A 229,720-nucleotide genomic window follows, 5' to 3' on the forward strand; every position below is an offset into this window, starting at 1 on the left:
CTTGAAAATCCAGGTATCTATGTCTACGTAAGCATTTTTGCCCCATTAACTACATCTGTATATTTCAGCTACTGTGTTCAGAGAGTGTGTTCATTTGGTCATAAAAGGGTAGGAGTTCTGACTGGGAATTGACGTTTGATATGATGTTAAACAATGCAGAGACATTAGCACAGGGAGCACTGGAACTGCTTGGCTTTATGGAACAGAATTGTGTAGAAGTACAATACTGGTGTCTTCTAGAGCTGCAAAACCAGGGCAAAGCTACTGGACATGATCCTGTCTCCTGTTGACACTGGAATATTGTAAAAAGGGAGTATCCTGCAGAAGAACTCAAATATAAATATAGAGTGGGGACTGTGTGTACCTGATATATCAGAGAGATTTTTCAAGCACAGTTCATCCTTTCAATGCACAAAATACCCGTGGCTGGCAAGGTTGGAGGGACTTTGTTATTGAAGGTAGAATCCAGAAAAATAAAAGCTGTGCTCAAGCAGTTTTATACCATGTACTTAGCTTTGTAAATATGTTGCAAGTCTGGAACTCAGATCCCAGACAGGGCTGGCAGTTACAAAAGCCATCTCTTTAGCTTTAAAAGGAGTAGATTTGATATAGAATCATTAAACATGCAGTCGTTTTTCAGAGTACATCAACCTAATAGTAGATAGGACACCAGTTTTGGGGGGGACTGGCCCTGCTTTGCTTACTTAGCTAAAACTCCTACTCCTTTCCATGGGAGCTTTGACTCTGCAAGGGTGGCACGCCCACGTTGTACATCCTTTTATTGCATCTGGGGTCAAATAGGCAATGGTTTGAAAACCTTTTCTTTGTCTGAGCCTTGACTCTTTCTTCTTACCAATCATCAGCTAAGTTTATATTTTATAATCCACAGAAACTCACTCTTAATGGCTATACCATTAATAAAAATACTAGCCACTCTACAATAGTAAACAAGCCCTTCGTAGTATTCTACACTGATGAAGCTCACGTAAGAGATTTTTTAAAATTTTCATAGAACCTATACATTTTCACGAGGGCTCAAAAATTCTGTTTGACAAAGTGTGATAGAAGGAGCATTGCATAAAGGGATCTGAGGGTCATAGTGGATCACAAGCTAAATACGAATGAATAGTATAACGCTGTTGGGGGAAAAGCAAACATCATTCTGGGATCTATTAGCAGGAGTGTTGTAAGCAAGATACGAGAAGTAATTCTTCCACTCTACTCTGTGCTGATTAGGCCTCAACTGGAGTACTGTGTCCAATTCTGAGTATTTCAGGAAAGGTGTGGACAAATTGGAGAAAGTCCAGAGAAGAGCAACAAAAATAATTAAAGGTCTAGAAAATATGACCTATGAGGGAAGATTGAAAAAAATTGGGTTTGTTTACTCTGGAGAGGAGAAGGCTGAGAGGGGACATGATAACAGTTTTCAAGTACATAAAAGGTTTTCACAAGGAAGAAGGAGAAAAATTATTCTCCTTAACCTCTGAGGATAGGACAAGAAGCAATGGGCTTAAATTGCAGCCAGGGTAGTTTAGGTTGGACATTAGGAAAAAATTCCTAATTATGAGGGTGGTTAAGCACTGGAATAAATTGCCCAGGGAAGTTGTGGAATCTCCATCATGGAAGACTTTTAAGAGCAGGTTAAACAAACACCTGACAGGGATGGTCTAGATAATATTTAGTCCTGCCACAAGTGCAGGTGACTGGACTAGATGACCTCTCAAAGTCCTTTCCAGTCCTAAGATTCTATGATTCTACAGGGCTTAGCCCCTCATCACCTGCGAGGCTAGCAAATGCACACAATTAGTTACGCTTTGCACCTCGGGAGGTGAGCACCTGGGAATTGACTCCAGGCCTTAGGGGTGAAAGCTAGGCCATAATAAGTAGACTGAAGGAGTTGGGGAGTGAGACTATAGAGAAGATGGGGCTCTCTCTTGTCTACACAGCAAAGACATGCCAGACAACTTGGGCTTGGGCTGCTTCGCTGCTGTGTAGATTGCTGGGCTCAGGCTGGAGCCAGGGCTCTGGGACCCTCCCACCCCACTAGGCCCTAAAGCCTGGGCCCTGAGCCTGGAATTCTACACAGCAATGAAACAGCCCTGTAGTCTGAGCCCTGTGAGCCTGAGTCAGCTAGCACAGGCCAGCTGTGTGTTTTAAATTGTTGTGTAGACATACCCTCTGTCAGAGGGGAACTTAGAGCTAGGGTTTAATGGGAAGATAAATGGAGAAGCATATTGTAGGGCAGGGTAGGCTCCTATATGGGAAGTCCTGAGCCAGGGTTTACATGTGGAGAGGGAAGAAGTCAGTAGCCCAAAGAGGCAGAAGAATTATTCAGGTTCATTTAAACTTGTCTGTGGTACCCCAAAAGTGGTTTGAACGTTGTGACTAGTTGGAGGGCCGAGCCACAGAAGGCCTGAAGCCAGAAGCAGACAGCCAGCAGGAGGTACTAGAGCTGAAGATACCAGCAATGTTATGCCTGGATGCAAAGGGGACGTGCCAAGGGCGAGCGTGCCCCACCACACAAAATTGGAAATATAACTCTTTTTGTTCTGCAATAGTCAGAGGCGCTCATACAAAAGGTAGAACTGTAATGGGTAAGAGTACTTGACCTTTCAGCTTTTCAAATCTGGGATCAATCATGCCAAAAATATTTTGTGCTCCTCCCTCTAATTCTCAAAGGAAAATGTTTTCCCAATTCCCAAAACTCACAAAAAGATGACAATTGATCATGATTTACTTTCTATGCTTAGGATTAGAATAATGGGAAACAGGTAGTACAAGTGTTTTTTAAAGACCAAACAAACAAAAAGTACATTTTACAACTACCAAATACCATGGGCCAAATTCTGCTCTCACTATATCCTCTATAAATCTTATCAGGCTTGGGTTATCACTCATTTACACTTGCAAAATGCAGCCCTCCACATTTAGCAGCGCTAAAATGCTATCAAATAGAATCCTCAAACTTAGGTCTAGTGGTAACATGCCACACTCCCTTTGCACAGGTGTGAATGACCAGGCACTGTGTGCACCAGCGGTGAAGTGGGCTAACAGAGTTCTGGGATTGCATGGGATGCAAGACAACACAAGATTTGCCCATCATACTTTAGGGGAGATAAGACCCTAACAATGTAAGGCTGATGGAAATTCTGAAATGAATTAGGACACTCCTGTGAAATCCACTTAGTAGACCTTTTGAGATTACTGGGATTTAACTAATGGCATGTGTGGAAGTCAGACTTTTAAAAACAGCTTGCTGCACTTATTTCTGAATGATAAAAGATAAACTTTCCTGGACCTGCATAAATTAGGAACATTTGGGTTAATCTCCTCCAGTTGTCTGCATTCTGTACCTGTGCAGAACCCCAAAAAGGAAGCATTGCTATCAACTGGGTCCATATTTAAGATGATAAAACATGCCCCAAAAGATTAAGATCTCAAAGCACAGCTCAGAACATTCTAAATGGAGTATGTACACTAATTGACTTCTTCCTGGATTAAATAATAAAAAATGCAACACACTTGTTTGCAGAATATACTGACAACAACCATGGATCTCGAAAGGAAAAAATATAAGCAAACAAGACCAGAGTTTAATTGTTCAGTAGTCTACAAGTGAATGACTCATATCAGGCGGGGGTGAGGGGATAGGGACATTACTTTGTTTTCCCCGCTGCTGCTTTTGACAGGAAACTGATCATTTAAATCCCATAATGAGAACAAGCAGCATTACAGGAAAAAACAGATCATTGGTATAATCACATCTTCTGCTTTCAGTATTGTGACAATATTCTCCCTGGTATTTTCCAGCAATGGTTCATCAATCACACAGGCAGCTGTAACAGTGTGTAACCCTTCTACCCTTCAGAGTTGGCAGCAACAAGGGCCGGGTTCAGTATCTAGGGGGTCCGTTCGAATAACACAATGCAAAACCGGCTCGAGCCCCCACCCAGTGACCCGGGACAAATATAACCTTCCCCCCCCCCTTTCCCACCGGGCGCCTCTAAGAGGCAATACTTCCCCTCATGCAAGCACAGAGTCTGAGTGTAGCAAAAGCCTTTTAATAACAGAGAAACAATGTGGCATTATGTTGGGGAAACACCACCAACAGGATTCATGATACAAACCATGAGCAAAAACCCACCCCAAGCAAATTGGGCCATTCATTCACACCTGTACAAAGGGAGTGTGGCATGTTACCACTAGACCTAAGTTTGAGGATTCTATTTGATAGCATTTTAGCGCTGCTAAATGTGGAGGGCTGCATTTTGCAAGTGTAAATGAGTGATAACCCAAGCCTGATAAGATTTATAGAGGATTTAGTGAGAGCAGAATTTGGCCCATGGTATTTGGTAGTTGTATAATGTACTTTTTGTTTGTTTGGTCTTTAAAAAACACTTTCCCTTTGGTTCTTGAGTTCAGCAACCCAAAAGTCACCCAAAGTCCCAAAAGTCCAACAACCACGAAGTCCAGCAACCCAAAAGTCTCTGTCTCTGTCCTTGGTGAGTCCAGACTTCAAAAGTTCATCTGCAGAGTTTTAACCACCCCCCCCAGCCTGTGTAGAAATGGGGGAGGGGGGAATAAAGGGGCACCTTACGTGCTCCGACAGGCGACTGCCCCACCTCTCTATGGGTTTCTGCTGCAGCCTTCACTGCCAGCTGCTCCTCTCCAGTAGCCATCCTGCTAGCCACTCCACCAGCTGCTCCTCTCCAGTAGCTGTCCTGCAAGCTGCTCAGCAATATATCTTCAGGCCCCCTACTACTTAACACAGTACTCAGTGATTTCAGCTTATAATAGGGGAGCCCCAGCACTGATGCACCATTAGCCTAAAGTAAATTCAGCTCTGCAATTTGTAACCAGACTCCTAGTAGAATCAAAATTATCTCTGCTATTACACAGTGGAAAGAGAAGACGGTGCAGTTAGCACTTAGAGCCTTCAGAAGGGGCCTATAGCACTAGATACAAATGACTCTCTCCATTCACTGAGTTTTGGAACCCATGTCCCTTGCCTAGCAAGTGCTACATAGTTGATGGCAAGTCCCTCCATCATAACAAAATGCCAAGTACAGGTCCACTGTCCTTGATTCACATAATCAGGATAATAACACTTTATTCTTCCTGCCCCAGAAACTGAGGATCCCACAGCAGCCAAAGTGACCATCTAGGCAGGGTGGGTGTGCCTATGCAAATGAGATCAGCCCCTGAAGTTCTTTTCCACAACCCGCCACAACTTACCACTAGATGTCAGGGTAGAGCTCATCCTGACTCTGCTTACAAGTGCATTCCAAGAAAACTATTTTTACTATAAAAAGAAAGCAATAGCTAATTTTAGTGTTGCTCTTCGCACCATAACCATTCAAATTGCTTTTAGTACAAAGCCATCCATCACCGGATACAATGGGCCCGGTCCTTGCATCTGGCCAAGCTACATTGGACACAGAACCTGGTGGGACAGGTCAAACGTGACAAAGCCACCTGCTTACTTGCACTAGCTGGTCACAGATGTACGGCTCGCTGTGGTGGCTCTAAAGTAGCTGGAGAATCTCCTTTACCCAGGGAATCTCAAGCTGGCCACTTTGGCTAGCTTTCTGGCTACTTGGGCCAGATTCTTGGACTCCCATTATGCCTGTTTGTGCTGCTTCGGTGCCATTTGGCTCATTTACCATTTGACCCTTCCCCCTTTATTCTAGAAGGTTTAGCTCTCTTTCTCTCTCTCTCTCATGACACTATATCCAGAGAGGGCTGCTAAGGACTATTACAGCAGCAAAGGAACCCTCTGGCTGTGATTCTTTTCCCCTGGCCACATCATCTGTAATGGTGGGGTAGTGCAGGAGCTGGCATGCAGGATCCACACTTTAGAAGATCCCCCTGTGCTGGGATGGAGCTCCTCTAATTGGTTATGTGGCTGTAAGCCTGCTTTGCACCAGTGGTGAATGCAAAGTAGCCCACATTGTAACCTAGAATCTGGACTACTGGCTTCAATACATATTGTACCCCTGGTTCCGTTAAAGTCACTCGAAGTTTTGCTATGGAATAAAATGAGAGCAGGATTTGATCCATTAAATCATCTTTCCATCTAAGTAAGGAAAGTAGGTTTTATCCCACGTAGTAGAGTTTGGTTAATAAACTATATCAGCTAATCCAAACGCTGTATAATTCAAGATGGGTGGGATAGAGAAATGGGGAGAATGTGGCTGCATCTCACACATCAGCAAAGATTGAATAGTAGAGGGCTGAAAGGAGGCTTCAAAATTTAAAAAACCTACTTATTTTTACAAAAAAGACTATAGTACATTTTCTGGGACATTATAAAAAGTTAAAACAGAATTTATAAAAGTCAAAACGAACAAAGTTCATCTTGTTCTGTATTAAGCCTTGTTCTGGTCACTTATTCACAACATTCACAATACACAATGGGTTTCCTAGTCATTAGTGTGAATTATCTGGTTTCTGCAACATTGTCTATATCGGAATCTAAGTTAAAGCTGAACACAAGGTAAAGCTTTCACTAATATAATAATTATACTACAAAGTTCCTTGGCACTCAAATTTAGTAACCAGTTTTACCACCTGTAGATGACTGTTTACAGTACAAGAAATACTAATTCCAGCTAGCACTTTTTGATTGATTTAATGTTTTGAACTGTATCTTGGCTTTTGCTGTGTGATGTTTGGATGCCTTATGATAACATTTCATACACTACTTAGACAAAGAAATGAATTAAATAAAATTTACAGTGTTGACTTCCAACAGTGGGGGATGTTCCAAAGACCTTTTAAAAGCCAAAATAACTCAGGACTGAGAGGCACTGCAAAGCCTATACATTATGTAAACTTTTTCAAATCTATAGCTAAATCTGCCACAGGGTTCAGATTTGCCGGGACTTAATCCAAATAATGAGATTCAAAACTGAACCTAAGATTTTTTTCATACACTATTAGTTAAAGAATTACAGTCAGGTCATTGTAACGAAGCATGGGAAAGGTCCCAGTGGGATTAGGGAGATACCAAGAGTGGCTGGTGTGGTCAGTGGAAGCAGAAAGTAAATTGAAACAGTCAAGGAGTTATGATTAATCTAAGAAAGGAGCAGAGGCTATCCTCTGAGAACTCTGACTACTGGAAGGGCAAGGACCATATAAAGGTTAGCACTACAGCTGTACAAATGTCTCCAAAAAGGGCCTGTGAACATCTGAGACAGAACATTTGAATTCACTTCCATCTCTTAAATATTTACTTTTCGTGAAAATTTTCAAACAAACTTTAATGGAAACAACCAATTTTAAACAGTTATTAAAGCATATTAATTGAAAATGAATTTCAAACTGAGACTGGGTTTCAAACCTATTTCTAAGAGTTGTATTCATACTATTAGGTAGGATAAACAATACCTTATCTATGCAGCTGGTTAAAACTAGCCAACACATTTTGAATATCAAATGTGCACAGTAAGCTATTCACATATGGTCTGTAGATGATAATACACCAAAATTACGTGGTGAATTTCCATTAAAAAAAATTAAGCTTTTCATAAATAATTTGTGACTAGCTAAAAAGGCAAAATTCATCACATAAACTCTTTGATGTGAGTTATTTACTCCGCTTCGGTTAGCAAACTGACACTAAATAAAGGACAAAGAAGAAAAACAAAAACATCTCAGTGTTTATACCTGCCTGGAGGGCTGAGAATTCGTCAATGTAGTCCGAGCTACAAGGAACCATTTTATGTCCCAATTTTAAACAAATTGTAGCCTTTTAGCTGATGATCTCCCAGGCTTGAAATATCATCAGAAGTACAAAAAGCAAGAGATGAGTACAAGCAACATACTGTATGTCCAATCTTGGCTAAAAAATGCCAAGGAATTGTAACAGAAATCTGTTTCAAATGTAACAAAGGAACATTGGCTCTGTAGTCAATAGTATTCAATAATATAAACAGAGCTGTACAAAACAGAAATTTTGTTTCCCACACCTGGACTTTCATTTGGCAATTCAGATAGTTATATTAGATTCCAGACTCCTAAAGGTGAAATATTTATATTTTTGAGAGCTGGTCCTATGTTAAACACTGCATCAAATTCAACTTTTTACACAATAACTGAAAACGCATCAAGAAACGCTTGCCCTGGAAGAGAATAATCACACACTTACACCAAGGATCAAGAGTTAAGTAAGGGGCTGTATAAAATTATTTTGTTGAATGTGTTGTGTTGCATGACCAGAAAGGGTTAAGCCTCTTGAAGGATAAATGACTCAAATTCAACCCTTAAAAACATATGAGTAGATAATGTTTGCGTTTTTGTGTATTTACATATATATTGCTAGTGGTCAACAATGTAATCAAACAGTCCCTGTCTGTATTCTGTTAATTCAGAGATCAAAAGGACATCTTAACATTTAAATGAACTGTAAACATAGGATATTGCTGTATTCATCTCTCTTTGAAATATATAGCAAATCATCTACAAATGGTGGAAAAACAGGCAATTGCCTTATGTGGATCTGTGTGAATAATTACCAGCGATGCTTAGGAAATGAGTGTCTAATGTTCGCAGAGGGACTGAAACTGAATAAAAAATGGCTTGGGTCCTGATCCTGCCATCTCAGATCTGCTTGAGGATTCATGCAGGGGAAGCCTAAGCCACAAGGACTGAGATCCCAGTTCTGACTGGACCGCCCTGAATACAAACATAACCTATGGACTATCTCTGAAAGAACTCTTTGCATCTACAAAGCTCACCATCTATGCTGTGAATCTGAAGCTCAAGATTGTACTTATGTCTGTATGTATACTGATCTTTTAACTTATACTCTCTCTTTTCTTTTCTTTTTTAAATACATTTTAGTTTAGTTAATAAGAATTGCCTGTAAGCATGTATTGGGTAAGATCTGAAATATTCATTAACTGGGAGGTAATGTATCCGATCCTTTGGGATTGGTAGAATTTTTTAATATGATTAATATGATTTTCGGTAATCCTCATCATATTTGACTTGGATGTCTAGGTGGAGGCCTGAGACTGGGTTACTTTAAGGGAACTGTGTTGCTGACTTCTGAGTAACCAGTGAGGTATAATAGAAGCAGTTTTGTATTGGCTTGGTAAAGCTAAGTATTGGAATATCCACCAGCTCTGGGGATTGCCTGCCCCATTCTTTGCAGTTCATCCTGAGTGACCTCAGTTGGCTCTGACCGGGACTCTGGTCACACCACCCATTTAATAAATGATAGGAATGTTTTAAGTCTCAAGTGATAAAATGAACTGGAGTTTAGTGTTTCTTGTTTACTACATTAGATTTAAGGGCAATAAAAACTCTTTCAGAGATACCATTCGTCTGGAACATTTGGGTAAAGTAAGTACAAGTGACAATGGGACTTTTCATAGTATAGGATTTTTCTACTTACGTAGGAAAATAGAGAAGCTTTCATTTTCTAGCTTGTCATTATTAATAAGATAACTTGACACACAGGGGTGAAAGTGAGCCGGTACGGGCCGGTATGGCGTACCGGTAAGAAGCCGGTACCGGCCCGTATGCAGCCCACATTAATTTAATGTCATTGCCACTCCCTCTACCCCCGGGCCGCCGATGAGGGCGGGGGCAAAAGCGCAGCTGCTCTGGGGCCAGTGATTTAAAAGGGCCCGGGGCTCCCGGCTGCCGCCGCTGCTACTGCAGCAGTGGCCAGAGCCCAAGGCTATTTAAAATCGCTGCAGGAGCCCTGGGCGGCGGAGGCCAGGCAGCGTACATGGGCTGACTGAGGGAGGCTGACCCTCAGCCCCACCCTTTCCACCCGAGGCCCTGCCCTTTCCAGGGGCCGGAGCTGGCCCCCGTACCAGTAAGAATTTATTATTATTTTCACTCCTGATGACACAGAACAGATTTCAGGCCCAGCTGGATTTTTCTTGCATGCACATTGCAACTTGTCTCATGTGCTCAGAAATAAAACAGCCTGATTCTGATGTCACCTGCTTTACCCTAGTGTAACTCCCTTGATTTCAATGGAGCTGCTCCTGACTTATATTGGTGTAAGATCTAGGTCAGGGCCAAAGGGTTTGTAAATTTCCAACAGAAACATTACCTGACCCAAACTTCAGTCTTTATAAGATTTTACCTTTGAGACAACCTAGTATACTGAAAGTGTAGTGTATTTTATTATAAACATTATCTGTTCCAGGAATATTCTTTTAAAGAGATGATGATCATTTATCCAGATAAAAGAAATGTCTCTTTACATTACAAATATGAACAAGCCATACGCTACACTTGAGTCACACAGCGCTCCCATTGAAAACATTGAGGAGTTCTGCCACAGATCAAGGGTATATGGCTCTATATAATGCACGAAGTAAAACCAGATTCATTATTTAGGTAGCTGTTCTGTCACTTTCCATAAACTGGTGTTACTAAGGTCTAGCTTGCTGTTTTACATTTCAATTAACTAGCTGCCAAGTTGGACTTTCAAAAGCACCTAAATGGCTTAGGAGCACACGTACCCTTGAAATTCACCCATGTTACTACATGTCCTCAGTTATTTGCACCTCTGACATAAAAATACCTGCCAGATCATTCCTCCCAAGCAAAAACCCTTGGGTGGAAATCATGACAAGGCCTGCCTTACTGAGATCCCACCACATCATCCCACTGGAGGGTTGTAATTTTCACAAGGCCAGATGATGTGCATTCCACTCTCCCTCCATCCCATCCATTCCTCATCCTATTCCTACTCCAGACAGCACAAAGACTCCCTACCGCAGTGTAGAAAGGGAGGGAAAAATGATACCACAAAGATGGTCAAACTCCTGTTCTATGAGGAACTTGGAGAGGTCCCTGCATAGATCCCTTGTGCAAACCTAGGGAGCACAATTTGGCTCACCCACGTCACGAAAGGTGCACATATTGGAAGAAAGAATAGAAAATGGCACTGAGTATGCTTATATTCCCTATCTTGCAAAGTTGTGTTTAAAAACACATCACCTCTACCTGTTGTATAAATACTATTACAGGAATGTTTGCAATAAATAGAAATCACAATCCTCACTTCTTCCAAAAGATGCATGATTTTAGTGGAGCAATGCACAGAATAATTTACACAAAGCATATCATTCAGGTAAGCCTTTCTTCACTGGGCATATAGCCCTTCTGCACAGACATCAAGCCTTTCAATGAATCCTTTCCTGAAACTCCTTGCATCTTATCAACATGGTTACCAGACAATCTGGTAATACCAAAAATAGCTCCCCATGTTTCAACTGCCCTGCTTTTTAAAGTTAAGCTCACTCCTTAATTAACCAGAAAGGTATGATAGGTAGCGTCAGCTTCTTTAGACGCTGCTCCATTAGTGCACTTCATTGGCATTTTGAGACATGCTGTCTCCAGACGGCAAATGAAGCACGGTTGTCAGATGAGAGAGGATTCTAAAGCAGCCTTAGTATATTCCCAGTTAAAAGTGACATGCTCCTGTTGGGTAATTAGTTGCTCTGTGAAGTGAACACTAGCCTGACCAAGGATAAGCAGGCAGTGAAGAATCCAAACTTTTATCATGCACTGTATAGCTGCCAAATTATTCCTCATGTTTAGCAAATATCTGAGGCCCACAGAGCAAATATCAACCTATTGAGTGGCCTAATTCTATTTTAGCTCCTGAAACACAAACAAACATTAATTAAGTAAACCTTTGGAGATTTCTCTGGTGTAATAAAAATGATTTATTACAGTCAGGGCTTTTGGGCTATTTTTTCATTACTCTAGTAATAAAATCCAGTATACAGAATGGAAAAAAATTATGGTCAACAATCAAAATATCTACTATAATATTTGAAAGAAACTCCCTGAAGTTTAAATAGTCTAGACCAGCTACCACATGATGTATCAAGTGACACCAATACAGCCACCCTCAAATGTTACAAAAATCAGGAAGTCTTATTTTATCTTCCTCTGAGCCCAATCTGTTGCTACAGGTTTCATGGCTATCTTCCAAACCTGCTGAGATAACCCTGATGATGAAACAATGTGAGTCCACAGGAAGGTCATTTGTTGAGCAGTGAATTCCCCCTATCTTGATAACGGCTGTCAACTCTGGCTGCTATACTAAAACATTCTCAACTAGACAAATGGTTGAAAATGCTGGTGAAGAAACATGCTTGAGGTTCACATCTGCGAACAAGAAAACATTTACCTCAGCATGTGGGTGGCAAATGGAAAACAGTTATCCTGAACGCTTGTTAAAAATAGAACATAAGCTGGGTATCCTATATTTCAACCATGAGACCTTCGCCAACATAGATAGGAAAAAGCGAGCATAACCGGTGAATAATGAAAGGCAAAATGGAATATTCAAATAAAGCATTATATAGGTGATAAGATTTCGGCGGGAGGGATGACCAAAAAGAAAAACTGAGCAAAATATTAGAAAAAGAAAAGTAAAATGTGTGAGGAGATATTAGTTAGAATTGCTAGGATATATTCTGGCATTGCTTTCTATAGAACATCATGGGCATGAGCAGAGATAGAGCTTGCTGTACAGTCTATCACACACATTACGCAACAGGAGGAATAAAAAATGTTCAGGGACAGCATGGTACCTATTAACATTAATGCATACTTAAACTGTTTGCTCCTACATCTGAGGGAGTTCATTCAGGTCTGCAACAGGCATATATTTAATCTTCTGCTGATTGCTACTCAAGAAGTGGAAAGAGACCCAGTCATCTTTTAAAAAGGATTTAATTCTTCATTAGATTAGATTCTAAACTTTTAGGGGCAGAAACAGCCATTTCATTGTGTGTTGTACAGTGCCAAGCACATTGCTGTCCTGGTCCATGAATGGCCACTATAGTAATAATACAAACTTATTTTGTAACTACTTTCTACCCACACTGATAACCTGAATTTAAGAAGGATTTAATCTCTGTTCCAAAATTTTCCTTGAGCCTCATGTTGACAGTTTACCAGTATTGAAGATAGAATACTTCTCAGTCCAGACAAGTAGACTTGCACATGTATGAAGGTTTCCATACTTAGTTACTTTACTTACGCCAAGAGTTGCACATTCTGCAAGTGCTGTTCTGGGTGTTGTCTGATTATCCTTGCTAGGAATATGACATGCCAAGTCACACTGTAGACAAATCAAAAACAGTAGTCATCCACCTTGTAGTTTCAAAATCCACTGCTAAAAGAACATTTCAGCTTATCCAGTTTTCATGTCACCAAGCTTCTGGAGCTTTCTGATCTCATTTAAACAGCACTGCATTGTCTAGATTTTTACTTCTCTTTGCCTACAGTTTGATCTCTAGGTTTTTATTTCTTAACACCTTTTGGTTAGGCTACTGGTGTGCCGAGATCACTAGCTATCATGCTGACCAATATTGTCTCCTTGTAGTCCCCCATCAGTTTTTCTGTACATATCTGTTGTCTTCTGACTTGTACACTCCCTGGGGCAGACACTCTATTTGTTCTAAGAAAAGGAGTACTAGTGGCATCCGATGAAGTGAGCTGTATCTCACGAAAGCTTATGCTCAAATAAATTGGTTAGTCTCTAAAGTGCCACTAGTACTCCTTTTCTTTTTGCGAATACAGACTAACACGGCTGCTACTCTGAAATGTATTTGTTCTGGGTTTGTACAGCGCCTAGCACAATGGGGTCCTAGTCAATGACTAGGGTTCTTAGCCACTATGGTAACAGAAATTACTACTAATAATTTATTTTCTTTCTCAAGGTACGCTTTTGGGGGGGGAGGAGGAAGACAAGTGACTTGATTCTTACCCCCATTGAAGCCAATGAATCTACTCCTATTAACTTCAACGGGAGCAAGATCAGGCCCTCTTCTAGCTACAAAATCTTAGGGCTGGTCTGCTCTCGGATTTTACATTGATATAGCTATATCTTTCAGGGTGTGAAAAATTCACATACCTGAGAGACGTAGCTATACTGACCTAAACCTGGTGTAGACAGCACTAGGTTGATGGAAGAATTCTTCCGGCGACCTAGCTATCACCTCTTAGAGAGGTGGATTACTTGTGCTGATGGGACAACCCTTCCCATCAGCTTAGGTCTACACTGAAGCATTCCAGCAGCACAGCTGAGTTGTGCAGCTGTGCCATTGTAGTATTTTAAGTGTAGCTGAGCCCTTATCCACTATGCCAGTTGTTTTCAATCTTTTTTTCATTTGTGGACCCCTAAAAAAATTTCAAATGGAGGAGCACACAGTCTGCGGACCCCCAGGTTGAAAACCACTGCTCTATGTTCAGATAAAGCATATATGTGAAAAGATGCATATGTGCTTGAGACAGCGAGAGTGCCAGTGAGCTTTGGGACCTTCAGCTAACACCTTCCTTCCTGAAATGCTGAAAAAGATACCTAGCAATGTCAGGAAATAGGCCACATCCATCCCTGTGCCAGTCCTTTTAAGTCAATGTAGTTACACCAGTGTGAATTTGGCCAAGTATTTAAAAGGCCTTGAAGAGAAGTGTCTCCCAGGGAGCAGCTTTCTAATCAAACTTCCAGCATTTGTACTCTAATGATGGATATTTTTGTTTAAACATCTATTTCCTACCTCACTGAATTATTCTGAAATTTCTGACAGTATGTTACACTGCAGTGCCCTCCCCTCAGAGAGTGCTTTGTGGTTTAGAGGCCACCACAGCAATGAAGCCATGATGAATGCCAGTGGAAAATCACTAGCATAAGAAAACTGCCAAGTCTACACTTTGTTTAGCTATTTCCCACCAAATCTAAAGTTTCTATTACAAAACATGTTTATATCTTTGCCATTGAGAGGAGGGAGAACCCAGAGCAAAGTGCTGCACTCTACCCTTGTTAATTCAACCTTCCCAAAAACTGTTTCTAGCCACACAAATAGCAAGAGCAGGAAAGGTCTGAATTAAACTATTTCCCCACCTCACTGAGGGGTGAACATCAAAGACTAGGTGGGGGGCTATTTACCTGCTAACATCAAGCCCAGAAATGTAAGTTTCTGTCTAAATGATGAAAAGCTACTGTGTTGTGGGAACATAGGCCAAAATTTTCAAGTGTGAGTGCCTAAAGTTAGGCTCCTGAATTCATATTTGAATTCACTTTGCAAGAAGCTGGGAATGGGCGACAGATCACTTGATGATTTCCTGTTCTGTTCATTCCCCCTGGGGCACCCGGCATTGGCCACTGTCAGAAAACAGGATACTGGGCTAGATGGACCTTTGGGCTGACCCAGTTTGGCTGTTCTTATGTTCTTATATTTAGGTTCTCAAATACAAGGGCTGTAGTATAATGACAGGTTTCAGAGTAACAGCGTGTTAGTCTGTATTCGCAAAAAGAAAAGGAGGACTTGTGGCACCTTAGAGACTAACCAATTTATTTGAGCATAAGCTTTCGTGAGCTACAGCTCACTTCATCGGATGTGAAAAGTATAGAACATCTTTTTATACACACAAAGCATTATTTTCATGTGCTGTATATTTATACCTGCCTACTGTATTTTTCACTCCATGCATCTGATGAAGTGGGTTATAGCCCACAAAAGCTTATGCCCAAATAAATTTGTTAGTCTCTAAGGTGCCACAAGGACTCCTCTTTGTTTTTACAGTTAAAACATGATTCCTTCTACACCACAAGTCTGAAGTCTCCAAGATACTGTGGTGATGAGAATGGGACAGACAGAAAGAACAACCTATATGAGTATGTTGTAACATGATCCCAGAACAAAACATGTGTAGTGTAGCATAGTCCTAGATAGAGACAAGAAGTCACTTTTGAAAAAGTGTGTTCTGCTTTTCCTCACACTTTTTAAACAATGGGCCCCTTGTTTAGTCTCTCTTAGAAGTGGGACTTTCCTGTCCTTGCATTAACTGGAAAGAGCGCAGGATGTTCCAAGACCTGTCATTTTTTTAGAACTTTTTTTTCTCCCGGTGCTCAGTGGAGGCACATAACTCTTTTCTGCTGCATCTACAAACTGCTGTACTATAGATTTCAGAGTAACAGCCGTTTTAGTCTGTATTCGCAAAAAGAAAAGGAGTACTTGTGGCACCTTAGAGACTAATCAATTTATTTGAGCATAACCTTTCGTGAGCTACAGCTCACTTCATTGGATGCATACTGTGGAAACTGCAGAAGACATTATACTATAGATTTCATCTATGAAGGGAGTCCTGTGAGGTCACAGATTAATGCCTTGCACTTTACCCCTGCAGACTCAGCTACTGTCTCTACAATGCTTTGTTTCCTAGGACCTAGATCCTGACTCAATCACTGTCAAATGCATGCTGGTAACAGCCAACTTTAAGTGAATTTACCACTGCAGGCATGGGCTTCCTCCCAGAACTGCGATAGCCACACTATACATAAGCAAAGCCCACCTCCAATCCCTACTGCGTCTATGGTAGGTTATATAAAATGGTTATAACTCTACATCCATTCAACTCTAGCACTTAAGAAGTGGATGACTTAGCAGGCCCTCATACTTTACTGCTTGATGCAGCTACACAATTTTGCCTCTCCGGCTGCTGCTTCACTGAGCTGATTGTTGGCTTGTTTGTATCTTATGCCATGTTATAGGGACAATTACATCAGGGAGTAGGCTGAGAGCAGGCACGTGAATGACTATCATAGTGTGTTTATAATTTTTTTTTAATCCTTTAATCCCCATTCCAAAAAATCCTGAGCATTTCACTAAAAATGTCCAGTTTTTCCCTAAGTGTTAACAATGACATACAGTGGAAGCCATTAAACAATCAACATTCCCCAACCTGTTACCACAGTTACCTTCTACTCCTAGGCCTGGTCTACAGTACACGGTTAAATTGACATAATCTGCCTTGCGTCGACCTAGCTGTGGAAGTGTCTTCACATAAATTTGGCTCCAGATGACCAAAGTGCCTCTCTATGCTGATTTAGTAACAACGCCTTCCAGACCCGTGTGGAGTCATGGTTGATGTAGTTAGGTTGACGTAGCGTCAGTATAGACACTGTGTTGCTTCTGTCTACTGTTGCTGGCTTTCAGAGCCGTCCCGCAATGCCCCACACTGACAATACAATCGATACAAGCGCTCCTGGTGAGAACGCGCACCGCTGACACAAGGAGCCAAAAGTACATATACACAGGTGATTAAAAAACTGTGGTGGCTGTGGGCCAGTGTAAGTTAGGACATGATTTTGTAGGGTGGATGTAGTCCAAGTGTTGCAGGAAACTGGGATAACCATAGGCGCTCATCCTGTAAACTTTCTTACACACGTGCTTAACTTTACTATGCTGAGTAGCCCCTGAGGGAAGCAAACCACAGCACAGCCTTAGTTTTAAAAAGGTGCAGCAGTTCTGTCCTGAACAAACACAAGGGCAAAGCAGAGACAGTTTCTGCGATTCCCTTGGTCCCTTCACTCACTTTCTCCAGGCTGTTTCCCCATTCTATTAGGCAAACGTAACTAACTTTATCCTGACAGGGTTCAGAGGGGTAGCCGTGTTAGTCTGTATCAGGAAAAACAATGAGAGTCCTTGTGGCACATTAGAGACTAACAAATTTATTTGGGCATAAGCTTTTGTTGGCTAAAACCCACTTCATCAGATGCATGGAGTAAAAAATAGAGTAGGCAGGTATATATATATTACAGCACATGAAAAGATAACAGTTGCCTTATCACATCCTTTATTGGGTACTAAGCAGAAGCGCACCCTAGGAGTGGTGTTTGAGGTGGAGTGGCATCCCCCCATGGGAAATGGAGGGTAGTGTCTCATGAACCTCCCAGCCAGAGGTTAAAATAAGGTGAAAGGAGCAGGTGAGCTGCTTCCTCCAGCCGGGGGTGGGGGGGGGAGAGGAAGACCCTTAGGGGTTTAGCAGAGGAAAGGGGGGTCACCCTTAGGGGTTTAGCAGGGGGAAAGGAGAGGGAACTACCCTAGGAGTTTAGCAGGGGGAAAGGAGGGGGGCACCCTTAGGGGTTTAGCAGCCGGAGAGGAGGAGGATGCCCTTAGGGGTTTGGCAGGGGTAGAGGAGTGGGGCACTCTTAGGTGTTTAGCAGGGGAAGAGGAGGGGGCACCCTTAGGGGTTTAGCGGGGGGAGAGAAGGGGGCACCCTTAGGGGTTTAGCAGGGGGAGCGGAGGGGGCACCCTCAGGGGTTTAGCAGGGGAAGAGGAGGGGGCACCCTTAGGGGTTTAGCGGGGGGCACCCTCAGGGGTTTAGCAGGGGGAGAGAAGGGAGCACCCTTAGGGGTTTAGCAGGGGAAGAGGAGGGGGCACCCTTAGGGGTTTAGCGGGGGGAGAGCGCGCCTCTCCCCCACTCTCCGGGCCTTTCACCGCTGCTCCCTGCGGGGGCGGGGTTCTGGCTCTTCGGGGAACCAGGCGGCCCCGTGCCCGGCCTGCGGCGCTGTCCCCCAGCCCGCTCCCCCGCAGCCGGCTCCGGGCAGGGACCCGCCCCTCGGGCGGGGAGTGGGGGGAGCCGAGACGTCAGGCGGGCCGGGGCTTAGCCGGCGCTGCGGCTGAGGCGAAGGAGCAGAGCGTCCCTGCCGCGTGCGCTCCCGGTCGCCGCGCGCCCCAGCCCGCCCAGCATGTCCCAGACCGTGGCTCTGACCGGCCCCTCGCCCTGGGGCTTCCGGCTGGTGGGGGGCAAGGACTTCAGCACCCCGCTGACCATCTCCCGGGTAAGCCCGCCCGCGTGCCGCCCGCCGCGGCCAGGGCTGCAAGGCGCCCCCCTGCAGCAGCCAAGCGGGGCGCTTAGTTGCCCGGGCTCAGCGCTGGCGGGGGGGGGGCAGCAGGTCTCCGCGGGCAGCTGGGGCTCGTTTGTACAGTTGTCGAGATGCCCCGGTGCTCTCGCCTCCCGCCGAGCTGCGGGGTATTTTTTTTGGGGGGGGTGTTTGCAAAGGACGGGGGGGGGGGGAGCCGCAGCTCCGCAGGCTGGGAATTGGGCAGCGGAGCTCCGCCTGGAAACGCAGGAGCGGAGCAGCTTGCGGGGTGACTGGCAGAGACGGGGCTGCCGTGCTGGGTCCCCGCTGCACCGCACCGGGCGCGCGCCCTCGCCCCGCTGGGTCTGGCGGGGACTGACTGGTGCGGGGCTCGCGGCCACGGTGGCTGCAGCTGAAGCAGGTGGAAGGAGGCTGTGGGGAGTGGGCTGGGTGCGTAGCTGATCCCGCCGACTGGCGGTTTCATTCATTGGTGTTAGGGGCGGGGGGGGGGGGGTGTTGTTTTGCATTGGTAGCCAGACCTTTGCGCGCTGAGGGTTGTTCAGAAAGAAAAGGAGCTGGGTCGTCCAACACTTCCTTGGTGTAACTGTAACTCCACCGAAGTAGATGAAATTATACCCGCTGAGAAACTTTCTGGAGGCTTTGTCTGCCGCGGGATTTGGCAAAAATCAGTGCGATGCAGTTGGGCCTAAATTAAAATTGAGTTAATAGGCTGAAAAGTTGCGTACCCCAGCCTTATGATTTGGAGCTCCCATCCAGGAGAGAGGTCGGTTTTGAACATAGTTGATAAAAGCTTACTTTTCATGCTGCAAACTTACACATTTTCTTGCATTCCTGATAGTGCCTTTGTTTTGTTTTACAATGAACAAAAATCTGCATTTTTGTGAAAGGCAACCAAGTACAGTGACAGTCACCAGGATCTTCTCTGCATAAGGTGGCTGTGGTCATACAATGGTTTAAAGCTTAGATCAAAGTCTCTTAAAAAGTAGAGAGCGCCACCTCCTAAATTATTAATTCTTTGTTCACTCTCCGAGAAAGTAAAACAGTGCAGTATTTTCACCTGATAAGAGAACAATTGCAATGGCATTCCTTGTTCACCTGGAAGCACAAAGAAAGTGACATGTGACAGGATGGCTGGGTAAACTATTATGTTGGGCCAAATTTGGCCTTCAGTTTCACTTATAAAATCCCATTTTTCAAGTGGGGTTTCAGGGACATAAGTTAGGACAGAACTTGGCATTTTATGTCTTACAGGATTGCAAATATAATAAGGATTAACTTAACTCACAGTAATTTACCATGTCATTTAGTTATCAAAAAGTAGTGTTTTATTTTCTTGAATAACCCTTTTTGGGTTCAATTCATTTGGGATGAGCATTTATACAATATAATTTTAATAAATATGATTCAGAATATTTTTGCAGTGTAAGCAGTTTGAAGTTTGTTGCTCCTTTCACAGTAGCGTTGTAAACTTATTTTTCCTTTCTGTACTTAGTATTGCATAAATCTGTCCTCCTTGAATTGGTGCAGCTGGATATTAGCTATCTAATTTATTCTATTTTCCATTTTCCTATAGACAGATTCATTCTAGTTATTTAAATATATTGGTAAAAAAGACACTATATATTGCATCTTCCATGTAAAAATATAAAATATTATACCTGCCACTGGAAATATCAAGGCGCAGTTGGAGGAGAATAGAATTGTGGAAATAAACAAACATGTCTGAGTTTTCTATGGCATCTTCTAAATGGATATTTAAGATGAAGTCTTAAAATGCAATCTGGGTATATGTCAAAGAATAACTGTCCGATCACTGCATATTCTGTTCTAATATCTTAAAGGCTAAAACCTTGTTTTCCAAAGTTTTCATATTTGTGTCAAATGCATTAAAAGTAAAAATACATTGATGGTAATTAACATCTCTTCAGTTCTTCTCAGTAAATAACATGTATTTTCCAGTTATTCTGTCCAGTTTTTAGATGTAAAGAACCTTCCTGCCTATACAGTAGAGGGATTAGTCCTGGGGATAGGTCCAACCCTGCAGTTTTTGTTTAGGTAGCTACGACTGCAGTTAATGGGAGCTCTACTTAAGTAAAGACTGCAGGACTGGGTCCAACACCCAATCCTGTGTTGCATAGTAACTATTGCAGTGTCAGGTACTTGTGTATAATACCATAGGGGTATGTTTTGGGAGTTTTTGTTTAAATACTGCTGCTGGCTTGAAGCAACTTGTGCACATTTTAAAAAATCCTTAATAGGAATGTGTGCAGGTAAGTGATGTATGCTGGCCTGGATTAACAAGTGTGGTGCTTTGCTGAAGCATCTAAGTATCCTGTTCAGGGCTGTACCCTGCAAAGTGCAGAGTTCTCTCAACTACCCAAACTGAAATCAATGGCAGGTGGGATTGCTCAGAAGCTCTGAGGAGACATTCAGCACACCCACAGGATTGAGCACATACTTTTTGTGTTGGAGTTGAATAGTAAGTTTCAGGATATCAGTCAAGTGGTCATTTTACTTTTGGAATTAGTGAATAAATGCTCCACAGAATATTGATAGGCATTGCAAGGAGAAACAGCTGTTAGAAGATGCTTCCCCCCACATACAGAAATTGTTCACCAACTCTATACTTGCCAGTAGGAGTGACTGCACATAATGGAAGTGAGTAAATAGGATTTTAGGAAAGCTATATGTGATTATAGAAACAAACCATGTTTTTTAAAAAGAAAATGAGTTCTAGTGGCACCTTAGAAACCAACCAATTTATTTGAGCATAAGCTTTTGTGAGCTACAGCTCACTTCATCCATCCGATGGACGGATCATCGGATGGATGAATTGAGCTGTAGCTCACGAAAGCTCATGCTCAAATAAATTGGTTAGTTTCTAAGGTGCCACTAGAACTCCTTTTCTTTTTGCGAATACAGACTAACACGGCTGCTACTCTGAAACCTGTTTTTTAAACTACTCAGTTTGTAATCTTGAAGTTACACACGCTGAAAAGCTTTGCATGTTTGCTTTCATTTGGGGGTGTTTCTTATCACACATTACAGGGATCTTTTGGTTTTATTTATTCATTTTAAAATAAAAACAAAACGAAGGAAAAATGTAGCATGGTGAATAGCAACAGACAGTATTTGAGCAAAATATATCTGTTAAACAAACATATGCTAGATGTGCCCAGCGGGGAAGTAATTGGCCTGCAGGTGTCAGCACGTATTTCATTAATTTTAGGAAGTCTGTTAATTTTCTCCCCCATTTTTACAGAATTTATCACAATTAAATAACTACCCGTCTCTTAGAGATCATAAAATATTTCTCTTGTGAAGATTAAAATAACGAATGTAGGTCAGAAAGCCTGTTTTATTGTTACTTTGATGGAAATATTTTGTTTTACCATTATGTTAGAAAAACCATAGAGCCTGGCTTTGCAGCAGACAAGAAGCTTGCCAAATTCCTGATCTGATTCAGCAAATTTAGGGGCTAGAAACTTTTTACTTCAGTGAACAGAGACATTTTACTTTGGTCCTAAGAGGATGTAACATGCGATTAGCAATTGTATAGTATTGCATGTTATTCATTACACTTTATGTAGTAACTTTTAAAAACCAGTCAGACTTCAAGGGCTTGATCTTGCTGTGATTGAAATCAATGGCAAAACTTCAATTGACCTTGATGGTGTATTGGTTTCAGAGTAACAGCCGTGTTAGTCTGTATTCGCAAAAAGAAAAGGAGTACTTGTGGCACCTTAGAGACTAACCAATTTATTTGAGCATGAGCTTTCATGAGCTACAGCTCACTTCATCGGATGCATACCGTGGAAACTGCAGCAGACTTTATATATACACAGAGAATATGAAACAATACCTCCTCCCACCCCACTGTCCTGCTGGTAATAGCTTATCTAAAGTGTTCATCAGGTTGGGCCATTTCCAGCACAAATCCAGGTTTTCTCACCCTTCACCCCCCCACACAAATTCACTCTCCTGCTGGTGATAGCCCATCCAAAGTGACAACTCTTTACACAATGTGCATGATAATCAAGTTGGGCTATTTCCTGCACAAATCCAGGTTTTCTCACATCCCCCCCACCCCCATACACACACAAACTCACTCTCCTGCTGGTAATAGCTCATCCAAACTGACCACTCTCCAAGTTTAAATCCAAGTTAAACCAGAACATCGGGGGGGAGGGGTAGGAAAAAACAAGAGGAAATAGGCTACCTTGCATAATGACTTAGCCACTCCCAGTCTCTATTTAAGCCTAAATTAATAGTATCCAATTTGCAAATGAATTCCAATTCAGCAGTTTCTCGCTGGAGTCTGGATTTGAAGTTTTTTTGTTTTAAGATAGCGACCTTCATGTCTGTGTTTGCGTGACCAGAGAGATTGAAGTGTTCTCCGACTGGTTTATGAATGTTATAATTCTTGACATCTGATTTGTGTCCATTTATTCTTTTACGTAGAGACTGTCCAGTTTGACCAATGTACATGGCAGAGGGGCATTGCTGGCACATGATGGCATATATCACATTGGTGGATGTGCAGGTGAACGAGCCTCTGATAGTGTGGCTGATGTTATTAGGCCCTGTGATGGTGTCCCCTGAATAGATATGTGGGCACAATTGGCAACGGGCTTTGTTGCAAGGATAAGTTCCTGGGTTAGTGGTTCTGTTGTGTGGTATGTGGTTGTTGGTGAGTATTTGCTTCAGGTTGCGGGGCTGTCTGTAGGCAAGGACTGGCCTGTCTCCCAAGATTTGTGAGAGTGTTGGGTCATCCTTTAGGATAGGTTGTAGATCCTTAATAATGCGTTGGAGGGGTTTTAGTTGGGGGCTGAAGGTGACGGCTAGTGATGGTGTAGGCTCAGTCCCTAAGTACTCAAGCTTGCAAGGTGATGAGCAATGCACCCTCATAGCTAATGTGAGTCTAGGGTGCTCAGCACCTTGTGAGATTGGCCACTAAAATGTTAGCACTGAAAGAAGCATTATTGGCTTTGGGACTAATATCTGAAAATGGTAAAAATCAGGAAAGACACTTAGACACTTGGTAAAAACATCAGTGTTTAATTTTGGGGGTTGGACGAAAGGCTAAGCTTTGTAGCAGATTGCACTGTGATGCAGATGCTAAGTGTGAATTGCTGCACTCCTCTGGTAATACAGCTGTTATTGTTGTTAGTTGTTTTACGTAGATTAAAAGGACATTGTCAGGTCAAATTGAGTCCCACTTTTAAGGATTACTGAAAATAAGCTTTTACAAAACCATGGGCCAGTGAAAATGTTTTGTTGTTATTAATATTTATTTAAGTGGAAAGTTGTGATTTCTTTTCCCCAACCCAGATATTGTAACATTCTGCTAAGGCAAGATAATAGGAAATTAAGTATGAATTGACTGTGAAGAAAAATGAAACTACCTTATTTTCCTTGTCCCTCTGTTGATGCAAATACTAAAAAAACAGTATAAGTAGTGAAAACAAATCAGATTTCAAAAATTTTATTTTCAGTAATCTAAAGTGTTATCTGTAACAGAGATTAAATTTGTTTGTAAATATGGGGCCAAATATTGGGTGCCCTGATGCAGAGAACTCTTAGACTGACTTTGGGTCTGAAAATCCTCTGTGGCAAAATGCACAGGAAGGGACTGTAGGAAAGAAAATCTCCACAAGAATCCCCTTCTAGTGTTCCTTCCACATTGCCCCATCTTTTTTGGGTGTGTGTGTGTGTGTGTGTAGACAGAGATGACTGGAAAGGTAAAGCCAGCAATTTAATGCATGAAAACCATTAACTCAATAGGAGTCTCCAGGCTGCTAACTAGTTGGGCCAACTGAGCTTTGTCACTCCGTATTGCCAACTCTCACAATTTCTTTGCAAGTCCCATGACATTTGGTGTGTGTTTTGTTTTTTTTTTTAACCCCAGCTCATAGAGATGTGATTAGGCAAGAACCTAAACTTTCATTTAAAACAAACAGGTTTCTAACCTTCCTGATTACAGAAGAAGCTTGACACCATGACCTAAATGTTTTCTAAGAGCTCAGAAAGCAGGAAGCAAGTAAAAAGAACCTATTTGTCTCATGATTCTTTTTCAGGGGTATTGACTTGTGATGTTGACCACATACTTTGGACTGGCAATGCTGTTTTTATATGTGCCCTTTGATATCAATACACTTTCCATCGTGACCATTCGTTTGATCCACTTGCCACAACCTACTACCCAATCACCAAGGACCCCACTTATTCACCTTCCCTTTCAGGCTTCCAGTTAGTTCCATAGGTTTCTTATTGCTTTCTCATAGTGCTTCTAACAAGAGCCTTAAAATTCTCATCGCTTCTGTGTTCACTTGTTAGGATGGTTAAAGTTTTCAGTTGCAGACTGAAATTAGAGTCTCCAGTGTCTAAATACACGTTATGATGATGTAAGCACTTCAGACGGATATAGAAGTTAAAAAAAATTATGCAAAGAAATGGAAACCCCACATAAAATCCACTAGATTATCTTTGTCTGTTGAAAACCAGGTAGGTTTTTCACAACCGTGATCTCCCCTTGTGTGGATATAATGGGTATGAGCCAGGCCTTTAATAGGAGTTTATGTTCAGACAGAGGGAAGACTTCAACATTTGTTCTGCTCTTTTAAATCTGACTAAGATGTCTCTAATCGCTAAAGACTTGATAATTTAATCCAGATTTCTCCTACAGGATGAGACCCTCTGTTGTTTACAACACCCAAGTGTATCTGTGTCTGGTTTGTTTTATAAATCATTCAGCAAATAAGTATTTGGCTTTCTATGACTGCTAGACTACTAGGGAAAAGAATAATTTCCCTCTAGACTAGACAATTCACTAATTTTAATGGAATGCAAAAATACTGTTGCTGCTGTGAGAGCACACAGCAAGCAAATGTAAGGCAACATTTTACACTTAGTTACCTAGGTGAGACCCCTTTAAGATTGCAGTTTCTTTTTCAAAGTCCATCTTGCCAAACTGGGTTGAAGCAAACCAATGAAGACAGAACTTGGCCTTTATATTCCAGTTCCACTAAGGCAACATTTAAAAACATAAGTGGAAACAAATGAAAATACTTGTGTGAATAAAGACTGAAGAACTAGACCCTAAAATACCTGTATTTATAGCATGGCCGTGCAACATTTAAGGAGGAGACATTTTAACAGAGTACAAGTAGTTGAAGGTTATAAACCCCAAGGGAGGGAGAGGAGTTATTTAGGATATTATGGAGAAGAAGACTAAAGATGGGCCCTCAAGGAAAGCTGTGGAAATGACTTCACATCATGTATTTAAATCTATTCTGGATTTAGCACTAAAAACATTCAATAATATTGTAGTGAACAATCCTGCCCTGACAGGGAGGTGGATTGTATGACCTACTACGTCTGTTTTCTATCTTTAACTTCCATGGTAAATCATTACAGTTGCACAGATGCCGCTGAGAGTAGAGTTTTGCCCATTGTTTTCCAATAACTAGATTCATTTTGCTGGGGCATTTGAAGAAAGCTCATGTAATCAATAACCACATATATTTCTTAAAGTTTGTTTGTTTTTCCTGAAAATAGTTTTTCTATTTGATAAATAGAAAATTGTAGGTCCACAAATATAATTACATAGAGTGGCCTGATCCTTCACGTCAGCAGTAGCAGCGGTTACTCAGCACCTTGTAGAATTGGGCCCTGTACCAGCAGGGTTTTAGTGAGGATGGCGATGAGATCAGAGCTACACCTGTCATTATCTTCTGCCTAAAATCATTTGGAGCCTCAGCTATGGTACTGGTTACTAGATTGCTTTAGAGAGGCCAGAACTCTAGCCTGCATGTTCAATTAATGTTTGGGATAGTTTTTAAAATTTTACTCTTTATTTTTAATTTTTAAAAAATAATATTTTAAAAGGAGCTGTAGGAAGGACAGATTTTGGGGGAGGGAAGGGGGCACGTTCCTTTCTCCCGTACCCATCTAACAGCAAGAACTAATTCAGTTTATTTTTCCTCCTGTATGTTGTCTGTGAAGCTGAAATTGGCCAGGCTGAGTTTAGCAACTTCAAACATATGTTGTACTGAATTGTGCCCCCATGTTAGGTGCATCAGAATCATCACCATAATACCGGCACAATGCTGGGAATAGCATTTTTAGTGCAAGGCTGCTCTCTGAGCCATGCGAGGTGGCACATGGCCTATGGGCAAGTACAACTGAGAGCTTGGAGCTGAGGGAAGAACGTTGTGTACTGTCTCCCCCTTTGTGGAATTTACAGAGGCAACAGCTGTTTGAAGCTGGCCTCATGATTTGACAGGCATTGTGCTAGAAATGAGACTTAAGATTTAATTAGGTAAGGATCTGGTTACTGTCAACTTTGCTTTCTTGGCTAATTATTCCAAGAACTGCAGTTCAAACAAGTTGAACTTTATGGAAAATCAGTGTACTTCATCTTTTAGTTTTGATTGCTAGGGTACTTCCTCTTTTTCATCCGCTGTGGTTTAATAACAGAAACAGAACCCTTCATTCATCATCCTGCTTCCAGATTACTGAAAGTACTTAACAGACATAAAGCCTCCCAACGTTCTTAGGCATAATAATACACAAAGTTGTATAGAAGTTAAGAGGTTTGGTCCCACTGCAACTCAGTGGCAGAGCTGAGGTTATCTTATGTTTTTGTTTAGTACCTATCATGGTGGTATTTAAGAGCTGAATAACAGCCAGGAGTCATGGCTCTCTGATTTCCGGTCTAATCATGAGATACACACCCTGCCTGTAATTAAAATTACCATCTTATAAGTACAGTAGGCATATTTAAAATGCATTTGGATAATTTATGGCCCAACTGTCCTGTCCAACTCCTACTGAAGTCAAAGGTATGTTTCTACTGAGTTCAGTCAAAGATGCCCCAAGCCTTTATGTTTGGAGAAAATGTAGATTTACTCCAATAAACAAATTACTCATAATTGTCCTGGGTAGCTTAGTATATTAGTCCCTCTGTTGATTTCTGGGAGTGAACCAGAAAACACATTTTCGGTATTGGCCCATAATTACACAAAACAAATGAAAGTGTGAAAAAACATATTTACAATCTATTTTTGAATGATGTAGCACTTCCATGTTTGAATGTTGAGATCATGCATTCTTTAAAGAAAATTTAACAGCGTTAGGTTTTATTTTACATTCAGGAGAGTATTTGTTCCAGTAAAGGGTTGGGAGGTTGTAAAAGTAAAGGTTTCTGACAGAACAGTTATTTAAAAAAAAAAAAATTTCTGATCTGTATGGATTTTGCTGTAGGGCTTCCTGATAATCACTCTGGATATCATTACAATCCTGAGCCTTTTAAACACATTACTTACAATGTATATGCCATTCATTATTGTAATGTAGTCTAATAACCACTGCTGAGAGACCTAGGACCACCAAATATGTGTTTTCCCCTGAAGCCCTTCACGTTAAGCCATTGTTTAGTTCCTTGGTTTTGTTTCAAATTTCTGCAACTCTGTATTTGATTACGCTTGTTTAATGTAGCTGGTACTATTTAATCTATTGCTGCAATCAGTTTTTGATTAGAGCTTTCAAATAGATTGGATTAACTGCTAAATGTGCATTAGTCCTAAAACTCGTATTGCAAAGATTGTCTGCTAGCCTTTGCCAGGTATATATCTCCTGTATGACAGAACTAAGAGTTGGTAGCTGTTTCTTTTATTCAAAGTATACTTATATGTACTAGATTTATAAGAAGCTAAAATGTAACTGAGAGTAAGTTGAAAGGAGTACTTGTGGCACCTTAGAGACTAACAAATTTATTTGAGCATAAGCTTTCGTGAGCTACAGCTCACTTCATCGGATGCATACTGTGGAAACTGCAGAAGACATTATATACACAGAGACCATGAAACAATGCCTCCTCCCACCCCACTCTCCTGCTGGTAATAGCTTATCTAAAGTGGTCACTCTCCTTACAATGTGTATGATAATCAAGTTGGGCTATTTCCAGCACAAATCCAGGTTTTCTCACCCTCCGCCCCCCCCACCCCCCCACACACAAACTCACTCTCCTGCTGGTAGTAGCCCATCCAAAGTGACCACTCTCTTTACAATGTGTATGATAATCAAGGTGGACCATTTCCAGCACAAATCCAGGTTTTCTCACATCCCCCCCCCTTTTTTTTCCCCCAAAAACCACACACACAAACTCACTCTCCTGCTGGTAATAGCTTATCCAAAGTGACCACTCTCCCTACAATGTGCATGATAATCAAGGTGGGCCATTTCCAGCACAAATCCAGGTTTTCTCACCGCCCCCCTCCCCGCCCCAAAAACCTCACTCTCCTGCTGGTAACAGCTCATCCAAACTGACCACTCTCCTTACAATGTGTATGATAATCAAGGTGGGCCATTTCCAGCATAAATCCAAGTTTAACCAGAACGTCTGGGGGTGGGGGGGTAGGAAAAAACAAGGGGAAATAGGCTACCTGGCATAATGACTTAGCCACTCCCAGTCTCTATTTAAGCCTAAATTAATAATATCCAAATTTGCAACTGAATTCCAATTCAGCAGTTTCGCGCTGGAGTCTGGATTTGAAGTTTTTTTGTTTTAAGATAGTGACCTTCATGTCTGTAATTGCGTGACCAGAGAGATTGAAGTGTTCTCCGACTGATTTATGAATGTTATAATTCTTGACATCTGATTTGTGTCCATTTATTCTTTTACGTAGAGACTGTCCAGTTTGACCAATGTAAATGGCAGAGGGGCATTGCTGGCACATGACGGCATATATCACATTGGTGGATGTGCAGGTGAACGAGCCTCTGATAGTGTGGCTGATGTTATTAGGCCCTGTGATGGTGTCCCCTGAATAGATATGTGGGCACAGTTGGTAACGGGCTTTGTTGTAAGGATAGGTTCCTGGGTTAGTGGTTCTGTTGTGTGGTATGTGGTTGTTGGTGAGTATTTGCTTCAGGTTGGGGGGCTGTCTGTAGGCAAGGACTGGCCTGTCTCCCAAGATTTGTGAGAGTGTTGGGTCATCCTTCAGGATAGGTTGTACATCCTTAATAATGCATTGGAAGGGTTTTAGTTGGGGGCTGAAGGTGATGGCTAGTGGCGTTCTGTTATTTTCTTTGTTAGGCCTGTCCTGTAGTAAAAAAAAAAAAAGGGGGGGGGTGAGAAAACCTGGATTTGTGCTGGAAATGGCCCAACTTGATGATCACTTTAGATAAGCTATTACCAGCAGGAGAGTGGGGTGGGAGAAGGTATTGTTTCATGGTCTCTGTGTATATAATGTCTTCTGCAGTTTCCACAGTATGCATCCGATGAAGTGAGCTGTAGCTCACGAAAGCTTATGCTCAAATAAATTGGTTAGTCTCTAAGGTGCCACAAGTACTCCTTTTCTTTTTGCGAATACAGACTAACACGGCTGTTACTCTGAAACCTACAGTTGTAATGACACTTAAAAATCATTTAAACTAAAGGTAAGAGCTAGTGGAATTAGATTTAATATATTTTTATTGCTTCCTAAATGTTCTGCCTTCAGATTTTATTAAATAGCTATGAGAGGAAAATAAAAATCTCTTGCTATTCAGCCTTGGAGTTTGTTTAGAAGAAAATACTAAAGAGAGAGCCTAATGCTAATTACTCTAATCAAGCACACTGATAATCCAGGGTAGGAAACTAGGTGGAAGGAATGATTCATGTAGTTCCAGTCATACAAGGTCTGACCTTGGCTTGAGTTTAGCAAAATAAACCTAATCCACCCTAAAATACTGTAGGTCTTTGCCAGACTTGACAAAACAGAAAATGTTCTACACATTCAGGGGGATTTACAGCATTTTTAAAATTGTTAGTATAATGACAACATTAGCTTTAAAATAAAATTCGAACTATTGCTCTGTTAAGACAGGTGTTGAGAGTTCTTGTAAAATGACCTGTAGCCAAAAAGCTAGATACTTTGGAGCTATTTTTTATTAATCCAGTTTCTCCCTCTAACCAGTATCAAGATGGTTAAAATGACTTTCCCAATACTAAAAACAAGTACAATGATATTTTTCTCTGTGTCATGTAGAGCATGATAGGCCGCAGTCCTGGTCCCATTGCAGTCAGTACATTTGCAGGCTTATGCAAAGTGTTTTAGAATTTCATCTCCCAGTGTGCTGGCTGTTACGTTGCTGGTTGTGCAAAATTTCATACCGAGCCAAGGTTTGAGCACTGTGTTATTCAGTAGTGGTCCTTACACCCTCTTGAGAGAGAAATCTATCACTTTTGTGTGTATATACAAACAATATTTTTACTATTTATTTTTTGGTGGGGAACAATACCACTAGGGTATCTACTCTGCTCTCCAAGAGCATTGCTACCAATATAATATCAAAGCATCACAAAGGCCCTTTCAAAGTCCATGCCATTACTGATAATTTCTCATGGAATGCAGCAGTGTGAAGGAGCTATGCTGGCCTCATCTATGTTTCAAATTCATGTCGACCAGAACTTCAAAGTAATTTCACGAAAAAATATCTTGTGAAATAATTTAGTGACATTTGTGTGCAATCCACAGTAAGATTTCCAAACTTTAAAAATACAGTAAAATCAACCTACATCTAGCTCCAGAACAGAAGGATTCAAAAACATTTGTTATTCCAAATACTGAATGTTGCACAAGGACAGCTCCTCCACACCTGCAGTCAATTTAACTTTGCCTTCAGTGAGAGGGAGTCTAGGCATCACATGATCAGTTTTCCCACTAGGGAAGGTGTGGTGGGAGCTTGAAGGTAAATTGCAAATTTACCCATTCCTTAAACTTTCATAATCAATTGCAACATAAATGAATGAATAAATCATGATTTTGTGTGTTTCTGCATCTCCCTAACCTGTTCCTACTATTTGTTATTACTATCAAAAGGAGATTACATATACTTACCCCTCTGGTTGGGAAACCCAGTACTCTTAAGATAAAAAGCCATAAGCCGCTTCTGTTTGTCTCCTGTAAAGCACACAGGAGATTGCTCCAAAACTGACCTAAAGCCATACCACTTACATTCCAGGAAGTGACTGGTGGGATGGAGGTAGCCAGTCAGTGCTACGGGGGTAATACAGCTGCAATTCAGTCCTGCTGCGGAGGGTAATGAGCAGGAATGTCTCTGCTTGTTGTGGATTAGCAAAGGCAATTGATAAGGGGAAGCAAACTGTATCCGATACCTTTCAGGGTACCCTTGTTCGGAGCATTGTTGTGTCCAATTTTGAGGGGGCCATGTTTTAAAAAGTATTTAGTTGCCCAAAGATGCAGATAGGTGCCTTGTGAGAATTTCAGAAATGCCTATGTGCCTGTCTGCATATTTAGGGGCCCAAATACCTTTTAAAATGTGGCCCTTGGGTGAACTGTGTATTTCTTGAAGAAGGAGCTCTTAAGTCTGCATTTATACTTTAGTTTGTCACTTGCCTCCTATTGCTCAGTCACTGGCATTCTTAATTCTCCAACCTCATCAATTTATATAATATATAGGTTTGTGTAATTTATAGGGTTCAGTGGTTCTCAGCTTTTTCCATCTTTGACCAAGGTGAGCCTCAAAGATCTGGACTGGAATTCAAACTGCAAGAAAGCCTGGATCTAAGTTTTGATTTGGATCCATCTGTATTTTGAATGTAAAACTATTATCAAACATCTTGCAATCTCTCCATCCTGAATCTCTTAACCTATTTATTAATATGTCTTTGTTCTTACCAAATTTCTGTGTTGTGGGAAAGATGCAGGTGGATTGGAATGAAACATCTGTTGTTCTCTCCCGTGAACTATGCTAAAACAGAAAGCTTAATAAAATAAACAGGAAAATGCTAAAGGTGGTGGTGGTGGCGGTGACGGGTATTGAACTTCATTGGTTGATAGCTTAACTTTTGATTCTTCCGATTTAAAAATCTTGCTATACGAAATACTGCAGTGGTGGTACATGGCCTGCTGTCTGAGGATAGAGCAAGTTCATTTGTTCTCTCTGATAGCTGTGAATTTTGTCATGTTTTTGTTAGACCACATCTGACCAGCTTTCTAAGGCTTTGATCTGGGCCTTTTGATCATGCTTATGGAACAGTATGTTCCCCTAACTTGCCTATAACCAAGTCCCACTGGTAGAGAGCAAAAAACGCAGTGCTGGCTACAACAGAGCTGGGAAGACTGACTCTGTATCATTCACTGGCGGCCCATGGGAACTCTTCTGAAAAGGTAATATAGTCCCGGGCTACAATGGAGCTTCACTCCCAGGGAGCAGGGGGAACCACCTGGGACCATGGAGCAGTCCTAGAAGGAGAGAACATCTGCACAGATGGTCCAAGCCTATAGCAGAGCTCAGGGGATCCACAGAATTAGGGTTGCAAGCCCCCTGCTTGGGGGAAATATGCCTTGCTGTTTGTGAAAGAATTTGGAGGACATGCTTGAAGGGGGAACCTTGCAGAGTTTTCCTCCCCCTTGGCCCCATTGCCATGGGTATAGGTGGGGCACAATGGTACTCTCAGGTTTTGGCCCCCTCCAGTTGGTTCCTTAGTGTGCTGGGGAGTGTTGAGTTTGATCTCCTTGAGAGAAAATATAAACACTGTGTGTGTGTATTTATGTATGTTTCAAGTATAAACAGTGTCGCTTAGGAAATCAAGTTGCACATCTCCAAACGCCAACTAGCTCATTACAGTATAAGCAACAGTTGTAGGAGTGTTTTCTTTTACTGGCTTGATGTCAGACATGAGCACTTTTAAAGCATATGCAAACTCCAGTGGCCAGATAAGATAGCAACTGGTATTTTTGTTAAATCTCTTCCTTAAGATCTAATTATCCACTCATCTTTGTGTTGTCTCTTAACTAATGGAATAATGTAGCTTGGCCTAGCGACGCCACCCACAGCCAGGGTCAGACATTTGAAAGCAAACTCTCCACATGAGTCTCTAGGGAAGCAGACTTCACATCGTGAGGGAAATGTGTCAGTCTCTAGGGGAAAGAGCCGACCACTCCACACATCAGCAGCTGCAGGCAGCGTCACAAAGAGACTCATTGATGCTGCTGCTCTTGGAGGGAAGGAAGGTGGTGGGTGTGTGGCAATCCTGAGAGAGAGGATGGGGTGTGTGTGAAAATCCTCTTAAACCCAATGACAGCTCAGTCTTTAGCTGAGCAAATGTAACTTGTTCGTAATTATAACTGTACACCCCCTCTCCTGCCCCTCTCACACCCCACGTTAGCACCGCCTCTGGGTTTCTCAGCATTTCTTGTTTTATCCATGAACATCTTAGCTCTGGGTTACGGACTGGCTTTTTGGGGATCTTGTACAGCGCAAAACATGTTTAATAATTCATCACTCGAGCTCTTTCTCCCTTTTTCTGTCCTTGTGCTTGGTGCAAGAGCAAAGAAATCCTCGGCTCCTGGTTTTTTCAGCCCTTTAGGGGGGATGCCTGCTTCCTGGTATAAATTAGAGCTTCAGGGGTGCGCTCTCAATTGCCTGTGGTCTTCTACGGCCATCCAGCAGATGAGACCAGCTGGAGCATAGTGTGCTGTGGCTACAACTCCTGTCCTGGGTGCTGAGAGGAGGGAGGGGTATTGTAGAGGAAAGGGATGCTTACAGGGGCTGTTCTGTCCATAATTTTACTTCTAGTTTTGGGGGGCATTACAAATGACAGATGTTTCCAGTGTAGTTCATAAGGCAGACAACTGTGCTGTGTGATCACCTCAATAGTGAAACACATGGAAGTTCTTGTGTTTTCATAGCTTTATTTATTTATTTTTTAAATCTCCATACATTTGCACAGAAAACTTCCCCAGAGCACATTACTGGGCCAATGCAAAGTAATGATACTTTACATCCTTGTAGTACCTTCCAGCTGAAAATTCAGAAGTACTTTGCAAATTTTATTGATCTGACGCCAGGCATATATTAAAAAATTAGGTCAACCCAGCTGCATCGCTCAGGGTGTGAAAATCCACACCCTGAGTGACACAGTTAAGCCTTAAGCCTGGATCAAGCATGGCTGATCACATATCTGTACTATGAATCAAACTAATTTCAATGGGCTAGATAGGAATGGTGCCATATGGATTTATATTTGCTGAAAGGACTGTAAATGCATGGCAATGATAAATAGCAACATATCCAATTGGGGAGGGTATCTAATGGGGGTAGTGCAGAGATTTTGAGTCAGGGCCAAGGCCCTTTAACATCTTTGTTAATGGCCTTGCAGGGAGATGAATGGAATGTTAATGACAGGTTTCAGAGTAACAGCCGTGTTAGTCTGGATTCGCAAAAAGAAAAGGAGGACTTGTGGCACCTTAGAGACTAACACATTTATTTGAGCATGAGCTTTTGTGAGCTATAGCTCACTTCATCCGAATGATGAAAGCTCATGCTCAAATAAATGTGTTAGTCCCAAAGGTGCCACAAGTCCTCCTTTTCTTTTTGGAATGTTAATGACACTTTCAGTTGACACTAAATACTGGTTGATTGTAGTGTTGTTGCTGTGGTGTTGGTTCCAGGATATTAGAGAGACAAGGAGGGTGAGGTAATCTCTTTTTTACTGGATAAACTTCTGTTGGTGAAAGAGATAAGCTTTTGAGTTTTCACAGCTCTTCCTCAGGTCTCTCTGTACCTCTTCCAGACCGTTGCTAGGGCGGGGAGGTGGTGGTGTTTTTTCACACCTCTGAGCGACATAAATTTTGCCAACTTAAGTGATAGAGTAGACATGGCCTATGCTTGAAAGCGTGTCTCTCTCACCGGCAGAAGTTTGTCCAGTAAAAGAGATTACCTCACCCACCTTGTCTCACTAAATATTGGCTAATTTAAAGACCTCAACTCAAATTATTTAAAGATTTCTTTAAGACCATAGTGTTTACAGTGTATTTGGCCTGAAGTCACTGTAAATTCTTTACTGCTATGAATGGATACTGAGCTAAACATTAGCATCTGTGTACTAATGCTCTTTAGTCTGCTGGACAGCTTAACACTGAATGCTGTGCAAAAATTGTGTCTTCCTGTGATCTGTGAATTACATGCAAGTATTATATGACACATCCGACCTGAACTGTTTCCATGTGAAATGCATTCCTCTCACAAAATACATCATGGGTGTTGACCAGCTGAAGATGACAGGCTTCCTAAATCAAAGAATGTGAGTCACTGTTTTCAACTGGTTGTAAAAGACAGAGGGTCGATTCTGTTTTTGCTTATACAGCTATAAAACAGGTTTCAGAGTAGCAGCCGTGTTAGTCTGTATCTGCAAAAAGAAAAGGAGGACTTGTGGCACAGTCTCTGAGCTATAAAACAGGAGCAGTTGCACTGAAGTCTTTCAGTTTACACCAGTGTAAAGGAGAATCAGGCAGAGAAATTTTGAGTTTGTATCCGATGAAGTGAGCTGTAGCTCACGAAAGCTTATGCTCAGATAAATTGGTTAGTCTCTAAGGTGCCACAAGTACTCCTTTTCTTTTTGAGTTTCCCCAGTTTCTTCTAAATATCCAGATGTCAGAAGAGGGTGGTGACAACTGTCCAGGGGCTTTTGAGTAGGATCAGCTACAAAGAATTTTAAATTATATAAAATTAAAGGAGATATTCTTTCCACATATACTTTGGGACCAGCTGGAAATGCCGACTGTACACAAGTGATTATTGCACAGTATTTGCTCCCTCTCCTGCAATATGATCAGCTAGTACAGACCCTTGTGCCCCAATGCAATCCCGCTGACTTCACTGGGATACAAGGGTCTGTGCAAAACACAGCATACAGACAGCCCACAAACTGAAGAGTTTACAATATAGACAAAACGGGCACAGAATAGACAAGATGTCTTGGGAATCCCAGAGGGGGAATCCCATATTGACTCACTTCTTTTGGCCATCCTGGAAGAATTGAGTCTTTACTTAATAGTCTCCAGGGGAGGTATCCCAAAGTATATGCGAAAATGTTTGCTTCCTCAAATAGCTTGAAGTGATAACAGGTGGCTCTGATCAATAACAATTGCAGATGTTGATAGCGAGTGTCTTTATTTTTAACTGTTTCCATTGGAATTAAAAAAAAAAAATCTTCATGGAAACATGGAGATTATGGGGCAGATCACTAGCTGGTGTAAATTGTCATTGCTTCGCTGCAAACCGTTTATGCCATCTGAGGATCTGTCTGCATGGATCATGGATATTGTCTTAGGTTTTATAAAAGTTTGTGTTTACATAACCTTAACTATGGAACAGGGTTTTTTTGACACTTGTCCCTTGTAATAAAGATCTGTTTTCAACAGTGGTAATTTCCAGCATCCTTATTGTCACAAAGCCTCAATAGATTATTCACAGATCATTATTTTGTCTTAAAAAAACCCCATTCTATTCATTACATTCAGCAGCATGCACAAGTAAAGTTCCTTTGAAAATTATCCAGAGCTCTGGCTATAAAGTGACTTTAGAGTGATATAGAAGAAATTAATAAAATGGGCTGGCACAGATATTTTAAGTGTTTTTAATTCCCTAATATGTGCCTGCTCACTCTCAGACCCTGCTGGCATATACTTCATTCATGTCACATGTACTTTGGTTACTGATCAAAGCAGGCTCTAGGTCTAGCTGACTGGAGGCATGGATCAATCTGCCAAAAGCCCTGTGCCAAAAATCTCGTTTGATTTATGCCACTTTAACTCCACTGATTTTCAGAACATGCCCTTTAGTGAATTCAAGTCAGCCTGCAACACACAATTATTGAATAAATCACATAGCCATACCTGCAGAGAACTATTGACTAGAACCCTGGCCATGTTGCACTCAACACCCAGTTCTAACACTTGAATTAAAAGAGAACTGTAGTTGCTAATAATTAAATGGCAAATAAATAAATCATTAACATAGTTAAGGATGCCCGGGAATAGCTTTTGCCCTTCCAGAACATGGAGTTCAGCAGAAACCAAGGAATACAGAGTTAAGGCAAATGCCCAAGGTGGGTTTCAGACTTCAAAGTTGTAGGCCCAGTGAGGCATTAAGTGGCCCATTCATCTCAATGAGAAGTTCTCAGAGGAAAGAGAATACTCCATGTTGATGAATATAGCTTGAAACAATTGCTCTGAGATGGGTGAACTGCACCATTCATGTCAGTGGGTGCTCCCTTCCTGCCAGCAGTGCAGGAGAGTTTCTGATGTGTGTTAAGCATATTGGTTCTTAGCCCCTCACCCCAGTGTTTTTGGTCATTTGCTCTGAGCATGCCTGTTCTAAGCTCCACTTCCAGAGGGGCAGGGCTTCTCCAGATCCTAGTTCACATGGGGGTTAGGGAGAAAGGCTTGGATACCACAGAAAGGCAAGCCCTCACCCCAGAACTTGGCTTACATGAGGGGGAGTGAGAGGGGGGTCAGACTGTCAGATGGGCAGGGAACCCCAGATCCCAGCTCGCATAGGGTGGTAGAAAGAGGGGTGCCCATGTCCCTATTGTCCCCTAGTTCCCTGCTATTCAATCCATGTCCCCTTCCCAGTTCCCTTCACCTGAGACCCCCACCTCTCCCCTCCTCTACTACCCATCACCATTTGTCCCCTTCTCTTTGATGCAGCCCCAGACCCCTCTCACCCTTATTCCCCCTCACTCCCCCCTAAAAGGCCCTCCCTTTCCAGTAAAAGCATTTGCATATCTAATTAATTTTTTTTATTACATTCCCCCAAAATAACCTCCTTCTTATACCAATAAAATAAAAACCAGCAGGATCTTATTAAAGGGGAAAAGGCAAAATGCCACATTTATTGTGAATACAGAAAGAATCGTAGTAAGCAGTTAGTTATAGCTATAACATTCCATTCAATTTCATATTTATTCACATTCTCACACACACACACACACACACACGGGTTCTGCAAGGTTGTTATCATAGTTACCAACCTTAGAGTTGCTCATGCCAAGCCACTGGCCAGGTGGCCTGGACATGAGGAGGGAGCAGGGCCTTGTCAGATGCTCATCTGACACTCCTGGAAGTTGGTTTGCAGAATCAGACCCCAAAGTTCTCACTTTCTAGAGTCCATTTTTATAGGAATTTCTTCCTATGCCAGTCTATGGGAATTGCTTCATCATGCAGTTGCTGAATCAATCAGCAGATGACACATTCCTGACGGCTCCGTGCTGCCAGATGTTATCTTGTTCTTAGGTTCTCCCATTCTTGAGGCTGTTGGGTGGATTCCAGTCTGCCCTCCGGGGGTCCTCTGGTTATTTCCACTTGACGCCTTCTTCAGCCGATGGACACTGGATTCTTAGGCTGGCACCTCCCTGATAATTCAGTTATTATCCACACCAAGCATCCATCCACATACATCCTCTATCTCTATTTTAATCACAATTGTTAACAAAGTGAGATGAATACAACAAAAGGGCGGGGAGTCTCTGGGTGCTGTTTCTGTTGTTACAGAGTATTGCTTTGAGTCTCTCTCTGTGTGAGTAGTTGTTGTTACAAAGAATTGCTTTGAGAACAGACTCTGTCTTAGAATGTACTAACAGAATTAGCAGCTTGCAAGTTTCATACATAGAGGGAGAGAAACAGTACCAAAAACCAAAAAAACCTCTTAATTAGTAATACCCTGGAATTTAAACTATGGGGAATCAAACTCATTTGTGATTTTAATACAGAACTTCTTTAATATGATCTAGCATCCTCACATGCCCTTCCTCCCCCAACAGAGACAGATTTTACTGATATACCTCCCAACCCTTTTCAGATTTCTGCCCAAGGAGGATCAGGTTCAGAGACCTACTGTTTATCCCTTTGAGCTCTCCAGCTGGTGTGAAACTTCCAAGACTAACAATCCTATTAATTTCTCTCTCTCCATACTCAACTCAGGATAATCAATTTGGCATGAAAATCAGGCATGTGGGTCACCCTTATGACAAGCCAAACTGAAGAAGCAAAATATTTTTGAAGTAACCTTTTAATTTTGATTTCCCCAAAGAGCTGGTGGGTTCCATGTCTGTACTCATTTGGGGTAACTTTTGAGTGTTGGACACCCTGGTGCAATGAACTGAGCCCTGGTTTGATGTCTGTGTGACCAAAAATGAGTTGCCGGAATCTTTCAATTTATAAGAAAAGTTGTTTTGTTTCTCCTTAGAGTTATATCTTGGGAACCCCTTGTTCAAATGGCCCCAAATTTGGATCAATGTCAGAACCAGAGGGCACTGTTAAGTATACCAAATGTCAAGGCTAACCATGAGTAACCATGTAGATTTTAGAGCAGTTAGAGTCAAGCTTTAAATACAAACCTGATCTTAAGTACAGTAAGGTTGTTACCCTGCTATAAAAGATCCCTTATCCAATGAGTGTGGCAGCAACCAGACACAACTTCATATTTTCATGCCTATGAAGGTCCTGATCCTGCCCTAGAATTCTTCTGTAGGTCCCTGTACCCATGCAGAGTCCCACTGAAGCCAATGTGAGTCTGCCCTAGAACAGGGGTTCACAACCTTTTTATTTCTGAGGCCCCCCCAATATGCTATAAAAACTCCACAGACCACCTGTGCCACAATAATTGGCTTTCTGCATATAAAAGCCAGGGCCGGTGTTAGCAGGTAGCAAGCAAGGCAATTGCCTGGAGCCCCAGGGTCCTACATTGCTACATTGCTCAGGCTTTGGCTTCAGCCCTGGGTGGCAGGGTTCAGGGCACGAGCTTCAGACCCAAATGCTATGGCTTCGGATTTCTGCCCTGGGCCCCAGTGCGTCTAACGCTGGTCTTTTTGGCGGACCCCCTGAAACCTGCTCAAGGTTCCCCGAGTGGGCCCCGTACTCCAGGTTGAGAAACACTGCCCTAGAAGATTTAAATGCAGTTGAGGCCAAAGCCAGCACGTTAGAGGCCCCCATTAATGTCCACTTCTTGGTGGCGGGAATTTGGCTTAGAATGTCAGTGGGATCGTTTCACTGCTGTAAATCTGGAGAAGTTGGCCTGTAGGGCTTTAAAGGTAATTCAGCAACCAATACAAATGTTGGGCCTCACACGCAAAGGACCAATGTTTATATCCCAAACTAACGAGACCTTGAAAAGCATTTCCATGAATAGCGTAAAATAATTCCAATATGAAAAAGTTGCCAAAGTAATTTTAAACAAATTACAAACTAAAAATAGGAAACCACAAAGAACTCTGTTTATGAATGGCTTATTCTCCAAGTAAGCTCTGATTTAGTTTAGCTGAATGGAGGGGGAAAACCCTATTATAAATATAGATTTTACTTGTACATTATAGAAAATGGACACTTTCATTACAGTGGAGCCTAAAAATGAAGCAGGTGGAAAGCCCAGTGGTTTGTACAGAACAAAATAAGCCATCTGAAAACATTGAAAAGTAAATAAGAAATGCCAATTCATCATGGCAAATGCATCAAAGGTCCTAGTGCAGGTTTATTGTTCTGATTAGACATAAGAGGTTCTGAGCGCCGCATAAACCCATAGAGTTCATGCCCCACTGGTACTCTGTACCCATCATCATGAAGGGGGTATTCTGTGACAAGTGGCACGGTCAGTATATTTTAAACTGGATGCTCCCTGCCCTGTTCACTCAATATCTTTCCACATTATTCCTGCCAGGGGAATGAGATATGCCCGCAGAGGGCTCTGCGTGGTGCTGAGGCTGGATCAGAACATGAGTTCATATGATGCTCCTTGCCAATACAAAACGGGCCTCAAAATCAAAATGTCTACCTGAGCCTCTCTATTAGCCAGGTGATATTGCTATCGCCTGGTCCACCTCTCACCCCTTGTCTGTCTCACTACATCTGTCATATTTAAACTTAAATTGTGCTCTCTTTAAGGCAAGTATCATGTTTGTGCTTGTTTATTAGGGTCTCTAGTATGTCTCTAGAGGCTCAGAATAAATAACACTGTGCAATGTGCATGCCTAGTGGCACCCAGAAATCAACCAGAGCCTGAACTGGGTCCCAGGTGTTTGATACAATTGATATATGTGGTTTGTTAGCCAGTTTGTTCCTTGCATCCATCCAAACAATGCATATAAGGGAGATAGTACGGCGCTGAGTAGCGATTCTGCTTTTTGAGTCACATGTTGAATACAGCCTAGGAAATTTACTTTTTAGAGATGTAAATTGTGAGGATTTTTTTGTTTGTTTGTTTAAAAACATTTTCCCTTTAGAAACTCCCTGAAGTGACCAAGTCACAATATTGGAGAATTTCCCTTTCACTTTATTCTCAAACCAAACAGTCATGTCTGGAGGTTTCTTTATGTCGTTATTACTGTCATTCTATAGCACCACGCCTGTCACCTGTAATCCATATAAAAAAGCATAGTTCCATTTAAGAGTAAGATGCAACAGAGATCACGGGTTGTGTGTAATAGAAAAAAAATCAAAGCCAAAGAGTTTTCCATGAGAAAGTGAAGTTGCCAAGAGACACAGTTGTTAGAGGCTGTAATTCCATGACTAATTTGTAGTTTGTACTAGGATGGGGAGGTGGAATCTCTAGTCGATCCTAAATTAGACTTCCTTTTAATCCTAATCTGTCTGTCAGAGATGTGCCCCAGTAATTCTGCAAAATAATATGTTGAAGCAGTCACACATCTCTTGAGACACAGGATTATTCTAGTATAAATAAAGACTGACATTAAATGGTATCCAAAAAAATCACATTTAAAATGCAATGAGAGATGAATAAGTAAAATATCTAACAGACTGCACTTTCTCACTAGATAAACCATGCTGGTGGTTCTCATAGTAAGTGTGTGGAAGCATAAACAGATGCTATGAATGACTGAGGAGGAAATTCGAGGACAGACATTTAGCTATCAACAGTTTGCACAGACAAGACACGCATTTATTGGCAGCTGTACTGCCTACATATAACATAATTTTATTTTATCTTTGCAAAAATTAGAAACATGCTGGATCAGTTACAGGAAAAACACCCACTGCTTTGAATAACTATGGCTCACTCAGACCTGTAGTGTTCGGCCCTAAATCTGTACAATCCAACCACAACTGGTACCTGGACATGTCATTAGTTTCCCCAGAAAGGAATTCTAATCTTAGTGAGATTTTGGCATTAATACAAAAATAGTAGGGGAAAAGTGATGGAGATTTAGTAAGCATAATGTTATTTCATGCAAGACTGGAAAGACATAATTTGAGCAGCACTGGGGAAAGCTGATGTAGAATATCACACCTCTGAAGGAAGCTGTTAGCATGACTGGTATGATGCTTCTCTGTTTTTGCCAAAAAAAAAAAAAACCCAAAACAACCCACCACCTTTCATTTTTTCAGCACTCTTCAGAATTTGGTTCTCAAGCTCGTGATGGAGCCTGTGAATAGAGGCTGGGATTTTCAAAGGAGCCCAAGGGATTTTAGGTGCCCAGCTCCCTTTGGGTGAAGGGCTACATTGCAAACTTGCTTTTTTACATACAGTAATGTAAAGAGAACGTTATCAAGTGGTCATGGAAGTCAATGGGAATCTCTTAATTTACTTGAAAGAGCTTTGAATCAGACCCATATCTAGAACCATCCAGTGTGGCTGCAGAACTCAGTCTTCAGGGGAGAAAATAGGGCACCCCAAAATTGAGGCTACTTCTGAAAACATGCCCAAACTAGTAAATATCTTCATCCCAGACAAAGCACAATGGCCCTCTCAATAGAAAACTCTTCACTCACAGCTGCTTTGGTAACAGAAAGTTCACTACATTCCCTTCCCTTCCAAAGAACCAGTCCTCTTTCTTTAACTGTTACGTGTTCTCACACAAGGCATCCTTTTTAGTAGCACTTTTTTTCTTTCCTTGTGTAGATTAATCCTGGAAGTAAAGCAGCCATGGCTAACCTGTGCCCCGGAGATATTATTCTGGCAATTAATGGCGAGAGCACAGAAAACATGACTCATCTAGAAGCACAAAACAAGATCAAAGCAAGTATGGACCAGCTGATGCTATCTGTGAACAGGTGGGTGTCTGCACTTTTCCTTCAAACACTTTTACACCTCTTTGGTATTGACCCACTACATAGTTACTGTGTCCATAGCTGTAACTAAATGTCCCCTTCCTTGAGATGCTCTTCTGCAACCACGTGGCAGCCTTGAGCAGCATCATGTTTTCCTCTGAATCTCTGAGCTGTAGCCTCTTTCCTAGCTAGGGAGGACTGGAAGGCAGTTCGTGTTGGAGCAGATCTGATACGACATCTTAAAATAAAAATAAATAATCCCATCTGAGTGACCCTAAGGGCTTGTCTACATGGGGATGTGAAGTGAAAGTGAATCTACTGAAAGTGTGAAGTCAAGGTTCATAAATTGAAGGGCATTTCATTCAGGAGTAAAGCAGCCGTAGTACGAAGTTTGCTGTAATTGAATCCTCGTCCAAGGATTCCAGGGAGGATTAAGGGTTTGTCAAAGCACATTAACTGTTAGTGTGCATCAATCGGTCTACACGGACAGATAGTCTGAGGCAGGCTAGTGCCGGGTGAGTTCACACCCCAGTTTGTGGTGAACTAATTGGTCACATAGACAAACCCTTAATCCATCCTGGAATCCTTGGACGAGGATTAAATTACAGCAAATTATGGCCACTTTACTCCTGAATGAAACACCCTTTAATTTATGCATATTGACTTCACATGTTTTAGCTGATTCGCTTTAACTATCCTGAGGCCATGTCTACACTACAAAAGTACTCCGATTTGACAGAAGTCGATTTTTGGGAACAGATTGCATAAAGTTGAGTGCATGTGTCCACACTAAGCACATTAATTTGGCAGTGTGCATCCACAGTACCGTGGCAAGTGTCGACATTCTGAGCAGTGCACTGTGGGTAGCTAGCCCACAGTTCCCACAGTCTCCACTGCCCATTGGAATTTTGGGCTGAGCTCCCAATGCCTGATGGGGCCAAAAGTTTGTTGCAGGTGGTTATGGGTAAATGTCGTCAGTCAACCCTCCCTCCCTCCGTGAAAGCAACAACAGACAATCATTTCGCGCGCTTTTCCCTGGATTGCCTGAGCAGACGCCATAGCATGGCAAGCATGGAACCTGTTCAGCTCACCGCAGCAGTTATGACCATTGTAAACACCTTGCGCATTATCGTGCAGTTTATGCAGAACCAGCACCTGAAAAACCTGGTGAGGAGGCAACGGCAGCGCAGTGATGAGGACATGAACACAGATTTCTCTAAAACCGTGATCCCCAGCAATTTGGAGATCATGGTGTTACTGGGGCAGGCTCATACCGTGGAACATCGATTCTGGGCACGGGAAACAAGCACAGGGTGGTGGGACTGCATAGTGTTGCAGGTTTGGGATGATTCCCAGTGTTTGAAACTTTTGCATGCGTAAGGGCACTTTCATGGAATTTTGTTACTTGCTTTCCCCTGCCCTGAAGTGCAAGAATACCAAGATGAGAGCAGCCCTCACAGTTCACAAGCGAGTGGCGATAGCCCTGTGGAAGCTTGCAACGCCAGACAGCTACCGATCAGTCGGGAATCAATTTGGAGTGGGCAAATCTGCTGTGGGGGTTGCTGTGATGCAAGTAGCCAACGCAATCATTGAGCTGCTGCTATCAAAGGTAGTGACTCTGGGAAATGTGCAGGTCATAGTGGATGGCTTTGCTGCAATGGGATTCCCTAACTGTGGTGGGGCCATAGACGGAACTCATATCCCTATCTTGGGACCAGACCACCAGGGCAGCTAGTACATAAACCGCAAAGGGTACTTTTCAATGGTGCTGCAAGCACTGGTGGATCACAAGGGACGTTTCACCAACATCAACGTGGGATGGCCGGGAAAGGTTCGTGACTCTTCAGGAACTCTGGTCTGTTAAAACGGCTGCAGGAAGGGATTTACTTCCCAGACCAGAAAATAACTGTTGGGGATGTTGAAATGCCTATAAAAAGAAAAGGAAAATACAGTGGGGAGATTTATATACACAGAGAACATGAAACAATGGGTGTTACCATACACACTGTAACAAGAGTGATCAGGTAAGGTGAGCTATTACCAGCAGGAGAGCGGAGGGGAAAAAACCTTTTGTAGTGATACTCAAGGTGGGCCATTTCCAGCAGTTGACAAGAATGTGTGTGGAACAGTGTGTGTGTGGGGGGGAATAAACAAATATATGATATATGCCATCATGTACCAGCAGTGCCCCTCTGCCATGTACATTGGCCAAACCAGACAGTCTCTACGTAAAAGAATAAATGGACACAAATCAGACGTCAAGAATTATAACATTCAAAAACGAGTCGGAGAACCCTTCAATCTCTTTGCTCACTTGATTACAGACCTAAAAGTGGCAATTCTTCAACAAAAAAACTTCAAAAACAGACTCCAGTGTGAGACTGCTGAATTGGAGTTAATTGTATTCCATTTGCAAATGAACTTAGGCTTGAATAAAGACTGGGAGTGGATGTATCATTACACAAAGTAAAACTATTTCCCCATGTTTATTCCCCCCTCCATCCCCCACTGTTCTTCAGTTATTCTTGTCAACTGCTGGAAATGGCCCACCTTGATTATCACTACAAAAGGTTCCCACCCCCCACCCCCGCTCTTCTGCTGGTAATAGCTCATATTACCCGATCAGTTTTGTTACAGTAAAATGAAAAGGAGTACTCTGTGAGAGTGATGGGTCGTCCTTCAGGATAGGTTGTAGATCCTTGATGATGCGTTGGAGAGGTTTTAGTTGGGGGCTGAAGGTGACGGCTAGTGGTGTTCTGTTATTTTCTTTGTTGGACCTGTCCTGCAGTAGGTGACTTCTGGGTACTCTTCTGGCTCTGTCAATCTGTTTCTTCACTTCAGCAGGTGCGTATTGTAGTTGTAAGAATGCTTGACAGAGATCTTGTAGGCGTTTGTCTCTGTATGAGGGGTTGGAGCAAATGCGGTTGTATCATAGAGCTTGGCTGTAGACAATGGATTGTGTGGTATGGTCTGGATGAAAGCTGGAGGCATGTAGGTAGGAATAGCTGTCAGTAGATTTCTGGTATAGGGTGGTGGTTATGCAACGGGCTTTGTTGCAAGGATAGGTTCCTGGGTTAGTGGTTCTGTTGTGTGGTATGTAGTTGCTGGTGAGTATTTGCTTCAGGTTGGGGGGCTGTCTGTAGGCAACAAAGCCCTTTGCCAACTGTGCCCACATATCTATTCAGGGGACACCATCACAGGGCCTAATAACATCAGCCACACTATCAGAGGCTCGTTTACCTGCACATCTACCAATGTGATATATGCCATCATGTGCAAGCAATGCCCCTCTGCCATGTACATTGGTCAAACCAGACAGTCTCTACGTAAAAGAATAAATGGACACAAATCAGACATCAAGAATTATAACATTCATAAACCAGTCGGAGAACACTTCAGTGTCTCTGGTCACGCGATTACAGACATGAAAGTTGCGCTATTACGACAGAAAAACTTCAAAACCAGCTACAGCTCACTTCATCAGATGCATAAAGTGGAAAATGCAGTGAGACTGCTGAATTGGAATTCATTTGCAAATTGGATACAATTAACTTAGGCTTGAATAGAGACTGGGAGTGGCTAAGTCATTATGCAAGGTAACCAATTTCCCCTTGTTTTTTCCTACCCCCCCACTGTTCCTCAGACGTTCTTGTTAAACCCTGGATTTGTGCTGGAAATGGCCCACCTTGATTATCATACACATTGTAAGGAGAGTGATCACTTTAGATAAGCTATTACCAGCCGGAGAGTGGGGTGGGGGGGAGAGAAAACCTTTTGAAGTGATAAACACCCATTTTTTCATGGTCTGTGTGTATAAAACATCCTCACTGCATTTTCCACTTTATGCATCTGATGAAGTGAGCTGTAGCTCATGAAAACTTATGCTCAAATAAATTGATTAGTCTCTAAGATGCCACAAGTACTCCTTTTTCTTTTTGCGAATACAGACTAACATGGCTGCTACTCTGAAACCTATCTTGTTACAGTGTGTATGGTAACACCCATTGTTTCATGTTCTCTGTGTATATAAATCTCCCCACTGTATTTTCCACTGCATGCATCCGATGAAGTGAGCTGTAGCTCACAAAAGCTTATGTTCAAATAAATTTGTTAGTCTCTAAGGTGCCACAAGTACTCCTTTTCTTTTTGCCGATACAGACTAACACGACTGCTACTCTGAAAACTGTCTAAATGCCTATAGTTATCCTTGGGGACCCAGCCTACCCCTTAATGTCCTGGTTTATGAAGCCGTACACAGGCACCCTGGACAGTAGTAAGAAGCTGTTCAACTATAGGCTGAGCAAGTGCAGAATGGTGGTAGAGTGTGCATTAGGATGTTTCAAGGGTCGCTGGCGCAGTTTACTGACTCACTCAGACGTCAGCGAAACCAGTATTCCTATTGTTTCATATTCTCTGTGTATATATAAAGCCTGCTGCAGTCTCCACGATATGCATCTGAGGAAGTGAGCTGTAGCTCACGAAAGCTTATGCTCTAATAAATTGGTTAGTCTCTAAGGTGCCACAAGTCCTCCTTTTCTTTTTGCGAATACAGACTAACACGGCTGCTACTCTGAAACCAGTATTCCTATTGTTATTGCTGCTTGCTGTGTGCTCCACAATCTCTGTGAGAGTAAGGGGGAGACGTTTATGGCAGGGTGGGAGGTTGAGGCAAATCGCCTGACCGCTGAATACGCGCAGCCAGACCCCAGGGCAGTTAGAAGAATACAGCAGGAAGCGCTGCACATCAGAGAAGCTTTGAAAACCAGTTTCATGACTGGCCAGGGTACTGTGTGACACTTCTGTTTGTTTCCCCTTGATGAAAACCCGCCCCCTTGGTTGCCTATAAATTCCCTGTAAGCCACCTGCTCTCCCCCCTTTGATCACAGCTTGCTTGCAAAGGAAATAAAGTCACTATTGTTTAAAAAACATGTATTCTTTATTAATTGATTATAAAAATAGGGAGATAACTCACAAGGTAGCCCGGGTGGGGTGTGGGAGGAGGGTAGAAGGGAAGGAAAAGGCCACTTTAAAACTTGTTGAATGCCAGCGTTATGTTGCTTGGGCTGTCCACTAGGGTGGAGTGGTTGCACCCGGAGCCTCCCACCCTGCGTTCTTGGGCGTCTGGAGGCTATGGAACTTGGGGAGAAGGGAGGGTGGTTAAACAGGGGCTGCAGGGGCAGTCTGTGATCCTGCTGCCGTTCATGAACCTCCATCAGACGCTGGAGCATGTCCATTTGATCCCACAGTAGCCTCAGCGTTGCCTCATGCCTCCTCTGATCTTCCTGCCGCCACCTCTCCTCATGTTCGTCGGCCACTTTCCTGTGCTCTGCTGTTGTGTCCCTCCACACATTCTGCTGAGCTCTGTCAGTGCCGGACGACTGCATGAGCTCAGAGAACATTTCATCATGTGTGTGTTTTTTTTTCTCCGCCTTATCTGAGATAGCCTTTGGGACGGAGGAGGGAGACTTGAAACATTTGCAGCTGCTGGAGGAAAAAAAGGGAGTGAAGTATTTAAAAAGATACATTTTACAGAACAATGGCTGTACTCTTTCATGGTGAACAATGCTATTCACATTACATAGCACATGTGATTTTGGTACAAGGTTGCATTTTGCATCTTGTATTGAGTGCCTGCGGCTTTGGTGTTAGAGATCACACACGCAGTGCCGGGCAACATAATTCGGCTTGCAGGCAGCCATGGTAAGCCATAGTTTTTCGGCTTCTGCAACCTTCATAACAGCAGCGCCCTCCTCTCCCATACCAAGCAAAACACGTTGAGGTGGCCATTTAGTGCTGCGGTTTTCCTGTTAATGTGCAGCAGCAGAAACCAAACTAACCGGCCTCCCATCCAATTCTCTGGGATGATTGCTTTACCCCTCACCCCACCGCGTGGCCAACTGTGGGGAGGATTTCTTTTCAGCCACAGGCAAACAGCCCAGTAAGAACAGACACCTCTGAATGTTCCCTTAATTAAATTCCCCTATTTCAACCAGGTTACCATGAATGATGTCACTCTCCTGAGGATAACACAGAGAGATAAAGAACGGATGTTGCTTGAATGCCAGCAAACACTGGGACCATACGCTGCCAGGCTTTGTCATGCAGTGATACCAGATTATTTGCTACTAGCATAGCGTGGTAAAGTGTCCTATCACGGAGGACAGAATAAGGCTGCTCTCCCCAGACTACTCTGCAAAGGCTTTTAGAGTACCTCCAGGAGAGTTTCATGGAGATGTCCCTGGAGGAGTTCCGCTCCATCCCCAGACTTGTTAACAAACTTTTCCAGTCGCTGTATTGGCCATGAATGCATCCCAAATCCTCAGGGCTACTTAATCATTAAAAAATGCTTTTCTAATATGTATTATGTTTAAAAAGGTACACTCACCACAGGTCCCTTCTCCGGCTTCGTTGGGTTGGGAGGGTATTTGTCAGGGTGATAAAAAGATCCTGGCTGTCAGGGAGAACTCTGTGCTATGTGCTCTCCTCAAGCTCATCCTCCTCCTCCTCATCTTTCCCAGCCACAAAATCCTCGGGCATGGCGGAGGGTACCCCATCATTGGAGTCCACGGACGGGGTGGGGTAGTGGTGGCAGCCCCCCCATGAATTGCATGCAGCTTAACGTAGAAGCGGGATGTCTGGGGCTCTGTCCCAGAGCATCCGTTTGATTCTTTGGTTTTCTGGTGTGCTTGTCTGAGCTCCTTAAGTTTCACGTGGCACTGTGTTGCGTCCCTGCTGTAGCTTCTGTCCCTCATGGCCTCAGAGATTTTTTGAAATGTTTTGGCATTTCGTCTTTTGGAACGTAGTTCTGATAGCACTGATTCCTCTCCCCATACAGTGATCAGATCCACTACCTCCCGTTCGGTCCATGCTGGAGCTCTTTTTCGATTCTGGGACTGCAGGGCCACTTGTGCTGATGAGCTCTGCATGGTCACCTGTGCTGACGAGCTCACCTGGCCAAACAGGAAATGAGATTCAGAAGTTCCCCAGGGCTTTTTCTGTACACCTGGCCAGTGCATCCGAGTTCAGAGTGCTGTCCAGAGTGGTCACAATGGTGCACTGTGGGATAGCTCCCGGAGGCCAATACCTTCGAATTACATCCACACTAACCCTAATTTGAAATGGCGATGTCGATTTCAGCGCTAATCTCTTCCTTGGGGAGGAGTACAGAAATCGGTTTTAAGAGCCCTTTATGTCGAGAAAAATGGCTTCGTTGTGTGGACAGGTGCAGGGTTAATTCAATTTAATGCTGCTAAATCCGACAAACTCATAGTGTAGACCAGGTGGTCTAAGGACTGGTCTACACTAGAAAATTAGATCGACCCAGCTTCATTGCTGGGTAAGAAATCCACAACCCTGAGTGATGTAGTTAAGTTGACTTCACCCCGGGAGTAGATAGTGCTAGGTCAGAGGAAGAATTCTTCTGTTGACTGCTTCTCAGGGAGGTTGATTTCCTACATCAGTGGGAGAGCGCCCACTGTCTGTGTAGGTAGTGTCTACACTGCAGTGCTACAGCGGCACAGCTGTTCCACTGTAGCATTTCAAGTCTAGACAAGCCCGAAGCATTCCTTCCCCTCCCACCAAAAGCCTAAGCATGCTGCCTCTTCAACAAATCCTGCATCTGTTTGTCCAGGGAGCAGGACACTGGGACCAGGACTACATTTATACATTTTTATTATTTTTTAACCCTTCTTTCCTATTTGCATAGACTAATTTGTTCCATGATATCATGCAAAGTTGGTACATCTGCAAAAGACTGGTGACTGGTCTCAGAATGAAGAATGACACTGTAGTGTATCAATAAGTTTGTTTCTTAATCTGCTCCAGTGGTTTGTGTATCTGCTCCAGGTAAACAAATGCTTTTAAAATGACATTAGTAGAAAAGGTAGATATGGCAATATATATTTCAGGTCATTTGTATTTGAATTTGCATGAGCACACTGTAGGGCTTTTGGTAGACGCAGATTTACAGGTCTAAACGTCCAGGCCTGCTCCCACTGAAAAACTCCCATTGATTTCAATGGGAGCGCTCTTGGGACCGAAATCTGGGCGTGGAGAAGCACCACATACGTGGCACCTATTACCTTAATCTCTTTTGTCTTCGTGCCGTAGCACACTTTCCAAGCGTCTGCTGAGGGTTTAGACTTTTAGGAATGATTTAAAGCAAAACAAAAGTTCATGTAAATGGATTTTGTTTTTCTTTCCACCGGAATTCATTCCCTGGCCAAATGTTTCTAATTAAATCACAAATTACTGTAATTGTCCAGACAAAATGAGTGAGTTTTATGAGGCACATTAATGACTAATATGATCTGTGATAGATATAAGTACATTTTATAAGATTTTCCACTTCAAGTTAAAAAGGCATTTCCTTATGTAAAGAGCTACCATTCACTGTTTATACTTCCTTTTAAAAATTGTTTAGATTTCTGGACCTCGAAACCTGGTCTGAAATCTAAGTAACTAGTTATTGGTGTTTCACAAAGCCACAGCCTTATTTCTGTGTGTACAGTTTGGTCATTTATAAATCGCTATCATAAATAAAGTAGAACTCTCTTTTAACATTAATATTTGAGTAGTACCCAGAGACCCCGATCAAGTTTGGACCCCATTGTGCCAGGTCCTGGAGGAACAGAGCATATAGTCCCTGCTTCAGAGAGGTTAAGTGGTTTGTTTCACAGAAAGCTTCATCACAAGCAGCGTTTCATATAACAAGAGAGGCTCTATCAGGCCTGCTACATCTCTCTGCTTCCCACAGGGAGTGGCTTTAGTAAGAGTGGCCTGTCTCTTCACAAAGTGGGGCTGTAGCCACACTGGGAAACATGGATTTCTCCTTACTCCTCTCCACACAAGGTGGTAACACTTCTCTGCTCCTTCTCCCCCTCCTTCTCTGCTTTACCAGTTCCCCTTGGAACTACAATGTGTCAAGGGGCTACCTTCAAGGGGACTAACATAGCGGAACCTTGTTATGCTTGAGAAAGCTTCACTGCAGGTGACCCTTCACTGAAATGCATTTAAATGGAGCTCTCACTCCACTAAAATGGAATGTCGTCCTATGTGAATTCATGAAGAGCACAAACACCCTACTGATGTCAGTCAGAGTCTTTCCATTAAGTTTAATGGGAGGTGGATCAGACCATTGTTATGATCAGATTCCAGTGTATACAGAGTAACCTATATATTACATTTGAAGACATTGGGACGCTTTTAACACCCTGATCGAACTTTGCTCATTCCTTGGGATGAACAGTTTTTTGTCTAACACATTTTTAAAAATAATCCAAATAATATTTAAATGTTTCACGATATGGAGTAAATACAATGAGATTCATAGATATTAAGGTCAGAAGGGACTATTATGATCATCTAGTCTGACTTCCTGCACGACGCAGGCCACAGAATCTCACTCACCCACTCCTGCGAAAAACCTCTCTCCTATGTCTGAGCTATTGAAGTCCTCAAATCATGGTTTAAAGACTTCAAGGAGCAGAGAATCTTCCAGCAAGTGACCTGTGCCCCATGCTACAGAGGAAGGCGAAAGACCTCCAGGGCCTCTTCCAATCTGCCCGGGAGGAAAATTCCTTCCCGACCCGGCGATCAGCTAAACCCAACTATGAATAGAGACCTTGTCACCAGAACCATTTCAAATGAAGCATTTTCCTGTCCAGAAAGCCAAATTCAAAGTTAAGTTGATTTCTAACATCCAGCGTTGAAACTACACCAGCACCCACAAGCCTTGGCTCAAATAGTTTCAGAAGGGGCCTTATTGGAAGTCAGGCACAATCCCTGTCTACAATGGGAACAGAATCTTACCATATGCAGCTAAGTGAACAATCCATACTCCTGAACGATGTTAAGCGGACCCAGCCCCTGATGTAGAATTCTACCATTGACCTTACTGCTGCCTCTTGAAAAGATGGATTCTCTCCTCCGTGTAAGTAGTGTCTACTCTAAAGTGCTAGAGGTTTTTCGCAGGAGTGGGTGAGCATTTCAAGTGTAGACAAGCTCTAATGGCTGGTGGGGTTACATTATGGTTTTACTAAAACAAAAAAAATCAAGTATATTCAAACCTATGCTGAAGGCCATTAAAGGTAGGCATGTGGGGATGTTCCTTTCTAGAACAGCTTTCGCTCTCTGACAAGTTCATGGTGGTCAGGGAACATGTGCTAGAATCCTGCTAACAAGCATGTTTGCTTATGATTGGAGCTAGGATGTTTCTGTGCTGATTGTTGGCAGCCCATCCGTGAAAGTGGAGTTCAGCTTTCAGAAACACAGAGATCCAACTCTAACCATAGGACAAGCTGACAGAGAAGAAATCTGCCTGGCACCACTGTAACAATCTTTATTATACAGGGTCATTTCTCATGCAGAGGATCTTATAGTCAAGCTGCTTTATGGAAGCTCAGTCTATTTACATTATCAAAGAGATGACTTGATCATGGTCTGTAGGTTGCTATGTGGAAGATTTCTTATAGTAGTCAACTCTTTAGTTTAGTAGACAAAGGCATGACAAGATCCAATGGCCAGAAGCTGAAACCAGGCAAATTTAGACTAGAAATAAAGTGGACATGCATTTTTAACAGTCAGAGTAATTAACCTTTGCAACAACTTACCAAGAGATGTAGTAGATTCTATTGTTTGGGCTTAGATTTTTAAAGGTGTTTAGGTATTACTATGCTCAGCGTTGTAACATATAACTGATTTAGAAGTTTAAATCTCATTTTCAAAAGGGATTTAGGCACTTATGAGTCTTTTTAGAACTCAGTTCAACTCATAAGTGCCTAAATCTCTTTTGAAAATAAAATTTAGGTTCCTAAAGCAGCACCTGATAACGTGTGGCCAGTTATTCGGGAAGATAAAAGGACCGAGGCATCCATGCACAATTCCCATTGACTTCCACAAGAGTAATACTGATGTAACCGAGGACAGAGTTGGATCCAAAGTAACCATTTTCTATGTGCTTTAACTTAAACTGTATCCTGCAGTTGTTTCATACATGAATACGTAGTTCTTTATAAAGAAAATATACCCTTGAGGCTATTGTGCCAATGTAAGTTAATTAATGTAATATTTAAATAAGGCCTTTCTCCTGATAGGAAAAATTGAATAGTTTATTTTGTACAGTAAGGCAAGCAACTACAGTAACACTTCATTAGCTCTATTTTTAGCTTGGCCCAAACTGAGTGTTTGGTGACATGGCTGTTGGATTTCTCTGCTCAGTCCTGAATGATCTGTTGAGTTCCAGATAATCTTGCCCAATAGTTAGTCATTGCTGAAGTCTGATCCAGGGCTATGTCATCAGTGAAAATGAATCACCATTCAAGAGTTGCCTTTCTAAGAAAGAAGTGAGATCATTTGAATGAGGGAAGTACCTCTGGGGATAACAAGGATATATTTTTTTAATTGTCTAGTGTTACTATCCTCACAGTAGTGAAAATCTGCAAGTTTCCCATGCATTAGAAGTCATTTAGTTTGCATGGAGTCAGCTGACATTCACTTGCATCTGTGTATGAAAAACCAGAGGCTGTAGATTTGCATATGGGACACTGGTGCCCTGGCACTGTGCTTTCAGCTTCCTGGTCTGCATTAGGCATAGGCTGCATAGGTAGCTGGTTAGGTGCTAGTTTTTGTAGGGGCCTCTGGCCATGCCCCCTCAACTCTTCACCATTTGGGAGCTGCACTAGTAGGGCTGTGACTCTGGCCCCCACCACAGTATCAGTGGTAGAGGGCTGGCACACACCAATCTGGCCACCTCTGCAGAGGAGTTCTACCTCTCTGAAGGTGCTCCCACCGCTCCCCATTCCACACCACCACCAGCAATTGGGACTGAGAGCTGCCACCTCAACAGCTGTGGCTCACCAACTCCCAGTACGGTTTCTGGGAGGGAGTCTTCCCCTTTTAAGGGTTCCCTTTCGCTAATGAGACTCCAGCCCAGCCACCTCATGGCCAGAAAGCTGGTTGGGGATGTCTAGGGCTACATAATGCCTAACAGCACTGTCTCTGTCAACTGTAGGCCATTCCTGAGCCAAAACACTCATACTGTTACATACTTAATTTTCTCTCCCGCTTTGGGTTAAGAGAATAGACCTTTCCATAGCAGCCAGTGCAGTCAACTGACACACTTACATTAACTTCATGATTGGTAAACCATCAAGGGTTTGGGTATGGTCCAGACAAGTATCCAGAAGAACCTGAGTCTGTCCAATTGGTCTGGAGTTCTTCCAGGGTCAAGTTTTCCATGAGATTTGAGCCACTTCCATTTCTGATCAGGGCTGGAAGTACAAGAGGACAGCCTCTTTTGCAGTGTTTTTCATTGGCTTTGCACTGCACCAGCTGAGAATCTAGCCCTTTAAGGGTTTGCTTTGAACTTCTAAAAAGACACTGATATGCAGGGTGTTGACTTCTTCTTACTCTTGTGCAAGTAATACATGTATTTCTGAGACGCCGAATTCTTATGCAAAGTCCCTCCTCTCTGAGTGAGTATGTAAATGTTTTCAAAGTTGTGTCCTTGACATGTTTCACTTCTTTGTTTTCTTCTAGCTAAAAAGTAATTTGCAGGCCAGCAAAAATCTTTTTTTTTTTAATTTGCTTATTTTTTAGATCACAAATTAAAACAAAAGTGGGGGATGTGTGAGTGAAATATGTTTTAAGATAGCAGGGTTATTTATCTTTTTGGTGCTCTTTTGTATCTGCTGAGTGAGTACTTATGGAATTTGGTGCTGCAAATATTTTGCCAAATAAGGCACCACCCAAATCCAGCTCTGAACGTGTGACTAATCATCATGTAAAGAGAGTAGAGGACCTCTCAATGAACATCTTTCATCCTTTTGTTTCTTTTGGGGCTTTCCATCCAGTACCCTTTTCTCACTGAACTCTCGACATTATGCGCTATTCAGATATGTAACCAGATCGTTTTTGTTTCCAAATTGTGTTCATCAAATGCCCTTTGACTCCCACTGGAAAGGTCAGCAGGAAAATCAGAGACTGGATGAATAATTTAAAAAAAAAAGTCTGATCTTTTGAAAGAAAACAGATGAACAGCCCTGGACACACTGACACCAACACTAATGGCCTGTCTTTCAGAGGTGCTGATCAACCACATCCCTCATTGACTTTGGGAGTTGTGGGTTGCGCAGCCCATCTGTAAAACTGGGTCATATAAGGCACTCAGATACTGTGCCGGTACGCATAGTATAAAAACCCAGGGTGACTGAAAATGTATTCAGCACAGAGTGACTGCAGCATAGGAAATGAAAACTTTCCTGTGCTGCCCAGCCTATGCACCTGAACGGTATTTTGGAGGGAGCAACTCAAGCAGCAGGTCTTTCACCGTCATGTGAGATCTGTTGATAAGGGGCAGAGATGACTCCATGGACAGATTGCAAATAGTTCTCTGTGTAGTTGACGTAAGAGCAGTTTTGGTTATGATGGGTCAGATAGGTGGTAATTTATTTTTTTTTTTCTATTCCCTGATTGGATAACTGCATAAACACTCCCAGCACAAATACAAACACATGTGCAATTTTGAAATTCACAGGCATGAACATCCATGCCAGTTACACTGGAGCGTATGACCATTGGTGATGAGTGATCACAAAGGGAGTATGACAATAGCCAAGGTGAAATCATATAGGAATTTGAGTGAATATTCATGGAATCTTTTTTGCAACATCCACCCAGCTTGACTGTTCAGTAGAAGAGCAGCACGAAAAGTACCAGGAATTAAAATATGCAAATATGCTCATAGTCCGCTGGCTAAACCTCAAGAAGTCAAAGCAGAGTTTCTCTTCAGATTATTAAAAAATTCCTATTTTACAGTGTTTGTGCTACACCTAAAAATCTTCATAGCAAGTGCTAACATACAGTGCATACTGAATTATTTATACTGGATGATGAGTATGATAACTAACTTCATTACATTTTGGGTGGGTGCGCTGAATATCAGGCCACATTGTGAGGTGAGTTAATGTTAAAGGTGCCTTCCTACAGGGTGCCAAGCACCCTCAGTTGATTTTGGTAGGAGTGGAGAGTGTTCAGCAACGTGCAGACCCCACTCCAGGTGCCTAACTTTGGGGACCCAAGTTTGAAAGTACTGATTCTGGCTTGATTTCTGTAGTTTTGTAAAATGGTGTTGAGTTTGGACCTGATTGAGCATAGGTAAGAGGTGGTGGTTGTTGGTTATTTTAGTGCTGGGGGGGGAGAAAGGATCAGCTCTCACGTTGCACTCCCCCCATCAGTACCCACTCCAGAGAAGCTAATGATCCAACCAGCTGACCAAATTCGGTGATGAATCCTGCTCACATGCCACCTGAGGCTTGTTGCACTAAGAAGCAGTGCTGGGAGAAGCAGTGGCTAGAAGGTAGTGTTAGCTGAATGTCTAGACTGCTTATAGATTTCATAGCCGGAAGGCAGAGCACTAGGAATTTTGTTTTTCCAGATGACATCTGCTCTCTTTACAGTCGCCTAAGACTTGTGGCATCCTTTCAGTAGGACACAAGCTGGTGATACCAGTGGATACATAATTGCATCTCATTGCCCTCAATAGACACAACTGGGAAGCTCTTGATAAGTTTTTGCCCAGTCCCGCACGGGTCTGCAAGGAATGGGAGAGGGTGCAAAGCGATTCCTTTGGTACCTGCGCTATCCAATCCACAAGGACTATGTGTTGCTTTCCTTCCAGAGAGCATGAGATAATGCCCTAATTCCCCTGGGCTGGCCACGTGCATTGGGGAATGGATGTTTCAGCCTTTTCAATTATGCTTTTGAGCAGCGTTTCTCAACAACCAGTCTGTGGATCAGCGCTGGTCCCTTAGATCTCCCAGACGCAGTTGAGGAAGGCAGCAAGCCAGTCCCGGTATCGAAAAGGTTGAGAAACGCTGCTATAGAGGCTTTGTGGAGCCCCAGGAGCCACTGTTGCCTCAGGCACAGCAACTCCTGCAGCTCCAGCTGGAGCTGCCTGCCTCCGTACTGACTCCAGTGCAAGGCTGTATGGTATGTATTCAATCGCTGATCTGTCCTCTCTTAGAGGCTGCTTTCTATCTAACGGTGATGTGGGGACCTGATTCCGTTCCCACTGAAGTCAGTGGCAAACCTCTTACTGACTTCAGCAAGAGCAGGATTTTGCCTTGGGTGTGTGAGGCCGTTCAAGGACACCCATGCTGGGGCAAACAAAGTAATACAGTAGCCCATTTGTTCAGAAATGAAGCAGAGGAAAATATTCCTCAGCCCCTGAATGAAGCCAGCTTGTATAACTGATTCACATGTGGTTACTGATGTAATGTATGAGAAATTACCTAGGCATTCCTATGAAAGGGGGCAGACATTAGGGTCATGGTTAATGACTTTCAAATCCAAGGGCAAGAGTTCAAGTGGACTTAGTAGGCTACTAATGGCACATGTCTTCTGGTTTATGAGGGTGTAAATGAAGATTTAGCAGAACAATTTAGGATGACATCTTATAACTCAGCTGATATGCTTCTATGTCATCTTTTCCTCCTCCTGTTAAATTTGGAGCCAAGGTAGCGTAATATATGGCTCATTTATCATCCTGAGATTGCCAAAGGAGAGTAAAATGGTAGGTTTACGACAGCTGTTCAAAGAAGAGGTTATTTTTATTAATTAGGACTGCGCTCAGAGTTCTTTCTCGCAGAAACGCTCCATGGACATTTTGATATTTAATTCACTCCAGTGCGAAGGGCCAGCATGCGGCCTATGCACCATTTAAGTTCCACTTAAGGCAGGTTTGAGAGGCTTTGCTGGCTCTCTGCGTGAGATGAATTTTACCTCAAATGGACAGGCACTGTGTGCTCACAAAAGGTGGCCTGGTAATGGCTGTTCTGGAGAGTTTTGGGGGTCAATTTCCAGAACTTTGCATGGTCAATTTCCTTTTGCATTCTGACTTTTTCCAATACTATAAAAGTTTAATAAGGCTCCCTGGAGGGTAATGTCTTAGGTACAGTTGCTGGAAACCATGCAGTAATATTGCTGGGATATGGGAAATATTACTGTGTGTGATGGTCCCAAGTTTCCAGTAAATGTGCCACTGAAAAAAAGTGAATCACAGCTTCCCCTTTGGAACTTCTCAGGGTGTTCAAAAAAAAAAATATCCACAGCCTTCCTGGCTGTGCAAAGCCCAGAAGGCAACGTACCACTTTAGCTTGGGGAAGGAAGGGAGGAGGAAGTGAAACTCTCCAGCTCCACAGCAAGTTGAAGAGGTGCTCTGTAAAAGGCAAGTTGGGTGAATGAGCCCAAGAGTTCTGTAATTCCCAGATTCCAGGAACTTCCTTGTGAATCCCTGAAGCTCCAGGGCTGGATTAGCTACACTCAGGGCAGGTTTGGATCTGCGGGTAGCGATTGATCTATCGGGGATCAATTTATCGCATCTCATCTAGAGGCGATAAATCGATCCCCGAACACACTCCCCATCAACTCCAGAACTCCAGCTCGCGAGAGATGGAAGCGAAGTTGACGGGGAGCAACAGCGGTCAACTCGCCGCCGTCCTCACGGCCAGGTAAGTCGACCTAAGAGACGCCGACTTCAGCTACGATATTTGTGTAGCTGAAGTTGCGTATCTTAGCTCGACCCCCACCCAGTGTAGACCAGGCTCAGTGTGCCCTGGAAAACACAGGACTATGTGCTTTACGTGTGCATCTAAGTGCTTTGATAAGTAGGGGAGGACTTAAACCGGTGCATAACTTTAAGCAGATGGCTAGAGTTATGCACATGCTCAAGTGCTTTGCGGAACTGGACTTCATAAAATTAACTCACCCCAGGGAAGGAATCATCTAACTTCTGAGCAGCTCAGGACTCCTAGAGAATATTCCATAAATTTTCTCTCCTACCCACTCCTTTCAGTTCCCAACCGTGTTTATCTGGTTGTGTGACGTTTTAACTTTATTGCTGAGGCAGAGGGTAGTCCTATGTGGCTTTGTAGTCATTGAACCAACATTCTGTAGTTATCTAGGGAAAATTACCCCTTGGGATTATGAGCAGTAGCTGTAGCAGCTAGTGGTTTCAGTCCAGTTCCTAGAGGACCAGTGTCCATATCATGAAAGCCACACTCTCAGTTTACTTGTCGTCTAATCAGAGATGCAAAAGTCTTGATGAGCATGTACACTGAACTAATCCCTCACCCCTGTAAATGACCTTGGCTGGCCAGGGATGGGGCACAATGGTATGGTTGTGGTCACACCTGTTCTGTTGTTAAACAAAGGACTGCAGTGTCCAAGGCTGTCCTTTTCCCCAAATGTTAAGATTTCATTTGCAAGGGGAGGAATTAGAAATACGGTGAGATCCAGGAATTCCCATGACTTTAAAGCAATTCTGCAAATGAAGAGAACAAGACTTCCAGATTGTTACCAGGTGAAAAAGCTTTTGGTAAATATGTGACTGTATGCAAGCAATTTGTCAAAAATGACAGTGAGTCCACAAGACAAAAAATTAATAATGCAGGATAAAAGGGGACTACAGTTTCTTCTAGCTTTTTAATAATGTCTTGTCAATGGCTCTGTTCCCACAGAGCTATATATTAAAGGCATGGCAGAATGCAGGTAGAATTGTTTTCTGAGTATAGTTGTAGAAGACATTCAATTAAAGTAGAGCATTATTGATACAAGGTATTGACTTCTGCATACCTGACTTTAATTCCTTTCACCATAATACAGCACATCTGAAAACACTTTGCCGGCCCCTGAGCCATGAATTAAGTAGCCTACTAGAAACAGACAAGTCAGAGGCTTAATCTATCACCTACTACATTAGAAAAGTCTGATTTTTGTTATATATGGCAAGGGCGAATTGTGAATCAGTTCTGCTCTACAGCACCTCCTTACAGACATTGGGCCAAAGCCTGATTTCTGTCACGCTGGTGTAAATGCAGAGTAACTCTGTTGGTAAGTGTCACTGAGATCAGAATTTGGCCTGGTGCTGCCCCTTCTAGATAGATAGATGGTAGAAGTGCTAAAACCAAAATCATCTGCCGTTCAGGCCCAACCCTGATGCTGCTGAAATCAGAAATCCATTTTTCTTACGGCCCAGAAATGTTGATACGGAGGAAAAGTTTCAAGTTTGATTTTTTTTAAAGAAAGCTCCAGCTACAGATAGGATTTCATGTGTGAACCTGGGGACTAAATTCCAACCTTATCTTTCATGATACATCTAAAAAGAAACCTTGAACGGTTTTGGAAAATGTAATCCCCGTTTTCCTGGTACACACAACAGGATCTTTTTGTTTCTGAGTCAGGTGTGAGAACTGAGAAATCACAGTTTGGCAGCTAACGATGACTATATCCATTAGGCAGCTTAAGACAGAGAGAACATCCTAATGCTTATCACTTTATCTTTCAGAACTGAAATCACTTTATGAATCCTTCCTCTTTTACTTGCTGGATTTGTTGCAATCTTAGGGATTCTTCTTAAATTGCATTTGGCATTTGGTCTCCAAAGCAGATCAGAGCAGGAAGTTCATAACTCTCTGATTCCCATCTGAACAAATGTCAAACTAATTTAATGCAGGGGGGGAGAGAATTGAAATTACGAAGGTCCTTTCCCACCACCACACCCTCAACCAAAGTAGCTAGAGATTTTCATGTTCTGCCACCTCAAAATGAAATTGAAATGCTCAGAGTGGGAGCAGTAAACATGCAGCAGTAGATTATGGTAAAGATCAAGCTAGGAGTGTTAGGAATGCTAAGATTCCAGGGAGGATCAGCCACGCCTAGGACAAGGGATGCTGAACAGTAACACATTTCTAGGGACAGACTTGAGTTACAAGGGGGGTTCCTCTCCCCAGCGTCTAGTCACTATAATAGAGGTAGTTATATTAGAGCTATGAAAAATAACAAGTGTCCCTGTGTTGCAAAAACTAGACTCAGAGGCAGCAAACAATGTGGAAAAATAAAAGCATGGAGCTTTTGGGCATGTTTGAAGTCTGTTGAAGTCCATGGGAGTCTTTGCATTGACTTCACTGAGCTTTGGATCAGGCCCTTATTTTGCAGATGTTGATGTTCTAGAAAAAGACAGGAAGAATTCAAGTCAAAGAATCCTGGGATAAAACCATACATTTCTTGTTTTCTAAACTGAGATGCTTCAAATAATTAAATTAAATTCAGCTGTGGTGTGTGGCAAATGGGGGCAGAGTCCAGCGAAGGGATTCTTGGCTGCAGCAAATAAGCAACACATATTAGATTAAACAAACTTGTCACGTTTTCCAAAAATTATCTGCACATGGCTCCTGAGGTTAAACAGAAAGTTCTGTGTTGCATGAATAAAGCACATGATGAAGATGAGAGAGAGAGACAGGCAGGCAGGCAGGCACAGGCAGACACAGGCAACAGATTTCTTCAAGTTAAAATGACGGGGGCAAAATGAAATCTTTGGATCTTTCCCAAGGAAATTCCCTCAGAAAGAGCTAAGTTCAGAAACTTTTGCAGACCAGGTACTTGGCCCCATAGGCACCAACTCCATGAGTGCTCCGGAGTTGAAGCACCTAGAGAAAAAATTAGTGGGTGCTCAGCACCCACTAGCCACAGCTGTTTCGGGTGCCACTGATCAGCTGTTTGGCAGCTAAGGGGAGGCGCTTGGGGGAGGGTGGTGAGCAGCGGGCAGGTGGGAGGTCTTGATGGAGGGGTGGGAAGAGGCGGCGCAAAAGTGGGGCCTCGGGGAGGAGCGGTGCAGTGGCGGGAAGAGGTGGAACAAGAATGGGGCCTTGTGGGGAAGGAGCGGAGTGGGCTGGGGCCTCGAGGTGGAGCACCCGCGGGGAAAAATAAAATTGCCTTTGCTTGGCCCCCACTCCAGCTTTGTGCTCTGATGATCCCCAGCTGTGTAATGGCCCCTGAAGGAGGGGTGGTGTTCCCAGCCGGTGTAAGCTCTTGTCAAGCTCTCAGTGACCCCAGGACTGAGGGAATAGAAAGCTCTGAGAAACTGTCCCTATGACTTTGATGGGCCTCAGCTTGTCTAGCTGTTAGCACGTTTTGGTATTCTTGGAGGAAAGGTGCGATATAAGTGTAAAAGATTGCTGTTATGTTAGTTATTGACAAACTGCAGCACTCGCACAGTAATGCAGTTTTTTTTAATTGAAATAATGTTTTTCTAGCATTATGTGTTCACAATAGCTATATTGATCTGATCGTCTTATTAACGAATAGTCTACAATGCTCTGAACTACATGTTAGAAACAGCAACTGTAGGTTCCTTTGGATCGACAGGTTCAGCAGTGAGGAAGAATGGCCTTGTAGTTAAGCCATTAGCCTGGTATCAAGGTTCAGTTCCTAGTTTTGCCACAGACTTCCTCTGTGACGTTCGCAAATCACTGGATCTCCCCAAGCTTCAGTTCCCCATCTGCAAAATGGGGATGATAATATCCTACCTCAGGAGTGTTGAGAGGATAAATATTCGGGAGGCACTTAGACATGTCAGTGATTCAGGGGTGGGGCGTGTCATGTAAATACCTTAGTAGATACAATGTCCTTTTTTAAAAAAAAAAATGAATCACATAGGAGATCCTAGTGTTTAGTCTTGAGAAATTGAAATGGCATGAGAAGACCAGGGCCAAGATTTTCAAAAGCTGCTAAGTCCCACTTTCAAAAGTGACATAGTTACTTAGGCTCTTAAATGTCACTGAAAGTCAAAGGATTCCTTCCTTCCTCTCTTTTGAAAATGGCACTTCTGAAAATCCTGTCCCTGATCTTCTCGTGCCATTTCAGTTTCTGGGGTGCCTTTGAAAATTTTCAGCCCCCTTAAGAGGCCCTCTTTGGCTTCAGAAATGCCAGTGAAACATATGAATACATATGCTAGACCCTGCTGTAGAGAGACAAACAAAGGGCTTTTCCAACAAATGCAGCAGACACAGAAAGCAGGTCCGACGTGCTCAGTACATTGAACTGAACAGAAATGTGTCAGTGAGCTAATCCGTACAGTACATTGGGACACCTCCGTGGAAAAAGCATTCAGGCCCCTGGAAAATCTTTGAATGGTGACATTTGCCTGGTCCAGCACTCTCGCTTTGCATGGCTGAAGATACATTTGTGCACAGAAACTGCAGCATTAGGTCATTTTTATCAGGCACATGGTATGGAAAGGATCAAGAGTAACTTAGGCAGCAAATGGTACAAACCTCTTGCTGAGTGATGTAAACTCTGCTGTGCTTCAGAATAGCATTCGATTACCTCCCATGAAAACATTTCTTTATTAAACTTCTTTGTTTAATTTTCTTGTTTAATTCCCTGTTGCAGAGCTGAAGGCAAGACTTGGTCTCCTAATATTCTAGAAGATGGAAAAGCACAAGCTTACCGGATCAACATAGAGTCAGAGTCACAGGTATGGGAGCAATAATTAGCTATCTACTAGCCTGGTGAAAAACACTGATGCTCTCATGTCCCCAAAGAATGCCCCTTGCCATTTAATAGTAACATATTTTATTGTCAGCCAGCCTTCTATATAACATGTTTTTCTAACTTATTTCATATCTTCTTGTCTCCACTTTGTTTTCTGTTCTGTTGTATCATAGACTGTGGTGCATCTTTTCCTGCGTCAGTGTCTTTGTCCTCTTTTTCTTTCCTCTGTTTCCCTTTTTCTCTTTTGTATTTTGTCTCGTCTCCTTAATTTTCAGTCTCTTCTTCTTCTGCTCCAGAATTTGCCCCCCAGCACTACATTTCTCTAGTCTAACTTCCCATCAGTCTCCTTGTTCCCCTCCTGGTCTGCCCACCCACCCACACATCCAAGCACCCACATCCGCTTACACCAAGATACCTAATAGCTAGGGAACAAAACCCACAATTAAAGATCAGTGTGAAGGACCTACTATCTTGAGCAGTAGCAGTAGAGGCACTGGAGTTGTCTGCCTGCAGACTTAGGAAAACAACACTGTGTGGGTTCACATTAGGTTCCCATTTGGAAGGTTATCTTTGCTGCAACAAGGTAGACTGCTATGTTCTGCTGAAGCTGATGGCACACTCGCCCATGAACGTTTTCTACTTGCCATATTCATGCTGATTCATGCTGTTACTCTGTTAAGGTGATTGCTGCAACAATTTTGTTTTAGAAATTTCTTTAAGATATTTTACTTTTCTTCAACATTTATAAAGAATCCAGAGATCAGCACCATGTGTCCGTGCCACTGGCATATCTCTGGCAACACATTATCAGTACCAGCTGCAAGCATCTGATCATGAATTCTCCCTTAACTGTGCCTGGCCCCATATGAAATCCAGCCCAAGATGGATGTCAGAATTAAAAAGATGTGGGGAACAGTTATCATAAAAACATGAGAAACAGCAGACTTTTCTTCAGGGAAGATTGAGGAAGTGGCATTAAGATTGACAGCAGAAAGGTCAACAAATGGTGAACTCAGCTAACAAGAGACTCGAATAGAATTTTCAGAAAATGTTGGCTAGCTCTAAAGAAACAGTGTGTAGGTTTCTACCATGGAAGTTGTCTCACATTGACACCATTTATTCTATAGTTATTGAAGACACAAGGTGATCTATACGCTTTGGCTTTGTATTCTGTCTTTGCTGGCTTAATTAATCAATTAGGGCAATATATTCTGACCGATATTTTGGACAGACTTTGATGTGACCAAAACTTTGCATACAGTGTTAAATTAAGAACAAATGTTCTGCATTTTGACTGCCAGATACAACATTTCTGCGGTTTAAAGCAGATGGGATTTGATCTTCCTATTAATGTATATTACATATGGTACTTTTTAAAAAAGAAGACAAAGTTACATAAAATATAGTTAGTGGGGCTTTTAATCTATTATAGAACCGTGTTTTTCTGAACCAAAATGTACCCCAAATATGTCTAAACAAGAAATCTCTAAAGTAGAAAGTACATACACATTTACAGCAGAGTAACATGTAGAAATATCTGTTGAAGGCAGATGACTTCTCACTCTGACCCTCCCTTTCCAACATGTCCTTGGACTAAATTCTCCCCTTTTTCACGACAGTAGGCCATTTCTTATGCTTTAGCTGGCCCACAGAATTAATATCTGACTTTATCACCATAATCTCTGGACACGCTTAGTACCACTCAGGGATTCTGTGTAGTATCAGGGACTCATTGTGGTAGGGACTGTACAAATGTGTTGATGGACACTGTTCCTATCCCAAAGAGCCTACCATCTCAGAACTGCACTAACTTCTTATGTGCCAAGAAATGTAGGCATGCACTCACTCACTGTCAGGTGGGGCAGGCTATGTCTTTTCTCCTGTGTTTGTACAGTGCCTGGCAGAGTGGGGTTTTGGTCCATAACTGGGATTTCTAGGCACTACACTACCACTGATAATGATAGTAATTAGAACTGAGCCCTTAGAGGATGCAAGTGGTTGTCTTAATCTTCAAACTCCCTATGATGTACTGTTCTACTGCTAGCATGTCAGGAATGGCCATGGATACCTATGGACACTACAGCTGCAGGAGGCCCCCAGTTCCCGCCGGAGCTGGGGTTATATTGATTGCAGGAGTACTTTGATGTTCACTGGGGAAGGGGCCCGTGTGCCAGAAGGCTATCCCTGTGTAATGTTAAACCAAACCCTTTAGTGAAGGGTCTTTATTGAAGTGCAAAAAGAAAAGACCCATTGTAAAGTAATAGTTAGCTTCAAAATGAGTAACCTCATGTGCACCTTAGAAAAAGCAATCTGCCTTTAAACCCAAGAATAAATAGATCTTCATGCAAGCCAGCTCATGAATCACAAAAATAGGTTGAGGACTATTCTTGAAAAGATCTTGGGGGTTTGTGCTTTCCAGTAATGTGGAGCACATGTATTTCCTTCCTCCAAGGTTTTACTCTGTTAGCTTTTAGATACCTTGGAAGTCTTTGACTGTTCACTGTTTTAACGATTGCCAGACAAAGAAGAGTTTAAAGAATAAAATGAAAATTAAAAAGAAAAAAAAGGAATTTACTGTAAGGACTTTTTATCTACCACTGTGTTTATAATGCACCTGCCCCATGATGTTTAAACATAACCAAAATGATAAAAGCAGGCTGTCTGCCTGATTTCTCCCCTTTGCACAGTGACATGCAAAGAAGTGTGTGTTTGTTTATTATTATGCCAAGGTCACTTTGTTTAGAAGGCGGTAAGATTCAGCCTCATTCTAATCCCTTGCAGGAGGGAGTTCAAAAACGGTGGGCCAACCAATGAGACATCTCTCATGAGTCTCGCTCTTGTAGTTGATAATTTCATAGTTTCACAGTAGCTCCATTGGCAAGAAAGTTCCTGGTCACAAAGAGAGAGGGAGATGGTCCCTGATATAACCAGGACTCCTCGATTTGACAGCTTTGGGGACTTATCCCAGAACCTTTAATGTGATAGGTAGTCACTGGGAAACTAATGCTGTCAGAATTGTAGAACTCGGAATTTGAAATGGCTCACTGGATCAACTTGTCAATGAAGGACTGTTGCCTACAGTCTATTTGCTAGTCCTTTGTGTAGTCTGGTTGCAGTTATCTCAAGCCATCGAGCATTAATCCTGCAGCCTGATGGATATCATCATTAGGAACTTTTCCTAATATCCCACTAAAACATACCTTTGACAAATAATAATTAGTATTTACAAACACTGAGAACACAGATAAAACTAAAACCATGAGATTCAACACGCAACAAGAAACACCAGTAATACGTTCTGGGACTGGCATATATGATATCTGATATTGCAGATATCTTGGCAGCATTGTAAATATGACAGGTGGAACAGAAGAAGACATTAAAGCCGGAACAGCAAAAGTCAGACATCCCTTTGTAATTCTAAAGCTGATCTGGAGAACCAGAAATCTTGCCCTCCCAACTAAACTTTGAAATATTTAACACCATTGCTGAGTCAGTTTTTCTATATGGAGCTGAAACTTGAAGACTTTTTATGACCTTACTATCTAACCTGTTTTCATAAACAGCTGCCTTAGACAAATCCTCAATATCAGATGGCCAGAAAAAAATCAAAAAAGAACTGTGGGAGAGGACCAATCAGAAACCAGTAGGACAAGGAGTTACAGAATAAAAATGGAGATGGTTAGACATGCATGGAGGCAATACCAGAATAATATAACAAGACAAGTGTTGGAATGGAACCCATAGGATAACATGGAGATGCACAATAGAAGCAGAATTGAAAGCTATCAAAATGCCAGGGGAGCAAGCGAAGACTGCAGCAGGAGATGGGCAAAGATGGAATGCGGTGGTGAAGGTTCTATGTTCTTTATGGAATAGAGAGGCCTGAGAGAGAGAGTGTGTTTGCAAAGAAGGGTTCAAATTATAACCTCAGATCCCGATTTTAATGATGAGCCTATCTGGATCTGAATTGAGTGGCTGGCTCCATCTCTATGGCATACCAAGAAAAAACATCCTCAAACTTGGGGAAAGTTCAGCGCCAAATCCAAACCTCAGGCCCATATTATTTGTGTTGTGGTAACTCCCAGAAGGCCCCAACACCATTGTTGTCTTACAATCAAGACTGGATGCTTTTCAGGAAGATGTGCTGTGGTCAGACACAAGTTATTGGGCTCAGTACAGGGGTAACTGGTGAAATTTAATGGCCTGTTATATGCAGGAGGTCAGGTTCACTGGATAGTCCTTATTTTCCTTAAACTCTCATGAATCATGCTAGATAGTGTACAAATATATAGTAAAGAGATGGGACCGACCCTGAAGACGTAACAATCATGCAGTGCTTATGCTATTCAAATTCTAGTAGTATTGTTATTTGAAGTATTACTTTTCTATAGCTGAAAGAAGCCTTCACTATTTATTTATTTAAAACTTGAATCTCTGTTCTGCAGCGTCACTCTCTGTTCTATTCACCCCCTTTTTAATGTAACTGTACTTGTAACTGCTGTTTGACTCTCTAGCAGACAATGAAAGCAGGGAATGCCAGTGAGCTACCATGGAGGAAAGAGATTAGTTTCTGAAAATTCCACTGAGCTTAGTTTCTTTAGCATTGACTCTCTAGTCAAAATACAGCCATATGGTGCTAATAAAGGAATGGGATGTTTATTTTCTTGACCACTCACATGCTGCCAAAATTGACAGCTTAGTGGCATGATGAAGATTGGAAACTCATGTCTCAGACTGTGAGGTCAAACTCCCATTCTTACTAACTGACAGTAAGTTCAGATGGCTGGTCACTAGTATGACTGCAGCAAAAATTCATTTGGCAGTGGAACTGTGCATATAGCAGAAACTGGAAAGAGAATTAGGAGGCTAATGAAACACAGAGCCTTTCATATCCAGCTCAGTATGACATTGACCAAAAGTTATTGCCTTCTGACAACCCTTAGGTGCTCCTCAGGAAATAAGATAGTGAACTAGTTCCCAGTTGACAGAGGTCTGCATTCTAAAACCACCACTAGAACTGGTACTAGCTTATCTGATATCACTCATGTCAGGTTTATCAGAAAGGCTGAGGACTGAATGGATACTGAGGCTGAAGGAGGCACTTGTCCATAGAAATGGTGGCCATAACTTTCAGTCACCCTGCACTTTCGACATTGCAAAGTGCATGTAAAATACTACCACTCTGATTTGGTATGAATGACTATATAATCTATATGGCAAAGACCTGGTCTTTTATACATGGACAATGGGAGGAGGAGGGGGAGCCTGTGCTGTTCCTGTTCAGTGGATAAGCAGAAGCAATTAGATACCATGGTGATGGGCTGATTAGAAATGCCTGGATCAATACAAGACACAGGTTTCCATGACTATCTAACCAACATTGGGTTCACTAAAAATGTAGTAAAAACCAACCAACCAAACTTGGCATCAGTGGTTGACTCTTCAGCTCTTTCCTGGCTGTCAGCATTGGACTGGTCTTCATGAAACTGAGTGTATCTGAAGACCCACCTGTTTTATGAAGTGTTCATGTTGTAAGGCCCCTCTTCAGTCTGTGTTTGTCCGGTTTTGTATTGTATCAGCTCGTGCCTTGAAACTAAGCTCTTTGGGGCATGGACTCTGTTAGTAATTTAGCTCATTTCTACAGCTTTATGTACTTTTATCATCCTAGAGAAGTGATTAAAACAACCCTTGAATATGTCTCTGTCATTTATGATGGTATTGGGACAGGTCGCCATCTTTCAGTACAACCACTAGAAGGGAGGAAAGGCAGAAGAAAACTCCAGGATACTGCCTCTGTAGAGTTCCTCCCCCAAATCATTCCATCAGAATGACTGTCCTCACCCTCACAGAACAGATCTTGGCACCTGCTCACAATACCCCTGGGATCTTTGTGGACCTTGAGGGACCAGGTGGAAACCAGAGCCATCTGTGTGAAGGACCCATACCTCTGTGCTCCCAGTGCCTCCTTCCCCACCCTACTCCCTGATACCCTGGCTCCAGTGGATTGAGGGAGCCACACTTCAGCGAAGAGTGTCCAGGAGGGGCTCCTGACTCCTCCAGGATTTTTCCTGAAGACTCATAGTGTAACAGCTCCTCGGGCTGATGTGGAAGGGGCAAGGCTATAGTCCGCATTCCCACCTCACCTTTTTCTCTTTGGGGGTATATTCCACAGCCATGTTCTGCATTGTTCCTTGCACCCTCTCCCACCTGTTATGTACCTGCCCTGCACAGGGCCAGCCACAGTGAGTCCCTAAATGTATATTTCATGTTCATTTTATCTTCTTGGTGTGGGAGCATTGGATGGTAAAACTAAGAAGTGAGTTTCGAGCTTCTTCATTAGCCCTTTTTCCAGTTCTCTGATAGCACCAGGAATATCCTACTGCTCTAACCTGCCACATTGTAGAGTTTTTTCCCCTGCAGTACAGAACTTCGTTATTGAGAGCCCGAGGATGTTTGTGTTAAAATTAAATAGTAACTGTTCTGTGTGTGAACATGGGCTTTTGGCTTCTCAAGACAAAGGAGTCTGCTGTTCAGTGCTGGGCTAACAAAATTATGCCAGATTTTCAGTGTTAATTTGTACTGGAATGGATGATATTCACAAAGTAAACAGTTGTAACTGAGCTGTGATGGTTTAAAGTTGAATGGCAGATTTGGATAAGCATTATTAAATACCTACTAAACCATTTAGGAATTAGACTTCTAGATCACTCAGGAAAAGAGAGTTTAATTCTACTTGTGTTTCATTAGAGATGGCTGCTTAAAATATTACAGCAGCCATCTCTGATTCTCCTCCTCTTGCTACACTTGTTTCCTATGACTTCAAAGTTCTTTATGAAACTTTTTCTCTTATGCAAACTTTTTAAAATGTTTTTGCAATGGCAACGAGGCTCACTAGAAATGCCTGGATCAATAGATTAGTCTCCTATGTCAGTTATTTCCATGTGACGTCAGTGGAGTTTTGCCTGATGAAGACCTGATTGGGTTAGTCCCAGATTTGTTAGATGCGAAGGAAAATATGCATCTATGTAGATAACCTAATTGAAACCTGCAGCTGACTACATATTTGAGGCTTAGACATCTGATATCTATATCATGTGTGCTAATGCTTTGCAACCTGCTTTTACAGAGGGTAATAGAAATGCTGAATCAATGAGTCAGTTTATTTCACAAAGGAAAATCTTTTTCTTTAGTCAGCACTTTTCTGTTTCACATGATTAACATTCCTGGTTTTATTGATCATTTTGCTTCTGTAATGTGAAATGTCATGAGAGGTACTGTGCACAGAGCTATATCAAGTTATTCTTGTAGTTCTTCTGCAGTCTAATTGTATAGGCAGTGGATAACTGTACTATAAAATATTGGTGCAGTTTGAAAAATATTTGAATCTACATGCACAGTAGCTTCTATGAATTTTCAAAGGATTTGATCTGTCCAAAACTTTAGTCAATTTCTAACATTAGACTTTTTACCAGTAAGTTATCAAATAGGGTGTCCCTTTCCAACTTTAAAGGGCTAATCTTTTAAACCCAGTTTTCCAAGTTCATAGATCTTTTGGCAGCATGGGCCAAATTTATCCTTGATGTGACACTATATTAGCTTCAGTGAAGTAACATCAGGGATGAATTTTGACCTCATGGTATTAAATAGCAGCAGTAAACCCTATCTTTTTCCTTTTTCTAGAAATTAGCATTTATTATATAGGCAAACTTTTTAAAAATCAACCCAATCCTCCCAGTGTACTGGTTTACACTTGACTGTAGGCTTAATTTCTTCTGTCTAGAATGGCAGACAGAATTTCCTGACTTTGCTATATAGAAAAGGCAGGATTTGGATGGTGTCTGCTTAGAAAAAGTCTTCATTGCTACTGCAGGCTACCAAACAAAACAAACGTTTGATACATGAGAGCTCGAGGATAATTTAGTGCATTGTATGGCAAAAGGGGAAAAAATCTGTTTTGCACTTTGGGAAAAACAAAGGGTGAGATAATGCTCTGGCACAACATTAGATTCTCAATCACATTGGAACTCTCTAGCTTATTGTCTGAGGACTGCTTCAGTCATAGAAACACACAGAAGCCTTCAAGGCCACTGTGAATTGGAAGTATTTATGCAGCATTTCAAGTTCAGATATCACTATTTAGGACATTATGTTGCATGTCCAATTTATTGGGCAATGCGGTTATATACAAACTGGTGTAGATTTTCAAACTGGTGAAGGTTTTGTAACTGATAACAATGTTAATCAAGTTGAAAGCAAAGGAATTGTTAGAGTAACATTGTAATGTGGCAAACTGCCTTTGATGTGGCCATTAACCTAAAAGTACAAAAAGAGCCTAATGGGGGGAGGGGAGGGAAGCTTCTGAATGGTCTCTTTATTTAGGGCTTGTCTACACCTGCACTTTATAGCGCTGCAGCTTTCTCGCTCAGGGGTGTGAAACCAGTGTAGACTCGCCCTTAGTAAAGTGTTCAGACACTGTAGCTGGAAGCAAAGGCTACTGAAGTCAGTGGAAACATTCACATTGACTTCAGTGGGTTTTGGATCAGGCCCTATACTGTAAGCCTTTACTAGTATTTGAAAACCCAGTTCTACAATCCGTACTCATATGAGTAGCACCTTACTTCATGAGTAGTTCCATTGAAAACAATTGGCTCAATCAGCGGGGAAATTATTGCTCAATAGTAGTATGCAGGTAAGTTGACGTCAGTGGGAGTTCCATTTGAGGAGTGTGTGCAAGATACGGAGTCCTATTGCAATAACCAGTTTATATTGATTTGAGGTCCATATCACCCAGTTAGTTATTAGTTAACTGTTGAAAGACCTAAATATGTGAATTTCTCAATAATCCTCGTGCTTAAGAAAAAAGCACTTAAGAAATAAAGGGAAAAATTTGTAGTTAAAGCTTTTCAATCAGGTATTTTCCTCAGTCAGTTTCTGTAATCTGAATAGTTTATTTGCCAATTTTCTTTGTTCCCATCACAGGTGATTATAGGCTATATTAATGGTAAAAATGTGGGTCTACTGGAAAAAGGAAAATACCATTTGACAGATATATACTGTATATATCACAGTGACTCTGTCGAGTTTAAAATAACAGTGTATTTTAGTGTAATTACCGCAAAGTTTATTGGTAACAGATGAGAAAACTTTAGATTAGCAACCTAAATATTGTGTCTGGTGGGACATAGTATTTTTTTGTTTCAAATCCTTGTTCATTTTCAAAACTGCAAAGCACATTTGCAAATTTTACTTTCTATGTTTCATAGTGTTTCTGTTACTGTTCTTAAAACCTATGGGGCGGCATAATGATAGTTCCATTTCATTTTTCTTAGTCATTCATTTCAAATGTACTCTTCACTCTGTAGTTATTTGTTACAGTTCTAACATATCTCTCTGTGTTACCAAGCAACCAATATGTTAAGTAAATATTCTAAATGCAGTTCTATTTTCTGGTTCCTCCAAAGGGAAAATATTTGTGTGAAGTGTAATGAGCATCGTCAACTGCTTCTTGTGTAACGTTGAATCATCTGGAAGCCTTTGTTTGAACAGAAGCTTGCCTATTAATACAACAGAAGGTTAGCTTATTTGTCCAGACTCCCAGATGAGAAAAGTGATGACCTTCAGATGTATATGTGAAAGACAAAGCGCTTACAGAGATGATCACATATGAATAACAGTTCAGTGTAATCAGAAATGTTCTTATGTGGTCTCCCAACCTTCTTGCAAGAAACAGATTGGCACTGACTTCTGACACTAAGAGCAGAAATGAGTACTTGGAAGGGGGAAAACAACAGCTGTGCCCCAGTTGATAAGTTGGAAAGTGGATAAGGTGGGACCATTCTGCATGACTAAAATGTGAATAGTTATAGAAGTTCCTTGTCTGTCTTCTGGAAACATGTTCTCCTGCAATGATTGAGCTGGTTGTTTGCCATAGGTATTGCCAGGACTTGTAATTAACAGGAAGGCCTGAGATATTTATTTGACTAGAAGCCACCTTTTTTCTTCACTACTGAAAAATAACCTGTAGGCTGGTCAATTTCAAAATAGGAAACAATTTTCTCCATCATTTTCATGTGATTTTTTTTAATGTAATTTCTCATGTAATTTCCCCCACCTGTAGGATGAGGGAGGACTTCTATTCATCTATGCCCAGAGAAATTTAGTTTTAATCGAGGGATGTAAATATCGGTTTAAAAAGTTAACCCTTTCAACTATTAAAATTATATCATTTAACCATTAACTGAGGTCACTGTGGAGGACTGGCATGGGGCAGCAGGGGCTGGGGTCCCTCCAACCGCCTGGCTGTCAGGGTTAAGGGTTACGGTCTGATTAACGGTAAGCCTAATGCTTACTGGTTAATCATTTAACCGTTTACATCCCTATTTTAAGCATATGAGGATATCTCAACAATATGAGATTCTTGGCTTTAATACTTGTGCTCTCAAACCCTCTTCTCCACTAGTATGCAGAGGGAAGGGGAGAGGGTATAATACAATAATATTTCCTGGGAAGAAAGCAATTCCCTTTGACCAGTATTAGAGGAGAATTAAAATTAAAAAAACAAAAACAAAAAAACAACCCTGTGTCCACTAAATGGTCTGTAACTTCACCCTCCAAGTGTCAAATTGTTCATGAGTTAGGCTTTTTCTTTTGTTTTCATTTCACTAGCTGGAAATTGCTTTGCTTATTAAGCGATGGCAGAATTATTATGAGCGTGGTGGATACTGCTAAAAAGTTAAGTTTCAGAGTAGCAGCCATGTTAGTCTGTATTCGCAAAAAGAAAAGGAGTACTTGTGGCACCTTAGAGACTAACCAATTTATATGAGCATTGGTTAGTCTCTAAGGTGCCACAAGTACTCCTTTTCTTTTTGGTAAAAAATTAAACAGTGCAGGATAGATGGCAAAGGTTTAAAGATGAGTAAATTTGAAGTCATGGGATAATGATCACGGGCACTGTTCTTTACTTAATAAAATTATTTATTTTTTATCAAAGTACTGCCTAGGAGCTCCAGTCATGGACCAGAACCCCATTGCGCTAGGTGCTGTACAAATACAGAATGAAAAGACAGTCCCTCCCTTAGGGAGCCTACAGTAAGTATAAGACAAGAGACAACATATATATATATATACACACACAAAAACTGATGGGGGAGCACAAGGAAACTAGACCATATTGGTCAGATAGTGATCTTGGTATGCCAGTAGCATGAGGAAAACATTGTCAAGAACTTAAAACCTAGAGATCAAAATATAGACAATGAAAAGTCAAAATCAAGACAACACAATCCTGCTTAAAAGAGATCAGGAAGCTCTACCAGCTTGATGACATGAAAACTGGATATGCTGAAATGTTCTTTTAGCAATGGATTTAGAAAGTACAAGGGTGGATGGCTACTGTTTTTGTCCACAGTGTGACTTGGCATGTCATAGTCCTAGCAATAATAATCAGACAACACTCAGAACAGCACTTGCAGAATGTGCAACTCTTGGCGTAAGTAACTGAGTTTGGAAACCTGCACACAAACGTAAGTCTACTTGTCTGGATTGAGAAATCTTCTATCTTCAGTATACTGGAAAAGTGAGAACATGAGGCTCAATGAAAATTTTGGTACAGAAATTAAATCCTTTTTAAGGTTCAGATTATCAGTGTGGTTAGAAAATGCAATTATTCCTGTTCCTCAGTTGGTGTAAATCTACATAGCTCCATTGTGGTCATGGAGCCAGGTCAATTTACAGCAGCGAAGAATCTGGCTCCATACATTGGATCCTTCCAGTGGAAATTATCTTATTACCAAAGAAAATTGTTATTACCAAAGGCTATCAGGTATTTGGTTGTGTTTGAGTGACATATATTTTTGTATTTTGTATTCTATCACACTCTTTATAGTATATAGGAGGATTCTCCACCGTTGTTACCCAAGGTACTTCATTACAAAAGTGCTTGAAATTTAATTGGCTTTTATTTTCCAGTAAGGATTGTTTTGTTTTCTCTCACAGGTGAAAATTGACAGTTACCTCAGCTTTGGGAGTGAAGTAATGATACTCAGTATTTCTGTTACTATTATGTTACTTCCACTCTGAGTCTCAAGCATATATAATGCAATTGGTGCCTTTTATAATGTTTTTAATAAAAAGAAGAAAATGGTTTTCATTCTGTCTGAAAATTCCTTTGGCTCCTCGTAAATTTGAGTACCGTTTACATATTAAATTACCTGGGGCCTGGAGTTGTCTTAAAAATTTGAACACTAGAAGATATAGTAGCTACAGCCCAGTGTTAACACAGAGCTCATTGTTTAACCACAGCACAGTGGCTGTTCTTACATTAGGCTCCAAATGTTCTTTCACTGCAAACGCGAGAGAGATTTGTCTAAACAAAGAACCAAGAGCAGGGCAGGGAACGCATTTGAAGATGCTTGGTTTATTAGAAGTGATGCAAGACAAATGTTGGCAGCATGTCAAAAAAAGAAAAGAAAAGGAGTAAGTGTATTCTATATGTTCCACTTTAGCAGAAGGAAAAGAGAGTGTGTAATCCACATCTTTAACTAGTTAACTTGTTTGGTTAAAAGCGTTAATAAAACTGACACAGCGTTAGTACAAAAATCTCCCCTCCTTTGGCTGTTCGGTATACACATCCGTGTATTGTTGGCATTGAAAATCCTGACCCCAGCACTTAGGCTGGCAAGATAAGTGGAAACACATTTTAATCATTCTTGTCTTGCATGGGTAACGTATTCCATCGCCATGGATTTCTGAGAGACAGTTAGAGAGCCAGGTGGCTTAAAGGATAAAGCTGTGGCATCACAATTCAAGTCCATCTTGAGCTTTCAAGCGAAACAAGTTCTCTGGCCTCTACGAAGGGGCTGATTGTGTATGCTCCTCTTTGGATGAAGCAGGTGGGAGGTGCCAGAGCCTGGCCCCAGGATGGATTGAGCCTCTCAGGCCTGACCTTATGTACATTGAAGTAAATGGCAAAACCTCCTCTGATTTCAAAGGTGGAGATCAGGCCCCTGGTTACCAGCAGGCACTGACCTGCTCCACTGGAAAACTCACTTTATTTTGTGTTTGTAATTTTGACCTTTTTAATGAAATAATTGCTGAAATCCCATGATAGGGAGCCAGAACTCACCCACTGTGAAGAGTACATAAGATGATCCTTTCAGATAAGACTGAAAGGCACTGAAAATAGAGTAGAGACGGTCAAATTACAAGCTACCCTCCCAAATTACAAGCTACCCGCCTTGCTCTGGCCTGGGAGAAATAGCAGACTTCAGCTGAATTTTAGTGCTGCTGCTTTTACCTTCACAGAACACGCGCTCACCAGAGAGGAAAAGATATCAATAAAAATGTAACTGTGAGGAAGTGGAGAGATTATACGGCCAGATCCTTAACTTGTGTAAACTTGTGTAACTGCATTGAATCAATGTAATAATGTCAGTTTATACCAGCTTAGGGTCTGATCCCATCACTGGACAAAGGTGTAAAAATCAACGTGCATGTAAACAGTCTAGTGGCATGACATTCCTTTGGGGAGACCCAAGCAAGATCATGCATAGCTTCGCTTGGCTTCTGTATTCAGGTTATATCTTCTTTCCAAGCCCATCCTTCTGAAAACAAATTTTAAAACACAGAATTGTCTCTTATACAAACACGCACAGAGAACTTTATAGATTTAATATGTACAAATTGACAGTCACTGAGAAATGTCTGTAGTAACTGAGTCTATACCAGCCAAATACAGGGAAATCCCAGATCCCAAATCAAGCCTTCCATTGAGGTCTTTAACTCATTCTCTTTATACCCTTATTAGAAGCGGCGAACCTAGTTATTACATCTGGCTTTTTAGCTCAGGTGACAATGTTTTGTAGATGATGGGGGTTGAAATGTATGTTTGGATGTTTGTAGCCAAACCATTTCAGTTTGTATACTCGTAAATGAGGGCAGGGTATTTTTTATTGTTTTGGAAATTATATTATTAGAGGCCAGGGATTTGGGGCGGAGGGTTGGGGGAATGAGATACCGAGATGGAATAGTAGAGCAAGACACAGGAGTGCAGGGCTGTCTCAGCTCTTATAAAAGTCTAGAGCAACTCTTTGTTATGTCGAACCTTCTGGGTGGAACAGCTCTTTTTATGTAACCTGAAGATTTATGTACCCGGATTTTGTGCGCAAGCTCTGTGGGATCACCTGTCTTCTTGTCTGCTCTTTACTTTCTAGTGTTTGGATCAAATACAGGTTACTTTAATTTGGGGCATTTTTTCCTCCTGAATGATTGAGGAGAGGCAGTGAGATTTTAAACTCCTGGCTGTGTGGTGCTCAGGAGCATGTATATAATTTGAAACGTTTCTCGCATCTAAGTAATTTTCTTCTTCAGTTTTTGTTTCTCGTGGGGATTTTCACCCCCTCAACATAAGTAAACAAAACCATTTCCGTCTTTGGAGAGTTAAATTGCAGCAACTCTGAGTGGTTTGGGACTTCTATGTAAAGAGAAACTTTCAAACACAAATCCTACAGGCTGACAAGGCAATCTGCAAACAAAAATACAAAATGTGCTATTTTAAAAGTCTCATGAGTTTTGACCCCCCACAGTCAGACAGTGGGTTAATGGTGAGCCTGGAACAGAGCCCAAGGCGAGATTCCCCCACACACACTCTGTGCCCCTTATGTTGGATAAAGGGGCTCCATAAATGCCATTTTGAGCTGGACAGGATTCTCCCAGCTCAGGTATTATGAAAGGCAGCCACAAGTCTGCCTCCTATGGACCGGCTTGCAAACATAGGGGACATGCTGGGGGGAAAGGTTGGGAGGGGCGGGGCTGCTGCAGTCAATGCCGTTGAGATTCTGGACATTGTTGCAACCTGGGAAGGCTGCTGCAATTTATACAGCACGCCAGGGCTGTCTAAGTTACACCGGCATTCTCTCCAGCAGATATGGCCACTGTAGCTACCCCACACCCCCTGTGCCTGCAAAGTCTCTTCAAGACACAGCACAGAATCTCACCTCAGGTCTCCAGAGACCCAGGCCAGTGCTCCATCCACAGGACAAGGCTCCCTCTTTAAACAGTTCTTCTCTGCTTCAAGCATTTGACAGCTGTTTGTCTCATGTAGAATTCTGAAGCGAGAGCTATTAATTTGGGAGCAGAGTCTACAGCCCTTACTAATGTTTAGCACTGCCTGACTCTCCAAATAGTCTCCCACTGAAGTCAGTGAGACTTGCCCAGAGCGAGGTGCAACTCGGTGTAAGGGTGGCTGAATCCTGCACTTCCTAGTGTTGCCAAGTGTTGCCTAGTGTTGCTTTATTTTTCTCAGTGATACGGAGTGGAAAGCAAATGAAATAGCAACACCAAATTCTTTGTGAATAGGTCAGAGGGTTTAATTGAAGGCTGTGAAAGAGGCTCCAGGACTCTTCATGTAAGACCAGTTAGCATGAGTTGTCTGTACCTGTAACTTTAACCACACCTATTATGTATGTTTAGCCTTTTCTAAATAGTGCACTGAGTGCTTGGGAAAAATGCTAGATTTCCCACTTGGGGGACTGAAGCCTTCTATTATCAGGAGAAGAATTAAAGTCCAGGCAGCAGCAGAGCAGGCTTCCCCTTTGCTGCCCATATTATTCTTCACTTCACGGATGTGTTTACGCACTAGAGAACCAAGGAGCATCTTCACTCCCTAAAGAAAGAAAAATCCAAATAGAAATGGTCGAACTACCAAGACGTGTTTTCAACTTCACTGCTCAGTCCAGTGTTTTGATCATCTCCCAGTCCCTATCCTCCCTGGGTCATTTTGTATGTGTGTGTCTCCACTGTAAGCTCTTTAAGTGGGTACCTTGTCTTCATGTCTGTTTTTAAAGTGTCTGGTACAGTGTTGGCACTGCAGAAATGATCAACAATCATTACTAATAATGTTCCTCAGCCTCCCTAAGGGCAAGGAAGAAGGTTGGTCCCTGTGCTGTTCAAATGAGAAAGTGGCTACTCTGTACCTCCCCAGGGAGTCACTCAGATGTGGAGATGCTGTGAGTCAGGCAGGTATGCTAGGACGTGACTCTCTCCCAGCTCTCTGCTGGTTTTCACTGTGGCACATGGCTGTGAAGTACTGATCTCGTGGGAGGTCCCTTCCCCTTTTGGATTGGACTGCACTCCACACAGGTGCAGAGCCCTGGTCCCCGTGAGTGGGAGTAGTTAGGGTTTGTTCTAATATAATTAATGTGATCCTTTGGCTAGGATTGGGGGGGGGGGCGGGGGAGGTTAATTGCACAGTAATTGGATCATGTGAGGAAATGCACATTCTCCATTTTTTTAAAAAAATTGATGGTGATTAAAATAACTCATTTAGTAGCTGCAAATGCTTTGAAGAAAATATTTCTAATCCAATCAATAACAGAAGGTGAGGCTTGTAAAGGCTGCTGTTGTTTTGTATTCCAGAAGTGCATATGTTTACAGAGTGGATAATGTTAAAAAGCACTGGCAAGCTCTGGCTGCCCATGAAATGTTGGTGGTTATAGTCCCTAGTTTGTGGCTTTCAGACAACTACAACAGGCACATTTTATGGAGGACTTTTTAGCATCAATGTGTTAGAGAAAGGGTCTTGATAACACATTTATTGGCTGGAAATAGAATTTTATATTGGTAAAATCCACAGCTGATAGTAAGGTCACAAGGCTGGCCATTGGGTTGCCGTCAAAAATAATAATAAAAAAGAAAACCTTTACATGTTGTTTTTCTTGTGGCTGATGAGAGCTTTCTGGGATATTGCAGATTGTACCATGCAAACAGTCTTTTTAAAAACCGTTCATCGGTTCGGGAAAGTACTATCCAAGATAATAGAGATGTGACGCTGAAAGAACCTTTTAAAATACTTGGCATCCAGATAATGCATTTTTTCCCTTGCAGTTGTTATACAGCTAAATGAATGCTTTTTTGGATGTGCAGTGGAGTACTTAAGCACATAGCTCTGTGACTTTTCTTATTCCCACTTCTCATCTGGTTCCTATTAACAGCAGAGCTTTTTCAGGATGAATTCCACCAAACCTTATTAGAGGCGGATGCAAACCTATTACTTATGACAGGCTCCAAATGGGGTCACATTTCAGATGAATGTTTTCTGCTTCTTTGTTAACCAAAGGGAGTGTAGAAAGACCATCTGACTTTAAAATGTATAAACGGAAAGATTGGACAAACCCTTTTGGCGATTATCAGATGAATGTGAAAGTTGTATAGGCAGGTTAGATGTTTTCCTTCTTCTTAGGTGTTGGGTACGTTGTTTGAAATAGTTACTTCTCAGCAGAATACTTGAAATATTTTTTAAAAAACCAAACACTCAGTTCAGCCAACTGAATCAATCTTCTTTCTCTTTTATCTATTAATCTTCAACACTGAACTAAATTCCAGGGTTGTTTTTACAAGGACGGTTTAAAATTAGCCTGAAGTCAGCTTATTCACAAAGCTGACTCTTGAATCTCCACGGTCAACCCAAAGCTTATTCAGAAAGAAAAGTTTGACAGTCAAATGAAAATAATCTCAATTTTAATGTGTGTGGCTTTTTCAATATAATCCTAGGTTTACATTCTTGTCTCTACACAGTTCAGAGTGCAGCCCTTGAAATAAAGATCTTGCACAGCATCTCTTCAGAGTGCTTTGAAATGCTTCATCTGTTGGCCTGCTCATGGTTCTCTTAGCAACCTTTAAAAAAGGTTTTGCACTTGATCCATGCTCAGTGCTCCCATTGAGAGCTCTTCACGGAGATGGGAAATTGTGACTTTAGACACCTGAACAAAGGATGATCCATGCGTTACCCCAGGAGGAGCGCTGGGAGGCAGTGTGACTTAGTCATGCTTCTGAATCACAGTTCCTCCCCTGCATCCTTCTTTCTCCAGGGGTAGGGATAGTACTTTGCTGCTGGCCTATGCCACCAGCAAATTACAACACTCCTTGCACTGCCTCAGTGACACTGGCCAGTGAATTAGTGGGGCCTTGGCTCCACCCCTCCGTACTTACTCTCCACCATCTGTCCTGGGGGAGCTAGGCTGCAGCTTTGTGGCCAGCGTGAATCAAGAAGGAAGAGTGGTGCTTAGGAGGGGAGAGGGTTAGAGGGAAACATCACTTGCCTGTGGGGAATGAGGTGGTGGCATCAGTCCAGTTACTAATGGAGAGATGGTCACATCACACACATGACCGTGGCACTGATGTTCACTTTAAAATTGTACCAACACTACCAGGCTGTCCCATCTCTGTTGACAAATAATGGACTTCAGTCTCCAAACTAGCATCTTTTTTGAGCATTAAACTAACAAATACGAAGGGGTGTGTGGTGTTGGGAGGGGAAATTATTATCTAACAAGTCCCTGCCTCCTTTTTAGCTGTCCATGTGAGCTGCTCACAGAATTGCCCATAAAAGGACCCTGCGACAAAGTTTGGTTTTAGGTTTGGAAGGATGTGAAAATGAATTCTTTTTAATAAAGTTCTAGGGCCTGATTCTGATCTCACCACATAAAACAGAAGTCAGTGAAGTAACACCACTGTAAAACAAGTACTAAGTCAGAATGAGGCCTTCAGGGTTTGAGTTTGTCCTCTGGAGCAGGATAGAGTCCTGGCATATGAAGAGAGTACACCTTATATTTTAAAAACATTTTGGCCATGTCTGTCTTGTTCTGCTGGTTCCCCAGTTTCAGAGCCAAAGGTAGCGAGCTGTGCAATATCCTATAAGAGAAACTTGAGCCTATAGCTATCCTGTCTATAAATATTTTCATTGTTGGATGACAGGCACAATCAATTTGGATCTCAAAATACTGTCCAACCCTCTCTGGAATTTCTGTCTTGTTTGCCCTAAATCCTTCCTGCTAAATTTAAAACAATTCAGCCAGATTCCCTGATGCAGTGCGGCTGAATTGTGCCAGGCTGCTGGCAGACTGGCCCTAAAGATGGCATAGCTAACCTTGCGAGGATCACTCCGGTACAAGGAGGATACTCCGCTGGTCTCGAGTTGGCCTGAAGGCTCCAATACCATCATTCATCTGTGAACAATCTGCTACTGGGGTAGTGGGGTAGCCAGAACTCCCCCTACATTGCAGGGATCTCAGGCTGCAGCTTTGCCCCAGGGGGCAGTTAGCAGCCACTCTGAATTAGATGAGCACTCAGGCACTCTCGCTAGGGGAGACCAGCTCCCATACATGATCTCCAGGATTGTTTTTATTTCAATTGATTCATTTTGCTTTTCTCTATAGTGTATAGGGCAAAGTTGCTCTATGCCTTAGAACAAGTGTATGTGGCTACAATTAACTGCTTTGCAGTTATACATAAACCAAATCACTCGAAAACATAATGATGTATTACAAGGGTTTAATGGCTTTTCTGTTGTTGTGATTAGTTCAAAGGGAATGATAAACCCTAAACTACAGTGTTAATGCAAGGTCTCTGGGATAATTTTAGCAGCTTTGTACTTGTAACCTTTGTATATTTCATTTTCTCTAAAGCTAAAGTGCTTTGGCTCCTCACAGAAATGTGTTGGATGAGACCAGAATTAGTACAGATTCTGAAGCCAACGTAATTTTTTTTTAAGTTTGAGCTGATTGTTGTAGTTATTGTCCATAAATTAAGCAAGAACATGAGACAGGATTCAGCTTGTGCCTTTGATTAAAAATGTCTCCTTTTACAGATGGTACATGTGACATTCTTCCGCTCTGATTAGGCCTCAGTTGGAGTATTGTGTCCAGTTCTGGGCGCCACATTTCAGGAAGGATGTGGACAAACTGGAGTGAGTCCAGAGAAGATCGACAAAAATTATTAAAGATCTAGAAAACATGACCTATGAGGGAAGATTGAAAAAATTGGGATTGTTTAGTCTGGAAAAGAGAAGACTGAGAGGGGACATAACAGTTTTCAAGTATGTAAAAGGTTGTTACAAGGAGGAGGAAGAAAAATTGTTTTTCTTAACGTCTGAGGGTAGGACAAGAATCAATGGGCTTAAATTGCAGCAAGGGCAGTTTAGGTTGGACATTAGGAAAAATTCCTAACTGTCAGGGTGGTTAAGCACTGGAATAAATTGCCTAGGGAGGCTGTGGAATCTCCATCTGTCAAGGTTCCTCCCCCACTCTGAACTCTAGGGTACAGATGTGGGGACCTGCACGAAAAACCTCCTAAGCTTATCTTTACCAGCTTAGGTCAAAACTTCCCCAAGGTACAAAATATTCCACCCTTTGTCCTTGGATTGGCCGCTACCACCACCAAACTAATACTGGTTACTGGGGAAGAGCTGTTTGGACGCGTCCTTCCCCCCAAAATACTTCCCAAAACCTTGCACCCCACTTCCTAGACAAGGTTTGGTAAAAAGCCTCACCAATTTGCCTAGGTGACTACAGACCCAGACCCTTGGATCTGAGAACAATGAAAAAGCATTCAGTTTCTTACAAGAAGACTTTTAATAAAAATAGAAGTAAATAGAAATGAAGAAATCCCCCCTGTAAAATCAGGATGGTAGATATCTTACAGGGTAATTAGATTAAAAAACATAGAGAACCCCTCTAGGCAAAACCTTAAGTTACAAAAAAGATACACAGACAGAAATAGTTATTCTATTCAGCACAATTCTTTTCTCAGCCATTTAAAGAAATCATAATCTAACACATACCTAGCTAGATTACTTACTAAAAGTTCTAGGACTCCATTCCTGGTCTATCCCCGACAAAGACAGACACACAGACAGACACAGACCCTTTGTTTCTCTCCCTCCTCCCAGCTTTTGAAAGTATCTTGTCTCCTCATTGGTCATTTTGGTCAGGTGCCAGCGAGGTTACCTTTAGCTTCTTAACCCTTTACAGGTGAGAGGAGCTTTCCCCTGGCCAGGAGGGATTTCAAAGGGGTTTACCCTTCCCTTTATATTTATGACACGCCCCCCAAATCTCAGCTAGGGTGAAACACTGGCTGGGATTTCTTCCTGGAGCTCTAGGAAAACAGAGTTAATAAGACACATGCATCTCTAAATATACTACCAGGTACATAAAGACTAACAATATTTTCCACATCTCAAGGACTATTTTAACCAGTTGATTCTGGGAAACTTTCATGGGAGAGTGCATCAGCCACTTTGTTAGAAGCTCCTGAGATGTGTTGGATGTCGAAATCAAAATCTTGGAGAGCTAAACTCCACCGAAGAAGTTTTTTGTTAGTTTCCTTGACGGTGTGAAGCCACTTCAGTGCAGCATGGTCGGTTTGCAGGTGGAAACGCCGTCCCCAAACATATGGGCGTAGCTTTTCCAGAGCGTAGACAATGGCATAACATTCTTTTTCAGTGACTGACCAGTTGCTTTCCCTCTCAGACAGTTTTTTGCTGAGAAACACTACAGGGTGGAATTCTTGATCAGGTCCTTTCTGCATTAAAACTGCTCCCACACCACGCTCGGATGCTTCTGTGGTTACTAGGAACGGTGTGTCAAAGTCTGGGGCCCTTAGTACAGGGTCAGACATGAGTGTCGCTTTAAGCTTGTTAAAGGCCTTCTGACACTTTCCGGTCCACTGAACAGCATTTGGCTGTTTCTTTTTGGTTAGGTCTGTCAGTGGGGCGGCGATTTGACTGTAGTGCGGTTCAAATCGTCTGTAATAACCGGCCAAGCCTAAGAAGGATTGAACCTGTTTCTTTGACTTTGGGACAGGCCACTTTTGGATAGCATCCACTTTGGCCTGTAGGGGGCTGATAGTTCCTTGACCCACCTGGTGTCCAAGGTAAGTCACTCTGTTTAGGCCTATTTGACACTTCTTAGCCTTAACAGTTAGTCCTGCCTCCCTTATGCGCTCAAGGACTTTTTGTAGATGTTCCAGGTGGTCTGCCCAGGAATCCGAAAATATGGCCACATCGTCAAGGTAGGCGACTGCATATTCTCCTAATCCTGCTAGGAGACCATGTACAAGTCTTTGGAAAGTGGCGGGTGCATTTCGCAGCCCGAAAGGGAGTACATTAAATTCATACAGCCCGAGATGTGTGATGAAGGCTGACCTTTCCTTGGCAGATTCATCTAGCGGTACCTGCCAGTACCCCTTGGTTAAGTCCAAGGTAGAGATGAACTGGGCCCGTCCCAGTTTCTCTAATAGTTCATCAGTGCGTGGCATTGGATAGTTGTCTGGGTGAGTTACAGCATTTAGCTTACGGTAGTCCACGCAAAAACGTATTTCCCCATCTGGTTTGGGAACTAGAACCACTGGAGATGCCCATGCACTTTCAGAGGGGCGGATTACACCCATCTGTAACATATCCTGGATCTCCCGTTCTATAGCAGTTTTAGCTTGAGGAGACACCCGGTAAGGGTGGACCCTAATTGGGTGAGCATTACCTGTGTCAATGGAGTGGTATGCCTGTTCAGTCAGTCCTGGGGCGGCTGAGAACGTTGGCGCGTAGCTAGTGCACAGCTCCTGGATCTGCTGTCGCTGCATACGCCCAAGGGTCATGGAGAGGTTCACCTCTTCCACACCACCAGCACATTTCCCTTCGTAATAGACACCTTCAGGCCACTCAGCGTCGTCTCCTCCCTGGGCTGTAAACTGTGACAAACCTTTAATTCTCTGGAATAAAAGGGCTTTAGAGAATTAATATGATACACCTTAGGCTTTCGGTTGGAGGTGGGGAATGCTATGAGATAATTAACAGCTCCCAGGCGCTCCTGGACCACGAATGGCCCTTCCCACGATGCTTCCATTTTATGGGCCTGGAGCGCCTTTAAGACCATGACCTGGTCTCCTACTTTGAAGGAACGCTCTCTGGCATGTTTATCATACCAGGCTTTTTGCTCTTTTTGAGCATCCTGTAAGTTTTCTCTAGCAAGGGCTAAAGAGGTTCGGAGGGTGGTTTGTAGGTTGGTTACAAAGTCCAGAATGTTAGTTCCTGGAGAAGGTGTAAATCCCTCCCATTGCTGCTTCACCAACTGCAATGGCCCCTTAACCTCACGGCCATATACAAGTTCAAATGGGGAAAACCCTAAACTGGGATGTGGTACAGCTCTGTAGGCAAAGAGCAACTGCTGCAATACTAGGTCCCAATCATTGGAGTGCTCATTTACGAATTTACGTATCATGGCCCCCAAAGTTCCATTAAACTTCTCCACCATGCCATTTGTTTGATGATGGTAAGGAGTGGCAACCAAGTGATTTACCCCATGAGCTTCCCAAAGGTTTTTCATAGTTCCTGCCAGGAAATTAGTCCCTGCATCTGTGAGGATGTCGGAGGGCCAACCTACCCTGGCAAAAATGTCTGCTAGTGCCTGGCACACACTTTTAGCCCTGGTGTTGCTTAGAGCTACTGCTTCCGGCCATCGGGTGGCAAAATCCATGAAAGTCCGTATGTACTGCTTTCCTCTGGGTGTCTTTTTCGGAAAAGGACCCAGAATATCCACAGCTACTCGCTGAAATGGAACTTCAATGATGGGGAGTGGCTGGAGAGGGGCTTTGACCTGGTTTTGGGGTTTTCCCACTCTTTGGCACCCCTCACAAGACTGGACATAGGTAGAAACATCCTTGCCCATTCCCTCCCAGTGGAATGACCCCCCCAAACGGTCTTTGGTCCTGTTCACCCCAGCATGGCCACTAGGGTGATCATGGGCTAAGCTCAAGAGCTTGGCCCGGTATTTAGTTGGGACTACCAACTGTCTCTGAGGATGCCAGTCTTCCTGGTGTCCCCCAGAAAGAGTTTCCTTGTATAAAAGTCTTCTTTCTACGACAAACCTGGATCGATTAGAAGAGCTGAGAGGCGGTGGGTTGCTCCGTGCCGCCGTCCAAGCTCTCTGGAGGCTTTCATCTGCTTCCTGTTCGGTCTGGAACTGTTCCCTTGATGCTGGAGACATCAGTCCCTCATTGGATTGTGGACCTAGGCTTGGTCCCTCTGGAAGCGATATAGGGGATGGAGCTGTTTCTGTTGACTGTGAACCGCTCTCCGCTGGTGCACTATGTTGGGATTCAGGCTCCGGCTGAGCCTCTTGTGTAGGGTTATCGGCTGCTGCCAGTTCAGGTTTGGTGGGGCCCTCTGGTGTTGAGGTTGCAAGTACTGGATTCAGTGCTGACACAGGGTCTGGTGTTGGTTGTTTGGCTGGTTCCGGTTCTGGGACTGGTTCCGTCTGGGTCTCTAGGACTGGATCCACTACTGCTGTTGCAGACATTGGCCTGGGGTCCGGGTCCATCACCTCTGACCGGGTCCTGATAGAAGTTTCCGGAACAGAGCTAAGCCTCACGGCTTGTTTAGCCTGGCTGCGGGTGACCGTTCCCACTCTCTTGGCCCGCTTCACATGATTGGCCAAGTCTTCCCCCAACAGCATGGGGATGGGATAATCATCATAGACTGCAAAAGTCCACATTCCTGACCAGCCCTTGTACTGGACAGGCAACTTGGCTGTAGGCAAATTGAAAGAGTTGGACTTGAAGGGTTGAATCGTCACTTGGATCTCTGGGTTGATTAAATTGGGGTCCACTAAGGAAGCATGAATAGCTGACCCTTGTGCTCCGGTGTCCCTCCACGCGGTGACCTTCTTCCTGCCCACACTCACAGTTTCCCTCCACTCCAAGGGTATCTGGGAGGTATCTGGGCCTGTGGACCTCTGGTGTGATTCCGGTGCAATGAACTGTAATCTGTTGGGGTTCTTGGGGCAGTTGGCCTTTACATGCCCCAGCTCGTTACATTTAAAACATCGTCCAGCTGACGGGTCACTGGGGCGAGGAGGGTTGCTGGAGAACAGGGTGGCGGGACGATAAGGGGTCTGGAGGGTTCTTTGGGAGGTAGGTGGGGCCTTGGGCGGCCCCCGGTAATAGGGTGTGGTCTGGGGTGGTCCCTTCTGGTCTCCGCTCCAACTGCGACCAGTTTTCTTCTTCTCTGCCACCTCCACCCATCTGGCTCCAATCTCTCCTGCCTCGATTACAGTTTTGGGTTTCCCATCTAGGATGTATCTTTCTATTTCCTCAGGAACACCCTCTAAGAATTGTTCCATTTGCATTAGGAAGGGCAAATTTTCTGGAGATTCAACACTTGCTCCTGATATCCAGGCATCCCAATGTTTCACAATGTGGTAGGCATGTCGGGTAAATGACATATCTGGGTTCCACCTTAGGGCTCTGAACCTCCGACGGGACTGCTCGGGTGTTATCCCCATTCTGACTCTCGCCTTGGATTTAAACAGTTCATACTTGTTCATGTGTTCTTTAGGCATTTCAGCTGCCACCTCAGCTAAGGGTCCACTGGGCTGCGGCCTCAGCTCTACCATGTATTGGTCAGTAGAGATGTTGTACCCAAGGCAGGCCCTTTCGAAGTTTTCTAAGAAGGCCTCAGTATCATCACCTGCCTTGTAGGTGGGGAACTTTCTGGGATGGAAAGTTGTACCTGGAGAAGGATTGCTAGGGTTTGTTGGTATATTCTGCCGGGCCTTTATCCTCTCCACCTCCTCCACATGCTTCCTCTCTCTTTCCTTCTCCTCCTCCACATGCCTCCTCTTCTTCCTTCTCCTCCTTCTTCAGCCCCATGAGTTCTATCTGTCTTTCATGTTCCCTTTGTTTTTCCTCAGCCTGAAATTTGGCTAATTCCAGCTGTAGTCGAGCTGCAGATTTGGTCATTCTAACCTCTCTGTTTTTAACTAACTTTACACCCGAGGTTTAGAAATAAACAAACAAAACTTGGCTGTAAAATTTTGCTGTGCTGGAATAGAATACCTATTCTCTGATAGTGATTGTCAGCCTACAGAAAAAGACAATTCCCTTGTCTCTGCTCTGGGCCCAAATTAAAGCAAAAAACCTCCAACTACTTGGAAACCTGCTTACCCAGCCCAAAGAAAAAGCAAATGGGTAGAACACACACCCCCTATTTACTTTTAGGAAGAAAAGAAAAAAAAACTCTGGGTTGGAAGACTGAATTTCCCTGCAGGAGTTAAGTACCCTGCCTCCAGGCAAAGAAAACCTGCAATTCACAAAGATAATCCCCTTTTGTCTCTGCTTGGCCACAAAGCAGAGAAAAACAAGCTGCTTTCAGTTTCAGCTGCTTTCTGGACTTCCTTTCCAAAGGAAAAAAAAATTTTCCTTTTTAAAATCTGTATTTCTAGTTCAAAAAATCTCAACTGGATCTCAAAATGATTTCAGGTTAATCCCACCACTATGCCACCATGTCAAGGTTCCTCCCCCACTCTGAACTCTAGGGTACAGATGTGGGGACCTGCATGAAAAACCTCCTAAGCTTATCTTTACCAGCTTAGGTCAAAACTTCCCCAAGGTACAAAATATTCCACCCTTTGTCCTTGAACTGGCCGCTACCACCACCAAACTAATACTGGTTACTGGGGAAGAGCTGTTTGGATGTGTCCTTCCCCCCAAAATACTTCCCAAAATCTTGCACCCCACTTCCTGGACAAGGTTTGGTAAAAAGCCTCACCAATTTGCCTAGGTGACTACAGACCCAGACCCTTGGATCTTAAGAACAATGAACAATCCTCCCAACACTTGCACCCCCACTTTCCTGGGAAATGTTGGATAAAAAGCCTCACCAATTTGCATAGGTGACCACAGACCCAAACCCTTGGATCTGAGAACAATGAAAAAGCATTCAGTTTCTTACAAGAAGACTTTTAATAAAAATAGAAGTAAATAGAAATGAAGAAATCCCCCCTGTAAAATCAGGATGGTAGATATCTTACAGGGTAATTAGATTAAAAAACATAGAGAACCCCTCTAGGCAAAACCTTAAGTTACAAAAAAGATACACAGACAGAAATAGTTATTCTATTCAGCACAATTCTTTTCTCAGCCATTTAAAGAAATCATAATCTAACACATATCTAGCTAGATTACTTACTAAAAGTTCTAGGACTCCATTCCTGGTCTATCCCCGACAAAGACAGACACACAGACAGACACAGACCCTTTGTTTCTCTCCCTCCTCCCAGCTTTTGAAAGTATCTTGTCTCCTCATTGGTCATTTTGGTCAGGTGCCAGCAAGGTTACCTTTAGCTTCTTAACCCTTTACAGGTGAGAGGAGCTTTCCCCTGGCCAGGAGGGATTTCAAAGGGGTTTACCTTTCCCTTTATATTTATGACACCATCATTGGAGATTTTAAAGAGCAGGTTAGACAAACACCTGTCAGGAATGGTCTAGATAATTAGTCCTTCCATGAGTGCAGGGGACTGGACTAGATGACCTCTCGAGGTCCCTTCCAGTTCTATGATTTACTCTTGTCATCTTTTTGTGGAATACATGTGAACCCAGATATAAAAGGCCAAAGGAGAGACCTGCTAGTGAAGGGCTGCTCCCACCAGCTACAAACGCAAAAACATTTCCCCAAGGGATACCTTTGTAAAGTTACTCTAACACCAAATGACATTTTTCAACTAATGTTTTACACCTATCAAGCCTCATATCTTTATTCCAGTAAACATCTAGCTTAAACCTTAAGTGCCCAAGGTAATTAACTGAGCACTGCAAAATGGTAGTGTGTTTTTGACCACAGCAGATCTGAGGTACATCACTGAGTCTCAACCTGTGTGCCCTCTTCCACACAGGCAGCTCAATTTATGCCAGCTGCATTGCATGTGTAGAACTGAGTGAAGAAGCTGGGTCCTGTGATTTAGAAAAATAAACCTTGTAGGTAGATTTTCAAATGCACTAAAGGCAGTTAGGGGCCTAACACAATGGGAATTAGGTACCTGGTTGCCATGTGTTCCCTGAGCACAGGATTAAGGAGTTGCTGGGTTCTAAACCCAGAGCTGTCGGTTCTAAACCTTTGTGGCCATGTGGAATTCACTTAAACCAGCATTTTCATACTTGGGTGCCTTTGGTTGGTTCTTGAAAGTTGCAGCTGCTCAGAATTTTTCAAAATCACCACTTATTTAGGTACAACCTTTAGGCACACGAGTTGGAAATCTTTGGCCTTAACCTCTCTGCTTCAGTTAACTCACGTGTAAAATGGGGTTAATAACACTTACCTATCTCACAGGGTGTGAGTGTTTTGAATAACAAGGGATTAGTAGTTTTCTAATGTTCGTACTTCCAACCTTTATGAGCCTGAGCCAAAACCCAGTGAAGTAAATGAACTTTGGAGTTGGAACAGACCTTTAAGTTTAAGAGTTAAGTATACAACTGTATCTAAAAATTCTGCCTTATAATAGGGAATCCTGCCCAGTATTGAAGCTCTCTAGCTGAACAAAGACAGAAAGACAAATAATAGCATTTTGCAGAATCCCTTACAAAGAGAATAAAATAATAAAATCCTAATAAATCTGAGATCAACAGAATTTGAGGCAGCAAAGCTGGGAAGCATGCAGAAGGCAGTAAGCCGAATAAGAGTAGGAGGACTTGTGGCACCTTCGAGACTAACCAATTTATTTGAGCATAAGCTTTCGTGAGCTGTAGCTCACGAAAGCTTATGCTCAAATAAATTGGTTAGTCTCGAAGGTGCCACTTGTACTCCTTTTCTTTTTGCGAATACAGACTAACACGGCTGTTACTCTGAAACCAAATAAGAGTGTATGTATCTTGCCAAGCTAGGTATCAAAATTCAGAATGAGAGAGCCGTGTTTTATGTTTTTTGTTGACTGTACAAAAAGGCATTTACAAAATATGATAAACGTTGTCTTCCTTAGTGAGAGAGAGACTAATTTTCTAATTCTTTCCAAAATTCCTGGCTGATGGCATATTTTCCCTGTTAGGAGAACATTTATATTAGAAATGTTTAGCTGGATAGATATGCTCAGCTTCCGAGGCTTGTTTTACAAACTCATTTTAAAAAGTTGAGGATTGTTAAACTGCACATTCCTGATGCCTCTCCCCTGACATACAGTACCATAGGGTTTCATACTGCCACCCATAACCCTGGTCTAATATAGATGGACTATATATTTTTAAAAAATATTGGACACATAACCCTTCCTTAGTATACACCGAGGGCACAAAATAATTAAAACCACATTGTGCCACCTTTACTCACGTTGGGCCATATCCTCAGCTGTTAATGGAGCTACACTAATTTCCACCAGCTGTGGATCTGGCCCATTGAGTACTACTATTGATTTGAATGGGACTACTTCATGTATCAAGTTACAACTCAAGATGAATAGGTTGTTTAGAGTCTGGCCCTTAGTGAATTAATAATGGAGAAAAGCATTTGTGCGAGGGCAACAAACCTAAATGCAAAATCATAGCACCATATTGATGAGTATGGGGATCAAATTTCTGTGATGATGAAACTCAGTTTAGGCCTGGTCTACACTCAGAGGGATTTTTTTGTACCAGTGAAACTATGTTGGTTAGAAATGTCTCTCTCCCACTGCCCCATCATAGTTTTACCAGTCCCACCATTATTGTGAACACAGTTATACTTGTATAACTCATGCTTCTACCAGGATAGCATATTTCCCTTCCTGTACATTAATAGCTACACCAGTATAAGCACAGTTTTACTGATGTAACTGTGTCTACACTAGGGGGTTGTAGCACTTTTACTGATATCGTTTACTGATATAGTGGCCCAAGGGCTTGTCTACATGGCAGGTTAGTGCGTGGCAGGCCAGGCTGTGAATCTACAGTGCACCAGCTTGCTGTGCAGTAACACCCCATGTGGACCCTGCTACAATGCAATGCGTTTTAAGCCAGGATGTGAATCTACAGCGCACTGGCTAGCCAAGCACTAGCTTGCTGTGTAGACCCTGCTACAGTGCAGTGAAACTCCCAGAGGAGCAGTACGTTAACCTTCACTTCAGGATCACTGTAGCAGTGTCCACACAAGGCAAGTTACTGTGCAGCAAGGTGTGATGTGCTGTAGTCTGGCTTGCCAGGCACTAGCTTGCTTTGTAGACAAACCATTAGTTATAGTAAAGCTGGCATAGTGGTGTATAATTCTGTATTTCTATTGAAACCTCCATCCTACTTCTTTTTATCCTCTCCTGTGTGTCTCTGAGACTGGAGGAGACCAGGCATTTTCAAAAACATTTGATCCTTGGAACTTCACTGGCTGTGTCTTGGCATGAATGGAGTAATAGGTGAGAAACTGTAGCTAAAAGAATTGCACTGAGCTAGTGGGGAAAAAAAGATACACTAGTGAGTTGGACAGGATTCTAAAGTGACTTTCCAGGAATGGAAAGAAGTATAGAAAGAGCCTCCCGTGAAGGTGGATCTCACTTTTTGAAGCACTCATTGCTGACTCTTTGTTCAGATCAAACGCAGAGCAGGGGATAGTTTTACAAATGCAAACAACTTGTCATCTTTCAACTGCAGGAAATTTTCCCTTTTTCAAAAATGAGGAAATCCCCAATGCTGAGAATATCACTTTACTTCAATTGCAAAATTTCCATTTTAAGAAAATTGTTGGATTGTTTAGAGAGGCACTATGTGTTAAAGTATTCGGGCTGTCAGACAGGCAGGCCGAGAAATGCTCTGTATCAATGGCATTAGCTGTTGGACAGCCAAGCCGAAGTCTGGGTTTTTTCCCCCTTTGATGATCTGTCAGAACAGACTATTTAAGATGATGATGTCATGACAGCTTTTCAGTAGGCTTTGTGCTTTATTTTTCTAAACATGTTGATAAAGAAAGTTTGTGTCCTTTCAATTAAATTTTAATAACATGTCAATGTACTCTTTGTTCCAAATACCAGCTTGAACGTCTCTATTGTTTCCCTTGTATATATTGCAGATACCATTGTGATTAGAGCAATGTAGAAACTTACATATTTGTATTAAGAGTTTTTAAATGGATGCAGAATAAAGTAGTTTGTGTTTTAACATCAGTACAGAGAGCGTTAGTGCATTGTAGGACAAGAGAAAGATAGTTGTACGGAGAACTTGGTCTCTTTGATGTCCAGTACTGGTGGCTTTTTGGCTATTTTCCTGCTGCATCTTATTGCTTTTTGAGGTTCCATGGGACATGCTGCATATGAAAGAAGCCTTGCAAAACCAGATTCTGTTCCATCCTTTATAAAGAAAGGTCAGGAGTGAACTTGTTTAACTATAAATAGCTAATTATCCTCCCAAACAAAAACCTTCCATGTGTGCTGGACTCTGTAACCAGCATTCCGGAGCCAGCAGCTTTTTCCTTGTCCTTGCATTTAGTTACACTGGTTTGTTTGAACTAGCTACTTGAGATAAACAAGTATCTGTTTTTCTGTTGCCACCTTAAAGCCAGCAGTGTACACCTGTAAGAGCTTGTGGCACAAAGGATCACTGGTATAAACATGTTCTACCTCAGTCCTGAAAACTGTTACAAAATATAAAAGGTTTTCATATAAAGAGTTAAATTTGAGAAGCGTTCATGTTTCAAGAAAACCTGAACTCAGCAAATAAATCTGATTGTGAGGTGGGAGGCCCCATTTCTTTTCCAGAATTCCTAATGTAAATCTCGTGAACTTGATTGTTTTCTTCAGAAAACAGTTCACTTGGTACTTTCTGTTCTGAGATGTTTGGTAACAATAAAGGGCACAGGTTATTGATAGACAGCACACGTGAGTTTCGCCCTTCTCTTACTGTGATAAGTATATTCTTTAGTGCCATTGCTTAAGATTCTTTGTGGAGTGAGGCACTACTCAGTGCATGCAAGACTGACAGAATGTGGCTTTTAGTGAATGAGGATTTACTGGGGAAAAATCCAGTAGCTCCCAGTACAATAGCCAATTTAATGTACCTCATCAGAGTATGCACTTTATGAGGGTAATCATGGATTGCTGCCAATGCTACTATTACCATAAATGTATATATATAATTTCCTTTCACTTCCTCTATGCCATGCCAAAAGAAATACTCAGAGCCATATTGTGTTGCATTTTCCTATTTCTGGAAGTAGTTCATCAGGATGTATGGACTGCATCCATAAGGCCATACATATCAGTAGCTGTTAATGTATAGGCAGTGGTGAGGGGTGTAAATTATTAATAAATGGGTGATGTATATATTTAAGAGGAAAACATGATGTTGAACTAAATGTTCCTAGGAAATACCCCGAGAAAAACAGTGACAGGTGTTCACATAGATAGAACACAAAACGTGAATGTAGCTGATCAAGTAAATTTTGAGAATCTGGGACCCACTGATGTTATGAAGAATGCTGTCAAGAGTAAGAGCTCGCAGCTAGCCTGCTTTCCTACTAGCTACCTTAACCCCCCAGCAGTCCAAAGAGTGCAGCTGGACCCCAGTTGCACGTCCAGATTGACTAAGCCACCCGATTAGCAGAGGGCATCAGCAGACCTGCTCTTAAGACCAGCTGATATCAGACTCTGGCTTGATCATTGACTCTGGCATCTGGCCTCTGACTCTGGTTCTGACCCTTACTTCAGTTTTCCTCTCTGGATGCCTACTCTGACCTGTAGGCCTGACTCCTGCTCCAACTGCTAGGCAAGGCTCTCCATGTCCCAGTTCCTAACAGATGTGTTCCCCCCCAAATACCCTTTCCTCACCATGTCCCCAAGCTCTCCTCCTTTACTCAGTCATCTTTCCTCTATGTATTCTCCCCCCACCTTGGGTCAGGAAGGGAGTTAGAGATCTCCATCCATATAATAGGAGAAGTAGAAAGCCTGGCCCAGAGCTGGCCAGTGGAGAGACTACCATACAGCTAGCACAGCACCAGTTCATGCATTCAGACAGCAATAGATCACATTATTGTAATTTTATACTGCAGTAGTACCCAAAGGATCAGGTCCCCATTGTGCTAGGGCCTCTAATAACACTGTCCCTGCTCTGAAAGTCTCAATTCCCGATCTCAACCTAGCAGCAGCAGATCCACATAGCTGTGATGTAGCTGTGGTGGTGCCTAAAATGGACTTCCATCTTGAACAGCCCCTTGCAGTCTCCTTCTTTTGGCAAGAATCCATATGGGAAGGTTTAGGCTTCTTAAATCCCTCAAAATTGCAACTTCCAGTTTCACTTGTGGTTGGCCCTGTGCTCTGCTTCCTTTGGCCTCAGCCATAAAAACCTTCTGTAGAAGTGTGCCTTCTGCACTTTGGACATGACGTGAACATTACAGTCCTCTTGTTCTCAACTGATGCAAACCAACAACTTGCCAGGATTCTCTAAGTATCTTCTTGTTTATGACAAAATCAGACCAACCAATGTTGAGATCTCACCTCAGCTCCTCACGTTAAATTAATTTGTGACTCAAACACAAATCATGCGAGAGAATCCCCACAAGCCAGTTTCCATTGAGTCCCAAAAGCCAGCTACAAACTCCATTAGATTTTGTTGTGGTTTATAATTGATCTTGGAAGGCTAGCATGAGAAAATAGATTTTAATGCTTCTCTCTTGAAGACCAAAATAATTCCCTTTGGTATAACTAGTTCTTAGCAGTGAAACTCCATACAGATTTTTTTTTAAAACTCCTCTAACTAGGATAAGTTCTATAGAACTGAAAACAGCTGGCAGAGTAAAGAAAATTAGCCACCAAACTGGGTACTTTTTTTATAATCTTAAACGTTGAGAGCAGGAAAGAAATCCATCTGGATCTAGGTTTCTAAGGGCTAAGGCATGAATGTTTTGTACTATGTAAAATCTTGCATGGCCTTCATTGAAAACTCTGAGACAGGTACTAAGAAAGGAGTCTGAAACCAATCCAGGCAACCGAAGGAGTACAACCAAGACAAGTGAGCTCCCAGAAGACTGAATATTCTCCATGTTTTTCCTCTCAAGCCACAGCCTGAATCCGCAGCATGGTCCAAGAAAATAAAGCCATCAAAGACTGCAACTACTCTTGTGCATTTTGACCCAATCCCATTTAAGCCAATTGGAATCTTCCATTAGGACTTGGAATTGGTCCTTTGATTTTCAAGGTCTGGAGGTACCATCAGGTCAGCTCCCAGGCTCTGAGGAAGGGTTTGAGAACTGGCAATAAAGGGAAGTAGGTCACAGTGGGAGCATGTACTGGGGCAGGAGAGTGACCCTGAGTAGAAAGGGAGTATGCAGTGTAGTTGTAGCTGTGTCCGTCCCAGAATATAAGAGAAACAAGATGTGGCTTGAAAGCGTCTCTCTCATAACCATCAGAAGTTGGTCAAAAAAAAAAAAATAATAATACTCACGTACCTTGTCACTGGAAAGGGAGTATAAAGCGTGGCTGCTTCCAACAGTACGAGTCTTCTGCACCTCCCAGTAGCCAGTAATTCCTTCACTCCACCCTGGCACAACACTTCGCAGTTGCCCACAAGTGAAATTCTAGGAAACTGGCCAAACATCTGGGAAATAACCATTGTGCTATGAGTTAAAGTCAGTTGATGGCAGAGCCTTGAAAACAGCAGAGAGAGCAGGTGATTATGAAAAAGTCATATGGTGTATGGTTATAATGACTACAGATTAATTAGTCGTGACTAAAATTAAATGAATCTCAGCCCTCACATCACCAGAGCTACACGTGGTACAAAAGGCTCGCTGTTTGTGACTGCAGGGAAGTGACATAGCAGGCTGAAAACAGAGAGGTTGGACTCAGCTCTGTAGTGAATATGCAATCAAGAAGTTCAATCCCCTTTGAGAAGAGGAGGAATCTGGAGAGAGCATTACAGTAGAAGGGCCCCATGAGCTACCAGGGTGAGTCAGCAGGAAATGAGATAACAGCCATCTGCAAGGGTTTTTCCAAAGGAGCAAATCTTTATAACTAGGAATGCAAACAAAGCAAAGGCATCTGGAGAAAAACAAAAATCCTTCTCAGCATGGGATCCAACCAAACCTCAGCACCTGGGCACAGAGCCCTGCCTCTTATAGCCTCTCTCCTGAACCCCTCAAGACAGGTTTTCCAAAGGGGTCAGTTCCCATGCTGGCAATGGAATAAGTGGCCAGCTATTCAAGAGCTCAGCAGATTGGTACTCTGCTGTTCTGCAAATCTGGCTGCAAATGCCACGATGGGAGCTGTAGGGTGCCAAACTCTTCTGGAAGTCTGGCCCCATTTGTGGGTGCTGAACACTTGGAAATCTGGCCCTGAGCTCTTTGGAGGAAAAAGAGTGCGCAGGTCTCCAGTTAGCCATTTGCTTACTAGGGACATGGTATCGCCCCTTCACTCTGCGACTTGTCCAAACCTGCCATGACAGATTTCAGTCAGGGCGGGATTGGGCCTTTAGACAATGTGTTTGTCCTTGGTTTCAAGAAGCTCAAAAAATTGGTATGATTGTTCTTAAAGTAAAACCAGCTGGTGTTTGGTTTCTTTCTGAGGTACCAGGCATGGGGTCTGTGCTGGAATCCTGTCTGGAACAGACCTGCTTCATTTTAACCTGAGCCGAAATAGTGCCATGGAGGTGCAGGCTAGGACTGTTAGGAAACAGAATGGAGCCAATAAAGACCTGCACCTCCCCACTTAGAGTGACCCTCTTCAGCTGACCACAAAACCACAGCAAGGGACATCATTGCTTGTCAAATGGCCTCACAACCATTTGTTCTAGTCACCAAATTGATACCATTCCAGACTGCACTGCCTAACCGGGAGTAGTTGGGAAGGCCCCCACAAGATTGAATAAATCTGTGTCCAACACTGAATTTCTATGCACTTTGGAGAGTGTCGAAGCAACATTTTTTAGCTTTTTAAGACACATTTGCTGTTGATTTACACATCGTTTTGTTCAACAGAAATGAATGCCTGACAGTTTACAAACTGCCTCAGATTAAAGGAGCCCCAGGAGATCTTGCTTTCAAGGCCCACATTAAAGTGCATTTTATTCCAGAAATGGACTACGATCCCATGTTACCTTAATGGTAAAGGCCCCAATCATCCCTTGTACGGAAAAAAGGACAAGATGAGGGGAGGGAAATAAATGCTAGAAACCCCTTGGCGTCAAGCCAGTAAAGTTTTTCCTTTGCATCGTCCAACCAAGAAGGAGAGGAATCCCAAACCTGCACAAAAGGTAATGAGGATCCTTCTCCAGCTTCTCTCTGTGGTTGCTTGTGCCACCGAAGGGCCTCTCCCTTTGTGCCTGCACCCAAGGGAGAAGGGTTAAGGCAGTTGGGAGAAGATAATGTTACTTGAACAAGAATTAACCTTCAGGCAGATTTACTCTTGAGAACCCTTAAAGTTGGATGAGTTTGCAGTCTAGCCTGGTTTCACTGCCTCCAGCACACCCCATCACGATCTGGAGAGTGCTAACTACTCACTGTGTACCTACAATGGGGTGGGGATAGAGTGAGAGCATGCACAGGGTCATTGGCATAATGCTCTCAGATAACATGCATTCTTCTCCAAAGCAGATATACTCTACTCCATAATAGAGGGAAACATGCAGCCCAAATAATTTAAATCCAAATTCTCCCCATGGACACACATGTTGTATTTGTGTTGGCTTCTCTGGGAGCCGCACATGTATCTGTCAGGGGAGAGTTTGGCCAATAGTTCTGAGTGGCTCATCCATATAAAACAGAAGTGTCAAACCTCAGCCATGACCCAGACTAGCCTATGTCTGTTGCTCTGTGGTTTCTTCATTCTTCATCTGACTCAGGAAAGGGTAGCATTCAATTTCCTTGGAGTAAAATGCAATTTCAGACCTATTTGACATAGACATTTACAGGATTGGCTTCTGAAGAACCGATGGCTTTTTACTAAAAACGATTTACCATCTGGCCAATTTACACTATTGCTTTCCCTCAAACATTTATGGCCTTCATTTTCCCCTCTGGGGCATGGTAGAAAGTATTTGCTTTATTTCTCTTAAAATAACATTGTAAATCTGGGAATTGGGAACTGTGGCCTAATGGGTTTTGTTTTGTTTCCTTTTGTTTTTTAAAGGATCATTCGGGTGAAAAAACTGAAATATTATTCCCAGCCGAGAAATTATTTTTTAACAGATAATTTGATCTAATATGTTGGAAGCAATTATTCCCCCCATATGTCTCTGAAACAGCATTACAAAGAATGTCCTAGTTTTGCGACTACTTAATAAGCACATGGGTAACTTCATGCATACATATGGTCTCACTGAGTCCAATGGGACTGTTCACATACATAGTTACATGGTTAGGTGGTTGCAGGATCAGGCCCTATATCCCTAGACTTGCAGTTCTTACTCAGGCAAAAGTTCCACTGATATTGTTAAGAGTTTTATGCTCTAATAAATTTGTTAGTCTCTAAGGTGCCACAAGTACTCCTTTTCTTTTTCTTGAGGAAGAATTTCAGGATTGGATGCTAAAAACCTTGCCTCTGGCTGGGTCTGTTTTTATTTTTCTTACCAATTCATTTTTAATATACTTGGACATAAAATTATTTCATTCTATATGCCAGTGATGATAAACTTTTGTTTCCAATTAGCATTTATTGGATGATTTCAGTCAAAAGTAAACCTGGTAATAGACCCCAAACTGTGCACTCCATTACTTGGTCACAATGTGGTTTTTCTCCTTAGCTTTTCACGAGCCTTAAATATACGAGAATGTTGAAAACTGAGGGCCAGATCCTCAGCTGGTATAGATCAGCATAGCTCCTGGATCCGGCCCAGAATACATTACAATTAAAATGTCTCTCATGTAAATGTCTATTCTTCCATCAATACAGACATGAACCTGACTAGCACAAATGGAACTAACAAGCACAGGGCAAGTGGAAGAGTATGCCCTTTGGTTTTCAGGTGCTTTTGATAATTGGATATGAAATAACCTGTCTAGTGGTTCTTCTTTCTTGTGATAGCTCACCAAGCAGAATATTAAAAAGGAGATAAAACATGGGTACAGCTTGGTTGGTAGGGAGCACCTCTAGCAGTAAATGTTACTTTTGATGTGTTTTGTACCTTCTGGTGTGCACAGGATCGAATATTTGTCAGTGGTTTTTACGGTCTTGTTAATATTTCGTACAGCTGAAATAACATGAAAACTAGTCTTTTTACAATGCTTCAGTTCCTGTTTGGTGGAAATACGACAAAGAGACCAGATCCTCCATCAGGTTGGCCCTGCAAAATGTTAATTTTCACTCAGGCACTAAAAAGCCAGCAAAAAATGTAAATATAGATACCAAGTTATTAGCTTGAGATAAATTCTGATCCCCTTAGTCACTTCAAGTAACACCTGACTTCAAGAGCAGTCCCACTGAGATAAATTAAACTATTTGTGGAGTAAGGTGTTATTCAAGGTGAGAAAGGGTGTCAGGATCCGGCCCTTTATTTGGGCTCCTGTGTAACCTGAATACATAGCCCAGGGGTTTGATTCTGATCTTACTTGCACCAGTGTGACTCAGGAGTAAATTGGAACAGTGCACAACTGTTCTATGAAATGTTTAAGAAGGATGAATTCAAACTGGAACAGGTACAGAGAAGGGCTACTAGGATGATCCGAGGAATGGAAAACTTGTCTTATGAAAGGAGACTCAGGGAGCTTGGCTTGTTTAGCCTAACTAAAAGAAGGTTGAGGGGAGATATGATTACTCTCTATAAATATATCAGAGGGATAAATACCAGAGAGGGAGAGGAATTATTTAAACTCAGTACCAATGTGGACACAAGAACAAATGGATATAAACTGGCCACTAGGAAATTTAGATTAGAAATTAGACGAAGGTTTCTAACCATCAGAGGAGTGAAGTTTTGGAATAGCCTTCCGAGGGAAGTAGTGGGGGCAAAAGATCTATCTTGCTTTAAGATTAAACTCGATAAGTTTATGGAGGAGATGGTATGATGGGATAACATGGTTTTGGTAATTAAATATTCATGGTAAATAGGCCCAATGGACTGTGATGGGTTTTTAGATGGGGTAAGATCCAAGTTACCCGGGAAAGAATTTTCTGTAGTATCTGGCTGATGAATCTTGCCCATATGCTCAGGGTTTAGCTGATCGCCATATTTGGGGTCGGGAAGGAATTTTCCTCCAGGGCAGATTGGAAGGCCCTGGAGGTTTTTCGCCTTCCTCTGTAGCATGGGGCACGGGTCACTTGCTGGAGGATTCTCTGCTCCTTGAGGTCTTCAAACTACAATTTGAGGACTTCAATAGCACAGATATAGGTGTGAGGTCTTTTTTAGGAGTGGTGGGTGAAATTCTGTGGCCTGCATTGTGCAGGAGGTCAGACTAGATGATCATAATGGTCCCTTTTGACCTAAAAATCTATGAATCTATGAAATGGTAGAATTGAAATGTGAATCATTCCCCTTTTTCTTCCTTCACAGGACAGATAAATATTGATCATATGAGGGAAATAAAGAAATGCAGAATAATTGGCAATAGCTGAATATTGAGAAACAGTCAAGGTTATTTAATTACAGACCAATGAAAGCTGCACAAGTTCAGCAAGATCTAATTATGGGTCAAATGTGAATTTCCTTTTTCCTGGTGGATTTCTTTCTCTTCCTCTGCTTATTACACACAACAAATGAAATGCTATTATAGGCCGTGAAGAATAGCTGGAGTGGCTGTTTAGTACTGGGAGCCACTTACCTTACCGTTTTCTGTTTCTTCTCCCTTTTAGGATAATGGGCCCACTCAGAGCCGAAGACCAGTGCCCTATGCTCCTGGAGGGAGCCCCAGTGACAACAAACAGATTTTGAACTTGCAGTACAATAATCCAACACGACTCTATCCAAATAATGTAGAATCCAGTTTGCCAGCACAGATGAGTGGGCTCCATATTGCTTCGCCACACAGGTGTGAGAAAAGCTCTGATCGTGTGATTATGTTGCTAACAGTTAATGGTGGAATTTGACATTTTTAAATAGCAGTTTATATAAAGTGTTATGCTTTGGGTGGGGGGAAGAGGGTTACATAACAGGTCCTCCCCCCTCCGTGCCTTGTCCCTAAAGGATAGACGTCTGGTACAGCACAGGTAGGGTGCGCTGGCTTTTGAGCGCAAGCTGCAGAGCTCTTAGCTCTGAAGGTTCCTGGTCTAATTTTGAATATTCCAGCAAAGATGGCAGCCATCCCACATTCATGGGGAACCCGGGTTCTTGGAGCTGAAGGTTCAAGTTTCTAATCAAAATGCCATATGGGAGCAGAAGTCAGTGTTTGTTTATTTTATGTAGGTCTATGCCGTGTGCGGCTGATGTTTGTGCCCCTTATGGCACTCAGTACAATACATAAGCATGTTATACCAAAGTAGCTAGATATTTATTATTGTTTGTATTATCATAGCGCCTAGGAGTCCAATCAAGGACCAGAACCCCATTCTGCTAAACACAACTAAACGGCTTTGCTACAGCAAAAGTTCTCTTCATGCAGTTTAGCTTATGTTGACATAACATATTAGTATTTTGGAAGTACGAACGATTGGCTCCATCACATAACTGAGCTACAACACAACCATTCCAGTGATGGTCTATAAGCAACGATGACTTGGTACTTGCATCTTTCTCTGTATTCAGTAAAACTGGTCAATAGTCTGTACGTTTGAACATTCTGACTAGCCATTTCCTTGAAAGGAAGTTTCCTACTTGGAAAAACCATATTTTTGTCTGAAAATGGTGTACCTATTATGCTTCCAAGTAACACCTAAACTAACCATAACTGACCGATATTGGCAATAAAAATGATTTTCTCTATTTTTAAGTTTATTTTGTACATTTGAGAATACACTGTGCAGAGTCACTCTCATTGTTTCCTCCATATAGCCAGTTACTCTGTTTTTCTGTGGACGAAAAAACCCTTCTGTACATGAACCAGGGTAAATATTTTCAAAGGCATCTGTAAAAATAAAATCAGAACATGCTATTTAATGAGGTTCTGTCAGCAACTGCTGGGTTTTTTTTTTTTACGTATTCAATTAAAAAAAACCAAAAACAAGTTGACAGTTGCCCTTCAAGTGTGGATTTCAGATGGATTTTTGTAACCACCTCTGTTAACTTCTGCAGTCTCTCCAGAGGTGGAGGTCGGCATGTTATTCTGTGCTCACCAGAAAGGACCAGGGCCAGTTTCAGCAAAAGGCTTCCTAGAGCAAATGGGGGTAACACCTGTGAGAGTCTGTGGGCCAAATTCAGTGGTGCCAATTACACAAATTGTAATCTACACGTGCTGTAATGTCAGTGGCCAAATGGCATAAATTGCACCAATTAAACATTTAGTAGATGAGCAAATAACATGTAACTGCGTGGGGGGACAGAAGGGATGTATGTAGGAGGGCAAACAATTAACAGGAAGCTGTGAAATAAAAGCAAGATCTCCCCCACTCTGCCTATCCTCACACCATTCCCAGTTTACCTGTAGGATGCCAAGCTGGTGTGGATATCAGGTTGGCTGAAGTTGTACTTTTGTTTTGCCTGTCCATTTAATGCCAAACTAGTACATTTTACTCTAGTTTATCAATTACAGCCAGGCATAGCCTTTTCTGACTGACACCCATTGTATAACTTACCCCATCATTTATATCACTACTGAATTTGGACCCTACTTGATTCAGATCCTTTTACTGCTAATGGAACTGGATAGGGTAGCAATCACCAGATGAGATCCCAATGTGGGATGATGCTAATGGTCCTGAGTTGGTCATAAACTTCAGTATCTTGTTTTAAGGAAGCGTTTGTCCACCAGACGCTTATCAAAGGTTTTTGCCCCGTAGAAGCTATGATTTCTATTATATAGTGACTAGTCTTCCAAGTGAAGCTTTGGAGCAGATTTTGGGATTATGGTTTTCATACAAAACTAAGTCCAATAAATTGGTACATCTATAAATCTAGGTGAATGCAGCTGTTTGGCAGGCTGAGGTATATTAGTGCTTATAGAAAAGAAAACACTTTTCTAGCCACACACAGCTCCGCTGAATAGCTGAAACTTTGATGCAGCCCAGCTTGCGTACTGGAGTATCTTTGTTTGAGGCTGTTGGTAATTTATGTCACACATTAGTTCTGAACTAGGAAAAATGCCCATATTAATTCCCAGTGGTGAAGAAGCTTTTTCAGATTGTGGAGTACTGTGTGTCTGTACTAATTCACACCTCGGGGTGATGAGCCAAATTCTGCCCTCTGTTACATTCGTACAGCCACATTGACGTTAATGATGCTGAAGTTGTTGAGATGGCACAGGAATCACTGAGAGCAGAATTTGGCTTTGTATACCTTGGTTAAAAACAGGGGGATTAGCCTAAGTGATGAGTGAGTGCATTTGTGCTTGATTTTGAACGCATTCATAGGTTCAAAATTGGGTCATGAACTCAGTCTTTTTCAAGTGTGTGATTTGCCTGGATTTGATAAAACACAAGTTTACTCCCTAGTTGAAAACACGTGACTTGACGGATGACAGCACTGTAACAAGGTAGTTAGGGAACTTCAGACATGCAGAAAGGACACCGGAGCAACTGGCACAGAATCTGCAGAGTCAGGTTCAAGTCACCGGTGGTAGATGCTGCAACAACTTTCAGTCCCATGTCCACTCAACGATTCTCAGCAGCAACAGCTCAGCTCGCTGACTCAAGATTTCATGGGCATCACAATCTTCAGAGAATTATGCATAGATTGCTTCATGGCTTGCATAATTGTTTCCCTAGAACAGGCTTCCCTATAGGCAGAAAAACATTGCGGGAGGAAAGGGAGTTTAATTGGATCTTTGTGAAAATAAAGTAGAATGTAATGCATGGATGAAAATATTTAATCAAATGCAGACTTGTTTGGTGACACACAGAACACCCAGGGCAGTTTGCAGAACCTTAAACCCCATGGAGTATGTGGTACGCCCTTCCCTAATTAGTTGTGGATCTTGCTCCTCTACTGTATATAATGGCATCTCCATCCGTGGTGACCAATCCAGTCCTGCCACTGCTGACTTGATGAAGAGATCACTAACTGCCCATTAGAATGTTAGAAAAATCAAGTCCTGCTTGTCCGATCTTGCAGGTTTAGCTTTGAGTTCCTAAGTTTCCCACCAACAACTGCACATTCCAAACAGAAGCTGGGCACAGCAGGAGTCTGAGATTCAGATTACTTCCAGAAAATGCAACCTTTTGCATTGTTGAAAGTGAATTTTGTTTGATTTATGTACTGGCATGAATGCAATGCTGGTGGAGACAGTGACTCATGATGAGTAAGATGTGTTATGCTGTCTGATGGGGATTAAGAGCTCTGGCTATTTTTATTGTTTTTATAAAGACATTGATGTGCATGGCACTTTACAGACAAGTAAGACAAAGTCCCTGCCCCCAGGTGCTATATTATGCTATCAGGCCCCAGTTCAACAAAAGCATTTAAACATACGCTTAAGACCTTCTCTGTTCAACAATGTGCGTAAGCATTTGCTAAAGTCTCTTTGAAGTCAATGGAACATAAGCATGTCCTTTTAGAGCTTTGCTGTATTAGGATGGATTGTTGAATCAGGGCCTTCGTTACTATATATTGTTTGTTTCAGTTGCACACAATATTGTGCTTGGTGCTTTGAACATAGACAATCCCCTGCCCCAAAGAATTTACAATCTAAACAGACAATGTGGGATCAAAGAACATGGGAGAGAATGTGATAAAATAGGACGTCTGGAGGGTGTTTTTTTAATTTGTTTAGTGGTCATTTTTGTGGGCCCGGTATTTTTGTTTTTTTAACACTTGGACTTTCTCGGACAAATACCACTGGCCTTTTCAATGCAGAATTATCCAGAAGGAAACTGGATTAGAAAGGTGCGTTCACTGGAGATAACATCATATCCACAAAAAGAACGAGGAGTACTTGTGGCACGTTAGAGACTAACAAATTTATTTGAGCATAAGCTTTTGTGGGCTGAAGCCCACTTCATCAGATGCATGCAGTGGAAAATACAGTAGGAAGATATATATACACAGAGAACATGAAAAAAGTGGAGTTGCCATACCAACTCTAACAAGAGTAATCAATTAAGGTGGGCTATTATCAGCAGGAGGGAAAAAAAACTTTTGTAGTGATAATCAGGATGGTCCATTTCAAACAGTTGACAAGAAGGTGTGAGTAACAGCAGGGGGAAAATTAGCATGGGGAAATAGATCTAAAAGTCTCAATTATTCAACAAAAAAACTTCAAAAACAGACTCCAATGAGAAACTGCAGAACTGGAATTAATTTGCAAACTGGACACCATTAAATTAGGCTTGAATAAAGACTGGGAGTGGATGAGTTATTACACAAACTAAAAACTATTTCCCCATGGTAATTTTCCCCCTGCTGTTACTCACACCTTCTTGTCAACTGTTTGAAATGGACCATCCTGATTATTACTACAAAAGTTTTTTTCTCCTGCTGATAATAGCCCACCTTAATTGATTACTCTCGTTAGAGTTGGTATGGCAACTCCACTTTTTTCATGTTCTCTGTGTGTGTTTGTATTATCTTCCTACTGTATGCATCGATGAAGTGGGTTTTAGCCCATAAAAGCTTATGCTCAAATAAATTTGTTAGTCTCTAAGGTGCCACAAGTACTCCTCGTTCTTTTTGCTGATACAGACTAACACAGCTACCGCTCTGAAACCTGTCATCATATCCACAGGGGCTGTGGTTGGCAACAACAAAAAATACCTCAGATGTCAGGTCATTTAACGATGGATGGGTAGCTTCCATAGCACTGAGTCATTAGTTTAATGAATTTTTTCAGTACATTTCATGTGTGGCACAGTAATTTACGAAGCTTTTTAGCAGCTGCCCTTTGTCTAAGACTCTTGGTAACTGGTCAAGTCTTAGTTATATTGCACAATAGAAGAGCAAGCAACATACTAGTTTATCTTTCATGATTTGCATGTTTGTTTCCCTAGAGCAAGCTTTGCTGTAGGTAGAAAACATGGGAATGGAGTATTTAATTAAATCTCTGTGAAAATAAACGTGGATATAATTTATGGGTGAAAAAGTTTAATGAAATGCAGACTTGTTTGGTGAAGCACAGAACATTTGGGGCTGCTCATAAAACTTCCAACCCCATGGAGTTCACCCTTCCCTAATTAGCTGTGAATCTTGTTCCTTTCCTGAATGCAATGGCTGCTTACCATCTGACATTGCTTTGCTTTTAAATAGTGCTGACCCTTTAAAACCTCTCCCGAGAAGCAGAAATGGGATTGACATGGAGTCAGATGTGTACAAGATGCTCCAGGATTATGAAAAGCCAGCTTCAGAGCCTAAGCAGTCTGGATCGTTCCGGTATTTGCAGGGCATGTTAGAAGCCGGAGAGAATGGTAAGGAAGACAGCATCTTAGATTGTTTGTACATACAGAATTTTCCAAAGAGTCCCCCAAGCCTCCTAATTCTTAGGGTCCTCTACGTCGGTTTGTTACCTATGAATATAATACGCCCTACAAGGGGGAAAGCCTACATGTTTCAACACCTTCTCTTTTTCTCATGAAAGAGTCAGTGGGTCACATGCTCTTCACAGTTATGCTGGAGCAATCCTGTTGACTTCACTGAGGTTGTGCTGGTGTAACAGGAAGAATTATTTGTTTTTATGATCCAAAGGTCCACATTAAAAGCCCTTCCAAGCTTGGAACATCAGTGCTTCGATACTAAGGTGACTGCTCCCCACAGAGGTAACTGTATGGTGCTCACTCATCAGAGTAGGCCAGAGCTTGGCTTTACAGCACTGAGCAGGTCATGGTACAGTGCAACAGGAGTGGCTGGGAGAATTTCTGCTGACTTTGCCAGAATTACGCTGGGGAGCATACAATGAAGAAGAAGCAATGCCACCCTTTGAACCATAGCAGAGTGTAGTCACACATCCCCCTGCAGCTGTACCCAGTTACTCTGATGAGTAGGAACAGGATATGAGGCGAGGACCCTGACACTCTCTGCCCATCTACCGCAAGAGTTGGCTCCACCGCTTGCTGCCTGTTACTGTAGTTACTGTAGTATCTTTAGTGTATTTGTCCTCATAACACCTCTTTGATGCAGGGAAATGCTGTTATTCCCATTTTACTGATGGGAAACTGAGGCTCAGAGAGGTTAAGTGACTTGGTCACACAGGGATTTGAACCCTCCTCTGCCAAGTCATGGGCCAAAGCCTTAACCACTGGACCTCTCTTTCTTCATCCTTCCTAGCTATGTCAGGGGGCTAACAACACCAGACAGCCCCCCACCCAAGCTGTGGCAGAGACACAAGTGAGGAAGGTCTCTGCATTGTCTCCTTCACATTACACACACGGGCTGGGACAGCTGAAATCTGGTGTGATGCAGTGACACTGATCTTAAGTATGTGGAAAGAAATGTATTGAACTTGAGAACAAAACCACAGCCTTGCTTTCATCCAGCCCAGTTTGGTGTGTCTGGACCACTTGAAAGAGATTAGTGCTTGAGGCAGAGCTGTAGACGTCTATGTAAAGCATTTGGTGTGTGACTGGGCAGGAATGTCTTTAGTTCAGTCTTTGGGATACTTCAGAGGCTGGATTTTGGCTCTCCCACTTCCACAAGTTCTCAAACAGGATTAGCAACCTCCTCTGCACTTCCATTGTAGAGAGCTTGTTCACACATGCTCCTGGCACTCCGGTCCCACCGGCCACAACCACTTCAGCAACTAACCCAGCCAGCAACCTTCATCTTCTTTCATTGCTTATGTGGATGCTGGGAAATGAGATTGTGACAGTGTGCAAAGGTATTACCTGGTCACTGGCAAACCTCTGCTCAGATTTTCCGTGTTATTGCACAGGTGTGCATACATTGGCTGCTTGCCTGTGGAAGGATTAGACTCCACACTCTGGGCTGAGCCACATCATCCCTTGAGAAAAAGACCTGGCTGACAGCCTCTATGTAATTCTCTACTGAATCATTCCACAGGCCTGGAAAGCACTTTGAAAGGAAACTCGGAAACTGACTGTTCTGGTTCTTGTTGTTTTCAAGCTCACCTCCTTTGTGCTGAGACTTGGAATGACTGGACACGCGAACACGTCTCCAGCAATAAATGTTCCAAAGGCGGTGAACTCCCAGAGGGCAGGTTTGAAACCTGGGTACCTGAACGCACAGCCCAGATTAGCATCTGTGTGCTTACTGCATCCAAACTCAGGCTTTGGGCATCCTGTGGAAGGTGTCCAGGTTTGCAGATTGGATGCACACGGCGGCTGTTTTCCTAGAAACATTCATACAGATGTAATATTTTAGAAACAGTTGGGGGCATAATTAATAGAATATCAGTTGCCTATTTAAATAAATGTATGCAATGTTGTTGTAGCCATGTTAGTCCCAAGATATTAGAGAAACAGGGTGGGTGAGGTAATATCTTTTAGTGGACCAACTTCTGCTGGTGAGACGGACAAGTTTTTGAGCTTACGCAGAACTCTTCTTCGGGTGCTGAAGATCTGAAGGACAGCTCTGTGTAAGCTCAAAAGCTTGTTTCTCTCGCCCACGGAAGTTGGTCCAATAAAAGATATGACCTCGCCCACCATTTCAATTTAAATAAGTGGCATTTACATGAACAGACATAATACTGGGAGTCAGAGGTCTCCGTTCTAATCGCAGTCCCACAGTCAGCTTCCTATAGAACATAACAAAGCCCATAGTTTAGCTGAATGTTGTCCACTCGTCTCCAACCCTACAAAAATCGTGAGCCAGACTGCAAAAATTATGAGATTGTCTTAAAAAGCCACGAGATTTTAAACAATAAATGTTTTGTTCATTTTGTGAGTTTTGGGCCTTTAGGGTTTAAATTTTCAAGCTTTTCTCTGCAAGAAGACTGATATTCCCACATGACTCAAGGAGCTGGGACTTTAAGGAAAAACAACAACTATTGCAAGGCTTGGGATAAAATTGCCAGAGTTTGGTAACACAGCTTTGTTGTGCCTCAGTTTCTCTGTACGTAAAATTACTGAGAATATTTTCCTACCTCACTAGGCTATTTGCAAGACTTAATTCATGACAAGCAATATCTTGTACCTACTGAAAGCAGTGACGCAACTTCCACCGGTGAGCAGGATTGGGCCCAAATGTTTGCAAAGGCATTTGAGAGCCGAAGAAAAGAGGTGCTACAGAGTGGCCCAATGTTATTTGGTGTTTGGGCTGGCAGACTCTCCACCCGCCACATTGTGGACATGGCTGGCTGGAACAGAACGGTTTTCTGCACCCTGCCATTCCAAAGCACTGCCCACTTTGTCCGTATCACTGAGACCAGGTCTGGCCTGGGGAGGCGATGAAGGGCAGGCAGACAATTCCGGGTTCCGTCGAATATCACTGCCTTGCTTTACCATCATCAGGTTACTGCCAGTCCCCTGCTGTAGGCAAGTGGCTCTGAGGGAGTTTGTGGGAGCCCTAAAAACATCATCCGTGCACTCTAGGTGGCACTGCTCCCCCACACCCACAGTGCGACCTGGGGTCCTCCAAGACCTGGAAGAATATGTGGCTATGAGCGTTACAGATCCCAAAGACCAGGCCTGGGTGAGTGCAGGAGGCCTGAGAATAAGCTATGATCTTTGGGAAAATCAGCTTTCAACCCAAGCAGCCGTTTACATTTTGTAGGCAAGGAGAAGGGCCAATAACTTACTTTTGGAAAAGCGTGAAATATGAGATTAGCCATGGTACTCCTAGGCATAGAAGTTCTATTCCATTCTAGGCTGGCAGGGCAAATGCATGATTAGCTGGCAGTAACAGCAGGATCCAATTGTGCCTTTGTGTCTTTTGACAGTGCACAACTGTACATACCCAAGAACCTCATTATTGGGAGGAAGCGAGTAGAAAGTGCTGGAGTTGAAGCTTGTAAATGACTATTGTCTCCTCCCCTTCTTCCATCCTCTCATGACGAGACCTAACTAGCACAGTGGAGCCTTTCTTTTACAAGATTTTAATAGGGTATCTTAAAAGTGCAACACTATTTAAAAAGATTTTTTGAAGAACTGCCCCCTGCCCTCCCACATGGAGTTTATTACAATGCCAACCTCTGGTAACATGGCAGCACAATGTTGTCAGAGTCTGGAATTACAAAACTGATGACAGATATCAACCAAATGGTCAGCAAGCTGGACAATTCAGATCTTCATTCTAAGGCCAGCACCATCCTTTTTTCTCTTACTTTATACCTGGTTCTGTTCTCCTAGTGATTTTTACATGAGGCTGGTGAATCCCTGACAAGTTTTGCAGCCACAGAACCAGGCCAGGAGCATTGATTGTTAAGTTATTGGTGTTCATTTTGTAAAGGATTAAAAATGAAATACTCTCTTCTGCAGAGATTCTGTCAGCATAAAACTCATAGGTAATTAAAAAGTAAACGTTATAAAATCTGAATGTATTTTTCTTAATTTAAGCTTCTTTTGCATTTCATTCAGCTTGGATGACGGAACTAGACTAATCCCTTTCACTTTGGGGTAAATTATTTCACTTCTGGGTTCTGGTGCACTAGGGAAATGTTATTGTATTGGGGAGTCTCAGTAATAGAGATTCCGTTTAAGATATTTAGGTTCATTGTTGTTTTTGAAATCATGCTGTTTTCTTTTTAATTTGTATCCGGGTTCTTCAGATCTTCCTTTTCCCCCTTTTAAAAAATAAATACAAAAAAGAAGAAATGTACATTTCAGGTCCAAGACTAGTCTACAGTGTCCCTTTAAAGGCAGGATCTTCTTAGTCTTAGGGAACCTGGTATTTCACATGAAGGACTGGGGATATGGAAAATTTTCCTGCCAGAAGCAGTGTTTTTTCTTTATGATGATTGGCCTCACACTGTGCCTCTAATAAGAAGTGTTTCCTGCTGGGAATCTGACAGGATTTGTAAAGAAACATAACAGTTGCCTCAATGGGTGCCCCTCAACCATGAAAGATGAGCCCTCTAACCACAAAGCATAGACAAGAATGTTTAGTTAAAGTTAGTAGCTGCCTAGCTGAGGAACATAAATTATTGTGGGGCTCTGTGTCTGCAGAAACAGAGGGAAAGGACCTAGCATTCTGGTGAGAGTTTTGAAGATCCTACCTTGTTTTAAAATCTCTCTCTCTATCCCCACCTCTGTCGAAATCATCCCAGTTCCCTAGTTTAGGAATAAGAGCAGCTTCAAGTGTAGGGTGATATTTTAAAAACTGGCAAATGAATATATGAATAGCTCAAATACAGCATCTCTCAGTGATGTGAGGTCTGACCTTGTGCACGATTGTGTCAGTCCATGCTCCACAGAAAATCTCAGCAAACGAGTTTTGCTTGAGTCCAACCAAACACACTGGAGGCCTCTTTGGCTTAACAGTCTCAGTGGGTTGCTTGGGCAGTCAGTTGCACATAGAGCAAGGGGCTGTCTTATTCCAAGTCTTCTGAAATCATTAACATTGTGTTTTACTCATGGGGGGCTGGGAGGGAGTTTGGTTTTCATGATCTTAGTTGTTTGATGGTAAAATCATGAGCACTATCATGCTTTGGCTCAGTGTCAATGGCTAAGACTGTCACTGTGCAAAGACAGAGAAATGATTAAAAGGCCCTCCCCCAAAAAAACCCTGACTTTGGGAGGGAGAGAGTTTTTTGGGTCCTTTGCTCACTTCTTAATTCTATAATTGAATAGCCTTCTCTACATTAAAGGCAAACAGTTTCTACAAGGATGAAAGTACAGTCATGCTAGTAACTGCTAGAGCTGAAATGCACTGATCTGTCTTTCTGGGTTGAAAGCAAAGCAAGTTGTCCTACCTGTTACGTCCTTATTCTAAAAGGGAAGAGGAGGTGCTTCTCTCATCCCCAAATCATTTGGGAAAATGCATTACTCAGTGGTGCTTCCCTTTCTTTTTGCTGAGAATTCAAGTCAGAAATACTGTGTGAATCTGTTTATAACAATAGGGACACGTTCAGTAAACAGCCTGGAGGAATGATACCCTGATTGATCAAAAATGCTAAGAATGAACTTTTATATACACAGAATTTTTTAAAGCTGTATTAAGCACTTTAGGGCAGAATTAAAGCTATTAAAGCTCCAAAGTAGCCGTGTGGTGAATACTTACTCCTATTCAGCACAGCACGTAAGCACATGCTAAAGTCCCATGGAGGTCAATGAAATTTAAGCATGTGCCTAAAATTAATCATATGCTTAAAGTTCTTTGCTGAATGGGGGCTTGGATGAGTATATTCAAAATTGCAACTGTGATCTGGTGGGTGACAGGGGATTCTGGAAAATCTCACAGTTAGTCATGTATGTTGTTAAGTTTTACAGTTTTTGGCAATGTACATGTATCCATGTGAGTGAGTGTGTGTGTGTATATATATATATATATATAAACACTCACTATTTGTATACACTCTCTTGCTATAGATATATATATATATGCACACACACACACACGTATGAGAGAGTGCACCAGTTACTATGCATAAAGCTTTCATTGCTTCCTTTTAGTTTGGCTGATCTCCGATGTAAAACAAAACTTAATGCCAAGAAAAAAGTCAGCTTCTAACATGCTGATTTACTTTTGTTTTCGGCTCACAAAAGTCTTCCTTACTCACGACAGATGTAATAAAACAAATACATCTTCTAAGAAGAAAAATACACTTAACTGTGTTATTGTTTGGTTTATTTCTTCTTTTGGTTTTCCCTGTGCTCCAAAAGGTTTTAATCTTTTTCTCTTTGACTGGTCATAGATATAAAAAAACAGTACATCTAATCTTACTCAGATAGAACCCACTCCCTCTGTTCTGCTCCTCTATGATTTCATCAGTGTGCTTCTCTCTCCCCATCTCTGCCTCTTAGCTCCCAAAAAAATCTCTCAAACAAATTCAGCCCTGGTCTGTTTAGATCGATGGGATCTGTTTAGATTGTTGAGGATGTACGATTAAATCGTGATGTGGTAATCAATGGTTATATTTCAGCCATTTCATTGCTACCATTCTGAGCAGTTAGTTACTGACCCTGCTGGCTTCATTATGATGTACCATGGATTTATGTGAGGCCTATCAGTGTTCTATGAACTTAAATGCTGAATTTGCTAAAGTCCGATTGGTCCCACCATTTTCTTTGTTACGCAAATTGCAAGAAGAGTTTTCTGTTGCAATATGTATATCATGTTTTCCCAGGTGTCACATCTCTCCTCTAAAATAGAGGTCAGCTTTTAATCTGTGTCTTTTCAAAACTCTTGGCAGGTGAAAAACTCGACCGGCTGACTGGCCCAAGAAACATCAAATCTCCAGTATCAAAACTCGGTGGTGCCATGTCTGGATTGCAGATGCTTCCTGAGTGCACCAGATGTGGAAATGGGATCGTGTAAGTACATGATCTCTCCATAGCATTCGAGGTCAATAACAACATGCAATGGAGCAGGCCGATTAACGTAGTCACAAGACCTCTATTGTGGTATTCATCTATTAGAAGTGGCTCTATTAATATTTACAGCAGAGTCTTCCAAGTCTTCCTATTTTTTTGCTAGCCAGACCTGTACACAAGATAAAAAAATCGGAATGAGGTGACATTCCCCAGTACAGTCTGGGTTGCCTTTTCAAGATGCAAAGAAATATGACCAGTGCCGTGATGTAACCGGGATTTCTACTGACGCGCATGATTTTACCATGCTTATTGTAATATACTGGCCTAATGCATGTGAGTGGTCCCAGAAATTATTACTACCCTTTTATTATCCCACAATGAACCGAGATCTCATTTGGCTCAAGTGGAAGAGGACAGTGTTTTTCATGCTGAAGTTGCTGGGTTCAGTCCTGGTGGATGACTCCAGAGTCTGCAGGGCTTTGTCTACTTGACTAGCCTTGCGGCGGTGGGTTGTTTTTGGGGAGGTTTTTTTGAGAAAGCTCCCACTGTTGCAACGTGGTATGCAGAATACAGGCATTTTTACCAGCACACCAGTTCGAGTAAGTTCGAGCGGGACTTGCTGACAACATGGTAAAAGTTCCTGTGCACTGTCCATGTTCATGTTTTCATCATTCTTATCACAGGGGAGGTGCAATGGTGGGAGATCTCCCAGAAATGGCTTGCGTAGGCAGTTATTTTATTACATTAGCATGTGAAAGGGCTGATGCTATAGGCTAAGGGGATGGCTCCCTGCTCTCACAGACAGGTCTCCTTTCCATCATCCTGGCTGAATGTGGATACTCCAGACCAGTGGTTCTCAACCTGCAGCCTGTGGGCTTGCAGCTCACAATGGTAAATAGGTTTAGAACCATTGCTCCAGATCCAGCGTCGTGCCAAGGCGTGGGGTAAGGAATTCAGGCTGTCAGGCAACAACCCACAAGAGTAGGAAAGGGCTTACCATGTACATCCCCTTCAAGTCCAATTCTGGAAGGTGCCAAGTGTCTCTTAGGAGGTGCAGGGCACCGCCCCGCACCCCCCACCCACCCGCTCCCAACAACCTTGAAATCAACTGAATGGTTGTTGATCAGCATCTGTGTGATCTGCACTGTACAGAACGTGGAGGAGACATGGTCCCTAAACAGACAGACAAAAGTCAGCAACGTGGGGGAGGCAATATCTTTTATTACAGAAGTTTACTAACATAAGTTGGTCCAGTAAAAGATATTCCCTCATCCATCTGGGCTCTTGAGGGGTGGGGGTGGAGGGACAGCCTAATGCTGATAGGCTTTGAGAAAGAAATGGGTTTTCAAGGAAGGCTGTAAAGAAGGAGCGGATGCAGAAGTGCCACACTGGGATGGGAAGGGTGTCCCAGGCAACGGTGACCATGTGGGAGGTGTTGTGGAGACGGGCATGGGAGAAGGAAGCAAAGAGGAGGATCAGGTGAGAGGTGTGGGTGTGGTAAAAGAAGCTCTGGGAACCATGATGGAGAGGAGAGTTGAGCAGCACCTTGAAGCTGAGGAGAACTCGATGCAGAAGGCAGTAGGGAGCCAGTCCAGGGCTTCGGGCACTGATGTTAACAAGGATTTTGGTACTGACATCAGTGGAAGCAGGACTGGGCCCTTGAAGGAGAGGTCAAGATGATCAGAGCAGTGGCTGAGGGAGAGGATTTTCACAGTGGGATTTTAGACAGCCAGCAGGGGGAACAAGGTGGGTATCAGGGACTGAGGCAGAAGAGTTTGCAGGGGTCAAACAATATCTTCAAAATGTCACTAAATGCCATTTACTTTCGTGTTTCTTTGCTATGCTGGGCAGTGGAACAAACTGCTCCAGAGTGCACTTGCTATGACTTTTGACATCAGCTTGGTCTGTAATCCGTCTTCTCTCCTACACTTGACAGAGGGACCATTGTCAAAGCTCGGGACAAGCTCTACCACCCAGAATGTTTCATGTGCAATGACTGTGGCCTAAACCTGAAGCAGAGGGGATATTTCTTCATCGAGGAGCAGCTGTACTGCGAAACACACGCGAAGGAAAGGGTTAAGCCCCCCGAAGGATATGATGTTGTCGCTGTTTATCCAAACGCGAAAGTCGAACTTGTCTAAGTGCATACTCTATTCCTGGAGAGGTCATAAGGCAACTCGCCCACCCACACGCACGCCACTAGTTTTAAAATATGTCTGTAATCAACTCCGATTACTAGCGTCTCAGTAAAATGGCTATTCAGAGATAAAGCGGTTTACTCTGGGGATCTCAAGGGGATGGTGTTGAAAGCATATGAACAGGTTTTTTCCTTCCTTTTGACGCTCTGCTTTTGGGTTGTCTGCTGGGTTTTTAAATAAGTTCTGCCATGGCCTTGTCCAAGATCTGTGTAAGTATTGATTAATTTTCTACTATGTTTCATATAAAACCAGTATTCTTTTTTTTTTCTCTTCATTTTAAAATGTAAGGAAAACATTTTAAAAGCTCAAAGGAAATAAGGCACTTTAACAAGAGAAACTAACTTTTATTGCATTGCTTTAGATCTATACCTTTCTGTAACACATTGCTCTGTGACTCTGAGTGCTAAAAAATTGAGACCAGGTGGAAGCTATGTTCCTGCAATGCAGCACAGTGGTGGGGTGGAAAGAGTTTCATACAAGATCTGATATTAAGCAGAGATGACTGTCCTGTGCAAAAATGATCTTTTTAAAAAGTAGTCACCGTGAAATTCACTAGTTACATGACATGGCACTGACCTGATCTGCAGACCTGATCCAGGTTTCAATCAAAAAGAATCAAAAAGGCACCGTGCACCTACATTCTGCTATAAGGTTTGCTTTTCTGTTTGCTTTTAGTTCCTGGAATTCTCTGGCATCTAATGCTTAGGACCGTGACATAGTATTGGGCTGCCTGGCTGATTCCTGAATTGGTCTTCAGCTCGTATGTTTGACTGCCTTGTTCGCCCTCCTGCAAAGGGTGTCTTTGTTTTTGTTCATCATAGGCCTGATCCAGCTTTTGCTGTTTTCAGTGGCCCCTAGGATTGTACAGCAGCTCTTAAAACTACCTGCCATTCTGGCTCTCTGTAATTTCACAGCTGTGGAACCAATAGCAAAATCCATCAAGAACTTAGAAAGTTGCACCAGAACTGGTAAATGCAGCTGCTGAGTTCATTTTTCCTGGTCTAGAGTGAGTGGGAGCAGATTCAGACCCACTGCTGCTCAGCGCAAACCTAAGCCATTTACAAGATTTTGTTTCCCGTTTGTTTTGGGGAAATGTTTGATTTTGTCGGGAGAGATGTTTTGTTCTGGTGTTTGGAGGGTTTTATTTTCCTTGGGCATCCTGCTGGAACGGCATCTGACATCCAGTATTGGCTGAACGTTGGGCCGTTTGTAAGTCGTGAGCTGAGATTTGGCTGCTTGAGTACCACTCATGCTAATGGAAGCCATGTGGCCAATTTCCCCCATGCACTGCTTTGGAAACCTTACCCCTGCATTACCAGCACATTAAAAATAAGAAGCCTGGAAACATTTTTCTTTTAGAAAGGTCATGTGTCCTGCTGCTGATCTCTCCCACCGGAAGAGGCAGTAGGATGCAGTTGCCCCAATAACCACCATACACTAGGCACCCCTATGAATTGAATTTGCACTTCAGATAGAGGTAGAGTGCATTCCACTGAAAACTGGTGGACTATAGTTCCCCCAACTCCCTTTGGGATCAGTGGGGGTTGGAGACATTCCGCTTGCTGGAATATCCGACCTTTTGAACTGTAGACGTAGTTTAAAAACCGAGCAGAAAACAAATCACCTTTTTTCTGTGTCGGAAAGCCGAACATTGAACTGCATGGTTGCCAGGGTTACCGTATCCTGGTTATAGTTCTGGTCTTTTTCTTAGCAGTTAAAGAGCAACAACAGTAACTCTGAGAAACACAAGACCCCCCCCCCCCCTCGGCATGCCACACAGTTACTAGTAAAACATTCAGTGCAGACATTCAGTTCCGTCCTGGGCAAATCATGGGTTTTGATCGCTCCCCAGAAAAGAATGTGGTGTTGTGGTTTGAATTGTACAGCCCAGGACAGCATTATTTCTCAATACCTGAACGAGTTACTATCAGATGGGGGGTGCTATTTCTGCCTAGGAGCAGTAGCCCCTTTCCCCTACTTCTCCCCCTCCCCCCCCCACCCCCTTCAGTGCAGAGAATTGTGAGGAATGCAAAACACTCTGATACACAGCTGCCTCTTCTGGACAGGCACAAAACAGTATAGATGGGGCAACCGGCCTGCCCCTCTTTCTCCTGTCTGTTTTCCCTAAAAGGGGTCTGAGAAATGGGGTCTTGGAAGAAGGTCAGAAAAAAAGATCTGTTGGCTAGTGTTAGGCGTAGAAATCACCTGTAGAAATCGTCCTTCCTATGGCTGCTACATCACACTGTGAAACGGAGAGGCTGTGAGGGTTTGAGTGGCATATTCTTTATTCTGTTTGACGCTATGATGGATCACAGGAGGGAGGTTGGCCTGCTAGAGTGGGACACATGGTTAACCCTGTATTGGTGAAACCGGTTGCTGGCATAGCGCTGGTATTCAAATTTTCTTAGTGCTGAATGTGCTGCAGCATTGGTAGGCTGCATGAGAAGCCAGGGTCAGGAAATCCTGAGTCCAGATGCCACCTAGCAGCAGCGCAGACAAGTCTGGTAATTCATAAATATAAGGCTGCTACTGTTCATGTATGTCTAACTCATTTGCAGGAATTCTTCTGGTGGCAGGGTGAGGGCATCTCTCTGTGTGAGAGAGTGAGGGTCATTCCAGCTGACAGCATATCCATTCTCGCTTTTGTTTCATGCATTCAGTGGATCAGTGATTACAGTGATGCTAGTGGAAGTGAGAGCCTAATAGCACTGCTTAAAGCTTGACATTTTGATAAATAAGGGCTGGCTGGCTGGGTTTTTTTTCTTCACAGTTATGCAGTTTAATCCTGACCAACAATGCACCTTCCATGCCAGGCCTGAACTTCCCCCAAACAAAAGTTACCCATCCTGCAGAATGGTGAAGTAGTTTTATAATGTGGTTTAGACAGTAGCTTGTTTTCGCTTGTGATCTGCTCAGGATTTGAACCCAGAGTTCATCCCAAGAGACAAAAGGCTATGGCATTGATGCGCTGTCCCTTAGCCCCATGTGTTTCTCCTGGTAATGGAAAATACCTTTCCCCCTTTTATCTCCTGTACTCACCATCAAAACCTGCATCAGGTCTGTAAATCCATCCACACCATGGCTTGCAACTCCCTTCAGTGAGGATTGGGTTTAATTATTAAGGTACAGGTAACGTAAGGTGGTTCTGTCACATAGATAGCTGAGTCTAGTTCTCCCTTTATGTATGCTTAGCCTTTCTTAAGGAGTTGGACCATCTGAACATAAATACTTTGGGCAACTGTAAATGATTAGCTGTACTACTAAACTCCTAATCAAGTATAAAATATTATTGCACTGTGTTTGCCCGCCACTACTGGAAGCTTATTACTTCGCAATTGTCATTCATGTTCATTTCTACTTAGTTTTTTAACCTCGTACATTACTGGGCCCAGGTTAATTGGTTATAATATGTTTTGTGAAGTGGGTGCCTGCCTTATCTGTTTTTGGGGTTTGTTCGGGTTTTTACGTGCTGATGTATCATCGCTAACAATTGATCTCTTTGCACTTCGTCTATAAATATTGCTTGTGGTTCATTTCCTCTAGTTTTATTGCTCTCCTTAAAAGTCCATGTTCATTTTCTCATGTGCCCTTTAGCTAATTGTCTGCTAAATGAGAAGTCATGGTAGTCCAGAACTAGGAGAAAAAAAATTATGAGGCGTGCTACCAGTCGTGCCATAGGCTTCCTGTGGGACCTGAGGCAAGTCTCTTAACCCCGCTCCCTGCCTCGGTTTCCCCATGTGTATGATGAGTGTAAGACTTCTTCGCAGGGTTGTTGTCAAGCACCTTGACATAACTCAGATGGAAGTTGGGAAGGAAGCATGAAGTATCTTTTTAATCAAACACCAAGATTTAAAATTGAAAAGTCATTTTCCCTTGTTGTAAGTGCCCTCTCTTAGAAACCCATTGTGTAATATCATCAGATACGGACACAAGCATGTAAGCCCATTGGATTTGCTTGGCTCGCAACAGACACTTTACATCCTTCTGGTTCCCACAGAGAAATAAATAGTCAACCATCCTCTTCAGGCCCTTAGCCATTTTCTCATTATTCAAATATTTGTGGCAACAGAGAATGAATGATAGTTAATGCCATGTAGGCATGTGTAACGATAATCAGATGGGGACCTGGCAATAAGTCAGAAGCATAGTGACATAGAGCAGAACATGGACGTTTCTGAACAAACAGGATTGAGTACAGGCTTGACTGGGCAGGAGGAAGAGTACTACGAGACTGGCCTACCTAGCTTTTCCAAATGTATTGTTGTGAGAACGACGTAATTGTCAGGTTGAGCCATCTATCACTTTCCAGCACCTGTATCTTCTGTTCAGCTCCATTTGTAAGGCGGTTTTTCACACTGCAGGTGTCCAGCACACTCTTCAGATGTGTTGTGACACTAACATGAGGCACACCTTAGACATTCGTAAATTGCTTCATTACCCTTGTGTTTGAATGTATAAATCAAGCAAACCATTCACTTAGGCATCCTCAGTGGTCTCATTTAGCTGTTATATAAATAACAATGCTGGCAAGATCTGACCTTAGGGATTCAAACTTACCTCTGTTTTCATTTGAAAATAAGTTCCCACAAATCAAAATTTCCATACACTTGTCTCATGGCCACTCTTTCTTATGAGTAATCAACTCATTTGCTCCCCTGAGTAGCTTAAAAACGGAGCCACCTCACACAATAATATCCTGTGGTAAATTAGTTTCTGGACTGATTCCATTTTGCTCGCATTATTTGTCTTGTAACAAGTGACTAAAACCAGACTGCTATTCTACCTGCCTTACCAGGCTAGTGACAAGAATGAACCTTGTAAATACCGCAAGTGTCTGTTAACTCTATTATTTAACTCTGTAAAGCATTTGGGGGAGAGCGTTTGTATGAAATACAAAATAAAGTGGTACTGTCAGTTTCCTGTCTCTCATTCATTATAGCTGAGTTGTTGCTCTGGACTTTCTCCAATTTGTCCACATCTTTCCTGAAATGTGGTGCCCAGAACTGGACTCATGTAAGGATCCACCTCAAGAGAAGCGTCCTGCAATGCCAAATGGAACAGATCAGAATTGCAATGGAGTTTTCGCTGAATGAACTGTTAACTCTGTGAGATCCCCTTCCCCAGCTCTAACATATGCTGGCTGCCCACAGCCCAATGTGGCCATGGGGCACCCCAGCCATTCCCCCCTTTTCCCAAAAAGAATCATGCATCAGGGTCTCAGAGGGGAGTGGTGCAGGAGATATTCTAGAGGTTCTTACGTTACTCAAGGTTTCCGCTCGATGAAGCCTAGGTTGTTAGTTTATCAAGCAATGAATCTCCCTGTTGTCCCATTAGGGCATGCATGCTGTGTGCATATTGTTCCCACAGTGTCCAAACGCAGGTGGATACAGGGTATGCCATTATATAAACAGAAGGTACATGTTCTCAGTGCAGATTTCCTTTGGGAAATAATGTTATTGATTTATTGTGTTTGCAGTGTTGTTGCAGTTGTGTTGCTCCCAGGATATTAGCGAGACAAGGTGGGCCAGGTAATATCTTTTACTAACTTCCAGCTGTTGGTGGAAGTTTCAAGCTGCACATAACTCTTCTTCAGGCCAGATCTAAAGAAGAGTTCTGTGTAGCTTGAAAGCTTGTACCTTCCACCAATAGAAGTTGGTCCAGTAAAAGGTATTACCTCGCCCACCTTGTCTTGGTTATTGATTTATGGCCATATTATTTCCTAAAGGGTACGGTATTTTTGTGGTATGGGAGCAAAGAGCCTCACGTACGCAGTGGGATTAATGCTGTTTGAATTTCTATGCACATAGTTTTTATTCTTTTTGCAGAAGAGCTATCATTGCTTACGCTTCCCTTCCAGGCAGGCACCCCTATCATCTCTGCAAAAGGAAAGGACAGTGTGTAGTCTGTAGAGATGACTGTGGACCTGAGTCTGTATGTAAGCATCTAAGTAACTACTCACAGGTGTACTCTCATTGCATTTAATGGGATTAATTGACTGAGTGAAGTTACTCATAGAATCATAGAAGTGTAGGACGGGAAGGGGCCTCATTAGCTCATTTAGTCCAGTCCCCTGCACTGAAGGCAGGACTAAGTAAACCATTCCTGACAGGTGTTTGTCTAACCTGTTTTTAAAAACGTCCAGTGACGGAGATTCCACAACCTCCCTAAGCAATTTGTTCCAGTGCTTCACTACCCTGACAGTTAATTTTTTCCTAATGTCCAACCTAAATCTCCCTTGCTGCAATTTAAGCCCTTTGCTTCTTGTCCTATCCTCAGAGGTTAACGAGAAAAAATTTTCACCCTTCTCCTTGTAGCAACTTTTTATGTACTTCAAAACTCGTATCAAGTCCCCCCTGCTCCCCCCCCCCCCCGTCCTCTCTTTTTCCAAACTAAACAAACCCAGTTTTTTCAATCTTTCCTTTATAGGTCATGTTTCCTCGACCTTTAATCATTTTTGTTGCTCTGGACTTTCTCCAATTTGTCCACATCTTTCCTGAAATGTGGCACCCAGAACTGGACTCGTGTAAGCATTGGCAGGATCCACCCCAAGAGAAGCGTCCTGCAATGCCCAATGGAACAGATCAGAATTGCAATGGAGTTTTCGCTGAATGAACTGTTAACTTGTGAGATCCCCTTCCCCAGCTCTAACATATGCTGGCTGCCCACAGCCCAACGTGGCCACAGAGGCACCCCAGCCATTCCCCCCTTTTCCCAAAAAGAATCATGCATTGGGTCTCAGAGGGGAGTGGTGCAGGAGATATTCTAGTGGTTCCTACATCACTCAAGGTTTCCGCTAGGTGGGGCCAGGAGACCTCAGAGAGCCGGGTTTACCGCCTAAAGAGCTGCTTTTTGCTGCCAGAGCAACTGAGAGTCAGGCCCAGGATATAAGCCCTAGACTACTGCTGGCAGAACGGTCACTCCTAGAGAATTTGGTCAGAGATCCTTTTCTTCAAGAGATGGTGGCTCTATTATTCTGACCATCGACTTTCTCATCTGTAAAAGCACCCTGGATGAATATGAAGAGATTTACCCACAATGGGGTTTAATGTGCACAATACCAGACTCCTTTTGCTGAGGACAGAACACGAACTCAGAAGGTTTTGTAAGGTCCTGCCTCAGCTCCCTGTGATTCAGCCTCGCCCACAAGTCTGTTTGTTTTGTTTACAGCTGTAGATATTTTAGCACAGGATCCAGATGGAGGGTTTTATTTGCGAGGACACAATATGAAGTAAGAAATGTGCAGATGCTGGTTATGGCTGGTCGTAGCATTCTCTGCTCTTTACAACTGGGCTTTGAAAAGGGCAAATCTGTTCAAATGTAAAGATAAATCAATCAAAAAGGTTTTGTCCCTAATTCCAGGTTCACTCACAAGAGTCTTGGTATCAAGATTCATCTTCCCAGGCTGTAAAGTGCAGTAGGATATACACGTACAAGTAGAGAACGAATGCAAGGAGCATCTGATCCACCATTCTCAGTGCCTGTATGAGGCCCATCGCTGTAGTCAGTGCTGGAATGGATACTGAGTCTCTCAGTAGCTCTGATAATCTGGAGGTGGACAAAGAAATAGGTGAGAACTACCATGTATCAGTGTGGACCCACAATCCTTCTCCGAATTATCTGGCATGAAGGCCACTTTGCTGTAACCTGCAAAATCACTACAGATTGAGACTGAGCAGCGACTGTCCCAAGATGGCTCCTCTCTTGTGCAGACACATGCTGATTGGAGCTATATGTCGATGCTTTGCTTTCGCCTTTTCTCCAGGTGCCATTACAATTTTGATCCAATGCCCCTGGGCCTTTTGGTACAAAACTATAATTTTTTCCTTTGGCCGGAGCTCATGTCTTGCCTCTGCCCATATTAACTCGTACAAAAAGCGAATGGAAGCAGTCAACAGCTGCAGCCAAGCTGAGGGACAGATGTGAACATGTTTCTGGTCCTCACAGGCTGAGTACAGAGGGCCACTTTGGCTGCCGCTGTCTACCATAAATGTGTTTTCTCCTTTCAATCTACAAGCTGGCCTTAAGGCCCAGCAAAGTGATCATCTGACAACTGTTCGGGTCCCTGTGCAGAATGTGTTAGTGGTCTCAGCCCAGATCCTAATGGACAGCTGTCCACATCCCATAAAACCATTGCTAAAGTTGGCACCATGTAAGTCTTAGCAAGGAGGCAGGGAACTGAATGGGCATAAAGACCAAACTGTTCTCAGCGCTGCACTTGCTCCAGAGCAGATTTGAGGCACACGAGCAGGGCTGGGTGGGTGGCAGTATTCCATATATCTATCAAATGAACAATCAGGAAAAGTGAATTCTTGGTGTATGAAACAGCACTGGATTCCATTTTATATTTTACAGTAAATATATTAGGATGACCAGAGGAAAAGCATCAAACAGAAAATATAGGGACCTCCTGGCATTGGCACACATTCAACCTGGGGTTCAAATCCAGTGGCAAGCAGGCTTAACTAACAAGGGCACGGATCCAGATACTTTGTCACCTGCTTAAAACAGTGCAAATCATAAGATTAAGGAAGATTTGGCATGCTTGCTAGCTAACATAGCGAAGGACATTTTCTGGAAAATCTTGCTTGCGAAGGATTTCTGAATGTACGTGTAAGGCAAAGGAGGAAAAAAACCCCAAACTATGAGTCAATATAAAAGTGCAGCACTATTTTACAAATGCATTTCTTTTATTCTTCACTCCTAGTTCACCAGCTTCGATCCCGCCCAGATTGTTAGTTTACGGAAAGTTGTTACCTGTTGCTGACTTGGGTGGCTAAAATGTGAAATGAATTTGGCCACAGTTCAGCTCCTGCTGGACACAAGTCTTCAGCACAAAAACCACTATCACCAATGGTATCAGTTGTAATGGAGAGCCTGAGTAGCAGACCCTAAGGACCGAATGGGCCATAGGTTGAAATCGTTGAAACTACTCTCGTAGTTGGAAGTTGTACCAGCTGTTCCATAGTGAGGTGCATTGACAAGCCCATGTGGGGGAACCTCCAGCAGCCCCCCCTGTCCTGTATCTGTCCTGTGGATAGTGGGGTTTGGTCTTCATGGCTATCAAACTAGCGCCTTGTAGGAGCACTTCACTCACAGGAAGTCCTTTTTGTTTTCAAAAAAACTCTACATCAGAAAAAAGTGGAGGCCACAAAACATCTGCCACTGAATAATCATCGGGCACAAAATAAGTGCAGAGGGACTAGGAAGAAACCTCCAAACATTTCCAACGGTGACTTAAATGAAGCCTGTCAACTGCTCCTAACTTAGAGGTTGCTTTTGTTCATGTTTAGGCTGTGACTTGTACTGGGTTTATCAGTTGGTTTCAAAAGCTCAATGGACATTTTGAAAACACAAACCCACTCGCTCTCCCAAAGCTTAGGACCAAGAACTCCCTTTCTAAACATGGACCATTAAACGTTACTAAGCAGCCAGATGCAAAATGGCAGAATATGAGTGGGTTTGCCAGTTTCCGCCCTCCCTCCCCCCTCAGCAGAATTTGGGTGAGGAAACAGAACCCTTTCCTAATTCAATCACTGATGGGAAATACAAACAAATGTTACCTTTAAATATTTTTAAACTTGTTTGGACCTAATGAGCTGCCTGACGATAATGAGTCCACATCCCTATCCGAGCTGGTAATGGTTATCTGGACTTTATCATCTCATTCCAATTAAAGTTGAGTCTGTATGATTGGCCTGTTACTGCTTTTCACCATACCAGAATTTATTGCCTAGGCCTGCTACAAGCTGGAGACCTTAGACCACAGAGGGATCCAGCTTGCCTTTTACTAGCACACTGGGAACTGACGTGCTATTGTTTTGCTTCGTTATGCTTTTAAAAAAGAAACTGGTGCATCTAATGTGCTTTTAAAGGGGATCAGATGCTCTTGGCAGACTGGTGATTCTCCTGCAACTTCCACAGCAGTTTCTTTGCCTGTGAGACCCTTTTCAGTCTTCCCAGAACGCCAAGGTAAGTTACATAATGCTGCTTTCCCGCCCCCTCAGCCCGCGGTAGACCCTAATACAAGATTAAATTATTGCAGCAGCTTTTCCCTGATAGGAGGAGCCTGTCATAAAAGGGACTGACTTTCTCAGAAGTCCGTTACTGTTTTAAGCTTGACCCTAGTGCAGTGTCAGCTTCTCTCCCAGCCAAGTCCTGTTTGCTGTTTACGTATGTCTGCGGGAAATGGGCTGATTTCCTAGGCAGGACAGGGCAAGGAAACTGAAGGGAAACAACATGTTCAAGGCCAGATTCTGTGCTGTGTTTTCAGAGAGATGCCACACAGAGCCCTCAGCACAGGGAGATGGGGGACAAAGATAGCTTTATGCTATCCAGGCTGTGGATGGCTTCGGGGGCATAACACCCCTGCTGTATGGTACAGCAGCTCCAGGGTCTACCTTGCAGACCCTTGCATTCAAAAGTCAGGAAACTAAAAAGCTAAGGATCCTTGCTTCATTCTTCAGTCCCTCCCCTGGGTGACGCAGACCTGTTAGAGCCACAAATCCTGGGTACAAGCAGATGTGAGAGCCTGATTTTCAGCAATGTTGAGCACCTGCTGCTCTAATCAAATTTAATAAGAGCTCTTGGTGCTCTGCACGTCTGAAAAATCAAGTCCCACTGATTCTCCTCTCCTGTGTAACTTCTTGGGCCTAATTCCTGTTCCTGCTATGGTTTCTTTATGCACCCCTACACAGTCGTGGAGAAGGAGGGGGAGTGGCTGGAGCATTTTGTGCCCTGGCAATTCTAGGCTGCAGAGCAACCCCTGGGCTGCTCTAATTTACACTGACGCTCATGCTGGCCCCTGAAGCAGCCTAAATTCTCAAGGCATTTCCCTCCTATGTCGGGATATCACCTCTGCTGCCTCTCCTGAGAGGCACAGAACCGAATAGGTCCCATCAACTTCCATAGATACAGCAGCATAAGAAAAGTAGAGAATCGAACCTGGCGTGTTGGATTCCTCATCTAATGTCTGTGCTTCGGCCGAAGTAGAAACTGGGTAGTTGCGCATGACAGTAAAGATTTACTTTTCTTTTTCATGTGAGTTAAGAGCAAACAATGTTGTTGAAAAGGCCAAGTATTGTTGACTAGCTTCTGTTTGGTCTCAATGTTCCTCGTCCTAGCGCATGAGCAAAACAAGCATCTGCACCTACAAAAACAATCTGCACTGTTGATGCGGGGGCGATATACACAAGATGGGTGGCCTGCGAACTAACCTAGCATCCGTCACTGCAAACGGAGGCATGTTTGTTCTCTTCTTCCTGTCTCCTTCTGTTCTTTCTTTAATATTTTACAGAGGGCCCTTATTTATTAGGCCCTAGTCCTGCAGACACTCGAACAACGTTACAGATGTGAAAAGAACAGGAGGACTTGTGGCACCTTAGAGACTAACCAATTTATTTGAGCATGAGCTTTCGTGAGCTACAGCTCACTTCATCGGGTGCATACCGTGGATGTGAGTAGGCCTGTTGAGTGTGTGGGTTGGAGTTGGGTTTTTTTGCATCACTTTGCAATTCCGCTGGTTCACAGATATGGCCCGCAAAGTGGGGTGGTTCCACTTTGCGCCAACCAAAATCTGCAGGCACATTGTGTAAGGGCAAACTCACTCCCTTCTTGGTGCCAGGATTTATTAACAAGGTGACTAATAATAACCCTATGAATTCCAGTCGTAGCTATTATTAGGATTCCTCTTGTAGGACCTCTTGGACTCATACTTTTGTTCCCCCCTGCCCATCTCTCTATGTCCAGGGGCAATGGATGAGTTATATCTGCCACGGTGCATCAGAAGGAATCCCTTCCCAGGCTTCTGATGCCAAACAGGATGGGCCACTACAGCCCTGCCAGGATCCAATCCCGTTCCCAGGGAAGTTCACGTTAAAACTCCCATTGACTTCCTGTGATTTTGCTTAGGTCCCTCTATTTGCATTCTGCTGCTTTGACCTACATTTAGGCTGAGATTTTTCAAAGCAGCCTAGAGGATTTACATACACCGCTGACAATTGTGCCACTAAATCACCCAGACAGTGTTGAAAATCTCAGCCTTTATTGCTTTTTTTCTTCTTCCTGTTATGCCATGAATATTTTTTGTGGTATCCCAGGTTGACTCTGTTTGCTGCTAAATTTCAACCGCTCCTTTACCTGCGTACTGGACACACTAAATCTCGAGGTTCCTGATCTCCAGAGAGTGCCAATAAAATCAGAGAATTGATTTTTTCCAGTGAACAGCTTTTACAGTGACCTGTTTCACTCCATTACCCAGGAAGAGGATGGCATGGTCCATCTGAATTGGTTAGTTTGCTCTGTTGAGTTACAATACACAGAAGCTATCATTACTGTGACGTAATCGGCATACGATCCGCAGATGTTGCTGGTTTTCCTGGAGAATATTTTCCTTAAACCACATCTGTAAAAATGCTTCTCATAAAACATGAAGTCACTCTTTTTTTCAGTCACTGGAGCACATCATATATCCCAAACTGAACTGCTGTGATAACATGTTCTAAATTTAAACCTGAAATGCCAGCATTACACAAAGAGGATTGTACTGCTCTGTTCGGTACTTCCCAATATGCCAGTTTCCATTCTGGAAGCCATAATAGAAACAGAAATAGACCACAGGGCTGCAAAAGGAACTGCAGGAAGTAGAGTATTTAAAATTTATATTTTGGGGGTTTTGGAGATTATGCCCCTTCCACCTGTTGCACAAAAGTGGGGAAGGGTCACTGTCCCCATTTCCATGGGGTTGTTTTGTTTTTTAAGGCCAGAAGGGATGACACGCCGGTTTGTAATGTGGGCAGTAGACTGTCACCACTGACCCTGGAGTTTCAGAATTGTACAGATGGGCTAATTGAGGCACAGAGTAGTTAAGGCAAAATGTCAAACGTGCCTCAATTGTGAGGTGCCCTCTTTGAGACACCTGGTTTTGCAGATGTGCTGAGCACCCACATCTTCAACTGAAATCAATGGGAGAGGCAGCTGCTCAGCACCTGTGAAAATCAGGGCCTGGGTGTCTCAGGCTGGGCCCACCCCAACTGAGGCAGCTAAAATTAAGGGGTACTCTTAAAAAGATTGGTGTCAGTAACTTGCCCACAGACCAAGGCAGAGGCAGGAACAGAACCCAGTTCTCCTGACCTTCATGTCCAACTCCCATTACTGGGCCACAAAGTATATGTAACTTACCAACACCCAGCAGTGGATACTGTCCGAGAAACTCATGTACCTAGGCTATTTTTTGTTTAACACATCACGTTACCATTTTAGGGCCAGAACCTCTAACAGGATCCTCCTGCTGTCCTAGAGACCTTCATCCACATCAAGCCCTGCTGACCTAGCCCTGTACAGCTATAGTGCTGCAAAACGTCTCATTGCAGACAAGCCTTGAGCAAAGCTTAGGGTGCCCCTGTGACTCTGCAGCTTGCTTTGCTTGAAGCCTTTTGCTGAAGGAAAAAGAAAAATCTGGACTTCAACAGATATTTCCCTACAACAATTCCTGCTTTCAAGTCGTTCTCTAGTGCAGTGGGAGGGGTTGCATGGGCTTATGGCTGACATTGACAGGTATAATAATTGCCTATTGTGTGGACTGCATTACACCCAATAATGAAAGTTCTTACCACTTAAAGACTTGCCGGATTGTTCCCATGAGATCATTGCTTGGAATAATTGTCCCTTTTCTCAAATACAGCTAGTGCTCATCTAACATGCAGGGGCAAATTCTATTCTCAGTTCTGCCTATACTGCCCGAGCAAAAGTCAATAGCTTTTCTGGGTCATAAAAGAGCACAATTTGTCCCTTGGAGCTTAGGAATGTGGTGGTCATTCTGCAAGGTAAGGTGACTAGTGGCGGTCTCTAGAGCACGCAGAAAGGAGGAAAGAATGGCTTCAGATTGCATAAACCCAGGAGGGGGAACTTTAAGGCCTTGATTCTCCACTAAGCCTGAGCACAGTGATGCTTTGGGGAAGCGGTTGCGCTCCCTGATCCTCGGTCACATGGCTCCCACTGAAGTTAGCGCAGCAGGGGGGCTGTTCTAACTACCACTGGCATAAGGGCCGTATGCCAGCAGTGGATCAAGCATAGAGGGATCGCACTTCACCATGTCTGCTCCCAGAATCCCTAACCCACTACCTTACGGGGGGGATATGAGCAGCTGGTGTAGAAGGGGGCTGTGTTGCCTCTGCTAGCTTCCCCCATCCCAGTGACCAATTCCCCTCCCAAGAGAACTGCTCTACCAGCTTTCTACTGTGCCTTGGTTAAGCAGAGAAGCTGACCCTGAGACTTCGACACCTTATTATTTGTAGTGTGAAAGCCCCTGGGACCAGGGTGCCATTGTGCTAGGTGTCAAGTATCAGGGGGTAGCCGTGTTAGTCTGTATCCACAAAAACAACAGAGTCTGGTGGCACCTTAAAAAGTAACAGATTTATTTGGGCATAAGCTTTCGTGGGTAAAAACCCCACTTCTTCAGATGCATAGAGTGAAAATTACAGATGCAGACATAAATATACTGACACATGAAGAGAAGGGAGTTACCTCACGAGTAGAGAACCAGTGTTGAATTGGCCTTGTCAACACTGGTTCTCCACTCGTGAGGTAACTCCCTTCTCTTCATGTGTCAGTATATTTATGTCTGCATCTGTAATTTTCACTCCATGCATCTGAAGAAGTGGGGGTTTTACCCACGAAAACTTATGCTCACATAAATCTGTTAGGCTTTAAAGTGCCATTGTGCTACATGTTATTACAAACAAGAGGACAGCATACTGCTTACAGTCTAAGGATAAGACAACAGACAGCAGGTGCTATTCGAAAGCCCACTCTAGACTCCAGACTTCAGGCGGCTAAATGTGCCGTCTCCCAATAGATAATGGTATTTGCTGCATTTCATGTGTGGGAAAATTGTTCCCCGCCCTCCATTTTCTTACCTTGGACTGAAACAATAGCATGACAGAAACGTCTGCCTCTCCCTTTTAGCAGACTTCTTTTTAAGATGAACTTCAACGCCTCCTTCTAATTGCTTACATGCCAGCACTTGAAAGTCAGCTTGTCCAAAATGCAGCCCCTCCCTCCCCCAGCTTCAGTCACTCACCTTTGCTTTCATCAGCACTTCAGGGTTGGGTCGTTTGCATAAACTTCCAGTAGCAGGGGGTCTGGCACCCACTGGCTCTGATGTGGGTGAGGCTGCTCCATCTCAGAATGCCACGTGTAGAAGAAAAAAGTACATTTAAAAGGAAACCATGTAAAAAGCTACCAGCTGGTTTCTCTGACTGGTAAACTCCAGATGGTTCAGCCCAGATATAAACTGGGCTCTTTATGGGATATTATTTAACCCTTTGGCTCTCGTTCAGCTGAATCCTTAGCATTAAAGAGGACTGTGGAACATTCTTTCAAGTGCTCCCGACTGGCACATTGGCCCTTCTGTAAGACCATACCAGATACACTGGGCAGTGCTAGAAGTAGACTTCACTTAGGCATGGGCTAATGATATAATGTTCAGATCCAGACTTGGCTTAGAGGTGTAATCAAGCTGAGATCTCATGAGGTGTTAAGGGCAGAAATGTCACAAAACCAGCTGTTCTCATGGGCTTTTAGTGTATTTTCCCCTTTCAGTTTAAATCCTACCCAGGTCCAAAACTGTAGTGGTGGATTCAGACCTGATGATTCAAATCTGCATAGATTGTAAAGGGGTTTGGATGTGATATTCCTGTTACGTTACGTTGGCTAAAGCTAGCTATGAATCTTATACCTTAAGTAGCAGTGGAGTAGGAAATGTTTGACCCTTCTAGGTTTGGGGGAAATCCCTTGCAGCTTTTGCCTGTTTGCCGATTTGTTGCTGCTATTAGTCATGTTTTCAGTGTACATTGCTCCCACTACTACTTAATAAATGATTATTTCTATTTCACCAGCACCGAGAGGCCCCAGCCTAGCTAGTGCTGTATGTGCCCATAACAGAGAGTTCATGTCCCAAAGAGCTTGCAATCTAAATAGACAAAACTTGGGAGAAAGGAGAGATTGTTATCATCATCATTATTATTTATTATACTTATTTTACAGATGAGGCTCTGAAGCCCAAAGAGATTCTGAAGGTCTCCCAGGCTGTGTATGTCAACACTAGGCATCGAGTCCAGATCTGCTTAGTCCCAGTTCAGTACCGTGATCACAAGGGCATCCCTCTTCCCTGAGGAATTATCCATAACTAATAAATTGTCTCTTTAAATGACCCTGCTTGAATTTTCCAACAATAAAAATACAAGAGGGGTGTCTGCCAAGTAGGATTAAAAAGCTTGAGGAATCTCTCACCCCGACAGCAAGCCCCAGGTATTGGGAAGTCACCACAGCTTTCGCTTGTCCCTGGTCCTTCATTCTGTGACTTTCTATTCTAATTTAAAAGGCTCACATTGAAAGCTAGCAGATGCTATTCTGGTACGAAGGAGAATTTTGTGTTGGTGATGTTCTATAGTGCTGATTATTTTTGCATTAGCTCATGATTTGAAGGCTACTTTGAGCTTCAGAGTTCAACTCTGTCAGGGCTGGAAACGGCTGCTTGCAATTATTGCACTGATTTTTAACAGGAGCCAGTTCCTTGTCAAAGCCTTAGATCTGCTTGGAAGCAAGATGTGAAAAATTAAGAGCTTTGCAACTGTATGTTTTGGATTCAGGGAGCTGATGCAAAGGAATATCAGGAGAACTAAATTGTAAACTCAAATTTCCCCATGTACTATTTGTCCTTTGCAGTCACCTAGTTCTAATTAATGTCAGATTCCATTTCATCAGCTGGCCAACACTGCTTCTTTTGAGCTGTGAAAGCCATCGCACGAGCAGTGAAAGCAGACTGCTGGACATATGTACCCCTTCTGGATAGGACTGTTTTATAGCAATTAGCCTGCAATTATCATTTCCTCTCAGTTGCGATTTTCTTGCATTATGTAGGTGATTCTCTGGCAGACTTTTCGGTGCTGTTACTTGTGTGAGGAAAATGGACTACAATGCATGTTTCAGTTCTCTAGGAATCACTCTGTCATGAGTGGTATCTGGAAGGACACTTGACTGCACCTTGTCAAAAATCAATTCAGTTTCAGTTTGGGCAGTTTACGTGTTTTATGTGAGTAACTAAACTCACTGTGATTCTTGACAAGAGTCATTCACATTCCTGGAGCCCATAAGCTAAAAGGATGACAATGAGGAAGGGGGTGGGTAGGAGGGGGAAGAGAGAGAGTGTATGTTTAAAACCCACAGTCCTTATCTGCTTTTCAAATGTGACTGCAGTTGTCACTGTCAGTCCTGACTCTCCTAGTTTTTTGTCCATACAGAATTTTACCCTTATAAAAGGAAGCAACAGTTCAGTTGTTTTCAATAAACTCCTTCAGTGGATTACGCAGTAGGAGACTTCCCCTCTTCCCACCTCCCACCCCCTGCCCTGCCCCACCTTCTCGCATACTAGTGACACTTTACCATAAACTTACAGGGGCTAAAGAATAGCCTGTGCACAGTAAATCCATGCTAAACCAGCTACTGATTACAGCCACAACCATGGCAGTTCTTCCCTTTGCTCCCTTGGCTATCAGTCAAATTTAATGTCTTGTACACTTTGAGCGCATCCAAACTGACTTGGAATATCTCCTTAGCAGGGACATATTAGTGCAATTCTGGTTACTTCAGGATTGTCTTTGAAAATTGTGTTTCACTTGTGCTACTCGAATAAAAGCCGTGGCCGGTTACAGCATGGGAGGGCACTAGAGGTGACTGAAAAGTAAGTGTATGTATGGAAATAACCCAAATACTGCTTTTAAGAATCTGTGGGGTGAGCCCACAGGACTTATTACTTCTCAAACATCCACTTGTAATGGACTAGTAAAGGCAGTAGGACTTTCAGTTCCCAATAAAAGCTCACATCTAAGTACAAAGGAGTTATTTTGATAAAGCCTCTTTCTTCTTTCCTTCACTGTTTCTCCTACCCCCTTTCTTTTTCCTTTGAGGTTGGAGAATGTTTGAACTTAAAAGGGAAAACACCATGCTCTCATCCGTCCAAATTTCAAAATCACCCTGTGGCAGATACCTTTCCTCCAATCTGCCCTACAAACATAGTCTATATAAAATCCAAACTCCTACCTTTCCTAGGATTTGGCTTTATTAAGGGAGAAAACAACAAAATAGCATAAAAGTTAGCTCGTCTTCTCCTGAAGCTTGGCTGCTCCTATATATCCTCCTTCAGGACTACTCAGCCCACACCCTAGATCCTCTGTTCCCAGAGTGACTCTTAGGTCAGCTGCCTCGGTTCTTTTGATTAGCCCTTTCCCAACAGGGTCAGCATCTGCTTACTCAAGCAAATGCTACCAGCCTGTTCCAGCTCCAACTGCTGAGTCTTTCTTCAAAACTTGTTAACATATCTAGACTGGAAGGAGATAGAGTAGATAGGATAAAGAGGACCTGGTAAGATTGAGTCAGAGCTCTTTTGCAAAATCAAAAATAAATAAATGCAACTACTGAGCTTGTAACAATAACTATATCTCACTCAGAATTTGCTTCTGATAATAGGTGTCATTAATTTACCACTGGAGGAATGTATAGAGCACTGAAGCTAAGTTTATTTAAAAATTACCCCACCAACAGAGAGTTAATTAATGGAAAAAACATTCCCAGACACCTTGTTGTCAAAAGGTCTGAGAGATTTGTATAGGGTTTCTTGCTAAATTTCTAAGAAACTGAACAGTAATTACTGATTATTTTAAATTGTCTCATAAGTGCATTTAGCTCTTATTGTATACACACATAACTAAGACTTTAATAGGGTTTTTATAGCCTTTCAAATGAATACCAAGAGACTGAGAACACATTTACCATGGTTTAACAATTCTGTAATAAATGCATGTCTGATTCTGTAGTTAAAACTTGGTAGTCTGTTTTTAATAATTGATTGGTATTCAATTAGAAGACTTAATAAATATAAATTAAATACCCATTGGAAGCATCTAATTTAAATTCCAGGGTTTTTTTTAACAACTGGGCAAGTTTTAGTCCAGGAGAATTAATAATTCTGTGTGCATACAAATATTTTACAAAGAAAAATATACCGTGAGCAATATCAGATGAACTGTTCAAGCCTTGATTCTCATACAGTTTGGGCACACAATTGTATGTCTAATTAGTGCATGCATTGAAATTGTGAACATGCATGTGCAAATATACCAAATTAGCAGTTTGCACTCGCCATTACAAGCATTCATGCACATAAATTCTATGTATGAAAATCAGGTTCTCATCTTTAATCTCAGCAACATCTTTTCCTCTGCTTCATGAGGACTTTAAGGGTAAGGCTGAATTTTCACATTGGGAATCGTCAGTAGAAGTAGTTAATATATGTATGTAGCTGATTTATAAAAAGAATTCACCTTCTGTGTTTCTGAGCATGTGTATGAAATGTTATAACTACAGCAATAAGGGGCAAATCTACAGCGGGTGTAAATTCACACCAATGGAGGATTTGGCCAAAAATATTGTGACACCAGGAGCTGCTTGTTGGACTCAGGTAACAGAGATTAGCTTTGTACCACATCTTGAAGCTCAAGCTCAGGCTGTGCCAGACCAAGGGTAGGAAGAAAATGCAAGAGGTGAGGACGTTCTGCTGAAAATGCCCGTTTACCAGCTCGCATCTGTTCTCTTGAGTGCCATGGTGGAGCTCAGCTGTCTTGCCGAAACATGATGAGGCAGGCAGTCTCTTGGGTAGCTGGGACCCATGCTACTCTTTGTAGATCAATATATTCATAGATTCCAAGGCCAGAAGCTACCATTGTAATCGTCTAGTCTGACCTCCTGCACAGCACGGACCATAGAGCCTCCCCCAAAATAGTTCCTAGAGCATATATTTTAGAAAAACATCCAAAAATTATTTAAAAATTGTCAGTGATGGATAATCCACCGTGACACTTGGTAAATTGTTCCAGTGGTTAATTGCTCCCATGGTTAAAAACTTACACCTTATTTTCAGGAAGGAGAATATCTTGAATTGACATCAGGAGCAAATGGGAACCACTTCCATTTGTGGAGCAATACTCTCCTTGGCTAATACTGCCAAGGAAGTGGGCTGCTGCATTTTACACCAGCTACAGCTTCTGAGGGGACTTCAGTAGTCAACAAACACTGAGAGTACATCTTAGCCCTCCCTATGAGCTCTTCTGTGCTCCTTGTTGTTGGGGGCATGAATCCCCACATGTGCCCATGGATGGAATGGATGCAGTGCTGGAAGCTAGGAAGGCTTGGTTTCTGGTCCTGGCTCTGCTACTGACTCTCTTTTTGATTTTGAACTAAGTCACTTTGCTTCTCTCCCGCACTCTCTCCATCTGTAAAATGGGAGGATGACACAGTACATGGGTGTTGTGAGGATTAGCTAACGGTTACACAGGGCTTTGAACAGATGAAACACTATCTCAATAACTACTCATCTTTGCCCATCTCTGAGTACCAAGTAGATACTTAACTACTGATTTAGCTTTCTCTACTGAGAAAGCAGAACTCTAAAAACAGACCTCTTCAAAATATCCTCAGGATGCTCCTAAACCCATAACTTATACAGGTTTTTATTCTACTCCATCCTGAAAATCTCCACGCCTCTTGTAACTCACTTTGTGGGCCAGAGAGTCTATCTTCAGGAAATATCATAAGGAAGGGTGTATCCATGATGCAGTTATCCCAAAATGCATTTGTGTAAATATTCTGCAATTATGCTTTGTTGGTCTTGATTATAGGTGAGTTGCTTGCTTAAAATAGCTCTAAGACTAACTCCCCCAAAACCAATCATCTGTTGCTATAACACCAAAAGGGGGAAATTAGTAGTGGCTGGGCCCTACAGGAAGGGAGGGAGTAGTCAGCGTGGTAAGCAATGTATAGAATCCCTCCATGTTAAAGACTGGCCCAAACCAGAACTCCAGCTGTGAAAACTCTCCAATTCTGGAGAAGCTGGACTCCATCTCAATAAGGGTTTGATCCAAAAGTTCAATTCTAGATCTAATTTCCCAAATTTCTTTCATAAAAAAGGATTAAAAGCTTTATAACAGGTTGCAAGGGGCTAGCTCTCTCATATATAATGTATGTGCAGCTAGAGAGAAAGGCAAGGGGGGCTGTGTGTGTGTGTGAGGTAACATCTTTTACTGGACCAGCTTCTGTTGGTGAAAGAGAGATGCTTTCTAGCTTACACAGGAATTCTGACTTTTCAGTTATTTCCCTGACACCAAGCTTTCCCTGCTGCAAGTTTGTGAGCCAGCAAATTACCTGCTCACCTGGTGGGTTTCTCGCGAGGGCTCTTCTAGCTTTAGCTCTACAAACCCAAATGCCTTGCTGCAACCCCCACCCCCACCCCACTCCCAGGAGCGAAGTGTTTCTGATTTGATTCTAAGACTGAGATGACATAATGAGACTGGACAGAATGCAAGGACTTCCACTGGTAAATTATTGCATGAAGCTAACAGTGTAATCTGTGCCTTGCGCACAGTTACAAAAAGCGTTCTCTACCCCCAGTCCTGGAATATGAGCAATAAAAGTTCTTAACCAGAAGCATTCTGGAAGCCTGCAATATATAGCATGTACTGTGGAACCTCATCAGGGCCGGTCATTATTTTGGGAAAATATCATTTTCAAGATCAGACATGATGTGGGGGCTTTTTATTAATTAAACAGAAGGGAGGTTTGGAGCCAAACTGATTTGGGGTGTAATTGTTTAACTTTTCCATGAATCATTATTACAATTTCCTACTTAGCAGGCATTAAATATTATTTCCAACCCCGCCTTCCTCCTTCCACTCACCCCCCTTTTTTTCCCAGGCTGCTTTTGTGTAGTATTGTTTAACTTTATCTAGTTATTGGATGACTGCCCTAGGGGCCTTAGAGAAATCTTGACTGTTTCATTCCTAGCCAGATAAAAATGCTGGTGCCATCCTGAATCAACAGATAGTAGGGACGTTAACGGAGGGAGGGGCTTTAGTCCAGAGTAAAGCGAGGAGTTCCCTTTGTTCTTTTTCTTTGTGGGTGGGTGGGTTTTTTAGTGTAAGTATTTTTCTAAAGAAAGTAGTACCCATGACTACAATAGAAACGAGACAATAGCTCCAGATTGCAAGGGCAGCTTATTTGCAACGTTATTCCTTTTCTTTGGGGGAAAAACAAACAGAGCACTGACCGATATTATTTTTACAGTGCCACAAAACCAACAATGGACAAGCTTCCCTATTATTACTTTCAATATCACATAGGTGGTTCCATCAGGATAAAAGAACAGACAGGGACAGGTGATGGAGGGGCTTTACACTGGGCTGGTTTCTGCTGCCAGCACCTTGACGTGGCAGGCGAGTTGTATAAACACCATCTGTCTGAGTGAAGACTCCAAGCCTAGGAACTAATTGGCTTTAAAAAAAAAAACAAAACAAAAAAACCAACAGTGAAGTTTCATTGTGTAACAGTTACAGTCCCCTTTATTCTTGATTCCCAATGAAAAATCAGACTCTTAATCAACAGCCAAGCTGCATGAAGGGGGGCATGGATGTGGTTTACCCTCGGAATAGATCCAGCAGGGACGGTGACAATACAAGTTTCACCCAGACTGCCCCACCATCAAGCTTTCCGTAGGACAGGATGTACCTTGCCCAGCCAGGCAAAAAAATACAAGCCATTTAACAAAGGGTCTCTCCTGCTTCTGCCCAAAAGGCTGTGTCTACTTGCTGACAGCAGAGACAATGGGAAGGGAGGAGCCTCATACAGACCCAGCTGGGATCCCACCAGTGGCAGAGAGGTAAGCTCTGGGGTTAGGTGCCTGCAACAATAGGTGGGCAGTGCCCTGCCCTGTGGAAGAGGGTGGTTGAAAGTGAGAGGAAGAAGAGTCTGGACTGAGGAGGAGTGTGTTTGTGGCTCTGGAGAGATCAAAGCAGTCTGCACTTGTGGGGGAGGCATGTGCCTTAGCATAGCACTCTGAGCTGTAGCTTGTCTAGTCTGGCCCTGACCAACACCACTGTACCCTTTCCCGCCCTAGACGATCATTTAACCCTTGTGTCTCTGAGAAAACTGTCAACCAGGATACAACCTCTGGAACACTCCCCTGGTGGGTTAGGAACTATGGGCAGGGAACTAAGCTAAGACTACCCAGCCCCTTTCACATAGGCACTGGATATCTGCTGGTGGTCAGACCCTCTGCTGTTTCACACCCCCCCCCCCGCCCGATTCCCAGTTCAGTTCCCATTACATCATAAAATGATCAGCTGAAGGCTAAAAGCAGGCAGCATTTCCCCTGACAGTCCATGGGAGAAGGGGCTAACCTCTATGGGAAAGATTGGAAAATGGTGCTGACATGTCCCATTTGGATTCACAAAGTGGTTTTGATTTTGTAACCTCTGGCCTAATAAAGAATAAATAAAACATGCCCTTGCAATGCCAACTCTCCTTTTTCTTTTCTTCTGGGCCTCTCACACACACACACACATGCTGGAACAGAGAATGGATGCAAACTCAGAGCAGAATTTTCAGTTAAATTAATCATGGCAACTCCTCCTTCCACACATAGAAACATTTGCTTTGAATGGAAAGCCCCAGGCATAGGGGGTTTCATATTTTCACAAGCTGTGGGAACCTAACTGCAAAGCTTATTTCAGTGTTAATTTCATGCTCTTGGAACAATTTTTCTTCTTTGCAAGGGGGAGGTGGGAAGGGAAGCCTCACCAAACAAAAAAACCCCAACCTCTCCATTTCCCTCTGAAATGTGACTTGACAGTTATTCTCCTGCACAAAGCCTGGAAGGCACAGTTATTTATAATCAATATTAACAGACATGTTAGAGGAAGTTTGAGTAAGTCTGCATTGAATAGGGACAGCCTGATTCCAAGAACTGTTGTGAGCTTGAAGTGAAAACAAGATAAAGACCAATTGCTTCCTAATCCCATTGTGCTATCACATCCCAAGGCAACAGAGCTTTAAGTGAGCAGACATTCGGTTCAGCTAAGGCACCAGATGCCAGTTGTCTCCTGAACAGCTGTGTAAAGCTAGTTGATCTTGATTTGAAAGGGTTTGTGTGACTCTCCTTGTGGTGTTTTGGGTCGTGTGTATTCACACCCCACTCACTTAAATCAGTGCAGGTTCATTGAACTCTCATCATGAGCTTGACAAACAAACATTAGGGAAATTCTGGGGGCCAATCACATTCAGAGCCAATTGCATTCTAATTTAGCAGCCCTGAAACTCAGACTAGTCTTGTTTGAAGCTCCTTCCAAACAGGGAAGCCTCAGTGACCTGGTGTCAGGAACTCAGCAGGCTCTGGGTGCATTCACCTAGTAACCCAATGAGCTCTCACTAAGTGACTGTGGTTTCTGATTGGACAGAAGAGCCATCAGATTGCCATGTAGGCTTTGTTGCAGAAGCAGTGCAGGGGCTGTTCAATGTATTTTTTGCATGTAGTTTCATCAGAGCTGCTTCCTGGACTGGTCCTTGCTTCTGCTTGCCCCTGTCCCAGTCTCTACCTTCCTCTGGAACCTGGCTCCAGCCAGTGGCTTGTCTCCTGACCATAACTCCAGATCTCTTCTGGCTCCAAGCACTGGCTTGTCGCCTAACCAGGACTCCAGTTTTTCTTCCAGCTCTGCTCGGACTGCTCGTCCTGCTGCCTGTTCTGACCACTAGGTTGCAGTGCCTAGACCACAGTTCGTGACATTTATCTTATGACAAAGCAGAAACTCAAGACCTCAGATTGGGTGCTTAGTTCTGGATTTAGTTCAAGTTGCATGTTTAATCTGAACTTCTGGAGTTTGGAAGTTTGGACCTAGAAGTACAGAGATTCTTATTTATATATTAAGAAATGATTGGCCAAACTTTGTTAAGCCTCATAAAATTCCCTTCAGGTCAGGCCAGAAGCTCTGTGTAGTAGGGACTCTCTTTCTCGTGTTTGTACAGTGCCTAGCACGATGGAGTTCTGGGCATGACTTGGGTTCCAAGGCACTATTGCAATACAAAATAATCATCATAAGATAGGGCTGGTTCTGATTTTTACTGAAGGACAAACTGGAGAGTGTGGGAGGAATGTTGTCCCAGATGAAACTAAAAGTCTACAGGGCCATTTCCCCTCCTTTCTCTTCTAATAGCCCAAATAAAATTGTTAGTCTCTAAGGTGCCACAAGTACTCCTCATTCTTTTTTGCCGATACAGACTAACACAGCTACCACTCTGAAACTTCTCTCCTTATAGTTACTTTAAAAAATGTCTCTAGCACATATTTAAGCAGCTGCAGTTGCTCTCCATGGCCAGCTAGTGACTGAGTTCCGAACTCCATGCTTCAGAGTAGCAGCCGTGTTAGTCTGTATCTGCAAAAAGAACAGGAGTACTTGTGGCACCTGAGAGATTAACAAATTTATTTGAGCATCAGCTTTTGTGAGCTACAGCCCACTTCATCGGATGCATGCAGTGGAAAATACAGTAGGACGATTTTATATACACAGAGAACATGAAACAATGGGTGTTACCTTGCGCACTATAACGAGAGTGATCAGTTAAGGTGAGCTATTACTGGCGGGGGGGGAACCTTTTGTAGTGATAATCAAGATGGGCCATTTCCAGCAGTTGACAAGAACATGTGAGGAACAGTAGGAGGAAAAAATAAACATCGGGAAATAGTTTTACTTTGTGTAATGACACATCCACTCCCAGTCTTTATTCAAGCCTAATTTAATGGTGTCCAGTTTGCAAATTAATTTCAATTCAGCAGTCTCTCATTGGAGTCTGTTTCTGAAGCTTTTTTGTTGAAGAATTGCAACTTTTAGGTCTGTAATCGAGTGACCAGAGAGATTGAAGTGTTCTCCGACTGGTTTTTGAATGTTATAATTCTTGATGTCTGATTTGTGTCCATTTATTCTTTTACGTAGAGACTGTCCGGTTTGGCCAATGTACATGGCAGAGGGGCATTGCTGGCACATGATGGCATATATCACATTGGTAAATGTGCAGGTGAACGAGCCTCTGATAGTGTGGCTGATGTGATTAGGCCCTATGATGGTGTCCCTTGAATGGATATGTAGATACAGTTGGCAACGGGCTTTGTTGCAAGGATAGGTTCCTGTGTTAGTGGTTCTGTTGTGTGGTGTGTGGTTGCTGGTGAGTATTTGCTTCAGGTTGGGGGGCTGTTTGTAAGCAAGGACTGGCCTGCCTCCCAAGATCTGTGAGAGTGATGGGTCGTCCTTCAGGATAGGTTGTAGATCCTTGATGATGCGCTGGAGAGGTTTTAGTTGGGGGCTGAAGGTGATGGCTAGTGGCATTCTGTTACTTCCTTTGTTGGGCCTGACCCAGGTGACTTCTGGGTACTCTTCTGGCTCTGTCAATCTGTTTCTTCACTTCAGCAGGTGGATATTGTAAGAATGCTTGATAGAGATCTTGTAGATGTTTGTCTCTGTCTGAGGGGTTGGAGCAAATGCGGTTGTATCGTAGAGCTTGGCTGTAGACAATGGATTGTGTGGAGTGGTCTGGATGAAAGCTGGAGGCATGTAGGTAAGTATAGCGGTCAGTAGGTTTCCGGTATAGGGTGGTGTTTCTATGACCATCGCTTATTAGCACTGTAGTGTCCAGGAAGTGGATCTCTTGTGTGGACTGGTGCAGGCTGAGGTTGATGGTGGGATGGAAATTGTTGAAATCATGATGGAATTCCTCAAGGGCTTCTTTTCCATGGTCCAGATGATGAAGATGTCATCAATGTAGTGTAAGTAGAGTAGGGGCATTAGGGGACGAGAGCTGAGGAAGCATTGTTCTAAGTCAGCCATAAAAATGTTGGCATACTCCATGCTGACATCGAAGGGTCAGGAAAGTACGTATCCTTTTTCATGCAAGATGGAGGAAAGGCACAAACCCACAAATTGCAGCCTCTTTATTTTTGTTCACAAAACTATTTCAGGTGAGGTCCCCTGCCTGATAGGCTACTGTGGAACTGAGCACTTGTTAGTCACTTAAGTAGCTAACTTCAACTATGTTTTGAAAAATACGTGGCCAAATACTACCACAGGGCAGTGAATGAGGTGGAGGCCCTGGAATTCCAATGGCTAAGTGCTCACTCCAGTACAGCAGGGATGAGCAAATCGAGAACCCCTTCCTCTCACACGCACCACCCAGTGAGAGGCTGTCTCTTCTCTCTCCTGCAAGCCCAGAGTGCCTCCTCATTTTGGGTGCCGCAGTGACTGGATGCCCACTTCAGTCACATGGGGCCTGATTTTCAGAAGTGCTGAGCATCCACAAGTCCTCATTATCTCACTTTAAGTGGAGTAGTGGGTGCCCGCAAGGGTGGGTGTCTCAGTTGCCCCACCCAATCAGTGAGGCACCCCAAGTTAATGGCGACTTCTGAAAATGTGACTATTAGTGAGCCGTCTGAGCTGAGGCACTGACTTTCTGGCTTCCTCAGGAGTGCTCAACTCCTGCTGTGCCCCAGTTCCGGCCCCCACCTCTTCCTGCACCCCCTCCCCCAAGTGTGCCCGACCCTTGTTCTGCCTCTTCCTTCCCTACTACTCCCCCTCACCCCACCGCCTCCTGCATGCTGCTGAACAGCTGATCACTGGCAGGTGGGAGATGCCGGAGGTAGGGCCCACCAGCAGGCGTGAGGCTCTGGGGAAGGGGGAGGAGCTGATCGGCAGGGCCCCTCTGGCCTTAAAGTGGATGAGAACTGTACAAGGCCATAGTGAATCTTGGCCACTGACAGTAAGACGAGGCCTCCTTGAGCTCATTGCAGTGGGGACTTGGAAGTGACTCTAGCTGATGGGAGAGCGGATCACTGGTTCCCCAGTCCCCACCGGTTTAAACAAACTTGATTTACATTCCAGCTGTCAGGAGCAGGAGCTGGTGTTCATGAATGCATCAAACCTCTGGCTCAGTTTAAGTGGGTCTGAGCTTTGAGTATTTCACACAACCAGAATGCAGCCCCAAGAACAACACATGGGACTTGTGCATGCTGAGCTCTTATGTGTCTTTTCGAAATGAATGCTTAGGTGTCACTTCTGGCCTGATTTTGAGCCATTTCCCTCAGCTCTTAACTCAGTAGCCCTGTTTAATGAATTCCCTCGTGAGAGAGACTTCAGCTAAAGAACTACTGATCCAAGAGTGACATCTGATGGGCAAAGAGAGCAAATGACAATTCCTTTGTCTCACTGCCTCAAGTGTAGGTTCTCTATAGTCCTCCTTTTTCACAAGCAATTCCCCCAGTTCTGGAGTGACTAGTCACTTCTCTTTTCCATGTCCATTTTATATTGTTTCTTTACTGATTATTCAAATGTAGGATTTTTTCCTGCTCCATTTCTTTCAGCTTTCGCATAGCATTTGTCCAGCTAGGCTGGTGTACCGTGGTAATTCTGACCGGGAATTAAGGGCTAAGTGTTATCTTGTGGCACATGTGCACTGGGATGGGAATGGGAGACAAGGACTTCCACCTTCCTAATGCTCCCATGCAGCAACAGGGCAATATCCTGCTCTAGCGCTCTCTTGTATACTCTTCCAAGGGATGGGCAGCGTGTGTTTGCTGTTGTGCGACAACTCCAGCTCTGCTGTGGCAGCATATCAAAAGGCAGACTCACTCCTGTACAGATGCATTTCAGAGAAGCTGAACAGCCGAGGGCAAATTCTGTGTCCCCAGCAAGTTAATTTTGATTCCTGACTAAATGTATCGTTCAATAACAGTCCAACCCTGCATGCCTTCCTTTGCCAAAACTCCCATTGACGTCACTGCTGAATCAGGCCCCTGAGAGAAGGATTTGCCACAACAATATTGTTTGTGAGGTTAGTGTCAGTGCTGAAGAGTACTGTAGAAAAGAACGAGGAGGTGAAGTGACTCCTATGATGGAGTGTTTGTGGCGGGCAACAAGGAGCTGGGGAGGCAGACCCAAAGCATCCTGTTCCTGAATTAATTTGCACAAGCTTCCTCTCGGCGCGGGTAGATCCCTGGATCCTGTGATCTAATCACATCAGAATAGGACAAAGGATGAGATGCAGTTTGGACAGGATCCATCTCTTTGGTGTAAGCCAGGATCTGGGATCTCAAACCCTGCGAGCTGAATTGTAATAAAAGAAAAGGAACGTTGTTACATAACCATTTAAAAATGTTACATTGGCTGCTGAGAGAACAGGCTTGTTATCCTATCAAACCCCTCCTTTGTTCTATCACACTCTTCCATTGATACTCCCACACCTCCAACAGGGAATGGTGGCCACCTGGTGGCTCCCTCTCTTTACTACACCTAAATATCACCACCATTCCCCTTCTGTAACAGAGGGAGAGAGAAAGCTTTGTGCTATGTTTCGTGGTTGCAATATACCAGCAGCTCTGTGACCTTCTCTGTGTGCAGTCATAATACGTAGGTTGTCCTCACAGGATAGATACTGTTTGTATATAGAGAGATGACTTATTGGAGAGATGCTGCAGAGGGAGCTGTGAAGCTATACAAACCTAGGACCCAATCGCCTATGATATGCTAAGTGCCTCATGGAAGGTCCTGAGTCCCCCTCAACCCCCACTGGCTCCCAGTGAAGTCAATGGGAGTTAAGGGTGTTTGCAGGAATAGGCCCATATTAAGGAGGGATTAGATGACCCAGGAATTGCACTGAGTGTATTTTGAGGGGCGCGTGCACTCGTTGAGTGCAGCAATGAATAGCCTAGAATGGCCATTTCTTTATGGTGTGTGTTATATACTGAACATAAGGGGCAAGATTATTCCATACACTCAGGCAGGCAGAAGAATATTTTCTGTATCTGGGCAAGATCTGATTTTTCAGAGAATTATTGTTCTAGAAAAGGGGGTGGGGAAGTGGCATGGCCTCAGTCACTATTCATAGTTCAGCACTTTGAGACTCAACAGCCAAGATTGCATTTCCAAGGTGCCTTTCTGTCTGATCACTGTGGGCTGTGTATTTCATATCTGTTCCTCTCCCTGTTTCTCTCCCCACACCCTTTTCTTTCATTAGATCCCCTTGCCCTTTGATTGTGTTCAGTTGTCTGAGTTTGAGGAGATATTTAATATTTTTAATGACATTTAAAATATTTTTAAATACAATTTTTTCCAGAGCCTTAGGTGTGGGAAACGGCCTCTATTATGCTAAAGGCAGAAGAGTCTAGATGCTGGGGAAAGCGTTACTGAAAGGAGATCAGCTGGGCTGATCAGAGAACAAGGGCCCAAAGGAGTGAAGGCCAGAGATAGGAATGCAACACAAAATAACAATTCCAAGGGAAGATGCAAAATAGAACCCTCCGTAATCTAGCTAATATTCTTAAAGGCACATGATTCTATTCTATTGTATTATATTCTCTATAGATTCTTATTCCACACTCATTGTCATAGTATCTGAGCAACGTCCAGTAGTGCATTTAGTGAAGTAAATGTTTGTCATATGTGGCACCCTCTCTTCCTCTCCCTCCCCCACCCCTACAGGAAAATTGTGTGTACAGTGAAGTATTTTGTGTTGCTTGTGTGATTTTTATTAAATGAACACACCACTCTGTGATCATATTAGAACAGGCAGGTCACAGAAGGGCCCCTTGCCCTTGGAGCAGATGGTGGTGAGGTTTGTGATGGTCTCATAACACCTGTGGACATACCTGAACCACAATACAAAACAAAGTGAAGTGGCAGCTAGACTTTGTAAAGTTTGTATTCTGAAGATGGTTTCAAAACAGAATCTGCTTAGTTCTTTGAGCTGTATTTTATTTACCCTGAGAAACAACCTGAAGTGCTGTGAATTTCTAACAAGCAATTAGCCCAAAGACAACGCCTTGCAGGTCTATGAAAAGATTGGACAGTAGCAAGTGTTAGGGTGGCAAGGAGACGACATCTGAAAGATCTAGGATACAAAAGATGTATCCAAGCACTCTCTCTTGTCATCAACATACCCCCATGTTATTCAAACACTTAGCTCTGCGGATGATGCAGTCATTAACACAGTGCACCTCTCCGGAGCTCTGAGGAAGGTTCCCAGAACAGAGTTGACTCTCAGTTCTGTTACTACGAATAACTGGACAATAAAGTACAACCATGTACTGGGGATCACACCTGAAATGTAGGATTTTGACATGTTCAGAGGCTGTCTTTTTAGTGGCGGTGGGGGTTGGGGCGCTGTCTTTTTGCTTTCTTTCCATTTTGGCTAATGGAAAAAATATTTTTTTACTGATCAAAATGGCTACAGTAAAAATGGTGAAATTTAGTATGAATTTAATGTAAGTTGCAGCACACTTTGTGACTTACCGTGACAGTCTGTGCTGGTTAGAGTCTGTCATGGCTCAGGCAGCCACTCCACAAGCATCCCCATAGAGGTGTTTGCCAGTGCACCTCATTTCGGACAGACTGTACAATCTCCCTGCTATTTCAGGGCTTTCCCTTTGCTAAGGAGAGGCTGACCATTATGAGGAATTCATAAGGATCTGTGATTAGGGATGGGGCAGAGACACCAGACAACTCATTTCTATTTGTGTCACAGATCTCTAGAGGTAAAGACTAGAGTATTTACCAGTAGTACCATATAAGAATGGCCAAACTGTATCAAACCAATAGGGTGATCGGATACCAAGTGTGACAAATCGGGATGGGGGTGGAGGGTAATAGGTGCCTATATAAACAAAAGCCCCAAATATCAGGACATCTGGTCACCCCACAAACCAATGCTCCATCTAGTCCCATACCCTGTCTTCTGAGAGTGACCAGTGCCAGATGCTTCAGAGGGAGTGAACAGAACAGGGCAATTTATCAATTTCATCCAGTCCCAGCTTCTGGCAGTCAGAAGTTTAGGGACACCCAGAGCAGGGGGGGTTGCATCCCTGACCATCTTGGCTAACAGCAATTGGTAGACCTATCCTCAATGAACTTATCTAATTCTCTTTTGAACCCAGTTCTATTTCTGATCTTCACAACATCCCCTGGCAATGAGTTCCACAGGTTGACTGTACTTTGTGTGAAGAAGTGCTTCCCGATGTGTGTTTTAAACCTGCTGCCTATTAATTTAATTGGGTGACCCCTGCTTCTTGTGTTCTGTGAAGGGGTAAATAACACTTTCTGATTCACTTTCTCCACACCATTCATGATTTAATAGACATCTATCCTATCTCCCCTGAGTCTCTTTTCCAAGATAAATAGCTCCAGTCTTAACTAGCTCTTTATTAGATCCCTTAACTAGATGCTGCTTCCCTTGGTAGAACATCATCCTACATATCGATCTATAACCTATTGTTGTAGATTATCCTTTTCTCTATCTGTTGTGATAAGAGAAATGATAGTTTGATATCAAGGCCCATGTGATTTTGTTAGATGCTAGGCCCATCAGAGCTTCATGAACTCAATGGACTGCAGTCTGAACAAGGTTCTATATATTTATGTCACCAGCCCTCCTTTCTGAGATGGCAAGGAATAGTTTGCTCTTTCTCCAATATTTCAGTAGCTATAGATTATATTTGTGACCAGACAATTGGCTGGTGTAAACTGAAGTCCATGGAGCTTGCTGATTTACAACATCTGAGGATTTGGTCCTATATTTGTGAATGTTTTTGCAGCCAAACACCGCTGTTGGGGTCTCCCCTATAAAATACTTATGTTTCATGGTATACAAACAGAGAAGTGAAATTAAAAACATAAATACTCTTGCTGGAAGATTACACTAATTTAGTTCTTAGAATTCAGAATAACAACATACAAGAACCACAAAACAGAGAGAGAGACAAAGCAGGCTGCTCCCTAAAATAGAGAGGCACATCTAACCCCAACTTACTTTAGAAGTCACTTTGCAAATTAACCGCTGCTAGTTGCATGCTTTGCTGCAGAGACCCTTAGCCTGCGAGGAGGACCAGGAAGTCTTCCCCATTCTTAAAGTGATAGCTTGCAATTCTAACAGTCCTTAACACACCCAACACCGCAATGCTGATCAGTTGATTTTATGATGCATGACCCAGGTGTAGCTCCTAGCAAATACAATTTTTGGTGTCCTATCCCTTGTGGTGTTCTCTGATATCTGTCAGGACTTTGACGCCTAGGGGCATGGCTACACTAGAGAGCTTACAGCACCAATGCAGCTGTAAGCTCTCTAGAGTAGCCGCTGTAAGATGATAGGAGATATGTGAGAGATTTACAAGGGCTACCCCTTATTAATGTTAATAGAAGTTGCATGCTAATGAACTGGGTATTTAAGGGAAAACAGACTTTGTATTTGGCAGTCCCTGGAGATTTTCCTTGAGCTGATAGCTCTCAAGCTGGTTTCTAATCCAAGGGGCCTTGCAAGATACTTTACAACTTTACTGACAGGTTCAGATGAAGTGAGCTGTAGCTCACGAAAGCTTATGCTCAAATAAATTTGTTAGTCTCTAAGGTGCCACTAGTCCTCCTTTTCTTTTTACAACTGTACTGTGAGCCTGTTAATTAGAGTACTACAATCTCTAGATCTCCACCTGGGGAGGCAATTATAGCATTTTCTCAAGACTTGGCTCTTTTTGGCATTTGGGATCTGATCAACTCCATATAACTTTTTATTTTTCTGCGCAAGAGGCCATATAGAAGGCTAGATTTCTTCCTGACTTTCTATAACCTTCTGAATCTCCTTTATAAATCAGGACATGATTTACAGACCTCTAGGTGGAACTAGGTCTACAAGAATTACACAAGATCCCAACTGTAACCATGCCTTAATGGGTCACAACTGAGAATGCCAAATTCAGGACGAACAGCTGAGAAATAGGGCAAACACAACCCAAAACTGATGGTTATTCTTTTATAAGCTATACCAGCCCAGCCACAAAAGTAAACTCCTGTTTCACCACACTGGCTAGCAAGAAAACATAAAGGCAGTTTCCTCAGGCATTTCAGTTCTTATATTACCAGCAAAAACACTGGACTCAGAGTGTAGTGGTTCTTTACAGCCCGTCTCATCACATAATAGGTTCTTCTGATCCTAAAGGACCAGCCACACACCCAGGTCAATATATAACTTAGATCCTACCCAAAAATCACGCTGATGCCAATGCTTTAGTATTTAAAATTTAAAGGTTTATTGAAAGAAAGAAAGAAAGAAAGAAAGACAGGCAAGAATTAAAATTGGTTAAAGGAATCAATTATATACAATTATGGCAAAGTTCTTGGTTCAGGCTTGTAGCAGTGATGGAATAAATTGCTGGCTTAAGTCAAGTCTCTGGAGTACGTCCACAGCTTGGATGGGTCATTCTGTTCATTGTTCAAAGCTTAAGTTTGTAGCAAGGTTCCTCCAAGATAAGAAGCAAAATTAAAGACAAAATGGAGAAGATGCAGCTGCCTTTTATAGGCTCTTGCCATGCGGCCTGTGCTTCCTTTGTTTCAAACACAAGCTGCCCAGCACAGGGCTTGGTAGCCTTAGGGCTAGTCTACACTGGCTGCACAGCCCCGGCAGCGCTTTAACGTGGCTTGCGTAGTCGTGGCGTAGCACTAGGAGAGTTAAAAACCCACCTCCGCGAGAGGCGCAGCTCCCAGTGCTGATGCACTGTTTACAGTGGTGCTTTACAGCGTTGAAACTCACTGCACACAGAGGGGTGCTTTTTCACACCCCTGAGCGAGACAGTTGCAGCACTGTAAATTGCCATTGTAGACATGCCCCTAGAGTTCTGTCCACGGGCATGTCCCTGCATGCCTTGTTGAGTCATAAAGTGTCTCTCTTTCCACAGTATGCATCCAATGAAGTGAGCTGTAGCTCACGAAAGCTTATGCTCAAATAAATTGGTTAGTCTCCAAGGTGCCACAAGTCCTCCTTTTCTTAAAGTGTATCTGCCTTCTCTCAATGGGTCAGTTGTATAGCTGATGGTCCTTAATGGGCCCTCAAGCAGGCTAGGCAGGGTTGATGCCAAACTGCCTGGGGGTGTCACCCAGAAGCATAGCACAGGTTTGGAATACAGACGTACATGCATATCTATAACTCATAATACAAAAGTGACACAAACATCTAAACAAGATGATCATATCTGGCAAATTATCGCATTTTTGCAGATATCTTACATGACATATCTGGCTGTGACTGGTGTCCCAGTGCGAGATAGCTGTGGTCACTCAATTAGGGTGAACTGGAAAGAATGGGGCAGACAATCCCCATAAAGCTGGTGGATATTCCAGTACTTATAACTTCACATACAAAAATGATACATACATACAGATAGCATAATCATAACCAGCAAAACATAGCTTTTTCATAGACACCTCACTCGACAACCTTTGTACGACATTTGCTGCAAATATGTAACAGTGGTTGCAATAATGCTCTATATGGTCATATTGTAATCAAATAACATCACACCCCCAATGCAAAATTGATGCAGGAAGTGGTGTCCCAGACATTACTGAATGCATTACAGGAATGTCCCATTCTTGGTTCTGTATTACTACAGCTTCTAACCTAATATTAGAAGTATCAGTATATAACTAAAATGATTTATTAAAATCATGTTTAATAATATTGCTGAATCCCTTTACAAACCCAAGTTAAACCTTGGTTAGACTAATAGTGGATTGAAGCTGCTCTGGCAGCATAATTCTTGAATGTTTTATATGATCTTGCCAAGAGCTATCAAAAATAGCTAATTTATCCATACAAACTCTGGCAAATGTTTGGAACCCAATTAACACCAAGTCAATGTAGATATTAATGTTCTTCATAGTGTAGGAATCTTGGCATTTAGCCATGAAAGCAATATGGTAGTGTGCCTCAGTTTCCCTTTTCATACAGCACATTATGTGTGTAATGTCTTTTTTCCTGTGTATAATTTTAAGATTACTTACAGGCAATAACTGTGAAATATTGGTATCACAAGGTCTTTTAACATAAAGTGTGCTTTTCTATATCACTCTTAAGATATTCAAGAGTTTTTCCAAAAGATTAGGCACATTGTACATTTTTACAATTCTTGGTGTTAGCAACATTAGTGACAAGAGTTAACATTAGCATTAATATTAACATTAGATTCATTGTAGGTGTACAATTTTAGGGTTAACCGGTGCCTTTCATTAGCATGGTAAACTTTGTCCCTTTCTTCCTGTTCCAGAGGGTCAAAATCTGAGCTCTTTTGCGTAAGAAAATCCATTGTCTGGCTGGGTGTGTCCTTTTTGCTAACAGCTACAGGCAAGTCTTTCTCCACCCAATCAGTCAGGTAATTTGCATCAACACAGACACTAGCTTGTTTACTAGTTTTCAGATTAATTGTTACCAATTCCAAGGCTGGACTCTGTCTTAAAGGGATACCATTCATTTTCACTAGCATGTTAGACTCAAGGTTCTTCTGTCCTTCAATTACCAACCTCTGCTTCCACATGGAATCAGACGTGAAGTCCACTAAGAGACTATAAGACATATCCAAAGTGTCTAGAGGTGAGAGTTTACCTGCCATCCCCTGTATTCTCGAGAGATTGACTGCACAACTGTCCTCCTGCTCTGCAGATTCAGCTGTCCAATTTTCCCTCTGAACCTGAGATACAGACTGTTTACTCAAAAAATCAACATGGAGACAGTCCTGTCCCAACAACATTGTCAAGTTTATAGGGCTCTTTAAACTCCCTAAACATTTTTAAAAAAAGAAAAGGAGGACTTGTGGCACCTTAGAGACTAACCAATTTATTAGAGCATAAGCTTTCGTGAGCTACAGCTCACTTCCTCAGATGCATATCGTGGAAACTGCAGCAGGCTTTATATATACACAGAGAATATGAAACAATACCTATTCCCACCCCACTGTCCTGCTGGTAATAGCTTATCTAAAGTGATTTCCAGCACAAATCCAGGTTTTCTCACCCTCCACCCCCCCCCCCACAAATTCACTCTCCTGCTGGTGATAGCCCATCCAAAGTGACAACTCTTTACACAATGTGCATGACAATCAAGCTGGGCTATTTTTATTTTTATTTTAAAAATTTTTATTCTATCTGAAATCTCCTCAAAGCTATCCACAATGGATTTTTTAAAGCAAATTCAGTAGATTCATTTTCATTTGAAAGACTTTGGTCATTAGGCACCAACACACTTTCCTCAGAAGAGAGACTGTTTGCTACCAACAATGGTCCATTAAGAGTCAATGGTAACAATTCCTTCTCACAGACTTTCAAGACTTCACCAAGAAATTCCTTTCCTTCTACAATATCCTGCACTGCAACAGATTCTTTCTGAGCTTTATTTATGACCAGAACCGACTTTGGCACAACAGACAAATCGCCAATCTTCTTCTGAGTTTTGCTTACATCCAGAATCACCTCTGACCCATCAGGAGGGTTTTCACACAACCCCCTCTCAGATAAACTGCTAGACTTCATAGTCAAAAGATTAGAAGCTTTCTCTTCCTTGTTACAAGTTTCTACACTGTCAGTGGGTAACATAGTCAAACTACTTTTGTGCTTTCCTTGTGCTCTGGCTATGATATCACCCTGATCAGAAAAGGTTGTCATATCTTAACCCAGCAACACATTATGCTCAAATAAATTTGTTAGTCTGTAAGTTGCCACAAGTACTCCTGTTCTTTAGGCAAAATAAAAGCACCAGAATTTTCTGGTCTCTGGGGTTTATTTATGACACTAACTGGATGCAACCTAGTCACAATGTCATTCTTCCTAACAGACACAAACTTAGGAACATTCCCTTCCTGGGCTTTAGTTAAATCCAGATCCAACTCTGGGACAACTGATAAATTTTTAATCATCATAGGCTGACAAGCGTCGTCTGTCTGCTTTACAGACAGAAAAGAGCTGGAGAAACATTCCCCTTTCACAGACAAACAGCTTGGGACATCCTTTTCTTTGTCCCAGCACACATGGCTATTCACAGACAATTGCTTGGAGATTGGGGTAGCTCCCTCCATGGGCAAGTCATTACTCCTAACAGACACAGGAACATTTCCTTCACTGTGACAATTCTCCACACTGGTAATAGGTAAGGTATAGGGATACTCATGTTCCACTAACCTTGCCACCAATCCATCACTTGCCAAGACTGTATCCTTTCCTACCTCAGTTAGGGCTTTAACCTGATCACCAACTTTAATCTGCTCTAGAAAAACTTTTTTCTGACTCATGAGTTCTCTCTGTACTTTACCTAATTCCATATTCACTTCTGAGATACTGGATAGACATTCAGAAACTTCATTCACAGACAAACAGCTATTTTCTGCCTTCCCCAGGTTAGAGACACCTTCTCCCTGATCATAGCAAAATTGGTTAAACACAGACAACTGCTTAGAGTCAAACAACATACCAACATTGTGTACAAACTGGACTTTTAGGATAGTACAGTTTCTGCTGTTCTTCCATTGCTTTTTTGATGTGGAGCTAAAGTCTGACAACCTCTCCTCAGAGGCCAGCCATTCCATGTGCCTTGCATGGGCTTCTTTCTCTCTATCAGCAGCTTCTTCTTTATTTTAGCCACTTTCTGTGCATGTTCAAAACACAGGCTCTCTCTAAGGGCTTGCAGTTTCATTGCTTCTGCTGATGCCTTTCAAACTCTCAATATCAAATTTCAAATTTTAATAGCGTGGGGTTCTGATCCAAAGCTTAATTGACCTGGTTCTGTGGATCCTAGCCAGACTACACCACTGTAACGGTGCCTTTAATAACTTCACATACAAAAATGATACATCCCATATGGAGTGAACAGGGAGAGGAAGGTTACATCGAGAACTGAAACTGCAGGCAGCAAAGACCTGGTGTGGAGAAGTTACTATGTCTAAAGGGAGGCTGGCTGTAGATCATTAGGCTTCCAACTGGCTGGGGAGATGTCTCCCAACACTTGGTAGCAGGTAAAGGGAGGGATTAAGGATGAATGTAGGCCCAGCCTCATTTGATTGACAGAAAGGAGGTGGGTGATACTACTTGGGTGAATGAGACCCAAACACAAAAACTCCTCAAGTCAGTATAAACCTACTTAAAAAGACATAAAGTCCAGCCCTCGCTTACTGAAGGAAAGAGAAAAAACTAAATCCTTGTGTTCATTTTATAGTTCTGGGAGATAAAGAGGGGAACTTCTTGCCATGCTCTTCGGGAGCAGCATCCTGAGCCAAAACTTGGAAACACCCTCACAGAAGTAAAAAAATAAGACTCCCAGCAAGAGGCAAAAAGAAATTAAGCACAATTATTTCTATTTGTTCACAAGAAAGGCAAGAGGAAGAAAATAATTAACATTCAGTTGGTGCCAATCTCAGTATTATTTGGCCTTTTGTTTACGAGACACGCCTAGAAATATGAAGAGCAGCGCTTCAGGCGTTCCTTGGGAGTTGGAGAAATTACCTCATTTTACAACTACAAGGCTCAGTCTTTCCACAATTGTAAAGGAAAGATCCAAGTTGGATTCCTCTTAAAAAGCCATGTTTGGTTGTTGTGGATAAGTATTCATATCCCCATTTTACAAATGTGGAAACTGAGGCACAGAGGTTTAGGACTAGAGTTTAAATGGGATAAAGAAATTACATCTGTGGACTTACTTTTGGAGAAGGAGGAAAATAAGGGCTGTGTTGATAAATCAAGGGATAACCAAGAAAGACAAGTATGTTGGGTTATATAGCCTTTGTCTTTCTAAAATATCTAGGATGAAATCCTGGCTCCACTGAAGTCAATGGCAAAACTCGCATTGACTTCAGTAGGCCAGGATTTCACCCCTTATCTTTAATCAAGCAAGAATCACCCAGTATTCCTGATCTAACATGTCCCACATAGATGTATCCCACAGACCAGGGGTGTCCAGCCTTTGGAACACCCAGGATAGCATTCAAACCCAGCCAGGGGCTCAGTTCTGTGGAGAGGGCACTGGAGTGGAAACCAGAAGGTTGGGTTCTACTCCTGGGTGCACCCACTGACTCACTCGTGACCCTGAGCAGGTCCTTTAACCGCTCTTTGCTGCTGTTTCCCCTTCAATAAAATGGTGCTAGTACTAACTACCTGCCTTGGCATAGCACCATGAGTTCTATGGAGGAAAAGTGTTTTAGAATGACTAGGTATTGTAAAAATGTACATAAAAACAAGTGCAAGTACACCAACCCCTAGTGCTCTTCATCTTTCTTGCAGTTGTGTTTATCAGGAATGAAAACCTATCATTGATCAGCTTTACACCTCATACCCTGTATTTACAGGGAGAAGGCTACCATGGAGTGCATTTTGGGGCTCTGTGTGTCACATTTGTAGCAGGACAATGGCCTGCCAAATAAATCAGATCACCACCACGTGGCTATTGAGCTTGTCTCCCGAAGCATGAGTAGCCATTCTGTAATATTATGTTGTACAGTGACATCAATATTGTTTTCTAATGGCTTGTGATGTCTCCAAAGCTGCTTGATGAAATTACTGGCTTACACTATAGCACTGGTTGTACGTCATTCTGTACCTTACCAAAGTGCAGGTTATTCGAAGTAGTGTTGGTGTGTCTAATTTCTGAGAGTTGTTGACTATTCTATTGTATAGCTTATCTGACTAGGGTGTTTTAACACCACTGAGATCGGTGGACAGAACGCCAAAAAAGTGGTTCCATTTAAATAAGCCTTTGTGGATGCTTTACAAGCTCCCTTATTCCAAACCTTTCCTGTAGGTTATAAGCAGGAACCATGTCTTTATATCGACAGGTTTCAGAGTAACAGCCGTGTTAGTCCGTATTCGCAAAAAGAACAGGAGGACTTGTGGCACTTTAGAGACTAACCAATTTATTTGAGCATGAGCTTTCGTGAGCTACAGCATCCAATGAAGTGAGCTGTAGCTCACGAAAGCTTATGCTCAAATAAATTGGTTAGTCTCTAAGGTGCCACAAGTCCTCCTTTTCTTTTTATGTCTTTATATGCGTTGCGAGGTGCCTAGCACATTTCTGAATGCTTGAAAATGAATAATGTCCCCCAAATCGCTTGCCTTCCTGCTCCTGGTTACTGGGCATCATTGCTAGCAGAAAAATGGCAACGTGAAGTGTTGGCTCCAACTGCCTTATTGTAATAACAGGGAACACACCTCGCTCACCACTATCACTCAGGGGCGGCAACTTGTATGGGCCCTTGGTGCCCAGGTTCCAGCAATATTCAGGGCCCGGGGCCCCAGCTCCACCAATGTTCGGGGCTGGGTCTCTTCCCCCAGCCCCGCCTGCTGCCCCTGCGTGCCTCTCCTGAGTGTCTCCCAGCCCCTACTTGCTGCCCAGGCCCGGGAGCAAAGCGTCCCTATCTCTCCCCTGCAGCTCCATGCTGCCTCCCTGCATCAACTGCTGCTGCAGGATCCTAGTGCCCCCATTCACTACTACCAGGACAGGCTGACCCTGAGCCTGCACTTCCCCCTCAGAACCTTTCATTTTCCAGCGGGACCCTCCACCAGCACAGGGGGGCCCCCCCGCCCGCAGTCACCGCTCCTGCCCCACGCTGGGCAAGGGGCAGCCCCAGCCCCAGTGAAGCTACAGGGAGGGGCAGCAGCAGGGGAGGAGGCGCACATGTGATGGTAGCCCCCCCCCCCCCCCGCGGCACACACCACAGGAGAGGTGAGGGGGCTTCCTGGGCCTAGAGGAGCCCTAGGAGCACATGCAGTGACAGTAGTGCAAGGTGAGTGTGGTGCAGGGGGGAAGCGGGGGGGCTCTCCCCCGGAGCTCGCTGCTGCCTGCGGGGAATCCTCCTCTCTGGCCCTTGCCCCAGGGCAGCCTCTCTGCACCCCGAACTCCTCATCCCCAGCTCTGTCCCGCTCCAGAGCCCTCACCCCCTGCAACCCAACCCTCTGCCCCAGCCCTGAGCCCCTCCCACACCCCAAAACCCTCATCCCCAGCACCCTCATCCCCACACCCCAACCCTCTGCCTGAGCTCCCTCACACCCCCAAAGCCCTCACCACCAGCCCCACCCCAGAGCCCTCACATTTTTACATTATTTTAAAAAATATACAGTAACTCCTCGCTTAACAGGTTTCACAAGTACTCCTTTCTTTCTCCTCGCTTAACGTTGTAGTTCTGTTCCTGAAAAATGCTACTTTAAGTGAAACAATGTTAAGCGAATCCAATTTTCCCATAAGAATTAAAGTAAATAGGGGGGCTAGGTTCCAGGGAAATTTTTTTTTTTGCCAGACAAAAGACTATTTTTTTTAATATATATACACAGTATAAGTTTTAAACAAACGATTTAATACTGTACACAGCAATGATGATTGTGAAGCTTGGTTGAGGCGGTGGAGTCAGAGGGTGGGATATTTCCCGGGGAATGCCTTACTGCTGAATGATGAATTAGCACTCGGCTGAGCCCTCAAAACACGTTGTTGTTAATGCAGCCTCATACTCTATAAGGCAGCACAAATTGTGGCCAGCGGGAAACAGCATGGCAGAGAGAGACAGAGACACACACTCTGTGTGTGAGAGAGAGACTTTGAGACAGCAGCTGCTGCCAGCAAGCTCCCTCCATTCTGAGCCCTGTCGTGTCCCCGTGTGCTCTGTGGAGATGGGGGGGCAGGAACGGGGCAGGGGGACACCCTAACATCAGCACCCCCCTTCCCAGCAAGCAGGAGGTTCACGGGAGCAGCTCCAAGGCAAGAGGGCAGGCGCAGCACAAGGCAGTTTGGGGGGAGGGACACCTGAACTGCCCAGCAGTTGATAGTCTGCTGGGCAGCAGCCGCACAGGGAACTTAGGGGAGCTGATGCGGGGGCTGTCGGCCCACGCTGGTTCCAAGCCCTCACCCGGAGCACTCCAACGGGCTGCTCTTCCTGCAAGCAGTGGACAAAGCAGGCAGCTGCCAAGCAACACTATAAGGGAGCATAGCGCAACCTTAAACGAGCATGTTCTCTAATTCAGGGGTTCTCAAACTGTGGTCCACAGATGACCAGTGGTCCACGAGCTCCATTCAGGTGGTCTGCGGATAGTTCCCTCTAAGGTGCGCACCTGGGCGGCCGCACATGAGAGAATGAAGGGCCACTCACCCAATGAGTGGAGCTGCGCAGGTGTGGCTCCACTAATTAGGTGCCTGGACGCTGGAGAAGACGCACATGTAAGGTGAGGTGGTGGCCTTGGGGGGAATAGGAGGTAGGTGGAAGTGGGCAGAGGTGTGAGAAGAGGGGGTGGGGGAAATTTGGGACGTGCAGGGCTACAGTGACCAGAGAAAGAGGCTCCAGGACTGCGGCTGCTGGGGAGAGACCCCCTTCCTTCCCAGCTTCAGCTCTGTGGCTGCTGTGACAGGAGAGAGACCCCCCCCCTCCTTTCCAGCCCAAGCTCAGGGGCTGCTGCGGTGGGGTAGAGAGGGAGAGAACCCCCCTTCTTCCCAGCCCCAGCTTGGGGTCTGCTGCAGCGGGAGAGAGGGCACATCCATCGCATTAGAAAGGTTAAGACTACAGATTTTAAAATATGAGTTGTGTGCTTTTATGTGAAGAACAAAAAAAGTTAATTATTATTAAGGGGTTTTTTTATAGAGCACTTTTACCCAAAGCACTTTACAATAGTTAGCTAACGGTACAAACAACATTTGGGAAGATCATTAAGTGGTCCGCCAAGACCCTCAGCAATTTTCAAGTGGTCCGCTGAAAGAAAAGTTTGAGAGCCACTGCTCTAGTTGATCAGCAACGTAACAACAAAACAACGTTAACCGGAACGACTTTAAGTGAGGAGTTACTGTATATTGGCTTACAAGGCAGGTGTGTGTATGTGGGCGGGGGGACTTGGACCTGTTCTGGGCACCACCAAAAATTATATAAACCTGCCGCCCCTGCTATCACTATCTGAGCAGTCCTGGTAGCTATCTTTCCTGTAAATGAAGACAGAATTTTGTTACCATTAGATATCACATGGGACAATCCTGGATACTGATCCATATCAGTAAATGCAGGCATACTGCATCAGACGGTAGCTGATGGCTTTCCTCCTCATTCATTTCAGACATGCTATTTAAGAGTTGCCAAAGACAAATGCATCCAAGATGCAATCAGGCCAGTGGGAAGTGCTTCCAATTGGTATGCTCACAGGCATCCAGCTACATCAGGGCTGCTATAGGAAAGATGGAATTTTTAGAATGAAGAGAGTTAATGGCTTTTGGCAGAGTATGATCATATAATACTTTGAAATAATGGGGCAAACAATTCAGCAATTCAGAACATATTCCCACTGGAAGCATTATCCAGGGTTGCCAACCTGTTTAAAACAATAGATTTTTGCTTTGCTCTGTCATGTTTCAAACCCAGGGGCTAGACAAGCTCCCATACAAAGGATGCTTTTGGAATAATGTGAAATAGAAACTATCTGAATACTATACATTCCCTTTATTTCTAACTCTCCAGATGGCTATTGTGAACATGGCCAAGAATAATCCTGCCAAGGTTTAAAATCTCTCTGATCAAAATGCACATGAATTAGATACACAGCTAAAAGCTGTCATGGACTCTAAACATGTAACTTGAATAAAAGATTGAATGGACAGAAATGTTACAGGAGTGTCAAAATGGGGGTAAAGAGATGCAATTTAATGCGGTACCAGTCCCAGTAATCTGAATGGGACTCATAGAAATTATGTGGCTAAATTCCATGCATCACACTGAAAATTAATAGCATTACGCTCAACATGATTCAGCCAATACACTAATTTAGGTCCTGATCCTGGGGAGTTTTGAGGCGCTGAGTTGTTACATTGAAATGAAGGAGACTATGCATATGAATAAAGTCACACATGTGCGTAAGTGCTTGCAGGATCAGGGCCTGTCAAGGTTCCTTCCCCACTCAGAACTCTAGGGTACAGATGTGGGGACCTGCATGAAAAGCTCCTTAGCTTATTTTTACCAGCTTAGGTTAAAACTTCCCCAAGGTACAAACTATTTTCCTTTTTCCCTTGGACTTTATTGCTGCCACCACCAAGCGTCTAACAGATATATAACCGGGAAAGAGCCTGCTTGGAAAAGTCTTTCCCCCTAAAATCCTCCCCAAACCCTACACCCCCTTTCCTGGGGAAGGCTTGATAAAAATCCTCACCAATTTGCATAGGTGAACACAGACCCAAACCCTTGGATCTTAAGAACAATGAAAAAAAGCAATCAGGTTCTTAAAAGAAGAATTTTAATAGAAGAAAAAGTAAAAGAATCACCTCTGTAAAATCAGGATGGTAAATACCTTACAGGGTAATCAGATTCAAAACATAGAGAATCCCTCTAGGCAAAACCTTAAGTTACAAAAAGGCACAAAAACAGGAATAGCCATTCCATTCAGCACAGCTTGTTTTCTCAACCATTTAAACAAACAGAATCTAACGTATATCTAGCTAGATTACTTATTAAGTTCTAAGACTCCATTCCTTTTCTGTTCCCGGCAAATGCATCACACACACACACACAGAGAAACTTTGTTTCTCCCTCCCTCCAGCTTTTGAAAGTATCTTGTCTCCTCATTGGTCATTTTGGTCAGGTGCCAGCGAGGTTATCCTAGCTTCTTAACCCTTTACAGGTGAAAGGGTTTTTCCTCTGGCCAGGAGGGATTTTAAAGGTGTTTACTCTTCCCTTTATATTTATGACAGGGCCTTATCCCACACTTTACATTAACCTTGATTCTTACTAAATTTGGTCCACAGGAGCTAGAGTCTCTCTAAAAATATTTAAAATACATGCTGGTATAGGTTGTTTAGGCTTCTGCTCTGCACTGCATTGAAACAGCTGCCTTCCAAAGTCTTTCCTTTCTTTAATCAGTGTAGTGTCTGAGTCCCAGTTACAAATTCAGTTAAAAGTACAATCATCCCCCAAAACAGAGAGTGTATACTTTATCCTCCATCTTCAGCAAATCTGCCTCAAACCATGCTTTAGAACCAGGAGACCAATTTCTAAGGGAACCTGCCCTGCATGAACCAAGTAAAAAAAGTAGATTTTTTGCATTGGGACCTAAAAGTAGCAAGACTGACGCTGTGCTGGTGGCTGGGAGTGAGTTCCATAGACAAGGGCCCCCGTCACTGGACTCCTGAAAGCTCAGCCTGGGGATATAGACAACTGGAGCATGCCTGAAAAATTCTAGCTAATGAAGGAACAAATATTGTGAATGTGATTCTGATCTGGCTGTGAACATGCTCCTGTAATACATCCTTGAGCATGTCACCAAGGAAGTATACATGGGAATGGCACAAATGTGTGGGGACAAAATCAGGAAAGCCAAGGCAAGGAATGAGTTACAACTGGCGAGAAACATTAGAGACCCAAGAAGGGGTTCTACAACTATGTCAGACAAAAAAGAAAGATCAGGGAGGGTGTGGGTCTGCTGCTCAATGGAGACTGTGAGCTGGGAATGGGAGATAAGAAGGTGGAGCTGCTCCATGCCTACTTTGCTTCAGGCTCCACACAAAATATAGCATGTGACTGGATGATTAGTGCCGTTATCATAGACAACAAAAGGGGAAGGAATGCAGATAAGGAGAAGTAAAGAACACATCAGAGATCTTCTGACTAATTTGAATGAATTGAAGTCAGCAGGGCCTGATGCTATTCACCCCATGGTGCTGAAGGAATTAGCTGAAGAAATCTCAGAGCCGCTGGCAATAATAGTTTCAAACTCATGGTGACAGGCAGAGCCATCCCTAGGGTACAGCGAATCGGGGAGGCCGCCCTGGGCCCTGCGCTTTGGGGGGCCCTGCGGTGGCTGCCCCGAATCGCCATACCTGAGGGATGGCTCTGTGTACATGTCCACAGTGCACATGCAGGGGGTGCTAAGCCAGCCTGGGAGGGATGCGGTTAGGTTTCGGGGAGGCAGGCTGGCCCGAGGGGTAAGTTGGGGGCTGGCGCCGGCAGCGGGGGTCGGGCCCACACTCACTGGCAGGAAGCAGCAGCAGCGACCCCAGCCAGCCCTGCCGGCTCCCGCCATCACTCGGGGGAAGGGGTGGAAGCTGGAAAGAGGCGGGGCAGGGGCAGAGCAGGGGCGGGAAGAGGTGTGGGTGTGGGTGGGGTCTGGGGCAGAGGGGCGGGGAGGGTTGTCCCGGGCCCTGCACCCCACGAGGTGACAGGAAGACTGGGGAAGGTCTAATCTAGTGCCCATGTTTAAAAAGGTGAAAAAAGGAGTTGCTGGGGAACTATAGACCAGTCAGCCTGACCATGATGCCCGGGAAGCTACTAGAGCAATGTATAAAACATTCCATTTGCAAATACCTGGAGGATGACGGGGTGATCGCTAGCAGCCAGCCTGGATTGACTAAGAACAAATCATGCCAATGGCAAACCAGTTCGATTTCCTTCTTTGACAAGGTAACGGGCTTGGTGGATAGGGGGAAGGCAGTGGACATAATATACCTGGACTTTAGCAAGGCTTTTGACACAGTCCCACATGACATTCTCATAAATAAGTTGGAGAAATGAGGATTTAGTAGAACTACCATTAAGTGGATACTTAACTGATTAAACAACTGCAAAGAAAAGGAGTACTTGTGGCACCTTAGAGACTAACAAATTTATTAGAGCATAAGCTTTCCTGAGCTACAGCTTATGCTCTAATAAATTTGTTAGTCTCTAAGGTGCCACAAGTACTCCTTTTCTTTTTATGGATACAGACTAACACAGCTGCTACTCTGAAACCTGCAAACAAAGAGTAACTATTCATGGAATGATGTCAGATTGGAAGGAGGTCTCAAGCAGGGTTCCACAGGAATCTGTTCTGGGTCCAGTGTTCATTAACATCTTTATTAATGACCTGATGTAGGAATAGAGAGCATACCAGTAAAATTGCAGACGACACAAAGCTGGCAGGCTGGGGAGGGTGGCATTTGCAAACACTTTGGAGGATAGAGCTACAATTCAAAAGGATCTTGATAAACTAGAGAACTGGGCTATAGGAAACAAAATGAAACTCACCAAGATGAATGGAAGGTGCTACAATTAGGGAAGAAAAAACAAATGCACAAATACAGAATGGGGGATAATTGGCTTGGTAGCAGCACAGGTGAGAAGGATCTGGGAGTTGTGGTGGATCACAACCGCAACATAAGTCAGCAATGCGATGCTATTGCACAAAAACCAAATGTGATTTTGGGTTACATAGGCATAGCATGCAAATTATGGGAAGTGACAGTACTGCCCTAATCGGTGCTGGTTAGGCCTCAGCTGGAGTACTGTGACCAATCTTGGTCACCACTGTGTAGAAAGGATGTAGAGAAATTGGAAAGGATCCAGAGGTGAGCGACAAAGCGGATCAAAGGGATGGAATGCCAGCCAGATGAGCACATGCTGAAGGAACTGGGTATGTTTTTAGTTTGGAAAAGAGGAGATTAAGGCGGGGGGGATATGACAGCGGTCTTCAAATACTTGAAAGGCTGCCATAAAAAAGATGGAGAAAAATTGTTCTCTCTTGCCACAGATAGCAGGACAAGACACAATGGGTTCAAAGTACAGCATAGCAGATTTAGATTAAATGTTAGGAAAAACCTCCTAACTGTAAGAACAGTAGGATAATGAAACAGACCTGCCTAGGGAGGTTGTGGACACTCCTTCACTGGAGGGTTTCAAAAGGAGGCTGGAGAGCCATCTGTCTTGGATGGTTTAAACACAACAAACCCTGCATCTTGGCAGTGGATTAGACTAGACAACCTTTGCAGTCTCTTTTAACCCTATGGTTCTATGTTCCTCCCAATTTCATGCAGCGGTGACACATTTTAATGTCTGACTATTAAATATTCAGGCAAGAAAGAAAAACTGCTTCTCCAAATACTATATTATCCACTGGAGTTAGTCAGTGGAATTTTGGAGATTTTGTCCCTGAACTTCTTTTTTGGATCAAATTATAGCCAAGGGTTTCTTCCAGGACAAGTCTTTGGTCAAACGTCAGTCAAAGCACAGCGCAACCACCTCTGCATAGGCGACACGTGGTGGGGGGAGGCAGGCAGGGTCAAGTGCCTCCCCCGATTTCTGTTTGGCCTGCTGGGGTCGGGGAGTGGAGGGTAGGAAGAAGGGCTCTGTCCTTCTCCTGCTGCACCCTGGCTGCCAGGCCAGGCAGAGAGCAAAGCGGGCAGGACCAGCCACTTCTCACGCCGTCCATTGATCTGTGCAGTGCTGCGGCTGCCTACGAGAGCCTGGCTGGGGAGGCGGCAGCAATGGGCCGCCCCTGCCTGGGCCCGGCTGCTGGGGACAGGGGCTGAGTGAGCCAGAGTCCCCTCTTCCCTCAGCACGTTTCTGGCTCACTCAGCCCCAGTCCCTGGCAGCTGGGCCCAGGCAGGGAGCAGGCCACCGCTGTCACTTCTCCGGCCGGGCTCTCTCTCAGGCAGAGCAGTGACCTGGAGTGGACAGCTTCAGCTGGCGTGAGAAGTGGCTCCCTCCCGCTCCCTGCCTGGGCCTGCCTGCCAGAGACGGGCTGAACAGGCCAGGGGAGGTGCAGTGGGAGAAGAATACAGCCACCACTCCCTCCCCACAGGTAACTCTGGTGGGGTGGGGAGAGCACAGTGGCCCTGGGCTGGGTGCAGCACGGGGGGGTTGCTGGGCGGAGGAGACACATGGGGTGGTCACACGTTCTCCCCTTTAGATTGTCCCGTCCCCCCTTCCTGCATCCTCCCCCCGTATTGGGTGGAACAAGTGTTTATGCTCCTCCATAGTATAATTCATGAACCCAAATTAATATTCTGATATCTGGTTGCTACTTGCAGTCTTTCCAGATGAGTGGAGCAGGGAAACCAAGACGACTTGCTAAATTCACAATGACTGGATGTGTGTTGTCCATTGCTTCGAGAGATCAAACCTCCCCCTTCCAGCAAATAGCAAACTGTGGGTTTGCTCAACCACTTATCCATGGTTGGTGGTTTGGAGTCCAGCCACAGGTTTATTATGCATTTCCTAGCAAAGTCTGCTGATTTGCTTGTCGGGGAAATTTACAAGTATTCGTAAATGAATACCCCAAGGGAAGGGATGGGCTGGATCAGTCAGATTTATTTAACAGTATGTTCTCTACTACTTTCACTCTGCTTTTATCTTTCCTCTTTTTCATCCCAAGCAGGAGGTGAAAGTAACTGATGGGCTGAATGAAAAGCTGGAAACACCTGGGGTGGGGAGTGGGGTGGGAATACAGGAGATGTGGTGCCGGGGGGAGGGTGGGGGTTGCTGTATCTCTTTCAATCCACATCTACCCATGCAGGTGTGTTTGTGAGAGTAAATGAGTGTATCTGTCTGCAAAGCACTGTAACCTCCTCTGACACAGATGTTACAGAAGTATAAAGTGTTACTGCTGATGTGTGCATACAATGGAGCTGCTCGTAATGTGGGTGCTCAGGGTCAGGAGGGAAGATGTCTCTTCCTTCAGATACACCCACCTAGGATCAGGTAAAATCCTAGTTCTGGGATCCTGCATTGATCAGGGATTCTATCCCTGCCTATTTTCCTGGAGCGTAAATTGCCCCGAAAGTGAGGGGGAAGAGGCAACCCACACCTAAGGGATGGTAGATTGTTCATAGTTCCCTGTGTACTGAGGCATATTCCCTTCCTGACTTTCTCTGGGCTGTGAGCCTCTACACCTCCTGCTGCTCTGGGCTGTGGCTAAACACCATATTCTAGCCCATAGTATCATCCAGTAAAATATCATTTTTCCCCAGGTCCATAGATTTTCCCTGGCCTGGGCTTTGAGAATCTGTGATTTTTAAAGGATCTGCTACCATTTGGGCCCTTTCTAGAACTATCTGTGGCTTTGGGCCCTTCACTTTTTTTCAAAATCAGACTGTTTGGGGACTTGGAGCTTGCCCCAACTTCATCAGCCAAGAGGAACAGGAAGGAAAAAAGAATCAGGGCAAAGCTCCAGGAGCAAATCAGAGGGCTAGTTTTCTGGATACAATATGATTGGTTGTTGGAGTTACAGGGTGACCCAAACACTCAATCAGTGTCTATTATTTTGAGATTGGATTTCTTCACCCTCTGTTATCTGGGTTCTTGGCAACAACTAAGTGGTGACATGCAGTTAAATGTGTGACCTTCATGTCTGCCAAGTAACTACTCTGTAGAAAATTAACTCACGCAAGAGGATCTGAAATATACTCACTGGAACCATGGAATCATTCTGGGTCCAAATGCTGATACTTAATACCCAGTTCTTGCTGTTGGAGAGACATGACTGGGTCACAGAACACATAATGTACATGCCACCTTCCTTCCTGCAAACTAGCCATACTTATTTATAAGCGTTGTAAACTCTTCCACAGCCTACTAACTGTACTCGCTAAATGAATAAAACAAAACTATGCTCAGAAAAAAGGAATATACACACATCACATGTTTTCATCAGATTGTTCAAGATGATTGGAAGGAGGAATCAGGACTGGACTATGTTTCCCAGACAGCTGTTCATATATTGGTTGTTGCAATATATGAGCTAAAACAGAATTCTTAATCTTTCTCCCCTGCTTCCTGATCACTGTAGATAACACCTTCCTGCCTATGAGCTGGGTATCATCTTTGACTCAGAACTCTCTCCATGTCCTTACAACTAGACTATGTCTAAATCTTAATGATTCTTTTGCATGTCCCCTTTTCCCCCCATTTACAAGCCCTATGTCAACAGCATAGGAATAATGTCACCTAGTCAATTTGGAATAAAGAAAGCTAGTTCCACTTGATAGTGTAGCCTATAGGGCTAGCCTGCTTGCTTGCCTATATATTTTTTCTTTTAGGTTTCTTAGTTTCTGATGGGTTTGATTATTTGGTTTATTATAATAGGTTATAATTAGGGCTGTTAAAAAAATTAAGCATGATTAATTGCACAATTAAAAAAGTAATCATGATTAATTGCGCAATTAATCACACTGTTAAACAATAATAGAATACCATTTACTTAAATATTTTGGATGTTTTCTACATTTTTAAATTGACTGATTTAAATGTATATTGATTTCAATTACAACACAGAATACAAAGTGTACAGTGCTCACTTTACATTTATTTTTGATTACAAGTGTTTGCACTGTAAAAAAAAAAAGAAATTTTCAATTTACCTCATACAAGTACTGTAGTGCAATCTCTTGATCATAAAAGTTGAACTTAAAAATGTAGAATTATGTAAAAAACAACAACTCTGCATTCAAAAATAAAACAATGTAAAATTTTAGAGCCTGCAAGTCCACTCAGTTCTACTTCTTGTTCAGCCAATTGCTCAGACAAACAAGTTTGTTTGCATTTGCAGGAGATAATGCTGCCCACTTCTTGTTTGCAGTGTCACCTGAAAGTGAGAACAGGCATTCTCATGGCACTGTTATAGCTGACGACGCAAGATATTTATGTGCCAGATGTGCTAAAGATTCATATGTCCCTTCATGCTTAAACCACCATTCCAGGGGACATGCGTCCATGCTGATGACATGTTCTGCTTGATAACAATTCAAAGCAGTGCAGACCGACGCATGTTCATTTTCATCATCTGAGTCAGATGCCACCAGCAAAAGGTTGATTTCATTTTTTGGTAATTCAGGTTCTGTAGTTTCCGCATCGGAGTGTTGCTCTTTTAAGCCTTCTAAAAGCATTCTCTACACCTCGTCCCTCTCAGATTTTGGAAGGTGCTTCAGATTCTTAAACCTTGGGTCGAGTGCTGTAGCTATCTTTACAAATCTCACATTGGTACCTTCTTTGTGTTTTGTCAAATCTGCAGTGAAAGTGTTCTTATAATGAACAATATGTGCAGGGTCATCATCCAAGATTGCTATAACATGAAATATATGGCAGAATGCAGGTAAAGCAGAGCAGGAGACGTACAATTCTCCCCCAAGAAGTTCAGTCATAAAATTAGTTAACGCATTATTTTTTTAATGAGTGTCATCAGCATGGAAGATTTCAGAGTAATAGCTGTGTTCGTCTGTATTCGTAAAAAGAAAAGGAGGACTTGTAGCACCTTAGAGACTAACCAATTTATTTGAGCATAAGCTTTCGTGAGCTACAGCTCACTTCATCGGATGCATACTGTAGAAAATACAGAAGATGTTTGTTTTTATACACACAAATCATGAAAAAACGGGTGTTTATCATTACAAAAGGTTTTCTTTCCCCCCACCCCACTCTCCTGCTGGTAATAGCTTATGTAAAGTGATCACTCTCTTTACAATGTGTATGATAATCAAGGTGGGCCATTTCCAGCACAAATCCAGGGTTTAACAAGAAAGTCTGAGGAAGGGGGGGGGGTTAGGAAAACAAGGGGAAATAGAAAAGGAGTACTTGTGGCACCTTAGAGACTAACCAATTTATTAGAGCATAAGCTTTCGTGAGCTACAGCTCACTTCCTCAGATGCATATCGTGGAAACTGCAGCAGACTTTATATACACACAGAGAATATGAAACAATACTTCCTCCCACCCCACTGTCCTGCTGGTAATAGCTTATCTAAAGTGATCATCAGGTGGGCCATTTCCAGCACAAATCCAGGTTTTCTCACCCTCCACCCCCCCACACAAATTCACTCTCCTGCTGGTGATAGAGTGAATTTGTGTGGGGGGATGGAGGGTGAGAAAACCTGGATTTGTGCTGGAAATGGCCCACCTGATGATCACTTTAGATAAGCTATTACCAGCAGGACAGTGGGGAGGGAGGAGGTATTGTTTCATATTCTCTGTGTATATATAAAGTCTGCTGCAGTTTCCACGATATGCATCTGAGGAAGTGAGCTGTAGCTCACGAAAGCTTATGCTCTAATAAATTGGTTAGTCTCTAAGGTGCCACAAGTACTCCTTTTCTTTAAGGGGAAATAGGTTACATTGCATAATGACTTAGCCACTCCCAGTCTCTATTGAAGCCTAAGTTAATTGTATCCAATTTGCAAATGAATTCCAATTCAGCAGTCTCTCGCTGGAGTCTGGATTTGAAGTTTTTCTGTTGTAATAGCGCAACTTTCATGTCTGTAATCGCGTGACCAGAGAGATTGAAGCATTCTTACAACTACAATACCCACCTGCGGAAGTGAAGAAACAGATTGACAGAGCCAGAAGAGTTCCCAGAAGTCACCTACTACAGGACAGGCCTAACAAAGAAAATAACAGAAAATAACAGAACGCCACTAGCCATCACCTTCAGCCCCCAACTAAAACCCCTCCAACGCATTATCAAGGATCTACAACCTATCCTGAAGGATGACCCAACACTCTCACAAATCTTGGGAGACAGACCAGTCCTTGCCTACAGACAGCCCCCCAACCTGAAGCAAATACTCACCAATAACTACATACCATACAACAGAACCACTAACCCAGGAACCTAACTTTGCACAAAGCCCGTTGCCAACTGTGTCCACATATCTATTCAGGGGACACCATCACAGGGCCTAATAACATCAGCCACACTATCAAAGGCTCGTTCACCTGCACATCTACCAATGTGATATATGCCATCATGTGCAAGCAATGCCCCTCTGCCATGTACATTGGTCAAACTGGACAGTCTCTACGTAAAAGAATAAATGGACACAAATCAGATGTCAAGAATTATAACATTCATAAACCAGTAAGAGAACACTTCAATCTCTCTGGTCACGCGATTACAGACATGAAAGTTGTGATATTACAACAGAAAAACTTCAAATCCAGACTCCAGCGAGAAACTGCTGAATTGGAATTCATTTGCAAATTGAACACAATTAACTTAGGCTTGAATAGAGACTGGGAGTGGCTAAGTCATTATGCAAAGTAACCTATTTCCCCTTGTTTTTCCTACCCCCCTCCCCACCCCGTTCCTCAGACGTTCTTGTTAAATCCTGGATTTATGCTGGAAATGGCCCACCTTGATTATCATACACATTGTAAGGAGAGTGATCACTTTAGATAAGCTATTACCAGCAGGAGAGTGGGGTAGGGGGAGAGAAAAGCTTTTGAAGTGATAAACACCCATTTTTTCATGGTTTGTGTGTATAAAAACGTCTTCTGTACTTTCCACAGTATGCATCCGATGAAGTGAGCTGTAGCTCACGAAAGCTTATGCTCAAATAAATTGGTTAGTCTCTAAGGTGCCACAAGTACTCCTTTTCTTTTTTAGTAAAACTCTAAGTTAGCTTTGATAGCTCTTTAGCTTCTCCTAAGCTCTGTACCTCCCACTCAAGAATTGAGGAACCTGGACCTGAACTCTTTTGGCATTCCAGAAGCACAGCTGGTCCTTTGTCTCTTATCACCACCTCATCAAGGAAGGGTGTGAGTATATTAATCAAAACTTTATATTATATAATATCACATGTATCCAATCTAGAACAATATTACAGCACTTGTAACTCTAATTATTTTACCATTTGATTATAATTCCATTTATCTCAGTAAAAGTTTTTAAGACTACATTTGTCTTAGTGTGAGCATCCTGTCATACCCCCGAGGGTCCTTTGCACACAATGTGTAGACTGATTCTGTGACAAAAACCTTACTATCTTCTGATCGGATTAATTGGCAAGCCTATGACCCATACTATCCAAATTAATAATATTAATAATATTAACCTCCTAAAATCAGATGCCTGCGATGGGCCCCATTCTGGGCCTGAAGGGGTTGTTGACTAATATATGCTGACTAGCATATATATATATATATATATATATATATATATATATATATATATATATATCATATTAATAATAGGTATTAGCCTCACAATATGTATATTACTATGCATTAAGAACCAATAACATTAAGCACAAATATTGTAACAGTGATATAGCCTCAAGTGGCCTATACCATAATCCTATTCACTTATGCTAAGTATCCCATAACAGCTTGCATTTGCTGAAGTGAACATTTGGCATAAGCAGATAGGAAACTTGTGAAAATCAAGATACATTTGTTCTCTGCTTTAGTACAAACTAGGGAAGCATCTTCAAGGGTCAGTATCTGGAATGCTAGTATCCAAAACAAAGATAACCAAGGAACAGAACAATAAATTGGGGAACTGGAACAAATTGATGGGCTGGATTTTAATGACATGTAATGAGATGTGTAACTTGTAAATTCATATAAATACCAACTGAAATGTGTAACTTGGGGAGCACATCTTCTGTATAAAGTGCATGTAATATGGCTGCACAGGACTGCTCTTTGGAGACTGGTATTGTATAGAACTTTTTTTTTCCTGTACCATAATAATAAACCTGACTGACACTGGTAATTTGGTCTCTTGAGTATATTTCATAATGGACCAAAGTGTGGTGAAGCAGTTGGCTATACAATTTATCAGCTGTGTTAGTAAGAGCCTGTGGGCTCAATCAGCCTCACCCTGCTACACTTCCAGTGTCAGACCTGGAGGGAGGAGTTAAAAGGGCTGGACAGTGGCTTAGTTAGGGCTGGTCAGGAAGGAGAGCAGCACTCTGCCTCAGGAAGTTGCATAGGACTCTGGCAGACAGAGCTTCCCAGAAGGCAGGTACATCTGCTACAGGGAGCCCAAGGCAGTTGGGAATGAAAGTATCAGGCAGTGAGTCAGCTCAGGATTCTGTGCCCTGGTATGTTTTTTAAGGTTTGTATAGCAGTGGTTCTTAACCAGGGGTATATGGATCCCAGGGGGTCTGTAAAGGTCTTCCGGGGGTTCATCAACTCATCTAGATATTTGCCTAGTTTTACAACAGGCTACATAAAAAGCACAAGCAAAGTCAGTAAAAAATAAAATTTCATACAGACAATGACTTGTTTATACTGCTCTATATACTATACACTGAAATGATCAATTTATTTTGTAATATATGGTAAAAATGAGAGAGTACGCAATATTTCAGTAACAGTGTGCTGTGACACTTTTGTATTTCTAGGTCTGATTTTGTAAGCAAGTAGTTTTAAGAGAGGCAAAACTTAGGGATACGCAAGACAAATCAGACTCCTGAAAGAGGTACAGTAGTCTGGAAAGGTTAGAGTCACTGTTGTATAGTACTAACCTTCCTTAGCCACTTACATGCTAATGGCAAAGTGCTGCTCTCTGATCTGCATATCCAATCTCCTGACTCCCATTTCACATTCATGCACAGAATGTGCATGGGCAAGAAGAGCTGAACTCTGCTGTGTGCATCTGAGAGTATAATTTGGCCCTAAGGATTTTTGTAAATACACTGAGGTTACTTTACTTCTCTCAGACCATCTGTCAACTCCAGCTGTTCAGAAAGTGCTGAGAATATATGGTAAAAACAAACGCGAGTGGGGAAAAGAGCACAGGGACTTGGTGCATTTGTATTTCACTGATGTACGCCCATTTGTGGTCAGTCCCACATCTGCCAAGTGTCCTGAGATCTGTGTTGGAGGAAAATGTGCTATCTCTGAGTCTGTCCTTCAGAGGTGTCATTATTGTACCATTATGACAGGTTTCAGAGTGACAGCCATGTTAGTCTGTATTCGCAAAAAGAAAAGGAGGACTTGTGGCACCTTAGAGACTAAATAAATAAATTGGTTAGTCTCTAAGGTGCCACAAGTACTCCTTTTCTTATTGTACCATTGCAGCTCCACCTTCAGCTGCTTTCTTCCCATTTCGCCAACACTTTCTTGCACTCAGCCAGCTCCATAGCTGTTTGAGCTCTTCCTTCCAAGTAGGTTTTTTTCCGTTTTCGGCTTTTAACCTACCATTTGTAGGTCTCAGATGCATCTAGAATTTTTTGTCAGTTTATGTGGTGGCTCCTATACAGCACCCCACCTGCTAGTGCAAATGAATAAGTGGGGTATTTGAGGCTTTGAAGGCACAGGCTTCAAACAGCTACACTATTTTGGAGAAAGAAAAGGAGTACTTGTGGCACCTTAGCGACTAACAAATTGGTTAGTCTCTAAGGTGCCACAGGTACTCCTTTTCTTTTTGTGGATACAGACTTACACGGCTGCTACTCTGAAAACTATTTTGGAGGAAAATGCACACAAGTAGGCAGTAAAATGAAGGAAGAAAACCTAAGTGAAGAAGAGGTGTCTGAAGGGGACCTGGTTTTCCTTGACTGCTCCTTTAGCACTTTGATTATCCAATGGACCCACTGACTGTTTGGCAGACTTCCTGCTTCTGATGTACTTAAAAATTTTTTGCTATTAGTTTTTGTGTCCTTGGCTAGTTGCTCTTCAAATTCCTTTTTGGCATACCTTATTGTATTTTTATACATGACTTGCCAGAGGTTATGCTCCTTCCCCCAACTCCCGCTAACTAGGATTTGACTTCCAATTTTTAAAGGATGCCTTTTTGCTTCTGTGACACATGGCTAGAAAGGGTTAAACATCCTGAAAAATAAATTACCCTCAAAAGACATGTGGGGAGATAATGTTTGTGTTTTTACATATGTATGAGTAGGGTCCACAATGTAATCAACAGTTCCTGTCTATACTGTATTCTGATCATTCAGAGGTCAAAAGAAGATCCTAACATTTAAATTAATTGTAAACATGGGATATCTTGGTATCCTTCTCTCTTTGAAATGTACTGTGAATGGTGGAGGAACAAGTGTGACATCCTATACCTTGGGGGAGCGTACTGAAATCCCCCATATTCCTCATTTTCATATAAGCGTGATCTTAAATATAAAGCGTGCCTTGTAAGATATATGGGGAAAGGTTATGATCTGCTGAAAGTCATTTCTCTAGCCATATATGTGTATCATTAATGCATATGAAGTTATAAGGATTGTGGTGTATGGTTGTCACTAAAACATGCTGTAAATTGGGAAATCAGCCAGATATCAGCGCTCCAGAGACAACAGCAAGGAAAGTAACCAACACCCAGGCAGCGTGTCAAACAACCCATCAACAGCCATTGTCCAACAAGGAAGCTACAATGCAATGACTCACCTGCATGAGGCCATACCAGGGGAATTGCTCAACTTTTCTTGGAGAGACTCAGCAATGGGTTGAGAGTTTAGACTGCGTGCTTATATTTTATTTTATTTTGGTTACCACTCTGACTTTTTTCCTATCACTGAAAAAAACAACCTTTTATAGTCAATACATTTGTTTATCTTTACCAGTGAGTTTGTATGAAGTGTGGGGCAAATCTGCTCAGGTTGGCAAAGGCTGGTGTATGTCCATTTTTCATTGTTGAAGTGGTGAACCTATTAATAAATTTGCACTGCCCATCTTGAGCAGTGCAAGACAGAATATTCCTGGGGTACAGTGCTGGGAGCTGGGGGGAGATTTGGCTGGTGCCTTTCTCTGTGTGATTGATGAGTGGCTCTGGGAGCATTCATGCAATCGAGCTGGGTGTGCTGAGTGATTGCAGCTCCTGGAGGGATTGCCGCTGGTCACTAGCAAGGCATTGTGAGAGACAGCCCAGGCTGGGGAGAGTTCAGGGGGCACAGTCTCAGGCTGCATCCCAGTCCCAGGCTGCACCCCAGGGAGATCCCGTCACAACAAGCAAATGGCCTTATATTAATTCAATAGCTAACTACAGGTGATGGACCGCCTTCAAAGTCATGCTAATTACCTTTTGAACTCCAACTTGTCAAAAGACATGAAATTGTATAAAAGATCCTTGGGTCCTAACTCTGTCATCTCAGATCTGCTTAGGCTTCATCAGGGGAAGTTTGAGTCCCAAGACTGAGGTCCCAGTTATGCTGATATGCCCTGAATATGAGATTTGGACATTGGACTATAACCTATGAACTATTTCTGAAAGAACTCTTTACAACTACAAAGCTCACCATTTCTGCTATAAGAAAAGGAGTACTTGTGGCACCTTAGAGACTAACCAATTTATTTGAGCATAAGCTCACGAAAGCTTATGCTCAAATAAATTGGTTAGTCGCTAAGGTGCCACAAGTACTCCTTTTCTTTTTGCGAATACAGACTAAAACGGCTGTTACTCTGAAACCTGTCATTTCTGCTATGAATCTGAACCTCAATGAATCGAACTCATGTCTGCATGTATATTAATCTTTTAACCATATTCTCACTTTTTTGTTTTTTAATAAAGTTTAGTTTAGTTAATAAGAATTGGCTGTGGTGTGTATTTGGGTAAGATCTGAACCATTCATTAACCTGGGAGGTAATGTGTCCGATCCTTTGGGATTGGTAGAACCTTTTATTTTATATGATGAAATAAGATTTACAGAAATTTTCATCATGTTTTATGTGGGTACCCAGATAGAGGCCTGAGGCTGGATCACTTTAAGGGAACTCTGTTGTTTGGACTCCTGAGTAACCCAGTAAGGTAATAAAGAAGCTGTTTTATGCTGGCTTGGTAAATCTAAGTATTGGAATATCCACCAGCTTTTTGGGGAATGTCTGCCCCATTCTTTGCAGTTCACCCTAATTGAGTGACCACAGCTGGCTCCCCACTGAGACTCCGGTCACAGCGTCTTAACTTTTTTAAAAGTCTCTTTTTAGCCCAGGTGGCATTTTTGGTCCTCTTAATGTTTTTTTGGTTTGATATACACATTTAGTTTGAGCCTCTATTATGGTGTTTTCAATACTCTCCATGCAGTTTGCAGATATTTCACCTTTGTGACTGTTCCTTTTCATTACCTTCCTCATTTTAGTGTAGTTCCCTTTTGAAGTTAAATGCTACTGTAGTGGATTTCTTTGGCATTTTTTCCTCATAAGAATGTTAAATCTAATTACAATATGGTCACTATTACTGTGCAGTTTAGCTATCTTCAGCTCTTGGTCCAGATCCTGTGTTCCACTTAGGACTAAATCAGGGGTTCTCAAACTGGGGGGTCAGGACCCCTCAGGGGGTCACGAGGTTATTACATGGGGGGGTTGCAAGCTGTCAGCCCCCATCCCAAACCCCGCTTTGCTTCCAGCATTTATAATGGTGTTAAATATATTTTAAAATGTTTTTAATTTATAAGGGGGGGCGCGCACTCAGAGGCTTGCTATGTGAAAGGGGTCACCAGTAAAAAAGTTTGAGAACCACTGGACTAAATAAAGAATTGCCTCTCCGGATGGGTTTCACGACAAGATACTCCAAGAAACAGTCATTAATGGTGTTTAGAAATTTTATTCCTGCATCCCATTCTGAGGTGACATGTATCGAGTTAATATGAGGAGAGTTGAAATCCTCCATTATTAAAGCATTTTCTGCCTTTGTAGCCTCTGTAATCTCCCTGAGCATTTCACAATAACTGCCTTCATCCTGGTGATGTGGTTGGTAGTATATTCCTTCTGCTGTACTGTTTTTGTTCAAGCATGGAATTTCCTATCCATAGAGATTCTGTGGTACAGTTTGTTTCATGTAAGGTTTTTACTTTATTTGACTCTATAGTTTCTTTCACATATAGTGCCACTCCGCCACCAGCACATCCTACTCTGTCATTCCTATATATTTTGTACACTATATTGTTACCACATCCCATTGATTATCCTCATTCCACAATACTTATCCTCATTTAATGCCAGGCACTCTAGTTTACCCATCTTAGTATTTAGACTTCTAGCATTTCTACATAAGCACTTGTAAGTTTTGTCAATATTCAGTTGGTTGCCTATATGTGTTAGGTTTAAATGGGACTCTTTTACATTTGACTTCCTCACTAGCTCCTCCAGAACATTGCCCCATACCTATGGTCTATCTGAGCACCCTGACAAAAACGCAGGCCACTAGGCCATACTATAAACAATTACCTCAATACACTGTCTGGTGGTTAACCAGAGGACACTGAGCCCAACTGCAGCTTGCCCAAGGCCACTTGAAGGAAGAGAGGCCGGTGGCTCATTTGGAACTTGTTTGTTTCTTTTCTTCTCTGCCTTCACCTGTTTTTGTTTCCTCTGAACCCCAAGGAGTAAGCTGAAGGAACTCAGCCAGAGCTCAGAGTTCCCATTCTATGGACAGAGAGGTTAACCACCCCAATCTGGATGATGAGATTCTGCCCTTCGGAGAGTATATTACCCCATCTATCCCATGGAGGTGCTGCAGAGGGCCTAAGTCCTTGACAAGGGCAGAAAGGATAGCCTTCTGGTTAAGGCAAAGGAGCAGGTGATGGAAGTGGGCTGAGTTTGTGGCATTTGTAAAGCAGGGATGAGGATAAGAGGGGATGTAGAGGTGGTTGCAAAGCTAAATTAAAGGGATGTTTGCAGAGAGAGCTGAGATCAGAGGCTCAGGGCTATATAAGTGCAAAGCACTATGAATAAAAACAGCCACTGACCTTATACAAATTCAGCACAGATTTTTTTAATTTAAGGGGAAAGAAAATCTAAGCTTCCCCTCAAAGCTCTCACAGAACTCCAGTACTGTTTGCACAGCCTGTGGCTATTGTCTCTGCCTGCCAGACCAGCACTTCCAGCTTCACTTTCTCTTCCAGGCTTACCGGGGAGGCAGAGAAAGAGAGAGAGAGCCTCCTATATACCTTTGATATCTTGCTGTGACAGTCTGAATGATATGAGATTTCATAAACAATTCCGAGGGAGCTTTTAAAGACGTCACTGAATGGCACATAGCAAATCCCCCTACAATGGAGAGACTTTAGAAGCAGCTTTAAAGTGAATCCCAACAGATTCCCCTGCGGCATTCTCCAGGAGGCAGCCTTGTGAAACCAGGACAATCTGTGCGGGGGCATCAGCATCGTCAGCAGCTGTAGGAGGGGGTTCAGTCTACTTCTGGCCGAAGCTGTAAGGATGCTGCCACTAAGTCCAAAATACCTCAGAGGAGCAGTTTTGTTGCCTTTGCAATGCAGCAGCTGGAAGACCGCATCAACCCCATGTCCTGGGGAAAATACCAGAAAAGATACCATGGGATCCCCTTACAGAAGTTGTACACAGGGCTCACCCTTTCCCCTGTCCCAGTGGTGTCTCTGCTCTGCTCCAGCTCCCCCTCAGCCTGCCTTAGAGGGCTGCCCCCAACCCCCTGCACCTCCCACTCTGCCAGCCCTAGAGAGCTCCCTCACCCCCTGCAGCTCCCACTCTGCCAGCCCAGGGGGGGCTCCCTGATCCCCTGCAGCTCCCACTCTGCCAGCCCTAGAGAGCTCCTCCCAACCCTCCCTGCAGTTCCCCCATCAGCCTGCCCTAGAGAGCTCCCTCACCCCCCTGCAGCTCCCACTTTGCCTGCCCTAGATAGCTCCTCCCAACCTTCCCTGCAGCTCCCACTCTGCCTGCCCTAGAGAGCTCCTCCCAACCCTCCCTGCAGTTCCCCCTCAGCCTGCCCTAGAAAGCTCCCTCACCCCCCGCAGCTTCCACTTTGCCTGCCCTAGATAGCTCCTCCCAACCCCCCCTGCAGCTCCCACTCTGCCAGCCCTAGAGAGCTCCTCCCAACCCTCCCTGCAGTTCCTCCATCTCTGATGCAGCACGCCCAGAGGTGCTGGGGCTAGGAACTTCCAAGCCTAGAGGTGCTGGGGGGCTCAGCCCTGGCACAAATTAAGCACTGCCTCCAGGGCTGCCCTGCCCCACACCCCTGCAGCTCCCCCGCTGCCTGCCTTAGAGGGGTCCCCCCAGCCCGGCATCTCCAGGTCCCCTTGCTTGGCTCCCCCGCGGGCAGACTCCCCGGCGGCAGAGCCCGGTGTCCCGGCCGGGAGGGGAAGACACAGGAGGAGGAGGAGGAGAAGAAAGCGCGCCCGTGCGAGCGGGAGAGGCAGCGGGAGGGCACGGCTCCGGGCAGAGGGTTATCCAAGGCGAGGCGGTCCCCAAGCCGCGGCCGCACGGGAGAGGAGGAGCCAGCCGGGGAGACCCCACCTCCGCGGAGGTGACAGGCGAGGCCGGGTGCGGAGGGCGCCGCGCCTCGTGTCCAGACGGTGCCGTGCGCGCAGCTGCTGGGGACTACGGGGCATGCGGGACTACGACGAGCTGATCTCCTTCCTGGGCGAGTGGGGCCCCTTCCAGCGCCTCATCTTCTTCCTGCTCAGCGCCAGCATCATCCCCAATGGCTTCAACGGCATGTCCGCCGTCTTCCTGGCCGGCATCCCCGAGCACCGCTGCCGGGTGCCCCCCAGCGCCAACCTGAGCCGCGAGTGGCTCAACGCCAGCATCCCCCGCGAGCTGCAGGGCGGCCGGGAGGGGCCCAGCAGGTGCCGCCGCTACCGCCTGGAGTCGCTGGCCAATTTCTCCGCGCTGGGGCTGCAGCCCGGCCGGGACGTGGACCTGAGTCAGCTGGAGCAGGAGAAGTGCCTGGACGGCTGGGAGTACAGCCGGGAGATCTACCGCTCCACCATCGTCACCGAGGTGCGCCCGGGCGCGGGGCCGAGGGAGGCTGGCCCGGCGGGGATGCGGGTGCCGGAGCGGGGGACGTGGTGTGGGCGGCGCGGTGCCCGTGTTGTGTAATGCGCTCGCCTAAGCCCGCGGATGCGCCTCTGTGGCCGCATCTCCTGCCCCGCCGCCCTGCCTGCCGTTCCGGCCGGGGCCCTCCCGGGCAGGCGTGGCCGCTGCGCGAGTTCGTCCCTGCGGTTTAGCTCTGCCGCCGGCAGCTACATGGCGTTCCGCACCCACGGGGCTGCGCCTCCGCCTCGCAGCGCCGTTGTCTTCAGCGGTGAATTTAAAAGCTGGTGCAGGCGATCTCCTGCCCTTCCACGCGGCCTCGGACACGTGCAGACATTGGGTGTGTTTGTAGCAACGCATGCGTTCTCTCTCTCACACACACACACACACACACGCGACAACACTATAAAGCAACAGCAGTCACGCCAGGGGAGTTGCAAAGGGGTGGCACGGAGATCCGCAGCGTGCAAACTGTTGCTAACTTCCTTCCTTCCCTATCCCCAGGCCGGCACTGTGCTGCTTTGTGGTCTGTAGTCCGTGATCATTGTTGATTGACATTTTCATGCCTTTTATTTCAATTAAAATGCACGCCCTAGAGTTTAGTTCTACAACAGAAGGAGCGTAAGCAGTGTGGTGTAGAATCGGAGCGTTGCAATTGTTAAAGGTGTCATTCAAGGGGCGTTTTCATTTTTTAAAAAAATGTTTTCTTCATCCTCAAGGATTTTATAACTTGGTCCCAAGATATTAGTTTGGAGCTAAGATTTGGCCGTATGGAATTACAGACTATAGTCAAGCCAAACATGATGGTCTTCAGTTACCCAAACACAAACTGTTTTGAAGATCCCATCAGGACTTGGTTTGGAATAAAACATAATAATAATCTTGACGCCACAAGCAATTGGTTCTTGGAACAGGCGATTCTGGAGGCTTGTTTTGATTATTCAGTCCTATTATTAGTCCAGAGTAAAATGCTGTGAAAACATTTTAATTGTCCTCTTTCCCTTCTTCCACCCTCTTTATTCTGGTAGCCTAGCAAGTGTTTCAATTTCTTGATATTATTGGTTGTGTTGTTATTCAGATCACCCCTTTTGCTACCTTAAACTTCAGCTGATAAAACTGAAATCTAGGGTGAAATCCTGTTCCTGTTGAAGTCAATGATTCTTTTGCTAATGGCATCAGTGGTGCCAGGATTTCATTTAATTGTTCACTGAACACTATGACTCATAAACAAGTCTTATGACATTGGTTCTTGAGAAACCTTATGAAACCCACAGACTAATCGATTATTTTTCCTGTAGATTGTCATAAATTGTTTTTCATGGAAAACAAAAAGCAGTTAGCAACAGAATAGTCAGAGCTTCTAGTGTAGATGAAAGAAGTTTATGCTGGCTCTCATGTTTTAACCCATTTTAGCAGACTATACTTTGGAGCTACCATACTATGAGGACGACACAGTGAGCTATGAAGAGTCATGCTAGTAGGTGGTGTAGTTGCTTAAAGAAACCCAGTCAACTTGAAAATCACACTTGCCTCAAAAATTTGTACCCATTGTGGTTACAAATAAGACCCACTTCTGAATCCGACTCCATGGAGGCAGACCACTGTGGCCACATAGTGCCCCTTTGATTTCTGTATAGCTTTACATGGACACAGCATTGCCCATGCACAATTAGTTGCAGGGTAGAAAAATATTTATTTTTCCCCAGTCTGATTACTTGCGCATCTGATAGCACTTTAGCTGGTGTAAATCTGGCTGTGTATAGTCAATATGATGTCCCTTTCAAGTTGTAGTGTCTGGTGTTGCCAGTGATGAGCTGCCAAAATCTTAACAACCGGTTCTAAAAGGGCTTCTAAATTTAACAACTGGTTCTAGCGAACTGGTACAAACTGGCTCCAGCTCACCACTGGGTGTTGCTAAGTTGCTCTGTGTTGCTAGTCTCTGTGTTGTCTTAGTTTACTTGTTATCTGTCCCTGGCTTCATCCCCATATCCATGTTGACATGCTCTCGGGGTTCAAAAGGTTTGGCACTGACATAGGAAGGCTTTAAAGAAAATTCTTTATTTGGCATTGGCTTACAGCAATTGCCCGGAAGCCTTTGGCTTTCCTGACCTGACTTGGTGGCCAGTTCTGAGTCTAGCTGACTCGAAGTCAAAATCTTTATTCGGGCACTATATAATGTTACAGTTCACTTCAAAATATTTCAGTTATAGTAAATTGACAGCAGAATATTTTTAAATTGGATTTAAACATTGTTTTTTAAATTGGATTTTAAATCCCTTCCCTTTTGCCTCTTTAAAATGTGAAAAGAGGAACTGAAAGAATTTTTTGCAGACTTTTTCTGATTATCTTCTGTGTTTAGAAATTACAAGAATTTGAAGTTTGGTCTTCATTGGCCTTGTTGGAGGAGGTTTTGAGAGTCTCTGCTGTGATTGTGAGCTCACATGGCTTAACTGAGACGGCTCTGTGCCAAATATGTGGCAAAAACTCTTTCTCCATAATGTCTATTATACTAAATAAGTATTAACAGACAGACCAGTAAGCCATTAGCTGTAGTGTTACAATAGCACCCAGAAGACCAAAACAGATTGGGCTCCTACTTGGATTGGCACTGTACCGATGCATAAGTGAACAGGCTGACTAAAATCCCTTCCTCTGTTAAATGCTCAGCTTTCATTCTCTTGGTTGTGTGTTGTAATTTCACTAGTCATCTGGGCCGAGATCCTCAGGTATTTAAGCACCTAGCTCCTATTAAAATCAGTGGGAGTTACACACTTAAATACTTTTTGAGGAGCTGGGCCCTAATTGCAATAATCCTTCAGGCTAGATGAGACCTGCATTTCCAGTGTGTGGGTTGTTTTTTAAAGCAAAAATTTTTTATTTAGGGAAGAAGGGGAAAAAAAGGACACAAGTCTAATTCTTTTCCTTTGCAGGTCAGCTATGAAAGGGCACTTTCCATCTTGGTAGACCTTCAGACTGACTTAAGTCAATCATTAATTCCCATTCTCAAGTATACTGTATGTGTAGTTATCTTTAAACGTTGTTTGTTTATGTAAAAGCTTAGTACCTGAATGAGCCAAACAGACTTTGGTTGTTCTGGTGTGGGCACTCCCAAATTCTGGAAGGAGAGCCACTTTGGTCAGTCTCCCTGTCCTGCATCAAGGGTTAGTCTGTATCACATAAATCTATCATCTGTCACTTTGTAATGAAAACCTTTTCTGAGTGGAGAAAGCTAACTGGTGTTTGTGGTCACTGGATTAATGCTTCCTGCAAGTATCTTGTAGTATGGTTGACCAGGAAAATCACCTGAAGTGCTGGCAATGCTGCAGGAGTCTTCCTCTTATTTAGGACAGGAGAAAGGAGTACTGTAATGAGAGCCAGTCTCCTTGCAGTGCCAGGCACCCATCCACTTCCCTCAGCTTGTTAGTTTTCAAATCTCATGTCAGCATTGGGTTAGGAAGAACACTGAAATATAATGACAGGGAATCTGGCACCAAAGCGTTCTTAGTTCTGTCAGCGTCATTACAAAAAAGGTTATTTGTTTATCATCTAGTGGGAATGCTGCTAGTGTCACATAGGTCACATACTGACGGGTTTCAGAGTAGCAGCCGTGTTAGTCTGTATCCGCAAAAAGAACAGGAGGACTTGTGGCACCTTAGAGACTAACCAATTTATTTGAGCATGAGCTTTCGTGAGCTACAGCTCACCTCATCGGATGCATTTTAGTCTCTGAGGTGCCACAAGTCCTCCTTTTCTTTTTATAGGTCACATAGACATTTATTTAGGTTTTCCAGGTGTCCTGAGACAATGGTAAAGGACAGTCACTCTCTCTAACACTGAACAAGGAATTTTATTAAACGGTAAGAAAACAGTTTTCTCCCTAAAGCTACTTTGCATGACTCCGCCTCTTTCTTATTAGCTTCCTGTTATGAAGTTAAAGAAACACTATGCACATCTTCATACCTGCCAGTGGTGGTGGTAATGTTGGAGTCTTGCTACTCCAAAATGTGATTGACTTCAGCATCAGCAATGGTCCTTTATGCTAAATGGAGGGATGGAGAGTATTACACTTGCTAATTTGAGCCAATATGCTTTTTCTGTTCAGACTAGTATTAGATGGGGAAAAAAACCCCACCCTTAGAATTTACACTGCAAGAATTGTCCAGTTGATACCACACTTAGATTTGCTTTGACAAATCAGAGTACAGTGGGTGCAAGAAAGGTATTACTAGTTTTCTTTACATGCTTTTTTGGCAGATCAATTTATTTATGAAAGTCTATTTGTTCCTGGAGCGCTTGCACCAATGTAACTGCCAGTGTGGGGCATTGTGGGATTGATTCCGAAAGGCAGCAACAGTCGATGTAAGCAGTGCAATGTTTACACTGACACTATGTCGATCTGATTACATCAACAGAAGTGCTACACCCTTCATGGAGGTGGAGTTAAGTCAGTGTAATGGCCAAGTTGCATAGGTGGGAGCTACATTTCAGTGTAGTGCTTACTACATAACTCTGTAGTGTAGACCAGGCCTGTCTTCTCCCTGTTTTCTAGACTTTACACAAAGTATTCTCCTACCTAGCGCTCCATAAAACTGTGCAGTAGAATCTGTATGTGTAGGGGCACTACCTAGTTATGGATGAATAAGTTAACTTCAGCTCAGATTCCTACCTTCGCTTGCACCAGTGCAATGGGGAAGGTGTATATCAGGGGTCTCAAACACGCGGCCCGCGGGATTATTTTCTGTGTCCCGCCAGCTCCTGCGCCCTCCACAGTGCTTACCTCGAGCGGCTCCGGCCCAGCACGCAGCGGGGGCAGGGCAGGCTCCCTGCCTGCCTGCCCTTCCCCCACGCCGCTCCAGGAAGCGGCCGGAACCTGAGGGGCGCCCAGGGGTCTGTGTGTTGCCATTGGTTCGAGGCACTGCCCGTCACAGCTCCCATTGGCCGGGAACGGGGAATCGCAGTTAATGGGAGCTTCGGGAGAGGTACCTGGAGGAGTGGCCAGGGCAACACACACAGCCTCTGCCCCTCTCTCCCCCAGGTTCCGGCCCCTTCCTGGAGCAGCGGCAGGGCAGGCAGGTAGGCAGGGAGCCTGCCCTGCCCTCAGTGCGTGCTGGGCCATAGCCACCTCTTTGTTGTTTTCAGCTATCTCACTACATAAAGGGGACTAATTGCTCCTTCCCTTGCACCTGAAAGAAGGGTGCTTAGCAAACCAGCTTGCAGGCCTCTGTTCTATAGATCGCAGATCCACTTGATGACAGTTATTTACACCTTCCAGCAAAACAATACCCCCCATCTCTGCCTATCCTGCCAATGAATTTTAAAATGGTGAAACCCCAAATGAATTGTCCCAGACAGAAATAATTTAACAAATTAATGTTTATACAAAGCTTAATTGCTTATATTGTGTCTTTCTGTCAGGATATATCCTATCACCGCTGTAGCTCACGAGAGCTTATGCTTAAATAAATTGGTTAGTCTCTAAGGTGCCACTTGTACTCCTTTTCTTTCTGCGAATACAGACTAACACGGCTGCTACTCTGCAACCCAGATCAGTTTTACTCCCATCCAAATCTACATGGAGTTTTCTTCTTCCTCTCTGAGCAGTTTTAGCCAGCTGCAAAGGGCCACTTTCAGGGCTTGTGAGGAGTGTCCAGCAGCAACTTGGGTATGGCATTGCAGTGTGGCTGCTCACACCTGGGTTAGGCTAAACCAGGTGCTCAGACTTGGGTGCCAATCATCCAAGTTAACTCTACAGTGAAGACACTCCCATAGTCTTTGGAGATCAATGCCACCACTTTGAACTGATTCTGGGAACAAATAGGAAGTCAGTGTATGTTTTGGAGAGTTGTTATAATAGGTGTATCCTAGCTAACATTACTGAACAGATAGTGTTAGGCTTGTCAATGCTGGGGTTTTTGGGGCAAGAATTCCCCACTATTGCTAATGCTGATGCAGCTAAAAATGTTAGTGCCTCTTACTGTAAAACACTTTTGTTTTCAGACTGTCCTGAGGAAAGTACTGTCTCTTTGAAATCAGTTAGCAACTTGCTTTTTAATATAGACTTCACTATGATGTGCATAATGGGAACTTTGGCTCATCATAAAATAATTATACCCGTCTAATGTGCAGCAGTGGGCAGGGCTGAAAATCTTCTGAATAAAAAGCTGAATACAAACCACCACAATTCTAATGTACCTGCAGAGATTACCCGCTCAGCTGATTTTTCTCAGTGATACTTTTGAAATAAATTTAATGAGATCTACCCAATGTTGGCAGCTGGCAGTATGGTTAAGAGTACAATATCTAATGCTGTCATCTTTGTGATTAGATGGGATAATCTCACTTGTATATTTTGTAGATTTGGTGCAATACATGTGAAATTTATGAACTACAGACTTTATACAGTCATGAGAACCAGTGACTATTTTTGAGTTTCCCTTGAGCTTCTTGCTGTTGATCTTCACTCTTATTCTTGGATATGAGTTCAGCATTCCTGAGATTTATAGGCTCAGCCTTTTAAACAAGGTTTCAAACTGCATTTATTTGTTTATTATGAACTGGGTGGATTCAAGATACTTTTAATGTAGTTTCCGCTAAGTATTATGGTCTCTGCACTATGTGATGCTAGGTTGAGCCCTGTAGCACAGTGGAACACTGAAGAAAATTAATCAGTAATTTCTGATAGAGTACCAGAATAAAGTGTTGCGTGTGGGAAGGCCAGTTGGATAATCCCCTAAAAGGGCTCTGTCGCTTTCAGCAATAAAACTGATCTCTGCTATTATTTTGGAGAAGTAATTGGTTTGCAAACCTGTGAATCCTAAATTGTCACCTATTACCAGCAGCAGACAGAATTCACTGTTCTGCATGCCCTTGCTAGCTTGTAGTAATCAAGTTGAGGTACTTGGCTATTGTAGATGTAGTCTCTTGCCTAAATAGTTTTTGATACTGAAAGTAAACACAGCTTCCTTCCAAGTTTGCCAGGAGTTTGCCCCTGGATGTGTTTGGTCAGGAATTCTGCAGAATGACTTGTTTGTTGGTAAATGAACATTTTATTCTGTTAAGATATTTCAGAAGGTGTGTTTATAGTTAATCTATAAAAGGGCTAAACTATAATTTAATTACTGCAGTCCATTTTTTGTGGCTGATCGTAAATTGACTTTATTGGCAATAATCAAGTCTTCATGTTTAAAAGTTGCAGGTTCGGGCCCAATAAAGGAGTAAAAGGATCTCGTTTATCCATGGAAACCTTGTATGATGTGAGGGAGAAAAGGAAAAAAATTGGCTAGTTTAAAAACTCTAAAATCAGGAGTTTGGTTTAGAAATGTAGGTTGTTGCCTCTCCCCTTTTCCATGACTGGTGATGGCACTCCATAAGATGTGCCTGTTGGACAGATGCTAATATCTCAGAACAACTACTGTCACATTTTAGTAAATGAAGTTGTGTTGTTAATAGTATAATTATTGTACTCCATAGAGAAAAGGAGGATTCACACTTACTACCCTCTCCTAAATTCTAGAATGTAGGTGTTCAGTTGACAGAAAAGTACTATAGACTAATAGGCTTGGTGCCAATAAGAGGGAGAACGTAAATCTCCATTGAATGACACTAGATAGCTAATTTCATGCGTGTGAAAAGAGTCAGATTTCACACACTTAAAAATAGAATCCTTCCATTCACTGGCAGTTCTATTCCCTTGCCACGTCTGCTTGAACTGACAATGAAACAGTGACCGTCTTTGTGTTGAGGAGACCTGTCCATTGGGAGTTGTACCTGAATTCAATTTACAAAGACCACTCAGCAGCCAGCCAATCAGAATAAATGTTGGTTATGTCAGCAGAACCAAATCTGATCTACTGATCTAGATGTGAAATATCACATTGCCTATTTCTTGAGTCATCCGGTATGACTTGCTTAAGGACTTAGCCATGTGTCTTCCATAACATTAACAGCAATACTTTGGCTACCTCAACACGTTCTGGTTGACTGTTCTCTACTACAGTGGTGCGCAAACTCTTCCACTTGCCGCCCCCTCTACCATTCCTGGAATTTTTTGTGCCCCTCCTCCAGTTATTTCCCATTGTCACCTTTACTTCAGAGCTAGACAGCCGGCGAGTGGCAGCTGCTGGACGGGGCCGCCCTGAAAAACCCACTCCCATCCGCTCCTGCATTGTGTGCTGAACTTTTATCCCACTCCTGCTATTATGGCAGTGGGTTCTGTGGGCTCCTGCAGGACCCACTGGCATAATAGTAGGAGCAGGATTAAAATTCAGAGTGGGTATCCTGGGATAAAAATAGAGTTGTGGGGTATTCTGTATGAAAATAAATGTTGTGGGTTTTTTCCCCCTCTAAATCATTTGAAAATTAGGCTGACAGTCTGAACAATCCACCATTGAGATTTCAGTGGAGGCTATTCTTTGTCTAACTATAGTACATTTGAATAGATTTTATTTACTTTTTCAATCATTGCCTCAGCATTATATTTCATGCGCCACCCACTGCATTACCGAAGGACAAGTTCCTGTAAAGGAATAGTTTTAAACATGATTCATATTATGTTGTACAGATAATATTGCTTTGATCTGATGCTTAATGAGCCTAGATTTATGGCAAAATGATCTAATCTGAAGTCGATATTTGTGAACTCTGGATTCAGAAGCAGTTCTGGCAAACACATCTTAACAAGTTTGTTTATTTGAACATGCTGTGACAAAAACATACTCAATTGTCACTTGGCTGGGATGAGAATCATGAACATTCTAAAAATACCTTGTGCTATCAGGTTGATATAGGCTTAAACTGAAGATCAATAGAAATGTTTCCACAGTGACTCAGTTTAAAGGTCCAATCAAAACAAATTCCAGTGATGAGAATAAATAGTGAACACTAAACTAGCTCTGTAGTTTATTAAATCAGAAAGCATTTTAAAGTTTTTAATGTGTGAAATGAGTTGACTTTTTTTTTAACCTGACAGTATTTTTTAGATATAGCAACAAGCCTTGTACTAGAGCAATGCAGGTACAACGAAAACTTTCACAAATGTGGGATCATGCTGCCCGCAAGCCTGTGACCCCCTTCCTCCCTCCCCACCCTGTTTTAAACCAGGAACCTCATCACATAGGTAAATGACTCTTTTTTTGCTGAGCTCTTGTGGTGAGAGTCAAAGAACTGTTGTAGGACCCAGAAAACTCTTTGTTCCTGCTACTTCATTCAGGCGTGTGTGTGTAGGGGGGATTGTGCCCTCTCAGAGCTTCTGCCCTCACTCCCCCCCCCATCCCCCCCATGTGTATATCCAGGGCACCATGATAGCATTGTTTTTGCAGTAGCTGTACTGGCAACTGCTCCTGGATCTCCATTCAGAAGAGCAAGATAAGGTTGTATTTCTCAGCATTTATTGTACTAACTTATTTTTCCCACAGCTTTGTGGGGAAGGAAGCTATGATGCCTCTGATATCAACTGTGCCATCTACCCCACCCTCTTTGGCACATGTAGAGCCCAAACTCCTAGGATGCCCCAGTGGAGGAACTTCTACAGGGTTCTATGAAGGAGATAATGCTGTGGAGCTCTTGTTCTCTCTCTAAACCCTCTTCCACGCCCGTGACACCACACCCCATAGTGGTGTTTTTTGGAGGGGGTGAGAGAACCTGGATTTGTGCAGGAAATGTCCCACCTTGATTATCATGCACATTATGTAGAGAGTTGTCACTTTGGATGGGCTATTACCAGCAGGAGAGTGAGTTTGTGTGTGGGGGGGTGGAGGGTGAGAAAACCTGGATTTGTGCTGGAAATGGCCCAACTTGATGATCACTTTAGATAAGCTATTACCAGCAGGACAGTGGGGTGGGAGGAGGTATTGTTTTATGATCTCTGTGTGGATATAAAGTCTGCTGCAGTTTCCACGGCATGCATCCGATGAAGTGAGCTGTAGCTCACGAAAGCTCATGCTCAAATAAATTGGTTAGTCTCTAAGGTGCCACAAGTCCTCCTTTTCTTTTTACCCCATAGTGGGGGACTATTGGGCCCTGGAAAATAGCCTGTTGTCAGACTAGAAATATTTACAGTTCTTGTTGTAGTAGTGCGTGGCTCTCTCAGTGCCATAGCTGCAATCATCACTTGAACAAACCTCTAACAAAGCTGCATAGCTAATGTTTTGACTAAATGCTTTTCCCCCCAGTGAAAATGGAGCTGCTATAAATCCCATTAATTTAGAAAAAAAGTCAGAAAGGTTTTGTGAAGGGGATGTGCAGGGGGCGGGGCGGAGAGAGGGAGAGATTAGTAGTGAATATTTTATATTATGATAGCATCTATGGGCCTCAGTCTGGGTCTGGGCCCCATTGTACTGGGTGCCATGCAGACATAGCAAAGACAGTCCCTGTCCTAGTGGGCTTAAAATCTAAAACCCCGGACAGATGAAGAAGTAGGTAATGGGGAGCCAATGATACAAGCATATAGTCGGAAAACGTTTGGGTGCTTGTCAGCCTCTTCGAATCTTTCCTGTCTTCCCCACAGCTTTCTAGCCTGCTCTGACCTTGTAAACGTGTCTCAATCTCCATTTTTTCTGTGTGGCCACAATAGCCAAGATTGCCAAAAATAACTGGTGGTCTTTGGGTGCCCAATTTAGGCTCCCCCTCTGGTTGTCTTGATTTGCATTGGTGGGTGCTCAACCCTTTCTGAAAATTAGGCCCCTTTAAGGTGTCTCAAGTTGGACATCCAGAAGTACCCTCCACCTCCCAGGGGTGTCTGTGTCAACCATTGTGCTGCACCCAGCTGTCACCAAACTCTGACTTGTCTGCTCTGTTGTCACATGTCTCAGAGTGCATTGTAGGTCTGATAGAACCTAGGGGCGGGGGGTGCGAGATTAAATTGGGGCCAAATAGGGAGGCAGCTAGAGTTGGGGCCTTACAAAAACCATATTGAAGGGGGAGCAAGGTTCCTTATCCTGACTTCTATGAAGTCAATTGTAATTTTGCTCATCCCTAGAGGACATTCCATTTTTTTCTTTTTTACTGTCTGTAAACTATGCTTCTGGGTAGCAAGCCATCGCTGTCTAATTAATATACTATGCCTAGAAGTGCCCGATATTCAGACCCAGGCAGAAAAACAAGTGTGGGCGAATTAGACCAAAGAATGTTGAAATCCATACACTTTCAAAATGAACTTGTTACTAAGCAGCTAATATAAATCATCTTTTGATCTGAATGATTGTGAAATGATATTAAGAAATAGGGAATGTTACATGTTGTTCTTTCTTTTGCAGTGGAATCTGGTATGTGATGATGACTGGAAAACTCCCCTGACTACCTCCTTGTTTTTTGTGGGGGTGCTTATGGGATCCTTTGTATCAGGACAGCTCTCAGACAGGTAAAGTACATGGAGAAGGTTAGCCTTGTTGCTTCTAAAATTTTACAGCTTGACCTTACCTTTTAAAAAGATGAGCGTAAGCCTTCCTTTCTGAGCATGTTTCAAGACTGATCTGTGCTCAGTGAAAATGAGGGCGCTAAGTCATATACAGTGATATTTTAAAAGGAGCCTAAGGGAGTTAGGTGCCCTATTCCCATGACTGTCATTGGAATTGGGCACCTACTCCATTAGTTTCTTTGAAATTCCCAGCTCTGTTCTTCTGTTTGTTCAGTAGGCACCTTTAGAATTAATATCAATGATGCACTTCAAACTTAGAACTAATCTCTGCAAAGTGCACATGTATTTGCCTTGTACTCATACGTGGTGGTATCTGACCATTCGACAAAGGGTCAGTTGATCTTTCTTTGTCCATACTCTTCAAGTAGTTTCATCAAGAGTAAAACATCTAACATCATAATGGAAGACCCAGTCTAGGAGCAGTGAGATGGCTTGAACTCAATTCACCCTTTTTGTCAGTGTACTGAAGAGGGTTTGATGGAGACAAACTGAGCAGATCCAAAATGAAGGGCGGAGCCAGCCCTAAATTACTGTAAATCCTAACATGATTCATCAGGAGCAGATATATTTTTCATAGATCCATTCTTCAGATTAAAGGCTAGAAGGGACCATTAGATAATCTGGCCTGACCTCCTGTATATCACAGGCCATTGAAAACCACCCATTTAATCCTGTATTAAACCTAAAAGCTTGTTTGGTTAATGTCTTTCTTCCAGAAAGGCATCCAATCTTGATTTGAAGACATCAAGAAGATATGGAGAATCCACCACTTTCTTTGTTAGTTTGCTCCAGTGGTTAATCAGCCTCACTGTTAAAAAAATATGTGCCTAATTTCTAATTTGAATTGGTCTGGCTTCAGCTTCCAGCCATCAGTTATTGTTATGCCTTTTTCTGTGAAAGAGCCCTTTAGGACCTTTCTCGCCATGAAGGTACATAGACACTATAATCAAGTCACTCCTCGCAACCCTCCTCCCAGAGAGCTGCCATGGTGGGTTTGAGGATGAGCTCTCGCTCCCTAGAGAATGCCTCATGCAGCTGGCATAAGATATAGCCTCTGACAGACAAACTCCTATCATGTCTTCTTGTTGCGGAGGGGTCCTTAACTGAAAGTATGGGTGTAAAAGGTGGGTGTCTAGTACCTACTAACCAGATTGCTCTGGACACATGGGGCTTGTTAGCTGTGGTTGGGAGCCCACCTAGCGAAGGGACTCCAATTTCAAACTAAGAACTTCTGGCCTGGACAGCCAGTTTGTAAAATTTGTGCCAATCACACATGCTCTATGGGTCTTTGTTTTCAGGGAGTATATCAGTACAATGCTAGGGCATCCCCTGGAAGCAACATGTGACCGCTTCTCCTGAAGGCTGGGGAAAATGGGAAAAGGCTACTGCATTCTGGGTGCATGTGGCTAAAGGAGTGAGCCCAAGACCTGTGTTTGGCTTTCTTGAATGTGGGAGCAATGACTGGGAAATCAAGAGAAGTAGCCAAGATGCTGAAGAGCAGGGGAATGCACATTATCTCCATACAAGAGTAAAAATGGAAGGGGTTGAAATCCACTGATATTGGGATGGGTTACAAGATAATGTATTATGGCTCTATAGCAAGGAGGAATGGAGTAGGTATGATCGTAGCAGTAATATTAAAGGATAGGGTAATGGACATCCAAAGGAAGAGTGACTGGCTCATGAAAGAACAGTACTGAGCAGAGAACAGATATTGAATGTTATATGCAGATACGCACCACAGGTTGGTTGCATGTTGGAAGACGAGGAGCTCCAGATAGTGCTGGACCAGGTGATAAGTGAAGTACCACAAGTTGAGGACACATGGGAGAATACAGTGAGGGCCACAGTGATTGTCATGGAGAATGAGGCTTTGGAACTAGAAATGAAGCTGGTGTAGATACTTTAACGTTAGCCCAAGCCCACATCTGGTTGTTGCCAGTACCTACTTTGTAAAGAGAAAGCATCACTTAATGACATACAAGTTCTTTGCCAACAGGCCCCAGATAGATTACTTCCTGAGAAGAAGAGGAGACTAGAAAGTGATCCCAGGAGAGCAGACTGCAGAGCAACATACATTATGTGTAGTCGATTTCCATGGCGGGAGGCTAATGGGGGGACAAAAGAGTGGAGTGGGAAACCTCTTTAAAAAAAAAAAAAAGAAAGAAAATCTTCAGAATTTCAGATAAATTCCATTCTGCCTTGCTGCTGTCAGGGCCCTGGTGGGACTTTTTAGCAAAATTTTTGACAATAAAGAGTTGTATGTTCTGAGTTTCACCTGTGCTGTTGCAGAAACCACTCTCCAAGTGAGAGACTATTGTAGCCACCCTTTCTAATAAAAGCCCCTTAAACTCCACGTACAGATCAGTGTGTCCTTATGGCTGAGGCAGGTATTCTGTGGAAAAATAGTATAGACTCATGTCATTAAAGACAGTATCATAATCCATATGCACGTCGGGGCCAAATTAAGGTTGCAGATGCAATCTTAATTCTGTCCTTTCCTAACTTTTGGGTGCTTGACTTTGCAACCTTAAACAGCATGTGGAGGAGTTGTGTGTCTTTAAATCCAGAGGTAAGCTTACAGTTATATTTCCATAAGAAAAAGGAATAGAAATGTAATATAGACAACAAGTGGAGAAGAAGGAGGTTGAAAGATTGCGAGAGGATTGTATAGTTAAATCATTGGTAGATTTCCACTACCTTGGTTTTATTGTTCCAGCAGAATAAGCTGCTATGAGATTCACTCTCCTGCATGTTGATTCTGCATCCGCTGAAGTCACTGGCAAAGCTCCCATTGACTTTAATGCATTGCAAGATTAGGCCTCTGATTAATTGTATATTTATCACACTTATTGGCACTGTGACCACCTTAGATAGATACATTTCTTGCATAACTGCAGCTGTTTTGTTGCTGTTATCCAAATTGTGCGCTCTTCTATACTTTTGGGAGCTGAGCTATTTCTGCCAGTATGTGAAAATCAGAAGTGTCCTTCAAGAAGGGCAATAATATTAAGCCTTCTTTGTACTACCTATTATTAAAGTTGTCCAACACATCCCATTTTAAGAAACCCTTTTTTCTGTTGCTTATAGTGTGACCAAACACATTAAGGGTTTGGGTTGAAATTTTCCATGCCAGGTGTCTGCTGTAGGCTGACTTTTCTTTATTAAAAAAACAAAAAACAAACAAACAAAAACTTCAGCCAGAACAGTTCATTTGTTTCCAAGAATGAGATTAGGTGAAGTGAGACCGGCATGGAGACTAGGGTCAAGGAGCTGGGGTGGGAGGAGATTGGAACTTGGACAGTGAGCCCGGAGTGGGAGAGTGGGACTGGGCTGAGAAGTTTAAGGAGTGGAGAGTGGGTCTGGGTAGACAATAGGGTGGCCAGGTGTCTGGTTTTTGACCTGAAGTCTGCTGACCCAAAATCCAGTTACTGTGGGTGGGGGAGGCGCTGAGTCATCACCTGTGCCAGCCCCTACTCAGCCAGGGCCACCTCCTACCTGCAATGGGTGGCTGCAATTCCCAGTGCTGGCTCTGCAGACGAGTCCCTCCCGACCCACACAGAGAGTGGAGTGGGGGGGAGAGGGGAAAAGCAGTGAGCGACAGAGGGAGGGGGAAATAGGTGAATGGGGGTATGGCCTCAGGGGAAGAGGTGGGGCCTTCGGGGAAGGGTGTGTTTTTTAAATATTACAAAATTGGCAACCCTACAGTAGACAGGAAGAATGGAATTGGGGCAAGGAGCCAAGGGTAGGGTAGAGACAGATTGGCACAGGGACAGGTTGGAAATGATGATATAATATTTGTGAAGCACTCAGATATTATAGGGAGGAACTTAATAAATTTGTCTTCAGAGTAGCCTTTGAACAAGGCCTAGAGCTCCATACTGAACAGTGAGGAGAAAATAAAATATTGAATAGCTTCTCATTAAGTGAGCAGTATCCATCCTGCATGCTGAATGAGAAATGGGATCTGGAAAAAATAGTATATGATGTAATTAAAGGCTGTCATAATGTATATGCACAAGGGGGCTGAATTGTATCTGTGTCACAGAGATACTAACAACTCTCTTTAGGATGTCTGCTCTTCTGAATTATTTTTGTTAATGTCTTGAGTTCCAAAGAGCCTCCATTTTTAATGCTCCTAAAAATGATGGCCTAATAGAGCACTGCGCGTGTTGATAAACTATGTGGTTTTGAGTGGGATGAATGTGCTAGGTCTGTATTGCCTAGCCATGGACCTTGAAATTATTTTTATTCTGTGTTTTTATTTTTTTTAAATATAACTTTCCTCTCCTTGTTTTTGCAAAAGGTTTGGCAGGAAGAGTATTCTCTTTGCAACCATGGCAGTACAGACTGGCTTCAGTTTTGTGCAGGTCTTCTCTACCAGCTGGGAGATGTTCACAGTGCTGTTTCTTATAGTTGGCATGGGACAGATCTCGAACTACGTGGTGGCCTTCATTCTGGGTAAGAACATGTCTGTTACATTAAATGCTTGCTGGGTGTGCTGGTGAATGACTTAGTTTTTAATTCCAAGCAGACCGTTTGATAAGAGCCTGTCACATTCTCCACCATGCATAATCCTCAATCTACTCCACTAGGATATTTTCTTGAAAAAATTAAGGAATCTCTGTAAACAAGCATGAACTATATGCTGAATGTACATTTTATTGTCTTAGACGGAAAGAGTATTTTAAAAGACTTTTAAATAATAATGAAAAAAGTTTAAACTGTAAACCACAGTGCCCAGTATCTTTATAAACTGAGGTGGAAAAGAAGGAATTCCCACACTCCCTTTTTTTAAGTACCTGCATTAGGACCCAATTCAGCAAATCATTTAGATATATGCCTAAATCCCTTTGATTTCAGTGAGACTTCAGCATATGCTTAAAGTGAAACATATGATTAACTGCTTAGCTAAATCAGGGGTTTAACAAACTTCCATATTCGGAGAGCTACTCAAATGGTGAATTCAGAGACGTTGCCAATAATTCAGGTGCAATAATGTTCCGCTGATAAAGGAATTTGAAAGAAGTGTATTATACTTAAGTAACTTTCTCTAGTTTTGTCAACTTCTCTCAATCCAGCTTGCGTGGAGTGCTATGAACACAGTAGTTCATGCTTTGCTCATGGAAAAACGTACTCTGGCACAGTCAGGTCTGAAACCCTCGCCCTTCATTTTCCTATCTCTCTAGAGAAAAAAACAGAGCTGTGGAAATAGTTCAAGGCCTGTTATCCAAAGAAACAGCTCTCAGAAAAGCCACCTGCCCACTCGACCCACCCACTTGCAGCAGTCTTCTTCACAGCCTGTATTTCAGTCCCATGCCAAAGTTGTACTTGGTGTAAATCCATTGGCTTCAGTGACATTGCACCTTCTTATGCAAGTGTGGGATTCCATTGATCATATTGCTTTAATAACAACAGTGTTGCAAATTAAAATGACCCTTCCATATGGCAAAACAAGGTAAAGTTTGTGACCTTTCGCCAAAGATTAAGTTATTGAAAGGACTGTAGATTTGCATGTATTCTTGACAGTCAAGTCAATGCTGAATTATCCTAAATTATATTCATTCTGATTACAATTCACCCTAAATTTCATATGTTGGAGGAAACAAATTGCTCTTGGCTGCAACTTTGCATACAGTGAGCCAAATGAATCCCTAGTGTAAACTTCACTGATATCAACAGTATATGTTACACCCAAGGTCAGTTTGATCCAGTGTCTCAGCAAATGATTTTTTTTTTTTGTGCACTGCAAGGTTTTTGAGTATTTTTTAAAGCCTAAATTTTAAAACTATGTGGGTGCCTAGAAGATATGGATAGAAAGGTTTGGGACTCTTCCTGTAGTTGTAACTTTAAAAAATTGGAAAGAAATTAAGATAAACCATCTTGTTTAGGTACATTCTGTGAATGATTTTAATATTGCAATCTTGGCTGTTTGTTCCATTTGACTGCTTTATTTTTCAATGAGATTACATTAAATGTGTATAGTTCACTCACTGTGCCACCACTGGTTTTGGTTTTAAGCAGATGTTGATCAGACAGTTAAAACATTTAATAATTTTTCATTTTTAATCTCACTTGGTTTACAAACTTATTTTTCCTAAAACCAGAAGCATTGTAACCATATTATAGGCATGTTACAGGCCAGATTTTTCTTTTTCCATTAAAAATAGTTCACACCTAAGTTGTAATCATCAGCAAACTGAGTGGGAGCTGGAAAGGAAAATGCTGGTACAGCATGACCACGAATATTTCAAAAGAATGGACTTTTTTCACTTTGCATTTACTACAAAGCTTGATTTGCAAATGAGATGATTTTCATAATATTCGTTCCAACGGCAGCCAATTAATTAATTTAATCATCCATTTATCATTGTGTTGTTTAGTGTTGTGGTCAACTCATATGCTATTTCATACATAATCAGTGCATATTAAATAGATTTAAGTTGTAGAATTATAGAAGTATAAGATTTTTTTAAAAGGCCACACTATAAATAATCCTTAAACACCCAAGAAAGCATGCGTTTTTCTTTCAGCATATAGCTAATATGTCTTTGATAACAGGGTTACATCTGAATAATTACATTAGTTATACTGTGACTTTAAATACACACCACGTCATAGGAAAATAGCATCTGTAACGGGCAGTCCCTCAGTATGATACTGTGGTTGGGAGTATCTTGTAAAATGCTGATAACACAGGAAAAATGTACCCATTTCTATTCACTTGAGTCTGTGCCACTAGAACACTTGCAGTCTTTCCAAGCAAATTTTAGTGGAGAGATTAAGGGTGGGTTTATTTTGTAGAACTGCTTCCAAATGTGAAGGCTCACATTCAAGGGTTTCAGAGTAGCAGCTGTGTTAGTCTGTATTCGCAAAAAGAAAAGGAGCACTTGTGGCACCTTAGAGACTCACCAATTTATTTGAGCATAAGCTTTCGTGAGCTACAGCTCACTTCATCGGATGCATTCAGTGGAAAATACAGTGAGGAGATTTCTATAAACACAGAACATGAAAAAATGGGTGTTAATCATGCACACTGTAAGGAGAGTGATCACTTAAGATGAGCTATTACCAGCAGGAGAGTGGGGGTTGGGGGGGAGAAAACCCTTTGTAGTGATAATCAAGGTGGGCCATTTCCAGCAGTTGACAAGAACATCTGAGGAACAGTGTGTGTGGGGAGGGGAGGGGGGGAGACTAAACAAGGGGAAATAGTTTTACTTTGTGTAATGACTCAACCACGCCCAGTCTCTATTCAAGCCTAAATTAATTGTATCCAATATGCAAATTAATTCCAATTCAGCAGTCTCTCGTTGGAGTCTGTTTCTGAAGTCTTTTTGTGGAAGAATAGCCACTTTTAGGTCAGAAATCGAGTGACCAGAGAGATTGAAGTGTTCTCCGACTGGTTTATGAATGTTATAATTCTTGACGTCTGATTTGTGTCCATTTATTCTTTTACGTAGAGACTGTCCAGTTTGACCAATGTACATGGCAGAGGGGCATTGCTGGCATGTGATGGCATATATCACATTGGTAGATGTGCAGGTGAACGAGCCTGTGATAGTGTGGCTGATGTGATTAGGCCCTATGACCGTGTCCCCTGAATAGATATGTGGACATAGTTGGCAACGGGCTTTGTTGCTGGGTTAGTGGTTCTGTTGTGTGGTGTGTGGTTGCTGGTGAGTATTTGCTTCAGTTTGGGGGGCTGTCTGTAAGCAAGGACTGGCCTGTCTCCCAAGATTTGTGAGAGGGATGGGTCGTCCTTCAGGATAGGTTGTAGATCCTTGATGATGCGTTGGAGAGATTTTAGTTGGGAACTGAAGGTGACGGCTAGTGGCATTCTGTTATTTTCTTTGTTGGGCCTGTCCTGTAGTAGGTGACTTCTGGGTACTCTTCTGGCTCTGTCAGTCTGTTTCTTCACTTCAGCAGGTGGGTATTGTAGTTGTAAGAATGCTTGATAGAGATCTTGTAGGCGTTTGTCTCTGTCTGAGGAGTTGAAGCAAATGCGGTTGTATTGTAGAGCTTGGCTGTAGACAATGGACCGTGTGGTCTGGTCAGGGTGAAAGCTGGAGGCATGTAGGTAGGAATAGCGGTCAGTAGGTTTTCAGTATAGGGTGGTGGTTATGTGACCATCGCTTATTAGCACCGTAGTGTTCAGGAAGTGGATTTCTTGTGTGGACTGGTCCAGGCTGAGGTTGATGGTGGGGTGGAAATTGTTGAAATCATGGTGGAATTCCTCAAGGACTTCTTTTCCATGGGTCCAGATGATGAAGATGTCATCAATGTAGCACAAGTAGAGTAGGGGCATTAGGGGACGAGAGCTGAGGAAGCGTTGTTCTAAGTCAGCCATAAAAATGTTGGCATACTGCGGGGCCATGTGGGTACCCATAGCAGTGCCGCTGATTTGAAGGTATACATTGTCCCCAAATGTGAAATAGTTATGGGTGAGGACAAAGTCACAAAGTTTAGCCACCAGGTTTACCGTGACATTATCGGGGATAGTGTTCCTGATGGCTTGTAGTCCACCTTTGTGTGGAATGTTGGTGTAGAGGGCTTCTACATCCATAGTGGCCAGGATGGTGTTTTCAGGAAGATCACCAATGGATTGTAGTTTCCTTAGGAAGTCAGCGGTGTCTCAAAGATAGCTGGGAGTGCTGGTAGTGTAGGGCCTGAGGAGGGAGTCTACATAGCCAGACTATCCTGCTGTCAGGATGCCAATGCCTGAGATGATGAGGCGCCCAGGATTTCCAGGTTTATGAATCTTGCATAGCAGATAGAATACCCCAGGTCGGGGTTTGTTCTTGTGCTTTTTCAGGGAGTTTCTTGAGCAAATGCTATAGTTTCTTTTGGTAACCCACAGTGGGATCAGAGGGTAATGGCTTGTAGAAAGTGGTGTTGGAGGGCTGCCGAGCTGCCTCTTGTCATATTCCGACCTATTCATGATGACGACAGCACCTCCTTTATCAGCCTTTTGATTATGATGTCAGAGTTGTTTCTGAGGCTGTGGATGGCATTGTGTTCTGCACAGCTGAGGTTATGGGGCAAGTGATGCTGCTTTTCCACAATTTCAGCCCATGCACGTCGGCAGAAGCACTCTATGTAGAAGTCCAGTCTGTTGTTTTGACCTTCAGGAGGAGTCCACCCAGAATCCTTCTTTTTGTAGTGTTGGTACGAAGGTCTCTGTGGATTAGTATGTTGTTCAGAGGTGTATTGGAAATATTCCTTGAGTCGGAGATGTCGAAAATGGGATTCCAGGTCACCACAGAACTGTATCATGTTCGTGGGGGTGGAGGGGCAGAAGGAGAGGCCCCGAGATAGGACAGATTCTTCTGCTGGGCTAAGAGTATAGTTGGATAGATTAACAATATTGCTGGGTGGGTTAAGGAACCGTTGCTGTGGCCTCTTGTTGCATGCATTAGTTTAGAAAGTTTAGTGTCCTTAAGGGTTCAATCCACTGGAGAACCGTGTGATAGATACTTCAGACTTGCATGGCATCCTCTCTCAGGGCTTGTTCCATAGCCTGCTGAAGTCAGTGGGCCCTAATTTAGCTGACTGTGGAAAGTTATCTCCTAGGGACACTTTACTGAATATTCTCAAGCAATCTCACTTGACTTAACCAAAAACTGAGTTGTTAAGGGACATGTCGAAGTAAAATATCTTGCTGCTGTGCTGTCAACATTTTCATAATCAAGAAGCAGGGAGACAAGTGAACTAGTGATTTGTTCCAGAGGCCAGTTACTTTTTTTCTTTTCTTTTTTTTTTTTTTTTATTAAACAAAATCTCATTCACCTCTGTCGGGCACTTTCTCTCAACAGCACAATGTGGCCTTCGAACCTATTTTGTGTCTCAAGTATCCATTTCTAAGACATCTGTGTACCACTGCTAGTAAAAGACAACCTTAAATTGTGAGATTGGCCTCCTAATAGAGGTGCAGGGAGTGACGCCTCCAGGGTTCTGAGGCAACTTGCTGCCACCTGCCCTGATCATGAGGAAGCCTTGTCTGTGCCTGCCATGGGTCAGCTCCCCAACTCCAGCAGCCATGGACAACACAAGCACTCTCCTCTTGGCCTGGCAGGCCCCATGTTACTCTGCAGGTTAGCAATAGGCCCTCGAGCCCTCCGAGTATCTCCCTGGCATATCCAGCCCTTGGTCCACTCGGTATTGAGAAAGATGCTGCATCCAAGCAACCCAGTTTACCTGTTCCCCCTCAGATCACTGCTCTGCTTTACACACACTGCTTAGATATATTTATAGTGAAATCAAGTACAAGTTTGTTTAACAAAGATTAGAGATTCAAGAAGTAGGAAGTAGAAGTATTGGAAAGAAATGGTTACATATAAAAGAAAATCATAACACACATTCCAGAGCCTTGACTCAATTAACAAAATACTCTCATGTCTTGTAGAAGATTGCTCACCCAAAATCCTTGCAGTGCTTTACAGCCAGGCTTGGCTGTGACCCTCCTTTCATGAGACAAGTATGCTGTCAGCTTGCCTCCCAGGTGAAGGATTATGTATGTTTCTTTGCCCCAAGATATACTTGTCCCACCATTTTGCCTTTATTTATAATCAGGACACCCACTTCTGCATGTTTCATCTTACAGATTTCCTTTCTTGTAGATTTTGCAATCTCTCATTTTACAGTACACCATACTCATATGGCTAAACAGGGAAATAGGTGTCTGTTGCCTCCTACATGAAAGGAACATTCCAAGGTATGTCACCTTTTGGTGACCTGTCTTAAATCAAAGACCTTAAGAACATAACTTCCAGTATAGATACATACCTCCTTAAATACTATCCGTACATATATTTCACAATGATTATGTCAACTAGTGGGCACCTGGCTCTCGACAGAGACCTTACATGCCACTTTTCAGTGAACTGTTATGTATATATCCGACTCAGGGGATCCATATAAAACCCCTGGCTGCCCCTTCTGCCCTCTGCTGATTTGCACCAAGGGGTTCCTGGGTCACAAAGGGAAAAATAAGTTGTGGAGAAGATCTAATTTCCTCTTCCTCATCTCCCTTCTTGGATCTACTTTCAACTCCTCAGAAGCAGAAGAATTTTTCAATACTTGCTAATAAGTATAAGTGGATTGTCCCGCTGGTTGAAAAACAAACCAGGCCTCCTTGGTCAAAGCCTGGTGTTTGAAATAGGGATGTCTTTTAAAAAAATGTTTCTATGTTAAACTGAGATGCCATTTTGATACTAGCATCATGATAATTTCAGTTAAAACCACATACTGACAGCTAATCCTATTCTTTTTCCATCCCTGTGAAACACTAACCGGGAAACATTACTTTTAAATGTTCCAAAACACAATGTATAATCAGTACTGTGCAAGGGGGCATGGCTAATGAGTGTCACAACCATCAGCAGCATGGTGCTGATAAGTAAGTCAGGCCAGCAGAGATACAATTTATCCCCATCCAAATCCTGGTTGCTATCAGTCTCTTTCAGATGAGATTCTTTGAAGTCGAGAGGGGCAGTGCCAGGCCTTTGATCTAAGTTCATGGATCATTGCTGAGCTGTACTGCACTGACAGGTTTCTGAGCTAGTAAAGTTAATATTAAAAAGATTGTCTTTTGCTCAGTGGTCTCTAAGTCAGTGCATTTGCTGAACTGAAAATCCTTTTAGAAAAATGTGTTGGGTCTCTTTTTAACCTACAATATTGTGGATTAATTTGGAGACACGGTGATTAACGGGAGCTGTATTTGACGTGATAACTATTCCTACATAAAACCCATCTACTAGACTTTGTGAGTTTAGGTGCTGATTAGGTAACCTTAAATGGTTTTTAACTGTATAACCTCTCAGCATGTAAGCTGGGTAATTGGCTTCCAAACTGACAGTGTACCTGGTTTTGTTCTCCTCAGTATTTCATGAAGATTAACCAGTACAAGAGAGCAACTTAGTTCTGGGAAGACAATTAGAATGTTATGTCTTGTTTTACTGTTTAATCCATCCTGTTTCTAAACTCTCTCTGTGCATTTGTGTGTGAAGTTAGCTATCCACTGTTAGGAGACAGGGTTGTGTCTCCTAAAATAGTTTTAGATCAATGTTCTTTTACATCCATCTGTACATGGATAATTTTTAGGTGGCAAAAAACTATTTTACTGTCTCTACTGAACCCTGGTTGGATTCACTTCCACCACGACATGATGATCAGTGTGTGAGAAGTGATTAAGTGAATTGGGTGATGGAAGTGTACTAGGTGTCCCTGTGAGTCATGGAATGTTGCTAAGTTTCTTATAGCATGTTGAAGGTTTCTTTTAACACTGTAAGGGTGACCTGCCTCCATTACAAGGCAGATTAATTAGCTTCAAGAAGCAACTATATTAAATGACTGTGATGTTGAGTTGGAGCCTCATTAAATATTATGTATTTTCCAGCTCCTTAAGAAATCACTAGTTTCTCAAGAAAATCTGATTATGAAAAATTAATATGGACTTCTGCTCTTAGGATTTGTTTATAAGCTTGCTGCCTCTGAAGCTTTCATCCCAGGATGATTGGAGGGGGAGGGGCTGCATCAGATAGGACTATACAGCAAAAGGTTTCCTCTTTTTTTGTGTTCATTAGAGACGTTGCTTTAAGTTGAGCTTCTAGAGAGGAAGAGTGACCCACAGATGTATAAGGCAGCCATTTGAAGTTCAGTATCCTACAACCTAGCCACAGTAACTAAATAGTCATATTGTTTTGTAAAGTGTGCACCTTTCCAAGAATCTCTCCTTTCATTTGTCATCTAAAATCAAATTGTATGACTAGAAATCATTAAATATTAACTTTCTTGCTCAAAACGTAGACACTATTATAGAACGGCCTGAAAAAACAGCTGGTTCATCCAATGTGTTCCTTTGCATTTCATAGGACTGCTCTTTACATTAGTGGGAATAATTTCTTTTTGAACCTTTGATTAATTTCTGCACTTATGTCCTTCAGCTGTCTCCAGGAAAGTTTTTTCTACAAGAATTTTTTCTTTCCTTCCTTAGCTTCAGGCCTCTATTACTTTCCATGATTACCAGATTTTTTGTGGTCAAGTTATGTGACTATAAAAATACACTTCATTTGTACAGGCATTTTGGTAATGCCCTCAAATTGTTCTCTTTTGGCGGGAAAGGAATATAAATGTACCTGAGAGACTTAATCTTATATTAGATCTTATTTTTGGATTATCACAAATTTTAAGGTTCTAGGCATTTTTAACAAAATGTTTAAACCCCATAATTCATTGTTTTTTAAATACCGAACTTCTCATAAAGACACAAAACAAACAACAACCAGGGGAGAAGATTATAACTTTGCTCTTTTTAAAAAACAAAAACATGAAAGGTGGAGAAGATACTTTTTGAAATTGCTTAATGGGGAATTATTCATGAGCTGCTTGCTCAGGTGAGTCAGTCTCATAAATAAATGCAGCTCATAAATAGACCTTGTGCATTTCTTCCACAATAGCTTTTAGGCAATATTACAGTGCACTTTTATGAACTACATAACTCCCTAAACTCCCTTACACCTTTGTATCTGTCTGCTTGATGTTGTTAATTGAGTCCACATCATATTCAGTGAGTAAAGGAGTCTAATGCCCCTAATGGAAAGGAAATGTCTGAGGACCATGTGAGAGATGGGGTAGAATTGTTATGCACAGACTTTAAGAGAAGGCTAGGCATTTTATTGGAAAAAGAACTAGGTAACTGAAGGCTTACACTGTTCCTCTCTCTAAAGGACTAGGTATCACATTGGCACAATGTGTGTGCTGAATGAGCCCGCTGTCAAAAATTTGCTTTGATTTAGGGATGCATGGTTATTTGAACTGTAACTCTATTACAAGATATTATCTTTATTATTGATGTAATATATTTATTATTATCTTCAATTTATGATCATGTTATTGTCTTCATATTGCAGTCCTCCTCTTCCAAAACGAAATTATAGATTGATCCAACCTCAGTACAAACTTGCAGTCCTTTACCTGGGAGAATCCATGTCAGTTTGTCCATTAATTTCAATCCACAGACCTGCTTCTCTTCAGGATCTTTCAAAACTGGATTATATGATAACTCTTAAATTGGAAGATCATTAAAAAGGGAAACAGATTCACTCCTAGTAGAACATTCAGTTCCCGAAACCTGGTGTTTGTTATAAGTGATCTATTTTAAGCTCCAAAGAAGACACAATCTGTCCTAGACAAGGCATTGTGAAAAATTAATAAAAACAACAAAATTCTGTCCAGTTTCCTGGCTAAAGTTAATTTTATTTTTTGCTACTTATTATATTAATTGTGCAGGCCATTAACAGTACTGCTAATCACTGAACTAGTCTGAACTGCGAGGGTATTTCTCCCCTCTTTGCCTTATGCAATATCTCAGTTGTATTTTATCTTGGATAACCACTTCCATCATCTAGTGGAGTGACTCCAAATGATGATAGTATGACATTCCAGCACTGCATGTTCATGACTCAGCGGTGTTATTGATGCAATGTCTCAGCACAGTCTTGGTGCAATGATGGGGTGTTGCAACACATCCTCTTTCCTGACTTCATAAAAACTTTTGCCTTTGGAGCTGCTGGGAAGAGGCCGGGTTTTCTTCTTTTCTCCCATTTCCTTCTTTCCACTGCATTTTCCAGCACTTTACAAGGACAGAGATAGGCACGCTCTGTTTATTTGCTCAGTTCTCACCGAGCTGCTGCATGTGGCCAGACATAAATGCTTTTATTCTACATTGAAAGTCACTGTTGGAGTTGCTAGAGGGATGTTACATGATCACAGATTAGTGGGAAAGTGATCTGCATGTTGGCAATAGGAGGTGATGTGTCCACATGACCATCTGTTTATTGAAATGTGGTCCGTGGTATAAGAAAGTTGAGACTCTCCTGTCTTGAGAGAGGATGCAAAGAATAGGAATAAGTGGGCAATGATTAATAATAAAGTGACCCAGGAATTGGAACTAAATCTAATGTTGTTTTAATATTATTAAAGAAACAGTGTCAGGTTAAAAACATTCAGGGTATTTTATAATAGCACATTAGGTATTAAAACTGAAAATCTTGTAAACATTTTTAATTTTTCATAATTTTATGCTGTCTATTCTTTCTGTACATCAGTGGGCATGGGGGATGAAAACACAGGGTAGTTTGTTTAAATTTCAGGTTCTTATGCACTAACATAATATTCTTGTCTGGGCTACAAAAGCACCCAGGGAATATTTAAATCTAAAAAATGCTATTTTCTGAGTTGTTTGTTTTAATTTCATGGAAACAACTTCTTGCAAACCGTAAATTACCTTAGTCTGGGCTAGTCCAGTGGCTCTGAGGAGGTGGCTTTCCTTTGTGTCGCTGGACCATTGCTGCCTTTAAACTAGCGGAAGTAACTAGCTGGAGATTCCCCTGTGGAATCCCTGGGTGCCATGCAGCCAGGGGATGTGCTGGGGTTGGAGTGAGTGTGGCTGAAATGTGCTGTGCTCAGGTGATCCTCAGATGCTACAAATCGTCCTGGGGCTGTTCAGGCTATTGTAATTTAGATCAGCCCTGAGGCTGTTCTGATTTGTGCTGAGGGTGCCCTGGAGATCAGGAAGAGAGAATAAAGGTGGTGGAAAGTCATCTTCATACCCCTTTTGGGTCCTACGCCAAATGTAGCTCAGCCAGACTTGAGAGCTAGGATCTGTGTGTGTCCCCTTATAACGGCTTCGAGGGGCTGGATAGTGAGGTAACTAAATTTACTAGCATAATATTTAGGTAAGTCAAAATTGGTAAGGATTGTAAGCAACTCCAGAGGATCCAACAATATGTAGTAACTGGGCAACACCATGGAAGACTGATTTCAGCGCAAGCAAGTGCAAAGTGTTCAGCCCAGTATGTGGTAACCTAAGCCATATGTACCTGCGCTCGGTTCCAGATTAGTTATAGCTTCTGTAGGGAACACTGAGACAGCCTCAAACTGAACAGGTAAAAGGATCTTTCTCCATCATGATGTCAACAAGGAGAAATCTACCATTGTGGTGTTTCAGAGAAAAATACTGCTACTATGCCATTATATGTAGGTGGTGTATCCTCCTCAAGAACAGTGCATTCAATCTAATTCATGTAATTTTAAGGATCTGGAAGACTCAAAGTTTGAGAAGGGCCATAGAAATTATCAGAGGCTTATACGGACTTCCAAATAAGACAAGACTGAAAGACTAGGAATGCTTATTTTGGAGATGTATGGTAGGAAATATAGGCAAAGACTTTCAGAGATGAGTGTCTGAAGTTAGGGTCCCAAGCACTTATTTAGACACCCAAAGAAGTGGCACTCAGCAAATTCCATTGAAGTTAATGTGAACTATTAGGTGCTTGGCATTTTAAAAACCAGGCCAGCGAAGGCCTCAAGTGTCCCTGTTTATCCTTTCCTGGGACACGAGGGCACTCAAAATTGATTGTAATAGAAGACTGCGTTATGCAGCTGGTGAACCTGTGGAATGTGCCACTTCAGGGAAGAACTGAAGCAAAGGATTTAGCAAGATTTCAAAAATCTGTTGTATGTTCGTGTGAATAACAGTATCTGTGGTTTTGTGGCTGAAATGTAAATTCTTGGATCACTCAGTTCTCATGATTCAGGGTAAAAACTGATTGACTGGAGTGAGCGAGAGATTCGCTGCCCTCGTCTTTAGGTGCTATTGTAGATGAATAGGTGAGGCAGTTCTATGCCTTCCTCCAAAGCATCTGCCATTGACCACTGTTGGAAACAGGGCACTGGACATGTGGCCCCATCAACTAATATGGCAATTCTTTAATCCTGATATATTTGGAGTGAGCCATGTTTCAGTATAAACTTCCTTTGTGTTCTGTTCCCGAATTACTTAAAAACTGCTGGGAGATAGGAACAAGAAGGCTTGATTAAAAGGACACTGTCTGCTGTTTTTTCTCTGAACTCCCCAGTCTTTGCAATGGCAGAAATGTAAGTCTCCTCCTACTTTTGTCCTGTCCGTTGGGCAAGTATTGATTCTAGCAGTGCAGAAATTCAGAGGGGTGGTGAAACAAAGCTCTGAAAAAAAGGCCATTTATTTTGTTGTCTTTGCAACATCATAGATGTCATGAGGACTATGTCTAGTGTTGAAAATAGCTGTGTATTACTTGAAATCTGCTTTTGCAGAACCAGCAGGGGGCACTGAAAGAGGTGGGTTCCCACACAAATGGTGGCTGGCCTTTCAATTACTCAGTAATGGCTTGGCAACTTTGAAATCTCTTATACAATTAATATCTGGAAGACTGTCCCACCAGATTATCTTCATGTTAAGGTTGGTCTTATTTTGTGCCAGAACTCCTTGACAGTGTCCCTTTAAGTGTTATAAGGGAAATGACTCCATTTTAAAGATTATATTAGCTGATTTTTGTAAATGCGATAAAATATTTAGACGTGGTTTTTACAAAAAGAGTTAAAATGCTAATCCAAACTCCCTTGTTTTGAACAGGCACAGAAATTCTTGGCAAATCAGTTCGTATTATATTCTCTACATTAGGAATTTGCACATTTTTTGCAATTGGCTACATGTTGCTGCCACTATTTGCTTACTTCATCAGAGACTGGCGGATGCTGCTACTGGCTCTCACTGCACCTGGGGTGCTCTGCGTTCCACTGTGGTGGTGAGTTTAATTGTATTGCAAGGTGTTCGGCTTCAGAAAGTCCCATCTGTAGCTGGTAACCTCCAGTTTAAATTGTGAAATAACCAGTTGGATTATAATTGCTGTGGATTTTGGTTTTAGTATTCTGCATGCCAAGTGAAGGGATTTGCCTTGAAGATGAAACATTTTCAGCCAGTTTTAAGATAACTTATCTATGTGCTGAACCCTGCTAACACGGCTAGAGTCCATCTTATGCTGGCTTTGCAGTGCTCTTCGGAAATTCTTTCCAGACTATCAGACTCTCAACCTCAAACTCTCTTTATAACCTTTTTGTTATCTCCTTTATTATTGCTGGATGAGTTGTACTGTACAAACTTTCCCTTCCAGCTTTTCTTCCTTCCTTTTTTAGAAGCCTATTTTCTATGTGGATGCAACTGTTGGAATGCAACAAAAATCTTTCTTATTGAAATGCTACCCAAAACCTGTGTGCTTTGCTACACACAATATTTATGTCTGAGAGGGCTGGATAAGGGTAAGAGACTGGGGCAGGGAGGATGTTTAAAACTTTCTCCTGGATCTTTAATTACTCTGATCTTTTTCATAACTCACTTTTAGTCTCTCACCACCTCTCGGCACAGTGTTGAGCCGTTAAAACAAAAGAAAGTGTGGTGGAGTAGAAAGAAAAGGAGTACTTGTGGCACCTTAGAGACTAACCAATTTATTTGAACATGAGCTTTCGTGAGCTACAGCTCACTTCATCGGATGCATACCGTGGAAACTGCAGCAGACTTCATATTCTCTGTGTATATATAAAGTCTGCTGCAGTTTCCATGGTATGCATCCGATGAAGTGAGCTGTAGCTCACGAAAGCTCATGCTCAAATAAATTGGTTAGTCTCTAAGGTGCCACAAGTACTCCTTTTCTTTTTGCGAATACAGACTAACACGGCTGTTACTCTGAAACCTGTGGTGGAGTAGGGAAGCCAGCAACTAGATGTTTGGCCCAGCAGGCTCGCTGGAATCCAGGGTTCTAGCTTACAGCCAGATCCTGCAACTTGTACCATATGCATGGACACTGCCAACAATAGGGCTTTGCACAGTGCACCTTCGTTAAGCATGTTACAAGATTGGGGCCTAAATGCAAATAATTTACTTTAATATGATCATTTTAGTGAATATTTACATCTTGGGTGCAGTGCCCCAGGGTACATCAGATTCCCCACTAGAGGGAGATGCTAGAGGCATATGGGGGTGAGCTGAGGGGAAAAAAAGTCTCAGCGCTAACATTTTGGTGCTCAATTTTCATTTATTTTCCCCCCACCCCCAGTAAAGTTTGGTCACAGTTTGGGAGGTTTCTGGGAGCAAGGCATTTTGTTCCTCTAATGTGGCCTTGGAAAAGAAGTGAAAATCCAAAAAACAAACAATGGATTAATCCAGTAGACTATAACAGATCCTCTGTCAGCAGTTCTGAAAGCTAATCTTATTTGCTGTCTAGATGGTATCTGCACCAAATGCCATATAACTCTTCCAAGAGTGGCTGTGTGGATTGATAGGCTGTAACAGTTCACAGCTTCTTTGTCAGAGTTGTGTAAACCTTCAACCTGTTACTTTTGGAATATGAAGTCAGCCATACAGCAGGAAACCACCCTGATAAACCAGGCATCTCATGTGCATCTTTGCTAATCCATGCAGCATTATCAAATTCAGAGCAATCCAAGGTTAGTTTTTCCTAAAAACAACATATCAGAATCCCTTTATCTGTCTGTGATGCCTTTTCCTTGCAAAGATATGCTTCGCTACTGAAGTAAAACCATAGCATGCCGCTGCTAGGATGAAACATGGTTTTGTGTATTTTAAAATTATTTGGGGAAACCAGTCCTGTAAAGTAAATAACTTTTCAACATAACTCTCACTAAAAACAAACAAACAAAATGTTTACATGCCTAGGTTAAGGGGTTAGGTTGAATTTTAGTCTAAAGGAAATGTAAAATGTGCCATTATAAAGATGTGTTGCTACCACCTTCTCCTAACCCCCCATACCAGCTGAGCGAAGGGAGTTCTGACGGGCTTATCCAGGTCCTTGCATATGTGGGTTACAGTGGCATGGTCACGAAAACAAAATTCTGTACCACAATCAGGTGTATGATTATTTAGCGTGCACTGTGGAAGCTGCACTGGAAGAGCACACTAAACAACGAAGTGTATACGTTAAATGCACTTAGGCAAACACAGCCCCAGGGACAGCTCGCTGGGTCAGTATTGGTCAGTAGCTTGTCCAGGGAGGGATTTACATGAGCACCATGACATCCTGCAGGTTCATTTGGCTGGTTGAACAGAATGTCATAGCTTCTTTGGCTCCACCCTGTTTTTTTTTTTCCTCAGCCAATTGGATGCCTCATCCTGTAAGGGGATATGCTAGCCTATCTGGCCTTTAGAGACTGGGGATGCTGTCTTGAAGCTGACCTGACTTCCTGGGACTTGGAGATCTATGGCTCTGAGTGCCTTATACCTTTCAAAATATTATATGTTCAAATTTAAAGTGGGGGAGAATCTTACAATCCTTTGGAAAAGGTTTCCACTTAGATCAATGGGCACCATCATATTCATTTCTCAGCTGTTGCCACTATGGGTCCTTCCCTCTTTCCTCCCCACTTTTCTTATCCCTGCTCCTTTCTCCCTTCCCTTGCTAATAACACCAGGCACCAGCCTCTTTCCCATTAAACCCTGGCTGGCTGAGCACACAGCCAAGTTGGAACTGGCATGTGTTGGAGCTCTGGACCTGTGAAGACCTAAAACAGCCTCTGTAACAGGGCCTGCGTTAAAGGTAAGTTTTCTGTTCTTGGTTGTGGCAGTCAGGTGAGCTGAGGTTGGGAGGAGACAGCTGTTCCCCAGTTTGTCCAGGAACGTGACTGACTGGCTAGGAATCTGACTGTCTGCTCGCCCCAGGTTTGAATGTGTGGAGCTCTGTATTGAGCAGGGGTGGATGTAGCCTTTCGAGCACAATACTAAACTCTTCTTAGGCTTGGTTGTGAATTGTAGCCAAGGGGTGCGCCAACCACCCGCAGCAGCACCCTCTGCCTCAGCACCGCAACTCTAGTCCTGGCATGGCATGGAGGCCACAGGGGTGGAGCTAAAGAGCAAACCTGCCCTCCTGTCCTGCGGGGCTTGGCTCGGTTCCCTGCTGTGGGTGTTGCAACCTGGCGCATTGCATCACAGCGCCACTCATGTTTGGCGTCCTTGATTTCGTAATGTCTGTGGTGCAGCTGAATCCATGGACTTGCGCTAAAGCCTCTCCTGGTATTGGATCACAGGGTGAGGAGCATCTGGTCCCTATGTGACAGGCAGCTCCATCACAAATACCTGCTTAACAGGGCTTTATGATGGGAATGCAGACAAGCCACTAACTGGCTCTAGGTCTAGCACGCTTACCCAGATCCTTACTTTTTTACTTTTTCCTGTTTTGCCAGTTGGGAGGATTTCAGCAATAGGCTTTGGCAGTGACCGTTTACCAGACATAAAGAGATTCTCCGTGCTTTTTGTTTCTCTTTGCATGCAGTTGTCATGCTGGATTTTGAAAACATCACCCTAATGGATTTCATATGGCTAACCTTAACCCTGACCATTCCACACTCCGCTCCTTGGTTTTTTATTTTGTTTTTTGGTCTTTCCTTTGCACTCATTTCCCGCCCCGCTGCCCCCATTCCTTTTTAAATTGACACCAATTTAAACAAACCTTACCTCACTCACCGCTGGATGGTTATGCACTCCCAGTGTGAAAAGAAAACACTGGAGACAAGACGGGAAAGCCTGATGTTTTTGATTGGCCCTGTAGGCAGATTAGAGGAGGGATGCTATGCTCGCTCTTTCTCTGCATCTGTGGAGTGAGTGCACTCATTTCCTGATAGAGGGGAGAAATGTGAGGTGTCTCCCTCACCCCCCAAAACATACATATTCTCTTCAAAAAAATTATATTAAATATTCCTTCTTTTCATGCTGGGCTGAACCAGGAAGCTCCTCTCTTGTTCTTCTGAAACAGCCTCATTTATGGTAGATTAAGACCTCAAAAAGAACAATGTCTTTATTGCACTGTTAAGTAAAGCAAATCAGACTTATATCCTACACAGTGTGACATACCATTCAGCTCCATCTTTCTGCTCTTTGAATTTGGCTGGAAATATGAAATAAAACCCTTTAAAAATGATTTTCAATGCCTGCTTGCTATCATCAGACTTGAGAGATGGTCAGATGTTTGATTCCCTCTCCAGAGTGGCATTTTAAATAATGCTTCTATTTAACTTGAAATGCTTTAGAATCCTTGACTTCAGTGTGGCGTTGCTCGCTTTTCCTCTGCGACACACAGCATCATTTTGTTAGTGGGAGTAATGGAGGAAAAGTAGGTATTCGAACATAAAAGTCCAATTGGAAAAGCTGACTGTCGCTAGCGTATAAATCCTATGAAAGCTATGGTGGCTCACTGAGCTGTTGCACTGGCCTCTTGCTGCTGGAGACCTAGATTCAAAGCCCTGCCTTGGGGTACCAGTGAAGTTGTGTTTGGTGGCTGTTCTTCCTGGTTCTTGTTTGCATTGCAAAACATCCATAAGGATTGACCTGACTCTCATCTTCCACTTCAGGGTCTGGGACTGTAGAGGCAGAGAGATGGTAGGTAGGGATTGAGGTACATTGGCAGAGGTATGTAAAGGAAGCTTGCACAGTGCTTGCTAGTGGCTCTTATGAAGCAATGTATTTACTTAATAACTTTTATACAGTGAAATAAGAACTATCCTGTCAAAAGCTTAGTAAGATAAATACTCCAAAGGGATTCCGAGTATCCCTTGCTTCTGCAATCTGCATTCGTATTCATTAACTGACCTGTAAAGAAATGCAGTGGGAGAGACAGTAGTAGAAAAATGTTAATCAACCCTTTAAGAAGGGGTCTAGCAGCTGCTGTTGCAGATCATGAAGGTATCTCGGCCGTCTCTGACCTATTGACTTACCATTGACTTAGGAGAGCAAGACAGCAGCAGTTAGGATTGAAGGATTTAGAGTTTTTAAAAAACTGGGGAAAGAGAGGCATGTCCTTCTAGTCTGTGTTTGATATTAATGGACATCATGATGTTTGGATTTTACCTGCAGGATACAATCATGTCCACAATGTGGCACTGCTACCATTCTCTTAGCCTGATCAGTTTTGTTTTATGAAGATAAAGAAGGTTGTGTATAAACTCTCTATGGCAAGTAGCCTTTAAATATGTCTGCACTTTCCTTTAAATATCACCACCACAACACTACACCATTTGTGTGCTGTATACAACTTTTGTAAGGATAACTTGTTGATATGATTGATATTTATGCTACCTAACTATTAATATTTTTGCTATTTACCAAGAAACTTCTGACTCTCTGATGGAATTTAATTATCCCCTTAACATATATGAATACAACTAATTTCAGAAACTAGTTATAGGAAGAGGGCCCTGTCCTGCAAGTACTTGACCATGTGAGTAGTTACCCATGTGCTTGAGCAGTACCATTGAGCTCAGTGGTACTACTCATTATGGGTAAAGTGACCCACATGTTTATCTATCGGGACGTTTGGACCCTACCGCAGGAAGTGATCTATTACTGAGATTGCAAAATCTATCTCCAAAGTGTATTTAATAAAGATGATTAAGTCAGGAGTTGTGATCATTGTGGAAATGTTGATTCAGTCCTTCTGAAATTTGTTGCAGGTTCATTCCTGAATCTCCCCGATGGCTGATCTCCCAGGGAAGATTTAAAGAGGCAGAGATCATCATCCGAAAGGCTGCAAAAACAAATGGCATTGTAGCCCCAGCTATGCTGTTTGACTCCACAGAGGTACATTTTCATATGTCCTGCCACAACTGGGTGGGGTGCGGTGTGGGGAGAGAGGGACTATATGACCTCTTGAGGTCTCTTCCAGTTATCCCAGAACTGTAGGGAGTCTAATCTGCTGCTTGGCAACCTTTGCTATTTTCCTGTTCAGGCAATTCATTTCCAGATTATTCTGATAAGGCAGAATATGTTTTCATATGTCCTGCCTCAACTGGGTGGAGGCGGGGAAGAGAGGGATTATATATGACCTCTTGGGGTCTCGTCCAGCCCTAGAGTTCCGTGATTCTAATCTGCTACTTGGCAACCTTTGCTATTTTCCTTTTTATTTCCATATTATTCTGATAAGCCAGAACATCAAACAGTTCAGAGCACAGCTCTGTCACCAGTTGTTTAGTAAATTGTCCAGGTTCAGTACTTGCTGTGACATGAGGCAATTGGTGGTGGCTCATTTGCATCAGTAAGTCAAAAATATGCAGCTGCAGTTGATTATTTTGCAGTAAGATCTGTACTCTTCAGCAATGACTTTCTCTGGCTTTCAGTCAGGACTGGCTTGTCTCATAGGTCTAACAAAGTGTCTATCATTAGGGCACTGCTGCCTCACTCAGAAAAATGAGAAATTAAAATACATCTATCTTCATCTTGGTTGGATGCACTATTGACAGCTGATCATTTAATTTAAAGGTAGCTCTTCCAGATGGAAGGATCTGTGTGGAGCAGCAGTTCTGGTACCCAGATTTTATAATGCATATGTGCACCTGCTAGTAGGAGGCACCAAAGGAGAAAGCAGGGCTTCACTGAAGAGCCTGTCAGTCCTAGCATGGCACTAAAGGGCACCCTCAAAAGTGCCCTTAATAAATAAATATGTATAGTGTGTAGGCAGTTCCATTGCCCCATTGCTAAGTAGTCCTTTTTCACTGGCTTAATACACTGTTGGCCCTGTGTCTGTGCATGGGGATTTATTATTTGTTTTCTGGGGTTTTTTAATAATGATCTGGTGGTAAAAGGGCTCCATTTTAATTAAGAACATTTAGTCCTTTCATAGGAATGATACCTCTTGGTTAATCTTCTTAGTTACAAAGAAAAAAGCCTAGCTCAGAAAGCTTATTAGCATTTAAAAGTTGACTGAAACACAAGTACACACATAATACAGTGACTTAGCATTTGTGATCTTGTCTCCCTCTAGCGGCTAGCTGCAGGAGCATAATAGCCAGCTAGTTAACTCTGCTTAATCGGATGGTAGGGGAGTCATACTCTTTGATGATTACGATCCTCAGTTTCAGTCCCATGAGTCTGTGTTCATTACATGTGCACATGTCTTTTACATGAGACTTTATATATTGTTTTCATATAAATAGCCACTTATTAAGCTCCAGATAATCCACGGCACAGTACAAAACCACATGTTGTTATGACTTTTCTACAAGAAAAATGTGTTCTTTGATGAACTTGCTTGGCAGCATAAACTACTCAAATATTGTTCAGTTTTTGGTTATGCCACTTAAAATCTGTTCTCGAAAAGCAAGTGTGTTTTGGGGGTGGGAATTTTGTCCTAGGACAGTTGTGAGAAAGAAAAGCACTTCCTTTATGTCCTAGCTGTAGATCAGCTGCATGTTTAATACTTTACAAGACTTTTTCTCAGGCTCCAGGAGAAAAGTCTGCTTTTCATCACTGCCTCGTGCCTTTCAGATTAAGTGGCAATACAGCCCCTCCCCTCCCCCACCCACAACCGTACAAGTCTGATCCTGATGTCAGCCTTTTACATTTGCCAGTGGATGATGCCTGCACAATATCTGTTCTGTTAAAATAACCTTAGAGCTTCTGAGCGATGCCAGATGGACGTTCCTAGAAAGTGAAAACTTCTAGCTAGCCAAACAGGAACGGCCAAGGAAGCAGCATTTCAGCTTCCCCGAGGCAGGCCAGGAGTGTGACACAGCCTTATCCTCTGGGACTGAGAGATTAGCTCTGTTTTATGCCCATTCAGTCCTGGGCTGGCCCCTCACCTGAGACCAACTTGGTATCAGTTGTGGCAGTGGCCTTTGTAGTAATGGCACGAGTCTACTAAGCCCTGGCCCGAGATCACCAGCTCCTTTCTTCATCCTAGGGCGCTAAATGGTAATAGTTTTGGGCCACTACTGGCCCAGGCAGGGTGTAATTCTTATGTGGGACCTACCTCCAGGCTCTGAATCAGCTGGACCCAGCAAAGAGGACCCTGCACATGCCAGATTGGCTGCAGAGGGTCTGTTTCCAGCACCAAATGGTCTCTCAGCCTCTGCTAACATGGGGAGCAGTGGTGGCAAATATCATCACAGTTAGTAATTGAGTTCAGGGCTGAGCACCAATTTCCCATGTGCTCTTGCAACCAACTGCTGCTCAATAGGCAGCCGAGCTTGAGGATTCTTTGTTTCACACTGATCTGTGTATTCTGAGATCTGTAGAGATCTCAATAGGCAGCGTGCGGGAAACTGCCTTTGTCAGTGAGGCCGGTCCTGGGAGTGCCTTTGTACGGCATGAAGGAGGAGAAGTTAGTGCAAGTCTTTTCCCCCGTTAGACTTTCTGTTCTTTGATGACTTGGTAACTGATTTCTAGATCGAATTGGTACGGGTATGTCAGTACTGCCATGTGTCACAACTAACTTAAAAGTTACTTTAGTCTCTACCCCCAGTGGTACTCCAATCAAGCTTCCTATGAAACCCCTTTGCTGATGCGGAATTGGTTGGGTGGCTGTTGATTTGTGTATTTTCTGCCCTTTCACTTTACTTGGAAGGGTTATGTGGGGTTATATTTTCATAACCTCCATCCTCCCAAATCTGTGTGTTAAGATTTTTTTCCCCACAGATTAGATTGATCGCTTGCTATAGGGATATTTTGGGTTTGTTTTCCTTTTCCCCTAAGATGCAGGATATGAAGTTTCAGCAGCAGCAGAAGGCATACATCTTGGACTTGTTCAGAACCCGAAACATTGCAGTTATCACTGTTATGTCATTGTTGCTGTGGTAAGTGGATGTGTGACCCTAAAGCACACGGACAACAATCAATCTGTTTGTGATGTCTGTTGTAGTTTTTTATAATAACCGGTCTCATACACTGGGACCTATTTCAAACATGGGAATCTGCGTAGGGTGTTCAAATACCTGCATTAAGGGGCTTGCATCCGTGTTTGGGCAGGTAGAGATTTGTGCTCTTCAGTGTGCATGTGAGCATGCAAATTTATGATGACTCTATTGATGTTGAGCATTTATATAGCACACGGTGTACTCAAAGTGCTGCTGTAAAAAAACCAACAAACCCACAGTCTTAGCCACACAACATCCATGAGAAGTACACATTACTGTCTTGGGGGTATAGCGAAAGAGGTCATGTGGCTTGCCCAGGCCATATAGCAGTTCAGTGGCAGAACAATAATTAGAACCGAATACATGACTCTTAATCTGTGATCCATTCTTTTAGACTCCACTGCCTCCCGTCTAGAGGAATTGGCTAATTCCTTTTGCATGTCAAATTGAGGTGTCCCAAGATTTGAAATCCGATCTTCCAGCTCTCTTATGCAGAACCATAACATTCAGATGCTGTAATGGAGCTTTTTATGAATACACCGAGTCTTTTAATAGAGTTTGCTCTAGGGAGAGGTTCCCTAAAAATGGGATTGTAGATGGCATGCTGTAATAAACTGAAACGTTTCAGGACTTCCTACTTCACTTTATTGTTAATGGCTCCGTCACAGTGAAACACCATTATGAATAACTTCCAGTGAGCCTTTCATTTACCATATTGTATATGGGAGGGAGAGTTAAGTTAGGGCTCTGTGGAGAGGATTGTGTTTGGGCATTTTTAGTACAAAAAGAAGCTGCAGGTGCAAAAAACTTAGCAACTGTGGTGTAGCTATTGAAATTCTGAAAGCCATCCCATCCCTGCTGATGTCTGGTATAGTGCTGTTTCTGAAACAGAATCTTGGGTAATACTGTAGAGACTTTACTTTTTATGCATCTTTCAGGATGTTAACATCAGTTGGTTACTTTGGACTGTCTCTCAACACTCCCAACTTGCATGGAAATGCCTACATCAATTGCTTCCTCTCAGCCATTATAGAAGTTCCAGCTTATGTGATTGCTTGGCTGCTCCTCCGAATCTTACCTCGGCGGTATTCGATATCTGGCACCTTGTTCTTAGGAGGAGGGGTTATTCTCTTCATTCAGCTGGTGCCTACAGGTATGAGCTTCAACTCATGACGTAAAAATAAAATATATCCTACAGTGCCATCTAACTGCTCCAGCAAAGGGTTGGAAACCAGGAAGTTACCAGGTGAAATTTGCACCAAACCTCAATCATTTGTGGCTTGATTTGATTTTGGGTTGGTTTGTTACTTTTTCGTACAATTCTGAGCACCTGCAGCTCTCATTCAGTTCACTGGGTGTTGAGTGCTCAGCACTTCTGAAAATCAAAGTATTGATCCGTTTATGCTTCAGATGACCAGGTCATAAAATTGGATAAATGACAGAACACAGATGCATCTGAACTGGAGACACTACTTACAAAAATCAGAAGTTCTTCAGATTTCACCGTAGACTTCAGTAGAACCTAAATGCATTGCTGATTAGATATGAATTTAAGCATGTGCTTATCTAGTTTGCTGAATCAGAGCCATAATGCATTTCAAGTGCACTCTCAGACTGGGAGTGAACCAAAGTCCTGGTAGTATAAAATAAGCTGCCTGCTCAAGTTATGAATTGGCGAATCTAGGGCTCAGGGGTGGTTATGATAAGAGAAGACTGCAATTACAGAGGGGGGAAAAACTGAAGTCTTTGGGAGGTAAAAACAATGGAGGTAACAAGCATGGGAACTAGATGCAGCTTTATTGATCCTCATTTAATTTTATTTTCAGACCTTCACATCCTGTCTGTCTTCCTGGTGATGCTGGGGAAGTTTGGGATCACATCCGCATTCTCAATGCTTTATGTCTACACTTCTGAGCTCTACCCAACAATAGTAAGAAATATGGCAGTTGGAGCTACTTCCATGTCTTCCAGGGTGGGCAGCATCATCGCTCCTTACTTTGTTTACCTTGGTGAGATGTCTTTTATCATTTGGCTTGAATTTAAACACATGGGAGCAAACTGCACAGAGCAGTTATCCCAAAGAATGGGTGCAAGCTAGAAAGTCCTGGTGCTCCAAAGATGTTTAAACCAGCTTTTTAGATATTGTAATTTCAGTCACTTTCCTCCATTTTGGGCCATTTTGTTTTACACCAAGGGAAATAACTGGTGTTACACCACTATTGCACCTGTATAAAATTAGAGTATCAGGCCCTTTTATTCTCTTTGATTGAGCAGGTGCTTTCCAAATAGAAGAGGCCTTGTATCCTGCTCACAATTCAAAGGCAAAGAGGGATAGCAAAGGGGTGAAACATACAAGTAGAGCGGCTGAGATGATACTTTGCCACATCTTGATAGTGCACACTTGAAAACTATTCTCAGTCACTTCTGAAACTTGCCATGATCAGTCAGCTAGTTTCCCAAGGGCATATGGCCCAAATGGGCCTTCATTGCATAGCGCTTAGTGTAGAAGAGAGCACAGAGACTTGTGAGATGCTGAAAAACAGGCAGATGCAGGTCAAATAATCTCTTGGAATCTACACTTTTTTGAAAATGGTACTTAGAAAATATGCAGTATAAAGCATACACAGTAGTGTGTACATGTAATATTTCTAATTACACACAAAACACTATGTTAAAAGAAATGTTAAGGTTGCAAAGTCAAACCTCAAAAGTAAAAAGAAATTCAGCCCCGTTGTGCATATGCTAACAGTCTTTAGATGTTCACATAGTATTTTATAGATGGAGAGTGAGGCACTGAGAGATTAAAGTCAAAAGTATCCACTCATTTTGGGTGCTCAATTTGCGATGGCTAGGTCCCTATGAAGTGCCATATGACGCTTAAAGAACAGCTTTGATCGACTTCCATTGCAGAGCTGTGTGCTCAGGACGCCTATATATCAGATCCCAGGGTCTTAAGTGAAGCGATGAGAGACCGCCTCTGAAAAGTTTGGTCTAAATGATTTAACTAGCCTTACATAGAGAAACTGTGTCAGAGCCAAGGATAGAATCCACTTCTTCAGAGCAGCATTCCGTTGCCTTAGATATGAGACAACATGCTGTCTCTTCCTACAATCTGCTGCCTCATTCACTACACCCCTTCCAAGTTCTGCAACAAATGAAGCAGGGGTCCTAACAGATAAGCCTCCTTCACTACAGAACCCGGATTCATCCCCAGAACAGGCCCATCCTGAATGAGATGGGTCCTGCAGAAAAAATGGTATGTGATCAAATAATTAAAGACTGTACCCTAACGCTTATGCACAAGAGGGTTGAGTTGCACAGACTTAATTTTGGCACTTTTGAGTGCTTGACTTGCAACCCTGGTGGTTTTTAATGTAACTTTTTGTTTGCGACTTCTTTGGTTTTAAAAAAGCAAATGGAAATAATAGAAATTCCATTAAGTGGCATCATATTGACACCCCCTGGTTCATCAGCAGCGTAGGAACTTTTAGATCTATTTCACAGGCCTCTGCCACTTGAGCTAATAGAGTAACAGATAGCTAAAGTAGCTTGTGATTCCCTACGTGGACCAGCAGTAGTAGGGGATGAGACTCACGCACTTTGCCAGTGGATTTCACAGGGAGCAGAGAAATGGTGAGACTCCGGAATCTTGGTTTCCATTCCAGATTCTGAACAGGAATGAAATAGATATGGATCCTTGTGCACATTTTCCCCCAAGCTTGACCCCCCTCCTGCCCTATCCCTTCCAACCTGTCCCAGTTGGTCTCTTCACTACTCCTAGCTCCGTGTCCCAGTCCCATTCTTTAGCCCCACCCAGTCGCTGTCCGTACTCCTCAGGTGTCTCACCCCGTCCCAGTTTCCTTGCCCACCCAGTCATAGTCACCCCCGCCCCTCCCAGCCAGTCAGAGTCTCCTTGCTCAGTCAGTCCCAGTTCGGCTTCTCAGGGCACGCAGGGCTGTGAGTCACCTTGTTGCCAGCTTTCTCCAGTGCCTGTGCCAGTCGAATATTAGCTCCCTAACACAACCAGCGTGTCAGGCACATGAGTGCTCTCCTCTGCGCTACACCAGCCCTGCCTTTGCCCTGCAGACTGACAGTAGATGCACTGCATCCCTCAAGTTCCCCCCTTGGGGAGTCCAGCCCCTAATCACTGGATATCCACAGAAATCCCAGATCATCTGGAACAGTGTTTCCCAGTTTACTAGTTTTCACTTAGCCCATGGCTCCTGTATCACACACACAGCATTTGTTCAATGGTAGTAACACAAAAGATAATTTATTTGAATCTCTTTTTTTTTCTTAAACAGAAACAAGTGGAGTGAGGGAAACAAATGGTTACATATGAGACAAAATTATAAAACATGAAGTAGGGCCTGCCCTTATTCGTAGTTACCTGTCCTAGCTAATAAAGTAGATTCTCACTCCAAAATTCAGTCTTTTGCAGCGCTGGCTAATCCCAAGGAGCTAGGACCCAGTTTTTCACAAAGCACCTCCACTCATCCAGGTACCTCCTCAGTGGACGGATGTAGAATGTCTTTCTCCACCCTGTGATATACTGAATCAGTCTTTATTCACAGACAGGGCGCTCCCTCACTCCCCTGTCTTTCCTTCTCACTTCCAAGTGGTTTTGATGTTTAATTTTTCTGGGTTGGTGCAAAGATAAACCACTGAGCAAAACATTATGTAATCAGCTAGCCAGAGGGAGGTGAGAGCTTTCTCCCGCTTGAATGGGCCAGCACCATTCCCTGGTGACTCACTTTCACTTCAAGACCATAAGGGTATAATTTTAAATATAGTAACATTATTCCTTAACGGTTACCCATACGTGCATGTATTGATAAGTTACAAGCTTTCAGCAGAGACCTCACATGCTACCCTTTATGGATAACTATCATGAAGCCAATGTGTTAGATGTAATGAGTTTGTCTTGTCTGAGACGAGTTGCTTGTACGGAACAGTGACCCCTTTGCCAATTGGCACCAATGGGCCTCTGTGTGATATCCCCTTTCCAATCTGTCTCTCCCCTCCCATCCCACTGACTCCCAGTCTCCCTCCATGGACTCCTCATCCAGTCTCTGCCTCCCCCGACCTTCCCGGCTCCCTGTTCCAGTTCCACTCTTCCCCCCAGCTCCTCACCCAATCTGTGTCCTCCTCCCCTGCTTTCCCCCTTGGCTCCCAGTATCACCCCCTCGTACCGCGCAGTTCCCAGTCCAAGTCTCCTTGCCCAACTAGTACCAGTCTCCCTTCCCCAGCTTCCAGTTCCAGTCTCCTTGCACAGGCCCAATCTCAGCAGATGCCTTGTCCAAGTCTTCTCCTTTCCCTTTTCCTCTATCCTGCTTTTGTCCCCTATGCATTCCAGTCAGACAGCTTCCTCCTCCACACTGTCTGAGTGCCAGCAGGGGAGTTCTTGAGAGCACAGGAGAGACAGGCTCCCTGCTCTCAGTACCAACACCTGGCCCCACTCTAACTATGAGCAGCCATTACAGGGCAAATTCTTTTCAGCAACTGTAGCCCTGGGTTGGAACGTGCTCATCTGCTCTGCGGGGATGGACCACATGCAGTCTGTCACAGGTAGGAGCTGACAGAGTCTCGAGCATACTGAGGGAGGACAGAATCTTCAGAGGTTTAGCTGCTTCTAGCAAGACTCCACTGAGCATATGTAACCTGCAGGTGTTTTCCAGAGGCTTATAACTAGGCCAAATTTGGGTGGTTATTTGCTGGGATGGCAAAAGGCATGTTCTGGACATGAGGATGACCACACTCTCTCTTCTCATCTTTTCCCCCTCCACCGCCCCTCACAGATGGCAAAGGTTCCTAACAAAACAATTGCATTAACCTTTTTAACAAGGGCAAAACAACTTATGTTTCCCTAATCTCTGAAATAGCTGAACCATCTTTGGTGAAACGTTAAAATAATAATAATGAATAATTCAGCCTGAGCAGACACTTCAGCATGGAAGGTTACGTTTTGGCAAAGCTATAAACAACGAAAAACAGGATCTTGCCATGGGAATTATCAGATGACCCAGCTGGTCCTATAATAAATTTTCTATTGCTCTATGTTCTCACGTATAAACATTATGGCTTTTAAACCAATGTAACTCCATTTACTTTAAGGGAATTAATCCTGATTTATGATGATAGAGAAAGTGAGAGGAGAACTGCACGTATACTGTGTCATCTATGTGTTTAAACATGGAAAAATTTTCAAATCATTTAACACCATGTGATTCTCTCATCTAAAGTTTTCACAGCTATTACAGTCACAAAACTAATAGCTTGTGGCCAGGATTTCTGTTTGTTCTTTGTAATAAAAAAGGTTCCCTCTATTTCAATCTCTCTGTGTTTGTTCAGCACATAAGGCAGTGTGGCCTTGATCCTGCTTGGGATCCTTGAATGTTAATGCAATGCAAATAATCATAAATAATAATGCAGAGGTTATTCAAATAGTAAGGAAAAAATGTGATTTTTCTCATATTTTGTATTCAATGTCCGATGGGCCTGCTTTCAGGACCTTGGCACACTAATGGAGGAAGTCACACATTTAAAATAGGAAAAGGAAAGTTTTAGGAGAATGCTGTGAGCTGTTGATATTTGCTTCAGCCAAGTTAGGACCATATAGTTTAGCCAGTTATTGAATGAAGATGGAGATCAAAGCACAAACTTTGGCTCCCTCTGATATATCAAAGATCTTTGGTGGTTAATCCTAGCTTTGTTCTCTACATCATAAAGTCTACAGGTATAACTTCAATCCGAAATAATATTGTCGTGTCCAGAATACATGTATTCTACATAAGATACTCTCTGGTTCCTTGGTTTGCACCTTTTCTGAAAGATCTCTAATGTTCTGTGCTATTGTGGTTTGCAGATTTTGCATCCTGACCATACACTTGTGCACAATTGTAAGGCTTCTGGCAATACTAGTAACTTTCCAGTCCCAAACCTGATTCTGCCTAGACCAAGGGCACCGTCTGTCACAGCAGGCCTGTTGCTTTCCCCACTTCTAATCAAGTTTTTGTAAATGTGCTGTTAGTGGAGGAAGTTTAATTTGTATTTAATTAAGTTTTATTGTGAGGCTAAGATTTGAGTCCAAATAAAAACAACGACTGAAGGCTCACTTCCTCCAGCAGTGGTACAATTGTGTTTATCTCGCCAAGACATTTGTTATCCTACATGGAAGAAGCAACATGTAGGAGCTGTTAAATGGTACACAATTCGTGCCAGAGTAGTAATTGGCAACACCTTATGCGATGTGATCATCCCCTATTACAGTTTGGCATATTTTTAATTGAAAAACCCTTTGGATAGGATTGGCAGGTACATAAGTAACTCCAGTTTGGGATTCACTTGTGCTGACTTCTAGGTGGAAATATTGGTTAACAAATTATGCAAAGTGAATTATACAATATAGTGGTGTCCTGAATATTTATTCCATCTATGAGCTCGTTGTGATGGTTGGTGTATAACTAATGTTGCCATGTCCTGTGTTCTGCCAGGTGCCTATGACCGATTCCTGCCTTACATTCTCATGGGAAGCCTGACTGTGCTGATAGGGATCCTTACCCTGTTTCTCCCAGAAAGCTTTGGAAATCCTCTCCCTGAGACCTTTGACCAGATGCTAAGAGTAAAAGGGTAAGTGGATTTCATTCACTCCATAGATCTGAAACATACAGCCACAACCAATTCAATATCATCTCCTCATTACACTCAACAAATGAGTATTTTACAGGTCTGTTCCAATAGACCAGGGGTTCTCAAACTTCATTGCACTGCGACCCCCTTCTGACAACAAAACTTGCTACATGATGCCAGGAGAAAGGACCGAAGCCCCAGAGCCCCAGCTGCCCAGGGCTGAAGTTCTCGGGCTGAAGTTCTCAGGCTTCAGCTTTGGCCCCGGGGCGGTGGGACTTGGGCCCCAGCAAGTCTAATTCAGCCCTGGCGACCCCATTAAAATGGGGTGGTGACCCACTTTGGGGTCCTGACCCACAGTTTGAGAACTGCTGCAATAGACCAAACCTTTCAGAAGTGGCCTCTGATTTTTAGTGCCTGACTTGATACACATTGGGACTGATTTTTCAGAATTGCTGAGCAACCGTGACTCCCAACTGAAATCCGTGTGTGTGTGTGTGTGCTCAGACGTTTTGGAAACAACACCAACAGTGTTTTGAGATAAGCACTCAGAAATCAGAGTCCTCTCTTGAAATGTTATCCTGAATGGCTCCAGTACATTAGAGGTCTTCACTGTTATTAGTGGGCTTAGTACACAGAGCGTTTAACAGACCAAACTTTCTCTTGTATGTTGAGGGCAGCACGGCCCAGTGGATTGAACTCAAAGCCAGGAATGCCTGAGCTGTGGGGTTAATATTCATTATGGAAGCACAACCAGTGTGTCAGGTGCTATACAACAGCGGTTCTCAACCAGGGGTCCAGGGCCCACTGCGGGGCCACAAGCAGGTTTTAGGGGGTCTGCCAAAATAAACCAGAGAGTAGAGCCAGTGTTAGACTCACTGGGGCTTGGGGCTGAAGCCCGAGCCCCGCAGCCTTGGGCTGAAGCCGAAGCTCAAACAAATTAGCTTTGAGGGCCTGCTGTAGTGTGGGGCTCTGGGCAATTGCCCTGCTTGCTACCCCCTAATGCCAGCCCTGGCTTTTAATCTACTGGAAATACAGAAAGAGTTGTTGTGGAACAGGCAGGCTGGGGAGTTTTCATAGCATGTTGGGGGGGGTCTCCTGGTGTACAAGACACGGAAGTAAATGTGGTCCCCTGCTGGGGTACTTTTGCTTAAATAGATGAACAACCCAGAATGTCCCAGGAGGAAGGTTTTGTCTGAGATGATTTTTTTAAGATAGGTGGATACCAGCTTTTTTTTTTTTTTTTTTTTTAATTGAAGTCTGTTTTGAGGCAGGGTTTGGAATAAGAGGTTGG

At 43.0% G+C, this 229,720-nt stretch overlaps 2 protein-coding genes across 2 annotated transcripts in view; both read left to right on the forward strand.

Moving 5' to 3' along the window:
- Positions 1 to 18,426: 18,426 nt before the first annotated feature.
- On the forward strand, positions 18,427 to 123,871 carry PDLIM4 (PDZ and LIM domain 4). The gene is made up of 7 exons (XM_084636656.1): positions 18,427 to 18,613; positions 43,361 to 43,512; positions 64,738 to 64,822; positions 104,169 to 104,344; positions 109,645 to 109,802; positions 116,639 to 116,759; positions 118,696 to 123,871. Exons 1-7 carry the CDS (start codon positions 18,521 to 18,523, stop codon positions 118,898 to 118,900), a joined length of 990 nt encoding a protein of 329 aa, XP_084492782.1. The 5' UTR covers positions 18,427 to 18,520; the 3' UTR covers positions 118,901 to 123,871.
- A 58,261-nt stretch (positions 123,872 to 182,132) lies between these two features.
- SLC22A4 (solute carrier family 22 member 4) overlaps positions 182,133 to 229,720 on the forward strand; it is a 54,733-nt gene continuing 7,145 nt past the window's right edge. Inside the window, exons 1-9 of the mRNA XM_084637420.1 lie at positions 182,133 to 182,849; positions 194,135 to 194,238; positions 198,602 to 198,756; positions 211,745 to 211,916; positions 217,624 to 217,750; positions 220,640 to 220,740; positions 221,739 to 221,953; positions 222,627 to 222,809; positions 228,294 to 228,429. Of these exons, the coding sequence (XP_084493546.1) occupies positions 182,457 to 182,849; positions 194,135 to 194,238; positions 198,602 to 198,756; positions 211,745 to 211,916; positions 217,624 to 217,750; positions 220,640 to 220,740; positions 221,739 to 221,953; positions 222,627 to 222,809; positions 228,294 to 228,429 (1,586 nt within the window). The 5' untranslated portion in view covers positions 182,133 to 182,456. The remainder of the gene's footprint in view (positions 182,850 to 194,134; positions 194,239 to 198,601; positions 198,757 to 211,744; positions 211,917 to 217,623; positions 217,751 to 220,639; positions 220,741 to 221,738; positions 221,954 to 222,626; positions 222,810 to 228,293; positions 228,430 to 229,720) is intronic.

The sequence above is a fragment of the Lepidochelys olivacea genome, assembly GCF_965140295.1.
Source record: "Lepidochelys olivacea isolate rLepOli2 genome assembly, chromosome: 8".
Taxonomy (NCBI): Eukaryota; Metazoa; Chordata; order Testudines; family Cheloniidae; genus Lepidochelys; species Lepidochelys olivacea.

Bases quoted from the DNA above. Each gene is read 5' to 3' on its own strand.
- PDLIM4 (XM_084636656.1), top strand. From the start codon at position 18,521: ATGTCCCAGACCGTGGCTCTGACCGGCCCCTCGCCCTGGGGCTTCCGG. The intron at 64,823-104,168 runs GTATGGGAGCAA...TCTCCCTTTTAG, and splicing joins ACATAGAGTCAGAGTCACAG to GATAATGGGCCCACTCAGAG. The intron at 104,345-109,644 runs GTGTGAGAAAAG...GCTTTTAAATAG, and splicing joins CATATTGCTTCGCCACACAG to TGCTGACCCTTTAAAACCTC.